Source organism: Paramisgurnus dabryanus, chromosome 13 (assembly GCF_030506205.2).
Source record: "Paramisgurnus dabryanus chromosome 13, PD_genome_1.1, whole genome shotgun sequence".
NCBI lineage: Eukaryota > Metazoa > Chordata > Actinopteri > Cypriniformes > Cobitidae > Paramisgurnus > Paramisgurnus dabryanus.
This window is the reverse complement of record NC_133349.1, coordinates 30452326-30740683: the sequence shown is the minus strand read 5'-3', so window position 1 is coordinate 30740683 and position 288358 is coordinate 30452326. Positions and strand designations below refer to the sequence as shown.

The following is a 288358-nucleotide window of genomic DNA, read 5'->3' as shown; positions in this document are numbered from 1 at the left end:
TTAAAAAAGAAAACATGTAGTGCAATTTTAGTCATTAGGAGAAGACTGGCTATATGTTGTGAATACTTGACATGTAACAATTAATGAAAGTTAAACACTTATAAACAAAATATGTTTAGGCGTGTTGATCTTTTACACTTTTACTATTAACATTTGGCTCTTACATGTTAAACTGCAATTGTTTTTAAATATTAATAAAGAAAATATCAGTTTTCAGTAATTAAAAGGCTTTTAAATTAAAAAAAAAATTAAATGCATGTTTTTAATATTTTTTTTAAATATACTACAACAAAAGTAACAAAAATGACAACAACACACACACATATATGGTAAAAGTAAAAAATATATCAAAAGTAAAAATAGGGGTAAAAGTTTGGCCCGCGTCATATTTACAATTTTAAAATCTGGCCCCCGAAGAAGAGTAGTTGAAGACCCCTGATTTAAACCAAGCAGATGTTTTATTTTAAAATCTGTTTAAAATATTATAGCTGTTTTTACTAAATGCAAACTGTTTATATGTTTACAAATGTTAATAATAAACTATAATAGTAAAGAAGTAATTTTATGTTTGGAATTTCTTTCTCCTAACTGTACCAAACTGTGACTTAAAAAAACTAATACGTACCAAACTATACATTTTGTGTTCTGTTACACCCCCAGTACAATGTAAAAAGTGTCAATTTTGTTTTCACGCCATAACATGAAAAGTGCATTTGGAAACATACTGCTATGCCCTACGTTAAATTGACCATTAACAATCATGCTTGTATTTAAAAGCACTGAACGTACAGGTTAAGGCTCTGGTAGATTGATACTGACACCCATAATCTGCATTCTCTGTCCAGCTAGTGAAGTGAATATGGCCAGTGCTCTGTATGTGTCTATTAAATGAAACATATTTTGTCGATAAGTGATGTTGTTTTCTCCAGCTGCTATGCATCCACAAACACTAAATTCATGTTCTTATATTTATTAAGATGTTATGGAGCTTTCAGCCACCTGTGCAGCTTGTTTCTCTGCCTCGGCCAAGGAGATAAAAACACTCTGTGCGACCTCGATATGGAGAATGTATGGATCTTTCATCAGATGATAGGTTTCTGTTTAGCGTTTCATTATCACAAAGACATTATCATAGTTTCAGTGGATTGCCATAGACATAGTAAACAGTTATTATCATCTTTTTATATATAATACAGTAGATATGTTATTGCATGAGCCAGGAGAGGATCAACATTTCTATTTTCAACATGCACAGATAAACATCAATATGAAGCAGAAACTAGATGTACTGTGTCTAGTTTACACTTATTCTGAATAAAATGTCTGCTTATGCAAAATCAGCATTTGGTGTTAATGTTGATGTAGCAGCTGTCAGAAAAAGCCACAGTCAACTTACTTCAGAAGTTACTGTAGGGACTTTAACATTGCACTTTATTGCTTAATTAGATTGTTTGACACATAAATGCATTAAACACAGCCAAAAAGCTTTCTGTTTATGTTGCAAAGTTAACAAAAGAAGATAATTAAAGTCCTGAGATAATTAGTGAAAACATTTATGACCCTGGACAACAAAACCAGAATGTCGCATAGGTATATTTGTGGAAATAACCAACAAAAAAATATATTAAAAAAATTATACATTTTTCTTTTAGGCCAAAATCAAATTCATGTTCCATGAAGATATGCATACGATTATAATCACACTACACTTATGAAGCTAAACAGGCATGTGATATGTAATAGGCACGGTCACAAACATCCACCTTTTAAACCCCATGATCCTTGACTCCTCCCTCATGCCACGAAAACCACATTTATTATTGATTGGACCTCCTGTGGATTGAAACTTGAGGAAATGTATGTAGTTTCGCCTCGGTTTCCTTCCTTGTTAAAGTTTAATGAGAACTGTCTGAGAGTCTGGATGCAGTGCATGCTTAGAAAGTCAACTAAACATGCCACACACAAGTAAGGATGCCAAACATGGAAAAGCATAACCACGTGCTTGAGAATTGAGGCAAGATGTTTATAGCACATAGCACATTCAGTCCCGCCTTTCAGAGACGCTATGTGCTAGGTGCTTTAAACATCTTACCTTTCAGAGGTGGGTTGGTTTCGCCTGATGCTTGGCCATCTATCTCTGTGCCGACTGAATCTTCCCGATTCATTGTGAGCGGGTCCACCGGCAGCTGTAACAACTCGTCCTCTCCGAAGCATTCCTGCTATGTATTATGGGTAACCTGTGCAGTCACAAAATTGCTTTTCTAATCGTGTACCCGGTTTGTCAGCCCATTATTTGCACACCGATTGCAATGGTTGCGTGTTGCTGTTTGCCTAACAAGTCACGTGATAAACACTTGTGCATGGTAGCGTGTAGATAACGTGTGTTACAAGGCCTGTCAGCCCCCCTGAGCACTCTTATTATTATCATCAGAAACAACCCGTACCCCCGACAGACGCTGGCTCAGACAAAGGCACAATGACATGCCCAAACTGGAAATACTCATGCTTACAGACATTTCTACAAGCATTTTTAAAGAATGGACTTCTAGGAACAGAAATCTATTCTTTTTAATACTTCTTTTGTATGAGCTGTAATTAAACATTGAGCTTGTTTACACTGCCAAATATCGTTTTTTATACTTCCAGTGAGGACATTATTAAGTATTTTATTGGTTAGGCAGTCTAACAACACAGTTGCATCATTGCACCAAACAGGTGGAGTACATCATTTTATACATATGTCACAGGAAAAATGTAACTGTCATGGTGCATATTCACTAGACTGGATCATGTGATAGTCTTCTAGCAGTAACTATTACTGATTCCTGACTTTAGGGAGAAAACATACACAATCAGATTAAGATCAGAAAAATACACTTGGTCAATAGAGCAATAAAAAAACAACATTGTGTTCTCTTTATTTGGAGTGACTGCTTATGCAACATTATGCATCTAAAGCATAGATGCATTATTGGTCCATGCTGGTTTGGTGCTGGTTTAGCTGGTAGTCACTAGCATAGGTATATATATATATATATATATATATATATATATATATATATATATATATATATATAATAAAGGCTAGATGTCTCACCGGTGCTGCTGGCCAATGGAGGATGACATCCACACCTGGCAACCATCTTGTCTCAGTCAGCTCGCTCAATAGCATTGTGTTTAAATGGTGCGTGTACTTTTAAATGACCACAACTTGCTCAATTTTCTACCGATTTTCAAACTATTTGGTTTGTTATAAACACGATGCGAGATCGAACCGACCTAACTGCAAAAGCACTGTGCATTTTGGACTTAACCAGCTGCCGTAGTTGGCTGCGCAGTGCATTATCAGATCAGGAAGTGTTTGTTGGCAGTTTCTATTACCACTATTAGCACAATGACAGATCACGGACATACCTGGAGTTGCGAGGAGGTGTGGGCGGAGCCTCAGAAATTTGGTGTCTTCGCCGTTTTCTAGTGCATTAAAAGTTTTCAAGCCGTATCCCAAATTAATTCTGCAAATGAACAGTTTGTCTAGAGCGCTGTATACAAACTATGCATTACAACCACAGACATAATTACAGCGTGCAGCCGTCTGTCCATGGTGTCTGCTGTATTTTCCTCCTTTTTGTTTACTTCCGGGGTTCCGTTGAAATTTGGTGGATGTTGATTCTGACCAATCGAGAATTCGAAGTAGTTTAGGAAATACGTTCAAATACGTGGCCAATGAGTGATGTGTATCTTATCACGTGACTGAATTTTGGTTCATTTTGGTTCTTCATTTTTTCTCTGCTTATAAAATCTTAAATATGAATAAAATATTTTTTTTAGCATAAAGATGAAATAATTGCATTTTTTGTGAAGGAATTTTGTTACATCCCAGATTATCAAACATATATAGAGTTTTAAAATAGTAAATAACATTTTGGCTTTAGTTTTTTGATCAATTGGGTAAGTGCAGTAAATTTTATGCAAATGTTTTCTCTTAATTGACGAGATAACTAGGTAATGGAAGCACAGCAGAAAAACGCTGTTAGCAGTAGCACGGTCGGTTTGATCTACTCAGCACAAGAGGGTATGTTTGTGCATGGACTTGATCACGTTTTGGATCAAAATACCTCCATAATGGATTGTTCGAGTTTTTATGAGGAGGTGATGAGCAGACACAGATAGCACATGTGAAAGTGACAAGCTTGTCAAGTATGCAATGCATTCTTGAAATGTGACCTCTGCATTTAACACATCCCAGTGAGTAGTGAACACAAAGTGCAAGTTGTGAACACACACACACACACCCTGAGCAGTGGGCAGCTATCCCAGTGCCCGAGGGAGTTAGGCCGTGATCCTCGAATAGGCATCTCTCGTGTAACAAGCCCAACGCTCTAACCACTAGCCTACAACTGCCCCATAAGTAAGTTACACTAAGTTACGTCGATTCAGAGGGGATGTTTTTGGGTAGACTTGTTCCTGGTATATATATTGGTAAGTTTCAACACCTTTTGCATTTTTATATGCGTTTATCATTTGCTGTTGTTTGCAATAAGTAAAGCTAGGTGATAATTTTTTTTTAAGACTGGCTATACTCTGTGTGCGCACATGTTGTAGGACACCCACAACCCCTTTAAATGTACATGTTTAATTGTGTTCATTTCCGTGGACGTGTTCTGTGTCTAAGGTAATAAAATTGTTAGTATAATGAAATAATAATTTTAGTGAGAAATTTGCAGATTGTGGAATACACATATGTTAATTCTTTCTGTCATAATGTGTCATGAAAAATGTCTCTCATGCATATAAGGTAGCCAAATTGCTAGTTATAAAGACACACACAACTTAAATAATGTTTCATTGTGTTTGCTAAATTTACAGATTGTGAAGAAAAGAATAAACTGTATGTGCCACTGGAAAGCCCTCTCCTGTGTAGCATTGGCTAGATATAGCCTTGTAATAAATTAAAGACCAACAAAACCTATGTTTGTGGCTCCCTGTGATGCCTTATTCTCTCTCTTTTAGGATATCATAGAGAAGCCTAAAGCAAGAGATCCCTGAAGTCATTGTCAAGTACTGTGAGTGTCAAACTCAAGTGTTTTCATTATTAATCAACAGTATTATTAAATTAACTTGAACTAATTAAATACTGAGTGAATGTGTGTTTCTGTTTGTTTAAATCAGGATTCCTTAGTGGAGAATAAAGATTGTTGGAGCCAATGGTGAGGCTGTAAGAATCGGATCGAACAAAACAAAACAGATGTAGAACAAAATGAGTCAATCTCTGTCAAGGCTCAAAGCTACCACAAACAAGACAACATGTTTTTCTAAAGCAGAAATTTTATTAATATGATATGAAGAACATGTACACAGTCACTGATATTTAGACCAAAGACAATGAAGCAAAATACCCAATGAAGATGAAGCCATTGCAGGTGGTGGGGCTTCCCAGGAGCAAAGGTCAGACTATGCCTTGCATGACAACGATCATTATGTCTGGTAGGGGTCTGCTTGTAGCTCTCGATGTTTCATGATTTTGCTTGCTCAACTTTGTCATTTTTGTTTGGCTTTTACTGCCTAGATCTACATCTCCAGAGAGCACTTTTGGTCTTCCTCCTTCCTTCTTTTTGCTGCAATTCTCAACCTTAGCCTGATGTATCTGTAGCTTTTTTGTACATCATGGCATGAAGGAAGCTTGCTGTCCAAATGGCTGGCCTCCTTTTCCAGCAAATTAATGGCATTTGGTAGCGCCATGATGGAGGCAATGGTCTTCGCTCTGATGTAGTCCAGCAACTTGAGATGATGTTCAAAGGCATCTTGCAATGGACGAAAAAGCACACCTGGCTTGAACTCCTTTGGCTTCAGCAAAATACTGTGTTCTCTTTTAGGACTGTAACCATTGTGTTTAGTTGCACTTTACTATTCATTATGTTGGAATTTCTGATAATTTTCTGAACAATGTTGTGTATGTCTTTTTTCTGATAAAAACAAAGTAATATATATTCGGAAGAAAGTCAGTAACCAAACAGACCTCATCCCCGATTGACTCCAATAGTATTTATTTTCTCTAGTTTGTCAGTAAATGGGAGATGAGACCTGTTTGGTTACTGACATTCTTCCAAATATATTCCTTGTGTTTATCAGAGCAAATCAATTTAAACAGGTTTTGAACAACCTGCGGGTCGGTGGGTGGGTAAATAATTGCAGAATATTCATGTCTGGGTGAGCTTTCCCTTTAAACCTATTCAAACCAAATCAAGATCAAATTGTGTTGCAACTCTGTTTTTAGCGGCTCTGTATCGACATTGCATTCTTCCACAACATCAGATACAATGAATGATGGAGTCTACCATTTCCCCACTGTTATATAATAAAATGTTTCATTGGATGCTGAAAAGGAGACACTCAAAAACATCACATATTTGCTTACACCTACAGAGTGGCAATTTTAACATGCTATAATAAATTTTCTACATGGTATTTTGAGCTAGAACTTCACACACTTCACATGGGGACACCAAATATTTACCTTACATTTTAAAAAAGTCTTGTGAAATGTCCCTCTAGCTGTTTAACTTTGTTAACTGATTTACTTTATCTCCATCAGTTCCCAATAAAAATAAAGTTACTATAAATATAGGAAGTAGAGTTATCAATTCACATTATAAATTAATATTTACCAAAAAACAGTTGAAAATATATGTTGAAATTGTCTGCCTCACTCAACGTTACATAAATCATGTGATCACACAGTGGCGAGATCAAAGCATGTCGTATCTCTTGTTTTACGACTCTGGGTCAGAGTATTGGCCTTTGGCTGAGGTGGGGCAGGTCCCACAGGAGTATGGCTTTTGCAACAAACAGATGAACAGTCCCTCCAGAAAAATGTGATTTATGCGATCGCATGATTCAATGCATAATCAGCCAAAGTCCGCATATTTATGCTGGGGCCGCATTTTTTAGATATGCCACACTTTTGCCGCATAAATTGCAGATTTCTGCTCGCAAAATATGCGGGGTTTGCATGATTTCATAATCTCAGCATTTCCGTTGCCAAAAGTCACAAATATTTTATCAGAAAGTTGAAAAATGTTGCATTTACTTCACACATGCGCAGCCATGTCGCCTGTTGTCATGGGAATGTTAGGAAGTGACATAATTAGGCAACGTGAACATTAATGAAAAGCTGCAAACAGTTTTTGTAAGTTCACACAGTTTTTGCAAGTTCATGCAAATTCATTGCATAAAATTGCATAAATATCCTGCACATCCCACCACATTTTTTCAAGGTCAAGCTTGCAACAATTACAAAAAACGCATTTTTCTGGAAGGACTTGGTGAAGCATGAGGCCATCTTGGAAGATGTGACAATCAAACCACTTCAAATGATTCAAAATCCATCAGCTTGACTGGTTTTCCACAAACCCAAAAGACCACGTCACACCTCTCTACATCTCCATCCATTGGCTACTAGTTGCTGCCCACCTCAAGTTTAGATTTATGTTTACATTAGTGTATATTTGTTTAAAAACGCATACTGTTACACTCGGTGAGGACTGGAGCAAAAGTAAAGTGGGATGAAAGCGAATTTCTCAGAGCTCTGACTACATTTGCATCCCAAACTATGACACCATCTTTATTACACAACCAGACCAGACCATACCCCTTTGAACTCTTGCAGGGAGCTTAGGTCTTTACTAAACTAGACCTCTGCAATGCCTACCATCTTGTTCATATTCGGGAGGGGGATGAGTAGAAAACCGCATTTAACACTCCTACTGGACACTTTGAATATTTGGTCCTACCTTTCGGGCTTACTAATGCCCCTGCGATTTTCCAGGCTCTGGTTAATGATGTGACTAATTAATAAGTTTGTCTTTGTGTACCTTGATGACATTCAGATGTTTTCCCTGTCCAGACAGGTACAAACTCAGCATGTTTTCGCAGAGTTCTACGATGACTTCTGGAAATCCAGCCTTTCATTAAAGCAGAGAAATTATGTCTTCCAGTCAACGTTGTCTCAGATAGGGGTCCTCAGTCCTTCTCTCAGTTTTTGTCGACAGATCCGGGCCACTGCAAGTCTGTCATCTGGTTTTCACCCTAAAACCAATGGAGAATATGAACAAGCCAACCAGGATCTTGAGTGAGCTCTGTAGTGTCAACAGGTATGTCCCCATTCCAGTCTTCTATAGGTTATCAACCTTCCTTGTTTCCTTTTCAGGAACCTGAGGCTGCAGTTCCATCAGCCTTTGCTTTCGTTTAAAGGTGCGTCGCACCTGGAAGAAAGCGGAGGGGGTCTTTGCCTAGACCTCTATACAAACTTAGGCAGTCAATGACAAACACAGTGTTTTACAACCTACATATATCTGTGGTCAACAGGTATGGCTCTCCACCTAGGACTTGCCTCTCAGGTGCTCATCTCATAAGTTCATTGGCCCATACCTGATCACCAAGGTACTCAGCCCAGTGACTGTTAGGCTTAAGCTTCCTCCTGATCTTGCTCGGGTTCATCCTGTTTTTCATGTGTCCAGGGTCAAGCCTGTCTTGTCTTCTCCCCACAGTCCGCCTGTCTCCTGCTGATCCTTGACAATTATATATTGTATATATAATTATGGTAAATATGAAATAATCTAATGTACAATGTCTGTCATGTATTTTAAAATATAATAGATTGAATAAGACATCAATATAGTTCACAGTAACTGAATGAGGTTTATTTCAAAAGCAGCAGCTAAAAAGGCAGCAACTTGAGAACAAACAGAATGAAAGGCATTGTCGCCCTTTTGTATAATTCTAAATTTCAAATGTTCAATAAAAAAAGAAAGGCACGTCGATACGGTTGCATCTGAAGCTTATGTACACATAATGTACATAATGTGCTCGGCAAATGGAAAGCTGGTTTGCTGGTAGGGATGTTCCATATATGCTATTTCACAAATAGTTCAAGGCTATAAAATCTTTATTTTTTTCTTTTAAACATGTTATACTTTTATGCGATCCAATAGATGGCAATAACAAAAACAACTATAAATGAACAAAAATACTTAAAATAAAGGAAAAACAGGACAACAATTCTTAAGTGCAGTGTTATGGATCCAAATGAGCTAACTATGCAGCATGCTAACTTATCAAGACCCACTCTGATTGGCCAACCTTGGCCAGTCCTTCAGTTGTCCATGGACTTTTTCTTCTCCTGGTGTCTTGACTCACAGATCCTTTTGTTGATGGACGTTTGTATGTCTGGAATCTTTGCCCCTGTGTGTTGCTGAGGTTAGGTTCTTCTTGGGTAAGAACCTCTAATTCAGACTGTCTTGCAGCTATGAGTCTGTAGTTTTTATGTTGGGTAAAATTATAACATAAATTATGTATGAAACAATACACACAAAAGTTAGGAAAATTAAACCAAAAACTGATTAAAAGAAATCATTAAGTTTAAAGGGTTCCTTGGCTAGACTTTGTTCAAATTCATAGCTATAGTACTAAAGTTCCTTTTCTTAAGTTGCCAGGAATGTTCTTGTACAACCCAGCAGCGCTAACATATACAGACACACAAACACCTATGGGCAATTTAGAATCACCAATTAACCAATGCATGCCACCTTTGAAAAATATATTATCAAAATAGATGTCATGAAAAGAACCCTATTACCTTTTTTGCAACTTGTTTTACAGTTTCCTCTTGTGTGTTAAGGTAAAGTTTGTTGGGTACCCTCTTTCTCTTCTTGCTTTTTGGTAGCTGCTCTTGCAAGAGTTTCTGCTCAGCAGTCTTAAGTGTAGACTCCTATTCTGTTAGTAAGAAATAGTAGCAAGACAGAATTTAATGCCTAGAAACAAAACAATATGGCTTATGTTACACCAAATACTGTATTTTACTGTCAAATTTTGTGCTGTTTTTACCGTTGAATTTGTAAGTTTAGTCTGTTCATTTTAACACATATTAAATTTTGATGCCACGTACAGTTGCTAAACTGTACATTTTCACTGATTTTCACTGTACAATGTCATTGGCTGACCATGTTGACAGTTTTCTTATTAACGCAAATCTTAGCTGACAAAGTCAGTTTTAAAAGTTTTAAAGGAAGTGTTTCATTAATGTTCTACTACTAAATAAAAATTCATACTCATGTGACTAATGGTCCTTAAGCTAGCTAAAAGTTCAAATATAGCGTGACGATCGTGACGACCATTAGCTAGCTCGTCACTGTCCAGAAGCTAATAGCCTATAGCGAACGTTACTTGGCCAATAATGCAAAAACCTCAACAGGATAATTGCTATCAATACTATTGCATGACTAACCAAGTAAAAATAAAAAAGCACTGTACTTGCCTGCCAACTGCAAAATGTGTGCTGTTTCAACCGGCCGCCCATTAGTAGGCCTCTTGCCACCGATGCTGCGGCACTCGATAAGATTCTCCTTTTTAGAGTTTTCAGGATCGAAGTCTACGATCCAATTTACTGGGGACTATACTGAAAGCATCTTTATCTTTCCCCTTTGACCAGCTCACTAGCGCAAACTTCATCTTTTTTTCTCCTCTCACTGCTGAGGCACGTACGCACAGACTCAGAGTAGCGGTGGCTTGTGTCCTGTGCAGCCAGCACGATCTGTATATTTGCGAGCGGTGCAAATGTATGTTAGTTGATCTGCCACATTATGCCAATCTTTATGCAGTTCCTAACAAGTAGTGACTAAAGCACTTCTTACTATTTGCTTACTATTGCTTTCCTTAGATCAGTGGTTCTCAAACAGTAACCTGTCACATATCCACAATCTTCCAATGTCTCCTGCAAGACTCTGGATATCACTTTGTTTACATTTGCATCTAAGAAATAACATGAACTTCCTTGCCTGTTCTTATTCTGCAGTGCTACAAATAAAACCTCACTATATAGCCTGGTGTTTCTTAACAATGTGGTTATCTGCTGCATGGAGAAGATTTTATTCTGAATTTGTTCCGCTTTCAGAAATTTCATTTCATTGTAATTTAAAATATTTAGCACTGATTTACTGTAAAAGCAACCATGATATCTTGCCTTTGTTTCTGTCTCCTGTGCAGAGTCAGAGATTGTAATGAAAGTGTTCAATGAAGTGAGACCGAAACTATAAAATCTTTTTTCTACCAGTGTAAAAATGACACCAGAGCTTTAAAGCCATTACACAAAGTGACTCATATTATTTAGAATTATTTTAAATTGTCTGACTGTTTATGACCATTTGGTCAGTAATTTAAATGTCAATAAAAAACTTTACAGGCCATGTTACAAATATTTTACATATATTCATGTCTTTTTGTTTAATCACAAAGTGAAAATGACCCGTGATCACCTTTGTTCTGTGAAAAGTGTTTATTTGGAGTCCCTATTTTAACCTTGGTAACACAAATACAATCCTGCAGGATTTTAATGGGATTGAGGTTTATTATGTATTTGACCCTAGTGTGGAAAAAAACTGTATGTGTTTTTACTACAGGCAGATGTTTATGTATGTATACATTTTATTATTCAACTTGTGATATGACAGTCTATCAGTCGATAATAGCGCATACAACTGTGATGTTAATTTTTGAGTGAACTACAGTTTTAATTTTTGTGTGAACTATCCCTTTAAGGTAAAAAATGGCGTGACCCTGGCCTGTAAAAACACAGCTGAACCTTTTTACTGTTTTCTACATCATCCTATGTAATGTAAAGAAGACATTGATTAGCTTCCTCAGGTGTGTTTGATCAGGGTTGGAACTAAACTCTGCAGTGCTCTGGCCCTCCAGGGTAAGATTTGGGGAACCCTGGTGTACTGTATGGACAAAAGTGTCTTCCAAAAGCATTAATGTGATTTGGAAGATGGTAAAAGGCCAAAGCCTAATTTGCCTCTAGTTAAAGAAATCTGCATGAATACATTATGATTAATTGAAGTTTACTTAAAGAATTCTTACAATTCTGTTATGCATTATCTCAAATGTAGTGGTTTATGCAGCCGGATTTATGTGCAGCATGAACTGTCTATTGAAGTGATAAATGCCCTACAGCATAACATTTCCTATGGAGAATGATTCTGGCACCATCCTGTCTAGTAGCAATGCTTGTTTGACTTGAATATATTTCCCTTCATTCTCTACATTAGCCTGGACTCTCCTCTCTAACCAGGGCTCGGGTTATTTGTCAGTCTGATTTACATATCTGTGCACGTGGGACACAATCTGACAACCATGAAGTGCGTGTATCTGCCAAACGCTTAGCTTGCGGCTGGAAGCTATATGCAGGGCTGGGAAGCGGGACGCCCTCTTCGTGATGTGATCTCAACATTTTCTGGATCAGTGAACACACAGCCCCGGTCTCGGCCCAAACATCTCTACGCTAGCCCTGACTGCAGGGGAACGCATGCATGTGTGCTTCCAGCATCCCGCTGAGGAAACTCAAAACCACAATCCCAGCAAATCGAGAGGGTTTATGCACATGTTAACAGACACAGCCGTATTCTTATGACAGTCAAACACATTGGCTTATGTGTCTGTTTACAGTGGCATATCTCGATGAAATCTAATTCCATATACAGAAATATACTGCAAATTTAAATAAAAAGTACAGATGCTTCATTGCTTTAAGTAACTTTTTTGACATTTGGATATAAAGTATTTCAATACTACAATATATGGTGTAAAAACAGAGTGCTGCCCTCTACAGGTTGAACAGTGGCTACTGCAGTTGAATTTTCCTATTGGATGTTGGGTCCAATCCCAGCATCTCAGGCCACAGGCAGGTTACATACAGTATACTGTAGATGATCAGTCCATCACAGACAGAAATTCACACACACTCACACCCACACACACACACACTCCTAAGGGCAATTAAGTCATTTGAATTGACCTCATTTGCATGTTTTTAGACTGTGTGGGGAATCTGGTGTGCCAAAAAGACCCCCACGCTAACACAGAGACAACATGCAGACTCCCTGGCTTAGCCTGGCACAACCCAGGAACCCTCTAGCAAAAGTCCCAACCACTATGTTACCCATCATTTTAGTCATCATGAAAACAAATCATATAAACAATGTTTTGTTTTAATAACTTACTAATAAAACAAAGTAATACAGACCTGTTGTATGCATTTAAAACCATTGTGGAATGTTGCTACGTTATGAGTTGGTTTGATCCATTTGATTTGAAATTCATCCAGCAAAACCTTTTCATAGCACTTAAAGGTTGTCTTAGCCACATGATCGATATCGTTTCTCCTTTTCCCAAATAATAAAGGATGGGAAACAGGGAGTTTAAGGTACAAAAATGCCATTTGACGCCAACAGATTGTGAGGGCCACCCACTTGATAGGTTCAGATCTTCAGAAGTGTTTGGGGCTGTAACTCATCAGTTTGGAGTGGGCTCTGTGACTTTCCTATAGACGTTTCATTGGATGCACGAGCATTGTTGTGGTTACGCGTCTGGATGGAACTTTACTTCTGGTCACCGTTTGTTTAACTCTCTAAGGTCGCTTTATTTTTCAATCACTGCACAAAAACACTTACTAAAGTCTTTAATCTAAAGAATTACTCTGCTGATTTTGGACATACAGATATAATTTATACATAATTTAAAGTGTCTAATTTTTTTCTGTCCACTCCCAATACAAAACAGAATTATTTCAAAACTAAGAAGAAAAAAAAACGATGCGTGTTCTGTTCTCTCCCAAAGTGAAGTCCTTTCAGAAACATGTAACTTAACAAGTAACTTAACAAATATTCTCATTTGGTGTAGACCAGTGGTGTAGTCTACGTGATACGCAGGTATACGCCGTATACCCACTAGAAATGGTCAAGGATTTCCGTATACCCACTAAAAATAGCGCGAGGATGCGTAACAGCATGGTTTTGTGACATATTTTTAAACGTTTAGTCATAATATAGATGTGAAGCACTGATCATTAGCATGCTACACTTGCCACTTTAGCGGGTTGAAATACATATTAGGCTATATACTTCCTGCCGAACTGCGCGATCCGATCGGCGTAGTAATTTCTATGAAATCAAATTACTATAGTGACGCGAAAGTGACTGGGGAGCAGACTGGTGTGACGCCACAGGGAAGTGACAGCAAAGCACCGCGAGAGCGACTCCAGTTATCACATGGAGAAATCTGCTTTGAATCGCTCTCGCGGTACTTTGACATCACCAAGAGGTCTGCTTAGCGCCAAATGAAGTCGAACCTGCAGTGTAGCTGCTCACGCGACACTGAGAAGTGAACGAGTGAAGCAGTGCTGCAACATAAAATCCATAGAGCTTACAACGCACATGTGAGTACAACATTTAAATCATCAGTCCAGTTTATTACTTTATCTGGAGGTAAGGCTCCAAATGCAATAAAATAAGCCCGTGATAATATCCTGATGGTTTTTAGCTGCCTTCAGTTCCTCTGCATGTTTGCTTGTGCTTCACAGTGTTAAACTTCTCTGTGTTCATTTATATATCTGCGTTCAAGATCATCTTGACAAGATGTATATGATCTTAAACTTCTGTGAGGAAATTCATGTCTGCGTTGATGTTCAGTTTAGACTTGCAAATTTTAGGCTACAGGAGGGTCTTGTAATAATAATTAAGTATAAGCCTATTTTCATTTTTAGACAATGCTTATATTATATGCAAAAAAAAATAAGCTTTAATATCAATGACTATGCAAATTATAGTTAATTCATGGTCATCTTAAATGTGTATTAATTAAAAACATATAGTTGTCAGATAATATCTATTGAAAGAGTGAATATTTTTTTCTCCTTCAATGCATGTGTTTGCCACGGATTGAAGATTGTAAACAGTTTATTTAATTTTAATTAAGAGTTAAGTAACTTTTGTTCCTGAGTTAGATGTTGATTAACACTAAACCAGTCTAAAAATCAGTCCAGTTTCCCCAGCTGTAAACCCATTGGCTCTAAAGTCTTTTTTTTCTTATAATAAACTGACATGTTGATAACACATTCAGTTTATGTGTTTATGAGTACACTTTCAGAATGCTCTAAGTTACATGAATATCTTTACTGTATGCATCTGTGAGTGTGGTGGTCCTTATGAGGTGTCGCGCTAGGACGAGTGAGCATAAGGGTGAGAGGGAAAAATCACAGTATACTCACTACAAAAATCTAGACTACACCACTGGTGTAGACTGTATGAGAAGGGGGAGAGTAGGGCTATAGCAATACACAGATGTCACGATACAATCTGATGCACGATATTCTTGATGCGTCATGCTGCGTATCTGTTTGTTCGCCCAATGACACAATCTGATTCTATATAATTTGGTACACTTATATCATTTTCTGAAATGCATGGGACATTACAAATAACAAAGAATCAACAAATAGCATGCTATATTGTTGCTTTTTTTTTTCCAGCAGGCCCATTGACATGAAGCTGTACTGTTCAATCGCTGACATGACATTACTCAGTCAATATTAAACATATTAAGAGAGAACATTCACTAACAAACTGGATTTTAGCAGTGAAAGCTGAATAAATAAGCTATCCATTGATGTATGGTTTGCTAGGATTTTTTATATTTACAGTTGGACATTTGAAATGAATGTGGAAATGAATAATAGTGAAAAATAAAATAAATAAATAAATATGGGAACAACAATACGTAGTTGCTAAGGAATAATTGACTACAGGTCGTTGAATTATTCGGAAATAATGCACACCCAAGGTGGTAATGCCATTTTTTTAATAATTTAAAGGACCAGAGTCAATTACTCCTCTTTTACCACGGTTAACACAAACATTAATCTGGTATTTATTGTAAGACATTTGACAGGTTAGGTGTGCGTTTTACACGAAAACCTGTGGAACATTTCTTAGCCAAACAGCTAAGCATTTATTTATTTATATTTATTTTATGTATTTATTTATCTTCGTTTTTTTTACATTTCTTCATATTTATTTCTCTGTGTTAATATTGGCAGGTTTACAATTCCATATATATAAATGTCATTTTACATATAATGGCCACTTCCTTACAGAATCTATGACTATAAAAATATTGAAAATACTTTGTATGTTCTTTCTTTCTCTGTGGGGCAAACAATCATCATAATGTTAATTTCATAGTTTAGGGTTAGCAACAGTGGCGGCTGGTCAATAGGGGGCGCTGGGTCACCGCCTGCCTAAAGTTGGTCAGAGAAGAAAGCTACTTTAACATGTTACAAAAAATGTAAATATATAATGTAAATTAATCCAAAATAAAATTGTTTAGTTTTAGTATTTCACTGTTAGTCATGTTATCATTTATTAAAAAAAGAAAACTGATTTGTTGTGTGTGTGTCATGTTTGGGCACACCCCAAACGAGTGTCTATGTAAGTCAGTAAAAAGGGTAAAAACATGACCTGAGGCTGAGCTCTAATTAGCTGGTTATGGATCCGCGCTGGGGCGCAAGATTGTGCGCCCCAAACCCTCCAACTTACGTTGTAAGTGAATCAATAATTTTTTATGTCTTTGACCTCATGTGATTGGTTCATTCTCAGAGTCTCATAACCGATTGCCATATAACTGCTAGATACAGTACTGATCAGTAAAAGCAAGTGAAATACCTTGAGATGAATGAAAAAATGATTTTATGTGTGCGGACGAGCTTACACTGTGTGCTTTTCCAGCACTTATGGCAAACGGAGTTGGCTAACGTTAGCTGGATGCTATGTAAGAAATATGCATTTTATTTTTTCCCTGTTTGCTGTTAGAAAGTCTGTGTGATATACTGCGTGACATTTTCTGCTGCATTTCAGCTGGCTTTGCATGGACATGATGTTCAGATAATCCGGTATTTTCCGTAGCTTGGTCGATTTTAGTACTATTCGGACAGGATTAGTTTTACATAGGGAGGTGGGGTAAAGGAATTTTTATCAGAGCTTCTTAGTGATTTTAGTCCAGTCCGAATGCTCCATGTCAGTCATCATTACGGACAATGTCAGTAAAGATTACGGCGACTTTTACCTTCTGTAAAAAGATCCGGAGAAATGACCTCAGGTAATACTAATCCAGTGCGAATAGATCAGCTGTAAATATACATGTAAATTGCGTCATTTCCTTTTAATTTGCGGGTTTCTTTTAATAAATATAAGAACGCTTAAAGAAGCATTTACTTGCGTTCTATGCGGAAAAACAAGTCAGTGGCAAGTCTGAATAACACGACACAAACTTTTTTTTAAAGTCAAATTTACTTCTCAGAGACACGGAACTGTTTCTGAAACTGATGTTCTACCCAAACTGAAATTAAAAAATTTCCCTTGTCTGTGTCCTGTTGTTTGCACATGTGATATCAGGAAGCAAGGTGACGACGAGAGGTGACGCGCTGCGAAATCGAGTTCCCACTTCTGAAAATTTTAGTGAGATTTCTAATCCTGTCCAAATTGACTATTAATATTACAGACGTCCTGTGGTAATTACATTATGCCATCTACCCTTGCAAAACTAATCGCGTCCGAATAGGGCTTTTGTTGCAACATACTGTACTGGTCTGTGATAGGCAACTTTACTGTGTGTGTGTGTGTGTGTGTCTTGTGCATGTGTGTCAGATCGCGTTAACCAAAGTGTAATGTAAGAGCATGAGATCAATATCCAGAACAAAAGTAAAAAGACAAGGCGTTGTCTATCTGAGGTAAAATCTAATGACAAGAGTCTGCATTTATCTGCCTTCATGCGTTTATTACACAAGATGGTTTCAGATACACAGTGTCATTAGTTAAATTCAATTCAGATTTTTACACGTTTGTTAATATTTTAATCGCAATAGTATTTTGTGATTTGAATGGTTCATATTTGCCTGTTTAGCACAAAGTTTACGTGCTTTATCGTCTTAGCTGTCTGTCACTGCGAGAAAAACATTATTCATTAAAGCAACACTATGTAGTTTTTTAACCTTTAAATAATGTCTCTAAAATTATTTCAGTGATAGAACAACTTTTAACTGGACAAATTGTACTGTTGCTGCAACCTGAGCAGCCTCCTAGCTGCTACAAGCACACTCTGAAAGTGGCGGTGGAGGGTAGGAAACACAGCCCCGACCCTCCCCATTCCTGCAGAAGAGTGTCTGATACCAGGCACTGTTGCGCTTTTCAACCACATGGGGGAGCTGTACGTCATTTTACATGGAAACTACATAGTGTTGCTTTAATCTGCTTTATGTGATGTTAAACATGTAAAGTGATGCACAATCTCGGTTTATCTGTTCTCTTGATAAATAAATAAACACATTTGAACTTGAATGCTTGTCTTGTAAGTTCATAAATGAACAGGTGAATGAAAACAATATTATCATTAAAACATGAAATGACGAATAATTGACTATGACGGGATTTTTAAAAGTGAAAATAGTGTGTGTGTGTGTGTGTGTGTGTGTGTGTGTGTGTGTGTGTGTGTGTGAGAGAGAGAGAGAGAGAGAATGATAACTGTACCTTGATTAGTATATTACTGATAATAAACCCACAATATACTCAGATTTACAGATTCATAGTACATTTATTTCACGCTTTAGTTGACTTCAACAGTTACATTTTCAGCATTTTAGCTAAGCAGTAATGATATTCATCATACATCAGGTGTTTATGGGTAAATCTAAAAAGAAACCAGGCCAGTGGTGGAAGTAACCACAGAATGCAGTGAAAATATATGGTTCTCTATTGTTGTGGTTAATGTTTCTGTACCTGTTCTTTGTTGCTATAATATCTTTAGTCTGTGTCCTGTGTCTATTTCTCCGCCATTACGCTGACAGATTTACTCTAGCCTACCGCTTTAATTCAATCTATTGGACAGCACACTTGATATATTCCAGAAGTGGGACAAAGGTTTGCATATCTTCAAGTTGTTCTATCAGGGTTGAAAACAATTAAACAAATAACCTTTGACCACAGCTTTTCGTTTTTCATTAAATTAAGTGGCCAATGTCAGTTTGGGAAAATTCACTGTTACACTGAAAACAATCTTATTTCTGTCTTATTCAGGCTTTTTTTGTAAAAAGGCAAGGTAGGCAATTTTTCCAAATGCATTTTTGCTATGCTTGTTGAAAGCCTTGCATTTAAATATATTTATATAAATATTAGAGATGTCCCAAGCCGTTCACAAAGATCTCTGTCCCGGTAGTATAAAGTGAGTGAAGACAGATTTGTGCCAGCTTTGTGTGCTTGGCACTACGCTACACTACCAGATTTCACTATACCATACTGTAGCTTTAAAGCAATGTTCATTTCTGAAATGTCAATGGAAAGAGGAATCTACTGCCCACCAATTCGACAAAGATGCGCTCTTCTTACTCTCAAAAACTCTTCTGGTTGTTTTTTTAAATCACTCAACTGTCACCTGTTCATCATCTGTCAATCTTAAGCTTAGGTTTTGTATTTGGGCTTGGATGGGGGCAGAATTTCCTCTGGTTGTACAGTCCTACAGTAAATGCGGGGGTACCACTGGGATGTGTTTTTATCACCTCTGCTCCTCTCTGTTAAGATTATAAAGAGACTTTCAGGGCCATGCTTCAAAATGAGACACATCATAGTTATATTAAATGAAATTAAACATTGTAAAAGCTTAATTTGCAGTCACCCATGAGTTTCAGACCACTAGCAAGCACAATGTTTCAGCTTTGGCAACAGATGTATTTTTGCATGCCAGTAAGACATTTAAATTTAATTGAACTGCAATTAATTTTAACTTACTAGTTAAGTAAGTGTCTTAATAATATGATCAGGTAAGCTGATCTGCATTCCCTAGAGGTTTGCCTGGGCCTTAAAGATTTGATACTTCCACTACTGTCTGACTAAATTTAGCTGTTAATATTCAATATTAAGATAAATTCTGCTCAGCACAACCATTATTGTGTTGCTCATGTGGACTCTCATTTTAAATAAATGACTTCCATTGGCTTTGTTGATGCAAATTACTTTCAGTGTGAAGAACCCCTGAAAGGTCACATTTACAAAAAAGTCTTTTGTGGTTTTGAGAACAGCCTGAGTCATTACATGCGGCAAAATGCAACCAAATTATAAAAAAGTAAATCCACACTAACTGTCAAACAAAGTGTCTTTTGTTCAGTAGTATTTCTGTTGTGTGTAGCCAGTGATTTTGTGTTTGTCACAACAATAATCACACAATGTTAAAACATATTTATAATATGACAGGTAATGTGTTTTCCCTAAAACACTGTTCACAAAAAAAAAAAACATTTAAAGATTGATGATTTCATAATGTAACATCTCATGACAAAAAAAGTCGTCACAGGAGGCCACCAACATCACAAGATGTAGATCATTATTTGAATATTTGATGCGGTGACATTGGGAGAACCAAAAATCAATGTTAGTACAATGCCAAGGTTGATTTGACATAAAAAATTACTTTTGATATTTTGTTGGTTTTAGGTTGTAGTGTTACCAAATCCAACATCTAGTAAAAGCCTCTTTCCAACATCATTCTGACATAGAAAACCAAGTCATGAGTTATGTCCACCAAAACCAAATCTCTGCTTAACATCTACAAAATATTAAATTGTAACTTCATCAGTAGGGGTGTCACGATTCTCCAAATCCTCGATTCGATTACATTTTCGATTCTAAGGTCACGGTTTGATTCGATTCTCAATTTTTTTATTAAACATTTTTTTTAAAGACAAAAAATTATATGCCATTTATAATTTATAATTATTATTATAGTTTTACATTAACATGCAAATTGCATAATTTTCCTCGCATGGGGGTTTGTGGGCTTCACTTTACGCGAGAGAGCTTGTATAGAGAGGATTCCTTCTTGCACGCATATGGACTTAATGCGCGCGTCTTGGACTCCTAGCATCTGAAATAAAACCGGTGCGTCATAAGCAGCTGCGCTCTTCTCTGTCTCACGTGCACGCGCTCTCGCATCTGTCCGAAGTCTAAACAAAACTTAAGTAGTAATCCTTGCGTATTTGTTCAGTTTTATGGGTTTCATGCGAGCTGAGGCAAACTATCCCTTTTGTTTAAAATATAACCCGCTGCATCTTGGCGGCTCTCTTGCGCACGTAGAGAGCTGCGCTCTGTCGAAGTCAGATCACTAGGTAGTAATCCTGTTTCTGATATGCATTTCAAGGAGTTGTAGCAATACATCCCTCATGTTTAAAATATAAATCACGTTCCGCTGGATTGATGTTTTTAAAGGCACTTCTGAGAGGTTTATTTTCCCCCGCTTGGCAAGCCAACCTGACGTGACATGGGGGCGTGGCAGCATCGACAATCCAATTTTTTTACTTGAAGTTCGAGGTAGTGACTTACTTTTGATCGATTTCGATTTAAAATCGAAATCATGACACCCTTAATCATCAAATTAATAATTTGTTGGTCTTAAGTTGCGTTGTTTTACAAGTTCGCATTAACATGTATTCAATAGGGTAATATGACAATAAAGCAATGCCGGCCCATGGGGTCTTTAGGCGAGACCATAAAAATGGGCCCCACTGGTGTAAAATTTGTCATAGCACTGCAATTTGACAAGTAAAATTAAAATACACATAAATTACAATTTATGTATTCAAGTGTTGAAGTTTTTATTAAGTGTGACATATTAAAGCTATTGTCTACGATTTCAAAGATTGTTCATTATTAATAAACTCGTTTAGATGCTGGTTATGGTTCTACAGTAAAATCCTAACAATATGAAGAGAAAAAAGAATTTTAAAAATCCATTCAGTCTATTGGGTGTACGGCGGCAGATAAATTGACCAATGTAAACTGTCCGGCCGAACAGCTTACATTGGTTAACTGCTCTCATCAAATCCCCGTACACTTGAAAATCCACCTCGCGATCGCGTCTCCACCCCATCGCTCACCACCCCGCCCCTCTCGTGCCTGCGACATGACATTTGTGTCAGTGTATGTTAGCTAGCGAAGCAGCAACATCTCACTAATGGAAAAAAACTAACCGACAGCAGCAAGCTTCTTGTCCCTACAGTAAAGGTTAGAAGAAAAGGGAAGTCTGTAGAGGAAAGAGCAGAGGTAAAAAAAAAGTGTGAAAAACGCCGGACTCTAAGTAGAATCAATAAAGGGTCCGCAATTGACCGTTGGAGGAAGCTTCAGGGAGATTTGGGGCTGAAAACCGACGCCGACACGGCGGACTTTTTGTTGAACAGGTACGCATCTATTTATAATTTTATTGTGTGAGGTTACATAAATATATTTTTATCAGTCTGACAACATGCTGCCGGTCGGCAGTGGAATGTTAGCCGTTTAGCATCACGTATCACGGGTCAAAGTAGTTATATTTACAAAGATTGTGTGTGGTGTTACATAAATCTTTTTATCAGTCTGGTAACAACATGCTCATGCTGCCGGTCTTCATTGAAGCCGTTTAGCATCGCATATCACGGGTCAAAGTAATTATTTTTACAAAGATTGTGTGTGGTGTTACATAAATCTTTTTATCAGTCTGGTAACAACATGCTCATGCTGCCGGTCGGCATTGAAGCCGTTTAGCATCGCATATCACGGGTCAAAGTAATTATTTTTACAAAGATTGTGTGTGGTGTTACATAAATCTTTTTATCAGTCTGGCAACAACATGCTCATGCTGCCGGTCGGCATTGGAATGAGCATCGCGTATCACGGGTCAAAGTAATTATATTTACAAAGATTGTGTGTGGTGTTACATAAATCTTTTTATCAGTCTGGTAACAACATGCTCATGCTGCCGGTCGGCTTTGGAATGTTAGCCGTTTAGCATCGCGTATCACGGGTCAAAGTAATTATATTTACAAAGTCATTCCTTGAAGCTCAGGAGGGGAAACGTATGCCAAACGTTGTTGTGAATGTAAATAACGTCAATTGCAATCATAATGGTAATTTTTCATTCCTTCAAGGCTTTATGTGTTTACTGCTCGGTAAATCTCTGTTCTGATGTTTACTACCAGTGATCAAAGCTTGAATGAGTGACGTTGTTCAGTTCGTTTCCCGGTAGGAGGGATCAGGTAGCACAGAGGGGCGGGATGAGTTTTTTAAAACGTACTAACCGCCTCAGGCTTTCTCAACCGATTTTCAACATCGTAGACTACAGCTTTAAGCAATGTTTTTATAGGTAGTGCATCAGAACTAGTATACAGTACTGTATATGTAGCAATACAAATATCATGGATATTAATACAGAATAATTACTACAGGGTGATATAGTATTCTGTATAGTGTTTTTTGGACCTTTCTGTAGTATTTTTTTAGAATTTTACCACAGTACTACAGTACGGTAACTTGAATCGTATAATTGTCTTTTTTAATGTGGGTTAATTTATAAAGGGTGATGGACATTTTCTTATGTTTTTAAATTAGGATATGCATTTAATTATGTAAAGCAGAACATAGCTTTACTTTAAGACTTTTCTTCCTCTGCTTTTCTCTTTTTTTCTCTTTTCAGCTCCTAAAAGGTACCATTTGGATGCCATAGTTTGCCTAAGCCTGCCACTGCAACCTCACTGAAATAAGTCTTGTTTTCATCTTTATTGAAAGATCTAACGTGAACATTACATTGTTATAGTAATCATTTGTAACATTCATACCTAACAAAGCTGTATTGCGTTAAATACGATCTTTCCCACATGTGGACACGAAGAATTCATTACACGAATTCTCTGTTTGATTTTCGAGAAAGAGCATCCCCTAACAAAAATCCAACGTCTAGTAAAAGTGGGGTATAAATGAGTTATTTTCATGCAAGTCTTTTCTTTTTTGGTAGCTTTTTTATGCTTTTGTAAACATATATTTTCTAACTTCTACAGGATATGAGATATTATCATCAGATTTGATGCATTGGTGAATGAGCACAGTCTTGAGGACACAAAAAAAAGGTGGTGTGACTGCTCCACTTGCTGGCTTTAAATTGCATCAATTGGCTGTACAGGTAACTGCACTACCTTTGGTCTGATTGACCTCAAAATGACATGTCTTAGTCTCAGTATTCTTTGTCTCATAGTCTATCATGACATTCTTGCACCACGATGAACATGGACATTATTTTAGATTCACAATGATAAATATAGTTTGTATTCACTGCCAAAGTAAATTGCAAAGCAGGCCACTGTGGATTTGGGCTCCATCTTTGCTAAACGTTGAAGTACTGCCTTAAAACTTGGGATGATGTCATCACAGCTGTGATTTGTTCATGCACAGTTTTATTACAATGACACATACTGCTACAAAAACATGAAATTTAGCTATTTCTGCTGTCCCATAAGTTGGACGGTTTAGATTAGGTGTCCCCAATGCTCCTGGTAAGTTACGTTCCTGCAGACTTCAGTTCCAACCCAGCTCCTACACACCTGTCTGTAATTACCAAGCAACCCTGAACACCTTGATTAGCTGCTTTAGCTGTGTTTGATTGGGTTCATACAATATAAGCAGGTGTACTTCACTTAAAGTGACAAAATGTAACATTTTCTCAGTAAAAAAATCTGTTAAAGTTAAATTAAAATGTAATTAAATTCAGTTCCTAACCAATCACAGCAACAGGTTTTTATACCCTGCCCTCTTAAACTGACTACACCTTCTACCAGTGCATTGTTGGTTCCCTTTCAATACGGTTCACTTCGCATTGCGTCAGTTAGCTGATGCTATGGGGGAAACTCCTGTTTACTCCGTGACTGAAGCCTATTGGTTAACGTCTGTACAAAGTACAGACCAATGACGTTTGAACCCGCGCGGGGGATGCGCACGTCCTTATATAAGCGCGGTTCAATCGTCAGGAGCTCATTATTTTCTCCTTCAGCGCGAACCTCTCGCTGCTCCGAAGAAAAAGAAGAAGCCTTACCTCGCCGTTGACAAAAGCCCTGCAGCGGAGTCCAGGCCTAGCGTCTTCCCCTGCCGTTTTCCGGCTGAGAACCGAAGATAGCAGAGTCCAGGTCTAGCGTCTTCCCCTGCCGCTTTCCGGCCGAGAACCGAAGATAGCCTTCGCTTGCCGTGGTACGAGCCCTGTGCAGCGGACACATGCCTGAAGAGGTCTCCCCTGCGGCCGCCCGGTAAGATCAATATTTTTAATATAAAGCTATAAGCTAAAAGAGCAGGCGCTGTTGTAATAGCGTCCAGCACAGCGGCTCGGTGAGCCTCTCTGCTATGAATTTCCTCCGAGCGCGTTACCGGTCTGGCACCTCCCACGCCGGGACCGCGCTTATGCTTTGGTTGTTTTATCCATGTTTCGTGCTCCCCCTGCTGTTCCTCTCTCGCCGGGATGAACACACGGCGAGCCATGAGACTAGATGGATGCATAGACAAGCACACACGGACTAACCCCCCCTGTGTTCTGTCACACCGCAACCGTTCATGCTTACAGAGTCCCTTCGCTCCTCTCACATTCAGTGGCGAGATCTCTGGCACATATATTAATCCCCCGAGTGCATCGGGTGATACCGTTCATACGACGCATGGCTGTTCTGTCTGTGTTGCTGCACCCCTCTGCCGTTCCTCTCTTGTTGAGATGAACAAGCAGGGAACCGTAGAACTGGATAGATGCATACGACAAGCAAACACGGGCGGTCTCCACGCTCGCGGAGTCCCTCGCTCCTTTCCACACAGTGGTGAGGTCTCTTAACGGCTTAAGTTAGCACGCGGTATTACGGCTCGCTGCCTCTAAATGCAGCTGTCCAGTGTTCAACGATTACAGAGCTTCATGCCCCTCCCCTCCTGGAGCGGCGTGATCTCATTCGTCTGCTCGATAGGGCGGATTCGCCACTATTGGAGCACCAAGAACACTCATTATAAGAGAGCTTCATGCCCGTCCCCTCATGGAGCGGAACGATTCCATTCTTCTGCTCGATAAGGTGGACACGCCTCTATTGGAGCGCTAAAACACTTATTATAGAGCTTTACTGGCCTGAGCCTATCTCACTTCGGATAGCTCACTCTTCGTCTGCCTGGTCATTTCTCTCTGGTTTAGACGGAATCAGAGGCAGAACGAATTTGTTTATAATATACTGAGGCCCGAATACCTCCCTTTATTCAGTCCCGTCCTATATCAGTGCGCTGAATATTGGTACATTCTTATATACCCGGTTTTTCTGCCCTTTTAATAAACGGCAAAACCGCGGGCCTCACGACAGACTTCCTCTCTGCGATGGGTTCAGTCTGACATTAAACCACCTAGACATACTGCCCTGCTCCGTGAGCCGTTCGGTCACCGTCACTACTGAGGCTTGTGGACCTGAACGGCTGAGCTCTGGTCTCCGCAGCACAGCTGCATCAACAGAGAACAAAACTGTCTGGGAGAAAAGGGGTTATGTCGCGCCTCGGCTGGACTGCCCTGAAATGTTTTCTGTGTGGTGTTTATCCAAACATACTGTGTAATACTGTCGGCTATGTGACCTCACTATAGTGGCGAACGGTATTTAATTCCTCTAAAAAGAGTAATTTCCGTGCTTACTATACTGTGTATTGACACCCACGGTTGTACGGTGTCTCTAAACACTTTATCGCCTTACTGACAAGCAATCAGTAATACGCACACACGGCCCGCTGTCCATAATTCCATCGACGCTTGCCGAAAAAACCCCGGTTTGGCCATATACTGTGTATTGACACCCCACAACTGTATGGTGTCTCTAACACCTTTCTGCCAAATTCGCTCGCAGCCCACCTCAGTTTCTCCGCTACGATGCTGATGGCGCAAACGAGCATGGTCTTACGGCTGTTATTCTCTCTTCCTAGAGAGAGGACAGCCTCAGACTTTTGCATGGCTCCAAGCGTTTGAATCGCGCCCTCTTTGGACGGCCACTCAAAGGCTTACAGCCAAGCGGTTTATGACGTTTTTCGGCCATATAGCTGATTTATATTAGCGGATCCGAAGACGCTCACACCTCCGCTCCAATACTCTGAAATATTAAGGGTAATATCAACCTCAAGTGAGCTTGCTACCCACCACAATAAGTTTCAAAGCTCAAAGCGCGCGCACAGTCAGACGCGCGCGGCATCTCGTTTAAGACGGGCACACGTACCCCTCTAACGAGCCTCAGAAAGCTGAATATCGTGGCATTCTGTTCATAAGTCCACTTCAGTTTGACTAAGCAAAGGTCCCGCCCCGAGCTGACGGCCGGGAAGCTTGCTTAAGTTACACACGGCTGCATGAAGTGCTGTCATTACGAGCTAGCCCAGCATCTGCTGTGGGTTGAACACGCTTTACGACGGCAATCAGCCTTCGGCGCGTGGAACGCCGTTTGTCTCATATAAATCACCTTGTACTGTGAATACGGTACATTAAGGGGATGATTTAGCACTGCAGCACTCTCGACCGTGTTATTGTGATAATGCGGTCGGGCAATCTACGGTGGTTTCATTATTTACCGAACCAGACTGAGATCTCGCCCCCTGAACAAGCCGACGACTCATCTCCTTTATAAACTCATTGCATCGCTTTATAAGCTATGTTCAATCAGAGTGATATGCATCTCATGCTTAAACTACCAAGATTCAAATATTAACCCATTACGATGGGCGTGCGGATATGGCATCCGTGGGACACGACCTACGTTACGTGCCTTATGACACATTGACACAAGCTGCTAGGACCCCTTTCACGAGGCGTCCTTATGCAAAGTCTGATCCATTCTGTCTAGTGACATTGAAAGTCTATACCCCTCGCGAATCGTGGGTGGAACACTTTTCTCCTCACTACAGAGGCACGGCGGCTCTCTCCCCTACCTATATCTATGTGGCCGTGATAACAGCGAACCACGCTTTTACGACCGACCATTCATTTAATTCACAAGCATGTCATCTCTCAGATGCGGACGGTGGCGGTAACAGCGAACCATGCTTTTACGGCTGGCCATTCACTTTATTCATAAGCCTGTCATTTCTCAGATTCGGACGGTGCCCGAGGCACAGCGCTCTGGAACTGTCCAAGGTCCTGTATGACAGATACGTCTGACGTACATCAGACGATCAGCTGTTCATCTGCGTCACAGATCACTCACTAGAGCACCTGTCAATACAGGTTATTTATGGATCGTTGACGTTATCACCTCCCGTGACAATTATGCTCACTTGTCTTAGAGCATGGGCATGGTCTAAGAGGTTTCTCATTTGACAATTGTGACACGGCCGGCTGGTCCCCGCCGTCCACGTTGTCAGTTTACAGCTTCGACATCCCTGCTTCGCGCACTACTGAGGTTTGTTGCATTAAAGGTGCGCCCATTAGCTCACCTGTATGCACGATATGGTTTTTAATTATATGCGTCCACCGTGCGCTTAGAGAAGCTCACATGTACACGCTATAACATTTTGGTATACAATAAGATGCGCTTGGAAAAGCTCACCTGTATACACTGTGTTATGCTTTGTGACACATACATTGTTGTTCATCTGTGTACGTTCACGGTGCGTTGGGTGCCCACCGTTACGTTCATCAATCATATCTATACACATTCACGGCGCGTTCTGTGCACTGATTTATCTATACGCATTCACGGTGCACTGAAGAGTTCACCCGTGTGCGCACAATTTATTATCAGAACACATGACGGCGCGCTCGAGAATCTTGCCGGCCTGTGCATTATAACACTCTGATTCATCTATATGCATTCACAATGTATTCAAGTGTTCACCTGTGCCCGTGCAATTTATAGTCCATACACATTTACGGCGCGCTTGGAAAGCTCACCGATCTGTGCACTATAATACTACCTATATGCATCCCGATGCGCTCGAGGGTGCACCTGGGTTCACACTATTGTGGTATCTGTATAATCCCACGCTACGAACCGTTCTGCCGCATATTATAGTCAGATCGGCCGTTCGTGAGCTTCGCAGATCACTCACTACGTATGGCTGTTGCTAACAGTGGTTATGTAGATGGATCGTTGAAACCATCGCACTGGCTCACGCCCCTCTATGAGCTATGTCCTATATAGAGCCCACTCTGTGCGAGTTTGGCTTCTTCATGAACTTGGTCTACAGGGGTATCTATATTTGATATCTGCTACGCGGCCGGCTGGTCTTCGCCGTCTACGTTGTCAGATTGTACAGCTTAGACGTCCCTGCCCTACGAGCGCAGGTTCTCTCGGCTCAATCATGCACGCTCATGCGTTTTATGTGTACACAACTGTGCGCTCAGCGAGCTCACCAACGTGACTCTGAATTTACTTATCTCGCACAGCCGCCGCGCGCTCGGTACCTCGCCGGCTTGTGCTATGTTATGTGCCCCCGGTGCGTTAAAAACCCCACCGTGTGCGCGTCAACAATTTATATGGTGCTTACACATTTGCTTAAAAGCTGTGAATATGCCGGGTATAGGGCCACACGCAGTGTCTCTCCGGTAAGGCACTTCAGTACGTTGTGTATGCACGGCGTGATGGGATTACGTTCCCCCATAGCGTCAGCTAACTGACCCAATGCGAAGTGAACCGTATTGAAAGGGAACGCTTAGGTTACTTACGTAACCCCGGTTCCCTGAAATAACGGGAACGAAGCATTGCGTCTCTTGCCGTGCTACAAACGTCTACGCAGCGAGTGTTATTCGGCTGCGCGCTTCAGTCGAATAATAATGAGCTCCTGACGATTGAACCGCGCTTATATAAGGACGTGCGCATCCCGCGCGCGGGTTCAAACGTCATTGGTCTGTACTTTGTACAGACGTTAACCAATAGGCTTCAGTCACGGAGTAAGCAGGAGTTTCCCCCATAGCGTAAGCTAACTGACGCAATGCTTCGTTCCCGTTATTTCAGGGAACCGGGGTTACGTAAGTAACCTAAGCGTTATCTGTTCCCTTGTCTGTAATAACTGCAACCTGTTGTAGCAAAGGTAAGAAAGATCTGGTAAACTGATTTTGTTGAATGATGTTGTATGAGAAATGTTCTTAGTTTTGATCCATGGGACCTAGAGGTATGATAATCTTTTCTGTCTGCAGTTTTGTGAAGTGGCACCACTAGCTTAAAATGACTTTATTTGCTTTGAAAGACTACATTGAAGCACTGAACATACAGTCTTGCAGCAATGCTTAAAATGTAATTGATAAATGATACATCATTACGGATGCAAACTATATATTTTTTAAATATATATAATATGCCAGTGTTTTTTTTAACTCCAGTACTCTCTAACCCACTTTCCACGTTGTCCCTCTATATAGGTGTTTTATATAGGAACTACATAGAGCAGTGGTCTCCAACATGGTAGCCCACACAGAGTTTCTAGGTTGCCCCGACAAAGCACATTCTGTTAATAGCCTCAATTTTAAAATGTATTTATTACATTTTTTATATGAGCTTGGCTTCTTTTATTTATGTTAGCATTTTAAACAATGATAAAACATGTCAACAAGTAAAAGAAAATAGTAAAAGAAAAAAGGTTTTGAGTAGACTATATCAAAAAGTAGCCCTCCAAACTTGTTTTATCCATTGTAGCCCTTGCTCACAAAAGGTTGGAGACCCCTGATAAAGAGGATCTAAAACTTTTTGGGAGGTGGGTTGCAGAGATGCTCACAAGTCTCTAAGCTCTGAGTCCAAGTCTCAAGTCTCATTGTACCCATGTCATACACATTTTTGTCCTCATAAACCGTATACAAGAACACACACAATAACAGCAGGCCCTGACAGGATAAGGATGAGTTACAAAAAAATTCACCGCCCCTCACAGTTGTCATGAAGGGCAAAATTAGCTATATAGACCAAAAACACGTTTTGTACCAGGCTGTAAACATATTTCTTTCTGCTCCAAAGATGGCCATTTTAACATGAGGGTCTATGGGAATTCACTCCCTTTAGGAGCCAGCCTCAAGCGGCCATTCGATGGATTGCAGTTTAAGTCTCTTCTGTATTGGCTTCAACAGCAAGATCGGAAGTTTGCCCCTCGGGACAGAGCAAAGGTATACAGGACCTAAATTTCCACATTTTAAAAACTTTTTTTGAAAACACCATACAAGGGTTAAACAAACACTCATTTATATTTCATAAGGAAGACAGTCTAAGTTAACCTCCCGTAACGTCAGCTCATAGCTTAACCAAGAAGCTATCTAACGATAAAATTAGATGGTCAACGTTAAACATGTTTACTGACCTGTCAGGATGCGTTTTCCAATGCCTGATCAAATTAGATCTGGTTGAGCCAGAATCTTTTATCTTGAGGTCGCATATTTTGCATTGAACGCTTCTTTTGTTTGGGCCGTGTTTTGAAAGTTTTTAAACACAAAGCTGACGGATCACAAAACTCACGGTTCGGATCACATTACGGTTTTTGAGGCACGGATCAAATAATTTTTTTTCGGGTCAGCAAAAAAAAAGGGGGTTGGAAATATCTCATAACACATAAAGAAATTACAAACATTTATAAAAAAAGAACAAAGTTGCACATTAAGTAAGGTCTAAAATTGCCATTAGGTACAGAAATCGAATTGAATGAATAAAAACACGGTCTTTATTGTATAAATTAAATATTTTTATTATTATTTTATTTTTTTAGAGCCACAGAAGTGATTTTGTCTTGGGTTGTTTGATTAACATTAATGACACAGACTTAAGTATGTTAATTGAGGTTACTGTCTCTTTAAGAACAAATAAACACAGGCTGGTTTCTGACTCTATAATTCACTTAAGACATAAACAAATGTTTTTATTAGAAAAAGAATACTGAGAGATCATTTTGTGTGTATCCAGAAGACTTCCAATGAGGCAAAAATTGCAGCAGCTGTGGACTTATGCCTGCAGTTTGCCCCACACGTGGTTGGCAGAGGAGGCAGAAAACAATGCTCTGAAGCTAGTGTATTTAAATTACACACAATTTTTGGTGAATATTCATTGTTTATAATCCATTCAGTGAATTTTTGTTCTTGTCAATCCACCCCTTTAGTTTCTTTTCATTCGTTTCTTACATTGTGATACCCACACTGATTTGTGTTCGTTGTGCTTATTATGTCTTAAAACAAATACTTTGGGTTTGTCTGACCTTTAGAATTACAATTTCCAACTTATAAGAAAGTTCATACTAACCATTTTGTTTCTGATTTTGCAAAAATCTGAGTTGTTGCTTGATGTAAAAACTATTTTGTTATGATATCAACCTGTTTTTCCTTTTAAACCAAAATTATATGCTGGTTAAGTTTTAAAGGAATGTCAACAATTGTTTGGATTTTGACGAAAATGAAATTTCGATTTCCAACTACAATTTAATGTCCACACAACATAACATTTTGACATCAAGCCAACATTATTTTTTTAACCAAAACGGAGTGTCTGTGTAACAATAGAGTTTGCTGCAATCTAACATTAAATTTTGACTCGTATCAGTGTATCATTTTCAAATAATTCTGCATTTGCACAGCATTTAATGTGGCATCAAGTCAACCCGGTGATTGGACTTCAACCCGATATTATAATTTTCTACCAAAACATGACATCTGCCCAACATTTGAGTCCAACCTCTTCCTGATGTTACTTTGACATCCTGTGCCTGCTGGGTTGTCTCAGTGTATGCTTTAGTAATATTAATTAGTCTCTTTGTCTGGCAGCGAGTACACTTCGGAGATGAGCTCTATTCAGAAATTGTATTATGATGAATGTAGTATGATTTGTGTGAACAATACAGATATCTGAATGTAGAATAAGACTATTCATGTAGCTGGCTAACAATATGACAACAAAAATGTTAAAGAAAGCCAAGTACCGCTGGCTACAAAAAAAAACAAGATAAAGAATGTGTATGTTCAAATCCAACTGCGTTCAGGGCTCATTTATCTACTGGAGTCACCAGACAGAAGGACCCTGTGTTTTTAAATACACTTTAAGAATAAATCAGACCAGAGTCTGCCAGCTAGATTCCCGTCATTGAATTGCTGAGGATGGGATGTGTTTGAGACTGGAAGAGGCCACACTGAGGCTAATATAATGATCAATGTGAGAGTTAGGGTGATTCCTCATGAGCTGGACCGCAGACATCAGTTCGACTCGAGTGCTGCGCTACGAGGCCACAGTCCACGTCTAATCTGTCAGCAATGGGAAAAGTGGCGACAGTCCTCTCGTAAAGCAAAGGTGAGTAAATCGACACTTAATCATGATGTCTGTCTGTTAACACCGCAAGGACATTAAAGCAACAGGACACAAGTGCCACACTGGGACAACAGTACTGGATCTAGTGCACTAAAGAACATAATGGCCTTTTCAACAGAAGTAAACATTTCAAACACATCACAAATGTTTGGACTTTTAGAAGTATAAAAACTGAAAATAATGCACGTCCTTTTCAAATATATGTATATTGCATTCACTCTAAAAAATATTGGGTTGTTTTTAACACAGGGCTGGGTAACTATAGGACAGAACACATTTCTGGGTTAAAATGACCCAAATAATGGGTTGTTTTAACATGGTTGATTAATAACCCAGCAGTTGGGTTAAATGTTTTTAGTATTGACTGTTTTGGGTTTGACAATCCAGCCATAAATGTACCCTTATCTTAACATGTGATGACAGTAAAATGCAGACATAAGTGATATGAACAGAATAAAGTGATGAAAAACTATTAATTTGTCAAATTTTACATCATGTTTTTTTTAAACATCTGCTTTTTTCTCCTCAAGAAAGTGGTCTTTCTTTACATATGTTTATGACTGCATGTGGCATTGCAGCACGACTATGACATCAAAGTGTCGCTATGAGAGCTATTCAAAAACTTAAAAAGAAAAAACTCAAATCACTCAAGCTGGACGGTCTGTGCACTGTCCCACATGGGTCAGTCATAGGCGATTTTCTTTATAGTTGATAGGCTCACTGTTGTGCTATTTGAAATCACTGAGTAATCATGTCTGAATCAACACAAAATATAGTTGAGAAGAACTAGTTTGTTAAAACAATACTCAGCCCTCACGCTTAAATACTTTTACTATTTGTAGTGAAACCATAGTAACCACACATTGTCCCACTATAGGAGCCACAGTTTAACAGAATTATTTCCAATAAATAATTGTAACCGTGTAACCGTAATAAATAAAAACATCCAAAATAATTATACTTTTTTTAATAGTAAAACTATAATCAATTTTCATAAGGGATACTTTAGAAAATATAAATCTATAAATTATAGGAGCATGTGTATAAAATTTAAATAAACCATTGCATACTTTTGTAATAATTTTTTTTATTATATGTAAAAAATGTAATAAATATGGGAGGGGTAACAATATATCGATATGGATCGATACATTGATTTTATTTCCAACGATCCGTTGCATTGATGCCACACGTAAAAAAACTGATGAGAGGTATGTTCATTATGACACACTCCATGTCCTCATTCCTTTTCGTAATGTCCATCTACGCATTTGCGCCAAAGCATGCATTTCTGTTTATTTTCATCTGCTAAGCATCAGCAAGGAAATGTGATGCAGCAACAAAGCGGTTGTAGCAGCGAAAACACAACAACAGTGTATTCTCTCCTGCCATGATCAGTCAAAAGATACCACTGCAGCACTTTTTAGACTATTAGATCTGAAGTTGTGTGACTGATCAAATGCTTAAGTTCAATAGCTTTATTTTTATATTAATTTATTTTTTTTATTTACATTTATTTTTTCAAAAACTGCCTCAGTGACTGTCACTATTGCACATTTTGAGACAAAGTACTGAAAGACTTTGACTTTTGCCATCATAAGCTTGATTTTGGTTGCATTTGTAAGTAAAAATGTAACTGCTTAACTATAGCACATAATATAAAAATTTCGTCAAATTATTCGAATCGTAATTGCAACGAAGAAACCTGTTCGATGTATCGATAAAAATTGCACCACTGGCAGAGAAAATCGATTTTGTATTGAATCGTAATTAACTGTCCGATTTACACCCCTAATGAATATACAGATATACAGATGTAAAACCTTTGTTTCAGTTGTGTTTTGTAGAAATCTGTTAAGTATAAAACAATTGCATGGATGTGATTGAATAACGATAAATTGGTAACGTGTCCAAACATAAAGATAAGGCAGGATCTATGTGCTGATAAAAACCTTTAATTAATCCAAACATGAGTAACCTGTAATTATGAACAAAAAAAGCACATAACACCTACAACAACCAACAAGGCACAGTGTAAAAACACTGGGGTATTTATACACAGAATAATCAGGGAAACAAGGGACACCTGGAGGGACACAATTAGGGAAGGGAAAACTTGACAGGACTCCAAAGACCACTCTTGCGTCTAAACTGCAGTACGTAATGAATTAGATGAAGTAGGCTAGACTCATCGACCGTTAAAACACTAGGTTCTATATAGTGTGAATATGGGATGTGTGAATGAAATTCAGACATTTTACATCTGCTGTGTTGACATACGTCATCATAACAAGTGAGGTGTTAACTTGGATGCTGTTAAACAAGTGCAATTTTAACCCTATGTATTTATATTTGAATAGAGCTTTTCTGTGTTTTTCAATATTTGGATGACTCCTCTCTTGTGGGCTCACGGGATAGTAAAGTGTCCATCGAATGCGCACTTCAGAATCAGCCGGAAGAAGAAGATTTTTCGGGTAGTTTTTGCCTAGTTTTTCGAATACTATGAACATACTACTCACCTTGCCTAGTGCTTTCTGCATACTACACTCTTAAAATGTTTGTTTTAAAACAACACATTTTGTGTCTAGTTAAGGAAGTAAAGTGTCCTTTATTTCATTTAAGCTCCTGTCCCCAAAAATGTCTGATCTTATCCCTGTGGCCAAGTACAGTGTGTTTCGTTATTGACAAAAAATGGTGGACAGCAATTTTCCTATGGGAATATTTAAAAAATGAAATGTAGCTGAAATGGTTTTTCTGCCACATTTCACAGATGGCATATTAGGATGACAAAAAATATTAAAAACACTTGGTTTATTTTCTAAATGAAGTTTTGAGGGTTAGACTGGAGAATACATGAGATGAGAAGAGAATAACAGTGTGTGTCATTTTTTTGTTCTTGTCAACACGTTTGTTCGAATTTATAGATTCATATCGAGTAAACTTCTGTTGAGTCGACTGAAAAGACTGTACGTTGTTTAAAGATGGGGAAAACACTTCAAGCTAAAACGCAAGCAATTATTCCTTTCAGAAGCATGCCAGTGAATGACACTCTATTGACAGTCACATGAAAATAAGAGAGCGCTTCACTTTAGCCTGCTCTTGTGGTGAGGCATTTTATCCCAACATTATCTTCAGTTGGTTGGAGAAGTCTTTTCTATTTTTCTAAAGAGGAAAATGAAAATCGATGGGATTTTTTTTCCACTGGAATTGTTTCTGTGCCCAATACAAGTTTCACTATTTCTCTAAACAATAATGAACCAGCTCACAACTACACATTCATATCTCCCACTAGCCGATTACAGGGCAGCCGGCAGGTTCGCGCGCAGACTTCAGGACAGCTATCATGAATTGATCGGTTCTCTCTGTTCAGCTGCAATTTCAGGAAAAGAAATGAAGCCTGCTGATCAATCCAGTCAATTAAGTGCAACCTGCCAGTGTTTCAGGCTTTACAAAGAGAGCCGTGAGGTCAGCGAGTTATTTACTAGCAAACGCTGAGATCATTAACACTCACACACTTGTGTTCATCACATACAGGAAATTGAAAGATGTCTTAAACTCTCAATCATCTGCATCTGAAATAATAAAAAACGTGTTTTAAGATAACCAGTTAACAATTAGAATCAATTAGGGCTGTCATTGTTAACATATGTGATTAATGCATCAGTCGTTAAAGGGACAATGAAGCTGTCAATTTTATTGTTTTATACTGTTCTCTGAGGTGTACTTATGATGTTCGCGTGGTTTTTATATTCAAAAACATCAAAAACAATAAGTAATAGGCTATTTTGTAAGATGGTTCTGATGCTGTCTGGAGAAATTGTTTGTTTGAAGGGGCGGGCCGCATTGAAGACCTGGACGTAAACGCCCACTGCTATTATTGGACAGTTTCATTACCCGTCATTAGATGTGGGGAAATGTTTTAAAAACATTATTGTCTAAAAATAGCAGCCGAACACATATATGTTTGACCCACAAAAGATTCTGGGTTCTAAAGATGATACACATAAATGACAATACGTATAGTAAAGTATTAACAAAACTTTAAACTCAACGTAACTAAATTACCGTAGAGTTCTCAACGGGTCGGGTTCGGGTCAAAAATATAAGCAAATGAGTCGGGTAGGGTCGGACCTCGAGCTTAATCTTTTACGCTTCGTGAAAAAAATTATTAATCATCACTGCTGTTCACCGTAAAGAAAGTCTGGTCTGGCTGCTGCGTGCATCACAGAGAGGGGCGGGGGATAGCAATAAGCTCCGGCGCGGATCAGCAACAGATCCAGACCGGAGCTGCCGGCTTCAGAGCGGAGCTTATTGCTATCACTGCGTGCACGCCATGTTGTCTGGAGAAGAAGAAATTGAGAAAAGTAAACACAGGTGAATTTCTGTCTGCTGGTCATGATAATAGCCTACGTGTATGAGAAAAGAAAGGCAGGGGGGGTCGGCGGGGGTCGGAGGGGTCGGGCCGCGGGTCGGGTTCGGACAGATAATTCATGTTGATGTGTCGGGTTACATCGGGTCCGGGCTTTAAAAGCCACGGGCCGGGCCGGGTCGGGTCGGGTTGTAATTTTCAGGCCCGTTGAGAACTCTAAATTACCGTATACAACACAGTAAGCCTGCATCAGAATCTGATTCGCTGCTGGTAAATTCTTATCAATAACTTTGTATATTTTTATTGTGCTTGTGAGGTTGCTCTTAGATACACGTAACGTTACATACCACAGTTATATGATAAAAAAGCTTTGTTGAGTGTTGGACCTTTCAAACGCAACTCACCTAAATTACTGTATACAACACAGTAAGCGCGCATCAGAATCTAAACTGCGGCTGATAAATCCTTATCACTACCTTTGTATATTTCTATTGTGCTTGTGACGTTGCTCTCACATACGTCCGTTACATACCACAGTTATATGATTAACTCTTTCCCCGCCATTGACGAGATATCTCGTCAATTAAGAGAAAACGCTTCCCCGCCAATGACGAGATTTTCCGTCTTTCCGCAATACCGCTATTATCCACCAGGTGGCGCCCTTCCGCAACTTTTTAAAACCGGAAGTATTGCCCTATGGCAAGCTGCTGCATGTCCGTGTCTGTTTTAAAGATCGCTCTGAATGTGATCTCTATGAAAAGTCCGTCACAAAAATGGAATTATTTTTGCTTTTTGCTGAAAATATTGTGTTTTTGCAAAAACCTACCCATATTCAAAAGCTGATTGCAAAAGAACCACTAAAGGTAGGATGAAACAGTTTTTTTTGTTTGAAAGCAGAGGGTCTGTTCTTTCATTTGGTATATTGTATGTTTATATATTTAAAGAAGAACATTTTCTGGAAGGCATTAAACTTTGGTGAAAATCATGAAAAACGCTGGTGCTGGCTGGCAACTTTTTTTTTAAACGCTGGCGGTGAAAGAGTTAAAAAAAGCTTTGTTGAGTGTTGGACCTTTTAAACGCAACTTGCCCAAATTACCGTAAACAACACAGTAAGCGTGCGTCATTCCTTATCACTAGCTTTGTATAGTTTTATCGTTATATTACAGTTGTATTATTAAATGTTGCACCTTTACTTATCATTTAATGTTTTTATTAAATTATAAAAGTGAAACATACGTGGTTAGACACGGATGTTACACTCAAGACAAATCAAGCGATCTCTAACAAAGCAATAGTGAAACGTTGTAACATAATAAAATGTTTTACTCACATAATACTGCAGTGCCATTCCTGTCAGATCCAATATTAATGGTGCTTTTAATCACAGTCATTCTCCAAATACAGCATCGACTTGTGACTTCTTTGCAAATAAATCTGCAAAGTAATACAAAAGTTTGGAAAAACATGGAATGGGCAGTGACCGAACATTCAGTTGACTCTTTCGCCGCCATTGACGAGATATCTCGTCAATCAAGAGAAAATGTTTCCCTGCCAATGAAGAGTATTTCCGCCCTTCCTCAACTTTTTAAACCCGGAAGTATTGCCCTATTTCAAGCGGCTACATGTCTGTGTCTGTTTTAAAGATCGCTCTGAATGGGATCTCTATGAAAAGTCCGTCACAAAAATGGAATTATCTCAGCTTTTTGCTCAAAATGTGGTGTTTTTGCAGAAACCTACCCATATTCAAAAGCTGATTACAAAAGAACTGCTGAAGGTAGGATGAATTTTTTTATTTGTTTGTTTGTTTTTTAAAGCAGAGGGTCTGTTCTTTCATTTGGTATAGTGTATGTTTATATACTGTATTTAAAGAAGAACATTTTCTGGAAGGCATTAAACTTTGGTGAAAATCGTGAAAAACGCTGACGCTGGCTGGCAACTTTAAAAAAAAACGCTGCCGGGGAAAGAGTTAAGATAAACTGCTGATGGATGAAAAATCAGGGGAATAAGACTGAATCAATTAAATATGACATATGACCTGCAACGTGCTGTATGTCCAAACATGAAATGAGGCAGGATCTAAATACAGATAAGACTTTAATAGCTCCAAACGTGAGTACAAATCCAAGGCATAAAAACATGAAAAACATGAACATAAAACAAACACACAGCAACTACATACAATAACCAACAAAGGACAATGGAAATATGAGGGCTATAGATCCAATGCATGACCCCATAAAACCACATCTGTAATCCAGTTCTTAGCCCACCATTAAGGTTTATTAAAAAAAGGTTTAGGTAACTTAAAAATGTGCTTAATCTGAATGTATTACAATTTATTCAAAATCTATTTCCTATTACTGAATCACCCTACATGACTACAAAAGACATTTTTTATGGTTAGATAAAACAGCATGTTTTCACGTTTTACATTTTACTAAATATCTTTTGTCTCTTTAGGGATTAGATTTGGGAGTAGCAAAAGTCGCTGTTATTAACATCACAGACCGCAACTGGGTAGCAGCAATATAAATGATTACTTCCTCTCCATAATAGAGCATATGCCTAATAGTATCTGCTCCCATGGGGTAACGCTTTCATTGAAGAAAGATATTAAGTCCCCAGAGCAGGTCTAAATGATGATAATGGCATATTTCTCCTTGTGTCCCTCCTCCCAACATCAGCCTGCCAAAGTCACTGATCAGAATCATTGATCACTTGCATTTATCTCTCGGGCTAATGGCCGATGCGGGCCTCTTCACAGAAGGGCCCGGATCCTCGGAATGATGTTTTGTTTGCCAAAGCAGTGTACATTTTGTATTTCTGAAAGTGGCAGTCAATGAATCTTGATAATGTGCGAGCTTCAGGCACATAACTCACATTGATAGCCCTTATATTGTGCCAGGCGGTTATAAATCTGGTCTGGGGACATGAATATGCATTGACAGTTAACTCCAGTGGCCGTGGATACTGTCTAAGATACAAGCTGTTTTATGGCCAGCAAATGGACAAAATAAAGATAGGTATAATATTGGATTACACATATCTGTAAGGCACTAATGTGTGACTAAGGATAACAATAAAATTAACATTTCACTGTATGCATCAATGTAAACCATAATCATCGGACAATATTATATAACTGACATAAACGATTATTGCCACAGTGAAGGAAGAGGTTTTCCAAAAAGAAAAATAAGACACAAACCAGATGTTTCCTATATTTCTATGGTTCCTCTTAGATCAAAAATAAATTAAACTAACAAATAATTACACTTTTAAAATAAATACACCTCACATTTGTCGACATTAAAGAGAGGGCTCAACTCATTCCCCACCAGCCATTTTTTTTAAGTTGCCCACCAGCATTTTTGTGATTTTCACAAAGGTTTCACAAAACGCCTTCCAGGATAATTTTCCAGAAAAAAATATATAAATATACAAATATATCAAATGAAAGAACAGACCCTCTGCTTTCAAACAAACAATAAACAAACAAAAACGGGGGGGGGGGACGTTTCATCCTATCTATATTTTTTCCTCCTAATAAACTCTTAAATATCAGTATTATCAGTCTCTTTAAAAATATTTTTTTAGTAAGAATCTGAAATAATTGCATTTTTGTAAAGGAATTTTGTTAGAGATAAGATTCAGAACAATTATCAAAAGATACAGAGAGTTTAAAATTAGTAAATAATGTTTTGGCTTCAGTTTTTTTTATAAATTGGGTAAGTGCGCCATCTAGTGGACATTTGCAGTATTGGAGATTAACATAAAAATTCATCATTCATTTTATATGCAAATGTTTTTTCTTAATTGACCTGATAACTCGACAATGGCGGGGAAAGAGTTAATCATGTCTTAAACTGTGTTCAAATCTTACAAAAAAATATAGAAGTTTGCAATCAAAAATCCCAATATTAACAAAAATTGTTTCTTATTTTAGCTTAGGGAAGATAATTGTACAAGTTAGTAATAACTATTAATGTCTCAGTATAGGTTACAAATGTAACAGTGTTTCCTAAAAAAAGGGACCGCAACTCTGCATCATAGAGTTGACTCTATGGGGAAGTTAATATCCACTACGCCACACTAATGAAGAGCGCTTATAGCAGTTGTTTGCAGACATAAAAAACAATCAACGCCGGAGAACCTACACAAAATCTACTGTTCCTGTAGCTCAATTGGTAGTGCATTGCATTAGCATTGCAAAGGTTGTGGGTTTGATGTGCGGTGACACACATAATTAGCCTGGGTGCCAGCCGATCTTAGCCCCGCCCACCACATTTTGAAAAACGGGAAGATCGGTCTGGCGTTTTTCCGTTGAGGAGCTACTTTGCGAGTCCCAAAACTGGCCGACGAATCAAATTGTGAGGGCGGGCTTTATACGATGATGGACAGATGATCAACAGTAACGTATCAACCACGTCACCAAAGAGCTCGTGTGTTGAATCTGTTTACAATGAAATGGCTGCCGCTGGAGAATTCAGATTTGTGGATTCTGACATTGAGTCTGTTCTAAAAGATATCGACAGAGCATTGATTTATAAAGAGGAACAGAGAAACGCGATAAAGGCATTTGTTAATGTTTTCGCCGTCATTCCTACGGGATTCGGCAAAAGTTGGTCGCACTTATGGAGGACAAAGTTAAAGAAGCAACTGAAATGGGTATCATGGCGATGCAACTCGGCGTGCACGACGAGATGGATATAATTAGCGGTCGTTGCCAGCTTTTTTTCGGAAGCCCGGAATCGTGACTGCTGAATAAGTGGAGGGACATGCTAGGCTCCGATATTTTTCAAGCCAACGTAATGGGTAGCTATCGTCGTGGATGAAGTTCACCTAACGTACAAATGGTAAGAGATAGTCTTACTGTATGACTTAGTAAATACTTAATTTTGTGATATAAATGAAATGTTGTAAACATAGTAGGTGTTGATGTACGTTCGCTAACTCAGACTTAGTATAATCACAATGATGTTGGTATCATTGTAGCGAAATTACTAGCAGTTCGGTCAGGCTGCAAAAGACGACATTTCAACATACGTCACACACTCCGTTGCTCTGATTGGTCATAGGTCTATCCAATTGAGTGGAGAGGCATTTTTCGGTTGAGACACGCGTCATAATTTTAGCTCAATGGAGCGGTATCAGACTTAAATTCTGACTAGCATTGAGTATGACAAAGTCAGGCTAACACATACTGATAAAAACAGTACAACTCGTCCAGTCACATTAGATAAAAGCATAAATGCATAATGCATAATTATGTAATATATCTAAATACTAAATCTATATGGAATGGATCAGCCTGCCGCACCTCAAAATATATATTCCTAGACAGTGCCTAGTCCAAATGGTAGTGTTATGGCCAGCAAAGCAGACCAAGAACTGAGAGTCTTATGCCAAGCAGTGGACGTAGATCCTCAAGCCCTGACTGAATACAGAAGGTATTCATTCTCCCTTGATTTGGTGATCCATGTAGCAGAGGTACTTGAAACACAACTTCAAAACAGTCAAGTTGTAGAAGGCATTGGGAATGCAATCCCATCTAGCAGGTCTAAATGATGATATTGGCATATTTCTCCTTGTGTCCCTCCTCCCAACATCAGCCTCCCAAAGTCACTGATCAGAATCATTGATCACTTGCATTTATCTCTCAGGCTAATGAATGATGCAGGCCTCATCACAGAAGGTCCCTGATCCTCAGAATGATGTTTTGTTTGCCAGAGCAGTGTACATTTTGAATTTCTGAAAGTGGAGATACTTGAAACACAACTGGATGTCCGGTTGTATAAGGCACCTTGGGAATGTAATCGCGTCTAGGGTGTAAAATGCTTTGCTTATGCCAGTGGCAAATTCTAAACAGAAGGGGGCTACTGACATGGCTTTTAATTGTAGGAGATTAGCAGACCACATTGAGAGCTAGAAACTTTAATAAAACAACTCTAAGGGCTCAAATGGAGTATCTGATAAGCCTTAGTCCACAGATGGAGTAGGTGCCAAAAAGGAATTTGTGCCTGGCAGACAGGGCTTGGTTGTCTGGCAATGCACAAACATCTAGACACTGGGGTGTCTCTTCAAAGACCTTTACCAGTAGGTTCATGGCAAGCAGAAATAGGAGCCACATATACCTTTAGGGTAGCTAGAGTGATCTTGAGGAAATTCCAGCACTGTACTATAAGCAGTGAGCTGGGTCAAAGTGGTCTTTCACAACATGTCACAAAGAGCTGCCATTTCAATGTATACAGGTTTATAGTGGAAAGAGCTCTTGATCTTAAAATCATCTCAACATCCTCAGTTGAGAGAGTAGAATCTAACACCTGGGACACCTCGAATGTACATTTCTATAAGGAAAAGCAGATTGGTCTCTGCCTAGATCTTTTGCACCTGCCTGAACATGGGGTGTGAATGCAGTCAGCCCTGTTGATTTTTTTAATGAGACTTCAGTGGTATTGTCTGTGCAGACTAAGATAGCTTTTGAGATGTGAAAAGAAGTGTTTCAGAGCAAGTAACATAGCCCTCATTTTGAGCAAGTTATGTGCTCCCATGGCAAGATTTGGTGTCCAAGAAGCCTCTGAACATGGGCTGGTGCCATACTCTAACGGCATCTTTGAGCGCAGATAGGAGGGAAAACTTGCAGGACACTGCTTCTCTCCAAAATATCACAGGTGGCAAGGAGCAGAAGACACAAAATATTGTTGTGTGGCACATTTCCCTGAGAAGGCATGCCCTTCAGAGCCCTAAACACACTTGGCAACCAGCTAGATCATTTCATGCCTAAATTCTTCAAATGAGGCACAGAAGGGTGCATGGAATTTCCAAACTGACGTGCCCCTGTCATGAGCTTGTCCCTTCAACAGTGTCAGGACACATGTGAGTTTGGCTCCTTCAGTAGTAGATTAGCCAGGTTGCAGAGAGCAAAAATCAAGAAACAACGAGAAAAAGAGTAGCATACGTTGGGATCAGTGTCGGTGATAGATTATTGATGCAGGCCTCTGACTCATGAGAGGAAGGAGATTGCAGAGATCTGACGTCCGGTCTGTCAACGGGTGAGTCCTGTTGGGAATTTCGAATAACAGCTGTGAACTCGGGCCATCAAATTCTCAAGCTACTGGGACATGATAGTGAGATGAGTAGTTTGTAGGCCCAGGAGAATGCCTTGATGTGTCACTGCTGTCCTGACTGAATCCTTGCTTGCTGAGTTCATTGTTGGCCAGTTCATTGAGTCAGAAAACAAACAGAGGATTTGTTTTGCAAGGACAAGGCATCATGATGATCAATTTCAACTAAAGGATTAAATAAACAGGAGAACAAATGAATGACTTGCAGGAGCAGGTGAATGGGATGAATTAGTAATAAAATCATTAATAAGGAAACAAAAAGGGTGAAATAAAGATGCCACAATGACAGTGGAGGCTAGTGATCAAAATAATAGCCATGTACTCCATAAACAAAGGTGATTAAAAAAAAGCTTATCAACAAGAAATCATAAAGATTTTGAGATTTTTAACAAAAACAAAAAAGTCTTAAATTTAGTACAAAAATTTTAAATGTGCCACAGAAAATTTTTATTTTTCATTCTACATTTAACTCTAAATTAATATTCTCTATACTCTTACTGTATATCCAACTGTTGTTAAACAATGAAAGAGCAGTAAAATCTTACTGGGTGATTTTCATGAAATCTAGATTTAGAAGGTGTCCAGCATCAGAATTTTTAAAAAGCCAATTTTTTTGCTCATATAAGATTAAGGTCTGAACTTACTATAACCATTATTTTTAGAGGATTTAAAAAATATATTTTTCTATAGAATTATTTAATTTTTTTAGATTATCATTATCAACAATTATCAATACCGCAACATGATATTACATTAATTATATGCATTTACAAACTCATGTTTCGGTAATGAGAACTAAAAAGTTGTCTAGGTACTATGACAAACAAAATATCAACTTTAATCTGGAGAGAAAAAATAAGAACTGCTTACCTGGTAGCCATCTTGAGTGTCACAGTCAATTATGTCCCTTACAACAATTTTTTATTTGAAAATGTTAGTTCCTTGAGGGCTTAAACAATGATTGTAAATTGTTGCGGAAGATGAGAAAATTGGTCTTGGACACATTTATATTCCTTATTATTGTTTCTACATTTACCAATGATCACCAATCCACATGTTTCTTTACTGTAAATGTTTATAGTATAACATGCACTGAAGCTTTTTATTTTTGCGATTTTTTTTTTAATTATAAATATTTCCATGTCAAAGAACACAAATCCAGTCATGGACACGTTGCGGTAATAAAAAATGTTCCCCTTAAATGTGGAAAAACAACAAAATTGGTTTGTATGATGTCATTTGAAATCATGTGCTAAATAGTACATGAAGAGATGTTTGTAACTGTATGCTTCTTATTTTGATACTCTTACTTTGCATTTACTTTTTTTATCAACATGTTTCATGACACCTCATAAATCAAATTTCGCGAGAATCCCTCTACTGGGATATTACACTGTTAAAAAATTATTTGCAAAAAATGTAGGCATTTTTTTAAAATAAGGTATCAAAGAAATGTTTTACAGTCTATCTAATGTTTTCATCAAACATATGAATTAATTCCAGACTACAAAATACTACAGTATTAGAGGTGCATAATGTCATTAATGAAGCTCACATGTCGCTCATGGGAATTTTAAACACTTCTTCTTCTTCACTCTCACCTACGGCATGCACATAAAACATGAGAAATGGAGGGACAGATAAGCTCAATAAGCAGTTATGTGGGCCTAATGTACTCACTGACACAGATCAAGTAGCACAAATAAAGACGGTAAGTGCTGTCCTCTGACAACAGCTTCTTCCCTTGTAGTCATGTATCGTTCTCCATCATTTTAATGGTTTGCAGTATTTCTTCAGTCCACTGGCCATTCACCTAGAATTAATCTTTGTCTCTGAGAACAGGCTGATTAGTGTTTAGCTGGGTTTTAAGAATGCTCCCTCTCATCGAATGCCTTGTTATGAGCATTCAAGAGAAACAAGGGCTTAGCAAGGGTTTTGGCAAAGGTTATGCAACACATACCTGGTCTGGTTCATTGCTCAATGGTCTTTGAACTCCTAATACATCGGTACTCTCAATAAATGCCTGAAAATAAAAACATGGTGAAAATAATAATTTCAATAATTTGGCCGTCATTAATAGCTTATCACGGATCAGAATTATTCTTTTGAACTCTTCGGCTGGCACTTCATTATGTTTCTTATGTCTTTTTAACTGTATTTAGTCTGGATAGAGGAAAACACGCAATGTGATGTTCACAGATGTTATAGCAAGCCTAGTTCATGTGTGGATTGTCTACAAGTTTCTGTTCATCTTTGTTACTTAGTAATTTAATAGCACAGTGTATTTTATATTTTTTTTGTTTATTGTTTTATTTAAGTCATATCAATTTGTCACTGTAATTGTGTTTTATGTTTATACGGCTTAATCGAGCTCTATTATAATTACATTTTTGCATTAGGCAATTCAAATGTCATTTAGATAGACTGGGTAAAGTCAGGCCAAATCATAGAATTACATCTCGTTTTTAGTCAAGCCATACATGAAGATTTGTAATAGATATTAAATAGGTAATTCAGGCATCTTACAAATGGATGATTTGCGTGATAACTCACAAGCCTTAGGTGGCACAGGATGGATGTTATCACTGCTAAACGTTTCCTGCAAAGTGTGAACGCCAGAGGCCATAATGAAAGCTGCTATTTAATCCAGGCTTAAGAAAACTCGATCAAAACAAGTTAACCCAGCAAATAGTATTAAAAGAGACATTTTTCAAATGCCAAGACTTTTCAAACTCAACAGTGTACAGTAGCTGAATAGAATCCACTGTGCACATATCTGTGCAATACTGCTCTTAATATGAGTCTGTGCTGTAAACATGCAATGCTTTGCTATCATCTGCTCTGCTGACACTATCCTTTACAGTCAGACTTTGCGTACGTTACAGTACACTGTAATTACTATGTACGAAATAGTAAGTAAAAAACTACGGTATGTACCTGTACAGCATGCACAACTATTCAAAGAGCTGCAACAAAAATCTTTTTTATCAAGCAGCTTAACTAAATAACTTACTGAATCATAAAACACATTAATGTTTTTGTGGATTTCATTTAAGGAAGTATTTCTTGCATCTGGTATAGATGATAGTTTTTTTATGTTTGGCTGAACTATCGTTTGAACCTGTTCCTGTCATCATTTACTCATGTTGTTCTACATGTTGAACACGAAAGATGTTTTGATAAATGATGGTAAGCACACAGTCACACAGAGACCTTTTGAATTTTCATGTTTGGGTGAACTGTTCCTTTTATGGTTATGCTCAGGCACATTCACGATATTAATTAGAATTTGATATTTAGTGAGAGCAACTAGTTTATACAAAACACCACAGAATTTATCAAATCCATCGAGGGTCAGCAGTGTGACGCAAATTTCATCATCAGAAGATTCTACGCCTGCCGTCAGATTTTTGTGATCGTGCGTACTTTGTCCATGCAGGTCGGTCAAGGTATTGCAATGTCACAAGGTGTCAAGGAAGGATCCTTGAAAGCCAGAATTTCGAGGATGTTACATCATCGACATCCATCGAAGGACTGTTCCAATGTCAAAGATCCTCCGAATTTCAACCAAGGACTGAGTCCTTCGTTCGAGAAATATCCCATTTTCAGGAAAGGATGCATATGTGTAGCCTTTGCTCTTCTCGCGCTCTGAAATCACCCACAATCCTATGCGCAGTGCTGAAAGCACACCTTTTCACTGATGTAATGACGCAATGACGTGCACTTGCTAGCCGTTTCCATTTACGTGATTTCCAAATGCTAAAGAGGAGCCTCACCTAGCCTCTGAAGGAAGTGACTTGTAAGGATCAGTCCTGCCAAGGTAGTATCCTTGACATTGAGAAACAGCTACAGTGTGCATGCGTCAAACATCTGTGTATGAGTACAAGTTAAGTAAAGCTATGCATTGCAAGGTTATAAATAGTTATTTTATAAAGACATTTAAAGGGATAGTTCACCCAAAAATGAAAATTCTGTCATCATTTACTCACTCTCATGTTGTTACAAACCTATATAACAACAATCTTCCTTTGTGTTCATTAGAACAAAGACATTTAAACAGGTTTGTAACAACATGAGGGTGAGAAAATGATGACAGCATTTTCATTTTTGGGTGAACTATCCCTTTAAGACAAAGCCACAATTTAATATTTCCATAAAAATTTTAATTAATTAAATATTTCCAAGAAACCATTTTGTTTTGTTTGACACTTTTTTTCGCTTCATTTGCCAAAATGGCTTAAATCAAAGTGAAATTATTTAAAGTTGACTACCATGTGATGTTAAAAAACTAATATTACTTTTATATAAAAAAAAATTAAAATTGCTTCTGTAAAATTGCTTCTGTCAATGATGGCATTCTGAGGTTTATTCTCAGTAACACAGCCGAGATATATATATAGATAGATATAGATAGATAAATAGATAGATAGATAGATATAGATTTGATAGATATATAATCATTTAACATGATAAATGTACCTAATAATAATAATAATAATAATAGTTACATCATCACAAATATTATTATTAATATTAATGCTTGATAATTTACACACTGAAAAAAATGATTCATTCAATTTACTAATTTTTTAAAGGTAAGTGGTTGCAATCAACTTATTTAAGCTACATTTAAACAAAAGTTTTTTATTTTATTTTTCTATATATTTATATATTTTTGTTTAATTGTTTCTTAAATAAATCGTTTACAACCTCTTACCTTAAAAAAAATTGTAAATTGAATGAATAATTTTTGTTCAATGTATATGAGATTTCATTTACAGATAATTAAACCAAATGCATTTTCATCTAGTTTGAACATTGTGTCTTAGTTTAAAGAAGCTAGAAAACGGTTTATCCTTGCAAAAGGTTTGTGAAAAATAAACTAATAAAATATTTCAAATCTATATTCTGTGTCCATATTTTTACTCGCATTACGTGGCAAGTAGCTGTTTAATAAGTGGGATAATGTACAGCCAGTAAGTTGATGTTTACCCTGTAGGCTGGCTGTACATTATCCTTACCACACCATAATGAGTAAAACATTGATATCTTTTAACATATCAGCATTTGGTATTTCCATCCTGACAGCAGGCATACACAAACCCTGACGATCCATCTGATTGGACAATATTGCGCAGAGCATCATGTGTGTTTCAGTGAAAATCTGACTTTTTCTGCAAATCAACATGCTCACTACTGTGACAAATCTGATTGCTTTTTGACTCAGAATTTGATGCGCCTTGATATTTTTTCTAAAACCCATAAAACTTACTGCTTATTTGCATGTTGAAAATGAAGAAAATTCAAGATCTTGAAAGAATAATTAAATGCCGATTCGTTCGTTCCTCACAAGAGTTTGTTTATGGGAGTGTGTGAAGGAGGAGACTGGAGTGTAACGTGAAGAGTGTTGCTCCTCATCCGGAGTGACGCGTGACTCCAGGCCGGTTGTTGCGGCAGCATCATCTGTAGGAGGAGGTGGAGAAGATAGAGGGGGGATACAGGGGGTACAGAGGGGTACAGGCACTCCTGCAGGCTCATTCCAGTAGCTCACAGGTACACGCGCACCGATCCGGAGCTTCGTCTGACTCGCGCAGCGCGCGCGCACGCACCTACTTACCGAAATTATTAAATTAAATAATGAATGGATCGAGCGCGTGTTGAGACAAAGTAGAATGAGAGTCGATGTGTCGCAGTCACTGAAGATTTGATGTTTGGACTTGTTTGTGGAGGTTTTCAGTCATGACGAACAGACGGGAATATGAGGAGTACTGGAGCGCGAGGATGCTCGTGTCTCTTCTCTGGATTCACGGCTCGGTCGGGATGCCGCATGTCATACGGATCGGTAAGAGAGTTACTTAAATCACTCATCTTCATCTGCCCTGGATCTCATACCTCTTTTATACGTCTACAAATGTTTTTCTTTTCCTCGTATGTTTGCTGGGAGTAAACGCATATATGCATTTGATGCACGAGCTGTGCGTCTTCATGTGAAACTTCACACAGCAGCTGTGATCCTGTCAACATTGAGCTGAAGTTTGTTTGTACGAAATTTGAGATCTCTCTCAGTCTGACCTGATCAGACATGGAGACAGAAGCCCAATATAGATCAATACAGTTTTGTGTGCACGCAGATGACATTTGACAAGCGGTTCGATACCATGCAGAAAAACGCAGATATGAATGACATAAGACGACATTAACATGTCCAGCAACCCACTTAAACAAGCAACAGATGTGTTATTTTACACTCAAACATGTTCAAGTGTGCATATATTTACTTAAGTTCTCTTTAGTTTAGAGTAGGTTTGGATGAAATGCAAATGACTTTAATGTTAAGCTGCTTAAGTTTGTACTAAAATGTTTCTGCACACATGTGTCGGTGTTGGTCTTAATAAAACAATGTTTTAGTTTTTTCCCCACATGTTCTGCTGTGGCTGTGATTGATGACTGTGGCTTTGACTTCGCTGACATTGTGCTGAAGATTTGTGATTTTTGACAGCTCACATCTATGTTTTTGTTGCTGCGGCATAAGTGGAAATGTTTTCTTAACAGTTGCTTTAATATTTCCACGGCACATTTGAAACAAACAGAATATGACAGGTCCTGTTTTTCAACTGACACAACTGAGTCAAATCAGCTCTTAAATGAAGTCTTGCTGTGGCATCTCTCTGTCTCTCTCTCAAACAAACATACATGCATACACGTTTTGCAGTTAAAGCCGAGCACATTTGGCGTACTTTTGAAGTGCTGCCTGTCTGAATCGCTTGTGTTTATTTGTTTTCCTTCCATGCGAAATTTGTGCATGAAATCAAACAAAAGGCTTCATGCACGATGGCATGTGTAAAGGCTTTCGGGTCCACCTTGTGCCCACCAGAGGTCTCACTGTTCACCGATGGGCCGGCGTGCAGTTTTGTTAGCTCTCTACTCCTCACATCGTAAGCATCGCGCCATGGAAATTCATTAGGGAGGCTTCTGTTGAAAGCGAGAGGGGAGACTGTGGAGGAGACGGAGTGTTAGGTGCTATGCATCCACTGGCTCAAGTGTAACACCATCAACATGGCTTGTGTAATGGTGGGCATCCACGGTGGACGTGGCTCCATTGATTTCACTGTTTTAACAACGCGCTACTCAGAGGCCAGATGGTCGATCAAACTCACTCCACAAGACAGTAAATGTCGAGGGAAAAAGCGTTTCTGCTGTGCCTGTGTGTTATTAGCTGTCTTGCCCTCCTGCTATGAAACCAAAATGGGAACTGCTTTAAAAAGCACATTGCGGTAGCTCATTACAGCATTCTGTTGTATGTTTATGATACAGTTTTGGGTGAAATCTGCATGCTTGGAACTGGTTTGACATGATAGAAATGTGAGAATATTGTTTAGGGTATTGGGAAGGCTGGACTTTCTTGCCAATACAGAAACGCATCACCAGAACTGCAAATAAGAGAATGTGTCCAAATGTGTCAAATACACCATGTATATGTACATGCACACTATTAGGACTGATACGACCTTCACCTGGTTTCAATGTGGTCAAGTTTTTCCTCAAATGTGACGTGAAAGTCGTCCAATCAGTGCAGAGCTCTGCATGTACAAAAACTCAATACCTTAAAATGTTTTGACTTTGGGTCTGGTTTGTATTTAGTACTTTAACTCAAATATTTTACCATTATATATTTTACCTCTAAACGTCTCTGCAGCCAATCGCATTTGGCTCATGTGTGTGTGTGAACATCTCAGCCAATCGCATTTGGCTCGCGCGCGCGTGCGTGTGTGTGTGTGTGTGAACGTCTCCTCAGCCAATCGCATTCCACTCGCGTGTGTCTGAACCAGAGGTCATGTTAACCGAAAATCTTGTGTCTTTGACAAAATATCTCAGAAATAACAGAAACTACTTAGAAAGGTAAAGACATAAAATCTAATAACAGTTAATCTGCCTTGATGCGTTTGTTACACACAGACCAGCACTCAGTTAATGTGGATCAATATGGTTTTAGATAGAGTACAGTAGAAAGTCATTTAAGTTTAGTTCAATGCAGATTTACGTATTTGTTGATATTTTAATTGCAATATTATGTTGTGATTTTGATTTGTTCATATTTGCCTGTTCAGGCACAAAGGTCACCTGTTTTACCGCCTCCGCTGTCACATTCATTCATCTGCTTCATGCGATGTTAATCATGAAATGTTTTGCACGGTGTCTGTTCATCTTTTTTTGCATGATTAAAAATGTGACATGTGCAGGAAAACAACAGCTATTAGTTATTATCATTCAAATATGAAATGATGGATAATAATTGATTATGATTTTACGACCCTGTCCTTCAAAATGACAGAGAATGAAAAGTCTAACTCGACCTCAGGCCTCAACGTCTGCGCAGCCAACCGCATTCTGCTCGCGTGTGCTTGAAAATCTCTGGATGTCACATACTGGATGTGTCTTGAAAAATAAAAACATTTGATTGACTGCCAAGAATTTTTTTGTAATCCTAATTTGAAGGAATTGACTTTATATCCTGTGACCTTCAGAGTGGATTGTTTTGAATTAAATTACCATTTGCTTGTCTTGTTACAGTGTGCAATATTGTGAAAGTAAATTTAAACAGTTACAAGCATAAGGAATTATTTTAACCCAATATCTCCTAAAACAAACAGTGAGGTTGATTATGAAATAATTTCTTTTTTAAATACAATTAAATATTTTTATTGTATATGTTTTTTTAGTTATTTTAAAGAAAGGTTTGCATTTCAGCCTGTGTCATCTCCTGTTTAGTTTTACAATGAATTAAATAAATTGAAGGCATTTAAATGAGAGAATCAGCGCCAGAGAAAGATTTATTGAAAAATCAATTGCTTTATCTACCTAAGAGTTACAATCACTTCATTACAGCCAGTTAATCATTCTTACACCTGATTTTATGGCACTTGTATCTGTTGTTTTTTCCGGTTTCACAGTTTTCACTTTATTTTAATTAGGATGTTATCGAAATCCCTGTATTTCACACATTTTTATAATGCATAAAATCTTCTTTTACATCATTTCTATACAAAAAATGCTTTTGACATAACAAGCACATGCTAGTTCCTGATAATATGCCTCTTAAAAGCGTGTGTGATGACTGAATTTCTGCACCACAGGAAGCAGAGATAAATTTCTAAAGAAGCTGACAACAGGAATCGCGTCAGTTCTCCCGCGTAAAGATGGGCGTCAGTTGAAAAGTAATATTTCATTTTAGCGCAAATTTGATGTATAAGCTGTCATGTTTGTGAGCTCAAACTGAATTTCTCCGACAGCGGCCCGGGGCTGGCGAGTCGATGCTCAGCGTGCGCGACAGGTCACAGAAGGGTCCGAACGCGTGCACGCACACATACACACACACAATGAATTGTGTATTGTGTGCACATTGCACATGCAGCTGTGTGATTTCACTGACGCTTGTTGTACACGCTCTTCCATTTCCCGAGTCAGCACACTTACGGCCTGCCGATTAGCTTCAGTGGTGGTAATGAGAGCGAACAGATGTCGGTTTTGTTGAAATCAAATGCTCTGTACTTTCTTATTTCAAATCAGTGTCACACGGTTTTTCTGGAGCTGACATCTACACACACACACACACTTGCCGCATAAACTCGATATGTACACAAAAGATTGTAATGAAAAGGAACCAAATGGTGCATAGTGAAATGCACTACATACAGTAGCATGATTTGATTTCATGTTAATACAGCAGACAATCTGAATCTTCTTCCCACACAACGTTGAAGCATAAATTTAAATCTGTAGATTGAATGTAATTACAAGAATCTGAGGGCATTGACATCTGTAAAGGGGTTTGAGAGTTGCTCTTAATAGCAGACATTGAGTTTTGCAGTGATTACCAGTGTGTTATCTCATCGCAGTCAATCCTCATATCTGCTCGAAACAGACAACAGTGTGACAGCATGAAAGCTTTACATTTGCTGTTGTTGTTTATTAGTGCACACTTTCCTCTCTGGTTCATCTCATCTAGGACAGAAATCATTTTCACCAATAGCCGAATAGCTATTCAGGCATTTGTAAAAAGAATGGCTATTTTCATCCAGATGATCATGTCCCAAACTCGTGCCATTAGAATAATCAGGTTGGGTTGATCAGAAAATGTAAAGACGGTGAGCAATGTTTTGATAGCATAGAAATCAAATGCTAAACGTTTCAACCTTTTAATAGCTTGTAGTTATCTCGGCATATTAAGAATTAAATCTTTCAATGACAAACTAAAATGATTATACCTCATTATTTCTGTAATTTAATGCTGATAATTTTCAATAATATTAAAGTCAATATATTGATTGTAGTAAAATCAATAATAGCACATATTGATAGATTTTCCAATACCGCTGTTAATCGCTACATTTTCACCACCTGTTTAAATCCCGATGACTTCACCGAGATACAATGGATCTCATTCACTAAGCATGCGTGTGCATGTATTTGTTCATAAAATATGCATTTGGATGTTTTAACTAACAAGTCATAAATCAACAAAAACTTTCATAGTACATTTTTTTTTCTAAATGTTTGCAAAACGTAGGAACAACATAGACCACAAGTAAGCAATAATCATGAACAAGGAAAGAACCCTATAATATATATATTCAATTTCAATTCAATTTTATTTATATAGCGCTTTTCACAATTGTTAATTATTTCAAAGCAGCTTTACATTAATAGATGTAGGAAAAGCATAGAAAAGCGAGCGTAGTAATAATGTAACGCATACAGTAAAGTAGTAAGTTAAGCCAAAGGTGGCGGACTCTCCAGGGGTTGAAGAAACCCTAGGAGAAAAACCCTCCTGGCTAGTCCGGGGGAAACTCATAGAAGGAGAAAAACCCCTGAGAGAGATACATATATATTTATATATATAAATACTATCGGGGTATGTGAACAGGTAAGTGAATTAAACTGGTTCCGCCGTTGGTCACTGGTCAGGCATCGGTTGGGCATCACGTTGAAGGACAGCCAGTAGATCAGTGTTGTGATGACCTTCACAGCTGCAGGAACTGGGTCTGTTTGTCTCATTGTCCTATGGGTCGAGGACGAGACAGAGAGAGAGAAACAGAATGCTATTAGCGTAGGGGCCATTCACATGTAATGCAAGTGTCATACAGTATTGTGGTTTAAGTCAGCTCGGTTCCAGACAGGCTAACTATTGCGGCATAAGTATATTACCCAGATAAGTTATGTGAGTGCTTTGTTCTAGACAAACTAACTAGTTCGGGATAAGTACATTTAATCCTTTGTTAAAGAATAATGTCTTAAGTTTAGATTTAAATTGATCGAAATATATCTGTGATATATATTTTATAAATTTTTTCCTTGTTTATGATTATTGCGTACGTGTGGTCTAAGTTGTTCTTACATTTTTGCATATATTAAAAATAAATTTTAGTATGAAAGTTTTTGTTGATTCATGATTTGATAGTTAAAACGTTGGTACGCACATTGTACGAACTAATTTGTGCATACGCATGCTTAGTGAATGAGACCAATTACTCTTATAAACATACATAGACACCACACTGGCCGCTGAATCATACAGCAACGCCACATTGCACTGCTCAAAAAACCCCCAAAAAGCATCACAAGTGTTTTTAGGATAAGCTTGACCTTCACGGTATGGCGGCACCATTGGCACCAGATAGGACTCCATGTGGCATTTGTGTGTGTGTCTTTGCATTGTTTATATGTTTAATATTACATGTCACCATACAGAAGTAATTGGATGCAGTCCTGTTGACTTAAAGATGTGTTTGTGTGTAATTGCAGGATTATAAAGATCAAGGCAAAATGAACAACATTGCAAGGAAATCAATGAAAAAATATCCCACGACAGAGACCTAATTCACTGACACGCAGGGTCTTCCCTTTCACCGCGAGCCCTTTACTGTTTTCAGAACAGATGGTGTTTTCATATCACACTACAACGCGTGTGCTCGTCAACGTTAGGTCTTACGGGAACATATGTTCTTTATACTAAATAATAAGATGACTAATCTTACACCGATGCAAACATAACTCTCCTTGGATGATGGCCAGTGGGCCAGAATCAAATAACACTCTGTACTCAATGAGCCCGTCTACAGAGACGCTGTGCGGTGTCCCTGGATGTGTGACCTTCCAAATATGACATAGTTTGTCAATGTAGTAGTTTTATGTGTGTGTGTCTCAGTTTTTGTATTGGGAGGTGACACACCAACAGACACAATCAAATTTCATGTTCCACCATTTGTCTTTATTATGTGCATCCGATTCCCACTCGCTCCCGTTAGACGGCCTCTGCTGGGAAGTCAAATAGAATTAACCCATCCAAATGGGAAAACTCTTGGCTTTTTCTTTCACTGTCATAGGTCACATCGACATGCAGAATACCGGACAGCCAGGATGAGACTAGACTGCATTACATCGTTTCTCAGTCATTCAAATGACAAAATAAGCGAGCAAACGCCGCTGCGTTCGGCTCAAACGGCAACTGAATAGCTGCCGCGTCTCGGCCTTTGAGAAGCTCTGAAAGGAGAAGGCTGGGCCAGGCAAAGCTTGGGAGATTCTTATTTAGTTTGTTAATTAGCTCAAACCTTTTGATCCCAATTTAAAAACCTGCCACGTTGCTGCGCTCGCCTCTTTTGTGCACTGCCCCAAGCAAAATAAAACTGAGCCTATTTCCCCCTTGCTTTTCAAAAAGCGTGCCATTCAGCTCTTCACATCCCCCCTCCCGTTTGATGAGAGCCATTTATCCTTCTGCAGACGTAGCCGGTGCCTCTAGAAACAAATGTAAGGGTACGGTCACCCGCTGCAATAATAATACAATGGCAGTCTATTTCATCAGGCATTGATAACGTTAAGTTATAAGCAATTATATGCAAATGTCAACCTAACATGAGAAATATTTTACTTTATTAATGTACTATAATAGAAATGTTTGCCTTGTTTATCCACCACATATGAGGTGTGCAACAATGCCTTAAAAATATATATTTTCAGCCAACCAGATTTCATGCTTTCAAAAGAGGGATCAAAGGCTCACTTTATTATACTTAATGTTAACAATAACCATTTTGTGAAAGATGGAGGCATGTCTCGTGTTTAATGCATATATTATTAGTTACAAATTAATACAGATAATGTCTTCATGGAAAAAATCATTTTGTTCAGCATCTTTACCATACTCCTAAGTTAGTACATGTTGATCTTTTGTAAGCCTTAAAACTTACTGTATGCTTCATTTTACTAAATCTTTATCTTAAACTTTACTCAACTAAACATCCATTACGTTAACATTTTATTCTCATTATGCCATATAAATGTTATATTATAGATAGTATCTTTGTTTTAAATAGTTTTAAATAGTTTAATTTAGCACTGCTGGACCTCAGTTTTCCAAATTTTTTGTTTATAAATAATCTGGCACTCCATTATATACACATCTGAGTCTCAATTAATCATTAAAAGATATTGGGTATTTTTGCATTTCACTGTATCTTCAACAAACCCAATAAATTGAGCTCACGTGGTGTCGTTTGCATACACTAGTATGAAAAAAGGCAGTATTTCTTTTCAAGTAGGTTGAACTTAATAAACGTCATCTTGCTTTAAGCATTAGCTTCATCACTTAACTCGTCCTGCAGCATCTTGTTTTCATCAAGAGGGCCTGTGTTTTGTGTCATATAAAGCTTATCTTATTTTGAAGCACTCTCATTTTGAAGCTTTAATGTTTAGTTTAAATTTGCCCATTGAATATTAGGTATGCGGTACTGTCGCACCATCAAAAATTATGATCACAAAATACAAAATTTTCAAATAATACAAATAACTTATATAATACAATGTAATGTAATATAATAATATTATATAATGTAATATATACAAACCATATTATGTCCATGCTAAATATGAAGAGTTTGGTTCCAAAACTCAATAAACGCCACTTTTGAAGAAAAAAAATTAGTTACTGCCAGAATCAGTATTATATCAGATCAGTATTAAAAAGTAAATTCTTAATTTTACGCAAAATCCAATATCCGCCGTGTTATTCTGTCATCTTTTCTCCCTTTTTCATAAAGCGCAATAAACGCCACTCCTCCTTTTTTACAGAGCGCAATAAATCCGTTCCAGAAATTACAGCGCACCATTCACACAATGTAAACAAACAATGGCGGCGTACACGGAGTCCTAGTTTTCCTCATCTGCTTTGTACTTCGTGATCAACAAACAAACAAAAACAAAATAATACTTTAATAGCATTGATAAACCTGTGATGGTTTTCTGTGACGGGAAAGAAACGTAAGCCATCAACATCTAATAATTTACGCAAGAGGCACTCGGAGGCACTCGGGAGACGGGTGCTTGTTTGCCCGGGCCGACAGCATCACGTTTCTGTCATGCTAACCCATTGACCCCAGGGGATCTTATGAAAAACTTTCCATAATTTTACTCAAAGTCAACAAAAATCGAGCAGGACCAAAACATTCAAACATGAAAAACGTTAAGCGACGACGTCAACTATAACCGCAGCAATGACAGTGTTCTTAATATGACAAAGTAAGTGTTTTGATTAATGCCTTCAATGTTTATATTTTTTATTAGTGTGTACAACTGTTCAACTAAATGAATATAACATGGCAAAGATGAATGCACATTTATATAGGCTATTAATTCAATAGATTTATAGCATTTTGAATAAAAACTTGTCATGGATTTATTGCATTTTGTGGAAAAAATAATCCGTTTTTATAATAAATCTTTGAAAGTCAAGTTATGGATTTGAATTTTTTATGTTTTTATAACCTGATGCTATGTGAAAGTTTGTAACAGAAAATAGTGGTTTTCATCTCGACACTTTCTTGGTATAGAAAACACGTTTTTACCGAAAGTTGTCAAAATGGATTTATTGCGTTTTGGAACATTGGAGTAAAAAAAATCGAAAGTTTTGCGTGCTCACTTTCTAAAAAGTTTAGTTTTGCGTGCATATGTGAAACTTTCTCGTGCGCATGTGAAGCTTTCGCTTCCACGTGCGCACACGTTCACATGTGGGTGCAATAGTTTCATGCGCGCACGCGAAACTAAACGCGATAGTTTCACGTGCGCACTCCATGTTCCCTTAGGGGCTTTGGTAAATCCAGATGGCAGACATTATTATATTTAAAGCATAATTACCAAACTGAAGCAACCATTTTGTCACAGGACGTCATAATTCAACAATCAGATCAAAAATGTATAATACTACACCACAGCACTGAACTGCACAAACATTTTAACACAAAAGTGCCTGGCCCTGTACTGACAGACACTCATTTACACAATGTAACAATGCCAATTTAAAATAAATGAAATAATGATAAAAATTAAAACCAGATTTTAATACCATTGCATTCAGGAAACTGTAAAAATGTATTTTTATTTACAGGGTGATAATGCATCTTCCCTGTCAAATTGAAAAATAAAATGCAGTTGATGATTTGACATTTTCTTTTCACTAATTGAAAGGCAAACATGAAAAAGAAACAGGAAATTAGGGTTGTGCCAATAGACCAGCAAAATCACAAGTGGTAATGTACACTGCTGGTGCTAACATGAGTACCCCCAGCCCTGGTGGTATCCATATACACCAGCAGTGTACATTTAACACTGGTGATTTTGATGTGTACTGTCAGATGGCCTTCATGACGATAGTTTGCATGTTTGCACAGTATAGTATTAAATTATTATAATGCTTTTATTATTATGATTATCATCATAGTTTTACATTCACATTCCCGCATAACCCACACTTGCAACACCAAAGCGCATTGCGTGCTTTTCCTCGCATGAGAGAGCTTGTGGGCTTCTCCTTGCACGAGAGAGCTTGTAATGCGCGTGTCTCTGACTCTTCCTCGGACCCAAGCTTGTAATGCACACAGCTCTTGCAAATTTCCTTGCACTAGAGAGGTTGTTATGCACGCAGGACTTTAAAACCAGTGAGAGAGTCTGGCAAGCAAGATATTTCAGAGCGCTTGGGCATCAGTGACGCGCTCGAATTAACAGCATCAGGTTTAAGAAGGTTGAGGTCGTTACAGTGTTGCCAGCTGCTCTTAAAATAAATCAGCTTCTGTTTTTTTTGTCCACCAATCCAGTGGCTTGTCATAAATTAGTAGAAAATGAACAAATAAATAAACAAGTAACCTCCCCCCTCCCCCATACTATTGTGTATCAGCGATCTCACATGCTGGCGATAGGACTATCTCACTATGGGGCATATCACCAAACACTACTGGAAATACATCTCTTTAAACATAAATTGAATACCATGCCTTAGAAGAAACATATTTGGTTCCTTAAAGAACCATTCAGTCATAGATTCTTGAAATAATAATTTCGTTCATACCTTTGTGTAGTTTGAAGTACCTTTTTTGAAACAGAAAGGTTCTTTGGATGTTAAAGGTTGTTTATGGAACCATACAGGTACCAAAGGTTTATCTATGGCATTGTGAAGCACCTTTATTTTTAAGAGTGTAAAAATAGTTGAATAAATTGTGAATAGCAAGTGCTTAATAACTGGTTTTATTTTAAGGGGGTTCTTGGAAATTTTCCCCCCTGAAAGGGATTCCTGGCCCCAAAATGTTTAAGAACCCCTGTTCTATGGCATGCTGTAGTTTACCAAATAATTTTGTCTAGTAAATACTAGGGATGCTTAACGATTAATCGCGATTAATCATTAGCAGAATAAAAGTTTTTGTTTACATCATATATGTGTGTGAACTGTGTATAATAACTTTGTATAAATAAATGTACACACATGCATGTATATGTTTTAGAAATGTTTACATGTGTATACATTTGTATATTTATGTATAATTTATATTATATATAAATATAAATACTTAATATATACATTTTTTTTTCTAAAAATTATACATGAATGTGTTCATATTTATATATATACATATTTATTATACACAGTTTACACACACATATGTGATGTAAACAAAAACCCTTATTCTGCTAACGATTAATCGCAATTAATTGTTTAGCATCCCTAGTAAATACCTAATGGGCGGTTTCCCAGGCAGGGATTAGACTAGTCCTAGACTAAAATAAATGTAAGAGGTGTCCAAACTGAAAACAACTTGCACTGACATATCTTAAAATACATCAGTGGCCTTTGTTTTCCCTCGAAATGCACACAAGTAATGTTTTTAGTAAGGCATGTTTGTTAAAACTAGTTATATTTCCTAATTAAACTAAGGCCTAATCCCTGTCCGGGAAACCACCCCTAAAAGTTTAGTGTTTAGTCCAGTTTGTACCGTGATAAAAATTTTACTCAATGATATAAATTGTATCTATTATTATTGTAATAGGGATTTTACACTTGAGCTAATATTTAAGGAAAACATAAAGAAAATGTAAATGTGTCCTGAGCCAGATAAAGCAGCTTTTAGGTAAGGACATTTTTCTCTGGAATCTGCCATAACCTTCACCGTCTCTGGATATATAGAAATGCTGTGTGGTCTGAAGAAATGCTGTCCCATGAAGAATTGCTCTCTTTTGTTATTCTGACAAACAGCCCGTTGGCTCGGGAAAACTGGGCACTCGTGAGCTTTATTGGAGGAATGCTTACAAATACCTGGCGGTCAGTTCGAAATAGCTGGAACTTATCTCAGTGTGAGTTTTCTTAATTGGCTTCGGTTGGTAACTGCTAGCTTGTGCGCTAGAGGCATGACGTGAGTTATTGTGCTCATCAGTTCATTGGCTCTTCGAGAGGTCTGTGGAGGTCAACCACAACTTAGCTGAACGAGAGGCACCTTTGAATTCCTCTGAAGTAACAGCTCTTTTCTCCAGTGTCTCCTTTGTCCCTTTGAGACTTTACAAGTGCTGTAGAAAATTTCTGGTTATGGAGGCGTCCACTCGATGAAGAATATAACCGTTCAACTTCAATGTACCCCCACTCAATGAATTTGGCACCAGCTCACCTGTTCCCTCTTCTCCTAAAGTATTCTTCTGAAAGATCTAATATCACACTAGGCTTGCTTTACGAAGTAAATAAGTCAAACTTATCAAGTAAATATCAACAGAGCTTTTCATGGATCCATTAAGTTTGATCTCTTTTTACCTCTCTGTGCTTGTGTGAGACAGGGGAGGTCAGGGTAGGAGCAGAGACTGGTGACATTTAGTTTATTCAGTGGTTGTTAACCACAAAAGCCAAAAGAGCCACTTGTCCTGAAGCGTGTCATCTGGATGTAGATCTGCAACATGGCTACAGAAGTCTTACTGATGTTTGATACTGTATGTTTTATGTATCTCAGGTTTATATATTGATTTTGCCTGAAGGAGAAAAATAATTGAAGCATTAAAGATTGAATGAATGAGGCTACGTTGAAGAATAACACTGAATGCACGACGATACCGTTAAAACGGATTAATTGGCTGAATTAATTACCACACAGTTCATTGATCGACATCAAATGCTAACCTGAGATCATGAAATTTGCATGAATACACAGTTATTAATCAACGGGTATTATCCAGCTTTAAAAGCTTGATAAATAAATATTCATACGTTTGTTACGAGACGTTAACACAACTGCGGTTCCCACAAAAAAAAAAAGGATTTCACAATGAGACAATTGCCTCTAATTAGGCAGAAATCATTATGGTTTCAATGATTCTTCATAACACGTGTTCACTGCAAATTGCGACACTTTAACATTTTAGCACTTTATGAAAAACATATTTATTCTTTTGAGAGATGCTATATTTGAATCTTGCCATATAACGTCCATATAATGTGCATTAGTATGTAAGCCGCTAACACAAAAGCATTGCTGAAGCGTAAGGGAGCCGCTACTATGGGAAATGTCAGGGGTGGTGTAGAGTCGTTCAGGCAGAAGATGAGAGCAGAGGTGAATTCGGATCTGTAGAGCTCAAAGATTACCAATAAACATGAAAAACCAAGAGCTTTTGCGGGCGCCCTTGACAACAATGCGACGTCTGGACTTTGAAAGGTGCTGCATAAAGATTGGGCCACTATAAAACAACAACAATGTTTTCAAATGTCTATTGATCAGTTTTAAATGTCACGGACAGTCAGCCGAAGGAAGAATTTCAGTTGAAATAACCCAAAACAAGCCTGTTTATGATGTAAGCAGTCCTGCTGTCAAATTGATCACATTCGTTTCTCTGTCGTGGCGGGTATTCGTTTTAGACCCGAGATAGCGATAGCAAGGTCACCCACCGGTGGCACTGTGTCTGCATTTCCGCGCTTAAAAGTCACGACGCACACATACACGCATGAACGTGATAAAGTTTCAGTGATAAATCATCGCGTTTGACATGGGTTCGCTCCAGGTTGATGGTCTTAAAAAGGATGAATGAAACCCTGTGATTGAACAACATAAAACCAAGCAGTGATTGAATAGAAAGAGGCACGTCTAGGCCAGGGGACAATCAGTGGGTCTTTGTGCCGTTTTCCCAGCCGGTAATGACATCTGGAACGCCTCGTGCATAGAAATAGGCATTAGCTCTCAGACAGAATCCGGTGTGGCTGCAACTCCACAAAGATGACAGAATCCACGCTGTGAGCGTCTGCGGGATGGGGCCTATTAGAGGCCGAGGTCTGTTTCGGCTGCCGACAGACTTGAAAAGACAGACTCGAGGAGATATTACCTCCAATTACGGGGCTTCCTGACCGGTTAGATCGAGTGGAACTGGGAAGGCCGCTTGCCTTTAATACTCTCGACGCGTCAGCCTCGTTTTCCAAGACCTTAGGATGATACAGAGAAGCTGTCTTACCTCATTCCTTTATCCCTAGACATCCACATTGTCCTCCTCATTGTCCCTCTCATCTCGTTTCCTTAAAGATCAGCGGGACGGTGCTGAGCAGGAAACCTGAAATAGAAAGTGATTTGTCAGGGACTTGAAGGCGAGGTAGGCCTCGTCCTGTCAAATTGCAAATGTAATCCTATCCGGTGTAAGCAAATGGTTATAATCCCCACTGGGACACAATGGGGAGTCTGTTCTCTTCTCGTCCAAGCCCTGCGACATCTGCCTGGATTATACCGTTTCTATTTGAATAATGATCGCCAATTACCAATCTTTATACAATGGCCCTAAATCTAATTTGAGTAGACCTGTTCAGGTTTATCCCAGCCTTAACAAAACTGAATAAAGTCATTTTTATCAGCAGATTAAAAAAGGAAATAATTAGGATCAACGGGTCAATCACTCAATCGACCGACCAACCTGTCAATCGACCAGTCAATCCAGGTAAATCTGGTCATGAGTTCCTCACACGCTCATGTCAAAGTACCTTTTCTGTGATTTTCAAGTAACCCGAGTGCCTTGATTTGTCTCAGCTAGTGGGAATAAAGGATGATTGGCTTCCCCAGCTCCAGATGATGGCGAGGCAGAGAAGGAACGCTCTCCTCTGGGGACTGATTGACTTCATGGCCCTGACGGTGCCGCCTGACACGTTAGCTGTGTAGCGCTGGAACACCTGACAAAATCTGTATGATTGGAAGACTTTCTCTGGCCTGCTGGGCCTGAAGTATATCAATATTCTTCTGTGAATTTGCCCCGGTTCGCAAATACTGCGTCAGTGCTATGTTATCAAAGGGTGATAGATGTTTCACCCAGTCAACTCCTGACAATATTTGGAAAGATGAAGAGATGAGTTGGTGGGCAAAGAATTGGATAGGAATGACCTGTCCTGGTTCAATGCCATGTTTGTCAGCTTTTTCTTTTAAACTAGAGTTCAGGATTATGATTATATTTAACTAAAACTATTTAAAACGTGTTTGTTGATTCAAATTCAATTAAATAGAGGACTAAATATTAGTTGAAAAGTAAACAAAAATTTTAAATGGTTTTAGGCATTAGAAAAGATAAGGCACTTAAATTACGAACTGCAAAATAAACTAAAACAAAATTAACTCATGATAATTACAAACGTGACATAAATTCAACTTAAGTTAACACGAAGACTAAAATGTAAAAATAAAAGCTGATTCAAAAAATGGCTGTACAAATATTACAATATGTACCCTGTAGCAATAAAGTACCTAGAGTATAAATAAAGTATAATTTTCTATATTTTTACCCCTTATTACCCCAAACTTAACATATTGTTCCCTTATACTAGTACGTACTGTAGAGGCACTTTGTTGTTACAAATAGGGACCTGCAAATTCGGTTTAATTACGCTGTACATTGCGGGTCGTAATATAAAGGCCCAATCTCATTTCTCTGTCTTCCCCCTTTCCCCCTACCCCTTAGTTTTGCACGTTCACAAGAGCGAAAGGGCTATGCCAGTTGGGCCTTACTCTCACGTGAACATACAAAACTAAGGGTTAGGGGTAAGACAGAGAAATGGGATTGGGCCAAAGTGTCATTTATATATCATCCAGTCATTTATATAGATCAGTGGTCGCAACCTGCCGGTCATGAGACTCAAATCGGCGACTTACAAACCCGACTCTCTAACCACTAGGCCACTACTGCCCCCCAAAAAGACTGAAATAAAAACTAAAATAACCTTGTGTATTTCAGACACAATATACACTAGGTCAGTATACACTATATGCAATTCTTTGTTGATCAAGTCAATTTTATTTAACGCCAAAAACATGCTGAATTAGTGTGTACTATTCTTGTCCACAATGCTTTTTCAGCAAAGTCAGCTGATGAAATCTCAACGTTCTGCCCTGTCAACACCAATATATGTGCCAAAGTCAAAGCAGAGCATTGTGCGAACATACGGCTGAAACAGATAAGTGCTAGTTGCTATCTGCCTGTCAAGTTTTGACCAATGAATGTAAACCAGTCTTTCTCTAAATGGGCCGTCCACAGAAAATGGAGGTACAGAAATGACTTTTTTAGCAAGGCAATTTTAATAGAATATCTCTAATAGCATCCACAATAATTTCATTTAGAGGCATGATTGAAAGTAAGAGAAATGAAAAGAAAAACCATTTCCTCTTTCATTAATCTGTATGAAGGGCTGAGTGGTCTTTTTTTTGTTGAGTACATTATTTTTACGAGAGACTGCATTCACTGAAGTTTCATTTCATTGTGATATCTGCTGTTGCCTTGAATCTCAGACTATCCCTCAGAACACTGGAGGCATTAGCCAGCACATATAGGACCACATTTCAAGATGCCAACAATCACCCTGTAGCCCAAGACTGGTTGTCCACTAAAGCTAAGTAGAATTGAGCCAGGTCGGTACTCGGATGGGAGATCTTCTGGGAAAACTAAGTTTTGCTGCTGGTTGAGGTGTTAGTGAGACCAGCGGGTGGTGTTCACCCTGTGGTCTGTGTGGGTCCTAACACCCCAGTATAGTGATGGGGACTCTGTACTGTCAATAAGCACCGTCCTTAGGATAAGACGTTAAACTGAGGTCCTTACTCTCTGTGGTCGTTTAAAATTCCAGGATGTCATTTGAAAAAAAAGTGGGATGTGCCCTGGCCAAACTTGTCTAGTGACCTACTGATCATCCCCATATACACTAATGAGCGGGTGTGTGGTGGACATTCTGGTGCAATATGGCTGCAGTTGCATCATCCATGGTGCACATTTGTGCTAGTTGAGAAGAATCCTCCTTGCCGACTGTCAAATTTGGTAACATTGGTTTTATCATTAGGATTTATGTTATACGTAGCTACAGTTTGTTGTTGGGTGTTAAATTAGCTAGTGTCTGTGATGTAACTGGGATTTAAGGGCTTTTTGAGATTAATATATCCTGCAGCTAACTAGCAAATGGTAGAAGACGATTAAATCCTCTGACAGCAGTAATCAATGATCATGTATGATTTTGTTTCATTTTGTATTGTTACCGTGCATGGCATCTCTTATTAGCAGGCATGCTCTTTTCTCCGGTTTGCTAAAAAAATGAAAATTAGGGTTTTCATTATATCTGATGCTGTAAAATTGCATATTTTTTAAAGTTACCCTCTGTCCCTTGATGTGTGCAATTGCATTTAACCGGCTGCCAGCCATTATCTAATCTTTCTCCTAAATGAAGTGCTGAGCATAGCCACAGGCAAGTTCGTGTTCAGTTGAAAATGGAGTCTTGATTTTTTTCTTCGTCCCACACTCCACACGTCTACTCCACAGCCCTTCGGCTAGAAGCCGGAATTGTGTCTCGCTGGATGTTTTTCGTCTGCTGTAGCTCTTCGCCGGCTCTCTTTTTCCATTTCCGAAGAAGAGATGAGCTCTCTTTTCCCGCTGCCTGTCTCTCCTTCTTCCCCTACAATTATCTAGTTGTACATTGTTCGTACATTTGCATGCAAGTCTTTTTTCTGGTTTTGCTGGCTTGGCCTGTGAAAATTTCCTTCCTATTGTCCCCTCAGAGAAGATTACAATGTGACAATGCTGAATGCGTATAATTAAACATGCCGGCGCTGATGATAGACCTGTGAGCGGCTGTAGAGAGAAATAAACCTCCATCCGTGCATTTACATAAGAGCTGGAAGTCAGATGGGAATGTTTGTTGGGTGAGACCTTTACATCAGATGGAAACTGGTGAATAGTGCATTAATCATAGGGACATCATATGTTGGATAACAGACGGGTGCGATAAAGCTGCTGAATGTGAGATTTGATTTTTCTGCAGTAAATCTCACACTAAATGTCAGTCAGGTCTTTGGACACAGCTATAGCTGTATAGACGCATCTAATGTGACAGAAAAATGATCATTATAAGACAAAAGCTGAGAGTTTTTACTTCAAATGAATATTTGATGGCACATTTTACTGTTAACAACTGTTCAACTAACCTGACAGAAGATTTGTTGATTCTTATTATTAATTTAAGCATCTTTAATTGATGTTTTTTAACATCGGTGTTGGGCTAGTCACTCAAAAAAAAATAATATACAGTAATACTCATTGCTAGTTACTCCTTTCAAAAGTAATATTATTATTTTATTTATTACTCCCAGCCAACAGTAATTAGCTACTGTACACTACTAGATACATTACCTTTAAATTTCACCCCAAAAAATAGGTAATTATCCAATTTGTGAATCTGAATAAAGAGTACAATTGACTCAAAATATTTCTTAAACAACTTGTGTAATTTAATAAAGCATTAACATGTATAATAAAATCTGCAATAGGGCTCAAGCTGGTGAAACCAACAAAACATGTTGGCAGAACGAAAAAAGAACTAGCTTCCTGCGTTGTGACAAAAAATAACCAACTAGCCATTTTTTGGATGTAACTTTAATATTATTAAATTTTTTTAGTAATACATTACACTACTAGTACCAGGGAAAGTAATATTATTACAGTAATAACTAGTGCCCAACACTGTTTATCATATTGTTGATGTCTTTATTTAGTAAAAGAAACAAACAACCAGTAATTTCAGCACTGTAATTGTGGTTTTTGGCATTGTACATGGTGTTGTGTAACACTGTAATGCTTATTGCTGCTTTATTATAACTCACTTGCTGTCCTGATAATACATTGATTTGTAAATCATTGAGTGATACTACATGAAAACTTGATGTGCTCATTTTACTTTGATTTTGACTCTAATGGTGTTCATAGAGACACTGACAGATTGTCACATTTCAGTTTCTGCACACGTGTTTAAAGTTCAGAAATATATTATGAACCTTTATAGAATATTTAACTCTTTCCCCGCCATTGACGAGTTATCTTGTTAATTAAGAGAAAACATTTCCCTGCCAATGGCGCTTTCCTGATGAGTTTTTACAGTAATCTGCAGTTTCCGCTATTACCCACTAGATACCCAATTTATATAAAACTAAAGCAAAAAACTAATTTAACAACATTTTAAATAGGGCTGCACGATGTGAGGAAAAGTTGTGATGTGCGGTGACATTGTTTAATGTTGCGATGACGATGTGAGTTGCGATAAATATTTTATATTATTTCATGTTTTAGGGGCCATTCACATGTTGCGCTTAAAACGCGTGGAAAACGCTAGACACGTAGGTTATTGTCACATGACCTGCACGCTGCGCTTGTGTCATTCTGAAAAGTTAAAATATTTTTTAAAAGCCTGGAAAAACGAGCGCATCGCACCACGTGCAAGTCGCGACAGCGGCCCTTCCAGAGCGCACATACTGCGCGCCTACATTTGAAATAATGAACTTGAGCGCGCAATAGACGCAATATGTGAATCACCGCTTCCACAGTACCTGTGTCTGTGGCGTCATCTCTCCTAAATCCAAAATTATTCCATGATATAGCTAAAGTGCAGTTCCTTTTCACCACAACGTCTTCGTCTGACAACACATTTTCCTCACTCTTCTCTCCTTTCTCCGCCATCGTTTTTGCTAACAGGCACAGCGTCGCAACTGACACCTCACAAATCAATCTGAGCGTAGCTGACTTGGGGGTTCCCCTGATTGGCCTAATAGCATGAACGCGCAAACCATCCGTGCGTCCCAAACTGCCTATTTCCACACTATATAGTATGCAAAGAGTACAAGAAGTAGTGCTTTTCGCCTACTATATAGTATGGAAGTATGCGATTTGGGACGCAGGGCATGTCTTCAGGACTAAACGTGATAGGTCAAACGTTTATTACATGCGCTTACTGTTTTCCCTTCATTCATCGCGTCAAGGCTGTCTGTTGCGATGTGTTCATCGCGTGAGTTCATATCGCGATGACGATGAAAATTACATGTATTGTCAGCCCTAACTTTAAACTCTGTGTATGTTTTGCTCATCGCTCTGAATCTGATCCCTAACAAAATTCCTTTACAATAAATGCAATTTTATCAGCTTTTGCGCAAATTTTTTAAGAAACTTACCCATATTTAAGATGTTATAAAAAGGGAACAAATGAACTTTTTTCCCCATTTGGATTGTTGAAAGCAGAGGTTCTGTTCTTTCATTTGATATATGTGTATGTTTATATATTTATAAAAGAACAATTTCCCGGAAGGCATTTTGCAAAATGTTATCGTTATGAGCCTCACAAAAAAAAAATTCTGGTCCGCAACTTATTTAAAAAAGGCTGGCATGGAATTAATGTTTAATGGACAATATAAGCCCTTTTCACACAGACATTCCGGAAAATACACGGAAAAGGCATTCTGGATTTTTCCAGGATCGTTAGATTTTTTGTTCATTCACACTGCCATGATTAGCCGGCATCTGCAAGGTCACGGAAAGACACATGACCTGTTTAAAGTCCTGCCCTCTTTTCTCATCATGATTGTTTATATGCATTTAAAACCCGCATTTTGAGGAGCTGAACGATGATCTTGTTGGAATTACGCGTAGGCATTTTAGTTTTTATAAGCTCAAATGCTGTGACGCGATATTCTTTTATGCTGCTGAATGATCTCCGTTTCAACGCAGTAAGTGACGAGCTAACTTACCTGATATCTGCTTCAGTCCAGTTTGCTGACATTTCTCATTGTAAATGTTGTAAATCCCTCATTTTAAAGAGTTGAACCAACTTCATGTTGCTGAGACGTGCATCCTAACTACGGCACGTGCGTCATTGTTTATGAGTCTCATTTATAATTTCCTGATTACTGCTTCAATCTAGTTTGCAACATTTCTCGTGGTGAATGTTTATAGGCATGTTATCTCTCGTTTTAAGGAGCTATACCATAACTTACTACGACACGCCCATTACGGCATTGTTTCGGCTTCTTGTTCACACAGAGGGTTTTCCGTGTATCTGACTAGGTCCTCTTTCCGGCAACGATCCTAGAAGATATACGGAACGTGTTTGTGTTCACACAGACGCTTGTCTGGCAATTTTACGGGTATTTTCTGGGACCAAAGGTCTGTGTGAATAGGGTTAAAGAAACATACAGTATTTACTAATGTTGTAAATGGTCTGACATGGCTGCCTGAGATTCATGTAATTGTATATGTGTCATGTCATGTGTAAGTTTTCCATTTTAAATGCATTATTGTATTATGCATAAAATGGTCCTTTAATAATAATAATATTAATAATACGCCCTGTGAAACGCCATCATTCTCTAACAAATGAACCATTGAGCGTTTTGCACGAATAATTGAAGAATAAGTTTTATGTGACATGTTTATCCATTAATGGATTTGTCTTGATTTAAAAACAGAATATTTTGTGATTCGGCTGCTGTGCGTGAACACTGTTTGTCTTCAGGGTGCAGAACTCAGTCATGCAGATCTAATTTTATAAATCTGAACTGAAGAGTGATTTTAGTGATTTTATTTATTTTGAAAAATGAAGTTTTAATTTTGTGTCCTTTGTCTGATTAAGTGTCAATCTGGTACCTGCTATCTGATGTTATGTGACACATCTGTTATCTGACACCCATAGGGCAAATGTTTACAGAAAATCATGTTGCTGTAGTGTGTGTGTCTGTGTGTGTGTGTGTGTGTGTGTGCATGCATTTGTGTGCATGTGCGCTTGCATGCCTCTGTGTGTGCGTGGGCATGCGTCTGTGTCTGTGCGTGCATGCATGCATGTGTGTGTATGTGTGTCTATTAAAAACGTTTGCAACCGTTTAATTCTTCATTGTAATGTTAGAGTAATTAGATATGTTTATATCTAAATATAAGTATTAGATAAATAATATAAAGTATTAGATATATTTGACCTAATAAATATAAATGTGAAACTTGCCATATTTTGTATGGCTTGTATTATGTTTCTCCAAACATGACCATAAATAATAAAGTCAAAATTTTCATTCTTTCTGTGTTATTATTATAGACTGTGCATCTTCTGTTGATATTAATGTTAAATTTAAATGACCTGTCATTGCCTATTTATTTATAATCTTTGGTTTTGGAGAAAAGATAAAAATAGTATTGTTAAGCTGAAATTTTGAAAGTCTTCAATGATGTTTTATTTTTAGCAGCATAAACTGCCCTCTGTCATCTTGAAGTTAACTATTACATTGTAAATATTAATGTTGAGCATACACACACACGCACACGCGCACACACACACGCGCGCGCGCGCACACACACACACACACACACACACACACACACACACACACACACACACACACATATAGTATATTGTCTGTAAAAAAATGTTAGTTGTTATACATCAGTATTATTCTCTGCAGCTTACTAATCAAACTCGTACTTAAATATGTGTGTATGTACAGTATTTGTTCAATAAGCTCCTTGAAATGACATTACTATTTATTATAAAACTAAATTCACAGATTTGACACGTCAGTCATCATGTTATGACTTATTTGACATGCTGAAAAAATGATGGTGAAAACATGATCTTGTTAGCTGTGGTCATACAATAACTATGATGTTTGGGTGCTTAACCTTCATTGCCCGAACGTTCACCTGGAGAGTATGTGATCTCAAAATGACACCCGTGCTGTGTTTGTCATCTACCCGATGCTTGAGTGGCCCATTTAAGGATTAGGAAGGAACGACCAAATCTAATATTTAAAACAATATTGATCGTGTTCTCATTCGTTTTCCATTCACTTCCCATGGCTGGAGCTCAAGCCCCGGGATGTGGAGCTGGCCGACCGTGCTATAGCAGTATTGAAAACGAATTATTAGATTTAATGGTATGTAGAGGGAGAAAAGCAATGAATAAATAAGAGGTTATACAGTGGTGGAATTCAAATCAGTTGCAGATTCAATTTTAGGACAGAATGGTAATGTGGTGGCCAGGGAAGAGAAGTCAAGAGAGAAGCTTGTGATTGTAGCCGCACCGCCGCCGTCACGCCGCGATAATTCGCGTTTCACGCTCGGCAAAAGGAGGCCAAACGACTGGGGCCCGCCTGGCCCTCGGGTGCCAGGCAGGCCCTATCTGCTCGGAGGTATATTACAAAGCCCATACCTTCTTTAAATATTACCAGCGTTTCTGGAGTGCCGGATGGTCGTTTGAGTGGCTGGAGGCCTCTTTTTACGGGCAGAACATCTCTGTGGAGTCTTCAAAGCACAACGGTAACAAGACCGCAAATGTCTGTGGGTAAAAGGCCTGGCGTAAATGCTCTCCTAATGACTCTCAGCAGGGTTACCCTCCTATCTTTCATAAAGGAGAAGAATAAAGCCCGGGACCATTATGCCGAGCCCGTACGAATCTCGGAGCGGTGTTGGGACTCAACAAAGAGAATATCCATTCTGCCAAATGGGGTGTAATGGGATACATTAGCGTGTTATATGCCTTCCGGTGTACCTGGCAGTCAGATGCTGTTTTGCTCTTTTTTTTTGTCGTAGAGATTGTCTCTCCAGATGGTAATTAATGTCATTTCCGAAACAGCCGAGCGTCAGGACGAGGACAAGCGTATGCTGCTGATCGTGGATGTCTGTCTGGCTTTAAGAGAGATCGATGACAACTGCAGTTAAACTCTGTTTACACTGGTAAATCATTTAGGACTAGCTCACAATGCCTGTGAATTTTTTTCCTGTGCCATTTTAGACCGAGCATGTTTTTTATTTGTTTTGAAGAACACCACAATCAAAGGTTATTTTACTTCTACACATATGGCAGATGTTTTATTTAAAAAAGTGACTTTCAGTGCATTCAAGCTGTACATTTTGCGTGTACAGTATGCGCACTTTTCCCTTGGAATGAAACCTATGATCTTTGCGCTGCTAACAAGGCACTCTATGAAACAGAGCTACAGGAACAGGATAAGGTGATCTAGTAATCGTCCAGCGAGAAGCGTACACTTCACCTAAACTGATTTTTCCTATCTGCAGCAAATCAAACAAGCTAAGATGACTTCAGTAACGGTCATTTATCATTGGTGTCTTCCAGTCGAGCAATAGGAACTGTCAGGGATGTGTGTATATGTAAAGAAATGGAAAGAGAACAGGATCTGTTGCAGGTGTGATTTGACCACTAGCGGACGATGACACCTTTGAGACTCGTACAGGAGAAATAGATCATCGTTCCCCTGGCAAGCAGAAGACGGCATTTGCTAATCAGAAAGTCATCTGTCTGTGGGATGAGCATCAATTAAGGCACTTACCCAGCTAATGATCAGGAAAAAAACCCTAATGGGTCTATTTAAAGGTGGGGTCTCACCTCTATCTGTCCAGCTCATGAAGAATGCTAATTTCATCTCGGTGTAGAAAAGTCCTCGCTGCAGTCCAAGGTCACACCACCTGTTACCTTAATCAACCTGCAACATCAGCTTGTGATTGTCCGTCAGACAATTAAGACTTGATTAATGCAAGGGAGGTTAAAATGTGTATTTATAAAAGCCAAGAAGCCATAGAATAGTGTGAGGAAACATTCATTTGGTATTCATTGGTAGCCGTACCCAACAGTTTGTTGAGGAATAGACAAACAAACAATGTTTAAGCATTAGTAGAAGAAACTAACAATGCTTTCTTATGCCCGGGTTCAAGATGATCCAGATCAAGGGGAATTCAAGAGGTCCATAAAAATCTTCCTCTTGATTTTGGGATGAAATGTAGTAAAGGCTTCACAGCAAGATTGAGGCATTTAGAAATGCGGGTGGGGTAGCGCTTGGAAACCTGTCCGATATTACTCGGTCACCGCAGCGTGCAGACGTTAAGCTTGGATGACATTATCAGACATGAAGCATCACAGCTCGATTTTCACTGCAGCTAAAAGTGACCCCGCTGACAGGTGACCTTATTCAACACCTGCTCTCCTCTGCGGTCGACCGATCTCCAAAACTCGTGCCCGATCCAGAGACAACAGCTGGATGGAGCTTTACTCCAGCAAACCCTCCAATATCAGTCTCTGTCCCGAGACTCCAACTCGCTCGGCCATCGGAAACATCCCTCTTGATTTGACGTGACACGCAGCTGTAAGGCAGGGACTCGCTCGAGGCAAGATAGAGGCCGTAGTGTGATATTAGGGCTTTCCTTTTTGAGAACACGCCGGCGTGTTCCTGCCAAAGGGGGCGACTTACCCACAGCCAGGGGTTAATTGCCCCACCGGGGAAAAATGCCTCCTCCGATAGGCCTCACAGATGATTGGGTGGTCGGTGACAGGCTGCGGCGCATGTCGCGGGAACGATGTCTGGGGGAGAAGGAGGCCGCTGAGAGCATGAGCTGAAAATAAGTCGAGCTGACAGGATGCGCTCCTCCTTTTGGAGGCAATTTCACTGTTGTATCCGCTTTGACTTACTAAGCTGTTATTAAAGAGAGAAAAGGGGGCAGCTGTTTTTAGGTGAAGCTTCGAGATGCATCTGCATTTAAATGCGTGACTGTACACTAAACCCCAGTGCAATGTTGGGTGTTTCATTGATGGAGAATAGGAACTGAGACAATAGAGAAGGAAAACAGCCTTTGGATATTTTTATGCTCATCCGTTTAATGCTTTGGACAGTGAAATCTCAAGTTTACATTTCTAATATTGCATATAACAAAATACATTTATTCATTAATGAGCCCGAGTAACACAAACAGACAAATCTTATTAGAGAACATCATATTGTGGTGTATAGCTTGAGGTCACATTTGTTGTTGTGTTATTAATTTTAACAACACAATTTTCACATCTAAAGGCTGAAACCCTCAGGCCGAGAACGTGACTGAATAGCTTCTTAATTAAATTGATGAAACTACAGAATATTAATGAAGAAATGAACAGTTATACTGAGTTTATATTTACCTTTCTGCTGCCTGCTGTGATGTTGGCACATCGGGGTGTAGATGTTTGTTTGTCACTAAGGTATTTTCTTCAATGTTAAGTTGTTTTTTGGTCTTTTTGTAAAGTTGTGAGATTTGCTTTATCAGCTGTATGTTTGGGAGGTGCATGAACCCGATTCTGCCCCCTCATGTAGTCACTCGTGATGATAATGGGGGGGGGGCAGTTCTCCTGTCATTGCCCGTTCTCCCCACGGCTGTAAGGCGGGCAGTAATTAATTTTCACATTTAACTGGGAGGCAAAACGCTGGTGTCCTGGGATGTGGCGCATGCCACCAACTCACATCCTGGATTCCGGGGATTAGGATAATTAGCCCCCGGAAGATTGTGTAGACAGATGGACCCCATCCCTCCACCCCTTTCTCTTTCTGTTAAATTCTGGAGTTTGCGCAGTATGCATCTCCTGTATTAAGGCTTGTGAATTCAGTTTCTTCATACTGGATCAAAAGATTCACTAGAGTATTGATTGGTGTGATACACTAACATTTGCCTTGAAGCTTCTTATACAGTGTGTGTGCGTTTATTGGTGTGTGTGTGTGTGTATTGTGTGTGAGAGGTAAGGTTTAGGGGCTGGTTTGGGTTGGGGGTAGAATATATAGTTTGCACAGTATAAAAGTTATTATGTTTATAGAAAGTCCCCACAGTCATAATAAATCAGACATAAGCCCAGAAATGTTTTTCTTTATATGTAATTGTTTGTGTCTGTTATAGAATTAATTTAACATTTTCTATGCTTTATATATATATATATATATATATATATATATATATATATATATATATATGCATTATGAAATATGTACAATTAGTATGATATAAGACATTTTGATTGTTGATGCATTATAATATCATAAATGTATAATTACTGTATTATATATAAAAATAAAATATTAATATTAAAAAAATATTAATATAAAGATATTTATATTTTTGTTAAAAAAATATATAATGCCTTACCATACCTTACTTACTTACGTATCCATGGTTCATGTATTACATAAACATTTGCAGTTACATTTTTTTAATCTTAAGCCATATTTACACTATTTCTATTAATATTTTTGCTGTTTATGGTTAAAACCACCCCATTCACACGAAATTACGTGCCTATAGTCACGTAATTTTTTGATTCTTTTTCATGATACTGTTACGAATTTCTGCGTTTTTTTGTGATCGTATCACGAATATGGTTATGTGTCATTGCCACGGATTGGTTTCTTAACTGTTTTGTCCTAATTTCTTAACATTTTCGCTGCTGTTTAGGGTAAGATTTACATAAAATGACATCCTTTCCCAAACCTTAACTCTAACCCTAACGCCAGGCGACAATGGTTTAAAATTTAGAAAATATAAAAAAAATCTTAAAAAAACAGCATAAACCAATACTTAAAGTGACATCCTAATGCAAACACCAAATCTAACCCTAAACCAAAGCGAAAATGGTTTGAAAATAGGAAAAAGCAGTTGAGTAACCAATACAAGACATTGACACATAAACAGAAATTCGTGATACGATCATGGAAAAACGAGGAAATTCGTGACAGTATCACGAAAAAAAAAATTACGTGACTATATGTACATAATTTTGTAAGACTGGGCAGCAAAACCATTAATATCTATAAAAACACCTTACTGTTTAAATGTGTAACCATCAATTATTAATGTTAAAAATGTTGTTACAATAAATTGTTCATGGGGATTATAAGTGACTGTCAGGTGTATTATAATAAAACAAATGGCTGCGACGACAGTAATGTTTATGTGAGGACAGGCTTTAAAACTTGAAACTAATGCTCTATCCATCACAACATCAGCAGCACAAAGATAAAGTGTGTGTGTGTGTGTGTGTGTGTGTGTGTGTGTGTGCGTGCGCGTGTGTGTGTGTGCGTCCAGTTGTGTCTTTTACAGCAGACTCTGTGATGGACGGCTTGAGTTGTCCGCCGGCAGTGTTACTCAGTCTTAGACTTTCTTAGGCTCTTAATGAAAGAGAGAGTGAACTGGTTTCTAAACCGCTGATGGAGAAAACAGATGAACTCACCCTGACAGAGAGAGAGAGAGAGAGAGAGACCTCAGCCCAAGACAACAATAACAAATACCTTATTATTTAATTGTGTACTGTGTAAATGTACTCTGTTGGTATTGAGTCATGAATAATGCAGGAGGATATTATTATTATTGATTAATTTTCCCAACCCCTGTCTTCTGTTACATTCAGAGACATAGCATAGATGTACAATAGAGATGCAATGAAATTTCGGCTGATGGATGTGGCAAAAAACATGTCAATCCGATAACACACAGCTTGACATGGAGAGAGAAAGAGTGTCCTAGTGAAATAATCCAGGTGTTCTCATATTCACATTAAACACGTGTACGTGCACTTCTTCTATATGGTGTGTTGATGGACACACAGAAATATTTTATAATAATTATGCATGCGTTTTTGGGCTCACCCGAGCTTATAAAGCGGCTGTTTAACTTCTTATTTTACCTCTCTGGCGAATGAAAGATTTAGAGCATATTTTCATCTCACATTGTCTGAAGCTCTGACAGTGTCATGATGTTCCTGTTCGCTCATGTGAACAGAACTACACGAGAGAGAGAAGATTTGGTGGCTGTTTCTCAGAGCGTGGCACAAAATGGAGGCGCTGGTGTGACAGCAGGTAACAGAGTTCGCTCTGAGCCTTTAATGTAGCTGTGTGACAGATGAAAGCCGCTGACTGCCAATCTGCAGGAATAAAAGCACAAAACATGTTCATGATACAAGAAAACAAATTTAATGCACTTACACACTGCCACGTAAATCTGATTCCTGCGTCATCCCATTTTGCGTTCGTAACGATAATTCATTGAATTGAAGGTCATTGAGAGCAGAAAATGAAGAAGCTTTTGTGATAGACACATTATTGCACTTCAGATATCTGAGCCGAATGCCTTGTCTGTTTGGACACTGCTGTGTAATGGATCTGTCTTATTTCACCGACTTTGGAAGTTTGAATCCTGACTTTGAACTTTGATTCAGTTGTATCCTCTCTGTGGTTTTATCTCCGCACCACCTGATCGTGTAACACGGCACACCTGACTGTTGAGAGTTATTAAAGAGTAACCGCGTCTGCGTGTAGCGCTGTCAGTCGACTCTTTCTCTCAGGAGATGCCGATAATGAACGGCCATCCTTGAAGCTAGCTATACAAACTCAACACTTGTCACCCATGCATTAGAAGACTGACGTTCAGACAGATGGTGGGCTTCAGCTGCTGAGAAACAAATGGAGCGGAGAAGAAAACACATGCATGTCATTATGTCTGTGATTATCAGATCTTTTCAACAAAGACAATCGATGCAATTAAAGAATGTCTTAACAGTTTATTTAATTAAATCGATTTTTTACTCTTTTTTTTAGTTTAGTAGGGGCATCACCATTATTACCAGTGCTTCAGTGTTTTTGGGTAAAGTGCGAGAGGACAGTGATTTCAAAGAGCACCTATTGTCCGATTCCCAATTTTACAATTCCTTTGGTGTGTTTTAGATCTGCAAAAGGTATAAACCCCAAAGTAAACGATGATGCAAGTTATTGTTTCCAGCGTAAATCTCTTTTCTTGGACTACACCAAACACACAGATTGTAGGCAACAGTTTACTTCTTGGGCCTGTTGACGTGGACAAGACCGACATTATCATAATTCCTCGCGCTTCGGACTCACAGCCTATAAGTTAACTCCTGTAAGCATTGCATTGTGAGCGAATCTTTCAAACATGGTAAGGAGCGTCACATGTCAGATATATTCAGGCCAATCACAACGTGCAGATTAGCTGGCCAATCAGGAACACAGGGCTTTTCAGATCTGTGTGTTTTCTACAAAATCAATGCGTTTGAGGAAAGCAGTATATCTGGAGCTACAACAATGTAGGGTATGTGAAAAAAAAGGTTTTTTAACCATAAACCACGCAAACACATTGTATTATACCAAATACACAAAATAATGTTTTTTAGCAATGAAATAGGTGCACTTTAAAGGTATTAATAAAAATGTTTAAGCAGCATTGGCTAAATGTCAAGCATATATAATAACTATGTAACGAATGATTTAATTAACAAGAATTAAAAAAAATTGTGACAATTCATTTTTCAAAAATGTACTGGTGGCAGATATTATAATGCTTTCTTGCAGTTTGAGGTTTAAATGCTCTCTAAGCGAATCTGCGAGACGTTAGTTTTTGTTGACGTTTGAACTGTTTTCAAACAGACGGAGCGTAGCTAACTCCTCCCCCTCCCTTCCGTGCTTTCATGAACGCGCCCAACCCACACCCCCAAATCCTTTTTGTCGTTTATTGGCTGGAATACTTTGTTTTGTGATGCTAGGTTTGGCCACTATGTTGATATTGCCGTTTGTGAAGCCTGGGCTGTCTACAGAGATCGCGTTTTTTACAGTTTGATCAGCGGACAGGCAGCAAGCAGATAGTGAGGAGATGTTTCCGGTATGTAACAAAAAATGTTTTATGGTCTAAAACGCGTCAATTCGCTTAGAGAACCTTTAAAGAAATGTTTTGTGAAATGAATTCTGTAGAAACAATAATACTAGCATTCTCAGTTAAATTATTTCAAGTCCACTTGTAGTTGAAAATTTTATCACTTAAAGGTTCAACTTATAGGAGGATCTTTTGAACTTAAAGGTGCTCTAAGCAAATTCACGCATTTTAGGCCATAAAACATTTTTTGTTTCATACAGTAAACATCTCCTCACTATCTGAACACACTGTAAAAAACGCGGTCTCTGTAGACAGCCCCGGCTCCACAAACTGCAACAAAAACTAATGGCGCTTTTCCATTGCATAGTACCCCACGGTTTGGTTTAGTTTGGGTCGGGTCAGCTTACTTCTGGGAGCTTTTCCACTGGGTGCAGTATGTAGTACCCGATACTTTTTTCGTACCACGTCGGTTGGGGTTCTAAGCGACCCGAAGCTGATACCAAACGTGACGCAATACCAAACACTGTAGATCACTGATTGGTCTGAGGGAATTGTCACTACCAGCGTCATCGCTATAATGTAAAAGATTAGCTTTACCTTCATGCTAGCTTGCGCTGTCTTGAGTCTGTTGTCATCTGTGCTCTGCTATAAGTTCCCAAACTCCCTTTTAGCGATGAAAAACATCCACAGGTTGAGAATCAGTGACACCATAACAGTTTTTTCCAGACTTGCAGTTTGTGGCGGAACATTAGCGACGTGCACGTTCACATATATGCTTAAATGCAACTTAAATAAGACTCAGCGGAGTGCCATCGACTGACACCACGGGTGTTTGAACAGAAACTGTCATGTGAGACAGAGGTAGTGATAAACGCGATGTGCAAACATCTATTTGTGGTGGCCAATTTTAATTTTGTGGTGGACTGAGAAATAAATGAATGTATGGGAATGTACAACGACGCTCTCACTTGTATGATGTCACATCAGTAGGCAGCGCAAATATAACAACACGCCTATAATCCCTCCCACTGCGAAGTTATACTAAACTCGATGGAAAAGCTAACCATGCCAAAGTGAGGTGAGCTGACCCGACCCAAACTAAACTAAACCGTAGGGGTACTATGCAATGGAAAAGCGCCATAAGTGGTCAAACCTACCACCAGGAAACATAACAAAGTGTTCCAGCTAATAAACGACAATAAGGATTTAGGAGTGGGGGTTGGGCGCATTCATATCTCTTTCAGAAAGCACGGAAGAGGGGGGTTATCTACGCTCCATTTTGTTTGACAACACTTCACACGTCTACAAGAAGTGACGTCACACAGATTTGCTTAGAGCGCCTTTAAATGCAATATAATATACATAACTATACTATCAGTGGTGTATAAAGACCTCACATAATGAACTGTATAGTTTTTATTAACTAAGATTGACCAATTATTTCTACATACACCACGGGTCCCCTTATGTGGAAGTTCCCGTCATAGTTAATTGCAATTTGCACTCTCACCACTATGTGCCGCTAAAACCCCATTACACCTTTCAGACTCATCTTTGAGCATCATAATAGCATGTGAATGTTTTTCCTATGACAGTAATTGCTTCATTTGTTAAAAACAGCTAGAATGTAACTCTACACCCCTGCCTCATTTAATATACGTGGAACTATGAATATGCAATTATTCCCCACATCCATTCTATCGTAGGCTCAGACCATAGATATATACAGTATTTAAACAGATGCTACATTCAGCAGTTTAAGACACATAACTTCTAAAACATATGTGAACTGTGTGTTTGCAGCATTAATCTTTAAGCGCTGATGTTAACAGGTTACAGCATTCACACTACACCTGTTGAGCATCACAGAAGCAGAGCTGAAGCAGCTGTGCTGTGATCGTTTCTGCTCTGAGTCTATGCGCCATCCAAACATAATATCTATGACTCGAACTACTGATCCACTCATTCAACTGTGATGATGTGATTGGTTACATGTTTGTGATGTAGGAAACCAAGATGATTTCAAACCATACGAATGAGACAATCTTTGGAAAACTCAAATTTTATGGAGAAAATATGGTGTTGAATGATGCACATGGTTAGTCTCAAAGCATATAAAAAAACACATAGAAACTACAATAAGACTTGATTTTCACCACAGGGGAACTTTAAATCAGCCAGATGATTGTAGTGGACAACACTTGCTCAGTATCATCTAAACAAGTCTATATGTTGAGCAGATAAGACGCACTAAGTAGTTGTGTTAACATTGTCAAGCATTGCTCAGATTGAGTAAGTGGTTTTAATGAACCCTTAAATCTGTGTATTTCACTTTAATGCATAATTTGTCCTGAACCTACAATAACACAACAATCAAGTGTATTGAAAATAAGTGTGCTATTCTTGCAAACTTTTTAAAGTATTTAGACTGACTGATTTTTATCTTAAAAGCTAAATATAAATAACAGGTGTCATATTCAAGTAGACATCCTGTCCATTATATATGAAGCTATATATATATAGTTTTTTTTTTTTTTTTTTCATCCCCAAACTGAAACAGTGACATCTTTAAGATTGTAGCCATACCATTACGAGAAAAGCTAGAATAACCTGCTTGTTGAAAGAAAATAACCACAATGTTTTATGCATAAGAACCTATTAAATTTTAAATGAGATTAATTGACAACAGCCGCTTAATTTCTCCTGTTACAGTAAATGAGAAACTAATTCATATGCCTGGAAGGATTCTGTGAATAGGCCGAGTATCATGCAGATATGTTGATGGTGGACGACTGGTTGTGAATCAAACTGTGAAAACACTACATAACATCAACATCACATCAAGCATGTCAAACCATCTCATCAGACACCACAAGAGCTCTACTGACGCTCCAGGAAAAGCGTATGAGAAGAAAGATGAAAAACGAGGGTCGGATGAGTTATCTCTCAGGCTTCTCGAACACCAGCTTTGGAAAACGATCACAAACATATGCGGAGAACGTGAAATGATCGAGTTCTCAGGAATATGGGTATCTTCACAAGAATAGGTACATCCCCCAACATCCATTTGAAAAGGGTAATGCACAGTATCAGCTGTGACACGTGTGTCGCTGAGGCAGGTAAGGCGTGAATCTAGAGCAGGCAGCGCTCAGGAACAAAGAGTGCCGAGAAAAGCGAGCGACGTGCCACTTTGCCTTCCATTCAGCTGGAAAATTGTAGGCATCCAAATGGCTCATAATTTCAATTGCAAGGCGCACCCTAATCTTCCCTGATTCAAACACAGATTTCTGATGCTTTTGTGCGATTCATTTCATCCCGCTGTATATTTCAACCTGTGCTGGCACAAAGCAACAAAGAGCCCTGATTGTTGAGCAGAATAGCAGGCTTTGTAAAGGTGTTTTTCTTGCCTTTTTCCTCATTGAATACTTCAATTTACACCGCAGCCCTTCACGCTATACATCAGGGCTATACGGACGCCGGTTTATGAAGCATAACAAGCCCTAGACCAGATTTCTCTTGATCTCTTAAGGAAATGGGCTTCCCAGCTGTACACCTGTCACGTAACGGTTTGAGATGGGCCGGGCGAACAGTTGAGTCTTCATGGTGAGTGGACATCATCCATCGAATGAAGTGTTTTATAAAACAGATGCTTGCTCGGTCATGGATGCTGAAATACACACCATGTGAGGAGTATCCATGATAAAATCACAGCTATTAAGGCTGATACTGTGGAGCGCGCACAGAGCCGCTAATATTTACCTGAGCATCATTACGCCGACATGTACATAAGATAAGAGATGACTCTTAATGTATAGCATAACAATGCCCTGTCACAATATAGTGTGGCTGTGAATTATATTTCTCAACTAAATATCATAGCAGCGTGGTGGATTGGTTGCTTCATTTGTTTTGGGTGATGCAGGTTCGAGTCCTTGTTGAAAAGGCAAAAGCCTTTCAAAAACCATTTGAAATGAAAACCTAGTCCAATCCGAAGATCTGTGAAAAGGTCAAAAGGGGTGATTGTCCCCTAAGATCTGAATTGTGCCCCCTAAATTTATTTTTAGTATTTATAGACCTTTCTCACAACTTCCGTATTTATGACCGGAAATACGCAAATGTCGTGGAAATCTACTTCCTCCGCAGTCAAGGCAACGTAAAAAGCCATATCTGTTCCATTCATTTCCTGTTGATGATAAAGTTAGACAGAAACGGATTCAGGCTATCCGGTAGGATGAAGGACCAAAGTTCACCATAAAATGAGGATCACTTATGTATGCAGCTTCATACATAAAGACGACACTTCACTAAAGACGACTACATTTTAGGGCTCACTGGTCGTCGCTTGCAACCACATAGTGTCTCTAGCCGTTTTCCTTGGAATGAGTTCACCCTGACACGCAAACATATGCACACAGACATTACAAGACAAAAATGTTAACTGATGATGATAGCATCCGGCTCACGTTATTGTTGCTAGACACAAGACGTTCAATTGGACAACCATAGGCAGTAATCAGAGGTAATTGGTACCACAATGCTTTATTCAAAGCAGACTATAATGTTTTACTAAGGTAGTCCATATCATCTATAGTATACATAAATTATGTCTAAGTGGACACGCTAATAATGTGTCGTTTTAGTTAACAGTTCAGTAACAGTTATCAACTACTTACCTTGATATTTATGGACAAATTCTTTATGGAAAAATTTGAGTTTTCTTCCACGAGTCGTGTCACATCAGCAAATGTAATATTTGGCAAATCCATTAATGAATTTGTGTAGACTCTTTGATACATTTTAAACTTACCCGGGTTTATGTTTTCTTGTGTGTTGATGCTTGACAGGAACTATTCTTTCACAACGATTACGTATTTCCGGTTATTGTGAGAAAGGTCTATTGCAAGGTTTAAAATAACGAGGCTTTATAAAAAAATATTAAAACTCTATTGTGTGTAAGTGTTTAACACTAACTGAAATAAACTAAACACATAATAAAAATTCCATTAGGTTTCATTATTTTCGATTTATTCTATATGCATCAGGGCTATGTGTCTCCAACTGGCTAATGAAGAATAGATGAATAATCGCACTAAAAGATGGATAGAAAAGGATAAATTGTGACATTGATTCATGATGAATGAGTGTTTTTCTCCATATGTGCTTGTGTACAGACAGGTGAACAGCACACAACCTGTAAAATTAATATTATTTATGAAGAGTTTGGTTCCAAAACGCAATAAATCCAAATCTAATTTCGGGAAAAATGTGTTTTCTATACCAAGAAAGTGACAAGATAAAAAAAAACAGTGTTTTCTGAACAAACTTTCACATAGCATCTTTAAGTTATAATAACATAAAAAATTCAAATCCATAACTTGATTTTCAAAGATTTATTATAAAAACTGATATTTTTTCCGCAAAATGCAATAAATCCATGCTAAACTTTTTTTCAAAGTGCTATAAATCTATTGAATCAATATATAAATGTGCATTCATCTTTGCAATGTTATATTCATTTAGCTGACTAGTGGTATACACTGATAAAAATAAACATTAATGAAAACACTTTGTCATATTAAGAACACTGTCATTGCTGCCCTCATCCTTGGGACATCGTCGCTGAACTTCAGCTGTTAAATGTTTTGGTCCTGTTCGATTTTCGTTGGCTTCGCGTTTTTCATAAGAACCCCTGGGGTCAATGTGTAAGCATGACAAAAGCTTGATGCTGTCGTGTGAGAACAAGCAACACCCGCAATTTTTCCATCGCCCGAGTGCCTCTTACGTAAATTATTTGATTTTAATGGCTTACGTTTCTTTCTCGTCACAGAAAACCACCACAGGTTTATCAAAGCCATCAAAGTATTATTTTGTTTTTGTTTGTTTGGTGATCATGAAGTACAAAGTAGATGAGGAAAAACAGAATTCTGTCTGTATTCAACACGCCGTCATTATAGTTTACAATGCCTGGAATGGTGCGCTGTGATTGGTTGAGCAAATTTATTGCATTTTGCAGAGAAGAAAGAGTGGCGTTTATCACAGTTTTGGAAAAAAAGAGGGAACAGATGACAGAATAACACTGCGGATATCAGATTTTGCGTAAAAGTAAGAATTTACTAATTAATACTGACCTGATACAATATTGATTTTGGTGTTTGGTGTATTTAAAAAAATATATATGTTAATCGCGTTTTGAAACCAAATATATATATATATATATATAAATATATAGACCGGGTGTAATTTTATCCAACAATTATCCATACTATTATTCGCGTTATAACTTATGATATGTGTTATGATGTCAGTTTGAGCCAAACTGTGTGTTAATGAAGAAATTCAATAAAAAAAACAAGCAGATTACAGCTTTTCTAAAAAGATAAGATTTATTAAAATGATGATTATTTTTAGACTAAAATTTAAAAAAAAAATAACATTTTATTAACATTTGATTAGTTTTTATGTTTGGTTAAATTTTACAAGTTTTTATGTTTGGTTACATTTGATTAGTTTTTATGTTTGGTTACATTTTATTAGTTTTTATGTTTGGTTAGCTGTGCAGTATAGTTGTGCAAATATTGTGTTTTAGGGAATGCTGCGTTCAAAAATCTGCCGTTTTCTGTTTTAAAGTTAAGCCCCCTTAAAAAATGTAATGTGCCCCCTCAGTCCTTTCATTCTGCAGTCGGCCTTGGTATAATATAGTGCAGCTTTCATTACATGTTGTTTGCAAAAGAGTTGTCATAACACATGGCTTTTTATTCACATAATGATTACAGATTTTACCAGGAGATGTTTTCTGCCCAATGCATCGATCTCCATATTCAGATTTGTAAAAAATATTACATTGAATATTATACGATTTCTAAAACGACTGCATAAGTAGATCTGCACTGGTAATTCTTGAAATGCATTTTGTTGAGAGTTGGGGTTTGGCTCTCACATTACCGGATTATGATATTTGTGATATTGTTTTGTTACTAGGTGAAAAATGTGAGCACATCTTTCGGCATTTCTCAGCGGTGTCGGTGGCTCGTGTGTGGCTGCACACAGAGCAATTTCAGAGGATAAAAAAGCAGTAATAGTGTTCCATCAAAAATCCTACAGCAGGCGACTTCCAGCGGTAATGAACTTGTCAGCCTTGTGCCTGTAGAGTTCGGAGCCTGTTGTGGCTGTTATTATTCAATTCAGCGTTGTGTTCAACCTCCATTCCCACCGCCGATTTCTCAAATGCCACACCAGGCCCCTTGTTTCCCCACAATCCCTGTTTTCAGCTCGCTCCCAGTAGACCCCAGGTATTTTATTGGCCCTTGTTTAAAACAAATAATGTTTGCTGTTTGCCGCACCGCTGTGAATTACCTCAAATGCTAAAGCTCCAAAATAAATGGTAGAGGAAAATTAGAGTCGCCGGCTTGCTTGAAAATGATTTACAACGGCTAAAGCTCATTGTTTTTGCTTTGCTTTTCTTTCGGCGTCGTGAGATTAACGCTGATATTACGTTATTTCAACCCAAAGGGGCTCAAATATGAGAGGATGGGGTGTGACAATGGAAGTAAAACGAGCGTGTTGTTTGTGATAAGCTGGATGTGTTTGCAGTCTTTCTCGTGGGCTCGGTGAGCCGTCTGAAGATCACAGGCTGTGATAGGAACAGACGCACTCGTGTTCGCTGTTATCTGACTCTCCGCTGAACCCTTTATACCAGCGCCGTCCTTCATTACATTCACCACGCCTACAGCAACAATTAACTTCCTTATTATCTCAGAGGGAGATGCACAAACTTTCCATCACTTTTTCACGGGTAGATAATGTATCTGCTAGTATGGTGCACAGATATTAGTTTGAACTTTTCGGAGCTTCAGCGGTGTAATACGTGTCCATGTATTCAGAGCAGAGATCCTGTGGTCGGCAAACGTCCAAGCTTTGCAAGCCTGCTGTGTGTCTTAAGATCACAGACTGAACCATTTACTCTGCAGTGAGCAGGACCGTTCGAGCCGAAGCCCTTACATTCGTATTGTATGGCGTATAGTAATATATCGTTTTCACAATAACCTTTAATTAAGAGTTTCCAGTATTCAACTGTAAGCCACCAGATAAATAACCTGTACAGTGCTAGAGATGCTTTGAGTTTACAGTATGGTAACAGGTACAAAACTACAGTATGATGTGCATTGTGCAGATGGTTAACTTTGTACATTATCAAAAAATGATGATCATATTTATAATGTTCTACTTTACATAAAATTGAGTCATTTACTTTTAGCTTAGGATGTTAAATATTATGTAGGGTTAATGCTTTTTGGCTTTGGCTCAATCATTCAAAAAATATTTGAGTTTGATTAATTATATTTTTACACAAGCAACACACACATCTCTGCTACAAATTAACCTTTGAAGTTTGTTTCTAGTAGGCCTACTTGAACAATTACACCAAACGTGACAGAAGTTCAAACGTTACAACTTACCCCATAGGTGGGGTTAATTGTAACAGGCAGGGGGTTAGTTGTAACACTTGCTAAAAATTAAGTTTGATATTTCAATAATATTTCGTTTATATACTTAAAGTGGATATTGTTTATATATCTGTCTATAATAGACAGGTATTCACACTGTATTCATCCATCCAGCCCTTTTCTAACAATAGTCCAATTATAAATAGATACAAATGTCTAAATATGTGAGAAAAAGCTGCACAATTATGACAATTTTTTTTATATGTGACCCAGTCTGTAATAACCATACTAGTTTCAAAATCAAATTCTGAGATGATGAGCATTAAAGTCTGATTTTAGCCATTAATTTTATTATGATTTCAATCTTTGACGTGACCTTATTCAATCAATTTTAAAGATATGAACAAAATTAAATTTGACACACGATTTTTGATAAGACAGACACATTTATTTTGTTGGCAGCCAGCAATCATTCATGTGTATTTAAAACAACGGCAAGAATTACGCTAATGTTATCTGTTTTCATATCGTAAGTGCTGAGGGGTTAGTTGTAACACAGCCTTACAATTAATCCCGCTGGGTCAAAATATTTTCATGCCCACCAAAAAGCTGCAGACATATTTCAAAACGATGCTATGTTTTAGTCAACAAGACACCGATTACTATGACATAGCATTAGATTTGGTATCTTACACACCCAACTTAGAAACCGAAAAAAAACATATGATGAAAAAATTGTACTTACATGCCACCAAAACACTCGTTCATCAATAACTCTCTGAAAAACATTATACATTTCCAATAATTTGCGGGAGATCGTCTTTTGGCAGCGTGAAAAAAACACCAGAAAAACAAAACGCTTGACCTTGTGCAACAATGTAAACAGTCCGAGTTACAACTAACCCCACGTTACTTTTTGCCCCGTGCACCCCTACTGTTCTTGCACTGACGCAGATATTCATTCATGCTATTTTGAAAGCCATGAAGCTTTTTATAAATGTTCTGGAATATTTAAATCAAAGTAAATTGATCACTGAAAGCTCACTGAAAAGATTAATTGTTCTTATTAATATTATTATTATTGTTGTTGAATTCTTGTTATTATTGTCAGTCTCTGTCTATGTTATTTCTCTCTCATGTGTGAAAACAAAGCTTTTGCGAGTTGGTTTCTAATAAATTTCCAAGCTAACAGATGCGTCTCCTCTAAGTGGCCTAATGGTGTTCCTGGTTGCCGTCCAAAGTACGTTCAGCGAGGCATACCAAAATAATTTCAACATTTAATGTTGGACTATATTTTACACCAAGGGCAAGGGTCTATTAGTATTACCCTCATAAGATGCTGGCAGCCGGGGGGAGGAGGGCGTCTCGTGTTATCTTGGCGCGCTCATTTCTCTCTGGTGCGCAGCAGAACTCTTCTCTTGAAGAGTGTTGGGTGCAGATAAGTACGACACTTGTTCAAATTGACCTCAACAGGTAATGAAACGTGTCTCTGAGGACTCCTGTCAATTGTGTGAATCCCTGTGAAAGTAAATATTAAATCATGTCAGGTTATATTAAAATGCATTAGGCATGCCTAAATGACAAGACTAAGACATTTTTTTGCAAGCCTGAGATCAGTCTTAAAATTATGTGTCTACAATCTGTAGTGTAAACTCTGTAAAACAACACATGTTGTGTCTAGTTAAGGACAACACGTTTAATGTGTACGTTTTGGATGCTCATTTGTTCTTTATAAAAAAAATTTCAGCATTTTGGGCTATACCACTTGGAATCCATTCAGCTGATCTCTGGGTCTGGCGGTACCACTTTTAGCATAGTTTAGCACAATCCATTGAATCTGATTAGACCATTAGCATCGCGCTCAAAAATAACCACATAAGTCCAGTATATACACTCACCTTAAGGATTATTAGGAACACCTGTTCAATTTCTCATTAATGCAATTATCTAATCAACCAATCACATGGCAGTTGCTTCAATGCATTTAGGGGTCTGGTCCTGGTCAAGACAATCTCCTGAACTCCAAACTGAATGTCAGAGTGGGAAAGAAAGCGTACAGGTATTTAAGCCACTTTGAGGGTGGCATGGTTGTTGGTCTGAGTATTTCACTGAGTATTTTCTTCTGGCCAGTTACTGGGATTTTCACGCACAACCATTTCTAGGGTTTATAAAGAATGGTGTGAAAAGGGAAAACCATCCAGTATGCGGCAGTCCTGGGGGCGAAAAATGCCTTGTTGATGCTCGAGGTCAGAGGAGATGGGCCGACTGATTCAAGATAGATAGAAGAGCAACTTTGACTGAAATAACCACTCGTTACAACCGAGGTATGCAGCAAAGCATTTGTGAAGCCACAACACGCACAACCTTAAGGGGGAAGGGCTAAAACTGCAAAAGACCCCACCAGGCTCCACTCATCTCCACTACAAATAGAAAAAGAGGCTACAATTTGCACAAGCTCACCAAAATTGGACAGTTGAAGACTGGAAAAAAATTGCCTGGTCTGATGAGTCTCGATTTCTGTTGAGACATTCAGATGGTAGAGTCAGAATTTGGCGTAAACAGAATGAGAACATGGATCCATCATGCCATCTTACCACTATGCCGGCTGATGGTGGTGGTGTAATGGTGTGGGGGATGTCTTCTTGGCACACTTTAGACCCCTTAGTGCCAATTGGGCATCGTTTAAATGCCATGGCATACCTGAGCAATGTTTCTGTCTATCCCTTTATGACCACCATGTACCCATTCTCTGATGGCTACTTCCAGCAGGATAATGCCCCATGTCACAAAGGTCGAATCATTTCGAATTAGTTTCTTGAACATGACAATGAGTTCACTGTACTAAAATGGCCCCAACAGTCACCAGATCTGAACCCAATAGAGCATTTTTGGGATGTGGTGGAACGGGAGCTTTGTGCCCTGGATGTGCATCCCACAAATCTCCATCAACTGCAAAATGTTATCCTATCAATATGGGCCAACATTTCTAAAGAATGCTTTCAGCACCTTATTGAATCAATGCCAAATAGAATTAAGACAGTTCTGAAGGCGAAAGGAGGTCAAACACAGTATTAGTATGGTGTTCCTAATAATCCTTTAGCTGGGTGTGTATATAGCCTTAAATGTACTGTATATACTCAAAGGAAAAAATACTTACTTTTGATTTCATGGGGACTTTAAGAGAAGCAGTTGATCTAAGAAAAAAAGCAGAAATCGAGTGTTGATTATGCTAAGAGAAAGCTTAGATATCCATACTTCATTAAAAGAGTTTCCTAACATCTAAAGGCACTTTAGTGATTTCCCAGCAGTCCTCTTAATGTTGACTCTATCCATCAAGCCCATATGTTTTACTACTGCACTCACAAGCTTTATTGATTATAAAGTCTCAAAAGTGTCATATGTTGAGTGAACCTGTTTGTGTCCGCAGCAACGTGATAAAAACGAGTTATATTTACCAAATTTCGAAAATGAGTTTGACATTTAAGGTTGTGAAAATGTTATTTGAGCCGGACAGAAGGTGGACTGAAAGTCATCGACTCATTATTGTATTTGGTCCAGGGGTTCGCGAGCGATCAGAGTCGGGCGTGCCTAATTTCCATTTCAGCCGCTCCCGTCCTAGAAATTAGCCAGGGGTGTCCCACATGACGTGCACTGCACCCTCTGTCCATTTGTCTGCATTAGGTTTGCATGGGAATGGTCTCTTTAGTAATAAGTAGGCCAGCTTTTATATTTAGTCCTGTCCTCTATGCACCTTGAAAGCAGAGTAACCTGTCCTCTCTGGGTTAATGCTGTCCTGGTCCCCACGCTGTGTGCACATGGATTTACTTTGGTTTTAGGATACACGCATGAAATATGCAGAAATCATGTTACCATGCTAATATAGATAATATGCAGTATGCAGTAGGGTTGTAACGGTACACAAATATCGCGGTTTGATACACACCTCTTTTTTTAAGTCACGGTTCGATTAAATTTCGGTACTCTTAGGGAGAAGAAATGCAAATCCCTTTGGAAAATCATAAAATTACTTGGCGTTTATTATTACATATTTAAACATCAACATTTGTCAACTCTACCAAAACTGTTCAATGCAAATATGTGTATTGTAACACTCCTAGTATGCAGTGTTTATGGCAGTGGTAGTGTATTCGCACACCTATCCAGGCTATGGTTAGCATCTGACTGCCTGCTAACTGTATGTCGGTCCAATAATGAAGTCTTATGTACTACAGCAATGGTTCTCTCACATTTGCTTTCGTCACTGTAACATTGGTTTAGGGGCGGGGTTTCTTTATTGTTTTTATTCTAACAATCCTTCGTTTTTACTTTGTATGAATTCATACGAATTAGCCAACGCATAAAATACGTAAGATTTCCTGTGGGATCAGGCTGCATTTCACACAAGTGTAAAAGTAATATGGAGTCCCTGTACTTTCATTAAAACGAATAAAGAGAAATAATAGTGCTGGTTAGGACATGACAGCATTGTGTGAAATGAAATGAGAAGAGATGTCCCAGGATGCATTTCTTTGTGTGTTACAAGCAGCAGCTCATAAAATTAGTGAAATAGGTAAACAAGTTCCCTCATCTCCTGGTAAAACTGGAAATGTTAGTCTGAAAGTCTGTCTAAATATTAATTGCTTCCCTAAGTGTAAAATCAATGGCAATTACACTAGCCCGAGTATTGCTAGTGCTTAGTGCTTATCTAACCCTGTGATCTCTGATTTGGAGATCCATTTTCATCACGGCAGCGTTTGACCCTCAGGTAATGTCTAGGACTTGAGCTGTTGGTTCAGGACTGGGGAATTAAAAGACCTCTTCTTGTCGCGTTAATGAAAATGATGCCCTGAAGCAACGGGTGGGACTGTCGCAATAAATCCCTGGACACACACGCACGCACACAATGTTTAGTTTCTTTTTTTCTCTCCATCTCTCTTTCTTTGTCTTTCTCTCTCTCTCAGTTTTCGCTTTTAAAAGCTCTGGGCCTTTTCTGTTCTGTGAAACTAAATATTGGCTCACGTCTCAAGTGATTTGGTCAATACCCAGCTGGATAAAATGACAAATGTTTGAACTGTAAAAGACTTTGAATGGTTGAGCAGAGAAGAAGAAGAATTCTGTGAAGAAGAATCTCTGCCCATATATGCTGTCATTAAACTACATTTAAATCACATATACACTTAAACATAAACTCATGTCACGCTAATCCTTTGGATCTGAAAAACAAACCATACAATATGGCCCAATCCCATTTTTTCCTCAAGATTTTTATTAAAGAAAATATAAGCAAAATAATGAGTGTAAATGCAACACAATAAAACTGTTCAAGTAACATTTCAAGTGCTAGGGGGAGGTATCAAATACAAACAATATTATATAAAGAGAGTACATCCTTGTAAAATATGGATAGCTTTGCGGGTTTTTAGGGCTATATTGAATCAATATAACACTTAACATCATTTTTAAAAGCAATAAAACATGTTTTTCCCTGACATTTTTCACTTGTGAATGTGAAATTTTGCCATAAAAATAAAAAATTATTAAAATAAATGTGGGTCTGTTGATCAGTAATACCTAAAAGAACATCTTTCAGCTACCCATTTCTATGTCTTACCCCTTACACCTACCCCTTAGTTTTGCACATTAACGTTAATGTGCAAAACTAAGGGATAGGGGGAAGGAGAAGGGGGAAGACAGAGAAATGGGATTTGGCCTAAGAACTCTTGCTATAATAACTCGTGCTATAATTGGGTCCTTTGTGCTTCTATCAATGTAAAAAATGTGAAAAAGATGAACACAGTAACTACGTTTTGGTAAACTATTCTCTGAAAAAATAGCTACTTGAAATTTGGCTCCCCTTGTGATGTCAGAAGGGGATAATACCGCCCCTTAATCTGCACTATCCAACCTCAACCATTTAGTGCATTTAAAAGGACACACTCAAAAAACGACACATTTTTGCACACACCTACAAAGTGGCAATTTTAACATGTTATAATAAATGATCTATACAGTATTTTGAGCTAAAACTTCACATACGTACTCTGGGGACACTATTTGACATCTTAAAAAAGTCTTGTGAAATGTCCCTTTTAAGTCACAGATGGTTCAATGTTGTACAGTTAGAGGAGAGAAATGTAAAAGATAAAATTATTGCTGTTTATTATTAACATATTTAAACATCAACATTTTAAACACAATGTGAAATAAAACAACTGCTTGGTTTAACCTGATAAGGAACACTGTGCCGTACACGGCACACCCCCTCCCTTGCACGTGAGGCTGCATTACGTCATTGTAACTTTGAAGCATTAAATCTTCAAAATATACGGTCATGCGGCACATCGTTGTAAAGCTTAGACTTTCGGGATTCCATTAAGTGCACACAGAAAGCATAATATGATTTTTAGCAGTCATAAAACTGTAATCTAGTTGTTAGTTACCTGAACCGGGCGGCGCCGATTTAGGATATTTACTTACCTTCTTTCCTTTATCCGCTTCGGTGAAATTGTCCAAAACAAATTGTTCATAAATCCCCAAAAGTCCAAGGAAATGGAATATCCAAGCCTTTTAATCCAAAACGATTTGTTCATCTCACAATCTTGACGTTTCTGACCAAATTACGATATAAATAGTGTATACAATAAGTTCACTAACAGACATTCGTTCGAATCTCACTTTTCATTCACGATTTATAATGAATATATTCGGATGTCATGTTTATTGTGCAACGTCTGAGGAACAAATGCGCCCCCTTGTGGAATTTCAGCCGTTCCATAAGAGGCTACATAAAATAAATCAAAGCTAAATAGAATAAAACATGAGGTAATAATGAAAATTGTCATGTCAACTTGCTGCTGTAAACAAAACGTTGCAACGCTTCTCCCACGTCTGGGTTTCTTAATTGGTCCACTGTTCTGAACCTGAACTTCATGAGCTGTGCTGCTTGCAAAAGTTGACATTTTTTAAACTTGACACGAAATCTTAAAACGTTGATGCTCGTGCAAAAGATGCTAGACTAGCACATAGCGGTCAATCGAAGTCAGTTTACATAGATAGTGATGCAACAATATACTTAGTTCACGGTTCAATACATATTTCGGTTCTTGTTTACGGTTCGGTTTCGGTTCTGATTCCTTGGCCTTTTAAAGTGTTTTTAATTATTCTATGCTTAGGTAACAGGAACTGTGAGATGTTAAGAAGAAAAAATACTGGTTTTAATTGCAGTTCTCTTTATTTTATGTAAATGCAAAAATCATCTTACATATTTCTAGTGTGTTGATACAATAATATAAGATATAATTAAATAAAGACGTATATAAATGATATCCTATTCAAACTGGGGATCATGTGAATTCATTACATTACATAAATTGGCCATTTTATATACCTGTACTTAGTAAATTAAACTTTACATTGTAAATGAAGGCTATACCTTACTGCACTACTGTTAAATCCAACATCATGCTGTCTGTGTAGAAACCAAAAATGCGTTTCTTAATCAAGATTACTGGTGGGATTTATTTTAGCATCAGGCGCATTCTCTTCTTGAGTTGAACTTTTTCAACTTGCGCGGAAGACGTGTTTGAGGCAAATAACGCGCGTTTGCATCAATAACAAGCCCAATTTGCGTCATTCGCATTCCCCCACGCGAATTTGCATCTTTACATTGATGTTGTATGTAATCTACACGCGCAAATAATTAATCCACACCTCAGATTTAAAAGACAGTCGTGCTGCTTCTTTTTGTTGTCGTACTTCTGTTGGGTGTGTGTGCACGCGAATGAAATCTGACACCAGCATTGCAAGCCGAGTTCAAGCAGAGTTAACACAGCTAGCGCACAGTGACTGGATATCAACTCGCTGTGGCGTTTATAAGCGTGCAGATCACGCGGATGCGCACATTAACAAAGGCATTGTGCAGGGAATATAAACGGACAGATTTGGATGGATAAACCGAAAAACCGCAATTCACATGCTCGTATTGGACCGTGGGGGTCGAACCGAACGGTTCAATAATGTATTGAGAATTGTGGCATCCATCCCTAATAGAAAAGCAATGAAAAAGTAGTGCAGTGCAACTAAAAAACACGTTCACCTTTGCTACGTGTTACTGTAGTTACTGCTTGTTTTACTGTAGTTTGGGTTCAGAGCAGCTGTGTCTGCTGTCATTTACATGAATGTTTGCTTATGCTATGGAATATCTTCAAATTATCTTTATTTTGTGCTTTATGAAAAGTGTGTGCGCATGCGTGTCAGTGTGTGTGTCTCAGAAATAAAATTATGACACAAAAGTAAAAGCATTTTTACTAATTTTTATTAATTTTCACATATTAACTTTAAGCCGGGGTGCACGATTTCTAAACAAACCTAATCACCTAAACAAACACACCCCTACCCCTATAGAATCTGGACCTTCTTTTGATAGACCCATCCGACTCATACACAACCCAGGGGGAGATGTTGTAAATAAGTGAAAGCAATGTGCATTATACGGTAATCCAGGTCGAATCTGTTTTGATAGTACTGCATGTTATAACGTGAATGCTCCGTTTCACACGGAAGGCGACATTAAAAATGCCCGGCACAAGAGTAAGAGGTGTAGGTCAGAATTTTGCTGCGGAAAAATGACTGCAAGAGACATAGATCGCATACACATGCTGCATGCTCAAAGACTTTCAAAGCACAAGTAAGTGTCTTACCTTACTTAGTATTTGCTTAAACCCCTTAGAGGTTTGATAGAACTGAGCGCCCTATTCTCTGTGTCATTAGTAGACACGCCCCTTACTGCTGAATGGCTACAAGTGTGTTTTGGTACTCGTCCCCACCTCCTTTTTCAAAGCGTTTTTTTTTTTTTTAAATCATGCACCCCGCCTTTAATTTTATGTATTCATTCATGGATGCAAAAGACTGTGTCGTTTTAAAGATATTCAGGATTTTTTCTATTATGTTGATGTTAGTGTAAATATTGAAAATGCAAGGACCAATGTTGTTGACATGACTGAAATGTTTTCATAATCAATAGTGACGTGTGTTTCCTCCTGTCATCCTCGTTTGTCACGACACGGTGTCTTATATCAGTGTGATGTTTGGATCCTGACTCTCATTTCTCATATTGAGTTTTGACTTTTGGCACTTATGACTGAAAGATAATTGTGTTCAGTTTGCTACACTATATAGGCTGTCATCTGTGATGAACATTTGACACATAAATCCATTGTTCAGCTCTAAATGTATTTGGACTGGACGCTCTATTGATCATGTTCTGAATCCAGATCTGCAAATATCCATTAACTGATGGTAGACGAATTGAGTGTTAGCTACATTAGATATGTTTGTCTTTAATGAACAGTTATTATATTGTTATCAAAGCCCCTCTCTCTTTCTCTCTCTCTCTGTGTGTGTGTGTGTGTGTGTGTATGGGGAGGTCCATTATTTTTTTGGCTAGGTCCCTTTATTGTTCTCCAGAGCTTGGCAGAGGTTCGCTGGCATCATGGTGAACCACCTGCATTTAACAATAACACAACATCAGTGATGAAACAGCATTGTCTTTTCTTCTGTCACTTATTTCTCTGTGTGGGGAGATTTATTCTTCCACTCATTATACCATAATTTTAATTATATTTAAATCAATTTTTATATAAACAAAATACATTTTACACAAAAAAACTAGGCTTTTAACATGGACAAACCCAACGATTTGGTCATAAATTAAAATCTGGTTAATGTTATTCAAACATTGGATAAGACAACCAAGCATTTTGGTTAAAACAACCAATCATAGGTTTATTTATAACCCATAATGGATGGGTTTGTCCATATTTTACCCAACCATGACTTATTACAGCCAAGTATATATTTTGAGAAGTGTCAAATTGTACAACATTACAACCTATGAAACACATACAGAATGAATTGTTGTGACCTGACATACTGTACATGATAAAAAACCTAAGATCTACCTTTTTAAAACATAGCATCATTATCTAACCACCCTTCATCTGACTAAGACCGTTTACTTGTTTATGCTAAAATAATAATAAGTTATTGAAAAAAGCACACAATTCACAAAACTATTTAAATATACTGATGGGTTTTAATACTGAGTAATCATCATGCAAAACCACTGCTAGAGAGTATAAAGACCCTGTGACAACCTGCCCCAGTACCCCCTACATTTGGGAAGTGACTTCTGTCTGTTTTATTGTGACCATGTGTGAATGTGTTCAGAAGTGGACTGCACAGTACGGTAGAGATACGGATGACTAGTGAGCCACAGCAAGTGTATGTGAGAGGAAATGCTGGGATATTTCACAGGAGCGAGAAAATGAGTCACTTGAGCATAAAATGAGATTTTACAAATGTGTTACCTGACATTTATTCGAAAGAGAAGATACGGCAACATTGGGACGTATATGAATATTGCTCATTATATTGAATAAATGAGGCTTTGATAGTGGCTCAGGGACGAGTCCTAATTTATCTTTCTTTATCATCACAGACTTGTGCTTGATCGGCTGCTGCCATTTATATGATAATGTGAAATCTGCTTGTAACAAACTAAAACCCCCAAGTAAAAAATCCCTGACACACGCTCCTCAGATCATCAACCAAGACAGGGGGACTATTGTCACAGTGAGTGAATGCAAAAATAAACCCATTGATTCACTACATTAACTGGTTTTTATCTCATGGCTCATTTGAATCAACTCATTTTAACATTTAGCTCCTATTTTTATTTGTTTTTAAGGATAGAGATATAAATATTACAGTATCTTACAGTCCCTCTAAACGTTGTCATTTCATATTATACTGTGTCTTACAAAAACAAAAGAATATCCAATTACAGTTACTACTTAATTTCATTTTTTTTTTCAAATCTGTTCAAGAGAATATAATGTAATAAATAACATACTACTACAGGGTTCCCTCGGGTTCTTGGAATTCTTGAAAGTTTGTGAATCTAAGGAAAAAATTCAAGGCCCTGGGAAGATTTTCAAAATATACATACATAGATACAGGTCATTGAAAGTGCTTGAATCTGTTTCATGCAAGAAGTTTTCTGGAAAAATCCATATTATTCCCTGTGTAGTGTAGGATAATATCATAAAAATTCTAGACTTTTTAAGCACACGTGATAAACTGTTCACTTTAAATGCTTATAATTTCTGTATGCGAATGTTGATTCATACCAAAATGCTTTTTTGCATAGTTGTGTTTGACACATGAAAACGTCTCTGGTTACGTATGTAACTGTTGTTCCCTGAGAAGGGAACGAGACGCTGCGTCTCCATTGCCATACTTCCTGTGTCCCTGTAACGCTGTCTTTGGCAATAATTCAGATAGCGATATACTTCCTGGCTCCCGCATCACCCTGTCTTTGTTGTTAAGCCACACCATTGGTTGAATTTGATATACACATTCAGACGCACTTACACCTGGAGGCGTCCCCAAAGTGTCTCCACAGCAACGCAACGTGAGTTCCCTCAAAAGGGAAATGTAACAATGTATCTTAAAAGGTAACACGATGTAACCTTGCTCTCACTTGAAATGTGTCCCCACATTTAGTCCTTGAAATTGAAGGGTATTGGACCTGGGAAGTCCTTGAAAGGTCCTTAAATTTAAAATTAACTAAAGTGTGGGAACCCTGTACTAATAATAACAAACATATAATACAATAGTACACAATGCTTATTATATATTTTATTATTATTATTCATTATTATCATTATTATTGCCTTAGTTGATTTTGTGTAATATATAATAGTAATACAAATATTGTATAATAAAATGTAATAGTAGTGTAGGTGATATAAGTCCACAACCTAATCTAGTCTATTCTGTGTGAATATAATATATAATCAATAGAATTAAAAGTCAACATTATGAATAATGGCAGATCGGCTTTAAGGAAAATCTGAATGTGTATTTGTGTATTATGTGTGACAGACACTGATTTTTCTTCTAGACAGATGCAATGAGATTACAGTGCAATAATTGGCCAGTGTTAGGCACAATGTGTCTTGTTTGTTGTAATTGTTTAGCGCTGCCCATTGTCTGTTGTGCTATTGTGTAGTAAAGTACCTTCAGTTCTCACTGGAGCTATTCATGGACATGCTGGCCTACAACAGATCAGTCTGTACACACACATACATTCATCCAAAACATAATGATATCGACTCATTGTTGGGCTTTTGGCTGAGCAGCGCTGGCCCGTCTGGCCTGTGTGTACACACATTTAGACACACAGGAGGTTCTGGGGACCTCAAGATCTCGTCTGTGTTCCTGGCTGCTGCAGTCTGAACATCATGAAAAACCAAACGTAACAGAAACTACCACACTTCCTTTCTAGTACTGCTGCTTTAAATAATACTTTGACTTGATTTACGTCAAGCCCTTATTGTTAAAGGGTTTGACGATGCAAGGTACAGCTCTGCTCGCAGCATCGTATTACACCAAGCATTTTTATCTGTGACGGTTTTAACACAGTTTTACTGTCATTTTATTGTCTTGCTATCTGCAGCAGCAACCTAAATGATCTGCAACCCAACTCAAAGCAGCTCGATTGAGACGTGCGATGGATCACGTTGATAGCCATGTGAAAAGATTTGAAAACAGCTCTGGAGTTTTTTTTATATACTTTTTACATCCTGCTAAATGAATATTCACAAAAAATACAACTATGCATTAAAAACATAATATCTCACACTGACATGTGTTCAGCATTGCAAAAATGATAAATTAGTTGCAGTCCCATATTCATATTTACTTCCAGTCTCTCTCCTCTGTACTGAGTGACATCATCATTTAGATTAAATTAAAACTCATAGTTACCCATAAATCTGACATAGCTGTGTTAAAGATTTATGTCAGATCATAGTTGTATAGTAATATTACAGTCATTGCTAGTCATTTATGGCTATTTAATATATTGTGCTATTAACTCATTCCCCACCAGCCATTTTTTTAAAAGTTGCCCGCCAGCATTTTTTGTGATTTTCACAAGTTTCACAAAATGCCTTCCAGGAAAATTTTCTTCTTAAAATATATAAACATACACATATATCAAGTGAAAGAACAGACCATCTGTTTTCAAACAAACAATAAACAAACAAACAAACAAAATGGGGGAAACACTTTTCATCCTATCTATATTTTTTCTGCTTATAAAGTCTTAATGTTGAACCAATGTTGAAGATGTGCAAAAAATATCAGATGGGAAGTAAATTTGTTTGCTGTATTAGACTGTAGAAATCCTCCTGATTCTCTTGGCCGTGGTTTATGCTGTACATATACAGTACATATATATATATCTAGAAATAATGGCAAGATAAATTCACTGCAAAGAGATACGGGCCGTTTCTGCTTTTCCCGGGAGCCGATCTCTTCTCTTTATTAAATCTACTTTAGTGCTTCTCAGCAATGCACATTTTATCCTCTTAATAGTCAAATTAGTATATACTCAAGCAATTACTTAATGTACTCTAATGAGATTTCCCCACAAAACGGCAGGATTCATTTATTTTAATGCGTCGGGGGCTCTTTCCAGGGAGTTGATGCATCACATCCCAGCAGAAGTCAAGCGGCGCTGTAGTCATAAATAGTGCGTACGGCTCGATGGCTTTCTGGACTGTAGGCCTGCGATCTTCCCCGCAGTTTCTCCTCTGTCAGAATACCCTCACAGTGCTCTTGACCTCTGATCGAAAACCTCTCCTATATCCATGAGGTCTTGCTTGTTAAAGAAAGCCAAATGTTTAAAAAGCCCAAGGCTTGTGCTGTGTTTAGAGGAGGAGTCTTCGTCTTGTATGCTTCAATAGTATTTTAATCCCAAATAGCAGAAAATGATACGATGTGAAATTAAATTGTGTGCAACTGAACAAATTTTGCTCTTGCAATATATCTCCGGCTCATACGTCTTGGTGCCGCAGACCGTCATATCGCTGAAATAGGTGAAGCAGGTCTAACGGTATTAATCCTCAAGGGCTCAGCGAGCTCCAGATGTTATCGTTGTATTGTTTGGATTGGGTTCCATTGCGCATCAAAAGTCAATAAACGCACTTTGCTTCTCTAGCCCTTCTCTTTGTGCAATTTCTTGGCCATAAAATGCATTTTTCAAAATCTCTGAAGATTGTGATCACATCAACTGAATTGCCTTTCAAACCCCTTTGCAAAAATTCGGTCTACGAGCTACAGGCCTGCGCGTGAATCGGTTGCTTTATTTTTTGCAGGGAACGATCTGAGATACCTTTGATGAGGCTATTTACTCTTCTCCCTCTCCTTTGCTTTCCTCATATCCATTATGGCCTTGAACTTGTAAAGCCTGAGCTAAGACTCTCTCTCTCTCTCTCTCTCTCTCTCTCTCTCTCTCTCTCTCTCTCTCTCTTTCTGTTGAGCAGACCCAATAAAGGTTCCTTAGGTACAAAACCAAGCCAACTCTAAATGCAAAACAGCTCCAGGGGTTTGGACGTGGCACCTGGATTCAGCTTTGAAACTGATTTTTTTCTCTTTTTTTCAGGAGGGATTTTTGAACAAACTGATGGACCGGTGGCTCTCGTGAGCTCAGAGGAGCTGGCCTTTAAATTCGCTGTTAATAACATCAACAGAAACAGGACATTGTTACCCAACACAACGTTAACATATGACATTCAGCGGATTAATATCTACGACAGCTTTGAAGCTTCCAGGAAAGGTGAGTGAGAATATAAAGGTTTGGCACTGGGCTTGCAGGAATTAACCCTTTAACTCTTTCCCCGCCAGCGTTTTAAAAAAAAAGTTGCCAGCAAGCGCCAGCATTTTTCATGATTTTCACAAAATTTTAATGCCTTCCAGAAAATGTTCTTCTTTAAATATATAAACATGAAACGTATATATCAAATTAAAGAAAAGACCCTCTGCTTGAAAAAAAAAATCTTTCATACTACCTTCATTGGTTCTCTTTTTATCACCTCTCAAATATGGGTAGGTTTCTTCAAAAATCAAAAAAGCTGAGATAATTCAATTTTTGCGAAGGACTTTTGATAGAGATCAGATGCAGAGCGATCTTTAAAACATACACAGAGTTCTTTCTCTTTCACGTGAGATGCTTCTTCCGGGTTGTATAAGTTGCGGAAGTGCGCCACTGGTGGATAATAGCGGTATTGCGGAAAGCCGGAAATTCTCGTCACTGGCAGGGAAGCGTTTTCTCTTGGCGGCGAAAGAGTTAAAACCGGATGCAATTTTTATAAATTTATAAAATTACTGTCAAATTCTACGTGCTAGCGTCAAGCGCAAGGTATTTTTTTTTCAGAAAAAAAATGGCTTTACATAAATTACAATTATTGATCATTAGTGTGTTAAAAAAAAACTTAAAAACTGTGGATTTAAAAATCCTGGCCAGTAATGAAATCTGGTTAAAGAAAACACATAAGGAGAGTCTTGAAAGATCTTCTCTCAAATATGAAACATGCTCACACTACAAGATTGTAAAAACATGGCACATGACACAGTACAGGATATTATTAAGATTATTAAGAGCGTTTTACGTTATCTCACAGTGAAACCGATGGAAACCAATCGAGATTGTGGCACATTTATTATTATTATTATTATTGTTCACACTTTATATTATTTGGCCTTAACTACTATGTACTTGCCCAGTTGATTTCCTTATTTTGGGAGTACATGTTGGTGCATTGTAATTACATCTTAAGTACTGTCACTTAACTTATCTGTGTAGTTACACTGTTACTGTTAAACTTAACCCTAACCCAACCCTTACCCCAAAAACTAACCCTAACCATGCTATCAACTATATTTAGGAGTTTATAAGCAGAGAAAAAAAATATAGATAGAATGAAACGTTTTTTTTCCCCCGTTTTGTATGTTTATTGTTTGTTTGAAAACAAATGGTCTGTTCTTTCATTTGATATATTTGTATGTTTATATAAGAATAATTTTTTCCTGGAAGGCATTTTATGAAACTTTTGTGAAAATCACAAAAAAATCCTGGCGGGCAACTTTTCTTAAAATGACTGGCGGGTAATGAGTTCATTTTCAGTAGGATGATAGGATGTAATATTCTCTGTAACTTCGATTCCCAGAAGAGGTTGAGAGGTTTTTACGTAACAGTGTATACAAAATAGAAAGTAAATTATTTTTAAGAATATCAGATGTAATACTAATGCACTTGTGAACCATTTTGTGGTACATGTGAAAAGGTTTATCCGCTGATACAGTACAGTGTTTTGTGTTTGATCTACGTAAACAGATTTCTCACACGTGACTCTGTTCTTACCAGCATGTGACCAGCTGTCTTTAGGTGTTGTTGCCATATTCGGGCCGTCTCACAGTTCATCATCAAATGCCGTCCAGTCAATTTGCAATGCCCTGGAAGTGCCACACGTTCAAGTGCGATGGAAACATCATCCGATGGACAACAGAGATACGTTTTATGCCAACCTGTATCCCGATTACTCTTCACTTAGCTACGCTATCTTAGACCTGGTGCAGTTCCTCAAGTGGAAGACAGCCACTGTGGTTTATGATGACAGTACAGGTGAGACATAATGCCTTTATTGTCCAGTCTGTCACTGTAAACTGTGTTTCATGATAAATAACGTGCCTGTAGCCAGTGTGGGATTGTCACCTTTTCAAGTTTCTTTTAGGCTCTGTACTTCAATGATAAGAAGCAGGAGTCTTTTAATTTATCTGCTGCTGTCAGAATCAATCTTCCGCTGTGCTGGAAAGAGTTTGAATCAAAGAAATCCCACAGTGCGGCCTCTGACGGGAAGACAACGGAAAGCATTTCAACCCAGAAACGTCACATAGAAATACGCAGTTAAACCAACATCATTACAAGAAATATTAGGCTAATATCAATCCTGTCATTTCAGCGCTGCTAGCGCTACCAGAAATACTCTATTTAAACACGTTTCCCTGGATTTGGTCAGACAAACCTAAATGTAAAAAGCTTTCAGAAGGCTCAAACGAACAAACAGACCTCCAGCAAATCACCAAAATCAGCTTAAGAATGGCTTACAGTTGTCCTTGATCATTTAAGCCGCAACATTGCATCACATTCACTATTCAGCGCTTTTTCTCTTCTTGTGCAGGTTTAATTCGACTTCAGGAGTTAATTATGGCTCCGTCCAGGTATAACATCAGACTGAAGATCAGACAGCTTCCGCTGGACACCACGGACACCAGACCTCTACTTAAGGAAATGAAAAGAAGCCGAGAGTTTCGCATTATTTTCGACTGCAGCCACATAATGGCAGCACAGATCCTCAAACAAGTGAGTTCAAGCTCTCTGCTAACAGTTACATGTATGCAATATTATCTAAAGCAATTTTATCTCAAGCAAATTTTTTAAAATTTGCATTTTTTTTAATGAATTTTTATGTTAATCTGCAATACCGTGATTATCCACTAGATGTCTTACCCAATTTATAAAAAAACTGAAGCAAAAACGTTATTTATTAATTTTAAACTCTGTGTATGTTTTGATAATTGTTCTGAAATTGTTTCCTTCACAAAAATTCAATTATTTCAGCTTTTTGATAAAAAAATATTTTTAGAGAACAAACACCCAAATTTAAGAGTTTATAAGCAAAGAAAAAAATATAGTTAGGATGAAACGTTTTTTCCCCGTTTTGTTTGTTTGTTTATTGTTTTTTTTTTTAAAGCAGAGTGTCTGTTCTTTTATTAATAAGGTTCATTAGTTAACATCAGTTAGTTGGTTCATGCAGCACTACATAAAGTTAAACACACCTAGGGTGAATTCCAATCGGATGTGATCATCCCTACTGTAAGCCTTATTCCCCTAAAAGCTCAGAGCTCTATTGTGTAAAACGAGGAGAGAGTTGTACAATTGAGTTACATAGTTTGGCTGTTCAAAATACACATGGCAAACCGAGCAATGAAAGCAGCGTCATTTTCTCTTTATCTGGAGATATACTGTTTATGCAGCGTCACATTCCCAAAGTGCCCATCAGAGGAGCGCAAAAACACCATTGGGTATTCACTCCTACTAATGTCTCCCTAATAACACACTAACAATCTGATTAGTTGAATTAGGAGACATCTAAAAACATTCTGAGAACGCGAGGGCGTTTGGAGTTGGGAAACAGTCATGTAGCTTTAACTACTAACATTAAACACACACACGACTGTGTATCCAGGATACTCACAATACTGGACACTTAACACTTACTGAAATCAATTCCCTGGTGCTTAATGTGCCTGATTGGTCTGATTTGTTTTTAAATCACAAGAACGTGTTTTAATAAGCTTCCATCATGACTTTTTAAAAAGGTAAAATAAATATTTGGTGTCCCCAGAGTAGCCTACATTTGTGAAGTTTTAGCTCAAAATACCCCATAGATAATTATTATTTATTATAAGATGATAAAATTGCCACTTTGTAGGTATGTGCCAAAATATGCCATTTTTGTGTGCGTCCTTTAAAATGCAAATGAGTTTATCTCTGCACTAAATGGCAGTGCCGCGGTTGGATAGTGCAGCAGATTAAGGAGCGGTATTATCCCCTTCTGACATCACAAGGGGAGCCAAATTTCAATGAACTATTTTTTTGCATTCTTGCAGAGAATGGTTTACCAAAATTAATGAGTGGGTTGACCTTTTTCACAATTTCTAGGTTGAAAGAAGCACTGGGGACCCAATTATAGCACTTAAACATGGAAAATGTGAGATTTTCATGATATGTCCCCTTTAATGTGATTATATTATAATGATTATCGCCCATCACTTATGCAAATACAGAGTTTGATCGATGTAATAATCAAACTAGCCTTAAATCGGTAGGGAAGGACGGTGGTCCTGTGTTTTTAGCTGCTCCATGTGCCTGCTCCACAACTTTTATTCAATCAGTTTTAGAAAAATAACCTGATCGTTTGGGGATTTTACCGAGTAATTCAGGTTTTTCTTTTAAGTATTTTCTTTTTTGAGCCTCAAAGCTGACATTTTACCCATCAAAGATTGTTCTTAGTGTGACCATTTTACAGATTAGACTAGACGATGTGAGCAGCGTTGATAATTCATCGGTGGATGCGGACATCCTTAAAGTGCAGTTATCACATGATGAGTCGTTAGGTAAAGCAAATTCAAACGTTTACATTTTCAGTGATAAACTTTGGAGTTTACGGCAAAGCTCCACTAAGTAACAGCTGGGATATGTCGCGACGTGATGGAGCTTTGGCGATTGGCTGTACCTACAGCCAGTCAATCTTCTTGCAGCCCTGCCTAGCCCTATTGTTAAAAAGGCCCTGGTGACAAGACTCAGTGGTAATCAATAGTCATGTTTAAAATGTGCCTGACTCTGATTGGCCAGTCACGACATTACAAGGTTTGTTATTTTAAGTTGTACCACAGGCCTGTTGAATGTAAACATTTTAATATATATATATAAATATAAAAATTAAATATAAATATGTCTTTTTAATTAAGCAATATCACTCAAGTAGGAGCGTAATATAGCTCCATACCATTACGGCTGTGATTGGGCCAGAGGCACGAGATCGAAGAAAATTTGTACGAGCATTTTCTTGGTGTCAAAGATTAGTGGAACATGTCTACATGATAAACTCCACACATACAGCCACTAAAAATCTTTTAGACATCATCATTGAAAAGAAAGACGACAGGGTTGGTGTTTTGTTTTCTAATTCTATGAAATTGAAAGTATTTCACCCATTGACCTCTCCATATATCCTGTAGGTTAACTGTAGGCTGTATATCGCTTCACATGTGAACTTGTGAAACATTGGCGTCGGCTCCACAGTGCTCTTATTAAACTGAGTCCTGCGGTCACCTGTCTAAAACCTCTGTCAGCCGGTGCATGTGTTCGCCTCCGGCCACAGAGAAATGGGAAACGTGAATCTATGGGACAAATCCCAGACGTCTTTAAAGGGCTGTCGGCCTTTTCACTGGTGTGTTCGTGTGTGTGGCGAGGTAATTTCTGCTACCCAGCGATAGACATGAAATGGCTTCAGAGTTTAGCAAAACCTCAACCTTCCTGCTCTACATATGAAGAACGAGGGGATTTGATTGGCGGTCAATGTAGAAACAGCTACTTATGTTTAATTAAAGGACCAGTTTTCCCCAAAATGATTTTAAAAACCCTCACGTTGTTTTAAACCAGTATGAGTTGAATGGATTTATTAGTAAGTCGATTAGAAGCTGTGCAGAACGTAAAGCTCCAAAAGTGTCAGATCTCTGCAGAATATTACCAAACACAATTGTCAAATTCAATCATAATAACATCACGTCAATTAGTAGCTCATTGACTTTTACTGTATGTAGAAGAAGACCCATTATGTTCTTCCCAAAATCTCAATTTGCGTTCCACAAAAATGTATACGGCTTTGACTTGAGCTTGAGTAAATGATGGCAGAATTGATATTTCTGGGTGCACTGTGAGAATGCCAGCAGGAGTCCTCTGTCATGCCGTGTAATATCATAGACGTCAATTGATCAAACTGACTCGAGTGCCTGCTCATTGTTCCTCTATTCTCGTGCAATCTCATTTGTTGAACATTGTTTGTGTTCGCGTCCACAATCATCGCAAATGATATGACATAGTGACCTTTCTCATCGTCTTTTCTCCTCTTCTCACAGGCCCAGATGATGGGAATGATGACAGAGTACTACCACTACATCTTCACCACTCTGGTAATGCACCACAGTACTAACAGCAAATTGAATCTCATTTGTTCTTGTACTACTCTCACTTTATTTTTTGATGAATGGCTTTTAATTGCAGATGAGCTTTGGATCCAGTCCGCAGTATCAATTTCACTTGACAAAACAGCCTTAATGGAGTTTCCGCCCGGCGGGCAAATGTTAGTCTAGCTCGAATCAACAAAATCCTCTAAGCAAGTGCCAAAGTCGCTGACAAACACGTGTCCCTCTAGACAGCGACGAACATTCGAATGAAGTGTCGTGTACGTTTTAAATTTGAACCCTCGCAAACTGTTTTCTCGGATAGCCCGCCTGTCATCTGCAAATGCCAAGCCCACATTTCCAGCGGCCTTCTGATGCTCCTTATATGTCGAGACGTGAATTATGAGCGAGTCTCGCTGATTATTACCCAACGCGCTGTGAAACCAATCAGCCGTGTGTTTTACATTAAAGTATGATGATTCTGTAGGCCACATAAATTGATATATGATATTTTTACACATATATCACTGGTGATGATAAATAGAGCGTGCCCGACACTCTTAGCTGATGCATGACTGTGATTTCGCCGCAAGCTGATCTTCTCCATACAGCACTGCTGAAATGCTGACACATGCAAAACATTCATGTTAGTCTAGTTCCTATTTGTTGCATATCACAATGTTGCTAAAGCTTTTCTGAGATGGTCTTAAACACACCACACATTCATTAGAGATCAGAAGGGATCAAAGCATTTGACTGTACGTGATTTCATTTGTTACATGGCTACTTATCAAATAAAAAAATATAGTGACACCAAAAAATGATTTAATTGAATATTGGAGTCATACGTGAGCACAGGTATTTATGGGACCTCAGTAGTGTTAAATAAACACCATTAAACATCACTGAAGTCATATAAATACTCAGTGGTGTAAGAGAACTGAGAAGATTGTCATCAGTTCTTATGTATGCTGTGTTGTTTTGGTTTTGAGGAAAACACAAGAATATAGAGACACTTTACTATAAAGCATTCTCATGTCTTTGTTTTGTTAGCAAACTGAAGCTCATAATTTTTGAAAGTATTAAGATTTTGTGATGTTAAATATTTTTGGATCTGTTTTTCATCTCACTTCATCCTAAAAGAAAAAACTAACCCTTGCCTATGTATACTGTGTACACTTACTGTATGTATTGCTGTTCTTGTGTTGCTCTAATTGCTTCTATTGTTTACCTCATCTGTAAAAGCGTTGGCTAAATGTAAACCTGCCTAATTATCACTTAAAACACCCTTAGATTACTCGTAATGTTTGCTGAATAATTAACCATGAATTATCCTCTCATTAAAAACTATTAAACCCATAAAATTAAGCATCTTTCTCTGTAGTCAGTGCCAAACCAGATCATAGATTAGAAAGATATTTCTGTGTTTATATGAGAAAAGTTGCATAAGGTTGTCATTGACGGAGGACTTTTGACTTTAGAGATTTATTAGTAAAAATCACAGCCTGCCAGTGTTTGTTTAGTTTCCATTCATGTCATTTAGTTTACTTTCATTATTAACCTTGTTAGTTTCCTCAGTTAATACTGGCTGTCACTTGTGTCTTGTTTAGTTCTCTGGTTTACTCCTGTGTATTTTTACAATGGTAACCAACTTCTTTATGAGAGTCTAATCCACAATCATAAAACCAGTAAAACAGGCAAAAGCTAGCAGTTCAATAACCAAGACAGACAGGGCAGAACACGGTTCAGAAACAGGCGCAGGGTAGGACAGAAACAGTCACATGGAACAAAGGAACAAAAAAACAACAGAGAATGCTCAGAAATGCAGTGTTATGCTGCGTTTACACCAGCTGCGGTAGAGGAGGTAAGCGCGGGTAATTTACATGTTAAGTCAATGCAAAGACGCAATTACACGTGGATTATTATCCTGCGGCAAAGTACGCGCAGCGCGTTCCGTGCGAATTGAGGGTTGCCGCGGGAAATGCGTGAGTTGAAAAATCTGAACTACGGGGGATTGCCGGGTTAACCAATCAGGACCTTGCTGTAGTAGTGACGTGATTACAGGAAGCGTGTGGAGTGGCAGAGTCTCCACAGAGTCGCAGAAGCCCCTACCATGATACGAATTTCGATGTAAATTTCTCGAATGACTAGAATTTTACGCACGAATGAAGCGAGGGAACTCAAAAGTTCAAGCGTCCAACTACGTGCGAATAGCAATGCAACATTACACCAACACAACTTAAAGAGTGATTCAATAAACCAGGTTAAATAGTCAGTAGTGACAGAGATAGAGAGACAGCAATTAGACAATAATGAGTCTTAGCAAGGAACTCTAGGAAATAAAGTCCTGAGGCTCTGGGGAGCAAAGCCTCAGAGGGAGCCATGGTGGCAACCGGCTTCCAGACGCTCCTTGGAAGAACATAGTCCAGATTGGTGTTGGGGCGTAGGTGGACCAGGGGGAAGGACAGACCAGGGCGGAGCTAGAGACCAGGGCAGAACCAAGGACCAGGCGGAGACCAGGGAGGTGCTTGTGGCCATGGGAACTAGGGTGTAGCTGGAGGCCAGGAAGGTACCAGTGGCAACGGGAACAAGGGGGGAGCTGGAGACCAGGGTGGTGCCAGTGGTGATGGAACCGGAGCAGAGCCTGAGACATGTATGGTCCCAGTGGCAACAGGAATCAGGGCAGAGCTGGAGACCAGGGTGGTGCTGGTGATGACAGGAATCAGGGCAGAACTGGAGACTGGTGGTGCCGGTGACACCTGCTGGGTCAAGGAGCATAGAAAACTCATGGGAAATGATTGTGGCCATGACAGAAAACACGGGGGAACCGGTTCAGTCATATTGGCTGTAACTGGAAGCTCTGGAATGGACTTATAGAATACAGTGACCTTTGGGGGAGCCATAGAGCAGAGTGTGGCCAAAACACACCACAAGGCTGTGACCATACTGAAATCACTGCAAATAAGGGATAAACCTCAGATGCCTCTGGGACCACCAGACTTGGGACCACCAGAACACCAGCTGCCTATACATAAACCAACGGAGGGTCCTCCAGATTGGAGGCCAGTATCACTGGAGAGGCAGCCATGTTGTGAACAGGCTCTGTAGAGGCGCCTTGCCTGCATTCATCCGTTCCACAACGTTTTTTTTAAACATAAACTGTGACGTGTTGAACTACGGCTACGGCTATAACTACGGTAGCTGACAAGGCCATTCTTTGTGTTAATTTTTAAATGTTTTTCGGAGCCTGATGAAATCGTCTAATACTAAAAAGGATTGTTTAATACTGTAAAATACCCTCTGTGTTACAGTCACTGCCCTTGCTGTCCAGAATGAAATACAATGTTCCAACTTAAACCTACTATGTGAGGTGTCTCTTTAGTACTGTGCGGTTTATTTACATCTTGCTGCTGATTAGACTGCAGTTGTGACACACCCACCAAACAAAAGAAAAACGTATCTCAATCCCCAGTGCACACCGTTTCCAGGAAACATGTCGTTCAACCCGGAAACCGTAGCAAAACGTTGCGAAACGTTTTGAACTTGAACATGCTCCAGGCTTGCCACCCTTAACAGTGCACACAGGCTTCTTCACGACCCGCAAAGCCTGATGCCAACTGCCCCCCAAAAATCTTTTGGGGTAAGCGTTCTCATCAGCCTCTCCAAAAGTGAAGGGAGACCTGACCATTGGCAGAGTATAATCCTAAAACGACTTAAATGTCCCTCGAGGACCATAACTAGTAAATGATCTCTGATAGGTTGATTAAGTCTATAAGAGAAAAGGTCCTCGAGGTTGGTGGCAATATTCAAAAAGTCCTGGATATGTTCCACAGGGGAACAAGTTCCAAGGGTCAAATGGACGAGGGCTACTGCAGGATCCATTAAATCCTGAAGTATTCTGTATCAAACTTCTTCGATACGTGAAGGGTTGAAAATCCAAATGCAGCTTTATTAGAGGGTAATCCATGATCCTAAAACCCGTAAAAGAGGCAAAAGGTCATACACATGCTAGCAGTCAAATAACCAAGACAGACAGGGCAGAACACAGTACAGAAACAGACGCATGGAGCAACGGAACATTACAACTACAGAGAATGTTCAGAAATGCTGTTTTACACCAAAAAGACCTAACAAAGAATAACTAAATGATTGGGGTTAAATAGACAGGGGTGACAGAGATAACGAGACACAGGTGACGGCAATTAAAAAAATAATGAGTCTTAGTGTAAGGAACTGAGGGAAATGAAGTCCTTTTGTTTTCATTACTGTAAGATTATTTTTATCATGATCATTTTGGTAAATGTAATTGACACAATGTTACATGTTTCGATAAGGTCTTATGCTAGACAGCAAACCAAATCAATAGGTTTTAGTTCAACACTGCTAATGCAGTATTGCTACAGAAACCATGTTTTGGGTGTTGTAGCATCATTTATATGCGGATGCCACTGCTACAAACAAAGCAGAGCAAAAGCTGAAAGCAGCAATAAATCATATAAATCTTTACATTTCAGCAGAAATCATTAAATGTTCTAGCTGGATAAAGCGATGTTTCGAAGCGCGTGTTTCGGCTCAACGGGGTGTTAATGAAACAGTCGATTATATTCTGTGCCCCCCACACTCACCCAACACATTATCATGTTTGCCAGTATGTAAGATGGCAGTCGTAACAGTGACTGTTCTCAGTATAACAGTGCAGACAAAAGAAGGTGTAGTGTCACTATTGTTCCCCAGCGTTATTAAACCTCTGCAGATTACTGGAAGCTCTTTCAATGAATGCCGGCTTGCTCATTTTGCCATTCGTTCTCCGATTCACGGAACCGTCTGTGACACAGCCGTGCCATCTCGCTCTGACCCGCACTGAAAGATCTCACGCTTAATCTTAATGCCATTTTACACACCAGCAATTTCATTTTCTGAGGACTTGGTCGCACATCATTGCATTGAAAACGTGAAATTCGGATCCTTTTTTAACAATCGGCACTGTTAAAAATCTGTGAATCCCCAGACATTGTGATACATTTGGGTGTCAGGTTGGCATTCAGAGCCGTGTAGAGTGTTTACGGTTCAATTCACCGGATAGCGGCAATGAACGCTGGATTACAGAGGAAATATAACCATTTCAATCTGACTCCTATCCTGTCTATGATATCAAAACACGCTGGTGTACGTCCTACAGCTCTTCATCTGGCTGTACCCAAGCGACCTGGCAAGCATGGTATTATCCTTAATCTCTTTTATTTCTCCTCTGTCTGTCTTCTTTTAGCCGTCTCTCTATCTCCTGCTTTTATTAGGGGACAAAGAGACAAGAAGCCTCTCAGCCAGCAACAATGAAGCTTGATTCAGTCTGGTTAAATGACATCCCCCCTCTCTCTCTCTCTCTCTCTCTCTTTCTCTCTGCCCCTAGGATCTCATGGCTATAAACCTGGAGCCGTATCGCTTCTGCGGTGTCAATATGACCGGCTTCCGTATCCTGAATGTGGACAATCCTCAGGTTGCCTCCATAGTGGAGAAATGGTCCCTTGAGAGACAGATTCCCCCGAAACCAGACTCTGGCCTCCTGGAGGGGATCATGACGGTATGCTTCTATTTTCTACATGAAACCAGCTGTATCAGATAGATGAGGTGTACGTAAGGATGTTAATAAGCATAGAAATATGCCATACGGTGTCATTTAAATAAAGTGGGTACGTCTGGGTAATTGAAACCGCTAGACTGCAGCTGTTCACATGTAAAACACTCAGATCTTACACCTGATTCAATGGATTTCCTTACAGTTGAATATTGTAATGCTATAAAGACTGCTTTCATTTCTGTGATCGTCTGTCAGTGTATTTCACTGCGGTAAAAACACTCCCACGCTGTGCTGCACAATGTCTGATGAATTGGTTTTAGAGGAGTTATTATGGCAAAAAGTGAGCTTAGAGTGCCGCTGTTTAATTGCTTCATCTAAATGGGCCTTTGGTACGTACATTTCAAGGTAGGCAGCCATCAATGTCTTTACTATCTGTATAAACAGCATGAATGCTAAGCTTAGCTTAGTGGTACTGCATACAGCTCTGGGACATCTGCTTACCATCGCAATCCCTGCCTATGTGTTGGTTAATGACAAACATTTTTTTTCTGGTTGTACTTTATCTGGTTGGTTGAGTCTTTTATACATCTAAGCATCAATGTAAATGATGACTGAGGAATTACTTATTTGAATCAGAAGTGTTGAATCTTGCCTATAGTCGATTGATGGTCGAATCATCTGTGTACAGTATGTGTGCATGGGTTTTCTTTCACAAGCAGCTCACAAGCAGCACACAGAAATAACTTTCTGATAAAGTGACCAAAACTGCCTTTTTAGGTAATGAACGGAAACAAAACTCACAATGCATTTTTATCTTTTTAAGTTAAAATGAAAGACAGTATAAACATTTGTTAAATGATTCCCTTATAACATTTTAAAACCACAATGTACAGAAAATCACACAAAGATATAACAAAAACATTTTGATAACTAAACCTAAAAAATAACAAATATGATTCTGCCTGGAAAGCCCCGGCTACAGTTAAGCAATCTTATTTAATTTTGAGATTTAGCGCGTCAAAGTAGTCATGACCAAAAAAATGACAAACGACAAATAATTTGTGATTGTTACTGTAACTGTTAAAAACTAAGCTTTATATGAAGAGTTTCGTTGCAAAACGAGATAACTCCGTTTTTAACATTTTTGTCAAAACATGTTTATTATTATGTTATCATGTTATTATTTTGTTTTATTGTGCTACTTAGCTGTATTTTTTAAGTTATGAACGTTTAAATTAAAACAACTGCATTTGAATTGATATTAATTGTAATGCACAACCAAAAAACAAGATTTCAGAAAAATTTTAAAAATTACTTTTTTACTTAGTATTTTTGTCTTGTTTTCAGTAGAAATATGTACAAATTCTTTAATCAAGATGATTTTTTAGCAAAATGACCTAAGAAAATAAGTCTTGTTTATACACCAAAAATATACAGTTTAAGTAAATTTAAACTCAAAACAAGCAAAAATATCTGCCAATGGGGTGAGAAAAAAAATCTAAATATAAGTTTTCTTTTTTCTTAAACGCTTAATTTTAGCAAAATTTTCTCACCCCATTGGAAGATAATTTTGCTTGTTTTAAGCACAAATTCACTTAAATTGTATAGTAAATTGTAAACCAAACAAAAAATACTAAGTAAGAAAGTAATTTTTTTGCAGTGCATCTCTGTATTCACTTTAGGTACAGAAAAAGCTGATTATTCTTATATCATTTGTTTCAGGAATCTCTTTTCTATCATTTAAAAGTGAACACCAACCATAATTTTAACTCACAATAGAGACAATTGTGTCAAATATAGGTTCTCAACTCAGTGCAGATATTTTTCGTGTCATCACCGACATTTCAGAAACAGCTTAACTGTTTTGTAGCTCAAGTTTTGACAAGATAACCACCCTGTTTTAAATACATTTTAAAACTTTACCTGTCGAAAAAATCTGTTTTTTGATGTTTAGTTTGATGAATTCCTAAACATGATCTTAAATATGACATGCAGAGCACTTAGCGTGTTCAGATTATCTGCATGTGTCAGCACGCAACAGCGCAACATCATACAACGAAAAGCAATCCAAAATTTACAGAGTTAAACTAGATTATAATTTACATTTATAAAAATAATAATAATGAGGTCAGAATCACAAGGTGCAGAACAAATGTGTGCAAAATGCCTGAAGTCAAATAGTTAAATCAGATAACCCCTGAGTGATCTATAAATTAAATAAAGAAATAATTAAAATAACGAAAGTATTGCCAGAATTGCCAACTTTGTCTTTTTAATTGCAGAATCAAAGAGACAGCTGCCTCGCAATGGTTTATTAACCTGGAAACCTCTTCCCATATGGACATGTAGCCCCTATCATGGGGGTTGTTGGATTTATTCACACTTTAAAAATATTTATTTAAAGCTACATTTTACATATTATTTGCATAGCATTATCATAAAAGGCTGTATATTAATATATTAGGAGAAAGCTGTTATATATGAACTCAGATAATGTGCAGCCAAATGATTCTGATTTCCTAACACGTCTGTGACGATTCAACTGTGAGATTGGTAGGCTTCTCCTATCGAAGCATTGAATCTTTAACCATTCGGGGTCACCCCTAGTAAATATTCATAGCAACCACATGATATCTTTGTGGCATAGTTGCCATAGGTCCTCTGTGGGAGTGGCCTATCTAATCTGTATGCAGATGTTTCATCTCGTCAGCCGGATGGATATCAAGATGGGTACGATGTCGAGCAAACAGATTCCCGTTCTGTTCTTGCTTCACAGAAGCTGTCCGTGTCTCTCGCCGTGCACACTGCTGCCGTGCTTTAGCAAATGAGTTTTTTCACGTATCAAAGGTGAAAACAGATTGAACAGTGCATTAAATGTGCAAGTGGAGGTGATGTGGTGAGCAGTTATGTGTATTGGCCATGGTAACAAGTCCTACTGTTTGTATTTGAGTTTCCCTCAGGCTGAGGGTTAAATTTGCATTCAGGAACAAGTGGTCTAACACATACTCTAGCTGTATCTCTATGTGAATTGTGACATTTGCTCAGCTTTTTGCTCGGGTCATCATTTTTCTGCATATAGAAGGAGTGCTTGTTGACCACCGTGTTGACTCTGGATTATGGTGCTCAGCAGTGGGGGTTCAGGTATCAAATGCAAACATCATAATATAGCAGGAATTAAAGGAAAGTCACTTATGCACTGAAAACATTGAAACAACTATTACTTTCCTTTAACAAAATGAAAGAAACAATTTATGTTACTTTTTGTGTGTGTGTCATGCGCGCACATAGCATCACATTTGGTTGCTAATTGGAGCCACAACAACTTTTACCATGTGTCAATTCAACTTAAGTTATAATAATTAGAATAACTTAAACCATTTGAGTTAGGGCTATGTGAATGATTCAGGTTTAGCTATAGTAACAGTGCTGAAGATTTCCACTTCTCAGCATGCTTTGCATGAGACTGGATAATGAGAGTAAATGTCAAAGTAATCAAGACGAGAACAAGATGAGACTTATTATTGTTTAGTATTGTGTTGTGTTGGTATTTAAAGAGTTTTTATTGTTTTAAAATGATTGAGCAGAAGAGTCGAGCATTTGCTTAAGAGAAGAAGAACGTATTTAATTTAATATAATGATCTGGAGCATTGCTTTGATCAGAAGACATTAGATTGATAATGTCAGTGCTCTGACTGCCTGTTGTACTTTTGTACTTATCCTACTAACTTAATTTCCTTTAACGGATGAAATTAAACAAGTGAAACATACTACAGTAAAAAAAAATCACTCTAACCGACTTAACCAATATAGGACCAGATTTACTAACAGTTTGTGCCAGCACAAACCATCATTTAACTCTTTCACCGCCATTGACGAGATATCTCGTCAATCAAGAGAAGACGCTTCCCCGCCAATGACGAGATTTTCCGTCTTTCCGCAATACCGCTATTACAACTTTTTAAACGCGGAAGTATTGCCCTATGGCAAGCGGCTGCATGTCCGTGTCTGTTTTAAAGATCGCTCTGAATGGGATCTCTATGAAAAATCCGTCACAAAAATGGAATTATCTCTGCTTTTTGCTCAAAATGTGGTGTTTTTGCAGAAACCTACCCATATTCAAAAGCTGATTACAAAAGAACCACTGAGGGTAGGATAAAAAGTTTTTTTTGTTTGAAAGCAGAGGGTCTGTTCTTTCATTTGGTATATTGTATGTTTATATATTTAAAGAAGAACATTTTCTGGAAGGCATTAAACTTTGGTGAAAATCATGAAAAACGCTGGCACTGGCTGGCAACTTTTTTAAAAAACGCTGGCGGTGAAAGAGTTAAGCGTTAAATAGCGACTGTTAATGCGCAGTGGATCATTAGCGTTTAAAAGGTGGTGTTTCCGTTTCAGATGCAAAATTTATAGGAGGAGATTATTTAAATAATTTATGCAACACGATTTACAAATGGTTGTGCGTGTGATATTAGTGGTATTTGCGCATTTGGTATTTAATGCCAAAAAAGCATGTCTTAAATCATTTTGTGCTTGAAATGGCTGCAATTGCTGATGAGAGGAGGCTTGACAGAGACAGTAGGCTAGAAGGCAGAGGACTTTTTCAACATATTAGAGTTTATTTTGTAATGTCAGAAGAACATATTATTAAAAAATATTGTTTGCCAAGCCATGTTATTGTTTATATATATGAAGAGTTTGGTTCCAAAATGCAATAAACAGCTTTTTTTTTTAAAGTAGTTACCGCCAAAATCAGTATTGTATATGGTCATTATTAAAAAGTAAATTCTTAATTTTACGCAAACTCGATATACGCCGTGTTATTCTGTCATCTTTTCTCTTTTTTTTTCAAACGACGACAGATGCCAGTCTTCATTTTCTGCAGAATGCAATAAATCTGCTTAACCAATCACAGCACACAATAAGACGCATTGTAAACAATAATGGCGGCGCTTTAAATACAAACAGAATCCTAGCTTTCCCTCATCTACTTTGTACTGCGTGATCAACAAACAAACAAAAACAAAATCATACTTTAAATGGCATTGATATGATGTAGTGGTTTTCTGTGGTGGGAAAGAAACGTAAGCCATCAAAATTGAATAATTTACATGAGAGGCACTCTGATGAAGAGTTTACCACTAGTCAACTAAATGAATATAACATATAACATAATATGTTTGAAAATCAAATTATTTGATTAAAATGTTTTATGTTATTATAACCTAAAGATGCTATGTGAACATTATTAATAGAAAATAGTGGTTTTCATCTTTCTTGGTATAGAAAACACGTTTTTACCCAATTTAGTCAAAATGTATTTATTGTGTTTTAAAACCAAACTCTTCATATATATGTTAAATATGTTTTTTTTTTTGAGAAGTCACACAAGGTGTTTAAAACTTCTTGTTAACCTTAATTTTTAGTCCTTTTCAGTGTACTATGTCTTCGTTAGCTGGGATTCTAACCCCAAATTTTCCGCTGGGACGTCTGTGGTGCTAAACTCAAGCGCATCAGGCGTTACTAGATCACCCGCACCTCATCAGCTCTGCTTATTTGCGCTGCTCTTAGTAGATTGCGTTTGGTTATTATGGAAATCAGCTGTTGCACCTGTGTTATTAAATTTGCTTAGTAAATAACACGCAGATATTACCCCTCCTATTTGGGCTTTTTTGGAATTGCGCTCACACATTAATTTGCCCTGTTTAGTAAAACAAATGATTTTTGTATTTTCAGTGTGTCTCAGTCAGTTGTGTTGTTTGTGGACTTGAGAGGTGCTGTTGTGCTCTCTCTAACTCAATCATTGATTTTTCTTTCATTTGTCACTCACACTGCTTCAGATCTTCAGTCTATCAAACTCAATATTCTTCTAGTTAACCTGAAGTCCTGGAGGATATAAGGTAGCGATATATCGATGGTGAATTTTCACATTTGTTATCAGAATGTGTTCAAACTCTTACAATGTGATTTGTGTTGGGCATGAAGCAGGATTTGTGTACTTCCAGCAGAAAAGCAATGATAAATACTGCTGGGTTGCACTCTTGGACTTATTTGAGCAGCAGTGTGTAAATGATACAGTCAAGTGTTGTCTGCACTCCTGTAGTTACACAACAAACAGCTGTACTAGCTTCAGATCGGGCGCTCCTGTGCCTACAGTATATGTGTTGAAGCCGCGGCTCGGTTCGCTGTCCGTCACTGGTCAGGTCATACGCTCCTTCTGTTCCTGTCTGCTGACATATCGTCCTCTCTCTCTTTATTCCAGACAGATGCTGCTCTGACGTACGACGCGGTCCACATCGTGTCGGTGTCTTACCAGCACGCCCCACAAATGACTGTCAACTCACTGCAGTGTCACCGGCACAAGCCCTGGAGATTCGGCGGCCGCTTCATGAGTTTCATTAAGGAGGTAATGACAATCGCTCAGAGCGCCGCTGCCACAAACACTTCTGCTCTTCAGAGACACCAAAACATACAGAAGATATTAATATTTAATCTGTGAAATATCAGCACTCATTGAAAGGCTTCCCTTTGAATGCTTCAATGCAAACTGCATGCTATCTCCAAAAAGTATCGGAGACTTACGACACACTTAAATGTCTGAATGTCATAGCATTAGAAATACCATAACAAGTAAGCAACGATAGAAAGGCAGTATAAGCACACTTCTCCAGCAAAGCCATTAAAAAAACTAAGTTTGTTAGGAAAAAATATCTACAGTGCAAACATGCACGAAAACCTAAGATAGATCTGAAAAAACTTTACTTTGACATTTGGTTATCTCACACAACGACATTCGTGCATTTCAAAGTGTGGCTTGAGTATCCAAATACATTTTGGGGCCACTGCACCATCATACAGATATCATTTTTGCTATTAACATAAACATTTTCCCTGAAAATCCATTTTACCTCAGAAATAAAGGAGATGCCAGTATGTTTGCTAATGGTCGTTTTTGTCAGTGTCCCAGTTTCTCGTGACTCACAGCGCAGCATAATCAGCTCTTATTTCAGCTCACATGAGAGACTTTGATTGGGACTCATAATGGGCAGATTAGAGTTGTTGAACACAGCTCTGTGGAGCGGCGTGTACGGGTGAAGAGCAAAATGAAGGCCGTGGAGAGCATTGTCTCTGTTTGGCATAATGGAGAACACACACACATACAGTTCTTACTCCTGGAGACGAACAGAGGTGTGCAGTGTCAAGGAGATTACAGGGAGCGTTGTATATCAGTGCGTGTCATTTGGGGGAGGAGTTTTGTGGTCAAGGAACAATGGAGGAATGAAGAGGAGGAGTTGCAATGCAATTTGTTTCGGTGTCTCTGGAGATTGTTGCAAGTGAGATTCTCGTTAATTAGGATGGAGGTCTGAGATGCTGGGATCTAAAATGTAATTAAAAGAGAAAGTGTGTGTGTGTGTCTGTGTGTGTGTGTCCGTTCATGTGTTCTTGATGATGTTTGACAAGTGTACTAAAGTTGGGGAGTTCCCTTTAAAGCATGAGTGTGAATTCAGGAACCATTCAGGTTCCCGTGCGTCATGGAGTTGATCTCACCTCATAGGTTACTCTTCCTAAATAATCTATGTTTACATACACAAAAAAATGGGCTTGATTCGCTTGTTGAAAAGGTATGTAAAACATTTTTTTATTAATCTGTCAATATGACCCCAATTGAAAGTGAATGGGAAATGAAAAAAAATGTAATTTTTCCATTTGTCAAAAAATAAATAGCAATAAATCCAGCATAAATCTGAAAATTTTAAAACAGAAATGAAGGCCTGGTACTTGTGCACAAATGTAAAGCAAAAAACACATGCTCACACAAACCCATACAAACACACACCTTTCTAATGTTTATATAAACATAAATTCACAAAATGTATCACTAAAGTAGTGATGTTGAGCAGTTGTCCATATCCAGTCAAATGAATGGGTCTCTATGGGTATCTGCTGGTCAAAATTATTTATTTCCTAAACAGTAATTATTTTATGTTTTTCCCTAAAAATCCATGGCTGAATTCAACACCTAACACCTATTTAAATATCTAAAAACAAATTTAGATCATAATTTTTGTGAATTTTCTTAAAAATTTGATATTTTTCATGCAAGCAAATGGTGTAGTTGAGGAATTTAGTGTTAAACAGGTCCAAAAGTACTTCAAATCTCTCAAAACACTGCTTTATTGTATAGATGAGAAGTAAACAAAAAAAAAGATATATTATTTGTTTTAGTGAAAATTTATATTTTTCTTACAATTATGCTTTCAATTTTGGGGTCATATAGAGGGGTCATATACAAGGGCCAGAAGTGTAAACAGAAACGAAGAGCGTTTGAGGGTTAAGGGAACCTGGATGCAATTGGATTTTTTGTGTTTTATAAACTTCTGAATTGTGCTTCCGGTTCAGGGGTCTCATTTATAACCCCTGAAGTCCATAGGGAGATGACAGGGAAAAACAAAGGGAAACAGGCAGGAAGACAGAACGGCACTTTATTTAAACTTTACTTACAAAATGTTTTTTAGAAATCTAACAAAATGAGCTATGTGTGTCACAGATGCAGGACTCCTTTTATGGATAAGTGATTTATGCTATATAGTTTCTCATACATATGTGTGCACAGGTCTATGAGGAAAAGCGAGACAGCATGAGAGTAACCAACCTGATCTCACGAATTTCCGTGGCATAGTCACGGAATTTTGTGCTCATTTTTCCGTGGCATTCTCAAGGATCTCCGCATTTTTCCGTGGCCCTGCTACGGGCTGTCTTTTTCCGTGGCATTCTCACGGATTGGTTACTCAACTGTTTTGTCCTATTTTCTTACCATTTTCGCTTCGGTTTAGGGTTAGATTTACATGAAATGACATCTCTACCCAAACCCAACTCTAACCCCAACGCCAGGCGACAATTGTTTAAAGTTTAGAAAATATAAAATAATAAATCAGCAAAAATAGTATAAACCAATAGTTAAAGTGACAAACTAATGCAAACACCAAATCTAACCCTAAACCGAAGCGACAATGGTTTGAAAATAGGAAAAAGCAGTTGAGTAACCAATCCGTGAGAATGCCACGGAAAAAGACAGTCCGTAGCAGGGCCACGGAAAAATGCGGAGATCCGTGAGAATGCCACGGAAAAATGAGCACAAAATTCCGTGACTATCCCACGGAACTTTGTGAGATCATGTTGGAGTAACACTAGGGATGATTTGGCTGTTCTGTTCGAATTACAGTCTGTTCCAGTTCAGTTATTGTATGTTTTTATTAAGCTTATGACTGTTACAGTCTTACTGCCTGTTTCCGTTTGTTTTCCCTGTCATCTCCCTACGGACACCATGATCCTTCACACTCCCTCACCTGTGTCTCATCTTCAATCAACCTCACCTGCCAGCCATCATCCTCATCAGCTCCTACATAAATACCCTGCTGCTCTCTTTGTATTGGTCCGTTCTCGTCTTTGTTACGTGTTGTGTTTGAGTTGGTGTATGTTTTGATTATTAATTATTGCAGTTATTTTTCATTAAAAGTTAAGTTTGTTTATATCGTTGTCCTCAATCTTCATCCTTTACCACCATCTGTGCCACTGACAGTGAAATAATGAATATACAGAAACCAACAATGCAACTGAACTTCCCTAACATTGCACACTGAGGTACACAACAACAATTGTTGTTTGTATTTTTGCACTTGTGGTTTTTTGACAAAGACATTTTATTTGTAACAATTATTTATTAAAATAAAAAGAATGCAAGATAGGAACAAATGAAGTAGCTATGTTAGCAGATCTGTAGATATTGAAATCGTTTAAAAATAGCCACAGCCCACTAGACCTCACACTGGAAGCCGAACACATCTGGCCACAGCCAATTCCTGAAAGTTAAAAGTGACATGGGGGGTGTCCCGGACAGGGATTAGTTTAAGACAGGACTAGGTCTTAGTTTAATAAGGAAAATAAATAGTTTTAACAAACATGCCTTACTAAAAAATTACTTTTGAGGCAAAACAAAGGGCACTGATGTATTTAAAGATATGTCAGTGCAAGTTGTTTTCAGTTTGGACAGCGCTTACATTTATTTTAGCCAAGGACTAGTCTAATCCCTGTCTGGGAAACAGCCCCTTTATTTTATATTTTATTTTTCTAATCTTGAATTCTGTTTTCTTTTTGATGAAGTTGTGAATGGAGCACAAGTGTACAGCTGTGTTTTGTTTGTTGTAAATCTCTTGTTCTCTTTTGCGTTGAAGTCTCACTGGGACGGCCTGACGGGACGGCTGTGCTTCAACAGGACCACAGGTCTGCGCACTGACTTTGATCTGGACATCGTGAGTCTTAAAGAAGACGGCCTTCAAAAGGTAAACCATTTTGTCAAATAAGAGAAAACGCTTCCCTGCCAATGATGAGTTTTTACAGCAATCCATATCTCCGCTATTATCCACCAGGTGGTGCTCTTACCCAAATTATAAAACATTGAAGCATCCACTGATCCAAAAACAGTAAAAAAAATATTTGTATGTTTTGATCATCGCTCTGACTCTGATCTCTAACAAAAGTTACGAAAAATGCCATTACCTTTACAAAAATGCCATTATCTCAGCTTTTTTGTATTTTTGAAGAAATCTACTTATATTTAGGAAGTAATAAAAAGAGAAAAAATGGGAGACTTTTTTTTTTTAAAGCAGATCGTCTGGTTTTTTGATATTGTATGTTTATATATTTAAAAAAGAACAATTTCTGGAAGGCACTAAATTTTTGTGAAAATAAAAATAAAGCTGGCCCTGGCTGGCAAATACTGCCAGCGAAAGAGTTAAGATAAGTCACTTTTAGCAAATGCGTCCAGGCTGCCAAAATGTGACATTTTAAATGTTTCTTCTCTCCTTTAAAAAGTCACTAATCTAACGGTGTGCTTGTGCTGAACTGCTTTGCACCTTGTCTCATTTGGTCACCATTGCTGTGCAAATAAAGAGCAATCTATGTCTTACGTTTAATTTACCTCCTAACAAGGAATTAAATGAGGTGGTTAAACATAAGCATAAGTTAGTGGATCATAAAGCAAATTAGATTAGGGTACAAAGTAGTGTTAATTACAAGCCTCTGTTAACTGAAGTTAGATGTGGCATGCTTCTGTGCAGTCATGAGAGATGGGAATATAACTGCGCTCTCTTTTGAAAAGACCTGTGAGTATGGACACATTATTGTCTGGATGTTTTATTGAAATGATTTTCATATAATAAGTGTACTAGCACATTGTGAACACGATGGTCAAATCAGATTGTTTGTTTCTTGTGTATAGACAAATGTGGATAAAGCAGTTCCACAAAACCTGTCCTTTATCATTGCAAAAGAAATGTAAACACAATGCACTGCATATTCCCTGACCAAACATCTACTTCATTTATTAGCCTGCGTTTTAGGACGTTCACGGGAAGAAAAATTGCTTTGCAAAATTTGCATTCATTTTGAGAAGGCTAGGAATGTCTCGGGTTGCCATCGTAAATGAATAACTGCAGCTTCCCTCGATAATCGCTTTTAATGAATTGAGTTAATTGCAGTCAATTTGCAAGAATGGTACATCACCATGTAATGTGGCTGAGCGCATCTTTTCTGAATTCACACGCCTCCACACAATCAAACTAATATGCGTGTCAAATGAAAAGCATATGTCAGGCTTTGCATCAGGTGTTGCCGGATGATTATTGTACCTGTGTAACACTGATAGACGCTGCCCTCGTGGCTTCACGAACACCACAGCCGTTGTACTGGGACGTATATGGATCCCGACAGCCATGAGACCGTACCGTTTTTTTTTTATAGCTGTAGGGAAGTGTTTGTTTAAAACTAGCCTCATTTGTTCAGATTTGCTGATGTTAGGGGCTTTATTTAAAGTGCAACTCCTTTGTGCTTTGTGGCTTTACTCTGAGTGAATGCTCGTGTGAATCTTAACTAATGAAAGATTTGTGCTTGCCTGTATCCCTGGAGGCACATTAAATGCTCCGGCCTGAAACGGATCCTTGATTGAATTGATTGATGCCGTTGCTCAGTTAAACAAATGAGCTTGCAGGATAATATTAAGAGTGATCTGCTTTCGTGAGCATTAGCCCTACTTTATGCTGTTTTGGGAAAAAAGTAATTGTGCAACCTGAAAATTAAATTTTCAACAGCTTTTAAGTGAATAAAGTGTTAATAAAATTGTGCTGGAAGTAAATGCTGTAATTTATGTATTATTTATAAGATTTTTTTTAAACGTGTAGGGGAGAGTGGGGCACAACCTAACGCTTTTTGGTTTTGGATTAATCATTAATCCAAACACACACATTTCTGCTACAAATGAACATCTGAAGTTTGTTTCTAGTACTTACCATTCTTGGACAATTACACCAAACGTGACAGAAGTACAAACGTTACAACTTAGGTAGGGTTAATTGTAACAGGCAGGGGGTTAGTTGTAACACTCGCTAAAAATTAAGTTTGCAGGCAAGTATTTCAATAATATTTTGTCTAGATACTTTAAGTGGATATTGTTTATATATCTGTCTATAATAGACAGGTATCCACACTGTATTCATTCATCCAGCTCTTTTCTAACAATAGTTCAATTATAAACTAATACAAATGTCTAAATATGTGAGAAAAAGCAGCACAATTATGACAAAACATTTTTTATATGTGACCTAGTCTGTAATAACCATACAACAGTTTATAAAATCAAAATCTGAGATATGATGAGCATCAAAGTCTGGTTTTAGCCATTCATTTCATTACGATTTCAATCTTTGACGTGACCTTATTCAATCAATATTAAAGATATGAACAAAAATAAATTTGACACACGATTTTTGGTAAGACAGGCACATTTATTTTATTGGCTGCCAGCAATCATTCGTGTGTAGCCTATTTAAAACAACAACAAGAATTACGTTACGTTAGCGATTTTCATATTGTAAGTCCTGAGGGGTTAGTTGTAACACTGCGTTACAATTAACCCCGCTGGGTCAAAATATTTTCAATCCCACCAAAAAAGTTTCTAAGAGCTGCAGACATATTTCAAAACAATGCTATGTTTTAGTCAACAAGACACTGATTAATATGGCGTAACATTGGATATGGTATCTACAACACCCAACTTAGAAACCAAAAAAAACATATGAGGAAAAAAATTACTTACATGCCACCAAAACACTCGTTCATCCATAAATCTCTGGAAAAACATTATACATTTCCAATAATTTGTCTTTTGGAAGAATGAAAAAATATCCGAAAAACAAAATGCTCAACCTTGAGCAACAATGTAAAAAGTCTGCGTTACAACTAACCCTGCATTATATATATATATATATATATATATATATATATATATATATATATATATATATATTGCTCACAAAAAGGTTGGAGTCACATCATTGGTTGTGCCAATGTAGCTGTGTCACTTTGTTTCACATGAAGCCTTTACCCAAAGTCATTTACAGTGCATTCAGGCTATTCATGTTATTATTGTGTAAGTTCCCTATAAATCAACAAACAGAGCAATGTTTTGGTTGTGCCACATTGTAAAAACCAGTCGTTTACCCAGCAAACACAGAACATTCCCCTAACGTTAGTTTTTGGTTTAATATTTTTTTTTTGGGAACCAAATAATAACGTTCTGGGAACGTTCTTTTTTGGTTTTATTTTTGCAACCATAAAATAACGTTCCCATAACGTTGCATGGTGGTTAATTTTAAATAACCTAAAAATAACTTATACGGAACATTATTTTTTGGGTATTTTTTTTTGGAACCATAAAATAACGTTCCCATAACGTTGCCGGGTGGTTATTTTTAAATAACCTAAAAATAACTTATACCTAATGTTCTCTAATGGTTATTTTTTTGTTTGTTTGTTTTTTTTTTAGGAAATTAAGTGAAAGCATAATTAAACCCATTATTCCCTAAGTGAGCACATCTGTTATGCGCGTGCTTCTCTGCACGCGCTTACCTCGCGCTCTTCACGAGCACCCGCTTTCTCTTGTAGGCGAATTCGCATAATTAAAAAAATAACGGTCGCTAAGGGTTTTCTTTCCTCAGAGACATACATTATATTAGCGTTTCTTTTTTCTCTTTCTTGATTAAGTAACTTAAATATGTGAGAAAAAAATGTATATATGAGTGATTTCCGATCGATTTGAGGAGAATATGAGGAGAATATGATGTTAGAAACTTTTTATTGTCGAATAAACGAACAGCCGCCTAACTGTGGTAAGATATTTTTACCTGAAGTGAATGAAATGTTTATTTATTTGGCATTTGGTTTTTACTTCAGAGTCTAACATTATTTTAGCGATTTATTTTCTTTCTTCATTAGTAACTTTAATATGTGAAAACGAAAATATATTTTAATAATTTCCATGAAGGAGAATGTGATGTTAGAAGCTTTTGATTGTTGTAAAAACTGAGAGCTATTCGGCTAACATTAAACTGATCTGTTAACCTGAAGTGAATGAAATGTTCATGTATTTGTCAATAGGTTTTACCTCAGTCTAACATTTATTCTAGGGGTTTATTTTCTTTCTTCATTTAGTAACTTATATGTGAGAATTAATATATATTTTAGTGATTCCCGTCTATATGAAGAGAGGATGTTTTTGATTATTGTAATAATGGAGAGGCGGCTAAATGCTGTGGTAAGATTTTTTTTAATCCAAAGTAAATTAAATGTTTATTCATTTTTAATAAATATCTGTTATTAGTCTTCTTTATTGTGTTGAAGTCACTAGTTATTTATATATTTGATAAAATACAATGCTATCTAAATACAATGTGTGGTGGGTTGAGGTATTTTTATTTAAAATAACCTGTGTTATAATACATTAATCTAATGTTTCAATAGACATTTTTTTCAGTAATAAAATAATTTAATTGTTATAAATGTTGATATTAATATATTGGTTTATAACGTTATAATAACGTTAGAAGAACGTTAGTTTTAGGTTAGTTTAAAGTTTTTCTAACGTTTTCCTAATATTATTCTAACTTAAAACTAACGTTCTCCTAACGTTATTATAACATTATCATAACGTTAAACTAACCTAAAAATAACGTTCTATTTCCGTAAAGAAAACTTTCCTGGCTAACCAAAAACCTAAAAAAATACGTTATGGGAACCAAAAACTAACGTTAGGGGAACGTTTTGGGAAACAAAAATTGTTAGCTGGGTAGGTATCATCAGAAAAATAATGTAATTTTTAAAATCTTTTCCTCTGCTGGAATTGTCCTTTCTCTGGCGTTAATGTTTTCAGGGTGTATGCAAGGACGTGGCCGCTCATGAACACAAGCACTGGTGTATTGGCATAAAGACAGAGGAGCCAATCAGCTAATGCTTAAGAATGATCTCAGCACAGGTGGAGGCTGAAGTCAACACACATGCTGTCATGTTTTTCAGGTGGGGAAGTGGAGCGCAACCGGCGGTCTGAACATCACTGAGGTCCCCAGGCAGAATGGCATGAATATCACAGACTCCCTTTCCAACCGCTCGCTGGTCATCACTACTATCCTGGTAAGGTCACAGAGGCGCTCAGAATAAAGGACAGCGCTATATTTTATCTTCTGCTCGCTCTCTCTCTTCCTCTTTTATCTAATTCTCTGTTTTTCTAAATTTCACGGTCCTTCTGGTGTTCTTTTCCTTGTTTCGGGTCAGCGTACAGGCCACTTCTCAAGTAATGAAACTTACATGCTCTAGACTCTCATTTCCCCTCACAGAAATGCCAAATAACTCTGTCGCTTCCACTGTGTCAGTCCTTGAAATAAATTGACCTGGCTGAATCAACAACACAAGATGTCTTTCCCTGTTTAAAATGAAGTTTGATCTTAAACCTTCACCTCAGGTTTGCAGGGTGAATACCAACACAAAATTAAAGATAAATGTAAGCTCATTTGGGCCTTGTGACTTGAACCCATACAGTATAAGCAAGTACTGTATGGTAAATCTTTAACCTGTTAAGCAGTCCAATCCATGTAGGTGGGTCCCGGTATTTTTGTTTACATACTAATAAGTTTACCTGTATTATATTGATCAAGAATGGTATTAAACTTGTCATACTATTACAAAGGTCAAAGGTTCTATATTTGATATCTGAGAGCTGTTAAAAAAATGCTCTAGGAACAATAATACTATATTTTTTAAAAACTGAGTATCTCTGAATAAACTTCATAAGAGCGACTATATGCAGGAAGAAATTTCAATGATAGTGTTTGGAATGATTTTCACAGAAAATTCAAGGAAAAAATAAAAGGGTTTGGGTGAAGTCATGGAGACAGCGGAAACAGGGGCTGTTTCTCAATATGCGTTCTGCAGCGATCTTGCATCCTTGTGTTCTCGCTCTACGTCATCATTAATTGTCAAAGTTCAATTTCAATTCTCAAGAACACAAGTAAAGAGGACACATAAAAATACCCGGGTGTGTTCTTGATATCGAGGATGCATCGAGTTCCGGCAGGAAGATCGCACACATCTCAATTCTTACAAGCGCGTTCTGTGTTCTCGCGACCTTCTGAGTTCGTTCTGAGTCGCCTGGCAAAACCAATCTCCACGAGAACGCAAGTCCGTTCTTTGCGTTCTTGGAATTGAGAAACAGCCATGGTCTGTACAAGTTCACTTTGCATCAACTTCACTTTGTGCTGCGCCATGACTGCTTCTGTCTTCCATCATCTCGCTTTCTGATTGGATAATGTTTCGTTTTACGTGATAATCTCAAGAGCGTGCCCGCGTTTGTCCTCAGGGTTCCCCCCACACATCAGAAGTTCTGATTGTAAATATTAAACGTGTTTAATACTTACGATTCATGATCGGGCTGCTTCGATGTTCACCCAATCAGGTTCGGACACTCTTAACACACCTCACACCAAGGGATAATCTGATATAATAATGTGTAGAACCATCAAGATGATCGGGACATAGCTAGGATTGTGGAAGGGGGGAAATCGGCCAAAAATCAGCCTGATTATCTTTTGGTCTGCACCCAGCGTTAAGGGCCAGGCAGACTTTTTCTGCGCCATTCTCGTGAAAGCACACGTTCACACACACTCTAAAAATGGCTGGGTTATTTTTGACCCATAATGGGTAAATATTGGACAGAACACGTGCTGGGTTAAAAATTGACCCAATGCTGGGTTATTTTAACCCAACTGCTGGGTTATTATACCCCATGGTTGCATAAAACAACCCAGCATTGGGTCATTTTTAACCCAGCACGTGTTCTGTCCAATATTTACCCATTATGGATCAAAAATAACCCAGCCATTTTTAGCTTTCAAAGCATACTCAACCGCGGATACGCGTGGATGACAGAAGATGTTGCACGCATGCCATCCGGGCGCGCTCAAAAATTGGTCTGCATGCGGGCGGGGTGTACGGATGACCTTGAACCCTACGGATGACCAAAATTACGTCATGTAGGCGGGGCACAGATGATGGCGATACATCACCACCACTAATATGGATGCTTTCATTCACAACAATTGTGAGTACTTTCTATGTAAAACACTTACCATGTAAATAGTTGTATGGTGTAACAAACGGGAGTGTAACCATTGATCCCACCACCAGGTGGAAACCTCTGTCAGTCTGCACTATGGACATTCACCCTCTACTCTCCTTCAACAGTTACTTCCTATATATAATATATTTTATTGATGGCAGAAACAAAGCTTCGAATTAATTCATTAATCCATAATTAAAAGTGTATTCTGTGTTTTTAGTTTTAAAAATTGATCTTTAAACAAAACGTAGGCAAAATGGTAGTGTTATTAGTCAGAAGGATGAATGTTTTATGAACTTGCATAATAAAACTGACCTGAGTACACCTAACCATATAAGAAACTGGTCATGTATGATTAACTCCCCCAGTGGTGAATTATCAAATTTTCGAAAAGGGTTATCACGCAATGAAACCTCTTTGCTAAAATCACATGACTTGGCCAGTTTGAAACACGCTCCGAACCGCTGATTCAAAAACAAAGGTTCGTAAATGTTTCGAAACCCCATGAAGCAGTGTTTCGAAAGAGACCATCACTAGTATATTTAGCCATGCCAATTTCATGTTCACATTGCGTTCAAGTATTGTCAATGTTACTGCATACCGAGTGTTCATACCACATAGCCTTTGTTCTGTGTTTCATGTCTGATGTTATGACCACTGTGTCTGTTTATTGGTTTAGTGTTCTTGGATTACCCTTTTGTCTTTGTTTGCTGGTTGGAGTGTCTTTCTGGTTTGTTGGATTTATTTGCCTTCCCACCACTACATCTCTGCCTGCTGTTTGGATTTGTCTGCCTGTTGTTTCAAAAAAACTTCTGCAATGGGAATCCACTCCCTGTTTTGCTTGTTACAAATGAGTTACTTATAAGGTTTCATGATGACATTATAATATGTGTACTCTGTTAATTTCAGTCATTTAGTAAAATGCATTTTTTAACAGCAACAGTTTACTTCCTGGGCCTGTTATAATTCCTCCCACTTTGACTCACAGCCTGTAAGTTAACACCTGTTAGCATTGCATTGTAACCAAATCTTTCAAACATGGTAAGGAGCGTCACATTTCCGGCTGACGTCAGAAGTATTCAAGCCAATCACAACGTACAGATTAGCTGGCCAATCAGGGACAGGAGTCAGGATATCTGTAGCTACAAAAATGTACAGGATGTGGAAAATAATGTGTTTTTGAACCATAAACCACGTGAACACATCGTATTATACCAAATTCACAAATTAACATTGTTTTTAGCAATGAAATTGGTGCACTTTAACTTAAAAATTAAAGACCCAAGTGGTTTAGAAGCTGCAAACATTTTAGTATGGACATGCCAATTTTTATTAGTTTGTGCTAAAAGGGCAGAGGGGGCTTAACCCGGTCGGATCGCCCTCCTTGAGACATATTTTAGGCTGACTCTGCTTTGTCCTGTCATTTGCCAGATAATGATAAAGTAAATTATGCATTTCGTTCATCTCTGCATTTTTACAGATGCCTTGAAGAGATGCATTTACGCCTGTATGGAGCATTTTGCAGGCAATGTTTAAAAGGAATTGCAAATTGTATTTGCCATTGTGTCATCTATTTGTGGATGTAAAAACTGTGACATAATTCAAACATGAATGCAAACTGAATTTCCTCTGTTTTACGGGTAACGACCCTGCCATATTTTAATCTCAATATCAGTTCCCCGTATGCTATTTCACATCATCTGGCATCGTGTACGGGGCCTGCAGAAATTCAAATGAAATCGCAATGCCCTTTGCTTTTATGTTTCCAATGCTTTGCAAAGAAACCTGTCAATCAGTGTATTGGGGGTGGGATTATACTATGCAGAATGTTTGTATTATGAAGTGACATCTCTCACAGTCAGGATATCAGTTAGTAAATACAAGTAACAAGTAAACAAAGGCACATTACCTTAATTTAGACTGTCTTTTAAGAATCTTAACCATGGTTTTATTTTAGTAGTAATTGGTTTTGGAAGGACGCAGAAGACGGGTCGGCTGGGGAGATATGCGCTTTTACTGAAAACAAAAACCACACGCTTCTCATGCTCTTAATAATTCTTCTTTGTCTTTCAATAATAAATCTTTTCCTCTGAGGTTGTAGAGCATCAGTCCACATAGATTTCTCTTACCCTCTCCAGTAAGCCTGCAGCTTTTATTTTGTCTCCTCACGCCAATTACAGACACAAGAAACAGGTGTTATTATTCATACTGTATCTGAACTTTGCTCACCGCTCGTCTCTCGGCTCGCCGTCACCTGTTGCTTACCCGCTGAACCATGCCGTCCTAACCACACCATGATTTTTTGGCAGATTGCTTATCATTGCTACAGTAATCATGGAAACCTTGGTATTTGTAGTAAAATAGTCTTGGTTAATTTTCTGAAGAAATGCAGGTTATGGGACATCCTATGTTTAATGGACTGCCTTATTTTTATAATACATGATCTTGTTGGTTAAATAGTCATATTATTATTTTTCTGACCGAAAGATCAATCTGAATAGACATTTAGCAGCATACTGTATGCACTGGTTTACAAATACACTAATGAGTAGCGTTTGGATGAGATAGAAAATAATTTCACATGCTGTCATAATCAATTAAGTAAGGGATAATGTAGAGGCAGCCGGTAGTTATTGGGAAATAAGCCCCGACAGTGTGATCAGGACCCGACGCGAAGCGGAGGGTCTTGTATCACACTGAAGGGGCTTATTTCCCAATAACTACCGGCTGCCTCTACATTATCCCGCTTATTACACGGCTACTTGCCACATAAGAAAAAAAACTGGACATGAATATGAATTTGAAACATTTTATTGGCATATTTGTTTTAAATTAACATTTTTATCCTTCCGCGAAACTTTGCACAGATGCATAAAATGATCGTAATACCTTATTAAGATCCTCTGCTTCATACTTGTCTGTTTCCATTTTTTCTCTTTTAGCCAGTCTTTGAGAAGTTTTAATGCCCATTTTGTATTTTTGTGTGTGTTGGCTTCGTAGCTCTCATGCTCTATTTTGTCAAGTTCAGTCTCAGTAAGCTCTCTGTGTCTTGTCGTGGTTGTCCAGTGTTTGTCACAAGATGGCGCCAAACAGACAGTAATCTTTATTGATCTTTATTGGCGCGGAGCGATTTTACTCGTGCAAGTAGTCCGGCTATGCGTTATTAATTTGGAGCGGTTATTATTTGAAAAGAAGGAACCTGCAAATGTCTCAACTGACCAATCAGAATCAAGCATTCCAGAGAGCCGTGTAATAAAGGTCAATAATCAATTGATGATAATCTCTTAACCAATTTATAAAAAACTAAAGCAAAAAATTATTTATTAATTTTACACTCCATGTATGTTTTGATAATCATTCTAAATCTGATCTCTAAAAAAATTCCTTTACAAAAATGCAATTATTTCAGCTTTTTGTTCAAAGTGTTGTATTTTTAAAGAAAAATACCCATATTTAAGAGTTTATAAACTGAGAAAAAAAATAGATAAGATGAAACTTTTTTTCCCGTTTGTTTATTGTTTGTTTGAAAGCACAGGGTCCGTTCTTTTATTTGATATATTTGTCTATTTAAATATTTTTAGAAAAATAAATTCCTGAAAGGCATTTTGTTAAAATTTAAATTTAATTTGGCTTTTCAAAAAAAAATGATGGGGGGAATGAGTTAGGGTAATATATACTTTTATGTACATAACCTTTATTTTGCATTATCATTTTGTTTTTTCTTGTGCTTCTCCTTCTGGTCATTAAGCGCAAGCAGTTTTAAAGTATTGACGACTGGGAGTGACAGCACTTCCAAATACAAACACCCCCCATGGTATAATCCCACCTCCAACACTGATTGACAGGTTTATGTTCAAGTATTGTAAACGCAAATGAGATTGCGATTTCATTTGAATTTCGGCAATTCCTTTATAATATTGCCTGCAAAATTGCTCCGTACGCCTGTCTGTCACAGGATTTTTTGGGGGGGGGTTGTAATAGTCTCTGAGGTTTTATTTTGGACAGGCATACGAGTTATCAACATGGATAAACACTGTCATTAAATGTGGATTGAGCAGCAAGGCTATAATTATGACTTAAAATCTTGATAGGATATAATCAAAGCTTTTCTAGTAGCAAGCAGTGGTCCTGGCCTCTGTGTTTAATTTAGCATTAAACAGCTCGTGTTAAGTCTGGAGAGAATAACTGACCCTGCATGCTAACCAATTACAGCAGACAGAATATTAACATCCTCACTGACAACTTATTTCTTTAGCAACAAACAAAACCTACAAACAGCGTCTGATTTTGTACACGGCAAGACTATGACATCATTATTGCATCACCTCATAAATATAAAGCCTGAAATGAGAAGTTTGATATCCGACATTGTTGAAATAAATGAGGACATTAATTAGCACTCTCCTGCTGTTATTAAATAATATTTTCACTCCATTGGCTACTTTTTTCTTTCTAATGCAAAGAGGTGGACGGTAACAGAAAAGCAACCAAACCTCGGGGAATTAGACTGATTGGCGACTTTGGAACAGATGGTAACAACTGAAGGCTTTTTTCCCAAACTTTTGGATCAAGATAATTGGACAACTTTTAAAAAGTTTTGCTTTCAGTTTACTTCTCCATGGCTCAAGCTTTCAATAAATAGCATGTTGACATCTATTACCATTTCAGTCGTATCATTGACATATTTGCCAATTATGGAACATGTGAAGAGAAGCAGAGAGAGATAACAAGGAAAAATACGAATATTGTTTTTTAAGATTAGCACCACTGAGTGTCATGATTGTGCATATACCGGTAAACAATCACCACTTAAAAGATGTCAGAAATTGTCACAGGTTTGTTTGTGGCGCAGCAGCAGAGCTACGTTTATTTCATTAGCCGCATTTCTAAATAGGCACATAGCTTCTAGCATTATTGCCCTGAATAAAACTTTAGTTTGTTTTCACAGAGAAAATATTACAAGTGTTGTTTGAAGTAGAATTTTTGATCCAAAAACCTTTAAACTGGCTGCCATTAGACTTCTTGTTAAAATATCTCATTGTCAGGGTATAAGCAAACTATAGACCGATCTCAGATCTACCTTATATTTCAAAAATACTTAAAAACTGGTGGTGTCCTCACTGATAAAACTGGATGACTACCAACTTTCTACTGCTAAATTCATACAAACAGTCTTTATTATCAGACTAAAAGCTTCCAGACGTAACAATACAGAATAAATGTAAACTCTTCATGGATGTTGCCCTCGTCATAAGAAAGAAATTTGGGTGTCACATTTGGCAGCAGTTTTAAAATGCTTAAAATGTGTCAAAACGGTGCCTTTAAGTGGGAGTTGTACAAAATGGAAGAAATCACAAATTCCTTACGACTTCAGAAAGTTAATTTCTTAATGAGATGGGCTCCTGTAATGCCTTTAATACTTCAGTGATCTCATAATATATTATCATATCTCTCATGTGTGGTTCTCTACTTTCCTTTGTTGTTGTTTTTTTCCTATGTATTTACTTATGTATCCACTTTCGATTAATCGTGTTTTTTTTACGTGGTCGATTCAGAATCGATTCTCAAAGAGCAGAATCGATTTTTTTCCTGCAAAAAAAGAACGTAAGAGTAACGTTAATCAAATTACTAGTCTTCTTCATTAGATGTCACCCTCTTTTATGCCTTGCACGATGTTACCAACGAGCCTGTCATTCTTTCATTCAGTGCTTAAAATGTCGGTTTTAGGTGCTTCATCGACATTGATGCCACCTAAACATAAAAAGTAAGAGGTATGGAAGCATCCCGAGAACCGGAATCGAAAATTGAATCGAGAATCGGAATCGAATCGATTTGATAGCTTGTAAATCGAAATTGAATCGAACTGGAACATCTGAATCAATACCCAGCCCTAGTTTCCACCCAACCCCCCCCCCCCCCCCCCCCCGTACCAGGTGTATATGTTTTTATTATTTAGATCATGTTAAGGTCAAACACTGAAAAGTTAGTTCATGCTTCCATGAAATCTAGATTATTGCAATGCTCTTCGGGGTGTCCGTCCTGTAGGGTTAATACAGAAACTTCAGCTCGTTCAAAATACAGTAGCCAGATTTTTCACAAAACTAAAAAAGTGTAAATCATATTAGCCTTGTTCTGATAACCCTGCATTGGTTGCCGGTTAAACATCTTCTAAACTTTAAAGGGGGGGGTTAATGCTATCTTATGCATTCTGACTTATTAAAACAGTTTAAGACTTGTAATCCTCATGCTAAACATAAGCAAATTGTCAAAAAAGTTGAGCTTGTGACGGAGTATTTCTGGGTCAAACTCACGCCTACTTCAGTTTTGAAAAGTTTTTTTCGAACAGGGGTATCCGTTACGACTGATTGACCCATATTACTGCACTTACGACATTTACACCTTTTAAAACAGCCAAATGCAGAAAAACACATCAAGATTAAGATTTATCTATTTTTTTTATTAAAATAGCAGATAAACAAACAAGGATTAATTACCAGATAGAGACGTCCTGCTGTAAGCGTTGCTGCTGTTGTTCTTGTTGATCAATTACTGACTCAGTATCCGATTCTGGATCATATATGTAAGGCTGTATCTGACTGTAAGCCATAGTTATTTAAAAAAAGGTTTTATTTAAGTTTGATTTCCATCGATGTCACAGCTGATAGATTAGTATCCAAAGGCTGCGCATACTCCTAACTCTTCAGCTCCGCCTACCGGACGCCTCATCAAAATCCGAAATGGCCGTTCTGTCTTTTAATAATCTGACAATACGAAAGACTCTTTGGACATATGAAGAATGAAATACTACTCTACAGGTAACAAAGTACGGAGCCCCTAAGGTGACATTGGAGTAAAAAAAATCTAAAGTTTAATTTCATGTGCTCACGTGAAACTTTCATGTGCTCACGCAAAACCTTCATGTGCAGAATTTTTTTTTAAGTTTAGTTTCGCGTGCTCACGTGAAGCTTTTGCGCGAGCACGTGAAACTATCGCGTGCTCACGTGAAACTTTCATGTGCTCACGCAAAACCTTCATGTGCAGAATTTTTTTTTTAAGTTTAGTTTCGCGTGCTCACGTGAAGCTATTGCGCGAGCACGTGAAACTATCGCGTGCGCACGTGAAAGCGAAAGTTTAATGTGCGCACATGATAGTTTCACGCGAGCACGCAAAACTAAACTTAAAAAAAAAATTCTGCACATGAAGGTTTCACGTAAGCACATGAAAGTTTCACGTGAGCACATGAAACTAAACTTTAGATATGTTATACTCCAATGTCACCTTAGGGGCTCGGTAACAAAGATTAACATTACATTGGCAAAAACTATCTGTGTTATGTGAGCTTTAACATCTTAGTAATGACCTATAAAGCCCTGATTGGTTTAGCTCCTAAGCGAGCTCATATCACATTATAGTCCTTCATGTTCACCATGGTCTCAAATCTCCAAACAGCTGATAATACTTAGAATTTCTAAATCAAGCGGGGTGTTAGATCATTTTCCTATCCCTTACGAAAATTAACCATGGTTTTATTGTGGTAAACTACACTAACTATGGTTTTTGAAAACCATGATTGTCAAAACCATGGTTATTTTGTAGTTACTATGGTTTTACTACAATAACCAAGGTTTTTTGGATTTTAACTGTTGTAAAACCATGGTTAATTTTCGTAAGAGATCTAGCACCCACATTTTGGAATAGTGTTCCCAGTGTTGTCCGGGAGGCAGACATACTCTGTCGGTTCAAATCTAGATTAAAGACTCATCTCTTTAGCATTGCATAAACTTAGTCTTATGGTTGTACGATTCAAATCCCTCAAGGCCGCATTAGTTAGGCTGTCCGGAACCGGGCACGCTTCCCATTAAAACAGATGTAATTGGTACATCGCACAGTGTCGACTGGTATCCTACTGCAAGTCTGTTTGTCTGTAGTCGTCTAATGATGACTCCAGCTGTAGTCTGGATCACCCAGAAGCAACAAGAAAAATATGAAACAGATGTCTTTATTAATCTTTTTTGCACATCTAATACTGCATACTTATCTGCCCAGTTGCTTACTTTCTGTGTAACCTCTAGCTCAGTTAGATTCTATAGACGTAGCAGTAACAGACGGATTTGTGGTCCAGATACTGTTTAAATAAATGAAAGTTTTCAAATAAATGTTAGAACCCAACATACAAAACATTGCTGGAGAAAACAAACAATTGTGAAATTGGACCTTTGAGTTAAAATGAGAAAAAAAACCAGGGTAAAAGAGGAGAAACACTTGCCATAAAGGTAAAGATAATGACACTGTTGAATGTTGCAGATGCTAGGTCAGTAACCATAAAGTTATGTTACAGATGAATAGCGGCTCTCTGAGGAGAAAAGCATGCAAACAGAATCATCTTTAATTAAATCTGAACAGGGTATATATCTGCAATAAAAGGAATAGCTCATCCAAACATTTAAAACTGAGGACAATTAACTCACCCTCGGGACAGGGGACATTTTTTTCTCTTTAGAACAGTAAAGACTTTTTGGCTAAAACTGTGGTCCTTGGTGATCCATATAATGCACACCCCAGGAGCCATGTCTTTGACAGTGCAGCACAAAACTAATACGGTTCCTGGTGATATGCAAAAGTTTTATCAAGCCAACCAACCAATCTGTGCCAGAGACTGAGCGTTATTTACATAAGCAGTTATCTGGAGCCTGTGGATAAACCCCTGGAATGTGTTTTCAGATTATGTTGTCTCCTAACACGATATGAAGACCCTAAAGGCCTATCTTAACTACAGGTATACCTTTTCTTGGTATGTTTCCCAAACTGTACTTTAGCTGGTTACTTGAGGTATTGTTTCTTACCCACCACATGACCAGTTGCTGTCCATGGCTGTGGTGCTGAATTGGTTGATTTTTGACCGAACAAACTAACATGTTGGCATTGTCTGGTTTAAGAGAGGATTACAATGTTTCCAGCTGCACTGAATATATGTTCAGACAGTTTCCCTGTAGCACAGGATAGAATTTTTTTTGGCACATGTGGAAAAGAGAGGGAATCTTGCCTCATCTTGCCACCAAGGAGGCGGGTCAATGCTGGTATTAATTCTGTCATTTGCAAATAATGTGTTAAATGTGTCCATTTTGGTTTCCCAACAAGATCCATTGCTGAACTCAAAATGAATTTGCTGAATGCAGAAAAAGCACTTTTGCCGTTTAAGAATCTGTGTTAAAAGTCATGTGAATTAAACTACGTACAGTTAAAATTTAAAGGCGAAGTGCACAATGATTGAAAAACGCTTTGGAAAAAGGGAGTCGCGCCGACTACCAAAACACACTTGTAGTCAATCAGCAGTAAGGGGCGTGTCTACTAACCGACATCCTTGCTGGGGTTGCATATGTGGGGGGCGGGTCTATCAAAAGAAGGTCCAGATTCTATTGGAGTAGAGGCGTGTATGTTTAGGTTATTTCAAATATCAACATTGGCTTTCAAACATTGTGCACTCCGCCTTTAAGCTACTATAGCAATTGTATCCCCAACAGTTATTATTATTACACATCTATATGAAACTCTGTACGTTATACTTTCATAGTGTGTGACGTACACACTACAACCGATAGAACTTCACCACAACGATAGCACCGCTCCACAGTGATGTGGTTGTCATGGAAACCATCACAGCCCTACCTTTAACTACGCCACATTCAGTGCTTAGAATGGCTGTTGGTTAAAAAGCAATAAAAGTTTTTTATTTTTGTTGTTGTGATAAATACAAAGGGATGTGGCAGTATTTGTGTCCTCTGGTGTCCTCCTGACTGATCTTGGAACTCTCAGGATAGTTTTCTATTAAAAAAGCAAAGCTTTGTTGCTTGGGGCAAGATACTACTCACCTCAGCATGAGTTTAAGGGTCTTATTAAACTTTTTCACTAAGCCATCTGTTTGCGATAGTGTAAGCCATCTGAAAGCCATCTGAAAGGGATAGTTTACTCAAATATTACAATACTATTATCATTTACTCCCCCTCATGTTCTTCCAAACCTGTAAACTTCCTACTATGGAAGTCAATGGGTACCGTCAACTCTGTGCTTACAATCAATATATCTTATGTTGTGTACAACAGAATAAAAAAACTCATGCAGGTTTAGAACAACATGAGGGTTATTAAATGATTACAGAAGTTTCATTTTAGGTGAACTATTCTTTAAAAGTACAGCAACTGAGATACACACTGGGTTAAGTAATAACTACGTGAATAACTAATGGCAGAGCATCCTAAAATTGGGTTGTATCATTTGTAATTAAAAGATGGCTGATCTGGGCAGTGCCGTCTGGTTTCATTTGGACCAGTTCAACTTTGTTACAATTTTGTTTCTTTAGTTTTTATAGTTGCAAGCTTCTCAAACCTGTTCTTGGTCTAATGGGTTAAATCTTTTAAAATCAGTTCATACCACCCTAAGCTGGTTTGCTTGTCACCCTGCCTGGCTATGCTCATGCTCAGCAGGTTTAGCTTGGCATTATTTTTTGTCCCCGCATGACCCTATGAAACCAGTCCACAGACCTGCATGACCAACTGGGAGCTCAGGCTGCTTTAACCATGATGTGATTAATCTGTAACTATGAATATACCATGGTTACCATCACCAGACCTTCATCATAACACGGACAATGCCATTTTGTCATTATCAGAAGACACTGCAACTATTTTTATCACAGTTTGGGGCCATCCAGTGTAATGAAGCACCAATGTTCCAATTTCTAAACCTACTCTTCTTCTCAAAAAGTGACCTTGTGCTTTCATGCAACAGGGTAGGCAGCTCTATCACAGTTCCTACATTCACAAATAACTACTTTTTGAGCCCCCCACCTTGCTCATTATTACAGAGGAAACCTAGTGAATTCCCCCCTGTAGACATGGATTGATGCAATGCTTCCACACAGGTCGGTATAGGACGTTCTGGATATGACCACTACCTAGGGCAACAGGACTGAGTTTTTCAAATCAATAAAGGATCTACGGATGTTTTGGTAATGTTTTCGAGCCCATTGTGTCTCAATTTCTTGGCTGGTATGTGCTTATCACTACGTCTCATCGTGATTTGTTTTTGAAAGACCCTCTGGCCAAATGTCTGGAGGGCTGTAGCTGTGCTGTCTACATCCGAAACCCAGGCAGCATCTGATGACCTCCTGCCAATGCATGTGCTGTACAAACCAAACCAATTCTGGAAACATCTTGATATGTGTACAGCGGTATTCTACATAGCAAGCCGATAGTGAAGGGTCTGTAAATACTGTAAAAACCTGTAAGATTCTGAGCAACATGACGAATAAACAACATTGGCTGTCTGGATAGGGAATGTTATTATTTTACGAGGCTGCAAAATTCAGTACTTTCAGGGATGTTTTCTAAAAATAAAGAATTGCTTAAAATATGAGAAAATATGTCATTTCATTACATCAGAAAACTGTTTACACTACACTTCCTCCTGAGCAATGTACTGTATGAAATGACTTAAGGATCAGTATTTGTCTTATGCTGAAATGTCAAGCAAGGGGAACTCTCGTCATTGTTCCCACTCATCCAGTTGTCAGATGACTCGAGGAGATGCATTTCATTTTGTTAGCTGTGTTAGCTCTCTCTATGTGTGGACAGAATGAAAAATCTGTTTTTAATTTGACATGTTGTATTTGTACAGGAGGATCCATACGTCATGCTGAAGAAGTCTGACAAGGCACTGGTCGGCAATGATCGCTTCGAGGGCTTCTGTATCGACTTGCTTAAGGAGCTGTCCAGCATTCTGGGCTTCTCATATGAGATCCACCTGGTGCAGGATGGAAAGTATGGTTTCCAAGATGACAAAGGCCAGTGGAATGGAATGATAAAGGAACTCATGGAGCATGTGAGTATTAGAGATGTACAACATTGATGCTGTTTAATCAGTGGTTCTCAATTGGTCTGACCATGGGACCCACATTGTTACATGGTCATCATCCACATTTTTAGGATTTGGAATTGAGCAATTTTATCTTTCAATAATTTGCCCAATTTACTTAACATAAGGTTGTATGAAAATCATCATGAATGATAAATAAATACAGTAGTCGACATCTGAAGTGGATCAAAAAAGTTAATCAAAGTCCTAAAACAGAAAGGGGTATTGTTCAAAGCTTTTAGGAAAGGCTGCAACAACTGATCAATCAAATCATAAATAATTGATTAGGAAATTCAATATCAACATATTTCATTATCAATGAGTTGGTCTGTGACGTCACATGCTCCCACACCACCGTTGGACAGCGTGGACACACGTCCACTTCCTACAGCACGAGCTGTGTGTTTATAGTTAAAGCCTGGTGGTGATTTTTCATGCGAATTGCACGTTTATCAGGCACTTGGTTAAAAGCAAGACATCGTTACCAGGTCTCCCGCCTTTCGTTGGAGTTCTGACTTTGGCTACTTTTAAAATGTTTCTGCAGGTTAATGTTTTCCTGTGGGATAAAGGTGAAAGGATTTTGTTCATTAGTTGTTGGTATTTGGGCTGTGAATAGTCATTGGGATGCTTTTGGACTAATATTGAAAGGCCATTGGGCTGGTTTTGTTATGTGGATCTGTCAACCCCGACAGGACAAAGACAGAAGCATTAGAAGCACTATTTGTTTAATTGTTGTTGGGTTTTCAGAAAATAGTAATGAGCCACAAACTAAACATCTGTTTTAAAGTAATCCAGGTTTTTATTACTGTAAGAGGGTGGTTGCCTCTGCCAAGTGCATTTAAAATCCTTTAATGCACGGCAGGCCGTTGATTATCCCGCTTCTTTCATGGTCATTTGCCAAGTTATAGACTAGTATTGCTTTTTGCAGCACAATATTGACCGAATGGGTAAAAATTACAGTTCTTTTTGTATGTTACTGTGCATTTAAGGTCCCGTTCTTCCTGTGTTTTTGAAGCTTTGATTGTGTTTACAGTGCTCATGTGTTCATGTTTCATGTGTAAAAAATGCGGTATTTTTCACGTAATTTACTTATCTCTATAGCACTGTTTTTCACTGTCCTAAAAAACGGGCTGATGTCTTCCTTGTTCTATGAGGCCTTCTTCAGAAATACATAACGAGTTCTGATTGTGTAGTTTGTTTAGTGTGTTGTGATTCGACAGCAGCTTAGCTTAGCAGAGCCGTTTGAGCTAAAGCTAGCGAGTTCAGTCAAAAACTGTTTTACTGACGTCATTCAATCGGGAAGTAGAGGGCTGTAGTCCAAACCAGCCGTTCGCTGTAGGTTTTGAAAAGAAAATATATCGCCTGGCAGGTAACTTTGAGCTTCATCATTTTACAGTAAAGTAAAATGTAAAGTAAAGTTAAAGTTAAAGTTAGTAAAGTTAAAATGTAAAGTAAAATACAGTACAGTATTATTTATGCTCTAACAGCAACATTACACACTAACTAAAGTGAAAACTGAAAAATGGGATCAGGAAGAACGTGACCTTAAAACGATTTTATTTTATACTTTCCAGCCAATCAGAATCAAGAATTCCAACAGACACTTTAATGTCATAGTGGCTTATTTATTTTGTTAATAATTAATTATGTTAATTCTCATCAAGATCTAAAGTTGGAGATTAAAATAACTTTTTTGTGGCAAAATGTCCTCACCAGCACATTTCTGAAGAATATCTTTTGTTTATTTATATTTTGACATTTGAAAATTTTTATCTATTTAAAAGCTGCACAAACTTGTTTAATATAAAAATCAAAAAGATTATATTAGTAAAACCCTGTATTAGTGTGTGGCTTTTGTGCTTTTAAAAGTACATGTGAGTACAATTATTTAGAGCCTTATCTAGCTATAATAAATGACAAATCTAATTGAGTAAAAAAAATTTTTAAATATATGATTAGTCGATTAATCGAAAAAAAAAAAATATATATATATATATATATAATCACCCAATTAATCAATTAGGAAAATAATTGTTAATGCAGGCCTACTGTTAAATAGTCCCATACAAGTTTTCTAGTTGGTGGAGATGCCACATTCATCAAAATATAGAAAATAAAATTTTGATTTATCTGATATATTGCCATAACATGTGGCTTTAAGATATGTTTCAACACATTGTTGAAAACATGTTTTACTTTAAGGGGAAGTCCAATCTAGACATTCTAGCCTGTTTATCACGGGTAATTTATGTCCACTTTGCATTATACATGAGGAAAAATAAATAAATTTGCACGATTTCGATTATTAGATTGATAGTGTGTTGAAGCGGAATTTTCGTAACGCTCTTTAATGGACACAATTAACCAGAATGCACTGCGCGAAACTGAGTCATTAGCTCCACCCACTAACCACTGTTCGATGCAGTCGTCAGGTTTGTTTGACTTCATGCGGCGCCGCAGGAACCGACAGCTGGATGACGTCAAGGTTCCGCGAAAGGGATTTAAAAGCAAACTCCTCCGTATGATTTCGCGAATCGCTCTCGCGGTACTTTGACGTCATCCCGCTGTCGATTCTTGCAACGCCACATGAAGTTGAACAAGCCTAATAACTTCTTTTACCGCTCAACTAGCTCTCAAATCAACTCAAGTCAACTTGAAGTTAGCCGGCAGACGAACCCATCCAAAGAGTAACTCCGCTTTAACCGTCTCTGAGGGGGAAATCACCAAAGCCCTCGATAAAAGATGACTAGAACCTGTGCAGTATATGGATGTAAGGACAACAAATTCAGGCCACCGGGAGTTTTTATTGTTGACATCAACGCGACCCTCAGCTGACCCACCACTACACTACTTTGAATATGCAGCCAGCACTTTCGTCAGGAAGATTTTGAGTACTGTTTTCAGCCCAGTTTTTCCGCGGACTCAGGTAATGTAAAATTGTTAAAATATCTAAAACATCATTTGGCTTAGTTGTTGCTTGTTTTGTGTAACTACGGTAAACATACTACGTAGAAAGTTATTATCATGTTGTTGTTATTATAAACACAAGCAAAGCAAGCTAACGTTAGCTCCTGTGCAGCTGTCAATCAAAAACGTTATCATCTACTGTCAATCATCTCGCCTCAAGACCCGCCCCCATTTAGAACATTCAGAATTAATGTAGTCGTGCATTTTTCTTCCGGTGATTTGATGACGCGTCAAATCACCGTTACTGTAGCATTAAAAAGCTTTAATTTTTTATATGGAGTTAGTACATTTGATGGCAGCACAATCAACTACATATATGGCATGAAATATAGTGTTGGAGCATAATGTTGTTTTAGGGTGGACTTCCGCTTTAAGTCATTTGTGAATCTAATTACATAATTGAGGATGTGCTTTACTGCTTTTAAGAGTCGGGGTGTTAGTTAACAGAGCTACCCTAAGATCATGCTTAATATCCGACCTGCACCCTTGCTTTGAGTTAAGCTGAACCAAAGAAGTGAAGCCACTTTCACATAAATCTGTTGTGCTGAACGGCAGGATGATTTTGATTGCAGTAATCGCACGAGTGGCTGGGACAGTGACTCATTATCAGATCATTTTAATACAATCAGTATGGCTTTCAAAATAAAAGTCCCTCATCAGAAAAATTTAGTTTTTTGTGGTTTCTCTGACAACACTCTCTGTGACGCACTCAAATCTAAACTGAACCTTGAGGTGCACCACTGGTGTGGCTGTCTAATAAGAGAAAAGTGTCATCGTAATACATAATACACCCTGTGATATTTCTGTCTGTTAAGTGACTGCTGAGATTCCCAAATAATCATAATAATATTTTAGCATATTTACGAAAGTGAACTGATTAGCAATATTTGCATTTCACGTATGATACTTTACACACAGACCTCCGTCTCCACACAAACACCTTTTTGCCTCTTAAAGCATAAAAGTTTTACCTTTTACCCTTTGCACTGGTTTTGCGATGTCTAAACAAAATGCCAAGATGACACAATAACGTCATTAACTGAATGTGCATGGCTTGCCGCAAAGGTGACAGAACGCACCTGGATCACACCCACAGCGGCGAGTGCTGCTACAGCAAACACACGTTTATCTCACAGCTTCACGGAGTCAGCAGAAGCGGACAATGCTCATTCTCTCAGATGCCGGAGTTGTGCTGGCTTCTCATCCCATCGCCCTTTCGCTGTCCTCGGCCTCTCAGGTCACCGGCGGCCCAGAGCCGGAGAGCAGTAATAGCTTAAGTGGCATTTAGTGGAGGAAGTCATATTGTGGGAGTCAATGGTGAGCTGCTGGAAGGGTTGGGAGAGGTGACTTACTGCTGCCGCACTTAATCTTCTCGCTCTTCGGCCGACTGCAGTCACCTTGAGGGAAGCAAGGAGATTAAATGGAGATGGTGTGTGTGTGTACGTGTGTGTTTGCGTGTGTAAGGTGGGTTTGGGATTTGATTCGACTGTGAGGGGAAAATATAAAAAGGACAAAGCTGTCTTGTCAAATAAAGTAAAATTTGATTCATGCGATCGATAATCCCGGTGGAAATGTGTCGTCTTACATAGTTTTCATAAAGAGTGACGCTACTGAAATACGCTCTCATTGTTGTTAGTCAGCCTGACATTTGCTTAACCGATGGACATTCAGGAAGGTCCTAAATTTTAACAGCCACCATTACCAGGAAATTAAGCTTCACATACAGCACAATATGTGCGGTACTTCATTTGATGAGCAATTTTAACGCCTTAAGAGTTTTATTTATTGATGCTGGGTCACACGCTGAAGGTGAGGACACACCGGCCTGGCGAAAACGATAAACAAGCTCGTGCATGACAGTTATGAGAAGCAGCTCTCGGCTTTACCTGCCCGTGATGTCGTGCCGTTTTTAATCATTGCTTTACTATAAATATCCCCCTGAAGAACTTCTCCAGTTTTCGTTTCTCGTCAGACGTCCTAAGCCTCGGGCTCAATGCGATGGATTTGGGTGTGTAGTATACTTGAGCCTTATCAGATGGCCCGCTCAGTATCGAAGGTGCGGTGTGTATTTTTAGCGCTCTCATTTTGCGGCTGAGTGCCCTTCTTGCTGCTGTCTATATAGATAAGCTGATCTGAAATCAGCAGACCTGAAAAGCAAACTAAGAAACAAGCTCTGGGACCTGACCTGGGTCTGCCACATGAGATAGACTGTTTTCATGTGAGTAAACTCAAAGCTTTATCTCTGAAGAAGGATTTATGAACTCGATGATTTCTCCACCGATTCTCTCCAAATGCCACGGCTCAAGTCTTTCATGAAAACTATTTAAGACTTAAGCGCAGAAGGACATTTTAAAAAAGCAGCCAGATTTATCCCACGAATTTGTGTCAAAATAAACAGCGGGAAGCATGAGCTCAAGAAGCGAGCTGTTCAGGAGTCCTTGCTGTGTGCTTACGGGCAGCAGAAACCCTGTTATTAATGGCCCTTGTCAACGTTATTTATCAGCTCACTTTATTTTCATCAGTATTTTTTATTAGCTCTTACAGAATTCTCATGACTTGGATTTTGTTCTTTACACGACGAGCGTGTGTTATTGCCGGCCGTGACACGCACGTGTAGGGTCATCCGTCGAGGGCTCGTAGATTTCAGAAAGACAACAGGCCAACGCTTTAGCAGTTATGTGATTGTTTTCGGCTGATAAAGTGCCATTAAATCACAGAGCGATACTTTTCACCGTCACTGTTCACATTAATCATAGTTTCATAACTGAATTACCCAATGTTTTTGCTGTAGTACATCTATTTAACAGCACACTGCTCTTGTAGGATTATCAGAATAAATCAATCTTTGAGGATCACAAAGACCAGACTGGGCATGTGCTCATATGAAGAGAAACCAGATCTACTGTTTGTAACATTTAAAACTGACAACACAAGTAGAATTACACAGAAATAAAAATAACTTTATTCTAATATTGTTTGTGGCAATATATAGGTTTTCGCCGGGCCGGGGTGGGGCCACTTTTCAGCTCGGGAGTTTCAGGCCCAAGACCGGCCGACTTTTTTCATGGTGGAATTGCAAATTAGCACTTTTGCCCAATTTAATAAAGGAACAGTTAAGCTCTTACTTTTGTGTAGTTTTTATTAATACCATCGTTCAACAAATAATGTTAAGGTTAAATAATAATTAAATAATAATTTACTCATTCACTACAAAAAATAATTAGTAATTAAAATAAAATAATAATAAGAAGTAATTTTACTGAATACGCAGATCAGGCTTGAGTTTTGTTATCAATATTAAACTGCATAATATTTGCAAAGTCTAAAAATCGCCATGTATTGGGTGTAAAGGGCTAATATTTTGATTAAATTTCATATTTTGCTTGTGAATAGGTTGACAATGGTATTGGCCGAATCATTTCTTTGCTAATGCTAATCATTACTAGGCCTATCTCTCTTTACCTGTCGCCACTTGTGTTTGTCCTCTTGAAAATAACTTTTCATAATAACCTCCTCCAATGCGCTTCTTTTCCTCAACCTTGCTTTTTCAGCCCCTCCTGGCCTCTTCCTCCCACCCATTCTCCCTGAAACACGTACCGTTACGGTAGGGCTGGCCCTGCTATCTGTAGGCGCCAGCAGTAGCTTACCTGAGAAAAGTTCTGGAAAAGACGAGCTAGACCAACTCTATGGTAGGGGAGAACTCCCTCAAATGGTACAACCCATGCAGAGGCTGCACGCTGCGGTGCCAGAATGCAGAACGTGTGTAGTGTTATTTAAGAGAAGATAGACTCACTAACGTGACAAATGTAAAAGAAAATCTTGACCAGCCCAAAAGTGAAGCGGCCCACTGGGAATTTTCCCGGTTCTCCCAATTACCCACCCTGGGCCTGGTTGTCAGTGTGAATTGCACAGGTTATCAAACACACAACATCTTTTGATATGTGTGAAATTATGAAAACTAGGATTAGTAGCTAAATAAGAGTCAGAGGTCTCATTACACAAAATCTCTTACAGTTGTTTGGCATTCTGGTTTCAGATAGGTTGTTAAAAATACACTGATGAATTGGAATAGTTTTTGTACATTTTATCCCCCAAACTAAATGTCCATTATCTTTATGACAATAACAATAAGACCGTAACAATAAAAACAGTTTTCAAACAGATACGAATTGAAATAGCTACATCAATTCTTGAATGGTGCATTGTTGCTCAAATAAAATCTGTTTTGATGTCTTTGTTTTGATAGTAATGCATGTTTGTACCTTTGTGCTGAATTTGAACAGTGAACAGTGAGGGAAATTTATTGAACTGTAATTCAAATTCAGCATCCCGAGGGCTGATTTTAACTAGAGAAAGTAAAGAAGTAAAAACAGCGAGCCCACCCTTCCTTTACTGTCTTGCTTTAGGGGTTAAAACCATTCATTGATCAATTGTAAATATGTGTGTGTGCTTTTCTTTCTGTGGTTGTGTGTTGAAGATAGTGTAATGGCTCTCTAAGGTTATGAATCACTGGTGGGAGTTGAATAGTAGACACTGATATCTATGAGAAAATATGATGTCAGAGAGTGTAAACAAACCTTAAAATATGTGGAGGAGGAGGTGTGATAGCTTCACCGAAACCGAGCTCTTCTTCAATTCTGCGCTGGAGGATTCATTTAAGTCCTAAGCGATGTTGTGTCATGTAGGACATTACAGTTTGTTGTTTCTAAAAGTGACCACAAATTCCACTCCAGAGCTAAAGGTCACAGTAGAAGAAGGATCTGAAGGATGCAGTGCGCCTTATTAGACTTGATTTAGTTATAATTGATGATCTCATGAATCATTCAGCTACGCCAGTGTTAACACATCATTTCGCCATGTTCAAGTAATTCATCTTTGCTCCGGTGAATAAGCCGGAAGGTTTTACCAGCGCTGCCTCATTGTCTCGCTGTACTAACTTTGACTTGGACTATGTAGGGTCATGTAATGAAATTTCACTTCACTTCGGCCAGTTAAATCATTGCAAACTCCATAAAGGATTATTAAAGATGATATCTACTGATCCACAGTTCATGTTAGCTTGTGTCTCAGATTTGTTGTGGTGTTACTTAAGGACCTTTCAGTCATATAGATTGATTTGGTCTTATGAAACAGGTATTAAATGCTCTAAATCTGACTGGATGAGCCATATACAAGTTTGTTATTTATCTTAAGCTGTGTCATGTGCAGTGTTGGGGAAAGTTGATATTAGCTTAGTTTAATAGCTTACCATTAAGTTTCTATTGAAAATATAAATGTGCAGCATGAAGGTCTCCTGCTTTAGCAGCACTGAACTGGTCATCAGATCAGTCTCAAGACCATTTGAAGGTTTTTGGTCTTGAATGTATTTGTCATTTGTCTTTAACTGAAAGGACAGCTGCAGGGCTATCACTGGATTGATTCTGCATCGTCTGATTTACATGTTAACATCATTAATACAAGTGGATGTAAAACTCCTTGTTTAAAATGCTATCAATAATTTATTTCTAATTTGATTTATTTTGTTAATGTTGTGCCGGGTTAAAAATGAACAGCGGGATTGTGTCAAAAATATCAATGTCCCTAAACTTTAAGACATGATTGCAAGTAAAGTTAAAGTTTTAAATAAATGGTTTGAATCTTTGTCATCTGATAGAATCACATGTTTTGTGATGTGTTGGGTGGATGATGAACCGTAGAAAACAAGCATTGAATCAAGAAGGAAAATTCCTACACATACAATTCCCCTCTGTATTGAGTGTTATTATGTTATTGTTTCTTTTATGAATAGGATTTTGCAGATTTATCTGACGAATTTGAGAAACTCTGCTCTGGTTTTGTCTTTGTCTTTAGCACAATTTTTTTTCTATTTTGTATGCAGTATGCATCACTTGGTCTACCAGTATGAGCTACTATAAAATCCAGTGCTTGTCTATGCTGTTTTATGCTGGTTTTTGGAATATATTTATTTACCCATGTCTTTAATGCTACTCAACCAGTTGCTCTTTACGGCCCTGCATGTGAAGTTTTTGGTTTTGAAGGAGTGGTTACTGTCGAAGGACAAAGGACACAGCTGTGTGTTGGTCATCTAAATATTTAATAAGATTGCAGGTACCTGCAGAGAGACTGGGGTTTTTCTTTCTACTTCTGTAGTCACACGCAGCTTAACAGCGACGTTATTTTCAGGCAATAGAGGCTGTCAGTCAGGACTGCAGTTCTTTTCATCTCCACCGCCCAAAAGGACCAGACCAAAGCCCCGGCCACAGAGAAAGATGGAGCGATACAAAGAAAGGCAACACAATTCACCATCCGAGCACCAGGACCTGTCACGGCAATGAAATGTCAGAGAAAGCAAAGAAAATGGAACAGAGCTATTATGGTAGAATGAAGAAAAGGAGATCCCATTGTGATGAAAATGCTTCATTCCACGATGGCTGAAATGCAGTGTTGTGTAAGACCAGAGTCTAAAGCTGGAGTTTCATCATGTTAGGGGCAAGGAGGCAGTGAAGCGTGCACCAGGCAGCTGGTTTCATTAACCTCCTGTCCAACCCTAGAGAGAAGAAAGCAGGGTAAGGCGATGTAAATGGTGACCTTCTAAATATGCAGCCAGACATGAGCGTGTGAACGCCTCCCTGCTCTTACAATTCACACACACACACACACACACAGAGAGAGAGAGAGAGAGGGAGAGATAGAGAGAGAGAGGCGCAATGAAATAGCAGGAAAGAGCGAGGAAACTAGGCCACTTGTTTTAACAGTCGAGTCACCTTGGCAATACTGACTTTCAGCCTGTAGGGTGTGAATTTGTCCATCTTATTGTGTCTGGTTTGTGTGCTGTCAGATGTATATTTCTCAAAGAAGAGAAGATTTTCTCATCATTCTGGTGACTGTCTGTATATATACACACATTATTAAGTTAAATTTACTGATTTTGGTTGAATGTGTTATTGTCACATATATGTATGTGTGATATGCAAATATGTTTTTTGGTCAACCCCATCATACCCCTGTCCTGCCTTAGTGACAGTTCAATAAATTATGTATATAAATGATTAATAAACTATTACTGTCCACTACACTCAGGGCATTCATTCATTATTGTAAATCCAGGCTTGTAGACAAGGGACGTTTATTTTTATAGAACATAATTTTGTAATTCATAATACTTTACATTACAAGTTTATTGTAAATACATGTATCAAATATGGATGACCTGAAGCAGTTCCCTTTAAGGAAACTTGCGCTTTATTCCCGAAGCTACACTTTGGAGAATGCCTCAGTGTGACTATGTCTCAAGCACTTGGTTTTTGACTGTGCCTTCCTCCTTTGCCCCTGATGTATATCCACCATATTTGCATTATGTGTTTAGGAGTACAGTATGCACAGTCAGCTCTTGAGGGACCTGTGTGCATTGCCAATCCCGAAAGAGATGGCTTCGGCCATGGGAGGGATACACTCGTTTATGTATATATATATGCCCTGCCGTGGTCAGGCCTCTTGGGCTGCTGGGTGGAAGCAGCTTCAGCCGTCTGCATGCTCATTGCGTAGGGAGGTACATAAACAAGCGTGGTAGCCCGAGCTCCCCCTCAGGAGGCAAAGGGGTCCAGATGCCAAGCTCAGCCAAGGCCTTCCAAACGTAAGATGGACATTAGGGCTTCATTCACACAACCTGCATCCTGTGGAAAAATCTGTCCTTAGGCCCTGCGCTTGGTGCTTGCTGTTGGCGCGTAACACTGACAACAAATGCATCTGTTATGGGTTGGGAGCGGTTATGGAAGGCTGTCAGGGATGTCCAAGATTGATCTAGTCAGGAGGAACCTTGTCTCTCAGTCAGGGGTTGTGATTATCCACCCCCAGCCAGAGCTAGGGAAGCTATGGGTTTGGCCTCTGAGGGGGCCCACGCTCTTAGAAGCACGTCTCCCGGCCAAGGTAATTGGAGACCATGCTTTATGCCCTAAGGTGGAGAGTGTTCACCCTATGGTATGCAGCTTGTCTATGGGATCCAATTAACTGCTCTGTTAACATAGTGTTGGAATTTCTGAAGGACCAATTCTCTGCAGGGCTAACTTCTTCTACTCTAAAGGTTTATCTAGCATCTGTCTTTGCTTATCATAGGCCTTTGGAAGGAACATCGGTTGGAAGACACATGCTTTTATTATTCGCTTCCTTTGTGGCACTTGTAGGCTGAGGCCTGTGAGACACACTAGGGTGCCAACATGGGACCAGGCTTTTGTGTTGAAGGGGCTCTCGTTGAGCTACTCTAGTCCGCTCCTCATAATTCAGTGCTCTGTTACTTTTGGCCATCACTTCTTTAAAGTAAGTGGGAGACCTCCAGGCCCTGTCACTGTCCCCTTCATGACATGAATTAGCTCCAGGGATGGTAGGCCTTTTTGTATCCCAGGCCAAGTTTTGTGCCTAAGATGCTTTGTCCTCACCCTTTCAGGAGTGTGGACCAGAAAAGGCTACATTTGGCGTGCTCAATGCGAACACTAAACTTGTATGTTCAGAGGTTTGCTCAGTGGACGAGGTCTGAGCAGTTATTTGTGTGCTTTGGCTAAGCCAAGAAAGGTCTTCCGGGAACCACACAGGGATTGAGTAGGTGGATAGTTTAGGCTATCTCACTCGCTTATGAGGTTTCTGGCATACCCTCCCTGTATCTGTGAGGGCACATTCTGCCAGGGATATCGTGGCCTCTAAGTCCCTTTGGTAAGCGGCTGCTCTTTAGAACATTTGTTGCAGGTTGGTCCTTTCAGCTTACTTGTTACTTTCTACCACTTAGACCTGAGCTCTGCATCTCGCACTCAGACTCACGTGTCTTACTGTGTTCAGTCACATACACAGTTAAGCACTTGGTGTGGAGGCATTGGCATATCATTCCCCAAAGCATCCACTTTGGTGACGCAGCGCAAGTTTCTTTAAAAGGGAACGTCTCAGGTTACATCTGTATCTCTGGGTCCCTGAGAAGGAAATGAGAAGCTGTGTCTCCCTGCCATACTCACTGCATCCCTGTAGTTCTTTCCTGAAATGTTTTCTCTTTCCACGATCTGATTTGATTTAATGACAATTGGATTTAATTTTTATTTTTGATTCTGAGTCTTGATCAGACACTTGTATTTTCCGTATGCTAGGTGCACACTTCAAGTACATTTAGGTTATTAAAATCAGTCAGCGTATATCGTCGCTGCCCGATGAAACTCACTTATGTCCAAAACGGTTACTTTTCAGGAAGTGAAAAAAACACTGTATTTCAAAAGCAGTTGAATGTAGCGTTGTCATACTTGGTACGGCATCTTTACATGTAACCATATTCTTGCCAGTGTAATGATATAATCCACATTTGACCACTGGCGTCAGTGGGAAAACGTTTACCTCGATGAAGGAAAGTCATTGTCTCACCAGGCTATGTTTATTCGGCTATCCAGGGCTGAGCTTCGATGAAACTTCATGAGACCGGCGAGATGCTTCAACAGGGCGGGATATATGCGGCGTGATTGACAGCTTTGACACCAAATGGATATAAGTGAAAATCAGATGACATGATTTCATTGGCCATTTAGATATGTAAAGCATACTGTATATGGAAATGAACCTGGACATTCAATCTATTGAAAAATCTCAAAATTGGCAAAATGGACATACGTGGTCTTCATCGAACAGCGACGATATGCTTCACATTTAAATAACTCTGCAGTGCATTAAGAAAAATACTACCTGAGTCCAAGCTATTTTTTCAAAACAAGCTAAATATTTTTTTTCTTATCTTATTTTTAATTATATACTATTTCACAATAATACAAATACTGTAGCTTTTGGTGCTATAAAACATTGTACACTTTATTCAAAAAGTATTTGTTTTGAAGTACAGTACAGTATAATATTATGCTGCAAATTGAGGTCTGTATTCTAATCACAAACTCCAGCCTTTCTCAATTAGTGACACTTGAAAGACAGTGGATTCAGGTATGAGTAAAACGAGTAAATATAGAATTGGGTGTAATTAAACTTATTCCCAGCACTGATCCTTGTAATCTTTGCAGGTAGCTTTTATAAAAATAAAGAAAAAGCAGGAGGTTACACAAAAATTTAAATAAATACCTTTGATGTATGACTATGAAATGAATGTGTTGTATGTTTTGTTTACATTAATTATATTGCTTTATTTATTTAGCAATAATTCAGTCATCATAAAATTAACCACAATACAAACATTTTTGTTGTATTTAAACCAAACTCAATAACTGCACAAAATGTCACCTTTTGGTAATAACATTTGACCAGTGGTTCCTGGCATTTCAGGAGGGTTCAGGTGTGGAGTTCAGGAGAGTTAGTCAGGTAAATGTCAGTGGGTTCAGGAGGGGAGTTCAAGAACTCCATGGGTATTATATAAGTGCATTCAGAAGAGGAGTTCAGTGGGATCAGGAGCAGAGTTCAGTGGGTTTAGAAGGGGAAGTTCAGGAATTCAGCGGGTTCTGGAGAGGAGTTCAGTGGATTCAGGAGAGGAGTATATTGAGTTCAGAAGAGAAGTGCAGTAGGTTAAGGAGATGAGTTCAGTGAGTTCAGGGGAGGAGTTCAGTAGGTTCAAGAGGTGAGTTCAGTGAGTTCAAGGGAGGAGTTCTGTAGGTTCAAGAGAGGAGTTCAGTGAGTTCAGGAGAGCAGTTCAGCAGGTCAGGAGTGGAGTTCAATGGGTTTAGGAGAGTTCAGTGGGTTTAGAAGGGGAATTCAGGAGTTTGTTTGATTGAGGAAAGAAGTTTAGTGGGTTCAGGAGAGGGGTTGGTGGGTTTTAGCAGAGGAGTTTAGTGGGTTTAGGAGAGGAGCTAAGTGGGTTCGGGAGAGGTGTTAAGTGGGTTCGAGAGAGGTGTTTAGTGGGTTCAGGAGAGGAGTTTAGTGGGTTTAGGAGGAAAGTTAAGTGGGTTCAGGAGAGGAGTTTAGGGGGATTAGGAGAGCAAGTTAGTAGGATCAGGAAAGGAGTTTAGTGCATTCAGGGGAGGAGTTTAGTGGGATCAGTAGAGGAGTTTAGTGGATTCAGGGGAGGAGTTTAGTGGGATCAGTAGAGAATTTTAGTGGATTCAGGGGAGGACTTTAGTGGGATCAGTAGAGGAGTTTAGTGGATTCAGGGGAGGAGTTTAGTGGGATCAGTAGAGAATTTTAGTGGATTCAGGGGAGGACTTTAGTGGGATCAGTAGAGGAGTTTAGTGGATTCAGGGGAGGAGTTTAGTGGGATCAGGAGAGGAGTTTAGTGGCTTTAGAAAGGAAGTTTAGTGGGTTCAGGAGGGGAACTCAGGAGTTTAGTGGCCTTATTGCTTGTTTCCCTCAGAGGAACATCACATTACATATTTACAAGTAAAGTCCTTTCATGGTGACTTTACAAAGTATTTATGAACTTCAGATTGTGTTCCATTGTTATTTGTTTAACAGACATTTTCAATACAAATGTTTGTTTTCTTTCCTCCAGAGAGCTGACCTGGCCGTGGCTCCTCTTACAATCACTTTTGTCCGTGAGAGAGTTATTGACTTCTCCAAACCTTTTCTAAACACTGGCATCAGTATCCTGTACCGGAGACCCAACAGCACCAACAGTGGCTTCTTCTCTTTCCTGAATCCTATGACCCCTGACATCTGGGTCTACATCCTGCTAGCATATCTGGGGGTCAGCTGTGTGCTATTTGTCATCGCCAGGTGAGCAAAAAGCCACTGCTTATTCATTTGTGACTAATATAAGTAAATAATCCCTCGCTGTTTGTTCTACAGACTTGAATCATACATAACGAGACTTGTTGGGGAGTGGCCTGCTAGTACTTTTTTTAGCAGTTGGATTTGGATAGTAGATTATAAAAGCAAGGAAAACATTTGCGCTTACATTGCAGGAGTGACCTAACCTGGAATATAAGAGGAACCAGTAGTAGCCACACAGAGTTTTGCATGGGCAAGCACAACTCACGTTTTCTTCAGGAAATTTTATTTTAAAAGACACCTGTGAGAAGGCATATCATACATCTCATTTAGGTTCTGCTCCATTTAAAGATCATCCTCATGGGTTTAATGTCTCTCAAGTGGACATTTTGATGTGACTTAGTCTAAACTGCAGCTTTTAAAAGTGCATTCCACCATAAAAAGAGAGATTACATTTTATTATAAAATAATATTTTTAAGATGCTTTGAATGACCAGAGTTCTTTTCAAGCTTGTAAACAATGCAGAGAGGCATGTTATGTCTACTGCATGTAACTCTTCACTAATGGTCACATTTTTAGGTCCTTATAAGACCAGTGAGAGGTGTTTTACACATTTTTAAATTATCACGCTCCTACAAATAATGACATTGCACTCAAAAGACCCTCAAGTAGAAAACCTGCTTGCATGTGTTATCCATTACTGAATAGATGAATCATAATGTACAGTGGTCTCAGAAAGTGTCTGGACACTTTCTCACATTAATCTACATACTTATTTTGATGATTTTAAGTGTGTCTTACAAATTAATATCAATTAATTAATATCCAATAAGGTGTCATCTGGAAGCAAATGATGCTAGACTATTCCAGTATAAAACTAAATTTAATTGTTTATCCATGTTTAAGCAGTCTAGTTCAAAGAACTATAAAGATGTTCCCCAACAACAAGTTATTCATTACTTAACTTGTTTAAAGATCCGTATTTAATCCAGTCAAATCATTTAAATATTCTTCCACTTTCTTTAATATTTTGTTACCTAAAACAATGACATTCAAACACCGTCATGTGTACAAACACTCAGTGATACTGACAAGTTTTTTTTACATTCAGTTGTTTTCACTTAATTAAAAATCACTGATTTTAAGCCCAAGTTGGAAATCAAAGATAGAAAAATGCATGATCTTTTCAGTTGACATTCTTCTCCCAGCACATTAGTCCAGTTTCAGTGTTCCAGGAGTTTCTTAACACATACAGTACACTTGGAGAACAGCGTAGAAGAATATGATAAATGGTTTAACTGTGTAATTACAATCATAGACAATGAGGAATATTGAATTTTTCTGCCTTTCTGCACTTGAGTAAGATTAAACAAACACCCAGGATACATGATACTGGGCACCAGGAAAATGAGTCACATTATCAGCTTGATTTTGCCACTCGGTTCTTTCCGGTTTGTTGGCTCAAGACTCTAAGAGGAGTAATTTGGTTTATAACTTTTCACTTCTGTATTCTGCTTTTTTACTTTTTCTTAATTTGACATTGAAATGTCTCCAAGTATTGGACGGTGGAGCTTTGCATGAATGGGCTCGTTCATTGGCCACTCTGGCAGAAGCGTTAGAACAGGATGCATTACTGCACATTTACAGGTGAAAGAAGGGTGAAAGACTGATACATGGATTCATTTAGTTAAGTGCAGTCACGTGACGTGTCACCTCTCTGCGTCTCTCATCTTTCAGGCATCTGCTTTGAGACATCTCTTGTACTGTAGATATTTATGAGGATAATTTGGTGTTAACATTATGGAGCTTAGATTCTTCACCCCTGCCATTACTGTATGTCGTGAACGTCACGCATGATTTATACTAAATATTTTTGTAAGTGGCTGAAAACCTGAAACCTTCTGGGTAATGTTCTGAATACCTTTGCTTCTTTAATAATAACATAGTCAGAAGTTTAGATTGCTTTTAAGAGCAGTGAGCTATCAACATAGGAATGTATTTCAAATATTTGTTAAATATAATTAAATGCTACATAATCGTAAGTGTTATGATGGTACCATACAAAAGATTAATAGATAAAGTAACTAAGCCTGACTGTGCCAGTGTAAGGGAGTTTTACAAAAGAATAACAATACAGGTACATGTTACAAATTAGTTTAAACAGATCTTCCCTGAACCCAACCATGTTACAGCCCCAATAATCTCCATCCCCTGGGCCACTAGAATGTATAACTAAAGCAAAAGGCATTAATAAATAAATACATAATACAGTAAGGTTTACGCATTATGTTCTGTCGCTATCTAAAAAAGAAAGAAAGCTATTTTACAAACAGATCTTCAGGTTTCTTTAAGCAAAATGTATTTTTTTAAAGGAGTAAGTAAGATAACATGTTGTGGTGGTTTTAAAGGGATCCTACATTAAAGATGCTCATATACCTCATGGACGTTTTTCACCCGTGTCTAATATCTGACTGCTTGCATAAGTAATATCACACCTCTCTAACCCTAATCCGCATGATTTCCATCAATGGTGCGTTACCAATTCTGTGCCAAACTTTAATAAATGGGGATTTTTTTCAAACTGATGCTCTCCTTGCCAACATCACTTATTTCTCCTGACATGTACTCACTTAGTCATATGGTGAACAAGTGTTAAAGGAAAACACCACCGTTTTACAATATTAGTATTCAATATTCAATATTACTATAGTATAATATAGTATTTTCCTCAACTTGGACAAATTAATACATATCTATCTTTTTTTAATGCATGCACTTAATCTTTGCGTCGCGAATGTGTTAGCATTTAGCCTAGCCACACTATTCCTTAGAAGCCACCAACACTTCCATGTTTTCCCTAACTAAAGACTGTCACATGAAAAGTTACACAAGTAAGTATGGTGGCACAAAATAAAACGTGGCAATTTATTTACGCGGATAAAAAAAATGAAAACTCTATTGTATAGCGGAAGAGCACTTAGTTTGCAGCATTTCGACCTCAGTGCGCAGTAACATTCATCACTCCTGACATCATCACTTGAAGTGCTGCAAACTAAGTGCTCTTCCGCCATACAATATAGTTCTCATGTTTATCCACTTAAATAATTTGCTACGTTTTATTTTGTGCCACCATACTTACTTGTGTAACTTCTTATGTAACAGTCTTTAAATAGGGAAACATGGAAGTGTTTGGTGGCTTCTAAATGCATCCCTGTTTGGATCCTAAGGAATTAATGGGGCTTGGATAAATGCTAAAACATTCACAACGCGCTGTACAAAGATTAAGTGCATGCATTGAAAAAATATGGGTATGTATTAATTTGTCTAAGTTGAGGTAAGAACATAGTAAAATACTGAACAACTGCGGTGTTTTCCTTTAAAGGTTTGGTGTCAATATTGATCCAGAAATAAGGTTAGAATTAGTGCCTATAAAAACTCAGTTTTTCCACTATTCTATAACTCTCCTCTGGCTGTAGGTTCAGCCCATACGAGTGGTACGACGCCCATCCGTGCAACCCAGGATCTGATGTGGTAGAGAACAACTTCACGCTTCTCAACAGCTTTTGGTTTGGCGTGGGCTCCCTTATGCAGCAAGGTACGGTGCAAACTCAACACACTTGCCCAAAAAGTAACAAACCAACCTGACAATGACGCGCAAGTGTTTTCCACCCTTTACCTGTCAAATGGTGCAGGCGTACTGACAGGAGGAGGAAGTAGTCATCTTGCTTGTCAGTGAGGCAGAAATGAGAGCTGTCAAACATCTGTCAGACATACTGGCGGGTTAGAGAGATAACAGCACTGTTTGTTTCCAGACTCTCATCAGAGACCTTCAGCATGGTGAGCTTGAGCTCAGATGAAAGTCGACAGAAGAGTCTGTGTATGAGGCAGCAGATGCACAGTGGGGCGTCTCGGTGGTTCATCTCATCTTCTCTTGGCCAGATGTCCCATTCTTAAACATTCCTCTCTTTTTGCCCATATTCTTCTCAGTTTAGTCTTTCAATCTTTCCACTAACCGGCATTAGTTTCAGTTGGGCACCGCAGAGCTGGGAATGTAAGGAAATGCATAGGCATAATGTTGAATATCCTGATGGTGGGTTAAGGCTGATTTTCAAGTGTTTTGGACCAATTCTGTTACAAGAACCAGCTCATGAGATCCATTTGACTGAAAAAGCAGAAACAACATGGGTTTCTATGAGGTTATTTCTTTTTTCTTTTGGTGCAGGAACTGCTGTCAGTGTTTTATCATGATGATCTGTCCGCGTAGGCAGAAGAATTGAAGAACTATTACAAACATCATCATTAACATCGAGTTTCAGTACTTGGCACCTGTTCCTAAAAAACTCCAGGCACACTGCAGCTTTCATTTCAACACTGCGCTTACATAAATGGCGCTCTATTTAAAATGTCATTTCAAAAAAGCACCAACTTACAGAATTAGATGGAGGTGTTAACTATTACAGACCCATCCTGGACACACATTAGCAAACAATATTCTGACAAACCAAACTCTAGGGATGAATGAAACATTTTACCTCATGTGAGGGGACAAATAGTAATGACAGTCTTTGCACGTAAGGAGCACAATCCATTACTCTGGAAAATCTTCACTGATCTTTATGAATGTGTCACTCTCTACAGTCCTACTGTAAATCATTACTGCCATCATTTGCAGTATAAATAAACATGATCTACAAGGTACATTCACTTTCATCCAGCAGGTCAAATAATACCACTAGAAAGTATACAAAAAGTATAAATACAAATTTAAAAAAAGTGAGTTTCAATAATACCATAATAGATTTTCTAGACAGCAGACTTTTTATCCTGCTTCTCAGATGAAAAAGACCTCAGTAATCTCACATGTGTCTCCTCAAAAGAGACTTCAAAAGAGATCAATGCTTCAGTGGGTTTATTCAGTTAAGGGCCGTTCACATTATAAGGATAACTATACCTTTAACTATAACAATAACTTTTTAGCGGCCACATCACCAGACGATAGCAATACATTTATGCTAATTCGCCCAGGTACGGCACTTGCCCAAATCACTTACCTTTAATGGCATTAGCTAATATTGCATATTTCTTATAATAAAAACATTTGCAATTGTTTACATGTCACTGAATGTGTAATTATGCTGTTCTTGTTACATTTACACATAGGGTAACCAGCAAATGTTCTCAACACGGTGAGTTTCGTATAAATCTAAAGAGTAAATATATTATTTTGTGTAATCTAATATCTTACTGTAACAAAGTATGTAGATGGTGAGGAAGAAGGCAGAAACCGGAATCCATTAACACTTACAAAACAAAAGTAAACGGCGGCAGCCCCTCACGGACAACTGCCGACTCCAACATCTAAACACATGACACAAATACTATAAAATAATGTCCAGAGAACTCTCTCGTTCTCCACCGTCGTCGTTCCTTCATTTATACTTCCGGACTCCTATTAGCAATTGCACTACCAGCCTCGCGCCCACGGCTCTCGCCCCTTCCTGCTTGCCACACTTACATTTTGATAAAAATGTGAAAGGGAAAAAGCATTACATAATCAATTTCACAGCAACTGCATCAGCACTGGATACCTGAGGTAATTTTATGTTATAGACCTCAGCAATGAGCTTCTCCACAGTGTCATGTGTCATTTTAAAATGTGTGTGCAATTGGAAGTTCAAATAGATTTGATTGGCTGTCAAAGGTTTATCGTTTATCAGGTGGGGAAAAATAATCGCTCGAAAGGGATCCCAACTATATCATTCATTGTATATTTATCGTTATAGTTGTGGTGTGAACTTATCTTTAATATAAAATATTTTATTATTTATATTTCTTGTTTGAAATATGTAAAGCATGTAATTAAAAATATCACAATTTTTTATAATAATAAGCTTAATGACAAAACATGTTTTTCTGAAGTCTGATAACCCCAAAGAGTTACACCAGAGGACATTTAACAAACACCAAATCAATAGACAGTGGGCAGTGATGAATCCTGTCAGATAAATGACTGAAAGACTGTAGGAGTGAAAGAAGCTATCATTAGAATCTATCATAGCTATCATTGAAGCACTGAGATGAAATATAAGGGAATGTTTTTGTTTGGTGTGGTGCTCTGTTATCTGGGTTTGAGGACATAACAGATCTGTTGGTAGCTATATTTGGTTCGGCGGGTACACAGATTCATCTCTAAATATAAAACACTTCACATGAGAATGAACACAGAGTTCTTGTAGAGGACGATTAAATACATCCAAGCAATGATCACATTCCTGTATGAGATCAGAGATCCTCTTAATCACCATTTGTACATTTGTCCAGTATATAGGACAACTGTAGATGATGGTGTGTGTGTTGTGTTCGGTGTCAGCAGTAAGCAAGTGGTGAAGCCACATAAATCTCTAAATCTCTGTGGGGAAACCAGGCTTTTAAAAAGTCATCATTTAGAAATTCACCTTATTAATATGCAAACATTTCTTAATGAAATAATGAACATTGTAAATGATCCATAATTGTAAAAATGGTAGTAAAATGGTAAAAAATAAATGTATTTTTATTATATTATTATTAAATAATGTATTATTTTTGATTGATAAAATAATAACTTTATATTTTATTTTGAGTATTTTGATACTTAGGCCAATCAAACCCACTTGACCCCCAAACCATATTCTGATAAAAAACATGAATAATCATTAATATACCTAAGTGCTTACATTTGTGAGTCAGTTAATGACTGAAACAAAACTGACAACACAGATTGACTTTATTGATTTCCAAAGAGTTATTTATGTTGTTTCAGTATTTATGGCTAAATCCATGATTAGAACCGGTTAATCTATACTAAAGTTAATCTACCCATGAATCTACAGACAAGACAAGTTGATTTATACAATTAATTAGGCAGTCGTGGTCAAGTGCTTAGAGAGTCAGGCCCCTAAATCTTCCCCCAGTTGCTCATCGGGTGCTGGAAGGATAGCTGCCCACTGCTCCGTGTTTGTGTGTGTGTGTGCGTGCGTGCGTGTGTGTGTTCATGACGTACAAGTGCATGTGTTCACTTCTCACTGAGATGAGAAGTCTCTTTAACATTTTAAACACTAGGCCAGAGTTTCGTCTTTGACTCACAATAGTGTTAAAAACTGTGGATTCAGAAAATCAACTCTGTTCAGAATTAGGTTTAACTATGTAGGTAGTACTTGTTTAACACAGTACAGAGTTAAATATTTAGCACGATGCCAGAGTTTCTCACAAAAGTGTTAAAGACGTCATATTATTAGATTTTTTAAAGATGTCAAATACGTTTTTGGTGTCCCCAGAGTGTATATGTGAAGTTTTAGCTCAAAATACCCCACAGATAAATTATTATAACATGTTAAAACTGATGCTTTGTAGATGCAAGCAAAAATGTGCCGTCTTTAGGTGTTGAATTTAACTCAGAAATGTTTTACACTGAAATTTGAACTCTCCAGTTTTTGTTGTGCATGTCATTTTCACTTATTACACGGCTTGTTGGAATGGTTGATTCTGATTGGCCAGTGCAACATTTGCAGCTTTGTTATTCCCAAAGAACCACCTTAACATAATTTTGACAAAGTTAAATATAAATATGTATTTAATAACATATATGACATAATATTTACAAATGGTTAAAGCAAATAGTGTGTTCCTGACATTTTAATGTCTTTTCAGTAGACAGGTTTTCCTTGCAAAAGGTCTGCATTCATTAAAAATGAGCAAATAAAATATTTCAAATAAATATTTAATGTTCCTTACTTTACTAAATAGGTAAATAGCTGGGTAATAAACGGGATAATGTACAGGCAGCAGGTTGTTATCGCCATATCGCATTATTTTTGCCATATCAACCTGCTGCCTATTCATTATCATTTACTTAATCTATACACGTGTTAATAAGAGTGGAAAAACAATTCAGCATCTCCAATTCACATAACCTTCAAGTCACCTTTGGACACACTGACACAGCCAAGACTCAAACCTATCTTTGGCAACAGTGCTACCCACTAAGCCACCCTTTCAAAAGGAAAATTTTGTGTTGGTGATGAACGGATACAACAGATAAACACACAAGAAGCAATAAACGCTTGATAGAAATACAAAATAAATGTTTTCACATTTCGTCAGCGAGACAGAGAGTCCTTGTCTGTATTTTCTCTGTTTTTCATTGGTTTGTGTCACACACAAGCTCCTTCACGCTAGCGCACGGATAAAAGCGGAAAACACATTTGTCATGTCTGTCCAAAAATTATTCAGGTTTGCCATGGTCTGCTTAACAAAAACGATTGGTTTATTATACAAAAATCTAGATTATTACATGAAAAATGGTCTCTATCTGCTGTTCCTCACAGAAATCAAATCAATTTAAACCAGTCTAAGGTTGCTCTGCCAGTCTAGATTTGCTGGTCAGGTTTGACGGTTTTAGTGATTTATCAGCTCTTCAGACCAGCGGTGAGGGCAAATATTCATGTTTGTTACTGCCCTTATTGATGATGAAATCTCTTTTTCATACTATTGTTTAAAACATTGCGTTCACAAACTGAGAGTGGAAAGGCTAAGCATCAGTCTGAATATTGAGCAGCAGCCTCCGGCGCTGAGCTTCGCTCTGACTTTCTTCTTCATGAGATGTAGGTGGGAATGTTAAATGCAGGTAATTATTCTCTTTGGGAAATGTTTTAAATTCAGCCTTTGCTGATGTTTCATTGCTTGTGAAAGAAATAGCAGGACAGGAAAAAGCAGGTCATCATAATTAATATGGCTCTGAAGCAAAGCCTCGGAGAATAAGCCACAGGCGGACACAGTTTAGCAGCTCTACCTCGAGAGATAAGCAGATGTTCGGCTTCAGTGTTGTGCAGGTGAATCTGTCAGCTGCTTTGTTTGTCATGACATCAGCGTTTCCTTTGGAGCTTTCACACTGAAATGTGATAAATGAACATCCAAACGGCAAAACTACAGACCTACGAGAGAGCCTCTCTCGTCTCAGAACATGTGAACGTGAATAATAAAATCTTCTGGATTTAAGAAATAATTTAAGCAAAGTTTGTGTTAGTGTTGATGCTAAACACTTTGGGGTGGTTTCCTGGACAGGGATTAGCTTAAGCCAGGCCTAGGCCTTAGTTTAAAAAGGAAATATAACTAGTTTTAATAAACGTGCCTTACTAAAACATTACTTGTGTGGATTTTAAGGCAAAACAAAAGTTACTGATGTATTTTAAGATATGTCAATGCAAGTTGTTTTTAGTTTTGACAGCTCTTACATTTATTTTAGTCTAGGACTAGTCTAATCCTTGTCCAGGAAACCGTCCCTTTAGGGTTAAAATTACATTCTTCAGAATAACATATTCACAGTTTATTCTATATTGTTGGAAATTGCTTTTATTAATGTTAATGTTTTAATGTAAAAAACATTGGAAAAAATTTAAATGAATTGAAGTAGCAGTGCTCTCTTGGGGTCACTTGCTTATACAGAGCATCTTCCCTTCACCACTGAATGAATAACATACAACTGTTTTTCTCCTGACATCTCTCAAAAAACACAAATTATGATGTAACTTACAGTATGTTTTAGTGTGCGTCTTGTCAGATTAACCACAGGTTGTACAGTTGTTCATCACATTAACTACGGATGTCCAGAAACGGTCTAAATACTGACTGATGTGTTTCTGTGCTGCTTAGGTTCAGAGCTGATGCCCAAAGCTCTTTCTACCCGAATCATTGGGGGAATCTGGTGGTTCTTCACCCTCATCATCATCTCGTCATACACAGCAAACCTTGCTGCTTTTCTCACTGTCGAGAGGATGGATTCACCCGTGGACTCGGCTGATGATCTGGCCAAACAGACCAAAATAGAGTACGGGGTGGTTAAAGATGGAGCCACCATGTCCTTCTTTAAGGTACAATCTCATGAGTTGAATCATACTGTTGGGATTATAAGTTTGTTTGTTTTTCCTTTACTACTGCACAGAGTATAGCTATTTCACATAACAGATGTTTAGATATACTCTACAACAGAGATTCTTAACCTTTTTTGGGTACTGGACCCCTGCCATGTCTCAGACTATCCTTACTGACACCCAAGCCCTGCTCCCACTCTGCTTTTTATCTAAACCACAACGATTTTGTCTAAATGAAAAATGTTAATGCAAGGTGCAGTCCAATAAAAACGTACTTAGTTTTAATAATATTAAAAAAAAATTATATTTGGCTTTTAATTGTTTTCAGATGCACAATAATTAATCAGGGATGCATTTCCCAAAAGCATCATTGGCCAACTATGGTCGCAAGTTCCAAATTGAAAGAGACAAGCTTGTCATGTATGCAATGAATACTTAAAATTTGACCTCTGCATTTAACCCATTCAAGTAAATAGCAAACAAGTGGTACAAGTCATGAACACACAAACACCCAGAGCAGCGGGCAGCTATCCCAGCGCTGGAGGAGCAATTAGGGTAAGGTGCCTTGCTCAAGGGCACAACAGTCGCCACCCACCGGTCGCAAGACTTGAACCGGCAACTCTCGGGTTACAAGCCCGACTCTCAAACCAATATCTACAACTACCCCCTGTTTCTTGGCAATAAAGCTGCAGTAGCTCCCCCCTCTGCCTCTTTTTCTTCTGTTTTGTATGAAGCCTGTGAAGTGGATGGGCCTTGGTCTCCCTCCATATTCAGAATCTCAGACACTGCTTTTGTTTCGATTGACTCAATCTTGTCTGGCCTGATATATCGAGTCTTGAAGCATGGAAAGACCAAGGATGCCATATCAAGTAGTTCGTCATCTGTTCATCATCATACTTCTTTATACATCTCTATGTTCTTTGTGAGCTGTGTGTCATCATCAGAATGTCTCAGTACCTCTGTTCTGAAGAGGTCCAGCACAGGCTTAAGTTAGGACACACTCGCATAAGATTCACCAGACTGTGAATTTGTGAACTCAAAAAGTGGTTTTTAGGCCTCGCTTATTGACTCTAAAACACCAATGTCCTGCCAGGTGGGCAACATGTGCCTGGTTTTCTTGTCAGCAGTGAGTACCTGATGATAGCCTTGTGCTGCTCAATCACCTTTGCCACCATCTTTTGACGTGAGCCCCACCTGGTAGGATGATTTTGTCACAATCTTGTGTCTGGGCAGTTTAAGTTCTTCATGAGCAGTCGCAAGGTCTCTTTTCATTTCCAAGAGAAAGAGAAGGCAGACACTATTTAACAGCCCAACAGCTCGTTCCACCCTCTTGTCTCGCTCTCTCTGTGGAGGGAAAGGAGATTTTTCTCTCTGAACTGATATATATGTTCATAATAAAATTTATTGATTTGATTATTTGACAATTATTGGTGTTTTGTGAGCTTCATTAAATTACGATCACATTAAATATTTAGACTAAATTATGCATTTTCAAATATTGTTATCATGGATCAGTTTTATGCTTGTAATCATTAATATTTTAGATCAAATGACTAATAAAATATTGATTTGACTGTTTTGAAATTATTACATTTTTTATCATAATCGTTGTTGTTATTATTACTATAGCTGTTTTGTTATTACATGGAAAACAGAGACTAAAAGTTACTGATAGCCAAGTGAAGTCAATGTCCAAAACACTGAAATTGTGTCCATTTGTTGAGTGATGCTTTTACCACGTTTGTTCCACTATCAGTTGTGATACATACTTGTCTGTTTTCACTCAGCCCCCAGGGTGCGAGTGCTTCAATCATTCCTTGGGCAATAACTTCACCTGTATGGTCTTCAGGACTGAAAGCCGTTTGAAGACATTTGCTCTGAAGATTCCAGTCTTTGTCTACAAAATGAATCATAAGGCTCAGATGTGAGACTGGACCGTATATATGAAGTAGTGGTAAAGAATTGTACATTATGCAGCTGCTGCTCTACCGTCTTCCTACACTCCTTATACAGTCGGGGAAGCGGTGTTTGCAAGAAATGTTTTTGGCCTGGTAGCTTGTCTTTGGAGTCAAAAGCATGGATAAGATTCTTAAATCCCTCATTTTCGACAAGGCTAATGGGAAGCATGTCATTTGCAATGCAATATGCAAGTGCCTTTCTGATGTCTCCCTGTGTTTGCCATGAGGTAGTTGCACTGGTGCTTGTAGATGGTCCACGTTTACCAACACTTGTTTGGGACTGTATTTTTTTGCATCTTCAGTGCCTACACAATGTTTAAGAAGGTTTGTTTGTGCAACTGCGTGTCTCTAAAGCCAGTGTCTTGAAACTGGATCTCAAGGCTTCAGGAAGCGTACATATGCTACCTGAGCATGGACATCGAAAACGTGCCCCCAGAAAGAGTAGATGCCCTTGTCTTGTTTTCTGGTTCCTTTTAATTAAACAATTTATTTTATAGCCTAAAAACAGGCTTTATATTCTGTTTACCTTTCCATAATCTCCACAATTGGAGGAAACAGCTAGATCTAATAAATTGACTTACTATAGAAAAATGATGCACTTCACTGGATATCCCACCAGGTTCATAGAGGTTTTTTTTTCACTGATGTGGACACCACGAAAGCTCAGGTGTTACAAGAAAAAGCTTTACGTATCCTGGTTAAAGAGGCTATTATGGTGGCACAGCAAAGCCATTTCTGGCTTATCTACCCATTGTGGTTGTCCAGAAAAGCCTTTTCTGTTTTTTCTGCCAACTGTGGTGGCCCATCAAGGCCATTTCTGGCTTTTCTACCAATTATAGTGGTCCTGCAAAGCCATTTCTAGTCTTCCCTTGCAGTTTGAGGCAGTTAGAAACACAGTTGAAACGCACACAGTGTTCTTTTGCTCTGTTCAGCTCTTGTCTGTCTGGAAATCAGCAGAAGGGAAAGGCTGCCTCAGAGTAGAGGCTCGCACTTTGGGTCATTACCCCAGAATTTCCCCATTCTCTGGGGGGTTCGGGCTCATTCTGTCTGAGGTGTTGCCTCTTCCTCAGCATAGGCTAACAGCGCTTCTTTATCACACATTTGTAGAGCTGCAGGCTGGGCTACACCCTTTTGGGTTCTACAATTTTAGGGTTAAGGCAGTTTTGTTCTGAGTGCTGTCAGCTCCAGAAACTTAACTTGTTCATTCCTGCGGGCCAGGTAATGCCCCTTTTTAGCAGGCACTTTCTCAGGAATTTAGTTCCCTATATGCGTGAACTCTCTCTCATAGTTTTTTTTTTAAAGAAGAGCCGGTCACCAGGTTCTGTGCTTGGTTATCTCTATGACATAGTCTGTTTCGAACCTTATTTTTTTGGACTCCTCCTTAAGGGCTGGTTATAGTCGTGCGTAGGTCCTACGGCGTAGCTGCGACGGCGTAGGTTCTGCGTCAGTTTTCATTGATACTTTTGCATCGTCGGCCGCGTCGACGTGCAAACACACGGACAGACCGCTGGTAGAAAGTAACCACGTAGAACCTACGTACGACTATAAATCGGGCTTTAGTGGTCCTGTTTTTATTTCCTTCATGGGTTTCCTTTTTATTAAACCATGAATCTTCCCCTCTGAGGCCTTTCCGCCTTCACCCCTGAGTTAAGCTAAAGTCCCCTCAGTAACTTCCGCTCTTGGGTGATCTTGTTCCGTTTATTACGGACTTTCCACTCGCTTATCTTCTCTGAAGATTTCCCAGCAGCTGGCTAGCTCAGTGCTATGCCTCTGTAGAATTCACTTCCCTCCCCTTGTGTACAGCCGACTTCTCTTGTGCGCTGGAAGGTTATTTACCTGAGCAGGCTCCCCCTGTATGCTTTGCATAAGGTTTTCAACACAGTCAGTTTCTGTGGAACTTTTCAGAGAGACCCCCAGTGTCACATTATTGACACAACATCGAGTAAGTGACCGTTGATCAGTTGATCCTATCTCAGCTCCTCCACACTAAATCTAAATGAATGATGCAAACCGGCATCCATTTTTAACCAGATCTCCGGAGAGGAGTCATGGTATGCAAATTTCAATCGCCTATGTTCATTGGCCATTTTCAGATAGTTTTGCGTTAACCGAAATTGCGTTAACTCTGATAACCGACAGATTGCGTTCTGCCGCTAATTTGCCCCGTTGAGTAAATCTGGCCCATAGTCTGTTTTAGTGATGCGTTTCTGAAAGATGTTCGCGTAGACAGAGATGGCTGAAAGCGCACCCTGTATATTTTCTTTCTTTTTAAGAAGCACAATGTTTAGTTGGTATTATCAGTATACACAAATAAAAGACCCTCCACAGTTTCAAATGATGTATTAGTCATATTTGTATTTGAAGTATTTTAAGTTTCTTTGTGATTAAAAAAGAAGAGGTTGTGGTGCCCGCACCACAATTGACAGAGTTGTGGAGACCAGCCCAAAGGAGGATGGGAAGATAGATAAAGAAGAGGCAGATCATCTCCAAACATCTTTTATCCTTCCTTGGCAATTTGAACAAACCCAACATGATACATTCAAATTGACCAATCAGAAGACCACCTTTATTGACAATGATCAGTGCGTAAAGGCTTGGCAAACCCTTTGATAATTAAAAACTACTTTTTAACCAAGTTTCGGTTAAAGCCAAGTTACAAGCATCCTTATTGCCTGCAAATCATCAATCTTGCTGCTTAGATATTGGACATTAGCCATGATGATTGATGGTCGATTTGTTTCATTTTTATTCTCACCTGTACCCCTCCTTTCCTCCCACTTTTTATGCATTTTCCGAGAGGTACAATCCTGACTAGTGGAAAAGCATTATTCATGAACATCGTTTCCATGTGGCAGACCAATGGATATCCACAATATCCACAGGATAACGAACATTTTAAAAGTCCAAAGCCACTGAAGGTAAAACTCTCGACCATACTGAATCCTCCCTCACTGGTTGTTTAACAGGTGATCCATTCAGACAGATGCGAAGGAGAGATAAAGCCCACAATAGGGCAATAAAAAGCACATCCATTTGGCAAAGTTGACCCAAAGTGAACATCTTCAGCAACAAAGTCCCAAAATGAACTTAACACGACATACAAGTTGTTTTATTTCTGCTTCTGATCACCACGTGCCTTGCGCCCCCTGTACTGTTGATTTCTGACACATCATGAGAGAGATTACATTCAGGATTTAATTGAATCCCTAAAGCATTTTTTTGCCACCAGTATTGAATGTTAACAGACGATTTTTGACAGACAGCTTTAGCCAACTTTTCAAAAAAGATCCAACTTTCCTGTGCTTGGACACTGAGAATTAAATCAATACTATTTCACAAAAGAATTTTTTAAAGCTTTTTTCCAGTTAGATCTTAATTCCCACTGTAAAAGCAAATTCTCTCGCTTCCCCTGCATGTTTGAAGTTTTACTTCATAATGATTTTTTGATTTCAAACTTTCTGCTTTTGCCTGCAGGCTTTTACTTTTCGGCTGCTTTGAGTCTTTGCTCTCAGATGCCATAGAGCCAAGCAGAGGTCTAAAATATATCGCGTTTCCACAAGAAATCTTCCACTGACAGTGACACAAAATCTCTGGGTCCTTAGATCGCCGATTACGTATTTATAAGTTCTGTTAAAATATAGACTACTTGAGCCATTTCTGCTGATGTTGTAATATTTTCATATAGGCCGTGCTTTCCTATAATCTTCCAAAGCGTAGCTCAGCATTTTCTTGTGGATTTATGTTGGGACGTAACCGTGCTATCAGACCTATCAAAATGTCAATTATTTATAGTTGAAAAGCTCATGAGCTACAGCATTTGATACTGCACAAACGTTAAGAAGCAGACTGTCGGGTCGGGACTGAAATGTTAACACAAGGTTTAATCAAAGAGCAAACACATGTGTTCATTGTCTTGGGTCACTTTAAATGTTTCACGCAAATGAAGCAACAATTATCCTTGATTAGCTTCACTTTCTAACGTGACCTCTTTTACAAAAGCGTGAAATGGCATTTAACTGAGTGTTAATCGTGAGGTTAAAGCTTCATTATTCCGAGACAGAAAACCACACACACACACAGAGAGAGAGAGAGAGAGAGAGTGAGAGAAAGAGAAATACACACACCTAATAGACCCTCAAGACTTTATATTTCTAAGAGACTCCATCGCTACACTTAGCAATTTTATGCATACTATTTCAGCACTAATTCTTTAGTATAGAGGACATAGGGGTGGTTTCCCGGACAGAGATTAGATTAGTCCTAGGCTAAAATAAATGTAAGAGCTGTCCAAACTGAAAACAACTTGCACTGACATATCTAAGGTCTAGTCCTGGCTTAAGCCAATCCCTGTCTGGGAAACCACCCCATAATGTATGTACTGTTTTTTTTCTCTTTGCATGAAATACTCAGCCGGTCTTTGACAATATGTGCAAAAGGAACCATTTCACACTACAATGTTCTCATCTTTGCATTTCCATTTCGAATGTATGGCAGATAACTCTATAATAGAAATGTCATTTTTCTAGGATTAATTTCTGAGACTTTACCTGCTGAATTAAACATGTAATGTTTATGGTCATGTGAGAGTGCCACAGTACACTGCTGTTTACAAAACGCGCAATTTGCATATTTAACCTTTAAATGCATACCTCGGTCCTTGGTGACCTGGTGCATCATTCACTACCCCCACATATTTTAAAGTTAGACCTTCAGCTTCTTAGTTTTCCTAAATCTACATCTTATCAACAAATTAATGACTATGATGATGACTAAATTATTAGTGTGGGACTTCAACCGTGTACATTTTTAACATCTGTTTGATGACTAAAATGTCAAAATATAAAACATGCTTTAATTTATCATTCTGGAATTGTTAATAATCTATTAGAACATATTTGGGCATTTTAGAGATCCAGTCGCGTATGATAAACATCCGTCACTAAAGATCCGAAATTTAATAAAGATTAGGTAAACACAACCAGAAAGCTACACTCTTCGAACGAATGTGTTAAAAACAACACATTAGTGTTTTTATTGAAACAACACATTTTGTGTTACTTTTAACACAACTTGCATTATGTTTTAATACAAAATCAACACAAAATGACACATAATGTGTTAAAATTACACATAATGTGTTAAAAGCTTAACGCACAAAGATGTGTGAATCCTTTCTAAGAGTGTATAGTGTGGCATGTACTTAGTATGCAGTAGGCTGGTATAACATTACAAACCTATTAGTTTATTACAGTACACACCTTAAACTAACAGCAGATGATATCAGTAACAATCCAAAGAAGAGGTGTCACTTATAAAGCAGATTCCCAACCATTTTCAATGATAGTTACAGATGGCGAGAAGAATAACATTTGAAAAAGAGGAGGAACAATAACAGGTGCTCAAGGTTAAGAGAAGAGCGCTGTATCTGGTGCCATTTCTCATAGCAGCTTCAGTGTTTTTCTCTTTCGTAGAGAAGAAAATGAAATGAACATACAGCTCCAGTGTTTATAAAGCAGACAAAAACTGTTAACAAGTCAGTGTCAGATTTCATTAGGATGTTGATTTAAGGGAACAAAACATGCTATTGTCAAATTCTTCACTGTCAGCTGCACCTCCAACAAAATGTGTTTTCATTGTAAATGCTTTTTGATCAAAAGGCTTTTAAGCTCATGCTAAACATGATTCTTTACAAGTGTCTCCAAACCATCGACTGCTGGCGTACATCATCTCATAACAAATGTTATACTGTCGGCCAAATGTATGCAACAATATAAAGCCAATATCAGCTGGGTTTTACTTTAGACAGCTTTCCCCTTTATTTATTTTACTTTTAGAAATCAAGAGTGTCCACGTTTGAGAAGATGTGGGCTTTCATGAGCAGTAGACAGAGCACATCCTTTGTCAAATCTATTGAAGATGGCATTCAGAGAGTACTGAAGTCTGACTACGCCCTGTTGATGGAGTCCACCACCATCGAGTATGTGACCCGCAAGAACTGTAACCTCACACAGGTCGGTGGCATTATCGACAGCAAAGGTTACGGCATCGGCACACCCAAAGGTACGACCAACATCATAACACAGATTATTCTGATGTTAGTGATGTGAGCACACACACATTACACTGTCAGATTACACAGAAAATTATTTCATCAGTTGTATCGCTAATGTTAATCCTACAGAAGATTTGCAATAAAAAATCATTTAACTTATTTCTTTATTTTTCCACGATGTTTTTTTTTGTTAAGCTGCTTTGCAACGATGCAAAACTGTAAAAAAACATTATAGAAATATGTATTGACTTAATATTACAGGTACATAAACTTAACACTTTACCATAAGGTAACATCAAATAATGATGAATGTCACTTTTAACACCCTTTTTAAAAACAGTACATCTTCATATACAGGATTATGTATTTTTTACATTTCATATGAATAAACATATGGGGTTTCCCAGACTGGTTTATCCTAGTCCAGTGGCGTGTTTACCATTTTGGTGGCCCTTTGCAAAGTCCAAGAACCGGGGCCCCCATGCCCCAGCATTGCCCAAGGTTTTTCATTTTAATTGCACAACAATAATATTCAGTATATAGAATTAAGTAAGATATAAATAAACCAGGTTTATTTTGTTTTACACTGCTTAAAATAACACTAAATTGTTAATTTGGTATGACAAAAATTTTTGGTTTAAAAAAATTTTTCACGCCCCTCAGATATATATTTTGCTTGCAAATGTATTATAGGATGTATTTAAAACAATGTAATTAAAACTGCAACTTCAGTGTCTGAAATCTTACTAAAAAAAAACTAAATGAGGAAAAAGAGGAAGCATTAGATTAAGATTCATACTGATCTAACAAACTGAACTAATTAACACCAGCAAACAACATTGTAAGTTGGTTATTGCTTGAATTTATGGATGGGAATCACATAAAACTCTTATGTTCATATTGCAAAAACAAACTTACTGTGAGATACAACAAGCATATAGACTAGAAATACACTAAAGATGAGATTTTAATGACAATGATGAGATACAGAATATGATTTGTCGTCTATTTTCGACGTGATTAAAACCCCTGCGTGGTGTCTTTATCATGTTTATACCTGTACGAGTGTGGAACAAAAGATGCGTGTCATCAAACCGAACCACCAATCACAGGTGTGAAGCCCAAAGTCTTTAAAGTAAACTTGACCATCGAGTGAATGTTGTGCAGTTACGAGAGCACAGAGATAGTCGAGCGAGCGCTCATTCCAGCACTTGTGTGGCTGCATTTGTGCGCGCTGAGCAGAGGTGCGCTTTCCCGTAGAGTTTCGCTCATGAAGTAGCCTATATGTGCCCTCGCGAGGATGAGCGCAAATATTATTCTACGTGCATACTCCCACATCTCTCGCTCACGCGTGCTTTATCCGTACCTTAGATTCGGGTCTGAATAAACGTGACATACTTTCCCACACCTTGTGGCCAGTAGGGGGCCCCCCAAGCCCGCGAGGCCCCACGCAATTGCGTGGTTTGCGTGGTGGGTAAACACGCCACTGTCCTAGTCACAGACTAAAATGCATGATTGAGCTGCCTTAATTTAAAAACACCTTGTACTGACATATCTTAACATGCCATTGTTTTATCTCAAGATGCACACCAGTATTGTTTTTTCTAAGGTTTGTTTGTAAAACCTACTTAACTCTATCCCCACCATTAATGAGTTATTCTGCCAATTAAGAGAAAATATTTGCATAAAAAACATGTTCCTGATGAATTTTCATGTGAATCTGCAATGCCGTGATTATCCACTAAATGGCGCACTTACCCAATTTATGAAAAAACTAAAGCCAAAACCTTATTTACTAATTTTAAACTCTTTGTTTGTTTTGATAATCGTTCTGAATCTGATCTCTCAAAATTCCTTCAGCTTTTTGCTAAAAATAATTGTATTTGTAAAGAAAAATACCCTTATTTAAGAGTTTATATGTAGAGAAAGAAAATGGATAGGATGAAACTTTTATCCCATTTTGTTTGTTTGTTTATTGTTTGTCTGAAAGCAGAGGGTCTGTTCTTTCATTTTATATATTTGTATGTTTATATATTTTTGAAAATCACAAAAAATGCTGACGACCAACATTTCAAAAAATGGCTGCTGGGGAATGAGTTAAATGTCCTAATATGACAAAGGCCTAGTCCTGAATTAATCTAAACCCTGTCCGCCACTTAGTGTTGTTAAACAATCAAAGTTTCTTGTATTACCTCAAAGGGACAGTCCACTTTTTTGAAAATATGCTCATTTTCCAGCTCCCCTAGAGTTAAACATTTGATTCTTACCAGTTTGGAATCCATTCAGCTGATCTCCGGGTCTAGCGCTAGCACTTTTAGCATAGCTTAGCACAATCCATTGAATCTGTTTAGTCCATTAGCATCGCGCTAAAAAAAATAACCAAAGAGTTTCGATATTTTTCCTATTTCAAACTTGACTCTTCTGTAGTTACATCGTGTACTAAGACTGACGGAAAATTAAAAGTTGCGATTTTCTAGGCAGATATGGCTAGGACTATAGTCTCATACTTGCATAACCAAGGGGACTATTTTCAAGCAGTGCGTAATATCACTACACCTGCTGCAGCCATGTTACAGCAGCAAAGTCCTTGATTATTACGCCAGTTCGAAAGAATAATTCTTAGTCATATCTGCCTAAAATCACAACTTTTAATTTTCTGTCGGTCTTAGTACACGATGTAACTACAGAAGAGTCAAGTTTGAAATAGGAAAAATATCGAAACTCTTTGGTTATTTTTTAGCACGATGCTAATGGTCAAAACAGATTCAATGGATTGTGCTAAGCTATGCTAAAAGTGCTAGCGCCAGACCCGGAGATCAGCTGAATGGATTCCAAAATGGTAAAAATCAAATGTTTAACTCTAGGGGAGGTGGAAAATTAGGACAATAAAAGAAAAGAAAAGTGGAATGTCCCTTTAACTCTCTGAATATTGAATGTCAATGTTTTAAAACGTATGACTTTGTCATTGTTTTGTTAAAGTAATACTGTGGAGCAGTGATGGTAGTAATATGAGCTGTTTGCAAGATCCATCAGACTGGTCAAATTCACATATGAACGGTCATTAAATGATTGTATATTTTTGCAGAGGTGGTTTCTATGAAAGCTCCTGATTGTCTGGTGAACGTTCTGTTGATGTGTTTTATTCAGGTTCTCCGTACAGGGATAAAATCACTATAGCTATCCTGAGTATCCTGGAGGATGGTCGTCTACACATGCTGAAAGAGAAGTGGTGGAGCGGCAGCAGTTGTCTGGAGGATGAGCGGCACGAGACTGGACCAATGAGCATTCAGAATCTGGGTGGTATCTTCATCATCCTGGCCTCTGGTCTTCTTCTCTCTGTGTTTGTGGCTATAGGAGAGTTCATTTATAAACTGAGGAAAACTGCTGAGCGTGAACAGGTGATACTCACTATCATAATTGAATACCTACTATCAACATACATTACTACTACCATTATTATTATTCATTAGTTGATTGTGGCCACATTTAGACACCAGAATACAGTAGTTATAACATCATTATTTAACAATACACTGACAACCCATCAGAACACCATAGAAGCATGCAGACGCTCATTTAGCTTACAGAAATGCAACATACAAGCATCATGACAGAGAGTTTAGGACGGATGCGTTCAGAAAACTTTTCATAGTGTTTGGTAATGTCTGAGGTTTATATCAAGAGTGTCAGTTGGGAACATCAGACGCACACACACATCAATGCCTACCTTTACATATGCAGATGCTCAGATATTCAACATTCTGAAGTGACAGCCTGCTGAATTACATTCACACCTGATAACATCATAGTCATTTATCTGCGGTTTGAATGAAGAGATGAATAAGCCCTTCAAATGGCAAACAGATTTGAAAGTAAATACTGAAATCACTTCCTCTTTATGTAGACACATTTCACAGATAAGATTCCACTGCAGGAGGTTGACATTTAAACCACTTTGATCATGTATGCCAGTGTAAAACCATGCAGTCGAATGAGAATATTTTTATCACACATCTCACCAAACTAAATCACTGCATTCTTTCTACTCAAGCGGACCGTTTTTAGTTTTGCGAAAGCATGCAATTTTGCAAAAACGTTATCGGGTCAGATATACGTTTTTAAGGCAGAAATAAAGGAATATTTTTAAGAATTTGTTAAGCGTGGAAGCATTTCAAACCTTTTATGAGAGAAAATCAAAACTAGGGCGAGAAAATATTGTTTATTTCACATCTGAAGGACGTGAATGTACTTACTTGCTCTTTTGCTTTTGTTTCCCCCCCCACCATGTGTCCTTTTTTTCCATCAAGAGGTCTTTCTGCAGTGCAGTGGTGGACGAGATCAAACTGTCGTTCACGTGCGAGAGACGAGTGAAACACAAACCCCGGCAACGGCCGTCGCCCGAGCCGAAGACGCACGCGGCGATCAACATGCACTCCTTCAACGACCGTCGCCTGCCAGGAAAGGACAGCTCGAGCTGCAACAGCGCGATGACGCCCGTATTTCCATGACGTGCCTGGGCGACGGGCACTTGAGGCACGTCCCGGGCGGCGTACCCGAGAACAGGGACTACGGGCCCGAGATGATCACCGCATTCACCATCAACCGCAGAGACATCCGACATCAAACGAGCAGTCAGAACGGAGGCAGTAAACCGGGTAGCGAGCACATCCTCAAACCAATGTATCCCACCATGCCGTTGAGAGAGGGCGGCCGATCCGTGTCCTTCCTGTAAGAGCCCGAGATCTCCCAAACCGAGTCTGATGTTTACAAACGGCACTAGAACGCAAAGCTCCCGAACCCCAACTAAATGAAAATCTAGGTTTCACACCGCGATGGACCTGACGAGGCTTTCTGAAGCATGGCAATAAATGAAACTACAGATTAAAGGGAATCAGATTTCTTTTATAGCACATCGATTCATTTTAAAGAGTTCTGATCGTTTCCGCTCGCGTGGAAATCCTGTGGCTGATGTTTTGCGGTGTGTTTCGGCGGAGGCCACAAAATTAAACGACGTGCTCTCGACGGACAGTAACAACGGCGGTCGAGAATCTGAGAAAACCTTTACAGCCGCCTGTGTTCATGGAAATGCACAAAAATAAACAGGGTTTAGTCACCTCAATAAATTAAAATATGAAGAACAATTCCTTTCCACGGCCCGTAAACTCATTGCGCAGTGCTTACAAGTGAGACTTGCAGCCATTTTGATTGATTTGTGCTTCATACTTTGCCAGCAGATGTTTTTTACACAGCAAGATCTAACGGTAATGACAGATAAACACAACGCTTGCCAAAGATCTGTCGACCAAATGGATTCAGACACTTGAAACGCAGTTTTCCCTGCAAACGAGAAAGCGAATGACATCTCGACTCCATTGTTTGTTCAATTTTGAGTTATTCCTGAACATCAGACCTCCTTTTCGGATCAAGAATTTTCCCTTCACAAAGTACGTGGAGTATACCGAGGCTTCAAACGCTGGGATATGAATCCAGAATACAAGAGCTGGAATCTCTCTTCTGTAAGTGCTTTGATGTACAGAGTTCATAGGAGGCGTGGCCTTTGTCAAATCATTAAATCAAAAGGAAATGATGTTTTTATCCCATCTGCCCTTGTTGTTGTCTTTGATTCATGAAGAAATAATGAAGGTGTTTCTGTACTACTGTTCCAGAAGCAAAGACAACTAATTGTTTACTCGTTCTCGTGTCATTGTTAAACTCCTGTCAAACAAGAGACCGAAAATCATTTAAGTTGTTATTCGCAAATGACCTGACCATCTTCGTTTAGGGTTGCATTTTCACGATAGGTGACATAACAGCCAAGAAATGCAGATGAGCTCCGAATGAGGTGAAGAAAATGAGCAAACCCTTTAATAATGTTTACTCATCAACCTTTTTTTCTTCATCGGTCAATGTAAAGGTACTTCAGAAGTGAAATGAAAGGATCCTAACCAGTTGAATAATCAGTACCAGAGATTATAACCTCAGTTGTGATATACCATCAGTTCAGATTCAGTCCTCTACAGCAGTAGGATGTCTGTGACTGCATATCAGTCAAAGTATAATGTGAGGTGAATCGCGTTGAAAGGTGTAAGTTTAGGGTAAGGGCCAAGTCAAAAACCCATGTTTTCCATATTTAAGTCTTAATAAACAGAGACCTAGACAGAGCAACATGGCAATATATACAGTATATGTGTATTAGATATGAAAAGTGCAATACAAATGTCCGTCACGGATTAGAGAAGATTAAGGTAAACTTCAAATCATTCTCATCGAGTTTCACCTGATGAAGCGTTGACATGACCGGGTGTAGGTGCTACGAGTCTTCACCCGCTGCCCGCTCACGGCAGCTCGACCAATGACAGGCCTCCGTGAGGTCAATAAACACTGACGAATACAAACAATGAAAAGCATTTTTCTGTTCAACGTTTTTATGGTGAATTACGTAACGATCAGAATACCTTCATGTGACTCGATGTTTCTTTGGTGAAATCTCATTGTATATGTGGTATTCGAATTATGTGTCCTTTTAAGACTCTTGCAAAGTAGGGTATATATTAGATGAAAATGACAGAAAAAAATACTGTATTTTGCTAAATACCGATGATTTTTACCTGTATTTTCCTTTTCTTTCTTTTGTGCGCTGATGTATCGGATGTGATACATGCACATTGTATTATAAGATCTAGTCTGAAGATAACTAAAGCTGATTTAAAAAAGCAATCATTTAATGTCCTTTCAGTTTGATTCAGTGAAGAGGTTGATATTAATACTGTATGTAAGACCTCGGGATATTCAACAACCTCATGTATTCATATCAGATGTACATAAAGACTTTAATCCGAGTAGACTGATTGTCATTTTCACCGGTCATTGATATTTAATTATTTATTTCTCATTTTTCCATCCACAGTCTTTAAAAGTCTTTATAGATTCTGTAGAGATTGCTGTTTTGTCATATCTGTCTTATCACTTGTTCAGTCTATTTTTTACAAAAAATGAGGAAAAAAATACATCATTTTATACTTGCTTACATACTTCAAATTGTATATCATCGTGCAGTTCTGTTTCTCTGAAATCTTTCAATATTTTTTATTCATTTTGACAATACAAACCCCTTAAAGGACATAAAAGACGTGTTGTTATGAATGAAGATTTCAATTAAATATCAAGAGCCAAACATTAAAGTTCTGTCATTTATTTACTTTCATGAGATACAGCAGATGTTTTGAAGGATCTTCACGCAGCTCTTCATCACAGATATATAAAAATCTAAATATAAAAATAAAGAATGGAGCGAAACGTAACTTTTCTTCTTCATGTCTGTCACATGGTAAGCGGTTACGTTTAGTTATTGACATCTAACGCTTTTAAATATAAAACAAAGGGTTTTTATCACAGAATAACAGCTTCACTTTTGCTTGATCTCACACAAAGCTATAATATGACTTCATAAATAAATCTTATAGATTATAAGACATAAGACAACATTTCTGTTTTCTTAAAGCTGTGGATGGGAACTCTTTAAGATTCTTTACAAAACATTTAGTTTAGCAGACACAATAACATGAGGTTTATAATGTTAAGAAACTGCAGCAGTCAGTTTGTCTGTAGCAGTTTGGCAACGTTACATTCATTTAAGACTACAAATCATTATTATTGAACTGAATTCAATTTAATATTTACACTGTGACACATTCATTGTACAGTAATTATTGACATTTACAGAATCATATTTATCACAAATGCCTTTATATCTTACTGAATAAAAGACAATGAAGTATTCATTAATATCAGTCTGAAATACATTACATCAACATTTACATCGGGTATTGGATCAATCAATCTTATTTACTAAACATAGACGTTTATTTTATAAAAAATAAACAATGAATAAACAATGTGAATATTGCTGTTTTACAAATTGTATGAAAGAAAAGAAAATAAACAAACTTTTCCATATCTTGTGCTTTTTATATTTTATTGATCATATTTAACAGTTTTGCTATCAGTGTACACATGTATGCAGCTGATGTAAAGGTAATTCAGATGATGTGACTGTGATGTGCTTATATTTCGTTAAATCATCTTAACCAGTATACTGCAAAAAAAAACTTTCCTACTTTATATTTTTGCTTCAGTACAAATATCTAAAAATCCTTACATTAAGATTTTCTTGATGAGCAAAATGACTTAAGAAAATAAGTCTATTGACAAAAAACATCTAATTTAAGTAAATTTGTGCTAAAAACAAGCAAAAAAAATCTGCCAATGGGATAAGAAAATGTTTTTGAACTTTTTCTTAAACACTTAATTCAACAAAATAAAAATCAAGAAAAATTCACAAAAAATAATATACAAATAATTAAATACAAAAAACTTTTGTTTAAATGTAGCTTAAATAAATTTATTGCATCCACTAACCTTAAAAAAAAGTAAATTGAATGAATATTTTTCTTCAGTGTTGTCTTACCCAATTGGCAAGTAAAACCATAGCAAACACTGCTCATGTTTTGGTCAGAGAATGTAAATGTCTTTTGCACAATATAGTTTTCATCTTTTGTCTTTTTCTGCTTTGTCTGCACAAGTTTAGCTTAGGTTCATGTTGGCTGGCGCTGTGTTTTCATTTGTCTTTGAAGTGAGCGTCCATGCGTAGCCCTGCAGCTCTCAGATAAAGAGAGACTCACGCTAGGAGAGGATTTCATTCACACTTCAAAGAAACAACAGAGTGACAGTGTGAATTACCAATGTTCATGTTTACAAAGATACAAGAGACATATACCTGTGAAACTGTGCAGAGATCAGCTCTAATAGAAATACAATTCTTATCATGAGAAGAACTTTTAAAGAATTAAATGTTTAAACAAAAATTAAATATCTGTCAATTCAACTTTATTACTTTATAGTGCTTTTCACTGTTTGCTTTACAGAAGCCACCAAATAATAATTGACTCATAATTGCATCATAACAGATCATACACTGTAAAAAAAATCAGTAGAAATTGCAGCTGGGTTGCCGGTAATTTACCGTAGATTTAAATTTATGTTATTTACTGGCAACATTTTGTTCAATGTTGAATGAACATTTAACATTTACAAGTCTTTGTCTTTACAGAGTAAAAGTAAAAAAACAGCATCAAGCAAAACGCTCTGGGAAACAACATCTGAAGCAAAAAACAGAAAAAGGTTGATGATGATTTCTGGTTCCCAGAATGCTTTGCATGAGGCTGTTATTGTATAGTTTATTCTGTAAAGATAAGGACTTGTTAATATTTAAAATTTATTTAACTTTGAACAAACTCTTGCCAGTAAATAACATAAATTTAAATCTACGGTAAATTACCGGCAACCCAGCTGCAATAACAGATGTGTGTGGTTCGTAATTTCATGGAATAAAAACAAGATGGCCGCCGGAGTATATGGCTGGTAAACTACTCTGTTTGAATCGAAGTGATTATTGTCATTATAAGTGTATTTTGGATAAGAATCTAAGTGTTTTACCAAGAAGAACATCCCAATAAAGGGAATTGTGCTGGAAAATTGAGAATGACAAAGCCAAAAGGTAAAACCAAACAAATTGATACAGACAATGGGAATGAGGAAAGTAACGCAGCTATGTTTGGCATGGCGGAAATACTTAATGAAATTAAAGCATTTCGCATTGAGACGTCGGGAAATTTTGTGGCACTGAGGAAAGAAGTGAGCGACTTACGAAATGAACTTGGAGATATTAAAAAAAGAATGGACACTGCAGAACAGAGGATGTCTGACAGTGAGGACAATGAGAGGAATATTACGCGAGTAATGATTCACATGTTACAGCAACAAGTTTTACTCAAAGAAAAATGTGAAGACTTGGAAAGTCGTTCAAGAAGGAATAACATCAGGATTTACTCAGTGCCCGAGAAAAGTGAGGGAATTAATATGATTGACTTTGTGTCGAATTTGATTCAGGAACAACTTGGTGTTACCGCAGAGCTTCGCATTGAACGTGCGCACAGGATATACGTGCCAAAGCGGCCTGGGCAACTCGAGCGTCCCCGGTCTATTGTGGTGGTATTTCAAAGATATGCCACAAAACAGAGTGTGTTGAAGGCAGCGTGGATGAAGAAAATCATACAAGTGAATGGTAATAGGATTTACTTTGACGAAGATTTTACTCCAGCTGTCTACAAGGAAAGGGGGAAATATAAAGATGTGCGGAAGCTGTTGCGCGAGAGGAAGATTAAATATCGCATATTATTCCCTGCTAAATTGAAAATCTTTTGTGAAGACGGTAATGTCAAAATTTTTGAAAACCCAGCGGCAGCTATGCGAGGCCTATCTGAGTTTGGTATCACCATGAACCTACCTGAGGAGGAACGAGATCTGGAGACAACGCTGTGTGCGGCAGGTTGGCAAACGGTTGGCTCTCGCAGAAGGAAAACGGCGGTGTGCGACTTAGTAGATGCTGTTAAATCACTGTTGGACAATACGCATTTAACAGGAGCTACATGTTAAAGACATGGGGTTTCGGAGCATTTCAAGATTGGGATAATGGGCAATTATGGACAATGACATTAAGAAGGGACTGCGTGCACAAGGTATTGACTTTAAGTTTTTATTTTAAAGGCGCTGATTTGACAAGAAAAATGGAAATGCTGAGAATTAAGTTTCGTCTTGTGTATTTATGTTTGAATATTTCATTAATGATTAATGGTTGAACAAATTAACCCATTAGAGATGAGAGAAAATGGGGAATACAAAATATATGATTTAGATGTAGATTTGGATTCAGGAAGGCATGTACGAAACCAAAATTTAATTTCATGCAAATATTATAGTGAAGATGAATTTAATTTAAAAGTGAAATTAGACAATAATTTTTCACTTGTCCATTTTAATTGCAGAAGCCTTTATACAAATCTTGACAAAAATATAGATTATTTAAATACATTAACAAGCCAGTTTGATGTTTTCGCTTTTTCAGAAACATGGTTAAATGCCGACAAAGGTTATGATTTGGGAATCGAAGGATATAGTCTGTATCATGTTGACAGACCGGGAAAACGAGGAGGAGGTGTGGCAGTGTTTGTTAAGGAAACATACAGAAGTACGATTATTGAAAGAATGTCTGTGGCTATAGAAGGACTTCTAGAATGTGTAGCAGTGGAGATAGAGTTGGAAACAAAGCAAAGAATAATTATCGCTTGTGTGTATAGAGCACAAGGTTCAAATGTAGAAGTATTTAAGGATAAACTCACTGCACTTGTGGATTGTTCAATGTTAAAAAAGACTATGTGGTTATGTGGTGATATTAATGTGGATTTAATGAAGACAAAAGGCCAACCAGCAACTAATGATTTTTTAAACGAAATGTATAGTAAAGGTATGTTTCCAGTGATAATACAACCCAGTAGAGTGACAAGGACAACTTCAACATTGATTGATAATATTTTTTTTAATAATATTGATATAACCTTTTATAGTGGTCTGCTTTTATGTGATATTAGTGACCACTTACCAGTTTTTATGGTCTGTGACCTAAAACTTGGTAAGAAGACAAGAGAGGTTGATAAAGTTAAATATATTCGTAGTCGGACGGAGAAGGAAATAGACTCATTTAGGAAGGATTTGATTAATTATGATTGGAGTAAAGTTTTGGTTGAGGATGTTAATAAGGCTTATGAGGCATTTTTGAATATATTTGTAACCCTTTATAATAAAAATTGTCCCTTAAAAATGGGTAAATAGTAAATAAGTTTGAAAAAAAACCATGGATAACAAGCGGGTTACAGAAGGCCTGTAAAAAGAAAAACAAACTATACCGAGACTTTATTAAATATAAGTCTCGTGATCATGAATTTAAATATAAAAGATACAAGAATAAGTTAACAACTATAATGCGACAGGCAAAAAAAGATTATTATAAAAATAAATTGTATGAACACAAGACTAATATTAAAGAAACTTGGAAAATTTTAAATAAGGTTATGAAGCCAAACTTTCAGAACAATAATTTACCGGAGTATTTTGAGCACAAGGGTAAGGTTATTAAAAATGGAATAGATATTGCAAATGAGTTTAATTCCTTCTTTGTCAATGTCGGACCAAATATTGCGAAAAGAATTGAAAATTCCAATCATGTAGGTAATAGTGTGACAGGAGGTAGTAGAATCTTACAGTCAATGTTTCTTGACGAAATAACTGAAACTGAAATCTTAGACATTGTGAGGAAGTGTAAAACTAAAACCTCTTGTGATGGGGATGGAATAGATATGACCATTGTAAAAAAAACAATAGATTGTATACTCCAACCTTTAACTTATATTTTTAATCTTTCCTTTAGTTCAGGTGTTTTTCCTCAAAAGATGAAGACTGCGAAGATAATACCTATTTTTAAGAAGGGTGACAAACACGAATTTAATAATTATCGACCTGTTTCAATACTTTCACAGTTTTCAAAAATATTAGAAAAATGGTTTATTTATAAATTGGATTTATTTTTGGAAAAAAATAATTTACTGTTTGAGTATCAATACGGATTTCGTTCTAATAGATCTACCGCTGTTGCATTAATTCATTTAACAGATGAAATTCTAGCTGCAATGGATAAAAAGCAGTATCTTGTAAGTATATTCCTGGACTTACAGAAAGCGTTTGATACTGTCAACCATAATTTATTGTTGTCAAAATTACAACAATATGGATTAAGGGGTCGGGTATATAAATGGCTTGAAAGTTATTTAAGTAATAGAAGTCAGTATCTACAATTTAAAAACTATAATTCAAATCATAAAACGGTGGTATGTGGAATTCCTCAGGGTTCGGTAATTGGTCCTAAGCTTTTTATATTGTTTATTAATGATATATTTGAGGCCTCCAAAGACATGAATTTTTTATTGTTTGCAGATGACACAACAGTGTTTAAGACAGGGGCAGATTTAAATAAATATTGAAAGAGAAATGTCAAAATTAAAGAAATGGTTTGATTATAATAAATTGTTTTTGAATTGGGATAAGACAAATTATATGGTTTTTGGAAATAAGGGAAAACAAGAATGTACAAATTTAGTTATTCAAGATGTAAACATTGAACGTGTTTCAGAAATCAAATTCTTAGGGGTTATTTTAGACAGTAAACTAAGTTGGAAGTCTCATATAGATCATATCAAAAGTAAAATAAGTAAAAACATTGGTATTCTTTATAGAGTTAAATATATACTGGATGAAGCCTCATTAAAGCTTTTATATTTAACTTTAATTGTCCCATATTTAACTTATTGTACTGAGGTGTGGGGTAATGCATGCACCAGTTATACAGAAAGGTTGTGCTTACTCCAGAAGAAAGCAATAAGAATTGTGACGCACAAAGGTGTTCGGGACCACACTAATAAATTGTTTATCAAATTGCAGACTTTGAAATTTTATGATTTGGTCAAACTTAAAATATTGCAAATTATGTGGAGAGTGAAAAATAATATGGTGCCAATACATATTCAAAATAAATTTAAGTTAATTATAGATAGTAAAAATAGAAGAAAAGGCAACTTTTGTGTACCATATTCACGTACCTCAAAAAAACAAAAAGGGTTTATGGTAATTGGGATCAATTTATGGAACTCTTTGGATAATGAGGAAAGATCATGCTATACAATAGTTCAATTTAAAAAAATATATATAAAAAAGGTATTTCGAAAATATGAAGAAAGTGAAATATAAAAATCAATGTATAATAAATATGGAATTGTTAATTATATACATGTGAAATAAAATTGCACTTTGATATAGAGAATGGGAGTAATACAAGCTATATATTCTGTGCAAGACTAGATATTTGGGAAAAGGGGCATGAATTTATAAGACGATGTCTTCTTCATGCTCCTATTCAGCATTAGAAGATATTATTTAGTTGTGTATGAGATTATTTTGTGTTTGTAACAATATCATGGCTGAATAAAAGAATTTGATTGATTGATTGATTGATAACATTGTAATTTCTACGGATTTTTTTTACAGTGTAGACTCAACATATGAGTCTTTTAGTGGAGCGTCCTATTATGCTGATATCATTTAACCAGCTTTGGTATCAATTGACCAATTGAGGAGGTAATGATAGTAACAAGTTTACATTTGGCAAAACAAATCAACATAATGACAAGCACAAAAACCTACAAAAAATACTACAGACACAACCCTGCTGAAAAAAACAAAACCATTACAGAAAATTCTAATGGTTTCCATTAAAATACCAATGGGAACCATTAGCTTTTACCATTAAAACTTCTACATTGTAGTGTGTTTTGGGCCATATTCCATTAGAACCAATACAAAGAACCAATACATACCATTAGAGATCAACAAAGACCAATACACTGTAGTGTGTTTTGGGCCATATTCCATTAGAACCAATACAATTACCAATAAAACCAATAGAATTTCTTTGATGGTGTCTATTGTTTTTTTAGCAGGGAACACAACATCAGACTTGAATGTAGTGATGTACACACATGTATGTATATTTATTTTACTTTCACCTCTAGTGTGTGTGCGTGTGTCTCAGGGTACCAGCTAAGGAATTTCACTTTAACAGTATAAGAATGATCTAAATCAGGTGTCATCAATCCTGTTCCTGGAGGGCCGGTGTCTCTGCAGAGTTTAGCTCCAACCCTAATCAAACACACCTGAAGCAGCTAATTAATGTCCTACCCTGCGTTCCAGTTTGTTTTTTATGACCTTCACTCGCTAACTTCCCTCAGTCTCGTTCCCTCGGATGTGTCTTTGCTTACGTTGTATGAGTGCCCACTACTGCTAGAACACTTGAAGTGGGTTCAAATGAATTGCCCTAAGCCCTTGATAACATGGAAAGTGAAGACCGCCCCTCAATCATTTGAACTGTGCAAAGCGCGAGGTGCTGAAGTGATGTCACAATCGTGTTGCATTGTGGCACATGGAGCTGCCTGAAGTGTACATATGAAGTAGACTCGCTCCCTCTGTCAAAATCAAGGGAGCACGGGTCTGTTCATATAAACTTCCCTCGTCCACTTGACGAAGTGAAACGCACTTCAAAATGGCAACAGGGATTCCCTCGAGGGGAAGTGTTTAGGGAAGTTCGCGAGTGTGTGTCTAAGAGGCTGTTTACACTTGGCATTAACATGCGTTTTCGTCGATCGGATCACAAGTGGACGACGTTAATGCCAGGTGTTAACTGTGTTCAAAATGTTTTGAACGCGTCCACTTTTGACCACTTTCAACCACATCCAGAGGTAGTCGAAACCACTTTTGATCGGATCGCTTTGGAGCTGCGGAACGCAATGTGGTTGAATGTGTTCGAACAGCCACATGCGACCGCCTTCTCTCCACCCATTTATCTAATCTGAGGTATTAAACACAAGTTTTACATCTTTTTTTGACTTCTGGCGTGAACATACGGTGAACAGCGCTATTTTTAGCCTTTCATTGATAAAACTACTGCGGGTGTTCTCCGTAGTTTCGTTTTTAAAGCGTGAAAGTTGCGCGATCCTATTTCATCAATTGCACTGAAAATTCAGAGAACGCTCTAACATACACACGTACAAAACTATGTGCAGCATGTTTACTTGCTAAACAAGCAGTGAACTCCGACATAATATTAGAGAGACAAAAGAGACGGATTTAAATACCAGGTGTAAACGTAATGTGTCTCTCTCGTCCACTTGTGATCTGATCGATGAAAACACATCTTAATACCAAGTGTAAACAGACCCTAAAACTGGAGTGGAATGCAACCCTACTAAGCATACTAGAAACTTCCAGGAATGTATGCTGAGGCAAGTTGGAGCTAAACTCTGCCGGACACCGGACCTCCAGGAACAAGTTTGGGGATCCCTGATCTAAATGGAACAAATAGGAAAATATGTAAAGTAAAGGGAGTTTGTCATCTAATTTATCTGAAGAATTTTGTGAGATTCTGGCTAACTTGTAGAACCTTTAATTGTATTATAAACACAAGGAAGACAGTGTGGTAATAAAATTAAATTTATTAGCAAAAGATAAACAAGAATAACTAAAAACACTACTAAATAATACTAAAATACTGAAGAATAAAAAAGATCTGTACTAAAGTGCAAAGAATATTACTGACAGAATACACCAATGCCAAGGTCTCTGGAAAGAGGTTTGGTTAAATAATATTTACGTTCTGTGCAGTCGAATGAGCAGTCCAGTGGTGGCACGTCTGCCACTAGTCAAGCTTTGCCATGCTGTTGGGGGGGGGTCATGTTCCGTTCAACAGCCTTGAACACAAAGTGCTGTGAGATATTGATCACCTGGAGCACTGAGAGGATCCTAGCTGTCTGGAACATGCAGATGCGGTCCTGGAGCCGAAGCAGAAGGTCCTTAACAATCTGGAACATGCAAATGAATGTCCCTTAAAGTAAAGGTTTGCTCTTCTGAGCTTTACCATGTTGTAGACGTCAGTGGTTGCCTTTCTAGCAAGAAGTTTGGAACGTGGTTTGCTCTGTTTCCATCTCTCAGGGGAAGACTCAGAACTTGGGTGCTCCGTTTCAATCTCTTGGGTGGAAGTTCAGAACGATGAGATTTGTCCTGTTACAATCTCCGGGGAGATTCAGAACGCCTGTATAAAAGGTGCTTTTATCTTTTTTCAGATAAGGAGGGGTTTGCATATTGCTGCTTTTCTGATGCTTACATAGCATAAAGCACACAGTTTAACTTTGTCTTTAGAATATCATTATGCATTTATCACTTATTAAAAATCACTTCCCAAATACATTTGGCATAGTCCTGAATGTAAAAAGTATAAACATGACAGCAAATTGTTACTATATCATACATGCGTTCAGTCATATGTTCATAACTGCGATTATTTTGAAAAATTGCATAACACAAAGATTTAATTCAGAATGCTTGTTTCTCTAAACAAGTAGGAAGTCAATAGCAATGGTTTTATGTCCATTTTGTTTGTGGAAGAATGTAAAGATTTGTCATTTGGTTAGCCAATACCTCTGAATAGCCATGCTGTTTCCCTAAGCAATTTTTTAAGAACACCATGGCTTCGAATTAGAGTAAAGGGGATTTCGATAGCTGATAAGGAGAAATACTGTGGACCAATTAAAACATCCTCTTCTTCTCAGCTTTGGCACTGAGGTCAGCCATAAATGATGTCTGTCAGTTGTCCGAGCAGCCTTATCCGATGGAACTGGGCATTTTTAACCCACCAAAATCCAGTTCCAATTTAGCACACCCTTCTCAAAGGCAGTTGGGGGTCCTGAAATGCTTGTTATCTGCTGTTTGCTAAAAATGTAACCAGTTTTAAAGGATTTACTGATACTTTTACAAACTACTTATTTATTAGGTTTTTGCATTTATCTTTCAGTTTGAAGGAAATGAGCAAAACCCAAATTAACATCAGTAACTTTAATGCTTTACCACAAGATGCAAACAGCTGCTGGAGGCAAAGGGTCTAGATAGGTACGCAATATGATTGTATTTAGATGGATTCAGATATTCTATTGAAAAATTGTGTGTACTGAAAACATGCTTTATTCCATTATTTATATTCATTATTTTGAAATTGTTATCCACTTTGTACTGCAAAGTTTTCTCACTGGTGAATGAGACATGGGATGTGAATCTGGACTTAGGTCTGCGTGTTCATGTGTTTTCGAGGAGGCGTGGCTTTGGATTCGTGATTTCAGTGCTAGTAGGCTACCGTTAGCATTTTTCAAAATCAGATACACTGCCTTTAATCTGATGTGAGATAGACGACGAGGTTTGTGTAAAATGAAAACACCTCTATTAGTTGTCAGTAATAAAATGAGGCAGCAGTTGGAGTAAATTTACCCTTCACAATGTGTCAGACCACTCTCTAAACATCCGAAAGAGCTTCAGGACATGCAGAACAGAATATGTGTGTGAATAATGAGTGAAGCAAAGAAACTCCCTCATAAAGGAAAGATTAATGAACACTAGCCATCAGTTAATCCCACAGGGAAAGAAAAGAGAGAGAGAGTACAGCAGCAGAAAGAAAGAAAACAAGACAGAGAGACACAGACAGATGGAAAGACAGAATAAAGAAATCGTGTATAATTGCGTCATATCTAATAGATGTTACTGGTCAAATTAATAATAATAAAAATATTGATGTATGTGTGTGCCTACGCATCTGTGTGTGCGTGTCTGTGTAGGCTTTCAATGTCATAAAACTTTAATTACACCTGTGTCATTACAACAGAATGCAGCAGACTCTCACCTTGTTGTGTTCTATAAATCTCTTATCCTGCCCGATTTAAACATAAACATTGCAAATAACATAAAAAGTAACCATTTATTTATGTACACATATCCTAAAACGTAATATTGTGTGACTGATAAGCTGTAAACCGGGTGAATTTACATCATGATTTTGAATGTAAGTCAATGAGGACCTCTGTCGGTTTAGCATAGCAAGATGGCGCTCGAAAATGACTTTACCTTTCGCTGTTATTTTAAGCGTTCTATGCACAATCCAGTTAGTTATATATATTTTTCATGGATTACTTACATGGGTTTAATAATGATTTTTTGTTAGTGACCATTAAATGCAAAAGTGGATGACTGTATTCATTTTAATATATTTTTAATAAACATTATTAAATATCCCTAATAATTAGAGCAGTGTAAAAGGAAGAACTTGAAGGTGAAGTTGGTGATAGATGGGAAGTATCATATGACCTTGACATTTGTGTGACCTTCACAGCTCTGTGTCCCTGCAGAGCTCTCCATGCATCAGCACTGTTATGAGTTAAAGCTCAGTCTCATCAGTATCACGGGTGAAAGCACTGAAACAGAGCAGGATAGAGGTGTTCACCTTCAGCTGGAGATATTGTTCCCTGCAGGACCGCTAACTCACACTTCACTGCAGATCAAAACCAAACAGCTGAGGATGAAGCTTTATTCATTTCTCATTTCATTATCCGTCCCAATGATCTGAACCATTACGATCTCTCCAGAATATTTGCTCTATACGCTCTATATGTGAATGTTAAATACTCACCGGCAGCTTCATTAAGCACAGCTCTTCAATTGCTTAATGCAAATACCTAATCAGCCAATCAGATGGCAGAGCATTAAGATCTGCAGAAGTTAAAATCAAGCATCAGATTCAAAAGAAAGGTGGTTTCTGGTGCTTTGAGCATTTCTGAAACTGATTTTCTGGGATTTTCACACACATACAACCATTACTGGACATACAGAGAATGACATGAAAAAAGATAAACAAACAATGAGCAGCAGTGTGTGTGTGTGTGTGCGTGCGTGCGTGTGTGCGTGTGTGTCATTGAGTCGACTGCTTTAAACCAACTGAAACACGTCAGTACCGATTTAGGAAATAAGCTTCACTTTATTTGTCTGAGATTTAATGACCCTGTACTTCATCTCAGATGATAAAGTGGAGAAATGTTCTGTGTCGCGGGTTGAGAAGCTCAGCGTCTATGTTCTCTACTCCAGCATCTACCACATTATGATACTGTAGTAAATAAACTCTCTGTGCTATTGTGATATAAATGCATATGTGTCTGTAGAGGTTAAATCTTGAAAAAGACGGTTAACCCTAACCCATACCGCATGAGTACCATATTATACCATATTTTCTATAATGATTACATTTCATGTTTCTTTACTTCTATAATATATTTTACGGTTCTTTAACCCTATGGGGTCCAAAAACGCGGTGTCGCATTTTGATGTGTTTTCTCCTTATCATAGTGGAATCAACTTAAAATACGCCATCATTGTTGGAACCGATGGTGTCGTGGGCAGTGCTCCAACATAGTGCTCCCCTCTCTCCACCCTGTGCTTTCCTGTTGTTTATCAATAAAGGCAAAAATGGCTGAAAAAAATAACTTTAAAAAAAGAAAAACTCCTTTATTAATAATCATACACTTACGTGTTTGACATCATTTGAAGCTGTGAAGGGTGTTCTTTAATTTGTGTACATTCACAATAACAACAAATCTTTGTGTTTTTGTCAAATAAAGAAATAAACAGGGTGCACATTCAGACATTTCTGTCTCCACCAGCTGTCTCTCAAAACACAAATATTGCCTGTTTATATAATCTGCATTGAAGTAAAGAGAGTACAGTTTTTCCTGGCTGACTTCATTATCTCTAATGCGGTCACACCCACAAGCGGTACCCGCTGTTCACATGGTAATGAACAGACAAACAGATCAAACAATAACAAACAAAGCATAAAGTTTGATCAGAGTTAAAGACTTTACCGAATGTTTGGATGATAAACTTTATACACACACGTGAGGAAGATCTTCATTTATGTCTAGACATTAAGGAAGAGAGGGGTTTATCTTTAAAGTTAATGTTACCGAAGAAGAAGAACAATGGAAGACGCACTCGAGGAGGATCAAATTCCTAAAGTAAGTTAAGTTATTTATCCTCATTTATATTTGCTATCATGTAATATACTTATGGCTTGTGCAGTTCGACCTCAGCAGACTACACGCTTCGACGCGCAAACTCACATAATGGCAGATAATTGTTACATGCTGTATGGTGTTAAACACAGTAATTCACTTTCGTATCCTTCATGGCAACTTTCAGTAAGGCTGCACTGCATGATCTTTTAAGTGTGTCCTGTAATATGATTCCATATATTGTTTACATGCAACACAATTCCATACATTGCGCTTTACATGTGACACCGTTTTCTTTACGAGTGGCGCATTGATTACGCAGAGACGCGAATACTCGCGCACATGGGTGCCATATGAGATGTGTTTTTAAAGTTCATAAGCGCTAGAAAAATGCATTAAACATTGTTAAAAACAGAAGCTAGACGATCAGTCAATGGGCATCTGAAAACAGATGTTTATCTGAGATCTTCTGAATTTAGTTTATGTACATGATAGTTTATCTGAATGTAGTGCTATCAGTGATATTTACCCATCAGTTATGTAGGTAAGCTTATGTGGTATTTCTGTGGACAATTTATACTAACCGCTGTTTATAACTCTCTTACAGTTCTGCATCCCACTCATCAGTACAAAACTATGAAGTGGAAAAACCTATTCACACTTTTTGGACATAAAGTTATATGGTAACATAAGCCACATGAAGTTTACAGCTCTGTTGTGTATCAGTTTCTTGGTTTATACAAGTTAAGTTTTGAATAGGGTTTGTTTCCAAATAAACTGAAAATGTCCCACTGACCTTCATTTCTAATTTCATTATATTGTTAACTTCTTGATAAACCACAAACAAAAACGAACAGATTTATTTTGTCCTAACATTCTTTAATGTAATTCCCTCTCACATTCCTGCCTAGGACTTGCCAAAAACCTTCTGTCAGAAGTGGGATTTAAACCCACGCCTCGATTGGGAGACCAGAAACTCACAAACTGAGAAGGTAAAAAAGCCTTGGTTCTGGCGCCCTAGACCGCTCGGCCATTCTGACATGTTACGTTTGGAAACAGATGTACTGTGTCCAAAGTCATGTCAGCTCTCTGTTCTCCCCACATGTAATGCAATCCATTGTAGCATGTCTGTGTTTGTTGATGGTCCAACAGAACAAAGTCCACGTTCATGACCCCAGTGGCCTAATGGATAAGGCACTGGCCTTATGGTCCCATCTATGGTGCTCTTCAGCAGAGTGGCGCAGCGGAAGCGTGCTGGGACCATAACCCAGAGGTTGATGGATCAAAACCATCCTCTGCTTAGAGACCTTTTTTTAAAAGCTTCCATGGCTCTGGCTCTGAGAAACCGCTGGCAGACAGTTTTGCCGTTTCAACGTGATTGGAAAGGCAGCTGTACTTTTTTCTTTCTTACAAGTTTATTCAAGACCCTCGCATCCTTGGCATGGTGCCAACATTCTACATCAGAGTGCCCTGCTTAGCTAGGGACTGTAGGTGGGGTCGTGCCCAGCGAGGGTGTAAGCAGAGTAGGGTGGCCATTCGTGCCAGTTCCGCCGGACACATCCCGAACATGTTTTCGGGTTCGTTCTCCGGAAGTCGCGTTGCTCGACCGCATACGTCAACAAGGTTCTCACATTTCAGTTAAAATACATTAGAAAATTAAAATGTATTTCTTTTAAGACATACAATCATTGTAGTTTCATTCTTACCTTGAAATATAACGGTTGCTTTTCTGAAATTAAACCCGAAATATTAAACCTTGATGACGTATGCGGTCGACCAACACGACTTCTGGAGAACGAACCCGAAAACATGTTCGGGACGTGTCCGGCGGAACTGGCACGAATGGCCACCCTAAAGCAGAGTGGCGCAGCGGAAGCGTGCTGGGCCCATAACCCAGAGGTCGATGGATTGAAACCATTCTCTGCTAGGTGTCCTTTAGTAAAAAGCTTGCATGACTCTGGGTAAACGTTGGCAAAACGTTATGTCGTTTCACCATGAGTCGGAAAGCCAGCTGTACTTTTTTCCTAATTACAAGCCTATCCAAGAGACCTGCAGCCTCAGTTATAAAGCGCGCGTACATACAGATTTGACAGTAAAGTGTTCGTCCCCAAATCCGCGGCAAAGTCCATATTTATTAAAACTGTCTTTGACGTGGAAAAGTGCCTAGAGCCATGTCAGGGTCTGAGCAGGCGCACGCGCTTTTCCTTGTCCGATTGCTGTAGGTTTTTGGAATTATAAGCAATTTTTTGCTGCTCTAAAAGGATTTAAACATCGTCAGGCGCTCTTTTATATGGCAGAGGCATTAATTAGGCATCGATTAAAATTCTGCAACTGTCCAGCTGCACACAATATCAAGCTTATTTACGTTTTCTAGATTTCACATCTAAAAGTGAGGCGTACGCGTGTTTTCTATGGGTACATTTGTTTTATGAATCACATGTGAGTGCTTTTGAGAAATGATTGTAAGATCAAATTTACGACGTTTTCTGCGCAGCATTTTGTAAATGAGGCCCCACATTTCTAGTAGAGAGAGTCTGAAATTGGCACATTCAGATCCACCCACTGCTTAAGTGATGTTAATGAAAAAATTAATTCAGAGCATGAAGTGGAAAATGAGATTTGTTCCTAGGAGAAAGTTTGAAATTGGCGCTTTCAGATATTCCAATTGATGACAGTGCTTACTTTTAGGGAATCGCTTAATTGAAAACTTGTGGTAAATGAGATTTGCACAAAGGCATCCAGAAGAAGAAACAATGATAGTTTCAATGCATCACCAAAAAACTTCTGTCAGAAGTGGAATTTGAACCCACGCCTCCATTGGGAGACCAGAAACCTCACAAACTGAGAAGGTAGAACATCCTTGAGTCTGGCGCCTTAGACCACTCGGACATTCTGACACTTGGCTGAAACCGATGTACTGTGTCCAAAGTCATGTCAGTTCTCTGTTCTCCCAACATGTAATGCAATCCATTGTAGCATGTCTGTGTTTGTTGATGGTCCAACAGAACAGAGTCCACAATCATGACCCCTTGCGCCAGTGGCCTAATGGATAAGGCATGCTGGGCCCATAAACCAGAGGTCGATGGATCGAAACCATCCTCTGCTTAGAGACCTTTTTTTAAAAGCTTCCATGGCTCTGGCTCTGAGAAACCGCTGGCAGACAGTTTTGCCGTTTCAACGTGATTGGAAAGGCAGCTGTACTTTTTTCTTTCTTACAAGTTTATTCAAGACCCTCGCATCCTTGGCATGGTGCCAACATTCTACATCAGAGTGCCCTGCTTAGCTAGGGACTGTAGGTGGGGTCGTGCCCAGCGAGGGTGTAAGCAGAGTAGGGTGGCCATTCGTGCCAGTTCCGCCGGACACATCCCGAACATGTTTTCGGGTTCGTTCTCCGGAAGTCGCGTTGCTCGACCGCATACGTCAACAAGGTTCTCACATTTCAGTTAAAATACATTAGAAAATTCAAATGTATTTCTTTTAAGACATACAATCATTGTAGTTTCATTCTTACCTTGAAATATAACGGTTGCTTTTCTGAAATTAAACCCGAAATATTAAACCTTGATGACGTATGCGGTCGACCAACACGACTTCTGGAGAACGAACCCGAAAACATGTTCGGGACGTGTCCGGCGGAACTGGCACGAATGGCCACCCTAAAGCAGAGTGGCGCAGCGGAAGCGTGCTGGGCCCATAACCCAGAGGTCGATGGATTGAAACCATTCTCTGCTAGGTGTCCTTTAGTAAAAAGCTTGCATGACTCTGGGTAAACGTTGGCAAAACGTTATGTCGTTTCACCATGAGTCGGAAAGCCAGCTGTACTTTTTTCCTAATTACAAGCCTATCCAAGAGACCTGCAGCCTCAGTTATAAAGCGCGCGTACATACAGATTTGACAGTAAAGTGTTCGTCCCCAAATCCGCGGCAAAGTCCATATTTATTAAAACTGTCTTTGACGTGGAAAAGTGCCTAGAGCCATGTCAGGGTCTGAGCAGGCGCACGCGCTTTTCCTTGTCCGATTGCTGTAGGTTTTTGGAATTATAAGCAATTTTTTGCTGCTCTAAAAGGATTTAAACATCGTCAGGCGCTCTTTTATATGGCAGAGGCATTAATTAGGCATCGATTAAAATTCTGCAACTGTCCAGCTGCACACAATATCAAGCTTATTTACGTTTTCTAGATTTCACATCTAAAAGTGAGGCGTACGCGTGTTTTCTATGGGTACATTTGTTTTATGAATCACATGTGAGTGCTTTTGAGAAATGATTGTAAGATCAAATTTACGACGTTTTCTGCGCAGCATTTTGTAAATGAGGCCCCACATTTCTAGTAGAGAGAGTCTGAAATTGGCACATTCAGATCCACCCACTGCTTAAGTGATGTTAATGAAAAAATTAATTCAGAGCATGAAGTGGAAAATGAGATTTGTTCCTAGGAGAAAGTTTGAAATTGGCGCTTTCAGATATTCCAATTGATGACAGTGCTTACTTTTAGGGAATCGCTTAATTGAAAACTTGTGGTAAATGAGATTTGCACAAAGGCATCCAGAAGAAGAAACAATGATAGTTTCAATGCATCGCCAAAAAACTTCTGTCAGAAGTGGAATTTGAACCCACGCCTCCATTGGGAGACCAGAAACCTCACAAACTGAGAAGGTAGAACATCCTTGAGTCTGGCGCCTTAGACCACTCGGACATTCTGACACTTGGCTGAAACCGATGTACTGTGTCCAAAGTCATGTCAGTTCTCTGTTCTCCCAACATGTAATGCAATCCATTGTAGCATGTCTGTGTTTGTTGATGGTCCAACAGAACAGAGTCCACAATCATGACCCCTTGCGCCAGTGGCCTAATGGATAAGGCATGCTGGGCCCATAAACCAGAGGTCGATGGATCGAAACCATCCTCTGCTAGGTGTCCTTTAGTTAAAAGCCTGCATGGCTCTGGGAAAACGTTGGCAAGACGTTATGTCGTTTCACCATGAGTCGGAAAGCCAGCTGTACTTTTTTCCTAATTACAAGCCTATCCAAGAGACCTGCAGCCTCAGTTTTGAAGCGCGCGTACGCACAGCTTTGACAGTTAAGTGTGCGTCCCCAAATCCACGGCAAAGTCCATATTTATTAAAACTGAAATTGGCACATTCAGATCCACCCACTGCTTAAGTGATGTTAATGAAAAAATTAATTCAGAGCATGAAGTGGAAAATGAGATTTGTTCCTAGGAGAAAGTTTGAAATTGACGCTTTCAGATATTCCAATTGATGACAGTGCTTACATTTAGGGAATCGCTTAATTGAAAACTTGTTGTAAATGAGATTTGCACAAAGGCATCCAGAAGAAGAAACAATTAAAGTTCCAATGCCTCGCCAAAAAACCTGTGTCGCAAGTGGGATTTGAACCCACGCCTCCATTGGGAGACCAGAAACCTCACAAACTGAGAAGGTAGAATATCCTTGAGTCTGGCGCCTTAGACCGCTCGGCCATTCTGACATTTGGCTAAAACAGACGTACTGTGTCCAAAGTCATGTCAGTTCTCTGTTCTCCCAACATGTAATGCAATCCATTGTAGCATGTCTGTGTTTGTTGATGGTCCAACAGAACAGAGTCCAGGGTCATGTCCCCATGCCCCAGTGGCCTAATGGATAAGGCACTGGCCTCCTAAGCCAGAGATTGTGGGTTCGAGTCCCATCTGGGGTGTGCTTCAGCAGAGTGGCGCCGCGGAAGCGTGTTGGGCCCATAACCCACAGGTTGATGGATTGAAACCATCCTCTGCTAAGAGACCTTTTCTTAAAAGCTTCCATGGCTCCGGCTCTGAGAAACCGCTGGCAGATAGTTATGGCGTTTCACTGTGATTGGAAAGGCAGCTGTACTTTTTTCTTTCTAACAAGTTTATTCAAGACACCCGCATCCTTGGCATGGTGCCAACATTCTACATCAGAGTGGCCTGCTTAGCTAGGGACTGTAGGTGAGTCGTACCCAGCACAGGTGTAAGCAGAGTGGCGCAGCGGAAGCGTGCTGGGCCCATAACCCAGAGGGCGATGGATCGAAACCATCCTCTGCTAAGAGACCTTTTCTTAAAAGCTTCCATGGCTCCGGCTCTGAGAAACCGCTGGCAGACAGTTATGCCGTTTCACCGTGATTGGAAAGGCAGCTGTACTTTTTTCTTTCTTACAAGTTTTTACAAGAGTGGCCTGCTTAGCTAGGGACTGTAGGTGAGTCGTGCCCAGCAAAGGTGTAAGCAGAGTGGCGCAGCGGAAGCGTGCTGGGCCCATAACCCAGAGGTCGATGGACCGAAACCATCCTCTGCTAGTTGTCATTTAGTTAACTCTTTCCCCGCCATTGACGAGATATCTCGTCAATTAAGAGAAAACGCTCCCCCGCCAATGACGAGATTTTCCGTCTTTCCGCAATACCGCTATTATCCACCAGGTGGCGCACTTCCGAACTTTTTAAAACCGGAAGTATTGCCCTATGGCAAGCTGCTGCATGTCCGTGCCTGTTTTAAAGATCGCTCTGAATCGGATCTCTATGAAAAGTCCGTCACAAAAATGGAATTATCTCTGCTTTTTGCTTAAAATATGGTATTTTTGCAAAAACCTACCCATATTCAAAAGCTGATTGCAAAAGAACCACTAAAGGTAGGATGAAACGGTTTTTTTTGTTTGAAAGCAGAGGGTCTGTTCTTTCATTTGGTATATTGTATGTTTATATATTTAAAGAAGAACATTTACTGGAAGGCATTAAACTTTGGTGAAAATCATGAAAAACGCTGGCGCTGGCTGGCAACTTTTTTTAAAAACGCTGGCGGTGAAAGAGTTAAAAGCCTGCATGGCTCTGGGTAAAAGTTAACAAGACGTTATGTTGTTTCAGCATGAGTCGGAAAGCCAGTTGTACTTTTTTCCTAATTACAAGCCTATCCAAGAGACCTGCAGCCTCAGTTATAAAGCACGCGTACGCACAGATTTGACAGTTAAGTGTGCGTCCCCAAATCCACGGCAAAGTCCATATTTATTAAAACTGTCTTTGACGTGGAAAAGTGCCTAGAGCCATGTTAGGGTCTGAGCAGGCGCACGCGCTTTTCTTTGTCCGATTGCTGTAGGTTTTTGGAATTATAAGCAATTTTTTGCTGCTCTAAAAGGATTTAAACATCGACAGGCGCTCTTTTATATGGCAGTGGCATTAATAAGGCATCGATTAAAATTCTGCAACTGTCCAGCTGCACACAATATCAAGCTTATTTACGTTTTCTAGATTTCTCATCTAAAAGTGAGGCGTACGCATGTTTTCTATGGGTACATTCGTTTTATGAATCACACGTGAGCGCTTTTGAGAAATGATTGTAAGATCAAATTTAGGACGTTTTCTACGCAGCATTTTGTAAATGAGGCCCCACATTTCTAGTAGAGAGTCTGAAATTGGCACATTCAGATCCACCCATTGCATAAGTGATGTTAATAAACAAATTAATTCAGAGAATGAAGTGGAAAATGAGATTTGTTCATAGGAGAAAGTTTGAAATTGGCGCTTTCAGATATTCCAATTTATGACAGTGCTTACTTTTAGGGAATCGCTTAATTGAAAACTTGTTGTAAATGAGATTTGCACAAAGGCATCCAGAAGAGGAAACAATGATAGTTTCAATGCATCGCCAAAAAACTTCTGTCAGAAGTGGGATTTGAACCCACGCCTCCATTGGGAGACCAGAAACCTCACAAACTGAGAAGGTAGGACATCCTTGAGTCTGGCGCCTTAGACCGCTCGGCCATTCTGACATTTGGCTAAAACAGACGTACTGTGTCCAAAGTCATGTCAGTTCTCTGTTCTCCCAACATGTAATGCAATCCATTGTAGCATGTCTGTGTTTGTTGAAGGTCCAACAGAACAGAGTCCTCGATCAAGACCCCATGCCTCAGTGGCCTAACGGATAAGGCACTGGCCTCCTAAGCCAGGGATTGTGGATTCGAGACCCATCTGGGGTGCGTTTCTGCAGAGTGGCGCAGCGGAAGCGTGCTGGGCCCATGACCCAGAGGTCGGTGGATCGAAACCATCCTCTGCTAGGTGTCCTTTAGTTAAAAGCCTGCATGGCTCTGGCTAAACGTTAACAAGACGTTATGTCGTTTCACCATGAGTCGGAAAGCCAGCTGTACTTTTTTCCTAATTACAAGCCTATCCAAGAGACCTGCAGCCTCAGTTATAAAGCACGCGTAGGCACAGATTTGACAGTTAAGTGTGCGTCCCCAAATCCAGGGCAAAGTCCATATTTATTAAAACTGTCTTTGATGTGGAAAAGTGCCTAGAGCCATGTCAGGGTCTGAGCAGGCGCACGCGCTTTTCCTTGTCCGATTGCTGTAGGTTTTTGGAATTATAAGCAATTTTTTGCTGCTCTAAAAGGATTTAAACATCGACAGGCGCTCTTTTATATGGCAGTGGCATTAATTAGGAATCGATTAAAATTCTGCAACTGTCCAGCTGCACACAATTTCAAGCTTATTTACGTTTTCTAGATTTCTCGTCTAAAAGTGAGGCGTACGCGTGTTTTCTATGGGTACATTCGTTTTATGAATCGCACGTGAGCGCTTTTGAGAAATGATTGTAAGATCAAATTTAGGACGTTTTCTACGCAGCATTTTGTAAATGAGGCCCCACATTTCTAGTAGAGAGTCTGAAATTGGCACATTCAGATCCACCCATTGCATAAGTGATGTTAATGAACAAATTAATTCAGAGCATGAAGTGGAAAATGAGATTTGTTCATAGGAGAAAGTTTGAAATTGGCGCTTTCAGATATTCCAATTGATGACAGTGCTTACTTTTAGGGAATCGCTTAATTGAAAACTTGTTGTAAATGAGATTTGCACAAAGGCATCCAGAAGAGGAAACAATGATAGTTTCAATGCATCGCCAAAAAACTTCTGTCAGAAGTGGGATTTGAACCCACGCCTCCATTGGGAGACCAGAAACCTCACAAACTGAGAAGGTAGAACATCCTTGAGTCTGGCGCCTTAGACCGCTCGGCCATTCTGACATTTGGCTAAAACAGACGTACTGTGTCCAAAGTCATGTCAGTTCTCTGTTCTCCCAACATGTAATGCAATCCATTGTAGCATGTCTGTGTTTGTTGATGGTCCAACAGAACAGAGTCCACGATCAAGACCCCATGCCCCAGTGGCCTAATGGATAAGGCACTGGCCTCCTAAGCCAGGGATTGTGGGTTCGAGTCCCATCTGGGGTGTGCTTCAGCAGAGTGGCGCAGCGGAAGCGTGCTGGGCCCATAACCCAGAGGTCGATGGATCGAAACCATCCTCTGCTAAGAGACCTTTTCTTAAAAGCTTCCATGGCTCCGGCTCTGAGAAACCGCTGGCAGACAGTTATGCCGTTTCACTGTTATTGGAAAGGCAACTGTACTTTTTTCTTTCTAACAAGTTCATTCAAGACCCTCGCATCCTTGGCATGGTGCCAACATTCTACATCTGAGTGGCCTGCTTAGCTAGGGACTGTAGGTGAGGCGTACCCAGCACAGGTGTAAGCAGAGTGGCGCAGCGGAAGCGTGCTTGGCCCATAACCCAGAGGTCGATGGATCGAAACCATCCTCTGCTAGGTGTCCTTTAGTTAAAAGCCTGCATGGCTCTGGCTAAACGTTAACAAGACGTTATGTCGTTTCACCATGAGTCGGAAAGCCAGCTGTACTTTTTTCCTAATTACAAGCCTATCCAAGAGACCTGCAGCCTCAGTTAAAAAGCACGCATACGCACAGATTTGACAGTTAAGTGTGCGTCCCCAAATCCAGGGCAAAGTCCATATTTATTAAAACTGTCTTTGATGTGGAAAAGTGCCTAGAGCCATGTCAGGGTCTAAACAGGCGCACGCGCTTTTCCTTGTCCGATTGCTGTAGGTTTTTGGAATTATAAGCAATTTTTTGCTGCTCTAAAAGGATTTAAACATCGACAGGCGCTCTTTTATATGGCAGTGGCATTAATTAGGCATCGATTAAAATTCTGCAACTGTCCAGCTGCACACAATTTCAAGCTTATTTACGTTTTCTAGATTTCTCGTCTAAAAGTGAGGCGTACGCATGTTTTCTATGGGTACATTCGTTTTATGAATCGCACGTGAGCGCTTTTGAGAAATGATTGTAAGATCAAATTTAGGACATTTTCTACGCAGCATTTTGTAAATGAGGCCCCACATTTCTAGTAGAGAGTCTGAAATTGGCACATTCAGATCCACCCATTGCATAAGTGATGTTAATAAACAAATTAATTCAGAGCATGAAGTGGAAAATGAGATTTGTTCATAGGAGAAAGTTTGAAATTGGCGCTTTCAGATATTCCAATTTATGACAGCGCTTACTTTTAGGGAATCGCTTAATTGAAAACTTGTTGTAAATGAGATTTGCACAAAGGCATCCAGAAGAGGAAACAATGATAGTTTCAATGCATCGCCAAAAAACTTCTGTCAGAAGTGGGATTTGAACCCACGCCTCCATTGGGAGACCAGAAACCTCACAAACTGAGAAGGTAGAACATCCTTGAGTCTGGCGCCTTAGACCGCTCGGCCATTCTGACATTTGGCTAAAACAGACCTCTGTTCTCCCAACATGTTATGCAATCCATTGTAGCATGTCTGTGTTTGTTGATGGTCCAACAGAACAGAGTCCACGATCAAGACCCCATGCCCCAGTGGCCTAATGGATAAGGCACTGGCCTCCTAAGCCAGGGATTGTGGGTTCGAGTCCCATCTGGAGTGTGCTTCAGCAGAGTGGCGCAGCGGAAGCGTGCTGGGCCCATAACCCAGAGGTCGATGGATCGAAACCATCCTCTGCTAAGAGACCTTTTCTTAAAAGCTTCCATGGCTCCGGCTCTGAGAAACCGCTGGCAGACAGTTATGCCGTTTCACTGTTATTGGAAAGGCAGCTGTACTTTTTTCTTTCTAACAAGTTTATTAAAGACACCCGCATCCTTGGCATGGTGCCAACATTCTACATCTGAGTGGCCTGCTTAGCTAGGGACTGTAGGTGAGGCGTACCCAGCACAGGTGTAAGCAGAGTGGCGCAGCGGAAGCGTCCTTGGCCCATAACCCAGAGGTCGATGGATTGAAACCATCCTCTGCTAGGTGTCCTTTAGTTAAAAGCCTGCATGGCTCTGGGTAAACGTTAACAAGACGTTATGTTGTTTCACCATGAGTCGGAAAGCCAGCTGTACTTTTTTCCTAATTACAAGCCTATCCAAGAGACCTGCAGCCTCAGTTATAAAGCACGCGTACGCACAGATTTGACAGTTAAGTGTGCGTCCCCAAATCCAGGGCAAAGTCCATATTTATTAAAACTGTCTTTGATGTGGAAAAGTGCCTAGAGCCATGTCAGGGTCTGAGCAGGCGCACGCGCTTTTCCTTGTCCGATTGCTGTAGGTTTTTGGAATTATAAGCAATTTTTTGCTGCTCTAAAAGGATTTAAACATCGACAGTCGCTCTTTTATATGGCAGTGGCATTAATTAGGCATCGATTAAAATTCTGCAACTGTCCAGCTGCACACAATTTCAAGCTTATTTACGTTTTCTAGATTTCTCGTCTAAAAGTGAGGTGTACGCGTGTTTTCTATGGGTACATTCGTTTTATGAATCACATGTGAGCGCTTTTGAGAAATGATTGTAAGATCAAATTTAGGACGTTTTCTACGCAGCATTTTGTAAATGAGGCCCCACATTTCTAGTAGAGAGAGTCTGAAATTGGCACATTCAGATCCACCCATTGCTTAAGTGATGTTAATGAACAAATTAATTCAGAGCATGAAGTGGAAAATGAGATTTGTTCATAGGAGAAAGTTTGAAATTGGCGCTTTCAGATATTCCAATTGATGACAGTGCTTACTTTTAGGGAATCGCTTAATTGAAAACTTGTTGTAAATGAGATTTGCACAAAGGCATCCAGAAGAGGAAACAATGATAGTTTCAATGCATCGCCAAAAAACTTCGGTCAGAAGTGGGATTTGAACCCACGCCTCCATTGGGAGACCAGAAACCTCACAAACTGAGAAGGTAGAACATCCTTGAGTCTGGCGCCTAAGACCGCTCGGCCATTCTGACATTTGGCTAAAACAGACGTACTGTGTCCAAAGTCATGTCAGTTCTCTGTTCTCCCAACATGTAATGCAATCCATTGTAGCATGTCTGTGTTTGTTGATGGTCCAACAGAACAGAGTCCACGATCAAGACCCCATGCCCCAGTGGCCTAATGGATAAGGCACTGGCCTCCTAAGCCAGGGATTGTGGGTTCGAGTCCCATCTGGGGTGTGCTTCAGCAGAGTGGCGCAGCGGAAGCGTGCTGGGCCCATAACCCAGAGGTCGATGGATCGAAACCATCCTCTGCTAAGAGACCTTTTCTTAAAAGCTTCCATGGCTCCGGCTCTGAGAAACCGCTGGCAGACAGTTATGCCGTTTCACTGTTATTGGAAAGGCAACTGTACTTTTTTCTTTCTAACAAGTTTATTCAAGACACCCGCATCCTTGGCATGGTGCCAACATTCTACATCTGAGTGGCCTGCTTAGCTAGGGACTGTAGGTGAGTCGTACTGTAAGATAATTTCCTAAATAAGATAGCACCTCCCCAAAGGACACTGTATGGGGGCAAAGTGAGTGCGCGAGAAAAGCCTCTCTCCACGATTCACAGTGGACTTCCCACTGAGACACATTTGGGTTTCAAAGACACACCTTTAGGGTGTCATACATTTGTATTCTTTTCTCTAAAAGCAAACTGTATATGAAATGCTACATGCACAAAGAATCTAAAATCTGTATCTTATTTGTTTTCTATTGGAATGTCTCATTGCAAGTGGTTACAGGTCTCACTCATATAACAACAGAATTCAATGTTAAAGTATATGTGAAACTTCATTCAATGTTGATAGACACCTCCCTTTCTAAGCATAAACCAATCACCCACTGTATACAGATTAAGGACAGCCCTTAGTTTTACCAACAACCAATCAGTACCAAATTCCTATGTGCTTTGTTCTCTGGTTATTTAAGGAGATGTGTAGAAGATTTAGGCGGGACTTTCAATATCGAGAAATGCACCCCCATGATGCTGTCCTTGCACAGCATCATGTATTGTTATTTTTCTTTGAGGAATCTGTAACCAGATCTTCATCTCATTACCAGGTATGCAATGGGTTTTCATTTGATTTTCGTATTCGAATTGGAATGTAAATTGGCTTCTGAATTATGTTTTACCTACCTGGTTAATAAATTGTTATATTTGATTTTATTCTGTGTTGCTCGGTAAATGTTGACACTGCAAGTAATATCGTTGTATCCGTAGTTACCGTAAGGACTGAAATCAGGGTAGGATCGGCCCAATCCCAGTTAGATAGTGAATAATACATCAGCTGAGGATTTGAGAGATACGACTAGCAATTGGCGTTAGTTTAAGTGTACTTAGAAGCGTGGAGGCTGTGTTTCCGTTTAGAGTAACATTTCTGATTACTCTAAATAGGGTCAGCCTCAACCTCTGTTTATTTCAATGTTATTCTATTCATTAATCTTGATTAGAAATAATAATTGTAATAATTAAGTGTCACCTCTAAGGGGACTAAATAAAGTATGTTTAAAGTTGAGCACGCAGAAAGCGGCCGCTTAAGCGTATAGTCCAACCTCTGGCAGCGACCAACACTGATTCGCTTATGACCGTTGACCAGTATATTAATTATGAGGCCCGTACTAGGATCATGTGCGACTGTGAGAACCGAATGAACGAGTGTAATACCAGAGCTTTATCAGAATAAATAAACAAACATCCATCTAAATTCTGTAAGCTTTAAAAGTAATAATCAATCAAATTTGTAATATAATATAAACTAAATCTTTGTCTTTGGAGTCAGATTAGAGATAAATATACCTAAATTACGTAACGCCAAAACGTCATCTGCAAAGCTCCGGAAAAGACCGAACGCGCTATCAATCCTTCCCATGCGGTTTGGACTTCGCCATTGGGCCAAACGGATGGATGGGGGATATAAATTTCACCCCCTTACAGTACCCAGCACAGGTGTAAGCAGAGTGGCGCAGCGGAAGCGTGCTGGGCCCATAACCCAGAGGTCGATGGATCGAAACCATCCTCTGCTAGGTGTCCTTTAGTTAAAAGCCTGCATGGCTCTGGCTAAACGTTAACAAGACGTTATGTCGTTTCACCATGAGTCGGAAAGCCAGCTGTACTTTTTTCCTAATTACAAGCCTATCCAAGAGACCTGCAGCCTCAGTTATAAAGCACGCGTAGGCACAGATTTGACAGTTAAGTGTGCGTCCCCAAATCCAGGGCAAAGTCCATATTTATTAAAACTGTCTTTGATGTGGAAAAGTGCCTAGAGCCATGTCAGGGTCTGAGCAGGCGCACGCGCTTTTCCTTGTCCGATTGCTGTAGGTTTTTGGAATTATAAGCAATTTTTTGCTGCTCTAAAAGGATTTAAACATCGACAGGCGCTCTTTTATATGGCAGTGGCATTAATTAGGCATCGATTAAAATTCTGCAACTGTCCAGCTGCACACAATTTCAAGCTTATTTACGTTTTCTAGATTTCTCGTCTAAAAGTGAGGCGTACGCGTGTTTTCTATGGGTACATTCGTTTTATGAATCGCACGTGAGCGCTTTTGAGAAATGATTATAAGATCAAATTTAGGGCGTTTTATACGCAGCATTTTGTAAATGAGGCCGCACATTTCTAGTAGAGAGTCTGAAATTGGCACATTCAGATCCACCCATTGCATAAGTGATGTTAATAAACAAATTAATTCAGAGCATGAAGTGGAAAATGAGATTTGTTCATAGGAGAAAGTTTGAAATTGGCGCTTTCAGATATTCCAATTTATGACAGTGCTTACTTTTAGGGAATCGCTTTATTGAAAACTTGTTGTAAATGAGATTTGCACAAAGGCATCCAGAAGAGGAAACAATGATAGTTTCAATGCATCGCCAAAAAACTTCTGTCAGAAGTGGGATTTGAATCCACGCCTCCATTGGGAGACCAGAAACCTCACAAACTGAGAAGGTAGACATCCTTGAGTCTGGCGCCTTAGACCGCTTGGCCATTCTGACATTTGGCTAAAACAGACCTCTGTTCTCCCAACATGTAATGCAATCCATTGTAGCATGTCTGTGTTTGTTGATGGTCCAACAGAACAGAGTCCACGATCAAGACCCCATGCCCCAGTGGCCTAATGGATAAGGCACTGGCCTCCTAAGCCAGGGATTGTGGGTTCGAGTCCCATCTGGGGTGTGCTTCAGCAGAGTGGCGCAGCGGAAGCGTGCTGGGCCCATAACCCAGAGGTCGATGGATCGAAACCATCCTCTGCTAAGAGACCTTTTCTTAAAAGCTTCCATGGCTCCGGCTCTGAGAAACCGCTGGCAGACAGTTATGCCGTTTCACTGTTATTGGAAAGGCAGCTGTACTTTTTTCTTTCTAACAAGTTTATTCAAGACACCCGCATCCTTGGCATGGTGCCAACATTCTACATCTGAGTGGCCTGCTTAGCTAGGGACTGTAGGTGAGTCGTACCTAGCACAGGTGTAAGCAGAGTGGCGCAGCGGAAGCGTGCTGGGCCCATAACCCAGAGGTCGATGGATCAAAACCATCCTCTGCTAGGTGTCCTTTAGTTAAAAGCCTGCATGGCTCTGGCTAAACGTTAACAAGACGTTATGTCGTTTCACCATGAGTCGGAAAGCCAGCTGTACTTTTTTCCTAATTACAAGCCTATCCAAGAGACCTGCAGCCTCAGTTATAAAGCACGCGTAGGCACAGATTTGACAGTTAAGTGTGCGTCCCCAAATCCAGGGCAAAGTCCATATTTATTAAAACTGTCTTTGATGTGGAAAAGTGCCTAGAGCCATGTCAGGGTCTGAGCAGGCGCACGCGCTTTTCCTTGTCCGATTGCTGTAGGTTTTTGGAATTATAAGCAATTTTTTGCTGCTCTAAAAGGATTTAAACATCGACAGGCGCTCTTTTATATGGCAGTGGCATTAATTAGGCATCGATTAAAATTCTGCAACTGTCCAGCTGCACACAATTTCAAGCTTATTTACGTTTTCTAGATTTCTCGTCTAAAAGTGAGGCGTACGCGTGTTTTCTATGGGTACATTCGTTTTATGAATCGCACGTGAGCGCTTTTGAGAAATGATTGTAAGATCAAATTTAGGACATTTTCTACGCAGCATTTTGTAAATGAGGCCCCACATTTCTAGTAGAGAGTCTGAAATTGGCACATTCAGATCCACCCATTGCATAAGTGATGTTAATAAACAAATTAATTCAGAGCATGAAGTGGAAAATGAGATTTGTTCATAGGAGAAAGTTTGAAATTGGCGCTTTCAGATATTCCAATTTATGACAGTGCTTACTTTTAGGGAATCGCTTAATTGAAAACTTGTTGTAAATGAGATTTGCACAAAGGCATCCAGAAGAGGAAACAATGATAGTTTCAATGCATCGCCAAAAAACTTCTGTCAGAAGTGGGATTTGAACCCACGCCTCCATTGGGAGACCAGAAACCTCACAAACTGAGAAGGTAGAACATCCTTGAGTCTGGCGCCTTAGACCGCTCGGCCATTCTGACATTTGGCTAAAACAGACCTCTGTTCTCCCAACATGTAATGCAATCCATTGTAGCATGTCTGTGTTTGTTGATGGTCCAACAGAACAGAGTCCACGATCAAGACCCCATGCCCCAGTGGCCTAATGGATAAGGCACTGGCCTCCTAAGCCAGGGATTGTGGGTTCGAGTCCCATCTGGAGTGTGCTTCAGCAGAGTGGCGCAGCGGAAGCGTGCTGGGCCCATAACCCAGAGGTCGATGGATCGAAACCATCCTCTGCTAAGAGACCTTTTCTTAAAAGCTTCCATGGCTCCGGCTCTGAGAAACCGCTGGCAGACAGTTATGCCGTTTCACTGTTATTGGAAAGGCAGCTGTATTTTTTTCTTTCTAACAAGTTTATTCAAGACACCCGCATCCTTGGCATCAGAGTGGCCTGCTTAGCTAGGGACTGTAGGTGAGTCGTACCCAGCACAGGTGTAAGCAGAGTGGCGCAGCGGAAGCGTGCTGGGCCCATAACCCAGAGGTCGATGGATCGAAACCATGATCTGCTAGGTGTCCTTTAGTTAAAAGCCTGCATGGCTCTGGCTAAACGTTAACAAGACGTTATGTCGTTTCACCATGAGTCGGAAAGCCAGCTGTACTTTTTTCCTAATTACAAGCCTATCCAAGAGACCTGCAGCCTCAGTTATAAAGCACGCGTAGGCACAGATTTGACAGTTAAGTGTGCGTCCCCAAATCCAGGGCAAAGTCCATATTTATTAAAACTGTCTTTGATGTGGAAAAGTGCCTAGAGCCATGTCAGGGTCTGAGCAGGCGCACGCGCCTTTCCTTGTCCGATTGCTGTAGGTTTTTGGAATTATAAGCAATTTTTTGCTGCTCTAAAAGGATTTAAACATCGACAGGCGCTCTTTTATATGGCAGTGGCATTAATTAGGCATCGATTAAAATTCTGCAACTGTCCAGCTGCACACAATTTCAAGCTTATTTACGTTTTCTAGATTTCTCGTCTAAAAGTGAGGCGTACGCGTGTTTTCTATGGGTACATTCGTTTTATGAATCGCACGTGAGCGCTTTTGAGAAATGATTGTAAGATCAAATTTAGGACGTTTTCTACGCAGCATTTTGTAAATGAGGCCCCACATTTCTAGTAGAGAGTCTGAAATTGGCACATTCAGATCCACCCATTGCATAAGTGATGTTAATAAACAAATTAATTCAGAGCATGAAGTGGAAAATGAGATTTGTTCATAGGAGAAAGTTTGAAATTGGCGCTTTCAGATATTCCAATTTATGACAGTGCTTACTTTTAGGGAATCGCTTAATTGAAAACTTGTTGTAAATGAGATTTGCACAAAGGCATCCAGAAGAGGAAACAATGATAGTTTCAATGCATCGCCAAAAAACTTCTGTCAGAAGTGGGATTTGAACCCACGCCTCCATTGGGAGACCAGAAACCTCACAAACTGAGAAGGTAGAACATCCTTGAGTCTGGCGCCTTAGACCGCTCGGGCATTCTGACATTTGGCTAAAACAGACGTACTGTGTCCAAAGTCATGTCAGTTCTCTGTTCTCCCAACATGTAATGCAATCCATTGTAGCATGTCTGTGTTTGTTGATGGTCCAACAGAACAGAGTCCACGATCAAGACCCCATGCCCCAGTGGCCTAATGGATAAGGCACTGGCCTCCTAAGCCAGGGATTGTGGGTTCGAGTCCCATCTGGAGTGTGCTTCAGCAGAGTGGCGCAGCGGAAGCGTGCTGGGCCCATAACCCAGAGGTCGATGGATCGAAACCATCCTCTGCTAAGAGACCTTTTCTTAAAAGCTTCCATGGCTCCGGCTCTGAGAAACCGCTGGCAGACAGTTATGCCGTTTCACTGTTATTGGAAAGGCAGCTGTATTTTTTTCTTTCTAACAAGTTTATTCAAGACACCCGCATCCTTGGCATCAGAGTGGCCTGCTTAGCTAGGCCATGGACCTGTAGGTGAGTCGTACCCAGCACAGGTGTAAGCAGAGTGGCGCAGCGGAAGCGTGCTGGGCCCATAACCCAGAGGTCGATGGATCGAAACCATCCTCTGCTAGGTGTCCTTTAGTTAAAAGCCTGCATGGCTCTGGGTAAACGTTAACAAGACGTTATGTTGTTTCACCATGAGTCGGAAAGCCAGCTGTACTTTTTTCCTAATTACAAGCCTATCCAAGAGACCTGCAGCCTCAGTTATAAAGCACGCGTACGCACAGATTTGACAGTTAAGTGTGCGTCCCCAAATCCAGGGCAATGTCCATATTTATTAAAACTGTCTTTGATGTGGAAAAGTGCCTAGAGCCATGTCAGGGTCTGAGCAGGCGCACGCGCTTTTCCTTGTCCAATTGCTCTAGGTTTTTGGAATTATAAGCAATTTTTTGCTGCTCTAAAAGGATTTAAACATCGACAGGCGCTCTTTTATATGGCAGTGGCATTAATTAGGCATCGATTAAAATTCTGCAACTGTCCAGCTGCACACAATTTCAAGCTTATTTACGTTTTCTAGATTTCTCGTCTAAAAGTGAGGCGTACGCGTGTTTTCTATGGGTACATTCGTTTTATGAATCGCACGTAAGCGCTTTTGAGAAATGATTGTAAGATCAAATTTAGGACGTTTTCTACGCAGCATTTTGTAAATGAGGCCCCACATTTCTAGTAGAGAGTCTGAAATTGGCACATTCAGATCCACCCATTGCATAAGTGATGTTAATAAACAAATTAATTCAGAGCATGAAGTGGAAAATGAGATTTGTTCATAGGAGAAAGTTTGAAATTGGCGCTTTCAGATATTCCAATTTATGACAGTGCTTACTTTTAGGGAATCGCTTAATTGAAAACTTGTTGTAAATGAGATTTGCACAAAGGCATCCAGAAGAGGAAACAATGATAGTTTCAATGCATCGCCAAAAAACTTCTGTCAGAACTGGGATTTGAACCCACGCCTCCATTGGGAGACCAGAAACCTCACAAACTGAGAAGGTAGAACATCCTTGAGTCTGGCGCCTTAGACCGCTCGGCCATTCTGACATTTGGCTAAAACAGACGTACTGTGTCCAAAGTCATGTCAGTTCTCTGTTCTCCCAACATGTAATGCAATCCATTGTAGCATGTCTGTGTTTGTTGATGGTCCAACAGAACAGAGTCCACGATCAAGACCCCATGCCCCAGTGGCCTAATGGATAAGGCACTGGCCTCCTAAGCCAGGGATTGTGGGTTCGAGTCCCCTCTGGGGTGTGCTTCAGCAGAGTGGCGCAGCGGAAGCGTGCTGGGCCCATAACCCAGAGGTCGATGGATCGAAACCATCCTCTGCTAAGAGACCTTTTCTTAAAAGCTTCCATGGCTCCGGCTCTGAGAAACCGCTGGCAGACAGTTATGCCGTTTCACTGTTATTGGAAAGGCAGCTGTACTTTTTTATTTCTAACAAGTTTATTCAAGACACCCGCATCCTTGGCATGGTGCCAACATTCTACATCTGAGTGGCCTGCTTAGCTAGGGACTGTAGGTGAGTCGTACCCAGCACAGGTGTAAGCAGAGTGGCGCAGCGGAAGCGTGCTGGGCCCATAACCCAGAGGTCGATGGATCGAAACCATGATCTGCTAGGTGTCCTTTAGTTAAAAGCCTGCATGGCTCTGGCTAAACGTTAACAAGACGTTATGTCGTTTCACCATGAGTCGGAAAGCCAGCTGTACTTTTTTCCTAATTACAAGCCTATCCAAGAGACCTGCAGCCTCAGTTATAAAGCACGCGTAGGCACAGATTTGACAGTTAAGTGTGCGTCCCCAAATCCAGGGCAAAGTCCATATTTATTAAAACTGTCTTTGATGTGGAAAAGTGCCTAGAGCCATGTCAGGGTCTGAGCAGGCGCACGCGCCTTTCCTTGTCCGATTGCTGTAGGTTTTTGGAATTATAAGCAATTTTTTGCTGCTCTAAAAGGATTTAAACATCGACAGGCGCTCTTTTATATGGCAGTGGCATTAATTAGGCATCGATTAAAATTCTGCAACTGTCCAGCTGCACACAATTTCAAGCTTATTTACGTTTTCTAGATTTCTCGTCTAAAAGTGAGGCGTACGCGTGTTTTCTATGGGTACATTCGTTTTATGAATCGCACGTGAGCGCTTTTGAGAAATGATTGTAAGATCAAATTTAGGACGTTTTCTACGCAGCATTTTGTAAATGAGGCCCCACATTTCTAGTAGAGAGTCTGAAATTGGCACATTCAGATCCACCCATTGCATAAGTGATGTTAATAAACAAATTAATTCAGAGCATGAAGTGGAAAATGAGATTTGTTCATAGGAGAAAGTTTGAAATTGGCGCTTTCAGATATTCCAATTTATGACAGTGCTTACTTTTAGGGAATCGCTTAATTGAAAACTTGTTGTAAATGAGATTTGCACAAAGGCATCCAGAAGAGGAAACAATGATAGTTTCAATGCATCGCCAAAAAACTTCTGTCAGAAGTGGGATTTGAACCCACGCCTCCATTGGGAGACCAGAAACCTCACAAACTGAGAAGGTAGAACATCCTTGAGTCTGGCGCCTTAGACCGCTCGGCCATTCTGACATTTGGCTAAAACAGACCTCTGTTCTCCCAACATGTAATGCAATCCATTGTAGCATGTCTGTGTTTGTTGATGGTCCAACAGAACAGAGTCCACGATCAAGACCCCATGCCCCGGTGGCCTAATGGATAAGGCACTGGCCTCCTAAGCCAGGGATTGTGGGTTCGAGTCCCATCTGGAGTGTGCTTCAGCAGAGTGGCGCAGCGGAAGCGTGCTGGGCCCATAACCCAGAAGTCGATGGATCGAAACCATCCTCTGCTAAGAGACCTTTTCTTAAAAGCTTCCATGGCTCCGGCTCTGAGAAACCGCTGGCAGACAGTTATGCCGTTTCACTGTTATTGGAAAGGCAGCTGTATTTTTTTCTTTCTAACAAGTTTATTCAAGACACCCGCATCCTTGGCATGGTGCCAACATTCTACATCAGAGTGGCCTGCTTAGCTAGGCCATGGACCTGTAGGTGAGTCGTACCCAGCACAGGTGTAAGCAGAGTGGCGCAGCGGAAGCGTGCTGGGCCCATAACCCAGAGGTCGATGGATTGAAACCATCCTCTGCTAGGTGTCCTTTAGTTAAAAGCCTGCATGGCTCTGGGTAAACGTTAACAAGACGTTATGTTGTTTCACCATGAGTCGGAAAGCCAGCTGTACTTTTTTCCTAATTACAAGCCTATCCAAGAGACCTGCAGCCTCAGTTATAAAGCACGCGTACGCACAGATTTGACAGTTAAGTGTGCGTCCCCAAATCCAGGGCAAAGTCCATATTTATTAAAACTGTCTTTGATGTGGAAAAGTGCCTAGAGCCATGTCAGGGTCTGAGCAGGCGCACGCGCTTTTCCTTGTCCGATTGCTGTAGGTTTTTGGAATTATAAGCAATTTTTTGCTGCTCTAAAAGGATTTAAACATCGACAGGCGCTCTTTTATATGGCAGTGGCATTAATTAGGCATCGATTAAAATTCTGCAACTGTCCAGCTGCACACAATTTCAAGCTTATTTACGTTTTCTAGATTTCTCGTCTAAAAGTGAGGTGTACGCGTGTTTTCTATGGGTACATTCGTTTTATGAATCACATGTGAGCGCTTTTGAGAAATGATTGTAAGATCAAATTTAGGACGTTTTCTACGCAGCATTTTGTAAATGAGGCCCCACATTTCTAGTAGAGAGAGTCTGAAATTGGCACATTCAGATCCACCCATTGCTTAAGTGATGTTAATGAACAAATTAATTCAGAGCATGAAGTGGAAAATGAGATTTGTTCATAGGAGAAAGTTTGAAATTGGCGCTTTCAGATATTCCAATTGATGACAGTGCTTACTTTTAGGGAATCGCTTAATTGAAAACTTGTTGTAAATGAGATTTGCACAAAGGCATCCAGAAGAGGAAACAATGATAGTTTCAATGCATCGCCAAAAAACTTCTGTCAGAAGTGGGATTTGAACCCACGCCTCCATTGGGAGACCAGAAACCTCACAAACTGAGAAGGTAGAACATCCTTGAGTCTGGCGCCTTAGACCGCTCGGCCATTCTGACATTTGGCTAAAACAGACGTACTGTGTCCAAAGTCATGTCAGTTCTCTGTTCTCCCAACATGTAATGCAATCCATTGTAGCATGTCTGTGTTTGTTGATGGTCCAACAGAACAGAGTCCACGATCAAGACCCCATGCCCCAGTGGCCTAATGGATAAGGCACTGGCCTCCTAAGCCAGGGATTGTGGGTTCGAGTCCCCTCTGGGGTGTGCTTCAGCAGAGTGGCGCAGCGGAAGCGTGCTGGGCCCATAACCCAGAGGTCGATGGATCGAAACCATCCTCTGCTAAGAGACCTTTTCTTAAAAGCTTCCATGGCTCCGGCTCTGAGAAACCGCTGGCAGACAGTTATGCCGTTTCACTGTTATTGGAAAGACAGCTGTACTTTTTTCTTTCTAACAAGTTTATTCAAGACACCCGCATCCTTGGCATGGTGCCAACATTCTAAATCTGAGTGGCCTGCTTAGCTAGGGACTGTAGGTGAGTCGTACCCAGCACAGGTGTAAGCAGAGTGGCGCAGCGGAAGCGTGCTGGGCCCATAACCCAGAGGTCGATGGATCGAAACCATCCTCTGCTAGGTGTCCTTTAGTTAAAAGCCTGCATGGCTCTGGGTAAACGTTAACAAGACGTTATGTTGTTTCACCATGAGTCGGAAAGCCAGCTGTACTTTTTTCCTAATTACAAGCCTATCCAAGAGACCTGCAGCCTCAGTTATAAAGCACGCGTACGCACAGATTTGACAGTTAAGTGTGCGTCCCCAAATCCAGGGCAAAGTCCATATTTATTAAAACTGTCTTTGATGTGGAAAAGTGCCTAGAGCCATGTCAGGGTCTGAGGAGGCGCACGCACTTTTCCTTGTCCGATTGCTGTAGGTTTTTGGAATTATAAGCAATTTTTTGCTGCTCTAAAAGGATTTAAACATCGACAGTCGCTCTTTTATATGGCAGTGGCATTAATTAGGCATCGATTAAAATTCTGCAACTGTCCAGCTGCACACAATTTCAAGCTTATTTACGTTTTCTAGATTTCTCGTCTAAAAGTGAGGTGTACGCGTGTTTTCTATGGGTACATTCGTTTTATGAATCACACGTGAGCGCTTTTGAGAAATGATTGTAAGATCAAATTTAGGACGTTTTCTACGCAGCATTTTGTAAATGAGGCCCCACATTTCTAGTAGAGAGAGTCTGAAATTGGCACATTCAGATCCACCCATTGCTTAAGTGATGTTAATGAACAAATTAATTCAGAGCATGAAGTGGAAAATGAGATTTGTTCATAGGAGAAAGTTTGAAATTGGCGCTTTCAGATATTCCAATTGATGACAGTGCTTACTTTTAGGGAATTGCTTAATTGAAAACTTGTTGTAAATGAGATTTGCACAAAGGCATCCAGAAGAGGAAACAATGATAGTTTCAATGCATCGCCAAAAAACTTCTGTCAGAAGTGGGATTTGAACCCACACCTCCATTGGGAGACCAGAAACCTCACAAACTGAGAAGGTAGAACATCCTTGAGTCTGGCGCCTAAGACCGCTCGGCCATTCTGACATTTGGCTAAAACAGACGTACTGTGTCCAAAGTCATGTCAGTTCTCTGTTCTCCCAACATGTAATGCAATCCATTGTAGCATGTCTGTGTTTGTTGATGGTCCAACAGAACAGAGTCCACGATCAAGACCCCATGCCCCAGTGGCCTAATGGATAAGGCACTGGCCTCCTAAGCCAGGGATTGTGGGTTCGAGTCCCCTCTGGGGTGTGCTTCAGCAGAGTGGCGCAGCGGAAGCGTGCTGGGCCCATAACCCAGAGGTCGATGGATCGAAACCATCCTCTGCTAAGAGACCTTTTCTTAAAAGCTTCCATGGCTCCGGCTCTGAGAAACCGCTGGCAGACAGTTATGCCGTTTCACTGTTATTGGAAAGGCAGCTGTACTTTTTTATTTCTAACAAGTTTATTCAAGACACCCGCATCCTTGGCATGGTGCCAACATTCTACATCTGAGTGGCCTGCTTAGCTAGGGACTGTAGGTGAGTCGTACCCAGCACAGGTGTAAGCAGAGTGGCGCAGCGGAAGCGTGCTGGGCCCATAACCCAGAGGTCGATGGATCGAAACCATCCTCTGCTAGGTGTCCTTTAGTTAAAAGCCTGCATGGCTCTGGCTAAACGTTAACAAGACGTTATGTCGTTTCACCATGAGTCGGAAAGCCAGCTGTACTTTTTTCCTAATTACAAGCCTATCCAAGAGACCTGCATCCTCAGTTATAAAGCACGCGTACGCACAGATTTGACAGTTAAGTGTGCGTTCCCAAATCCACGGCAAAGTCCATATTTATTAAAACTGTCTTTGATGTGGAAAAGTGCCTAGAGCCATGTCAGGGTCTGAGGAGGCGCACGCACTTTTCCTTGTCCGATTGCTGTAGGTTTTTGGAATTATAAGCAATTTTTTGCTGCTCTAAAAGGATTTAAACATCGACAGTCGCTCTTTTATATGGCAGTGGCATTAATTAGGCATCGATTAAAATTCTGCAACTGTCCAGCTGCACACAATTTCAAGCTTATTTACGTTTTCTAGATTTCTCGTCTAAAAGTGAGGTGTACGCGTGTTTTCTATGGGTACATTCGTTTTATGAATCACACGTGAGCGCTTTTGAGAAATGATTGTAAGATCAAATTTAGGACGTTTTCTACGCAGCATTTTGTAAATGAGGCCCCACATTTCTAGTAGAGAGTCTGAAATTGGCACATTCAGATCCACCCATTGCATAAGTGATGTTAATAAACAAATTAATTCAGAGCATGAAGTGGAAAATGAGATTTGTTCATAGGAGAAAGTTTGAAATTGGCGCTTTCAGATATTCCAATTTATGACAGTGCTTACTTTTAGGGAATCGCTTAATTGAAAACTTGTTGTAAATGAGATTTGCACAAAGGCATCCAGAAGAGGAAACAATGATAGTTTCAATGCATCGCCAAAAAACTTCTGTCAGAAGTGGGATTTGAACCCACGCCTCCATTGGGAGACCAGAAACCTCACAAACTGAGAAGGTAGAACATCCTTGAGTCTGGCGCCTTAGACCGCTCGGCCATTCTGACATTTGGCTAAAACAGACCTCTGTTCTCCCAACATGTAATGCAATCCATTGTAGCATGTCTGTGTTTGTTGATGGTCCAACAGAACAGAGTCCACGATCAAGACCCCATGCCCCGGTGGCCTAATGGATAAGGCACTGGCCTCCTAAGCCAGGGATTGTGGGTTCGAGTCCCATCTGGAGTGTGCTTCAGCAGAGTGGCGCAGCGGAAGCGTGCTGGGCCCATAACCCAGAGGTCGATGGATCGAAACCATCCTCTGCTAAGAGACCTTTTCTTAAAAGCTTCCATGGCTCCGGCTCTGAGAAACCGCTGGCAGACAGTTATGCCGTTTCACTGTTATTGGAAAGGCAGCTGTATTTTTTTCTTTCTAACAAGTTTATTCAAGACACCCGCATCCTTGGCATGGTGCCAACATTCTACATCAGAGTGGCCTGCTTAGCTAGGCCATGGACCTGTAGGTGAGTCGTACCCAGCACAGGTGTAAGCAGAGTGGCGCAGCGGAAGCGTGCTGGGCCCATAACCCAGAGGTCGATGGATTGAAACCATCCTCTGCTAGGTGTCCTTTAGTTAAAAGCCTGCATGGCTCTGGGTAAACGTTAACAAGACGTTATGTTGTTTCACCATGAGTCGGAAAGCCAGCTGTACTTTTTTCCTAATTACAAGCCTATCCAAGAGACCTGCAGCCTCAGTTATAAAGCACGCGTACGCACAGATTTGACAGTTAAGTGTGCGTCCCCAAATCCAGGGCAAAGTCCATATTTATTAAAACTGTCTTTGATGTGGAAAAGTGCCTAGAGCCATGTCAGGGTCTGAGCAGGCGCACGCGCTTTTCCTTGTCCGATTGCTGTAGGTTTTTGGAATTATAAGCAATTTTTTGCTGCTCTAAAAGGATTTAAACATCGACAGTCGCTCTTTTATATGGCAGTGGCATTAATTAGGCATCGATTAAAATTCTGCAACTGTCCAGCTGCACACAATTTCAAGCTTATTTACGTTTTCTAGATTTCTCGTCTAAAAGTGAGGTGTACGCGTGTTTTCTATGGGTACATTCGTTTTATGAATCACATGTGAGCGCTTTTGAGAAATGATTGTAAGATCAAATTTAGGACGTTTTCTACGCAGCATTTTGTAAATGAGGCCCCACATTTCTAGTAGAGAGAGTCTGAAATTGGCACATTCAGATCCACCCATTGCTTAAAGGGACACTTCACCAATTTGCATTAACCTTTGTGTAGTTAGAACCCCAGTCATGTTTTTGAATGGTTGTGCATAATTTTCTCAGTTTTCGCTGAGACAGGAGAAATACAGATTTCAGTGTTGCACTTCCTTCTTTCAATGATGTAAAAATCATCATTTTGCATCATTGAAAGAAGGAAGTCCCATATCTTTGCTGAGGGGGTGAGACTACAAACACCCCTTTTCTCGGTCAAATAGGCACCAAATTTGAAATGTAAGTTACATTTCGACTACAAATATGACACACTTTCAATAAAGATTAATGTTTCTAAGGGTGAAATGCTCCTTTAAGTGATGTTAATGAACAAATTAATTCAGAGCATGAAGTGGAAAATGAGATTTGTTCATAGGAGAAAGTTTGAAATTGGCGCTTTCAGATATTCCAATTGATGACAGTGCTTACTTTTAGGGAATCGCTTAACCTCTCGACGCGCACTAGCTCGCGGACGGAAGGACGTCAGTTTTTTTTAATGCTGCTAACAATATATAAATAGCCTACTGTGTATAAACAATAATAATAATAACACTACTATACATCGTTTAAAAGGTCTAAGGGTTTAGCGTCAGTGTATGGTGTCCGTTTTGAGATAAAATTGCTCTAGTATCATAAATATAGTATTTTATTACAGAAGTCCAGATAACAACATGCATAATATAAACTGACTCCTTACCTTTGTGCTGGTATAAGGAACGCGAATCGAATCCAGTCTGTTTCAGATGTGTGAATAACCCATAAAAACTCTCCAACAAAGTACATCCAATGACCAGTTTTGTCCACAAATGCGTATAATCCGTGAAATATGGATATATTTTCCATTGTTTACATCAGATTTCAGATGCACGTCTTGTAATAGATTATAATATACAATCTGAGGACTATTTACATCGTAACACTTGTATATGAGAGCACACTCGCGTTCAAAACCAGCGCTCGAACTTGATTGTACAAGTAGGCGGGAGTATAATACATAATATCCAAACAGGGCTGTCTAATATCGTGACGTCATCTGACTCGCGCGTTCCTCCAATGACTTCATGGAAAATATTGATAGACAGAACGTGTAGCCAATTAGAACACGAATTCAACGATCTTTGTGTGAAGCTTTATTTCCTGGTGTGGATACGGCATTTTATACGCTTATATAAGGATAAACAATAAAAAGAACGAACGTGTATGCATGTAAACAAAAGACTTTTATTTTGTGGCTGACTGGCACTTAGAAAAGGCACTAGTCTTACAAAAACTCTTGCAAGAACCTCATTTTTGGGTCTATTGACTTCAAACGTGAAATATAACTTCTTTAGACTTGTGGCTTTGGCCTCATTGCATTTATAGGTTTCACACATATATTTATCATTAAGATTTTTAGTGTTAAAAAAGATGTTATGCAAAAAATTTTTTATTACAATGTACTTCAGCCTCTCTAACTTTTTTTTTTTTAATCTTAAAATAATTTTGAAACATGGAAAACGAAGCTCAAAGTGTCTTCTATCTAATGATACCACAGTTATGCTTATACTATAAATGGTTTAGTAAAAACAGCCCTTTTAGTGAAAGTAGGTATTTTCATGGTTTCAGGCCAGAATGGGGGTGCTTTTCAAGAGGTTAATTGAAAACTTGTTGTAAATGAGATTTGCACAAAGGCATCCAGAAGAGGAAACAATGATAGTTTCAATGCATCGCCAAAAAACTTCTGTCAGAAGTGGGATTTGAACCCACGCCTCCATTGGGAGACCAGAAACCTCACAAACTGAGAAGGTAGAACATCCTTGAGTCTGGCGCCTTAGACCGCTCGGCCATTCTGACATTTGGCTAAAACAGACGTACTGTGTCCAAAGTCATGTCAGTTCTCTGTTCTCCCAACATGTAATGCAATCCATTGTAGCATGTCTGTGTTTGTTGATGGTCCAACAGAACAGAGTCCACGATCAAGACCCCATGCCCCAGTGGCCTAATGGATAAGGCACTGGCCTCCTAAGCCAGGGATTGTGGGTTCGAGTCCCCTCTGGGGTGTGCTTCAGCAGAGTGGCGCAGCGGAAGCGTGCTGGGCCCATAACCCAGAGGTCGATGGATCGAAACCATCCTCTGCTAAGAGACCTTTTCTTAAAAGCTTCCATGGCTCCGGCTCTGAGAAACCGCTGGCAGACAGTTATGCCGTTTCACTGTTATTGGAAAGACAGCTGTACTTTTTTCTTTCTAACAAGTTTATTCAAGACACCCGCATCCTTGGCATGGTGCCAACATTCTACATCTGAGTGGCCTGCTTAGCTAGGGACTGTAGGTGAGTCGTACCCAGCACAGGTGTAAGCAGAGTGGCGCAGCGGAAGCGTGCTGGGCCCATAACCCAGAGGTCGATGGATCGAAACCATCCTCTGCTAGGTGTCCTTTAGTTAAAAGCCTGCATGGCTCTGGGTAAACGTTAACAAGACGTTATGTTGTTTCACCATGAGTCGGAAAGCCAGCTGTACTTTTTTCCTAATTACAAGCCTATCCAAGAGACCTGCAGCCTCAGTTATAAAGCACGCGTACGCACAGATTTGACAGTTAAGTGTGCGTCCCCAAATCCAGGGCAAAGTCCATATTTATTAAAACTGTCTTTGATGTGGAAAAGTGCCTAGAGCCATGTCAGGGTCTGAGGAGGCGCACGCACTTTTCCTTGTCCGATTGCTGTAGGTTTTTGGAATTATAAGCAATTTTTTGCTGCTCTAAAAGGATTTAAACATCGACAGTCGCTCTTTTATATGGCAGTGGCATTAATTAGGCATCGATTAAAATTCTGCAACTGTCCAGCTGCACACAATTTCAAGCTTATTTACGTTTTCTAGATTTCTCGTCTAAAAGTGAGGTGTACGCGTGTTTTCTATGGGTACATTCGTTTTATGAATCACACGTGAGCGCTTTTGAGAAATGATTGTAAGATCAAATTTAGGACGTTTTCTACGCAGCATTTTGTAAATGAGGCCCCACATTTCTAGTAGAGAGAGTCTGAAATTGGCACATTCAGATCCACCCATTGCTTAAGTGATGTTAATGAACAAATTAATTCAGAGCATGAAGTGGAAAATGAGATTTGTTCATAGGAGAAAGTTTGAAATTGGCGCTTTCAGATATTCCAATTGATGACAGTGCTTACTTTTAGGGAATTGCTTAATTGAAAACTTGTTGTAAATGAGATTTGCACAAAGGCATCCAGAAGAGGAAACAATGATAGTTTCAATGCATCGCCAAAAAACTTCTGTCAGAAGTGGGATTTGAACCCACACCTCCATTGGGAGACCAGAAACCTCACAAACTGAGAAGGTAGAACATCCTTGAGTCTGGCGCCTAAGACCGCTCGGCCATTCTGACATTTGGCTAAAACAGACGTACTGTGTCCAAAGTCATGTCAGTTCTCTGTTCTCCCAACATGTAATGCAATCCATTGTAGCATGTCTGTGTTTGTTGATGGTCCAACAGAACAGAGTCCACGATCAAGACCCCATGCCCCAGTGGCCTAATGGATAAGGCACTGGCCTCCTAAGCCAGGGATTGTGGGTTCGAGTCACCTCTGGGGTGTGCTTCAGCAGAGTGGCGCAGCGGAAGCGTGCTGGGCCCATAACCCAGAGGTCGATGGATCGAAACCATCCTCTGCTAAGAGACCTTTTCTTAAAAGCTTCCATGGCTCCGGCTCTGAGAAACCGCTGGCAGACAGTTATGCCGTTTCACTGTTATTGGAAAGGCAGCTGTACTTTTTTATTTCTAACAAGTTTATTCAAGACACCCGCATCCTTGGCATGGTGCCAACATTCTACATCTGAGTGGCCTGCTTAGCTAGGGACTGTAGGTGAGTCGTACCCAGCACAGGTGTAAGCAGAGTGGCGCAGCGGAAGCGTGCTGGGCCCATAACCCAGAGGTCGATGGATCGAAACCATCCTCTGCTAGGTGTCCTTTAGTTAAAAGCCTGCATGGCTCTGGGTAAACGTTAACAAGACGTTATGTTGTTTCACCATGAGTCGGAAAGCCAGCTGTACTTTTTTCCTAATTACAAGCCTATCCAAGAGACCTGCAGCCTCAGTTATAAAGCACGCGTACGCACAGATTTGACAGTTAAGTGTGCGTCCCCAAATCCAGGGCAAAGTCCATATTTATTAAAACTGTCTTTGATGTGGAAAAGTGCCTAGAGCCATGTCAGGGTCTGAGGAGGCGCACGCACTTTTCCTTGTCCGATTGCTGTAGGTTTTTGGAATTATAAGCAATTTTTTGCTGCTCTAAAAGGATTTAAACATCGACAGTCGCTCTTTTATATGGCAGTGGCATTAATTAGGCATCGATTAAAATTCTGCAACTGTCCAGCTGCACACAATTTCAAGCTTATTTACGTTTTCTAGATTTCTCGTCTAAAAGTGAGGTGTACGCGTGTTTTCTATGGGTACATTCGTTTTATGAATCACACGTGAGCGCTTTTGAGAAATGATTGTAAGATCAAATTTAGGACGTTTTCTACGCAGCATTTTGTAAATGAGGCCCCACATTTCTAGTAGAGAGAGTCTGAAATTGGCACATTCAGATCCACCCATTGCTTAAGTGATGTTAATGAACAAATTAATTCAGAGCATGAAGTGGAAAATGAGATTTGTTCATAGGAGAAAGTTTGAAATTGGCGCTTTCAGATATTCCAATTGATGACAGTGCTTACTTTTAGGGAATTGCTTAATTGAAAACTTGTTGTAAATGAGATTTGCACAAAGGCATCCAGAAGAGGAAACAATGATAGTTTCAATGCATCGCCAAAAAACTTCTGTCAGAAGTGGGATTTGAACCCACACCTCCATTGGGAGACCAGAAACCTCACAAACTGAGAAGGTAGAACATCCTTGAGTCTGGCGCCTAAGACCGCTCGGCCATTCTGACATTTGGCTAAAACAGACGTACTGTGTCCAAAGTCATGTCAGTTCTCTGTTCTCCCAACATGTAATGCAATCCATTGTAGCATGTCTGTGTTTGTTGATGGTCCAACAGAACAGAGTCCACGATCAAGACCCCATGCCCCAGTGGCCTAATGGATAAGGCACTGGCCTCCTAAGCCAGGGATTGTGGGTTCGAGTCCCCTCTGGGGTGTGCTTCAGCAGAGTGGCGCAGCGGAAGCGTGCTGGGCCCATAACCCAGAGGTCGATGGATCGAAACCATCCTCTGCTAAGAGACCTTTTCTTAAAAGCTTCCATGGCTCCGGCTCTGAGAAACCGCTGGCAGACAGTTATGCCGTTTCACTGTTATTGGAAAGGCAGCTGTACTTTTTTATTTCTAACAAGTTTATTCAAGACACCCGCATCCTTGGCATGGTGCCAACATTCTACATCTGAGTGGCCTGCTTAGCTAGGGACTGTAGGTGAGTCGTACCCAGCACAGGTGTAAGCAGAGTGGCGCAGCGGAAGCGTGCTGGGCCCATAACCCAGAGGTCGATGGATTGAAACCATCCTCTGCTAGGTGTCCTTTAGTTAAAAGCCTGCATGGCTCTGGCTAAACGTTAACAAGACGTTATGTCGTTTCACCATGAGTCGGAAAGCCAGCTGTACTTTTTTCCTAATTACAAGCCTATCCAAGAGACCTGCAGCCTCAGTTATAAAGCACGCGTAGGCACAGATTTGACAGTTAAGTGTGCGTCCCCAAATCCAGGGCAAAGTCCATATTTATTAAAACTGTCTTTGATGTGGAAAAGTGCCTAGAGCCATGTCAGGGTCTGAGCAGGCGCACGCGCCTTTCCTTGTCCGATTGCTGTAGGTTTTTGGAATTATAAGCAATTTTTTGCTGCTCTGAAAGGATTTAAACATCGACAGGCGCTCTTTTATATGGCAGTGGCATTAATTAGGCATCGATTAAAATTCTGCAACTGTCCAGCTGCACACAATTTCAAGCTTATTTACGTTTTCTAGATTTCTCGTCTAAAAGTGAGGCGTACGCGTGTTTTCTATGGGTACATTCGTTTTATGAATCGCACGTGAGCGCTTTTGAGAAATGATTGTAAGATCAAATTTAGGACGTTTTCTACGCAGCATTTTGTAAATGAGGCCCCACATTTCTAGTAGAGAGTCTGAAATTGGCACATTCAGATCCACCCATTGCATAAGTGATGTTAATAAACAAATTAATTCAGAGCATGAAGTGGAAAATGAGATTTGTTCATAGGAGAAAGTTTGAAATTGGCGCTTTCAGATATTCCAATTTATGACAGTGCTTACTTTTAGGGAATCGCTTAATTGAAAACTTGTTGTAAATGAGATTTGCACAAAGGCATCCAGAAGAGGAAACAATGATAGTTTCAATGCATCGCCAAAAAACTTCTGTCAGAAGTGGGATTTGAACCCACGCCTCCATTGGGAGACCAGATACCTCACAAACTGAGAAGGTAGAACATCCTTGAGTCTGGCGCCTTAGACCGCTCGGCCATTCTGACATTTGGCTAAAACAGACGTACTGTGTCCAAAGTCATGTCAGTTCTCTGTTCTCCCAACATGTAATGCAATCCATTGTAGCATGTCTGTGTTTGTTGATGGTCCAACAGAACAGAGTCCACGATCAAGACCCCATGCCCCAGTGGCCTAATGGATAAGGCACTGGCCTCCTAAGCCAGGGATTGTGGGTTCGAGTCCCCTCTGGGGTGTGCTTCAGCAGAGTGGCGCAGCAGAAGCGTGCTGGGCCCATAACCCAGAGGTCAGTGGATTGAAACCATCCTCTGCTAAGAGACCTTTTTTTAAATGCTTCCATGGCTCCGGCTCTGAGAAACCGCTGGCAGACAGTTATGCCGTTTCACTGTTATTGGAAAGGCAGCTGTACTTTTTTCTTTCTTACAAGTTTATTGAAGACACCTGCATCCTTGTCATGGTGCCAACATTCTACATCAGAGTGGCCTGCTTAGCTAGGGACTGTAGGTGAGTCGTGCCCAGCACAGGTGTAAGCAGAGTGGCTCAGCGGAAGCGTGCTGGGCCCATAACCCAGAGGTCGATGGATCGAAACCATCCTCTGCTAGGTGTCCTTTAGTTAAAAGCCTGCATGGCTCTGGGTAAACGTTAACAAGACGTTATGTCGTTTCACCATGAGTCGGAAAGCCAACTGTACTTTTTTCCTAATTACAAGCCTATCCAAGAGACCTGCATCCTCAGTTATAAAGCACGCGTACGCACAGATTTGACAGTTAAGTGTGCGTTCCCAAATCCACGGCAAAGTCCATATTTATTAAAACTGTCTTTGACGTGGAAAGGTGCCTAGAGCCATGTCAGGGTCTGAGCAGGCGCACGCGCTTTTCCTTGTCCGATTGCTGTAGGTTTTTGGAATTATAAGCAATTTTTTGCTGCTCTAAAAGGATTTAAACATCGACAGGCGCTCTTTTATATGGCAGTGGCATTAATTAGGCATTGATTAAAATTCTGCAAATGTCCAGCTGCACACAATTTCAAGCTTATTTACGTTTTCTAGATTTCTCGTCTAAAAGTGAGGCGTACGCGTGTTTTCTATGGGTACTTTCGTTTTATGAATCACACGTGAGCGCTTTTGAGAAATGATTGTAAGATCAAATTTAGGACGTTTTCTACGCAGCATTTTGTAAATGAGGCCCCACATTTCTAGTAGAGAGAGTCTGAAATTGGCACATTCAGATCCACCCATTGCTTAACATACAATTACATTAAAGGGCATTATGTTTTGTGTGAGCTCAAGTCAGTTTTGTATGTATGTAATAAGTTATTACTCTATTTATGCTAATTTAATGTGAAGAATACTGTGGCATACTTTGCTGAGCAAATGCATATTGAGAACCAAAGTTCACAGCACAATAAAATTAAAACTCAACACAATGGAAAGATGTCTGGCCACTAAAGGCATTGTATACCGAACCAAATCAAAGTAGTTTTGACTGGTATTATAACTGTCTTTTGTGTGTTATGTAACATTAGGTGCTCATACAACATTCATGTAGCTCAACTGATAGGGCAAGACTAGGGTTGTGTGTTTAATACAGAAATTACACACATACTGATCAAATGGACACATTGAAATGCACTGTAAGTCTGCCAAATGTGGGTCTATACAAGCAAATGTATACATAGAAGCACAATTGTTTTCATTATATGGTCAAAGGTAAATTGCCATGAGATTGTGTTGAAATTTCCTCTCACTTGTGACATCGGGGTTAGGGGTGGGGTTTCATTGGTATGTTTTTCTAATAATCATGCATTTTTAATCATAAGATTTATACAATTGTTAATTGTAAATACTGAATAATGAAGTTTATTTAACTAAGTTCAGGAGGAGCATAGAAATGTAATCCAACCAATTAGCACGAAGAGGTCTCTATATATGGCCGTCCCTCACTTCTCCCATGAGAGATTTGCAGCTTCCCTCTTCCACTCCATCACCTCGCTCTCTTCTGGTACATCTATCAGAGTCATTTAAAAGGGGTGGGGGGTACTCTGGGTAATATTCAGAGTCCTCCCCTCGTAAAGCAAGCAAAATATGCTTTCTCTCATTTACTATTGATTACTTGTTAATGCAAACTCATTAAATGTATATTTTAGTTTTATTCTTTTCTCTGTATTTTCTCATTTTATATTCAATTTTATTTTTATTTCTGTTTTATCCTTTTAATTGTTTATATTTGTTGAAAACTGCTGTGAATGCCTAAGCCTCACACTAAACATTTCAATGTACATTTCTCACTGACATATGTACACAGTGCCACCCCTACCTATTAAGCAAAGCAGTTGCATAGGGCCCCAGTGGCTACTAGGGGGGCCCTGCCGTGCATGAAAATAAAATGTACTTGCTCGTTGTGTCGGTCAATCACATACAGTAGCGTAAACTGATTGTAATGAAAAGAAGGCACTTTGTCTGGCGCAAAGAAGATGAAGAAGAGGAAAGTGGATGAGGAAGAAAAAAGCAAGAGAAGGATGTTGAACTAAGAAGCACCTATCGTCCGATTCACAATTTTACATTTCCTTTGTTCTGTACATTTTAACGATATGCAAAAGGTTAATTTATGGGATTAATATTCTACGTTTGGGTTATTCTTGCTGGGTTATTTTTATCATGTGCTTTATTGTAAATCAAGACCATTGTGAACACCAAATAAAGTTTATTTGACTGCAAAATAACTACAAACAAATATTAAATTTTTACAGTTGGCAGTTTCCAAATCATTTAAAGGACTGCTTACCGACATCAAGTATAAATATATTTATTAAATATCATAAATTATGCACACTGAAGTAACAATGTAACAGGTTGAATCGATTGTTTAAATTTAAGACAGATTTTGTAATTTTACAGGATATAAATGAAATACTGAAATGTACATAAACAAAACTACAGTGGCAGTGTAGGAAAAGAATCAATGTTATTGTTCAATAAAAGTAAAATCATTTACAGATGTGTAAAGTTTTTTACAGAACAGTTCTAAGTTTCACAGTATGGGAAGTATTTGACTAAAAATACTTCATTTATTAAAGTTACTCCTCGCGAACAAAGATGTACAAAGGAATCGAACAGCAGAGGATTCATCCATTTGGAAAATGACAGACTACAGGAATTCCCATGTAGAAGCACATTGCCTGGGGTATTTATTTTCAAACACGTAAAATGCCTTTAAACCATAGACTGTAAAAAAATATGGAAGTAGTGTCTGTGACGTCACCCATTGTTTTGTGAAGAGTGAAAGGAAGGGTTTCGAGGATTCTGTCCAGAGAAGAAATTCCACCACATTTGTTGCAATCTTCAAAAGAGGAAAAAACTTTTAGTGGTCAGAACTGAATGATCAGATTTAAGTTGTCATGATCCTGCCAGTCTGTCGTAGTTATTCGTTCATGGTCATCTGGCAGGATCGTAGCGGTACCCATGCTTTGTGTGGCAGCACATGGCCTTTTTGTTTGGGTAGTGCGCTGCTGTGTGTTTGTTTGGGTAGTGAGCTGCTGTGTCCCTTGTCTCCTCGTTAATAATTCATTATTGGTTAACTCCACTCACCTGTCCTTCCCTCGTTGTCTTGTTTAGTTTTAAGGCCTGAGTGTGTTCTCTCCTGTGCTGGATCGTTTTGTATGTTTTGAACTGTTGTGTCTTGTGGCAACCCTATCTGTTTAGTCAAAGTTTATGGTCAAGTCTGTTAGTCAAAGTCATTGTCATAGTCAAGTTAGTCTAGTCTCATGTAGTGTCATATGTTTGTGATGTTGTTTGCCTTTGTTTTCTTTTGTTAATAAACCAGTTTGAGCTCACCTCTACCTGCACTTGGGTTCCGTTTCTCTGAGTCATGGCATGAGTATTCAGAAAACCATGTTGGCCAAGTGAATACAATTTTTTTTTGGCATTTAAAATTTCCTTTGGCATCCGTGGCTGCATTAACAACACGTGTAAGATTTTTTCTTCCCAAAAATGCAATGGCCTGTCATCGGTTTGCATAAGACTTTTGTGTTGAACTCCTTTACTGGCATTACTGCCAACAACAAAGGCTTCAAACCACACAGACTGACAATAGGATGATCTGACTGTAAAGAATAAAGTGCAGCAGTACTAAAATATAGCAGATAATTAAGACATTCCCAATACATTTTAAATGGGAGTTATTAAATTTTATACTTACTGGCTGAAGTTGTATGAAGGCCTTGCTAGCCTCATCAATAGATGGACGTAAAAACCTTTCGACCAACTCTGCACACTCTAGAAAAAAAGAATGGGAAAACAACATCACATCTAATCTCTGCAAAAACATACCATCTCTGATACAGTAGTCAGCCACAGATCAGAGGGTTCGGTCAATATAAATTTAAAATCACAGGAGACAACGCAAAAATATTATGAACTGAATATAAAATAGTAACTTAATACAACTTAATAACACATAAATTCACATAACACATATAAATGTTTGTTAACTTGTTAACCGATAGTCACTTCCAAGCAGCCTCTTAATGACAAATACGTTTATGTTTTCAAGTTCATGTTCAAACACATAATTTATTTTTTCATTTTAAAAGAGAGGACCAAGCAATGTACTTATAAGACACCGGTTTTTGTAAACGCTGTTTTGTACTCATTTATTGTCAAGTTACCTGCCGTACCGACGGTGAATTGAATGAGACTGCTTGTCCCTGCCACTCACTGAGAGAGAAAACGCCGGCTCTGCGATCCCCCGCCGCCGGCAAAGTTAACTTGTGCTCACGGCCTGTCTTTACATATCGAATGACAAGAAAGCAACTCGTTTGTCACTAAATTTAATTTAATAGTGTCGCTATTGCTAAGCTGGGAAAACTTTAATGCGCGTGTGTGACACAAAAGCCAAAGTGGGGTGGCACTGACTCGGTACCGGTTTTGACTCGCTTTGTTATAGGCTCACAGAAATTGTCATGGGTTAATGTAATCAACCGTGTGATGGGGATTTTGTAACATCAAACATTTTTATTTAGATTCCATATAACACATCTTAGAACGATTATTCGATTAATTTTTTGTAAATGGCAATCTGAGGTTTTTAAATGTTATAATCATGTTTATGTTCATATGAAATGTTCACAAAAACATATAAAGTTACCTTGAAACAACTGCTGCCAGTGGCTCTGTCCTTTCATGACGACCGTTGCTGAGAATTCAAACATGGAGCACGAAGCACATGATCCTCTTCAAACAACCCAGCATAATAACTCAGCAGGAAACTGAAACTACCCAAAAAGTGTTTAAAATGTGAAAAAATAACCCAGCAAAACAACCCAACAGACTCAACCCAGCATTTTGGGTTAAAGAATAACCAAGCCATTTTTAGAGTGAAAGTAAGCGATGATAGTTAACTCCTGTTAGCATTTCATTGTGAGCGAATCTTTCAAACATGGTAAGGAGCGTCACTTTCCAGCTGACGTCAAAGGTATTCAGACCAATCATAATGTACAGGGACACAGCGCTTCTGTACAATGACCAATCGCAAAGTAAACATACTAAATGGTGCTCTATTTTTAAATAAAACGCCTGATGTGTTCTGTCGGGGTTATGGGTTAGTGTGGAAGAGGATAGAATACATAGGTTGAACAGTTCAAATCATCGTCCATGGAGAATGTTCATAAACCATGCACGTGCGCATGCGTGTATGTATGTGTGCCTTATGGGGACTTCAAAATCTTGATGCCCAGACAATAACACTGCAAAAAATCACTTTCTTATTTAGTTTTTTTTTGTCTTGTTTTCAGTAGAATTTTAAGCTTGTTTTAAGAATTGTTTGATATTTGTGAGGAAAACAAGACAAAAATACTAAGTAAGAAAGTCATTTTTTGCAGCCTGCCAACTCTTCCTAGACAAAATGACAGCACTGGAACTACTTGCATTCCTGCATGATAAAGATATAAGTGAGCTCTTGCCATTTCATGTATTTTCCCACTGACAGTGGCATCAGCATTCTTTTTTTTTGTATAAACTGTTTGCACAGTTTTCACTTTCTTAGTTATGTTGTTGTATGTATTCATCAACAAATACATTGATGTAGCATGCAAATTGAAATTATATTGTGTTGTTTATTTGACATTGTCAAGGTTAGTATGTTCTGTACATTAGATGATGGGGGCCTCATTTTAAAAATCTGCTTAGGGCCTTCAAAAAGCTAGGGCCAGCCCATATGTAGATATGACAAATAAAACTTGAAGCTTGAATTTTCCCACTTGCAAAATACAAACAAATTTCTGTGAGATCAGGCTTGGAATTGCCATTTAAAAACACATGTGGGTTTAGATATACTATATATATATACATATCAGTCAGTGTTTGGAGTCTGTTAAGCATCAGCACATTTCACACAAATGCTTACTCTGAGAATTCAATTGCTGAAACAGGAGATTTTGACTTGAATTTAATCTGGCTGTATTTGTCACAACTGCTCATTCTGCTTTATTAAAGCTCAGAGGAGCACAGATGAGAGATACTCTTATAGGTAAACAATAGAAAGTCTGTGTTTAAGGGAGCTTATTTCAAGAGATTTTATAGTGCTGTTCACAATATAGTGCATTGTTGCTGTACAGAAAGCAGATTGTGTGGTCAACAGACAATAAATATAGATATAGTAATAATAATGTAGAAGAGCAGAATAGAGTTTAATGTCCCATGAGTTCTGTTCATGTCTGAATGCAGCCCATCATCATTGATCTGTTGCTTTATTCCTTCCAGAGGAGAAACTGTTCACATGACTTCTCCAAGGTTGCCTATTGCCTACAGCTACTGACTTTAAAGTCCAGGAATCCTTGACGAAAGACGCGTTTGTTTTCTAGTTTAGGGAAGAAAACCTAAACAACAGATCATTTCAAGTAAGAAGATTAAATTGGCTTGTGTAATTCACTCCATATATATCTGAACATACAGAGGCTTTTAACGTTTCGATTCGGCTCCATTAGGTATAAATATCAAGACAGCTGACATTTATTTGTTCATATAACAGGACTTTTCAAATGTAGAAAAGTGAACTGAATGATCCTTAAAAACTCCCCACATGGCTAAATCAAATCAGACACTATTTGAGAAGGATTCCTGGTCCGCCCTTTATAGTAGGTCATGTTGATTTCCTTCTGTCCTCAAATAGACCTTTATTATAATAGACCGTTATTGTACTGCTGTAGATGCTTTCATCTTGAACAGCTTTGCAGTGTGCGAGAAGATCACACCAATTTCTGATGGATAAACTGAAATGTTAATATAAAAAATCACTTTATTTAGATGATGTCATAGTTTTTCTCTAGTCAACATCACTACATAAGTTTTGCTGGTGAACGGCATAGACCAGCACCAACCTCAGCATCTCTCTCAATGCTGAGAAAGTCTGTAGAGCTTCATGTGCTGTTCAAAAGGCCTTACAGCAAACATATATACAGATAGACTGTATGAGGTGTGAAATCTCATCTGCCTCCCGTACAAGTTCTCTAAATATTACAATGATACACTGACAAGAGCACATGCCAAAATGACTAATACAACAAAGCAAACGTTTTGTCTCATGAAGCATTCATAACTATTCAATAAAAAAGTGACAAATGTGGGGTGGTTTAACAGAAAGATGTCAATTCAGTCTTGAAAATGATTTCTGTCATGTTGACATATTAACAAATTTTAACTTCAGTCTCCTTAAGAAGTAAAAGATCACCTTCATATAGAACTGAAACAAACATTTTTGAGAACAAGACGGGCTCAAATGGTTAAAGTCTTTGAAATAGAGATATCAAAGTAAAGTCTTTAACCGTCTAGGGTCTAAGGGGTTTTTAGGGCCCTGGGGAAGTTTTGACATGCACTGACATTTGTCCTTTTTTCAGTTGTTTAAAAACATATTAATGGCAAAAGTCTCATAACACTGTGTTCAGCACAAACTGGGCTACAATATTATATGATCAACATGTATGTACATGTTTGTATTTTTAAGAGATAAATGTTTATGCCTGGTTTTAGAAAAGCAAAATTTTTAACTCACTGATATAAGTCCAAAAAAACTCTAAACATGTTTTCCCAAGACTTTTCAAAACAGGATCTAGTAGTCTACAGTTTTTTCTTCAAAATGATGTGAAAATCATTCGGCCTTCTCATTCACATAAAACAATATATTGATTTACAATTTCTAAGACACTTTTGCTTGGGAAAGGCTGTATGCGTGGAGGTAGGAAAGCTCGTGAATAATCAGTGATTGACAGCTGAGAGACAAAAGAGTTGAATAATGAGCCACATAATGAGCCTTGTTGGAATGTTCAACAGGAATGTAACTTTGTAGTAAAATCATGATGAGGTTTACTTGGGAATTTATAATTTTTTTTCAATAGAATGTAAATACACCCCCCCCACACACACACACAATTTATATATATATATAATTTTTTTTTTCTATTTGAAATATTTTCTATTAATTTCACAAGTATACCTTTAAAAACCATGGTAATCATGGTAAAGGTACTGTTTGGCCATTGTAAAAAATAACACAGGTTTAGTGTTTAAAGCTCAAAAGAAGAACTGCCTATCGTTGTCTGGACTTTTATTTGTGTTTTGTAATCATTATAGTAAAAACACGACAAGGGACAAGCGTGATAAACTTACCAATGTTTGTTTACAGCTGCCGCCGCCACCATTACTCCCTCACGTGTTGATCATGAAAGCAGTACAAAGGAATGTGTGCACATGCGAGTGATCCTGTGTTTAATAAACTTGCTGTGTGGTATTACCATTAAATTATCAATTCACAATGTCTGACAGTGCCGGTCAAAATTGTCTAAAGATGGTTGATCCGTTTCTTACTTAGCCAACTCCAGCCCTCGTGGCCAAATAATAAAACAGACCATCCACCTGGAATTCTCCCAGTCCTTCCTATGGCCAACCCGGGCCTGCTCCGTCCTATACTATATTTAAAAACTGCCATGCTTTGATGTTCTTTACTTTTATGTGTTTGCTTTGTTTCTATTTCATTTAAAGCTGCTTTGGTAAGATGAACAAATGTTGAAAGCACTATATAAATTAATTGGATTGAATACTATCACGACTTCACAACGTTGCTGTTACAAACAAGTAACATCACAAAGTTACAATGTGCCAGTACTGTTGCCATGACATAAGTTTGGTCATCAGACTACACTGCAGTCATGTAACGTCACATATAGCTTGGAATGCATTGTTTGTGGTTAAAATGCTTGTGGATTGATGCAAAAAGTGACATTTTACCATAAAATCTTGAATGTGATGTCTAGTGTGTTTTAAACAGTCACCATGACTTTCAGCAATTTAAAAGTGCACCTATTTCATTACTTTATGGAGACATTATTTTCCACATCCTGTAAATTTTTGGTGCTCCAAATGTCACTTTCTTCCTGAAACACACAGATTTGAAAAGCTCTGTGTCCCTGATTGGCCAGTTAATCTGTACGTTGTGATTGGTCTAAATACCTTTGACGTCATCAGGAAACATGACGCTCCTTACCATGTTTGAAAGATTTGCTCACAATGCAATGCTAACACGAGTTACAGGACTTACAGGCTGTGAGTCCGAAGCGGGAGGAATTATGATAATGGTAAATGGACTGCATTTATATAGAGCTTCTAACAGACCTATGGCCATCCAAAGCTCCTTTACAAGTTGCCTCACTTTCACCCATTTATACACCAACGCCGTTGTCTGACATGCAAGGCGCCATACAGCTCGTTGGGAGCAGCTGGGGTTAGGTGTCTTGCTCAAGGACACCTCGATTAAACCACAGGTATTGAACCACCAACCTTCCAGTTTTTAGACAACTTACATGAACCACTGAGCCACTGCCAATGTCGATCTTCTCTACATCACCAATCACAGAAAGTAAACTGTTGCCTACAATCCATGTGTTCGTTATAGTCCAAGAAAACAGATTTACGTTGCGGACAATAACTCGTGTCAACATTTACTTTAGGATATGTACCTTTTGCAGATCGTTTACATGTAGGCTACTGATACACACTTACACACCAAAGGAAATTAAAAAAAGTACATCGGACAATAGGTGCTCTTTAAATGAAAGCAAATATATTCAAAAACACGCTCTGTCATCTACTCACTGCCCTGCTCTTAATGAATCCTCATCTATCTTAATAGCCTTCACAGAAACAGATCAATCTACGTGTTATATGCTTATCCTGTTCCAGGGGAACATGATTCCACCATGCTGTCAATCACCATGTCAACATTAACTGTATCTTTGATCGTAACCTTCAGAGAAACAGATTGAATGATGTGCCATAGCGTTTTTATGTCTATAACTGTTTACACGCACAAGAACAACATGAAATGTGAATTAAACGAATCACAGTTACAATATAAACTAGACTGACAGTTAAAAAAGCATCTTGAAGAGGTTTTGCAGTAAGGTGCACACGGCAGCCAGTGTGAAAGCACAATGGCCACGTCCGTCAAAGGTGCTGCTTTACTCGCTGCGGTGTGTGATTGGCTTCAAACTGAGATAGCTGAGATTAACTGCAGTGCGCTACCAGCAAACCCAATATTGTGAGCTATATGATGGATGAACAGATATCAGGTATTTACCCTTATTTTCATACATATATTACTTACAAAATTTAGTTGATAAATATGTAATTCAGGTTCATGAATGTTCATGAAGAGTGGTTGACATCAATGAATTACTACATTATAATCTTACAGTTGTAACAGTTTAATTTTGTTGTGTTTTGACAGATTATGTCGAATTACTAAACTCAATCACTGCTGACAGCAGTTTTCTTCAGATCAGTCATCAGAGGATTTATAAAGACCTGCAAAATGTAAATCCTTCAATGTCTGGACAGATATATCGGGACTGTGTGTTCCTACCTGAACACCAAATTTACAGAGGTTGCAGCTTCAGTAGAATTCATCCAGTTAAGAGTCAAATAATTTTAGAGACATTATTTTAAGGTAAAAAAAACTACGTAGGGCTTTAAAGGAATAGTCTACCATTTTGCCGTATTAAACTATGTTATTACCTCAGCTTAGACGAATTAATAAATATCTATCTTATTTCAATGCGTGCACTGTACATCGCGTCGTGAATGTGTTAGCATTTAGCCTAGACCCATTCATTCCTATGGTACCAAACAGGGAAGCCACCAAACGCTTACATGTTTTCCGTATTTAAAGACTGTTACATGAGGAGTTATACCAGTAAGTATGGTGCCACAAAATAAAACTTTTTTTTGGTACCATAGGAATGAATGGGGGTAGGCTAAATGCTAACACATTCACAACACTCTGTACAGTGCACGCATTGAAAAAAGAAAGGTATGTATTAATTCATCTAGGTTGAGGTAATAACATAGTTTAATATGGCAAAAGGGTAGACTATTCCTTTAAAGCTGCCAGTGTAAATACTGTGATGCATCAGCAGTATTTGGGTGATTCTCACGAAACCATTGAAACACCACGGCACTAATGATTTTAGCTATAAAATGTGTAATATAGTAATATTAAAAAGCATTAGAATTAACACAATACGGTGTTCTTATGTGTGATTTCAACATAAGAATTTATAATTTGTCAATTTTATCTCATTTTCTGCTGAAATTCTCATTACCGCAATGTGTCCGGCTGTGTTTGAACATGCGTTATGTTGTAATTTAATCAAATTAAAACAAAAATATAAAAAAAATTGGATGTTTTGCTAGACTACTTTAGATGACAGAAAAAATATTTACTGAATATTCATGTATAATAATAATGAAGAAAAATTAGGAAAATGAAGTGTCCATGCCTGATGTTCTCATCCTCCGCAACACTTTTTAAGAACAGTTTAAGCACACATACAGAATTTAAAAAAAGTTTGATTTTGAGTGACCAAGCACATGGACCAGTTACTTCAAGATGGCTACCAGGTAAGATCATTTTTTTACAGTTAATTTGAAATATTGTCTTGTCAGAATGCTTACACGACATTTTGATTATCATTACCGCAACAGATGCTTATTAAATGTTAATTTAATTAATAAAAGCATAATACTTTGATTTTAAATGCATGTGCAGAATCTCCAAATTATGTTCTTTCAGGTTTGTCATGTCATTTTGAAAATATGTCAGTGTTGATGTTTTCTGACTGTTGCGGTAATGAGATTTTTTAGGACTAATTTTTTAAATTATGTTACAAAAAGTGTTAAATGATAAGTAAACGTGTTTAAATTAATGTTCCCATTTACTCCAGACTTTGTTTTTCAATGTCTGGTGGGAAAAAAAGTAAATTTAAGCAATTTTTACATTTTCATGCTTGACATTTTTAAAACCAAGTTTTCGTGAGAATCACCCATTTATACAAAATGCTATACCCCTATACACATATCAGTACCCATTACTGAAGTCATGTCATTATATGAATTTAAATGTTAAAATCTTTACATATCATCAGCCTTACAAGGTATTTAAAATGGGAAGTGATGTGTAAAGGGTTAGTAAGCAAAATGTTGCTGCATAGAACAATCCTCACTGTGACCTGGAAAAGGTCTGGATAATAAGAAGTGCACTGGAAGTCACTTTGGATAAAAGTCTCTGCTAAATGACTGCAGATAAAAGTGGATTCTTATCATCTAATCTGGTTTAATGTTCTAACACACATTCATTGTCACTGTTTGAGATGCGTTTCATATTGACTTCGACTCATATTATGAATATGTCAGTGGTATTTAAATTTCACAGTTTTATGTCGAGCCCTATAAATGTCCAATGAAAAGTGCACAAGCGTCATTATCACCACAGAACGGTTTAACTGGTTCCAATTAAAATCTAATGATCATCTCATATACCTTGTCTTCTGTAAGAAATAGCTCACTGTAGAATTTATTTTCTCCATATGGCATCCCAACGTGGGAATTCGTCAAAAAACAGATGACACCATAAACACGATAGGCATCACATTTATTTCAGTTTATTATATATGCACAACTATAGGCTTTCTATTACAATAAGATGATAAAATCTGACACGATCTTCATGTGGTTTACTTTTAAAAAGAATTAATGCCACAGTGTTTCTTACAATATGTCAAAAGATTTAAAGCAGATTTACACCACTCATAGCATATGATGCACTGATACATGAAAACATAGGTGTATATGCTCTACTCTATGAACGAACAATTTAACCACAAGAAAGTTAGATTAAAAGTTAGATTAACCCTGTTAAGCCCAGTGTTGTAATATTACAACATCAGTTTAAGCTAATAAAACGGATAAAATATACCTGCACATATTTTTCTCTCTTTAAAACCACATTTACACAACTTATAAGTCCTATATAAGTCCAATAAACCTGTAATGTTTTTGAATGGTAGACTTTGTAAATATGTTTGTTTTACTGGCCATGAACTTACACAAGCTGCACAGCACCCTTTGTACTGTACTGAATAAATGAACAATCAAAAAAAAAAAAATTCTGTCATTAGTAATCTGTCTGAGCTTGTTATGTCAATGTTGTCATTTTACATGACATGTTAGCAACGAAATATAATATTGATTTTAAATGTCTTCTTTGAAACCACTTTGAGTTTTAAATAAAAATGTTATGATTATTAAGTGATAGGTTTTAAAGAAATAATTTATTTGAAAATGTTAAAGCTTTAGTTTAGCTATATTTAAAACTATCTGTTTCTTATTATTTATAAAATATACTTAACTGGTCCTGTTTTCTTGCCTAGGCTTTGTTTGCCCAAATATCTGTTTGCTGCATAAGGGCCAGGTAATAATGTTCTGGAATGTGGGGTATAGGTGCTATTAACATTATACATAGAGGACAATAAGTTTGCCAGACAGTATTGTGTGAATTCTGTGAAATGGGTGAATCCTTTGAAATGTAAAAGTATGATTGGAATTGATTTGCATTGAGATTAATAAGCCTGGAAATCATCAGTTTTATTTTTTTCATTTTAGAATACTACCGTATCAATACTGATATTTCAGTTAAGGGATATCACTCATGATGCCATCTTATTTCATATACCACTGGAGTACCTCCGAAGGTTTGCGTAAACAAAACAAAATGGGACTGGCATCCTTCAACATGTCTATAAACAGAGCTAAACATTCCGTTTTCATTTAGTTTATCAGGTTTTGTAAATACAATCTGAGCAAATGTATAAAATACATGATTTTCCATTAAAATATGATTTGTCTGGTTATTATGTATTGTGTGATTATGTATATGGATATATAGGGTACTGTTATTGTGCTACATAAGCAGTGCACCCTGCTAATTGGCTCTTACGCCTGTTTCACACCGCATGCGTGAGCAACGCGTATGCGTAGCGTGAGCAGCGCGTGAGGAGAGCGTTTGCTGCGCGTGGCCATTGTACTTTCACACCGGCTGCGTTTGCAGCGCATACTGTGCAGTTTAAATAACAGTATAAAAATCTCAAGTTCACAATACTTTATTTTACATGCATTTATGAGCAAAACCTCTTTAAGACACTTTTTGAAGGTCAGTGTAATTTATATAACTGTGATTTGTTTAATCCACATTGTTTTCGTGCTGTTCTGGTCCATGTAAGTACAGATATAGACACAAAACACAATTATAGACATAAAAAGCCCATGGCACATTATAAAATCTGTTTCTCTGAATTTTTACGATAAAATAAAGAATTCACTCAGTGATTGACAGCATATAGCAGTCGATCATGTTTCCCTTCAACAGTTTAAGCATAAGATTTAAATTTATAAATTAATCTATTTCTCTGAAGATTATTAAGATAGATGAGGACTCATTTGCTGGGCAGAAAGTGAATGAACGCAGTCTTCTGGCAACAGTGTGTTAATAATTCATTGCTTTCTTTTAAATTGCTCAAAGTCATGACTGTTTCAAACACACTTAGCTTCACATTCGTGATTTTATTGTAAAATTACCCTTTTTCGCGTCAATCCACGACCATTTAAACTATAAACAATGCCCTGTCACTTTAATTGAGCGTGAGCAGCGCAGCAAAAATAGAGCCGACGCCGAAACGATAGCAGCACTGCTGCTTCAGCAACGCTCCTGCCACGCAGGCACGCGCTGCTCACGCGTGCGGTGTACATGCTTTAACTTGTTAACAAGTCACGCATGCGGTGTGAAACCGGCGTTAGATGTTTGTTAAGGTAGTGAGTGAAATTACCAAAATTCTGCTAAACCAAAGGCCCAATGCTGCAATATTACTTAGGGGCTGTCCACACGGAGACGCGTATCACTGTATACGTATAAATTTGTTATCGTATTGGCGTTTCATCCACAGGGATCCGGCGTTTTGGGAGACTGAATCCGCTATTTTTTGAAACTAAAGTGGATAAATCTGAAACCGACACCCTTGCGGTTTCGTCTGTACAGCCAATCCGTATATTTTGTGAAGCGAAAACTTCATCACATCACGTGTCGGAAGCGTCACACGTAACAGCAACAACAATAACGGCGGACTACGTGATTGTGTTCGTGCTACAGAAGCTACTAAAGCCTACTAGCTTTATTACAGCAAAATCTATTGCTTCTATGCAATTGTGGTGACCAACAAGCGATAATGGACAACACCATACGTTGGTTATGCGCATGCTCAAAGTCTTCTTCTCCATGTATAGTGTATATCTGTGGCAGAATTACAGCGCCCCATACTGGTCCGGCATATATACTACACCGCTTTCAGTCGGTTTCAGTGGTTTCGTGTTTACAGATTATTTTTTTAGAGCAAGGAAAAAAAATGATCGGATAGGGAATGCACTGGCTTCGTGTGGACATAGCCTTAATTTAATAAAAAAAATATATATTTTTGCATTAGAGATCTCCTACAACGACATATAAAAGGTGAACCATTTTAAAGATTTTTTTCTATATTTGGGTCAGGGTTAACCTTAATTTTCAGACTCTCACTGTAGTTGTTTTTGTAATAGGAAAAACATGCACTGATAAATTAAGCCAGGAACATACAGTATTACTGTAAACCATGAACGGGGTCAATATTGATTTTATTTCAGATTTCATGTTTATGAATGTACGTTTTCAATTAAATCTGCTGTGCAGCAGGAGAATTTCATTGGCAGTGAATTCTCAGCATGATCTTAAAGTTGTTATGTAAAATGTCCGATGGGAGATGTGGATAAGTAATTAAATGTTGTGTGCACAAACATTAGAAAGCAGGACAGCCGATCCTCTAATGTAGAATGAGTTACACTGCAAACATGCGATGAAAGAGGGAAAATAATGGGCAATGGGAGGAAACAAAGAATGTGGATAGAGGGGAGGGAGAAGTAGAGAGATTTTAAAGAGGTGGAAGAGGAGGGCGAAAAAGAGGAGAGAGAGAGAGAGAGTCAAATGGAAGTGGGTTGGTTAAGCTGGAGTAGCAGTTAGTCCCACTGCATATGGAAGAGTTTTCCCGTTGCACAGCGAGCTGCAGGAAGAATTTTAATGCGATCATCAATAAACCCAAACAGCTGCTCAGAAAGAAACACTGATGTGAGTGAATGCCATGATGGAGGATTTCCTGAGAAAAACAAACCCTCCTAAATGAGTGAATGCAACAGTTGCATTAGATTAGGTTACGTTGTCTTTACCTCAGAGTTCTTACTGGGTCAGAAAAATCAAATGGCATGAAGTAATACAAGAAACACATTTGTAGGCACAGGAATCAAATCTAATCTAAATCTGATGAATAAATTATAATTTTGAGGAGGTTTATAACAGCCAAGTATAACAGAAAACCTGTGCTTGTAATTTTAAAGGATTTAAGATTAATATCCCATCATTTGCATCCATCCATTACCAGCAGTGTTCTGTTTACTGAGAATCTGTTGATGAGCTGCTGAACGGGGCTTTACGCCAAAATACTTCATGGGGCGGATTCCCAGAGAGGGTTTATCCTAGTCCCAGACTACAATGAATGCATGGTTGAGCTGCCTTAATTTAAAAACATCTTGCACTGATATCTCTTAACATATATAAGTGCCAAAGTTTTGTATCAAAATCTTTGTGCCAAACGTGACTTAACAGTAAATAAACATGGCGAACAAAGGCCATAAAGAAATGGCATTAATATAATAGACTGCATTTTTACATCTCACTTTGGACTGTGCCTGCTGCGGCATGACTGTAGTTGTTATGGTTTCATCTTTCATCAGCTCGCTTTCTGATTGGGTATCATTTCGTTTCACGTGACAATCTAGAGAGTGGGAGTTTGCGTTTTTCCTTGGGGTTTCCCCCACACAACAAAATTTCTGATCATAAATTTTCAAAATGTTGAATGCTTCCGATCAGATTCAACGCACCAGGAACTAAAGAAAAATTTGATAAGAAAATCAGTTCAACCATGAAGACGATCAGGACTTTATCTTGGATTGTCGTAGCTCGATAATCTTGTGGTGTGTAGGCTTAAGTTGAAAAGCTTATTAATAAAAATGCTGATGTCAATATTTCAGGAAGTTAACCGAACCACTACCCTCCACCAGCCAGAGATCACCTGAGTATTGATTACATGCACCTATTCACCCTCATCAGCCAGCACTATAAATCCTGCACTCAGTCCCTTCACTCACGTTTGGTCTCAACTATCCCATGTTGTGTCACTTACCTGCCAGTTGTATTACACTTTCCTGCCTGTTGTATTATACTTACTTATTTTCAATGTAACTTAGTGCCAGTCACATTGGCCCTCATTTATCAAAAGTGCGTACACCAAATTTCCAGCGTATACTTGTGGTACACCCAAAACCATGGTGACTTTGAGATTTATCAATATCGGTGTTGGCGTACGGCACGCTTAAATCCTATGCCAACTCAGGAGGTGCTGTACGCATGTTTTGAGTTAGTGGGGAAATACGCAGAAAAACAATTCCTAACACCACAAAACGCACTCACAAACTAAAATATATGATATATTATGACCCACTGTAAAAAAAAACAACAACAACATAGTAATTATAAACTTCAGTGTTTATTTTTATGCAACATGGACTAATATTTAATTTGTGTGACTTTACCAAAGCATTTGATTTATAGGCATATGTATTCCTTCAGTTGAGAGCCTGTGCGCTTTACCTGACGTTTCAGGGCAGAGCATGTGAATGGAGCTTAGCGGGAGCGGAGTGTTGAGCGGTGCGGTAATATTACCATCAGAACGCAGAGTGCCTTTCCGAATATTTTGCTCCGCTTGCTCAACCCAGAACGCACTTAGATAATTTGCTAGTTTGAGAATCTGTGAAAACGTCTGGCAATAAGTTATGGAATGCAAGCCTTATACATAAATGTAAAGTAAAAATCAAAGTAAAGATTGAACAGGGAGAAGAGATTTAAAGGGAGTGCGGAGAGACTGTAAAAGTTAGCAAATATTCAATGATAAATAAAGATATGAAGGTAAGATGCTTGTGTTGAATAGAGCCGTGAATCCGATCATGATGACATGTGGAAAAAATCATGGCCAAAAATTATCTTTTACGCTACATTTGGACACAAATTAACAATTATTTTTCTTATTTAGTCTAAAGTATGGTCATAAATGTAGAATTCGTTCCCAATATTCAACAGTTAACCGAACCATTAAGCAGACATAGAATTTAGATGTAGGCAACAGTAAATAATAATAATAATAAATAATTCTTCTACAATAAGCGCCATTAATAAAATATAATAATAATAATAATACAAAATGTCATGCAATTAATAATAAGTATTTAATCCCACTCTTTAAACTCACAAATATAAAATTTAGTTTCTTTACACTTCCCTGGCTTCTCTTCTTTGCCATCTTCCATGTGTCCATGGTGTAAAATGAGGGCGTGGGGGAGGCGGAGACTTGAATTGATATGGGTGTGTTATTCTATTGACGATCGTTTTCAGCCGCGGCATTTATGAAGGGCAGATATTGCGTACACCTGAATTTCAGAGGTACGCACAGCTTCATAAATCAGGCGGTGAGAGGAGTGTAAGCATAATCTTACGCCAACATATACGGCCGTTTCTATGCAAGAATGATAAATGAGGGCCACTGAGAGTTTGGGCAGTGCGTAATATCATTGCGCCTCCTGCAGCCATGTTCCGGGAGCAAAGTCCTTGATTATTACCCCAGAATGAGAGTATAGTTCCTAACCATATCTGCCTAGAATATCGCAACTTTTAATTTTCTGTTGGTCTTAGTACACAATGTAACTACAGAAGAGTCAAGTTTTAAAGAAGAAAAATATCAAAACTCTTTATTTTTGAGCGCAATGCTAATGGTCTAATCAGATTCAATGGATTATGCTAAGCTATGCTAAAAGTGGAACAGCCAGACCCGGAGATCAGCTGAATGAATTAACGGTAAAAATCAAATATTTAACTCTAGGGGAGCTGGAAAAAGAGAATATTTGCAAAAAAGTGGAGTGTCCCTTTAAAGTTACAGATGTATATCTAGGCTTTAATGTATTACTCAGAGCATCTTGTTTCCATTTTACGTTTTTCTAAATATGCTTTAAATATTAGCTGTTGTTTTAAGTGATAAATATTATAATTTTTCTCCAGAAGATATTTATTAACTCACTGAAGTCATCTGGATTTTAATGATAAATGTATGTGATCTTTGGAGCTTCACCATTTTCCCATATATGGTGACATTTTAATATAAAATTGATAAAAAAGAATGTAAATTTATTATGAAATTATGTAGCTAAAGAAAAAAAGTAATATAGTCTACATCTGGGATGACATGAGGATGAATGAATTATGAGACACTTTAATATTTTTTGGGTGAACCTTTAAATTCCTCTTACTGAGATTAAATCTATAGATGTCTGCCCTGCCTCTCTCTCTCTCTCTCTCTTTCATTTTTCTGTGGACTTCATGTCCATGTTCTAGTTGGACACAGTGACTATGAGGCACAGGTGCACCTCTTCCTGCCAGGACCCAACGGCCGGTTTACTTGTGAATGAGCTGAGATGGAAAATAACCCCAGAGTGGTGCTTGTCATTACCCCTTTATATGTCTGCCAAATTCTCTCAGTCTTTCCATTTGTCATTTGGTTGGAATGAGTCAGTAACTGCCGAACGTTCTTTATTCATGTTGTCACAGCCTGTGCTTTTCGATAAGGGTCAGCGCGATCCAAAGACTTCTAACTTTCCATCTAATTACAAGATCTAGTCATTGCCTGTGGCTTATGAGGAGTTCTGGTGCCAAACAGCTTCTCTTCACACCACGCTCGGGATGTCATGTCCTAGTGCCGTTGTGAGATTGACCCTCTGCTTGAAAACCATCTGTGGTGCTCGAGACTTGGACAGATGTTTCTTGGACTCATTATTCAAAGCTGTACTAACAGATGGTGGAAATTCAGAAGAGCCCATTTCCAGTGAGGTTTCTCTTGCTCGTGCTACACTTTGTCATCTGATAATTCAACATTCATACACAGATCATGTAAAAAAGCTGGTGGTGTGCGAGATAAAAAGTGCATTTTGCTGCCTGACCTGTTCTTGTCCTTCAGATAACTTCAGTGGTACTCAACATCATAATGCTGCTATTTACAGCGTCATAAGGCAATATCTTGGGATCGATTTTTACAGCAGCGTACCCTCCACCCCTTCTCCAAGCACACTGGATTTGATAACTCAAGTGCTATCGATTTCTCTATAATCAAAAATAGTCCTCCACAGAGCATGCATAGACAAGAGCTCCCCAAGCGCTCGCTCTTTATTTCTTCCTCTATTTTTTTGTCACATATCTCATCTCTTTGGCTCGTCCAGTAAAAAAGGGTCATACGGCAATGAAGGACACGAGTGTAAAACAGACAAGCTCTGCTTTATAGTGACCAAGCAAAAGTCCTTCTGCTAAACAGGTGTCATTTATAGGCATATTGTGTTGCTTTATAAATACAACACAGTGTTTCCCTGTACCAATGTTATAAGCTACAAGTAATCGATTAGGTTGGTTCACCCTTCAAGTGTAAACACTTATAAAACATTGTTGTGTTTGTTTAAGAATGCCGACCATCTTAACCAATAGTGTGAGCTTTGGGCAACAACCCACGGTACAGAAAACATGCTGGCGATAAACAGAAATCGCACACTTAACCTTTAAAAGACCGACAACACAAAATGACCCAGTCAGTCTGCATACGATAGACCTTCATTTCAAACTCAGTGACTCGTCTGCATGTAATACAGCAGCACAACAGCTTGAGTAAATGTCAGCTGATATACTGCACCTGTCAGAGCTCTTAGTGACAACACACCCAACACCCATTTCAAGGTTTTGACAGATAAGCAAGTGAGGTGATGGGTTATTTTTTTTCACCTAGACACCTGAAATGGATATAAGCAATGAATGGTTTACAATAGTCTTAGCTGTATCTCTAAAAAGGTTATAGCGGTATAGGAATAGGGGAAGAAATAGGAAAAGAGGGAGAGAGCAGAAAATTCAAATAGATGATATAGATCGGGTTTGCTGGGATGGAGTGTGTGTGTATGTGTGTGTGACTGACAGAAAGTAATAGATTTGGGCGTCTGTTGTGATTAAGAATGTGTGTAAGTGTGTGTGTGTGTGTGTGTGTGTGTGTGTGTGTGTGTATAAGCTGTGATAATGTGCTGATATCTGTAGGGAACCGCCTGATGTTGGTCGCTGATAAAGTGCCGACTCAATGCAGCGGCTCAATTCCCAACAGTCATTTATTTTCTCTTTTTTAACCCTAAATTCTTTCAAAGGTTTTATTTTCAGTGAGTAACATTAAATGTGAACCATTAAATGTAGTGAAAGTAGAGAGGGATAACGTTTGCGGCAAATTCAACAATGGAGGGTCAAACTGTGTTATTTAAGTATGAAGTATTTTCTGTGCGATGGTTTTAAGGGTGATATCACAAACTTTGTCCCCTGAAAGTGTTTCAATTTTGGGCAAACTTTCTGAATTGTTTTAGATTCTGTTTTAGACTACTGAAGCAGCTAAATCGACTCTTTATTTGGTTATGTAATAAATTGTTATGTAATTATTAGGGATGTAATGGAATCAAAAACGCATGGTACGGTTGTATTTCGGTATGATGCCCACAGTACGGTAATTATTGAACCATTTGCAGCAAGGAAAAAACAAATGAAGACTTGGAAAAACTGCCATAAGTGTTTATTAAACGAGACTGAACATTACATTTGTGTACAAAGTGTAGTGTAGTGTTTACAATTTTCATAAAAAGAAAAAAAATTATTATACCATGTAATAAAATAAAAAATAAAGTTTCGTTTTAATTTGTCAAATTTAAACATCTCACCAGGGTTGCCAGGTCCAAGAAAAATTTCCAGCCCAATGACAATTTAAAACCCGCCCAAAAGGAATGAAAACTAGCCCAATTTTTGCATTTGTCCAATCACAGTTGAAAACTCCGGGATTACAACAAAGGCTCTAAAATAAAATCTTACTATTGCTTTCAATGTACTTTCCATGCAGATGAACATTTTCTTAATGCACTTAAAGTGCTCTATTTTCATACACTATTCTGTTCTAAACAAAAAAAATTCTACTTTAGTAATTCTTAAGATTATCTTAATGTTAAATGTACCCAACCGGCCCATTTTGAGACAGTATGAACTCTGCGCTTTTAACATACTATCTATGTATTTAAAATTTTCTATTTAACTTGAAAATATCATACAAAGATGGGTTCACATAGTGTGTAAATATCCTCTCAGTATAGACGTAACTTCTTACATAAGGTAATTTCTTGTTTCTAACGTGATATCAAGAGCAAAACGTGCCCATCCACTCACTTTTCCATTGACTTCCTGACGCTGCAGCTGTCCTGGGGTTGACAGGTATGTCTTATGGGATTAATGCACATTAGGAAAAAAAAGAACGTTAATTTTATAAGTCTACAGATAAACATTTTTGTGGCCGCGGCACATTATAAAACTAGCCCAAAAAAACACAACCCGCGGCTCAGAATTTTTTCCTGCAACTGTATTTTCAAAATAGCACAATTGTGCGGGAAAACCGCAAACCTGGCAACACTGCATCTCACAATCAGTCAGGTTTTAAGAATTGAGTCACTCCCACAATTTACCTAGTTTTTTTTTATTATTAATGCTTATGCTTGGTACTCCTATGAAAGCAACAGTTGTGAATGAAGAATCAAGAAAAAATGATGGGTTTTAAGATGGGTCAATTCCTGAAATCAAAAACAACCCTGTAAACATGAAAATAGCAGCCTACTTATTGCAGCTGGACTTAGCTGAGGTCAGCTCACTCAATGATAGAGACGTTTCCCAAAAACATAATTGCTAACAAAATTAGCAACTTTCCCATTGCCAACCAACTAAGTTGCTAACAGGTTAGCACGATGCTTTTCGGAAACGAACTCCAGGACGTTTCTCAATCGGAAGTCTACAGCCTCCATGCGTCATGAAGACTTTTTTCAAGTTGATTACTATTCTAATTTAATTGTATATTGTTGTAATATGCTTATGATTAGCGAATGTAATACTCAGTTAACTTAATTACACCAGGCTTAATGACGGATGCAGCCTGCATATGCGACCTCTCCTCATTCAAGGATTTACTTACACTCGTTTTTTGTATGTCCGTCACATTTTGTCCTTTCTCGTTTCTTGTCACAGCAAACGCAAAATTTTTCCACACATCAGATTTAAATTTGTGTTTCTTTTGCTTCGCCCACTGGCCGCATCTGTCATCGTCGCACTACTTGGAGAGAGGCATCAGAGTGGCACGCATGGGATTATGGGAATTGTAGTTCCCGCATCCTTCCGCTCACTCCACTTGACCGGAGAAAAACTACACTTGTTGCCCGGAAGACCCAACATTTTATTGAAGCATGTGACCACGGTGGTACTCGGGAAATTTGATACTGGAATACCTGGAAATGTATAATACCTTTACATTCCTAGTAATAATGTAATAAACTCTGTACTTAATACAGTAGTGTCTGTATATGAAGCCCTCGTCATTGAATGTTTAGTCTCCTCATCTTTTTAATACAACACGTTACGTTATGTCTCTCATATTGGCAAAACGGCAAACAGCAGATTATTTGAAGATTTAGTCTAGAGGCAGAAATATAAGAAAATTATTTTAAATCTATTATATTACTTTAGGGATTGAAATGACAATGTTTTATGATATTTCAGATTTAATCTTTGTTCCATGAATGATAACGATGAAAAACTGACTGTATAGCTTATGTGTACATATAAGCATGCATGTGTTTTCACTACCTGTAGGACTGTGACAACAGTCATTTGTTTGATACCACTATTACTGTTTAAGTGATCCAGAGGGATTTAGTAAAAACAAGTTATTCCATCACAATGCCATATGTCGCACCTCCCCAGGGAGAAAGCCTCCGGCTCGCCGTAACTTCATTACAGATTTAAGAGACGAACATTTGACAGCTATTATATGTGGATGACTCTCCTCCAGGTTCTTTATGAAGAATAGAAGCGGCTTACACGTGTACACACTCACATCATTAGTTAAGGGAATGAACATTTAGTGTCTCAGAGAGAGAGAGAGAGAGAGTCTTTGAATGAAGTCAGACATGACAGATGGCTCGTGTTTGTTATGAGTGAATCATGCATGGGGTGCTCTTTATTGTAAACAACACTAACAGCATTATTGCCGTGTATGCTATTATTTCTCTTCTCTGTCCAGTCACCCTGTCAGTTCTTCAGTATTATACGCTCCATCTGGACAACTAGAAGGATTCCCGTTTGACCCATTCACCTGCATGATCAGTAATCATTTAGATTAGCCATCAATACTGTACAGTATATACAGGAAATGTTTGCATCATTTGTCATAGTTTGGGTGCGAGTCCATCATTTGTCCTCAGTGTGAAAAGATGAATGGCAAGCATCATACAGTCACTGATGGACAGGGGTTAAATACACAGAAGATTCTGAAAAAAACAAAGACTGGAGGACCTGAAGGATTTTTCACTTGACAGTTTTATAAATCAAACTCAAAGACTCATGAACAACCATCAAAAAACTTTAAAACTCTCATTATTCCCACAGGTAACAACATACAGTATGCAGTAAGCAGGTACATTTGAAGTTTTGAAGTATGTTATTTCTGTAAATGCAGTTATTATTCTGTGTTGTTGTTGTGGATTTTATGTTAACATCTGTTCATCAACATTACATACATTATATACTAGGGGTGCACCGATATCGGCCGATGATGCTTGCTGTGCTTCTCAATGAGTTACAGTGAAGTGCCGCTACATCCAAAATCCAGAGGGCGCTCTCGTGCTGAAACTCAATGTGCGCTGCAGACGAGTAACTGTACACACGCAGCTTTGACACCCAGCTCCAGGAAATGGCTTAAGGATATATTTATATTGCTGTTCTTCAAACCTTTTCAGGTATTTTTATGATAATAAAGAATATCGTTGCTGCCCAATGAAACTCACGTATGTCCAAAACGGTTAATTTTCAGGAAGTGAAAAAAACACCGTATTTCAAAAGCAGTTGAATGTAGCGTTGTCATACTTGTTACGGCATCTTTACATGTAACCATATTCTTGCCAGTGTAATGATATAATCCACATTTGACCAAAATTGAGTTTAAATGGACATACGTGCATATTTAACAGTAACGGTGGTCAATACACGTTCTTCCCATAATTAATTAGAATGGCTGTGAGATAAGCAGCGTGATTGTAAGCTTTGACACCCAATGGATATATGTGAAAATCAGATGACATTATTTCACAATTTTGTATTGGCCATTTAGATATGTGAAGCATACTGTATCGGAAATGAACCTGGACATTCAATCCGTCGAAAAATCTAAAAATCTGCTAAATGAACATACGTGGTTTTCATCGGACAGCGACAATATGTATAATAATTATGTTTGATGAGTGTTGCTTTTTCAAATGCATGTTATATAGACTCAAATAACACTGATTTCAGATTGATAAGGATTTACTGATCAAAAGCCGTAGTACATGCAATAGCTGTGAATAATTTTGACTGTGCAATTCAGAATAGTTATCAGCAACGCATTATTAGTAGGGATGATGACAAAATTTTCAAAAACCCTGAAGCTCAAAATGTATTACCATGACTAGACAGAGCAGACATTCCCATTTACAAAGATACACAGATTTTACAAAGATTTTTTTTTTTTTCAAATTAAATCATGAACATTTACTGTTGTAGTTGGAATGGTCCATTTAGTTGGAATTAGTTTTTCCTTTTTTAGACTCAGACCCATGGTTTTTAGAACGATGCCTGCAGTTCTGATGTTCTGACAGGATGTTCGCTAATCTACCACCACTAAAGTGATTACCAAATTTAAGAAAACCTAGAAATTTAAAAGCATGTGCCCGCGATGTCAGCATTGCTATTATTGGTGTATATGGGCATTTATTGGTGCACCCTGATTATATACATTTATTTCTTGGTCATCAGTTCAGAAATAACTTTACTGTACTGTAAAAAAAATGCAGCATGGAGTTGATTCAACCTCTACTATTTTAAGTTACAAAATATATATATATGTTGATTTTACACAAATGCTGATTTTTTCAGTGTGGTTTTCTCATGAAAATTTGAAAACGAACAATGAGCATCTACAAATAAATTGTGCCATGGACCAATTAAAAAATGTGAAAAATATTTTTAAAATAAACTTTTTTTAAGATTAGACTTTTGTTCAACAAACAGCTGAAACTGAGCAGTTTAATAGTTTAAATCTATGAATTAATCTGCTAAAAAATACATCTTAATAGATTATTAACATACAGTATAAGTAAATTCATGAAAACATCATTGGTTAGTCTTAATCCATGCTACATCTCCTCTCGTGTGTGTCAGACACTTTTACTTCATCTACTCACTAACGTGATGAGTACAGATGTCAATGTAATCGTCTTCTGGACCTCAAACTGATTCTGAACTGTGATGTTCATTACTGGGAAAATAATCAGACTGCCTCCTCTGCAAGTCAATTATCATCTCTGGACTTTACAGCTCCAGATCACAGCCCTAAATTGTATATAGCCTCATAACTCAAACTTAATACAGCAGCAATAGATGTGGATCAGTCAACAGCCAGGAAAGAAATTTTGATACAGAAGACATAAAAAGGTTAAAGCAACACTATGTAACTCTGGCTCACAGTTCCCCCATGTGGTTGATAAGCACAATTGTCTGTTACCAGTGTCGTAAATACTATCATTGTATAAGCTTTCTCATGGGCAGGGCAATACACGTGACTAAGCTGATGGAACCAATGAACACGGACCAGGTAAAGGGTGTTACTTAGTAGCCACTATGTTTTTCCGTAAGCAGGGGTTGGGCGGGGCTGTGTGCTCCTACCCGTACACCAAATTTACAGAGGGTGGTTGTGAAGAACATTCTGTTTGCAGTGTCGTTGTGGAGCCGGTGAAACTGGAGTTTTGGGTTCTGTGACGTGCTGAGTGAAACTTTGCAATGAGTTCTGATTGGCCAACATGGCTTTACAGTTAGGAATATATATGCTCTTGACAGCGCTTCTTAGCGTGTTTTTACGTGTTTGTGTGGATGCAGAGATTTTTAAATAAAGGATGGAATATAAATATATGAAGGAGTTTATAAAAATACCTGTGTTTGTGTTGACTAGGCCTCAGCACTGGACCTCATCGCTCCAATTTAAAACCACAAGTGCAAATTTAAAAACATAATGCCAAATCAAAAAAACACAACGACAATCAAGTTACAAAATAACAAGTCAGAAAACAAAATAACAAATGAGAAAACAAAACAACAAATGAGAAAACAAAACAACAAGTCAGAAAACAAAATAACAAGTCAGAAAACACAACAACAAATCTACAAACCTAAAAAGGTAGGTACAGTGAGGAAAAAAAGTATTGTGAGAGACATAATCTAAAATAGTATGTATGATTTTTTTTTTAACTATTTATTTGTATGATACAGCTGCAAATAAGTATTTGAACACCTGAGAAAATCAATGTTAATCTTTGGTACGTCTAACCATCACTCACTGACACTTTCCTCTCGTTTTTATTTTCTTTGACAAAAATGTCAATAGATTTTCGTCATAGTTCTCATCATCATGGATTCGTTTTTATTTAGTTATATTTCGTTTTTGTCAGTGAAAAAAAAAACGTTGTTAACGAAAACTATGACGAAAATTATTCGTCAACGAAATTAACACTGTTGTGTGTTCTATTGTGTCAAAAGCTGCACTAAGGTCTAATGCTGCATTTACACCAACCGCGGTAAGGGCGTGAAGCGCGAGTGATTTCAATGTTAAGTCAATGTGAAGACGCGTTGACGCGCGTCAGGAGGTCCCGCGGCGCGGAAGAGGCGTTCGGCGCGGCGCGGAAGACGCGTTTCCGCCTCTTTCGCGCTTGAAGCTCGGGCGAAAGGCGCGAATTGAGCGTTGTGCGCGGTACGCGTGGTAAGCGCGAATGGTGCTTTTTGTGCATCTTGCGGTTCACGCGAATTTGCGGCTGACGCCCGAGTTGAAAAATTTGAACTTTGGCGGAATTTCGCGCCGCGTTAACCAATCAGAAGCCTGCTTGCTGCTGTGGTGGCATCCCCGCCCGCAGTCACTCATTCAAGCAGTCACTCGGAGCTATATGACACAAGTTCTTATTTCTATAGGATACAGGAATAAAAAGGACCTCGCTTTGAAGAGTGTCAGTAAGGACTTTGGGCAACCTGGTAAGTTGTAATACACACTTCACTTTTGAGTCACGTGACGTTTATCGACCCGCGCCGTTTATTTTCCCCCTATAGTAAGGTTACCCAATACAGACTGGTAACTCTTTTGATAAATGCACAATCAACATCAGTCATCTTGCAAACAGACACTCGCACAGCAGTTGCCCCTCCCACAAGAAGCGGAGTTTGCCTCGGACGCGCGTCAAATGCTTGCTTTTTCCTCGCGTCTACTCCGCTCTACACGCGCGAATGTATCCAAATTGTTCAAGCGGAAAACCTGGCGCGGTAGACGCGATTTTGACGCCCAAACCGCGTTTGGTGTAAACTCAGCATAATAATATAAGAATTGAGATTTCACCACAATCGGATGTTAAAAGGAGATCATTGGTAACTCTAAGCAGCGATGTCTCTGTGGGGCCTAAATCCTGTTAGGAAATTTTCATTTGTACTATTATTCACTAAGAATGTGCATAATTGGTATTACTTTTTCTAGTACTTTTAGAAAGAAGGTGAGATTTGAGATTGGTCTAAAATTATAAAGCTCTCCCTGGTCAAGGTGCGGCTTTTTAATGAGGGATCTAATAACTGCGCAGGTAAAGTCTCATAATTCTCTTTAATGCAGTTGAAGATGACTTTGTTGAACAATGTTTATAATGCATAGACTAAAATAGAGTAACATAAACAAAAAAAGACACTGTACATTGTTACTTGTGGATTAAAACATTTTTCTACCTGAATGCTGATAGTCTGTAATATGATATGTTCATCAAATAATTCTGCTTAAATTCACTTAATTATGCCTCAGGTCATTCAGAAATACAGATTTGTTGGCAAAATCCATTAGGAGTCTGATAAAAAAACAAGATTCTTGTCTGGGCATTTGGCTCACAATTGTTAAAGCAAATTCCTGGTTTTAGTCTTTGTTGGGCAGTTTCTCAGACAAGGTTTAGATTACACCAGGAATTTTTGTTGATATATTAGAACATTTAAAGGTGCAGTGTGTAATTTTTAAAAGGATCTCTTGACAGAAATGCAAAATAATATTCAAAACAATATTATCAGGGGTTTATAAAGACCTTTCATAATGAACCGTTATGCGTTTATTACCTTAGAATTAGATATTTTAACTACATACACAGAGGGTCCCCTTACATGGAAGTCGCCATTTTGGGCCGCCATGAAGCCCTTAAGGGACAACATTTTTTACTAAGTTGTCTCCAACGATGACATGTTTGTCCGGTGGTGGCTATCATAGCTTCTTTTTGTGTTTCAAAAGCGAGGGGTTAGTAGTGGACTGAACCGTTGTTTGCAATTCGCAACCTCACCACTAGATGCCGCTAAAATGTACACACTGCACCTTTAAGGAGTTTTTAAGTTAAGATAGTTCAAACATGTATTTTAGTCTTGAAATACATTTAAGACATGTCAGGGATTCATTGCTTCTAGTGTCTTTAAAATATAAAGTGTACTGCTCCACTGACAAGCAATTAATGTGAGCTAAACATACTTTAATGGCAGTTACATGTACACTACATTCAACTTCTGCTTACTTTTACCAAACCTCAACATAATGGCAGCAGGCTGTTATGGTTCAAAAGATGTGCAGGTGCACTTTCACAGAACTTGAGTTACACAACCACATACAGTATGGAAGGTATTTTTGGTCTTTTTTTAAATTAATTAATTAAATGATAAAATTAAAAATTAAATCGCGAAATATGTCCCAAATTTGAAAATTAAATTAAACAAATTAAATTATTTCATTTTCAACGTGATGAAGCATAATTCTGGCCAAATTGAAAAATAAAATCAATTTGATGATTTGACATTTCATTTTCAATATAGTCTTGAGGTAAGACTGCCAATATTAAAATAAAAAAGCAAACTTGAAAAGGAATCTGTAAATGCATTTTTAAAAGGCTTTTTATTCATGCCACAGCAATAATAGGGACAAAATTAAAATGTAAAGTTCATTTCAGTTTTAATTTTATGTTCGCTTTTATTTATTGGTTTTCTTTTTCATTTTCGTTTTCATTTTCAAGTTGTATGCAAATTCAATGTTAATCAGTGGGTGGGGGTTCTCTATTTACATGGCGGAATTTGCAAGCGGAAATTCAGGACGCTTCTCTAGCGAGAAAACTGATCTTCTCGTGTGCGAGGTTAAAGCGCGTTAGCAGATCATCTATGGGACAAGCCGTATTCCACCTAAGCTCCTCGAGGTAAAAAATACATGGGAGGAGGTAGCGGTTATTGTGTCCTTGTCACAAGAACGGCTGTGCAATGCCTAAAAAGATACAACGATGGACGCATCGCAGACAGTGTGGAAAGGCTCGCTGAAGCAGCTGAGCGCATAACCTCTCCTGCAACACCTCCCCCGTCCACCGGATCTTCTCAGTCCACCCGATCGATAACCACACTGCGCTCTGCTGCTCCTGGACCCTCCTGTCACCTGTCCCGCCGTGGTGCTTCCCGCCTGCGAACCTGAGGGGGAGAAGACCAACAATGTTGTTGTTTATTAAAATGCTTATGTTTTTTAATTAAACTTTGGTTCTCTTTAAACGTCGTTTTTTTTTTCAGTCATTGAGCAGGCTAAATAATAACATTAGAATGAGTAACTCTGTAATAACATCACTCGCAAAAATACGACTTTTTACAACTTCACAAATGCTTTATTTGTAACAGAGAGCCGAAACGTTTCAGCACCTGGACAGCGCTTGGACAGCGCTGTGAGTGTATAGCTCAAACTATTATTTATAAATGGTTCTCATAATATCCAAATGTTTAAATTCATCATATAAAATTAATCTGTGGGGTACCATTGAAAACATTTGAAAATACATGCAATACTTGCTATTTTTAAAAGTAAAAAATCAGCTTACTTCGGCTACAAGTGAAGCAAATTTTCTGCCAGCTGATCTCTCCTGGCCCGTGCTTCTGCTTGTGTATTTGGGTTAATTGGCATCAACACATGCATTTTAGCTTCACGCCTTCTAAAATCCTGTAATCTATCCTCATTTAAGGCCAAGAGACATCCATTTCGTATGGAAATGTTATGCAACACACAACATGCCACAAAGAATGCTCCGACCTTTTGAGGACTGTATTGTAATGTTTCCCCTGACTTGTCCAAATACCTGAAACGCATTTTCAGTATGCCAAACGTTCTCTCAATTACAGCTTGTGCTGTCATGTGTTTTCTATTAAAAAACACCTCACTCCCTGTTGTAGGCATGATATACAGTGTAATCAGCCATGTCTTTAATGGATTGCCATTGTCTCCTGGTTCACCCTGGAATGTGGCTCACCCTGGAAGACTGCAGAAATGACAGAGTTGGCCAGAATAAAGGAGTCATGGCTTGATCAAGGATAATTTGCAAATACGTGTGTAACCTTACATGTTGCATCGCAAATCACCTGAATGTTGATGGAATGGGTTCCCTTACGATTAAGGTATATCAGAGCATTCTCTGATGGAGCGTGAAGTTGCACACGCGTGCAATCTATCGCACTAACAACCCCAGGGAACCCAAAGTTAGCCTGAAACTCCTCTTTCACTAGATTTTGGCTAGCAGGCGTCATTGGGAATTTAATGAATTTGTGCGCATGTCGGACTAGGCTTGATGTTACTGCATGTATGGCCGAACTTATAGCAGGTTGGGATATGCCTCCAATTGAACTCAGGGGATGTTGAAATGACCCACTCGCGAAAAAATGTAGTGCTGCGGTTACTTTAATAGCAACGGGAAGATGGGCAATATGCATTTGTATCGAGATCATCTGCCAGGAGATGACAGAAGTCTGTTACTGCCTGGCGGGACAGGCGTAGCTTCTGGTGACACTCCATCTCGGATAGGTACAGGTATGTGGACCTTGGCCGGTAGATCCTCTATCTCCTTCGTCTCATGATTCTTTGGCCCGTCAGGTACTCCATTTGGCTAAACAATTAGAAAATATATTACTGATCAAATACACTGATATTTAACGGAGGAGTTCAACGAGTATTTTGCTTAAATTACATGTTCAGTAGGCGTAGTCAGTCGTGAAGTTGTCTGCGTTGCATCAATTTGGTTTGGTTGTTATAGCCACTCTCAAGCTGACAAGTCAGTTTAAATACATGTGTTTACTGGAACGATTGGTCAAATAGTCATAGTCATAGTCATAGTTAATTTATTGTCACTCTACTGTATACATGTATACAGTTGAACGAAATTTCGTTTCATACAGATCCGTGTGCAACCATACACAAATACATATAACAACACCTCATGATACACACAATACATACCAACAGTAACCCATACAGTACTGTAAAACCAAAACAATTGTGCAACTCAACCATAAGAAAGTCATTATTATTTAAAGTTATTAAGCTCATAGTCCTTCAATGGGGGGGGGGAATGGAAACAGCAATTTATGACAACGGTATGATGACTGGCACCCTGGTATTTAGGGCTCTGACAGCTTGAGGGAAAAAACTATTGTAGAATCTTGTAGTGCGAGTCCTGATGCTGCATAACCTCCTACCAGATGGTAACGGGACAAACACACTATGTGAGGGGTGGGAGGGGTCCTTTATGATGGCTGAAGCTCTGTTCACACAGCGTGATGTAAAGATGTCTTGGATGGGTGGTAGAGAGGCCCCTATAATCTTCTCTGCTGTCCTCACTATGTGCTGCAGGGACTTACGTTCGTGTGTTTTACAGTTTCCAAACCACACTGTGATACAGTAGGTCATTATGTTCTCCACAGTTCCTCTGTAGAAGGTTTTAAGGATGGGTGAAGGGAGCCGTGCTCTCTTTAGTTTCCGCAGAAAGTACAGGCGTTGTTGTGCTTTCTTCAGTATGGTTCCGGTGTTAACAGACCAGGTGAGGTCATCAGAAATGTGTAAGCCAAGAAATTTGGTGCTTCTGACTCTCTCCACCTCTGAGCCACTGATAGCCAGTGGGCGATGTTCAGATTGCATCCTGCGGAAGTCAACAACCATCTCCTGTGTTTTATCCACATTAAGGGATAAGTTGTTGTTTTTGCACCAACCTAGCAATAATTCCACCTCCTCTCTGTATCGGGCTTCGTTATCGCCACTAATGAGGCCAACCACTGTTGTGTCATCGGCAAACTTGATAATAAGGTTGGAATCAAACTTGGCTGTACAGTCATGAGTGAGTAGTGTGAACAATAATGGGCTGAGAACGCAACCTTGAGGGGCACCTGTGCTCAGTGTGATGGAACCTGATGTTCTGCTGCCAATGCGCACAGACTGTGTTCTCTCTATCAGAAAGTCTAGAATCCAGTTGCAGGTGTGGGTGCTAATGCCCAGAAGTCTAAGTTTACTAAACAGCTGCTGGGGGATGATGGTATTAAATGCGGAACTGAAATCGATGAACAGCATTCTGATATATGCGTCCTTAGTGTCAAGATGTGATAAAGCAGAGTGCAGTGTGTAGGAGATGGCGTCGTCAGTAGTGCGGTTGGAGCGATATGCGAATTGCAAAGGGTCCAGTGAGGCGGAGAGTGAAGAGTGAATATGCCTCTTGACCAGACGCTCGAAGCACTTCATCAAGATGGAAGTCAGCGCCACAGGGCGGTAGTCATTTAGACATGTCACTACTGACTTCTTCGGCACCGGAATAATAATGGCCTTTTTGAAGCTTGCAGGGACCACAGCCTGGCTCAGGGAGATGTTGTATATGTCAGTAAAAACACCTGTTAGCTGGTCGGCACAGTCCTTGAGCACTCTCCCCGGTATGTTGTCCGGACCTGCAGCTTTGCGTGGGTTGACCCTGGATAATGTCCTCCTCACGTCGGCTGGGTCCAGATGCAATGCCTGCTCTTCAGGGGTGGGTGTGGACTTGTGAGCTCGCGTGCTGTTCATGGCTTCAAACCGTGCATAGAAGTTGTTTAACTTGTCTGGGAGGTGGGCGTCACTATTGTTGACCTGTGTTGTAACTTTGTAGTCTGTTAGGGCCTGGATACCCTGCCACATACGTCTGGGGTCCTTGGCATCACAGAAGTGGTTGTATATCTTCTGCGCATACATCCGTTTTGCTTTCCTGATGGCCTTGGAGAGCTGAGCCCTTGCTATATTTATCAAATAATTATCCAATCGGCCGGTTTATAGGCGCATATTAATAACACGCTCTTTAAATAACAAAAAACTTATTGCGCCATTGCCTTAAGACTTTAGACTATGCCATTGACCAACTAAAACCTGGTCTATTTTAGTTTATTGGCAGTCTTGCCTCAATACTATATTGAAAATGAAATGTCAAATCATCAAATTATTTTTATTTTTCAATTTTATTGTGAAAACAAAATCTTTAGACAAATAAAAATTACTGCATGAATTACAGAACCTTCACTTTGACTTAGAAAAGTAAACAGAAATTACAGAACACTACTATAAAAGCAACACAAATACTGTAACTATTCATCTCTTCGTCTGGCTGGATCAGGCCATAATATTTCATCCCCATCACAGGCTATGTCTTCATTGGCAAGGCACCTTTGGAAGAATCGCCTTGTGTGACGAATCGACCCCTGCACTGAAGCTGCTTCAATAAGATCACAGGCCTGCTCCATGGCCTGAATGAGGGGCACACGGTCATAGGGCCACAGGTCATATACCTTCCACCGCCACGCTGAAAAAAACTCTTCTATAGGATTCAGGAAGGGGGAGTATGGGGGAAGGCATAAGACTTCAAAATCAGGGTGATCATGGAACCAGTTCTGGACCAGAGCAGCCCGATGGAATGAGACATTGTCCCAAACGACAATGTACCGCATCTGGTCCACTTGGTGTAATGCTGTGACAATCTCATGCAATCGGTCAAGAAATGCAAGGTTCAGATTTGCATTATAGGGTCCCAGATTTGCATGGTGGTGGAGGATCCCATTTTGTGTGATAGCAGCACAAAGGGTGATGTTACCCCCTCGCTGCCCTGGCAAATTGGTGATTGCCCTGTGTCCAATTACATTTCTCCCTCTTCTTCTTGTTTTCGCAAGGTTAAATCCAGCCTTATCCACATATATAAATTCATGTTGAATTTCTGCAGCATCCATTTGCAAAACTCTCTAAAACACATTAGAGATAATAGGATGCTATTCAATATCTATTGCACAGTGTTTTTTTGTGACAGAAAATTATAAGCCCTGCACAATACCACACCATAGTAAGATGAACAATACATACCTCCACATACTCATTGCACAGATGTTTCACTCTCTCTGAATTTCTGTCAAATGGTACCCGATACAGTTGCTTCATGTATATTTGATTTTTCTTTAGGATTCGAGCTAATGTTGACAGAGAGACTCGTTGGATGTTATTGAAAATATTGTCATCATTGATGAAAACCATGTTCACAATGGCGGCCTCTTGTGCACGAGTGAACATAGGGCCCCTTCCACCTTGGTGTCCTCGACCCTCAATCCTATGTAAAAAAAATTATATTTAAATATATAAATAATACATATGCTGTCACGGTTTCAACCGTGTTTCTGTTGTCTCTGTTCTGATTGTTGTCATCTGGACTTTTCACTGATTACCAATCATCACACCTGTTATCAATTAGTCTTTGTATATCCCGGTCACCTGTATGTTCAGTTGCTGGATCGTTGCCTCAGTTTGTGTCCTTACCACAGTGTATGTCTTGGTCCCTGTTCCTGCCTGTTTACTAATTTATCGTGCCTTGTTTTGTTTCCTGTTTATTTAATAAATGTTATTTATTTCAAACTTTGCGTTTGCATCCTCCCACTTGTTCCGGGGACGTGACATATGCAGCCTACTGTCAAATGTCACAGTAAACATTACTGATGATAAGTATAGCAAGTTTCAGTTTCAATGTACTGTGTGGTTAGCTTAAATGTTTTCTCGATGAAATGTCCGAATTACTGACGCTACAGTATTTCTGCTGAGATTTGGTTAAACTCTTTGTCCAGCTTCCATCAGTGTCAGTCCATGGTTGATAACATGGTCAATAAGTGTTGCACGGATTTCTCGAGTCAAATTTGGTCCTCGTCTTCTTTGTTTAGGTTCTATCAACTCTTCAAGTCCTTCTCTACCTCTTCCTCTCCCTCATCTTCTTCTACCAAGGCCTTTTCCTCAATCTCCTTCTCCTCTTCCTAGGCCTCTTCCTCTATCTCCTTCTTCTCCTCTTCCTCTACCGCCTTCATCTCGTATTTGAGCTCCGCCTCTTATTCTCACTCTTCTTCTTCTTCTAACTCCTTCGATTTTTGCTGAAGACAGGTGAACTCACCTGGTGGATGTGATTATACAATTTGTTCATTAGTGTGGTAATTGGCAATCCAGTGCTTTGTAATGACAAGGAAGTAACCTCACAATCCTTATATGCAGACATTGTGTGTAATGATGTGCAAATCTGTGAAGGTATTTTGCTCATTGGAGTAGAATTTTGCAAATTGTGTGGAAATTGTTATTTTAGTGTGTAAACAATCGTAAAAAACTGTAACATAAAAACTCCTGATACTTCTTTCAACAGTGTACTGATCACCATATCTGACCATCGGACCTCCCTTAATTTTTGTACTTGAGTAAAAAAAACATACTACTATATTAGACTGGAATCATTCTCTGTATAAAATAATGATCATATTTGGTCATTCTAGTCATAACTTTTAAGTAAACTATACAGTATTAGGTTTCAGTCTTACATTTTCAAGTCACTGAAAAAAATCAGTGTGTGGAAAAATAGTATGCTTTAGTGCAGTGGTTCTCAAACAGGGGGCCAGGGGCCGCGAGATGGTGCCAGGGGGCCCCAGTTTTATGATATTTTATAAAATACATTAATTTATCATAAATTCTGTGAAATTAAACAAGCTTTTAATCATTAGCACTGTATCATTTCATATGTTTTATTAATGTTTTATGTCATAATTATTCCTTGGGGAGCCATGAAGGGATGCACAGTACACAAGGGGGACTGCACGCCGATAAAGTTTGAGAACCACAGCAAGTTTAATGCATGCTATTAAAGCACACAGATTCAGGCACAGTCCTGGTTTAAAGATTATGAAATATGAAATGAAATTGAAAAGATGTTGGACTAAAAGACGCATTTCTTCTTTTCACATGTCCTCACTGCGCTCCTAGATGTTTTTGAAATCTCTTCGTTTACTTCCATTTCCTGACCTTGTTTTGAACCCACGCTTGTTTCCCGCTGAAGAAGAGCTCAATAGAAAATACCATCTGAAATGTTCTAGTTACTAAAGTTCACAGGTCATTTCATCTGAGGGCAGCTGGACCCGGGCGGTCATTAGAACCGCTGAGGGTTTTAAGGTTCAACCCGTGTGCTGTTGTTATTGCTCGCTGTATTCCTGGGGATTTGTATGAAGTTGTTTTGTGCAAACCTTGACTTCAGTGAACCGTGAGGTGGCCACTATTGAATCAGATAGACCTTCTGCAGATAAAATGCTATATAAATATAGATTGCCTTGTCGTTCAATAGGAACCTAATCCACAAGCATGACCTGGAGACAAGCTATCCTCAGAGCGCCAGATCTCCCGAGAACGTCTTTGTTTGTCACACAAAAACAGAGTGTTAATCCGGATAGATTGCCCGGCTGCCTTTAAATCACATTTGACAAATGGACAAATAAGAAAAGAAGGTTTGTTGCTTTGGCTTAGTGTCAACAGAAAAGCTATGTGCTGTCAAGGCCAAATTCATTCAGATAACAGATACAAACAATGAGGTCATGCTATGTATATTTGTATTATAAATTGAAACATATTTTGCATGGAATATATAGTTTGCGTAAGGTTTTATGGTTTAGGTATATTGATATTGCAAGTTTCACGTTTAGAAATCTGTCATTTACTTCAAGGTCAAACAGAAAACAGTGCATGAACAATTTTTGGTTCAGATGTGACTGAATTTAGCCACCTCATATACATAGAGTTCGCTTATTGTTCACAACTGCTCTTTACATGATGGGACATTGTTACATCATGAGCTGACACGTGCGATTGTGACACGTGTGTAAGCGTAAATCATCGGATATACTTAAAACACACACACATTAGTTACAGTGAAACTCAAGTGAGTAGAATGTTAAGTTTTTTCTGTTTAATACAGTCATTAGCAAAAAAGCATCATGACGTTGCCTAGCTAACAATCATTATGTTCAAAGTTAAGTTCAAATTTCATTGTGTTTTGCTGGCTTGATTGAAAAAAACTTCAAAAACATTGCAATAAATGGGTTTGAAGAAGAATATTTTGGTCAATTTAGTTAGCCTTTATAGTAAGCCAGGGAGAAAAGATTTTATATTCACAAATAATAGTAATAAGACGGTCCACAAACAAACATGTAAAAGTGTTATTTGTGTCCCCCTTTAATAAATTGCTCTCTGTGAAATGTTTATTGCCTGCCCATTGATGACATTTACGCCCATGACTGTTAGACACATAAGTCTCTTTTAGATCGAGATATGACATTCATGTGATTGGCACGTTGGCTCCACGTGGTCAAGATGATCATTGGTTCTTACATCTCTCGTGACTAGTCGCCTCATATGCATTGTATTAAAACGTGGTAATGAGACACACGAGAACCAACAATTGTCTTGCATACCAATGTGGAGCCAGTGTGCCACAGTTTTAGATCATACACAACTTACAGCATTGTTTACATTTGACTCATCAATCTCTAAATAAGCTCAAATAATTAACTGTTTCCTTTTACAAATGTATTGTTAGTTTTAAAAGACATGTATTAACCCACTACAGTGAAATGGATTCATTTTTTTAATGATGGATGGATGGACTTCAAACATGTGGCCGCCAGTGTTGCCAAGTCAAGAGACAAATACACAACCAAAGCTTCTTCGTAAAATGAATAAATCTATTATTTATTCTTATCACGGCTGTTTTGCATAATATTTATCAGTAAATGAGCCTAAAACACAATAATCTGAGTTAACACGTTACATTATAAAAATCATCAAATTCCAACAAAGCGGGAGGATTATTCATAATTAATCACCTTTTGAGCAAAATAAGTCTGGGCAGATGGAGAAAGTGAAAAAGACAACAGCACTAAAGGCAGAACTTAAAGGGCCCATGTCACAGGACTTTTTTAAGATGTCAAATACATCTTTGGTGTCCCCAAAGCACATGTGTGAAGTTTTAGCTCAAAATACCATATAAGTAATTTATTATAGCATGTTAAAATTGCCACTTTGTAGGTGTGTGCAAAAATGTGCCGTTTTGGGTGTGTCCTCTAAAATGCACATGTGCAGATCAAGTGCAAACACTGATCACAATGATGGTGGTTTGTTGAAATTGAAACTCAATTGTTCTGTGAATTATTTTCTCTCTGCACTAAATGGCAGTGCTGTGGTTGGATTAAGGGGTTGGATTATTATAATAAGAGCTCCTTATGACATCATAAGGAGAGCCAAATTTCAACGACCTATTTTTTCATGTGCTTGTAGAGAATGATTTACCAAAACTAAGTTACTGGGTTGATCTTTTTCAAATTTTCTAGGTTGATAGCATCACTAGGGACCCAATCATAGCACTTAAACATGGAAAAAGTCAGATTTTCATGTCATGGCCCCTTTAAAGAGGCCCTTCCACATAAAACCGTTTTTACTTTATTTTTTGATATGTGTTAGGTCCATATGTGTTTGTGTTGTGTCGTGAATGTGAAAATTAACTTCCACCTCCTCTGTCAGCTCTAGCCACTGAAAAGAAATAAGCGGAGAAATCAGGTCAGTTTGAAAAGCTTATCAGTGTGACGTGGAACTGATCGAGGTCATTACTATTCATGAGCTCTCCAACTTGAAACCGCGCCCACATATTACGTGTAGTTGAGTTAGTTTTCATAACAAGTTACTGCAAGGATGGCTAAACGTCAAACGTACCATATTTGGGCCATTGTTTTTCGTCGAGACATCATTTCTATTAAACGAAGGAATCATAACAGTTGCTACATGTTTGGATGTTCAGAAGAACGCTGGATTTGAAGAGAGACTGCGATTAAAAAGCAATGCTCCTCCATCAATATTGGATCCGGACAGAATGGCGCAGCTTATGTGAGTAAAGTCTTATGTGTCACTGTGGCGGCTGGTGTTTTCTCTTCCGAAAGACGCGAATTCATGCTGCACACGCTTTGAAAGGGTTTATGATAAAAGACACGCGTGTTTGTGTGAGTAGAACTAAAACACTTTAGTACTATGTGTTATCAGTTGCGGCCAGGATTTCTCTTCAGAGGGACGCGATTCACGCGAATTCATGATGCACACGCATCGAATGTACTAAAAGTTTGTGCCTTCGTTACACGCGCGTCGAAGGGTTTATGTAAAAGACGCTTGTGTGTGTTTTTTTGTGCGTGGGTTTACGATAAAAGACACGTGTTTGTTTGTGTGTGTGTTTTTGTTCGTGTGTGTGTCAAAAGGGTTTATGATAATGTGTGTAAGAAAGACACTCGCTGCGTCCCAAACCGCCTACTTCCATACTATATAGTAGGCAAAGAGTACGAGAAGTAGTGCTTTTTGCCTACTAAATAGTATGAAAGTATGCTGTTTGGGACGCAGCCACTGTGTCTTAAGATACTCACTTAACATTAAACTGACGATAAAAGACACGCGTGTGTGTGTCAAAAGGGTTTATGATTATGTGTGTAAGAAAGACACTGTGTCTTAAGACACTCACTTAACATTAAACTGATTACACATGAGATTAAATTGAAAGTTAGTTTGAACGAAAAACTGTTATCCAATCATAGCAGTGGGCGGTTACTTCCAAGTCGTCAATGCAGCCCGCCCATTAAAACGGATCATTTCTCTAACCAGCCTCAAAATCAGGGTACAAAATGGCCTATTACTTATTGATTTTGATGTTTTTGGATGTAAAAACCATTCAAACGTCATGAGTAGACCTCAGACAACAGTATAAAGCAATAAAAACGACAGAGGAAGGGCACCTTTAAGTATTGCTTAACAGAAATACACTATTTGTTATAAATATCTGGCTATGTTACAGGGTGCTAAATATTTATTACATTAAGTAATTATTGCAAAGATCCTTAAAATATTTTATAATGTATTAAACATTGGGTTTGTTAAATAAAAGTATCCTTATACCAGCATGTGCATATGGTTTATTTTATTTAAAAAAATTAAAACTATTAGTCTGCTTGTTTTTTATTATTATTACTATTTCAACCTGTTTTGAATACATTGCAAATCTTTTTTTTATCTCTGTGCATCCCAACATTACAGCGTTGCAAAATCTCCTGGCTTGGGACCGGTGGCGGATTTGACAAATTGGGGGCCCAAGGCAAAGGTATGTTTGGGCCCCCCATCTGATCTTTAAAAGAAAACGAAAATGTTTTTTACTCCAAAATAAAGATGGAAAGCAGAGAACAAACAAAGTGTAGCACTACACAAACCAATAGAGAATAAGTCAATGGGGCAAAACAGCCCTGAACAGTAAATGAGGGAGAAAAAATTTAAATCTGATGCTGCACAAAACCTAGCAATGCATCAAAGCCAATGTTGTTACTAATCTTTCACATGCCCAAGACTGTGATAAAAGGTAAAAAAATCCAGTCCACAATCACTTTTTATATTGAAAATAAGTAATTGAATGTGTGTTTCCCCAAATCAGTTTTGAGTTTTTGAAAACATCATTGGCAATTAAAGAGTAAAAATCCTAAATTTATTCATTAATTAAATTTATTTATTAAATGTATTAAACATTTAGCAGTTTTAATCAGGACTGAGGTTGATTAACAGATTTATGCAAAAACATTTGAAACCAAATATTTATCAGTTTATCAGTGTAGGGCTAAGGCTATTACAAGCAGAACTAGGCAGTTGACTCACCAAAGCTCCATTGCAGCGTGCACATGTTACGGACAAGTCCATTTCATTGTGAAAGAAGGGGGTGTATGTGTGTAGTGACAGATAAACATGAACTGGACATTTTAACTACCATTTCAAAGTTTCAACGTATTTCTTAAGAATATTAATACAAATTATAATGCTTTTGAAGTGTTCATGATGATAAGGGTTTTATTTATTAATTTATTAGGTTGGTTGGGGGCCCCCTTATATGACCGCTGGTAGGGGGCCCCAAGCAGCCACCTAACCAATGCCTCTATGTTAAGACCGCCTCTGCTTGGGACCTTGCAGCAAATCCTTGGTCCTCTTAGGCCATATAGTGAATATACTAATGAGATTTTGTCATATTTGGACCATTCTATTGGTGGCAATATATACTACATATATCTACAAACTATCATTACAAACTGTGATCACTTTTACACATTAAATGTGTTTTATGGGCAATGAGGGAGAGAAGAGGAAGGAGAGGACGGGATGTTTGAGGACACATTATGCTACAACACTTATATTATTGAACTGATTGGCGGTTATCTGTGAGCAGACAATGTCAATCAATGCATTGAAGAAAACGACGATCATACATAGATTTTCCTAACAAGCAACCAGATTTTTAAAATAAGCATGATTTTTTCCCCACAACTTTACAAAAAAAGAAGCCCAAAGTTGCGTATTATGTTTGTGTATGATCTGTGGTGTATTTTGAGCTGAAACTTTACAGACACATTCTGGGGATCCCAGAGAATGATTAACCATTGTTTTACTTCAGTTAAAAAACATGGTTACTGTAGTGAAACCATACTGTAGCTACCACAAAATAGCTGTGGTTTTGAAAAACATGTAGTAAACAATGTAGTAGATTTTATTGTAATTGTAAGGAGAATGCAGATACAGCGGGATGTCAGTACTCCGGATAGGGCTCCCTCTGGCGGCGCGGCGGTATGGACGTTACAGATTCCCCCCCGGAGCGCCTCCTGGCGCTCGACGGGGTCTTCCTCGTTGACGTGGTGCAGGTCGTTCGGGTCTGGTGGTTGGGGTCCAGAATATCGTCTGAGGCTACCAGGGACCTTTCCTCAGGGCCGTAGCCCTCCCAATCAACCAGGTACTAGAGTCAACCCCTGCGTCACCTCGAGTCAAGCAACTCCCTGATGGGGTATGCCGGCTCCCCGGCAACGTCCAGAGGAGGAGGTGGCTCTTGCGGCTCCGCGTTGGGGTCAAACTCCGCATGATAGGGTTTTAGCAAGGAAACATGAAAGGAAGGAGAAATTCTATAGTTAACAGTTCCAATTGGTAAGTAACATCATTAATTTGTATGAATATTCTAAAAGGTCCTACGTACCTCGGACTTAGCTTCTTGGAGGGTAACTGGAGCTTGAGATCCCGTGTCTAGAGCCAGACCCTCTGACCAGGTTGATACAGGGGGTGTGAACGTCTGTGACGGTTAGCATGAAGTTCCTGGTTTCTGATGGCTCTCTGGAGTCTTACATGGGCGCTTTCCCAAACATGACGGCAAGCCTTCGAGAACCGGTCTATGATTACTAGAATGGCTGTGTAGTTATTGGAATTTGGAAGATCTGTAATAAAATCAATGCTGAGATGTGACCAGGGGCGTTGTGGAATGGGCAGAGGTTTAAACAGACCGGAGGGTAGTTCCCTGGGGGTTTTAGATTAGGCACAGATATGGCAGGACTTAACAAAATTTGTGACATCATTATTCATGGTGGACCACCAAAAGGACGTTCTCATGAGTGCTATGGTGCGTGAAATACCTGGGTGTCCAGAGCTGAGGGAACCATGAACCCATTGCAGGATACGGGGACGGAGAGACAGAGGAACGTAAGTTTTCTCTGGAGGACATTCTGGTGGTATGGGGTCTTGCTGGTGCTCTTGCATAATGTCCCATGAGATGGGGGCGATAATGAGAGATGGTGGGATGATGGATGCAGGGGTTCGGTCGGATGGCGTGGGGTTATGGTATTGGGATAGCGTGTCTGTTTTACCATTCTTGTCGCCTGGTCTGTATGTAATGGAAAAGTTAAAGTGTGTGAAAAATAGTGACCATCTTGCCTGTAGAGTGTTGAGTTGCCTGGCTCCTTTGACGTTTTCTAAATTCTTGTGATCAGTGAGGATGATGAAATTATGTTTTGCTCCTTCCAGCCAATGTCTCCATTTCTCCAGGGCAGCTGTGATTGATAGAAGTTCTTTGTTACCTACATCATAATTTTGTTCACCAGAAGTGAGTTCTCGGGAGATTATGCACAAGGATACATTTTGTTTGAGGGACCTTGACGTTGTGACAGAACGGCTCCTATACATGTATCAGATGCATCTACTTTAGGAAAAATTGTTTCTCTGGATCAGGATGTTTCAGAATCGGGGCTGTGGTGAAGCATACCTTAAGGTGATTAAATGCCTTTTCTGCCTGGGAGTCCCAAGTAAGTTTCTTTAGCTTGCCTTGGAGAAGGGACGTGAGAGAGGCTGCAATCATGCTGTAATTTCGGATAAATCTTCTGTAGAAGTTGGGGAATCCAAGAAATCTTTGGAGCTCTTTGATCGTGCGTGGAGAGGGTCATTCGGTGACTGCCTTGACCTTTGAGTCATCCACTTTGACTCCCTGTGAACTGATATTGTAACCAAGGAAATTAGTTCTAGAGACATGAAACTCACATTTCTTGTCTTTCACATATAACTGGTTCTTGAGCAAACGGGACAGAACTTCCTTAACATGGCTGATGTGGTCCTCCATACTGTTTGAATAAATGAGTATATCATCAATGTATGCAATGACATTTGTTGAGAAGATCTCTGAACACTTCATTTATCAAAGATTGGAACACTGCTGGTGAGTTGGATAGCCCATACGGCATGCCGAGATATTCATAGTGCCCCCTAGTGGTGTGAAATGCAGTTTTCCACTCGTCGCCTTCTCGGATTCTAATGAGGTTGTAAGCACTACGTAGATCTAGCTTGGTGTAGATTTTGGCTTCACGGAGCTGTTCAAGGGCAGAAGGGACAAGAGGTAAAGGATAAGGGAATTTAACTGTGATGTTATTCAAACCTCTGTAATCGATGCATGGCCTCATACCTCCATCCTTTTTCTCTACAAAAAAGAAGCCAGCAGCAGGAGAGGTGGAGAAGTGGATAAATCCTTTCTTTAAGGCTTCAGAAATATAATCCTCCATGGCACGGGTTTCAGGCTCGGATAGCGGGTAGAAAGAGAGATCCTTACCTTTACAAGCGAGCTCGGCTTGGAGTTCTGTATCCAGGCTGTTCTGAAACACATCTTTGAGCGATCTTTCAATCCAACCACTCTGAGCAGCGAGTGTTCGAAACTAGATGGCGTATTCCGCAACTGGTCGATGATTTTGAGACATACGGATGATACGAGATGATGCACTTCTGCCCCCGGCTGGGTATTCAAATACCTCTCTAAGTTGTTGAATAAAGTATGTATAGGAAGTGCGGAGACGAGGATCCGTGTCCCAAACAGCGGCTGCCCACTCGATAGCTTTACCAGATAGCAACGACAAGACTTTCGAGCATTTCTTATCTTCAAACAAATCTTCACCCTCATGATCCTTAAAATAGATGTCCAGTTGTCGAACAAAACCTCTCACATGTTTGGCGGTATCGTCAAACTTATCCGGTTCAGATACACTCACCCGTTTGGCAGACGTGAAAGGCAAGGCTTGAATGTAATTGGTGAGATGTTCATTCACGGACTGGAGACGTGAGAGTTGTTCCTGATATCCCTTCCGGAGGCTGCTTTGATGTTGGTAAGCGGCCTGTAGATTGGCGACATCTGCTGGATCGATGGTAGGTGAAGTATTCTGTGAGGAGGACACAGATACAGCGGGATACATTTGCGGATTTTTATTAAAACAAACCAATCTAACAAACAAATCCAAATCGTGAGGCGTGAGGGTAAACTAAGACAAGCAGGCAGGTCAATAACAATAGGCAGTCCAATCCAGGCAAACAGATGCAGAGGGTAATCCAAAGACAGTAAACAGGTAAACAGGCAAAAGGTCATAAACAGGTAGTCAGGGTAACACTCAGAATAAACGCTCGGTATGCAGGGTAAACTGGCAATACTTTCGCGTCAGGGCTAGGCCAGCTTGAAGCTTAAGTAGGGCTTAACAGGAAATGAACAGAGACACAGGGGCGGCGCCATGTCAGTACTCCGGAGAGGGCTCCCTCTGGCGGCGTGGTGGTATGGACATTACAGTAATAAAACAGTAATCAATAACTAATACACCACTCTGCAGCACTGTAGGGATTAAAGATCTCTGTTCCAAGGCCTTGTGCATACGGACACGGGTATTTTTATAACCGTGACTTTTTTTACGTGGTCTGGCCGTTCGTCCACGCGAAAACGCAGTATCACGGCACTGTTTTAAATATTTAGAATATTATTTTTTATTACATTCTAATTTCATAATAATATGTCATATTTTTTATCTTAATATTCTTAAAAATGTATCGCCATTATTTCTGGGGCAATTAACTGACTTGGCTTTCCTGATGGATTGTGTGTAAAGTTTCTTAGTCTGTATACTCCTTAAGTTCCTAGTTTCATTAAAGTTTGTTTGTTTATGGTATTTCCCTCATCTCCATTGTACACCAGCATCGTTACATAAGACCGGACCTAAAAATGGAATCTCCAGAGGATTACCACCGATGGGGACTCAACCAAGGTGGTCGGCCTCTTGAAGAATATGTGGAGGAGTTTTTGGACTATACCCATTCGGTGAGCTGGGGTGAAGCTATGCTAAATACTTTCTTTCGGTTGGATCTGGATGATCCTTGATTGCGAGTTGCTACATGCAAACTTGCTAATTTACCTTTAATGGATTTTCTAAATGTTTTCCTCCAATTATATGGTTCCAATTTCAAGGTTGATATTATTACTGAGAATAAGCATTGTAATCATCCAGTCACATCCCAAAACTTGTCCAGTGCTCTAAGCTCACCCTAAGACTGTCCTTGTGTCCTCCAAGAGTGGCACGCTCGCTCATCTGATCGTCACGTGTGCCACACTCACCATGAAGTGCGCACTCAGTCTCCTGGCTTCCCAGAGGTGCACGCTCGATCTCCTAGTCTCCGCAAGATGCACGCTCTTTCTCTTGACTCCAGCAAATTGCACACTCCAATGCCAATAGTCCAAAAGCATCAGCAGTAATAGTCCATGCAGTTGCATACTAGGTAGCATAACATTGTTACCATTAAAGCTGCGGTAGCAGGCCCATCACTGAGAAACTCTGTAAAATCACTTTCAGATCATTTAAGAGTAATCTTGGTGCGTGGACAGTTAGGATATTCATGAAACTACATGCCTGTGTTGCTGTTTCATAAAGAAATAACCCTCAGTAAACTGTATAGAGATGATTAAAGTCATGAAAGCACCAGATCATTTATCTTGAAATATTATGTGCTTTGTTTTGTTTTTCATTTTTCAAAATGAATTACTGTGATTGTTTTTGATGGTGTTTACTCAGGAACTGTGAAAAGAATTCATTAGCCATAATTAAGCATTCACTTGATCAGGGCTTTAGGGGAAGAGAGAAAAGCCCCAGGATAAGCAGAAACACTGCTAAGGATTATGGGAAGTCAGATTATCAAGGTTGTCAGCAGTCTAAGCTCCTCAGATCGTCATCTTGTTAGCGATTTATCCGTCAGTCGTTTGTTGATGATAATCCAGACTCCGAAGGGGTGAGGCTACAGTGCTTTGACATGGTTTGGTGAAGGCTGGTGGTAACACAGAGTCTTTTGAAACTAAGACTCTAATTGAAAGCACAAGCCAGAAGTGTGTTAAATAATGAAACTTCAGACCGTTGTGTTTGACTAAACCCGCCATATTCATTCAGCTTATAATGATCCTGTTAGATTGTGTGTGCTTCTGGCTTTATAGGCTTAAGCAGGGTATTAATGAAAGTCTTTTCACACAGAGAAGTCCCTCATGATATTGTAATCATGAAGGATTTTGACCTTTGAAGCATAAGGTTCACCTGATGAAAGCAGCAAAGTAACATTTGGCTTGTTCTTATTATTTACTGTACGCATCATGGGCTTGACATAATTCTGTAGTTTCTGCCTTACATAATACAACATGAGCAGACAGTAATGGTCAATGTGTCATTTCATTACATGATTAAAAGGCTTATTGTAGAATCAATTAACCTGTTAAGCCCCCCAACACAATCACTTTCAGCACAAAAACATTAAAAAGACATGTCCACACTAAAATGTTTGCAGCTGCTAAACTTTTTGAGGTGGTTTCTCGGACAGGAATTACCTTAAACCAGGACTAGGCCTTAGTTTAATTAGGAAATATAACTAGTTTTAACAAACATGCCTTACTAAAAACATTTTGAGACAAAACAAAGGGCACTGATGTATTTTAAGATATGTTAGTGCAAGTTGTTTTCAGTTTGGACAGCTCTTAAATTTTTTTACTCTAAGATTAGTCTAATTTGTCCGGGAAACGACCCCATAGACCTATAGTCACAATTCTGATATCTTCTAAAAGAAGACATTTGGGACTTTAATTTCCAATTTTATACATTAAAATAAGTTTAAATAAGCCATAGACTGTTTCATTGGATGCATGCGCGCTGTCTCGTTTAAAACATGTTTATTTCAGAGTACTTGTTATCATAATCACACACAGTTAAGTCATTTCTTTAGATAATATTACACGTTCATTTACATCATTTCTGATATGGAGTGCACACAAATTAGTTATGTTGTATCTGTCATTTATACTTATTTCTATCTAAGTTTAAGTTTACTGTGATGAGTGGTGCGGGTCTACAGAAAGCCCTTCTGAAGTTTTTCCCAGGATGACAAAGATTTGAGTCGTCGTCGTTGTCTTCTTGTAATGTTTAATGGCAGTTGACAAGCCAACTTATGGTGTATTACAGCCACCAACTGGACTGGAGTGTGGAGCATTATTATTATATAAGAAAGGAGTACAGTATTACTAAATAAAAATAATAATAATTATATTCTACAGTCCAATTTTGTGTTTTGAGATAACCAAGTAATTCCCTTTGTACTATGGATTGTCCTACTGTAGAAGTCGGCAAATCTAAAAAAAAATGACATTGGTTTTACCCAAGTTTCTCATTTTATTTAGTAATTCTTCTCTTTCTCTATTATATTTCCTACATTGCATAATAACATGCTCAACAGTCTAAGCTTTATCACAAAATTCACATAAACCTGTTTGATGTTTCCCTATTCTATGTAATGACTGGTTTAAGCCACAGCGTCCTATTCAGAGTCGAGTGATAATAGTATCATCTCAAGAGACTCTGCCCATATTTTAGATACACAACTATTTAAAGCTGATATTGAGTCTAAACAAATAAAAGTCCTTGTTTCTTCTTACACACATTGGATGGCAAGGAAAATAGTAATTAGTTCGGTAGTGAAAACTGCCGCAAAATCAGATGTCCTTTTTTAAAAATTTATTTGAAAACTTTGAACATATACTGCTGACGCTAATAAATTAACCCAGTAGTTAATTGTTAATTGTAATCTGCGTATATACATGGGCATTTCTTCTACTTCTACTGGAGCCCCACAACAGATTCTAAATGATTGAGCTTGCACTACTTCTATTTTCTTGAGCAAGTATACAGATGCAGATCCATAAATTATTTATCCATAATCCAACACTGACCTTATCAAAGCTTTATATATTTTCGACTTGCGCCACATTTGATTCCTGCCAGACGCATTAAAACTTTATTACTTTTTTTACACTTATCTACCAATTTCTGAATATGCGTCTTAAAAGTCAGCCTGGAATCCATCCATAATCCCAGATACTTTATAACTTTAACCTGTTGTAGTACATGCCCATAAAGTTTTATTTTTATTTCTCTTAAGATTGGAGTCTGGGCAGAAACAATGATTTAAAGTGTAAGTTCCATTTGGAAGAACCATGTGCTGAGAAGGCATGGGGGACCAGGTAAAATGGAAATCTTTGTTGAATTAATTTCTTTAATAGTATGTTTATGATTTGGTTAAGTCTGCTTTTCTTGAGCTTCCATATAAAATGTATTTGTTTGATTCTATGTTGATTTGTTTAATGTTATTTGTTAATTGTAATGTGTGTTTGTTTTTTCCCCTTGGTATTTTAATGGGCCCATAATTTCCTTTATTATAAGTAATTTGCTTTGTTTGTTTGGTTGGTCTGGTTTTAGATGGTAAGTTTGCTTTTAGTTTGTCCTTATTACTTTGTTGCAACAAGTTTCATTTTGTATGTTGCTTTAGTTGACTTGGGTTCAAATAAAAAACTATTTTTTTCCAAAAGGAATTGATGTGACAGCTGTGACACCAAGCCTTGTTTGTGTGTTTTCTTGCCCCTTGTGGTGATTTTGTTTCCTTTTTTCAGTACTATGCTAATCATGCTAAGAAAAATATGCCTATGGCCCTTCCCTACAGCCAGAAGAAGGATGTGAGGAGCAGGTTGGTTTGGAAGGAGCTGAAGGAGGCAAGGCAATAAAAGATAGGGAAGTTTCAGTGACAGAGCTGGCAAACTTACTTTAAGTCCATATGGCCAGGACAGAAGGCAGAGAGACAGTAAGGCAAAAAGAGCATGCAGACCTGGAGCGATATTTTAAGGCTTTCCATCACCAATTTAATTTATTGCAAATGGAAGTCCAAGCACGTACCTCCCCCTATTTTACATATTTCTGATGCTGGTCCAGAAAGGCCGGACATGAATCCTTTAGACCCTGATAGACAATCTTTAACCTCAGTTCAGGACGACATTGTAGGTCCACCACTCTCAAATACCTCAAAAGCAGAGGTGTCCAGTAAGCCCCTTATGGTGAAACTGTCACAGGGTGACTTTTATAGGGCGGAACCGAAAATGGCGAAACTTGGTTCCGCCTGAAGATGGGGTTTCCGCCCAGGCCGCATTTACGATACACCTTACTTCCTGGTTTCCAGGGAAACATAATCGGGACCTTACGAGCCACAGGTGAAACGAATTCAGAAAGCAAGTTGTGATTGGAGGCTGTGCAAGGATGAGACGCATAAATAGCTCTACAGGAACACAAAGAGGAGCGCGCACCTTTTGAACTTTTAGGACTTTGGGAACCTCCTCGAGGTGGAACCTAGGAAAGGGATGTGACCCTTTAGCTATCTTGGGTCCGCCCCGACCTGTGACAAAACCTACTTCAGCCAAATTAAGTTTTGCACCTAAATAACTTTACATATGCTATCTATGTGGTCAAGAAGGGCATACTAAACCTGATTGTCCAAAGAACTCTCCTCATCATGTACATCGTTTTGTACCAAGACATGAGACAACCAAACATTCAGGTTCCTCTAGAACCACGAATGTAGAGATTAACTGTGAGAAATTGATGGCTTTAATTAACATTGGCAGTGATCTGACCCTTGTAGGAAATAGGAAAATGTATTCCATCTTTGATCAGTTCAGTGAACCAACTTCCTATTTGTTGTGTACATGTGGATGAGATTGTTGCCTACTGCCAATGTTTATGTTAAGGTAAAGGATCAAATGTACCTGTTGGAAGTGGGAGTGTCTGATAACTTGGCCTTTCTTGTGATCTTGGGTTGAGATGTACCAGTACTGTTGGAGTCCATCAGCAGCAAGTAGATGTTGTAGGTGTTTGGAAGGGGGCTGTTTTTGACTGTTCTTACCATCCTTTGCCTCTCCAATATTTTATATGGCCTGCCACTTCTGGCCTTATCAAGAACTCTGCCTGTGGTCTTCAATTTTCTCACTATATTCCTCACAGTGGACACTGACAGCTTATATTTCTGCGATAACTTTTTGAAGCCTTCCCCTAAACCATAATTTTGTACAATTTTTGTGTTCAGGTCATTTGAGAGTTGTTGTGAGGCCTCCATGTTGCCACTCTTCAAAGGAGAGACAAAGAGAACAACAACTTGCAATTGGCCACCCTAAATACATTTTCTCATGACTGGATGCACCTGTCTATAAAGTTCAAGGCTTAATGAGCTCACCAAACCAATTGTGTGTTCCAATTAATCAGTGCTAAGTAGTTACAGGTATTCAAATCAACAAAATGACAACAGTGCCCAAATTTATATACCTGTCTAATTTCGCATATTACACAATTTCTGTAAATCCAATAAGCCTCATTTCATTAAATATTACTGTGTCCTTCAGTTATTTAATAACCCAAACTTGGGCATAAGACTGTACTTCTTTTAGTAATTTTGTGGGAACAGAATCAAATATACATGATGATAATGTAGATGATTGTATTAGTTTTGAGAGCTCTTCTATTGTAGTAGCTTTAAATGACTCATTGTTATGTGGTATCTAGTGTTCAGTGTACTTTTGGATAAAGTGGTGGCTGCTCCCATAACATGGTGTGACATTTAACATTTTAATTTTAAATGAATTACATTTTAGTACAATATTTTATTACATATTGTAGCTTCAGCTCCCCCACAACCCTTTTAAGTGAGGTTCGTGCTTATAATAATAATCTTGTGTGGTGGATTCATTTAAACTTATGTAATTATCCGTTTTAACTCAGGTTTCCGTTAAGCAGAACACATTGTATGCTCTGTCACCTTTAGCAACGTGAAGACTACCATCAGTGCCAACCAGAGATGTTCAGGACCAAGGATAGCTTCTCTAAACAGGTGTGTACAGTTTCTCTTTAGCTAAGTGAGGATAGCAGACAAGATCCTTACAGACCAAGGCTTAAGGTGAAGCAACTTAAAACCTCCATATTCCACCCCAGACTGATGGGCTTGTAGAAAGGTTTAACAATACTCTTAACTCATGGCGGGGAATAAGTTAAACAAATGTTGAAGAAAGTTATTAAAGTTGATGGGAAAAACTGGGATCAGCCAAACATGCACGCCTTTGAACCAAAAGCCCCGAAGGATATTGTTTTGTGAAGTGCTTTAATGATTACCAGGCATTCGAGTTTTCTCAATGAATGCGACTGAGGGTCATATTTCATTTTATAGGTATGAACTCTGATTTCCCTTTTCATAACTCGTGACATGAATCAAAGTATTACTGTCACTATAAGATTTTCTAAATAAAATAAACCCTTAAATACATGCAAGACGCCCAAAAACAGCTGGTTAAGATACTGTGTACAACAGAGGGACATGGGTCTGAGAATTTCACCCTGGAGAAAAGGATTTAGTTCCGTCCAACAAATGCATATTCCTGGCCAGGTGTCTGGGACTCATTTAACTACAAAGTACGGCAGGCTGATAAAAGGGCCAGCAAATCTACCATATAAACCTCTTGAACCTGTGAAATGAACATATCAACCCTCCAAACGATGTCCTCACAGCCAGTATTCTTTCTCCTATAACCCCTGAGGTAAAAATTGGTAACCAGCTCTCACCCAGGAAAAGCAAGAGTTTAGAGAGCTTTTGTGGTGAAACCATGATATCTTCTCTGATCTCTCTGGACAGATCCATTGTTAGACTATGAACATACAGGATTCCATAAGTTAAAAGGGAAGCCATCCGAAATGAGGTAAAAAAAATGGTTGAGTAAGGAGTTATAGAAGAATCCAACCTGATCTCACAAAGTTCCGTGGGATAGTCATTTTCCCGTGGCATTCTCACGGATTGGTTAATCAACTGCTTTTTCCTATTTTCAAACCATTTTTGCTTCGGTTTAGGGTTAGATTTGGTGTTTGCGTTTATTATGTCACTTGGTTTATACTATTTTTTCTGATTTATTCTTTTATATTTTCTAAACTTTAAACAATTGTCGCCCGGCGTTGGGGTTAGAGTTGGGTTTGGGTAAGGATGTCATTTCATGTAAATCTAACCCTATACCTGTCACAGTTGTCAACTGTGTTCTGTGTGTGTTAATTGTGTCAATCACTGATCATCAGCATCACCTGGACTCATCAGTTAATTACCTGCCTCTTGTCACCAGCTGTTACCAATCACCTTATGTATAAATGCTGTGTCTTGGTTTGTGTCTTTGTGGGATCGTTGTTCTATGTCACCGGTTGTTTGCGCCCGTTTGCCATCTGTGTTACTCCTTGGAATGTCTACTGTTTGTACTTTTGTGAGCTTTAATTATGTTTATTAAAAAAACTGAAGCGAAAATGGGAAGATAATAGGACAAAACAGTTTAGTAACCAATCCGTTAGAATGCCATGGAAAAAGGCAATCCATGAGAATGCCATGGAAAAAGGCAGTCCGTAGCAGGGCCACGGAAAAATGCGGAGATCCGTGAAAAATTTGCCACGGAAAAATTAGCCAAAAATGTTGTGACTATACCACGGAAATTCGTGAGATCAGGCTGAAAAATCCCATGGTGCATGGTCAAGTTCCATCATCCTAGTACCAAAACGAGATGGGAGCACACTATTCTACAATGACTGCAGAAAATTTAATTAGATTTCTCAATTTGACACTTACCTAAGGCCAAGAAAAGAAGATCAAGCCAAACCAAAACCGCCTTCTGAGGGAGCCTTCCAATACCAGGTTCTTTCTTTTGGAGTCCATTGGGCACCTGTCATGCTTCAAAGACTCATGGATAGAGTCCTCCGTCCCCATTAACAATATGTTGATGCATATCTGGAGAACATTGTTGTTCACAGCAAGAGTTGGGAAGATCATCTGCACAATCTTGAGGCTGTCTTACAGGCATTGTTCTCAGCAGATCTCATAGTCAACTCAAGTAATTGTTTACTTGCCCAAGAGGAGCCAAGCTAACTAGAGTACACTGTTGGGAAAGGAAATGTGAAACCTTAATCTAAGAAGATTGATTCTATACTCACCTGGCAGCGGCCTCAGACTAAGAAACAGATAAGGACCTTCCTTTGGTTAGTTGGTTACTATTGAACATTCATCCCTGGCTTTGCCACAAAAGCAGCCCTCCTCACCGAATAGACATGCAAGTCTCTACCAAACCAGGTGAAGTGGACCAATGAATCAGAACAGGCCGTTACTGAGCTAAAAAAAACCTTCTGTTATGAACCCAGGGGCAAGAAGGTATGGAGCACCCAGTCATGTTTTTTACCCATAAGCTGATGCCTCATGATATGAATTATCATCCCAACCCAGTGCATCATCGGTGTCACCCAGGAATTTTCAGGACCAAGGATAGCTCCTTCAACACAGCTTCCCCTTTGACAGGGAGTCTCAACTACAGGCTGTTGGGCCCAATCAGCAGCCATATAAGAGAACAAAGTAGCCATAGTTAGAGGGACACAGGGAATGTGAACAAACGCTTGAATGTTTCACAGCCCAGGCTTTGGACCAGTTCTAACCAAACCAAGCTCTTAAGGAAAAATGGTGATCACCTCCCTCCAAGAGCTTCAGAAAAATGGTCAGTCTAATTCGTGCACTCTCAGTTCTGTCCACAATAGAGGAACCAGCCACTCAACCAGTTCTGGGAAAATATCCTATGACTGTAATTTATGAAAAGTCATGCTCCTTCAAATCTAATTGGTATGAAATGTTTAAATGGATCGAATATAGCCAAACAAGAGATGCCATTTTTTGTAAAGCATGCAGACATTTTCCTCAGGTACATACCGAATTAACTTTCACAAGAGATGATTTACAAAAATTGGAAACGCATCCGTCAAGCCTGTACCAAACATGAGTTTAGTAAACAGCACACAATCACGCTTACTAAGTTTGATGCCTACAAGGAAAGCCATGCACCGCAAGGCCATGGGACTGTGTTAAATCAACTTCATGGTGATGTTGTTTCATTTGTAGAGGAAACAGACAACATGTTTAAGTTGTTATGTTGTGTGCCACAAAGCTAGACATTCCCCTCGGAGGTCAAAGGGAATTTTATTACTTTTTAAGTTAATTTCAAAGTTTGATCCAACAATTAAAAAAAGATTCAAGGAACTTCCCCAAAATGTCACCTTTATGAGCCACCATGTTCAAAAAAAGCTGCTTAAGGCAGAAGCATCACTGCTACTTCGTAAATAAAGGCTGAGCTGCATGAATAACCCGCATATTTTGCCATAATTGCAGATGCATATAAAGATCAGTGAAAACTTGAACTTGCTGGTTTTGCAATTTCACACATCTCTTTAATATTACCTTTGGTGATCTTGTCACGGAGTGACTTTATGTCATCAGAACCAAAATGGCGGAAATATTTCCGCCCGGACCAATTTCACCGTAACACCAGGCCGGTTCCGGCTAACTCTGGGCAAACAAATTAGGGGATTATAGGGAGCAGGTGTGCTAAAGGAGCATGGCGATTGGTGATTGGGCATTGTAGAGAAGATGAGGCACATAAATAAGGCGTCAGGAAAACAGAAAGGAGAAGTTTATTCCATCAAGCGGTGTGGGTGAGACAGAAGTGTTTGGTGTGTTGGAGAGACGTGTTGATTTGAATTTGCAGGCTGGGCGAAATCAAAACGGAGGATTGGGCTGAAACAGAGACGAAGCTAAGTGTGCCATCATTCATTCTGAAGTAATTGTTACTGATCTGACTGTGTATCTTGAAGAGATTGTGTATGTTGGAAGGACACAGGAAACTGATCTAAGGGGAGAAATGCATGGGACATCTGCAAGAAAGAGGGAAGTATTAACTAGTTAAAGGAACAGTGTGTATGTTGGAATTTGTCTTGCTGTTTGCCTTACTATTTGCACCATTGCTAATACTGCTACCCCAGTTATCTCTATTTATTGCATGTGTGTGTGGACTGACCCATTCGTGCTGAGTATCTGTGGGTGTGCTGGAACCGGCTGAGAAGAGGAAGGAGGAGCTCAAGGATTGTGGCTTCGACATTCACATTTGGTTGTCCTCTGCCCTAGTCACTCGACTATTCAGGACTA

General features: G+C 38.8%; 1 protein-coding gene and 34 non-coding genes across 35 annotated transcripts; 16 read left to right on the top strand and 19 right to left on the bottom strand.

Annotated features, from left to right (window-relative positions):
- Positions 1–49712: 49712 nt before the first annotated feature.
- Positions 49713–185055, top strand: grik3 (glutamate ionotropic receptor kainate type subunit 3). Its single transcript, XM_065246343.2, has 16 exons — positions 49713–50318; positions 103505–103678; positions 105266–105523; positions 106080–106261; positions 109603–109656; positions 115055–115225; positions 121482–121625; positions 125452–125559; positions 130625–130738; positions 144393–144596; positions 159046–159269; positions 162741–162859; positions 168955–169172; positions 176965–177190; positions 180330–180580; positions 181492–185055. Exons 1-16 carry the CDS (start codon positions 50216–50218, stop codon positions 181912–181914), a joined length of 2973 nt encoding a protein of 990 aa, XP_065102415.2. The 5' UTR covers positions 49713–50215; the 3' UTR covers positions 181915–185055.
- A 15293-nt stretch (positions 185056–200348) lies between these two features.
- trnal-caa (transfer RNA leucine (anticodon CAA)) lies at positions 200349–200460 on the bottom strand. The gene is made up of 2 exons: positions 200423–200460; positions 200349–200394 (listed from the first exon to the last, which is right to left on the bottom strand). It is a non-coding gene; the product is annotated as a tRNA-Leu (tRNA).
- Positions 200461–202153: 1693 nt separating this feature from the next.
- On the bottom strand, positions 202154–202265 carry trnal-caa (transfer RNA leucine (anticodon CAA)). The gene is made up of 2 exons: positions 202228–202265; positions 202154–202199 (listed from the first exon to the last, which is right to left on the bottom strand). It is a non-coding gene; the product is annotated as a tRNA-Leu (tRNA).
- Positions 202266–202938: 673 nt separating this feature from the next.
- Positions 202939–203050, bottom strand: trnal-caa (transfer RNA leucine (anticodon CAA)). The gene is made up of 2 exons: positions 203013–203050; positions 202939–202984 (listed from the first exon to the last, which is right to left on the bottom strand). It is a non-coding gene; the product is annotated as a tRNA-Leu (tRNA).
- Positions 203051–203184: 134 nt separating this feature from the next.
- Positions 203185–203257, top strand: trnar-ccu (transfer RNA arginine (anticodon CCU)). The gene has a single exon. It is a non-coding gene; the product is annotated as a tRNA-Arg (tRNA).
- Positions 203258–205220: 1963 nt separating this feature from the next.
- trnal-caa (transfer RNA leucine (anticodon CAA)) lies at positions 205221–205332 on the bottom strand. Its single transcript has 2 exons — positions 205295–205332; positions 205221–205266 (listed from the first exon to the last, which is right to left on the bottom strand). It is a non-coding gene; the product is annotated as a tRNA-Leu (tRNA).
- A 1141-nt stretch (positions 205333–206473) lies between these two features.
- On the bottom strand, positions 206474–206585 carry trnal-caa (transfer RNA leucine (anticodon CAA)). Its single transcript has 2 exons — positions 206548–206585; positions 206474–206519 (listed from the first exon to the last, which is right to left on the bottom strand). It is a non-coding gene; the product is annotated as a tRNA-Leu (tRNA).
- A 134-nt stretch (positions 206586–206719) lies between these two features.
- Positions 206720–206792, top strand: trnar-ccu (transfer RNA arginine (anticodon CCU)). Its single transcript has one exon. It is a non-coding gene; the product is annotated as a tRNA-Arg (tRNA).
- Positions 206793–208013: 1221 nt separating this feature from the next.
- Positions 208014–208125, bottom strand: trnal-caa (transfer RNA leucine (anticodon CAA)). Its single transcript has 2 exons — positions 208088–208125; positions 208014–208059 (listed from the first exon to the last, which is right to left on the bottom strand). It is a non-coding gene; the product is annotated as a tRNA-Leu (tRNA).
- Positions 208126–208233: 108 nt separating this feature from the next.
- Positions 208234–208306, top strand: trnar-ccu (transfer RNA arginine (anticodon CCU)). The gene has a single exon. It is a non-coding gene; the product is annotated as a tRNA-Arg (tRNA).
- A 1223-nt stretch (positions 208307–209529) lies between these two features.
- trnal-caa (transfer RNA leucine (anticodon CAA)) lies at positions 209530–209641 on the bottom strand. The gene is made up of 2 exons: positions 209604–209641; positions 209530–209575 (listed from the first exon to the last, which is right to left on the bottom strand). It is a non-coding gene; the product is annotated as a tRNA-Leu (tRNA).
- Positions 209642–209775: 134 nt separating this feature from the next.
- On the top strand, positions 209776–209848 carry trnar-ccu (transfer RNA arginine (anticodon CCU)). Its single transcript has one exon. It is a non-coding gene; the product is annotated as a tRNA-Arg (tRNA).
- Positions 209849–212534: 2686 nt separating this feature from the next.
- trnal-caa (transfer RNA leucine (anticodon CAA)) lies at positions 212535–212645 on the bottom strand. Its single transcript has 2 exons — positions 212608–212645; positions 212535–212580 (listed from the first exon to the last, which is right to left on the bottom strand). It is a non-coding gene; the product is annotated as a tRNA-Leu (tRNA).
- Positions 212646–212753: 108 nt separating this feature from the next.
- trnar-ccu (transfer RNA arginine (anticodon CCU)) lies at positions 212754–212826 on the top strand. The gene has a single exon. It is a non-coding gene; the product is annotated as a tRNA-Arg (tRNA).
- A 1221-nt stretch (positions 212827–214047) lies between these two features.
- On the bottom strand, positions 214048–214159 carry trnal-caa (transfer RNA leucine (anticodon CAA)). The gene is made up of 2 exons: positions 214122–214159; positions 214048–214093 (listed from the first exon to the last, which is right to left on the bottom strand). It is a non-coding gene; the product is annotated as a tRNA-Leu (tRNA).
- A 108-nt stretch (positions 214160–214267) lies between these two features.
- On the top strand, positions 214268–214340 carry trnar-ccu (transfer RNA arginine (anticodon CCU)). The gene has a single exon. It is a non-coding gene; the product is annotated as a tRNA-Arg (tRNA).
- A 1203-nt stretch (positions 214341–215543) lies between these two features.
- Positions 215544–215655, bottom strand: trnal-caa (transfer RNA leucine (anticodon CAA)). Its single transcript has 2 exons — positions 215618–215655; positions 215544–215589 (listed from the first exon to the last, which is right to left on the bottom strand). It is a non-coding gene; the product is annotated as a tRNA-Leu (tRNA).
- Positions 215656–215789: 134 nt separating this feature from the next.
- Positions 215790–215862, top strand: trnar-ccu (transfer RNA arginine (anticodon CCU)). Its single transcript has one exon. It is a non-coding gene; the product is annotated as a tRNA-Arg (tRNA).
- Positions 215863–217071: 1209 nt separating this feature from the next.
- Positions 217072–217183, bottom strand: trnal-caa (transfer RNA leucine (anticodon CAA)). The gene is made up of 2 exons: positions 217146–217183; positions 217072–217117 (listed from the first exon to the last, which is right to left on the bottom strand). It is a non-coding gene; the product is annotated as a tRNA-Leu (tRNA).
- Positions 217184–217317: 134 nt separating this feature from the next.
- trnar-ccu (transfer RNA arginine (anticodon CCU)) lies at positions 217318–217390 on the top strand. The gene has a single exon. It is a non-coding gene; the product is annotated as a tRNA-Arg (tRNA).
- Positions 217391–218611: 1221 nt separating this feature from the next.
- trnal-caa (transfer RNA leucine (anticodon CAA)) lies at positions 218612–218723 on the bottom strand. Its single transcript has 2 exons — positions 218686–218723; positions 218612–218657 (listed from the first exon to the last, which is right to left on the bottom strand). It is a non-coding gene; the product is annotated as a tRNA-Leu (tRNA).
- A 108-nt stretch (positions 218724–218831) lies between these two features.
- trnar-ccu (transfer RNA arginine (anticodon CCU)) lies at positions 218832–218904 on the top strand. Its single transcript has one exon. It is a non-coding gene; the product is annotated as a tRNA-Arg (tRNA).
- Positions 218905–220133: 1229 nt separating this feature from the next.
- trnal-caa (transfer RNA leucine (anticodon CAA)) lies at positions 220134–220245 on the bottom strand. The gene is made up of 2 exons: positions 220208–220245; positions 220134–220179 (listed from the first exon to the last, which is right to left on the bottom strand). It is a non-coding gene; the product is annotated as a tRNA-Leu (tRNA).
- A 134-nt stretch (positions 220246–220379) lies between these two features.
- Positions 220380–220452, top strand: trnar-ccu (transfer RNA arginine (anticodon CCU)). The gene has a single exon. It is a non-coding gene; the product is annotated as a tRNA-Arg (tRNA).
- Positions 220453–221675: 1223 nt separating this feature from the next.
- On the bottom strand, positions 221676–221787 carry trnal-caa (transfer RNA leucine (anticodon CAA)). The gene is made up of 2 exons: positions 221750–221787; positions 221676–221721 (listed from the first exon to the last, which is right to left on the bottom strand). It is a non-coding gene; the product is annotated as a tRNA-Leu (tRNA).
- A 134-nt stretch (positions 221788–221921) lies between these two features.
- Positions 221922–221994, top strand: trnar-ccu (transfer RNA arginine (anticodon CCU)). Its single transcript has one exon. It is a non-coding gene; the product is annotated as a tRNA-Arg (tRNA).
- A 1221-nt stretch (positions 221995–223215) lies between these two features.
- Positions 223216–223327, bottom strand: trnal-caa (transfer RNA leucine (anticodon CAA)). Its single transcript has 2 exons — positions 223290–223327; positions 223216–223261 (listed from the first exon to the last, which is right to left on the bottom strand). It is a non-coding gene; the product is annotated as a tRNA-Leu (tRNA).
- Positions 223328–223435: 108 nt separating this feature from the next.
- Positions 223436–223508, top strand: trnar-ccu (transfer RNA arginine (anticodon CCU)). Its single transcript has one exon. It is a non-coding gene; the product is annotated as a tRNA-Arg (tRNA).
- Positions 223509–226255: 2747 nt separating this feature from the next.
- trnal-caa (transfer RNA leucine (anticodon CAA)) lies at positions 226256–226367 on the bottom strand. The gene is made up of 2 exons: positions 226330–226367; positions 226256–226301 (listed from the first exon to the last, which is right to left on the bottom strand). It is a non-coding gene; the product is annotated as a tRNA-Leu (tRNA).
- A 134-nt stretch (positions 226368–226501) lies between these two features.
- trnar-ccu (transfer RNA arginine (anticodon CCU)) lies at positions 226502–226574 on the top strand. The gene has a single exon. It is a non-coding gene; the product is annotated as a tRNA-Arg (tRNA).
- Positions 226575–227797: 1223 nt separating this feature from the next.
- trnal-caa (transfer RNA leucine (anticodon CAA)) lies at positions 227798–227909 on the bottom strand. Its single transcript has 2 exons — positions 227872–227909; positions 227798–227843 (listed from the first exon to the last, which is right to left on the bottom strand). It is a non-coding gene; the product is annotated as a tRNA-Leu (tRNA).
- Positions 227910–229339: 1430 nt separating this feature from the next.
- trnal-caa (transfer RNA leucine (anticodon CAA)) lies at positions 229340–229451 on the bottom strand. Its single transcript has 2 exons — positions 229414–229451; positions 229340–229385 (listed from the first exon to the last, which is right to left on the bottom strand). It is a non-coding gene; the product is annotated as a tRNA-Leu (tRNA).
- Positions 229452–229585: 134 nt separating this feature from the next.
- trnar-ccu (transfer RNA arginine (anticodon CCU)) lies at positions 229586–229658 on the top strand. The gene has a single exon. It is a non-coding gene; the product is annotated as a tRNA-Arg (tRNA).
- Positions 229659–230879: 1221 nt separating this feature from the next.
- trnal-caa (transfer RNA leucine (anticodon CAA)) lies at positions 230880–230991 on the bottom strand. The gene is made up of 2 exons: positions 230954–230991; positions 230880–230925 (listed from the first exon to the last, which is right to left on the bottom strand). It is a non-coding gene; the product is annotated as a tRNA-Leu (tRNA).
- A 134-nt stretch (positions 230992–231125) lies between these two features.
- Positions 231126–231198, top strand: trnar-ccu (transfer RNA arginine (anticodon CCU)). Its single transcript has one exon. It is a non-coding gene; the product is annotated as a tRNA-Arg (tRNA).
- The last annotated feature ends 57160 nt before the right edge of the window (positions 231199–288358 follow it).

Coding starts and splice junctions, on each gene's coding strand:
- grik3 (XM_065246343.2), top strand. CDS start 50,216: ATGACGAACAGACGGGAATATGAGGAGTACTGGAGCGCGAGGATGCTC. Junction 105,524..106,079: donor GGTTTATGATGACAGTACAG/GTGAGACATAAT, acceptor CTTCTTGTGCAG/GTTTAATTCGACTTCAGGAG. Junction 177,191..180,329: donor CGGCATCGGCACACCCAAAG/GTACGACCAACA, acceptor TGTTTTATTCAG/GTTCTCCGTACAGGGATAAA.